The sequence below is a fragment of the Dysidea avara genome, chromosome 11, assembly GCF_963678975.1.
Source record: "Dysidea avara chromosome 11, odDysAvar1.4, whole genome shotgun sequence".
Classification (NCBI taxonomy): domain Eukaryota; kingdom Metazoa; phylum Porifera; class Demospongiae; order Dictyoceratida; family Dysideidae; genus Dysidea; species Dysidea avara.
Genome location: NC_089282.1, coordinates 274,097 through 506,663, shown reverse-complemented (window position 1 = coordinate 506,663; position 232,567 = coordinate 274,097). Strand labels below are relative to the sequence as shown.

General features: G+C 39.0%; 19 protein-coding genes, 1 long non-coding RNA gene and 1 pseudogene across 29 annotated transcripts; 8 read left to right on the top strand and 13 right to left on the bottom strand.

The window, feature by feature from the left end:
* Positions 1 to 200: 200 nt before the first annotated feature.
* LOC136238208 (uncharacterized) lies at positions 201 to 35,626 on the bottom strand. Of its 2 annotated transcripts, none has more exons than XM_066028558.1 (16): positions 34,676 to 35,626; positions 32,816 to 34,613; positions 32,386 to 32,768; positions 32,030 to 32,338; positions 31,907 to 31,981; positions 31,641 to 31,722; positions 31,532 to 31,575; positions 31,424 to 31,480; positions 3,296 to 3,502; positions 2,272 to 2,368; positions 1,810 to 1,869; positions 1,608 to 1,714; positions 1,512 to 1,541; positions 1,326 to 1,454; positions 439 to 543; positions 201 to 384 (listed from the first exon to the last, which is right to left on the bottom strand). In XM_066028558.1, the coding sequence occupies exons 1-16, from the start codon at positions 35,553 to 35,555 to the stop codon at positions 269 to 271; spliced, it is 4,479 nt and encodes a 1,492-aa protein (XP_065884630.1). In that variant the 5' UTR covers positions 35,556 to 35,626; the 3' UTR covers positions 201 to 268. The 2 variants fall into 2 exon arrangements, with proteins under 2 accessions (XP_065884630.1, XP_065884631.1); XM_066028559.1 differs by having other exon boundaries at positions 34,707 to 34,805.
* Positions 35,627 to 38,267: 2,641 nt separating this feature from the next.
* Positions 38,268 to 40,037, top strand: LOC136239217 (uncharacterized). The gene is made up of 6 exons (XM_066029946.1): positions 38,268 to 38,274; positions 38,787 to 39,146; positions 39,396 to 39,682; positions 39,753 to 39,764; positions 39,815 to 39,905; positions 39,961 to 40,037. Exons 1-6 carry the CDS (start codon positions 38,268 to 38,270, stop codon positions 40,035 to 40,037), a joined length of 834 nt encoding a protein of 277 aa, XP_065886018.1.
* Positions 40,038 to 43,149: 3,112 nt separating this feature from the next.
* On the top strand, positions 43,150 to 48,879 carry LOC136238236 (uncharacterized). Its single transcript, XR_010692857.1, has 6 exons — positions 43,150 to 44,949; positions 44,998 to 45,050; positions 45,213 to 46,840; positions 48,289 to 48,455; positions 48,516 to 48,615; positions 48,669 to 48,879. It is a non-coding gene; the product is annotated as an uncharacterized lncRNA (long non-coding RNA).
* A 15,953-nt stretch (positions 48,880 to 64,832) lies between these two features.
* LOC136238235 (uncharacterized) lies at positions 64,833 to 66,224 on the bottom strand. 2 transcript variants are annotated; one of them, XM_066028595.1, is made up of 3 exons: positions 65,526 to 66,224; positions 65,166 to 65,478; positions 64,833 to 65,089 (listed from the first exon to the last, which is right to left on the bottom strand). In XM_066028595.1, the coding sequence occupies exons 1-2, from the start codon at positions 65,710 to 65,712 to the stop codon at positions 65,213 to 65,215; spliced, it is 453 nt and encodes a 150-aa protein (XP_065884667.1). In that variant the 5' UTR covers positions 65,713 to 66,224; the 3' UTR covers positions 64,833 to 65,089; positions 65,166 to 65,212. The 2 variants fall into 2 exon arrangements, with proteins under 2 accessions (XP_065884667.1, XP_065884666.1); XM_066028594.1 differs by having other exon boundaries at positions 64,833 to 65,478.
* A 139-nt stretch (positions 66,225 to 66,363) lies between these two features.
* Positions 66,364 to 68,563, bottom strand: LOC136238218 (uncharacterized). 3 transcript variants are annotated; one of them, XM_066028573.1, is made up of 3 exons: positions 68,496 to 68,563; positions 67,658 to 68,449; positions 66,364 to 67,595 (listed from the first exon to the last, which is right to left on the bottom strand). In XM_066028573.1, the coding sequence occupies exons 2-3, from the start codon at positions 68,379 to 68,381 to the stop codon at positions 66,532 to 66,534; spliced, it is 1,788 nt and encodes a 595-aa protein (XP_065884645.1). In that variant the 5' UTR covers positions 68,382 to 68,449; positions 68,496 to 68,563; the 3' UTR covers positions 66,364 to 66,531. The 3 variants fall into 3 exon arrangements, with proteins under 3 accessions (XP_065884645.1, XP_065884644.1, XP_065884646.1); XM_066028572.1 differs by having other exon boundaries at positions 66,364 to 66,480; positions 66,536 to 67,595; positions 67,658 to 68,562; XM_066028574.1 differs by having other exon boundaries at positions 67,658 to 68,446; positions 68,496 to 68,559.
* On the top strand, positions 68,547 to 81,852 carry LOC136238214 (uncharacterized). 3 transcript variants are annotated; one of them, XM_066028567.1, is made up of 12 exons: positions 68,547 to 68,696; positions 68,743 to 68,788; positions 72,201 to 72,325; positions 73,173 to 73,216; positions 73,270 to 73,354; positions 75,349 to 75,408; positions 75,456 to 75,499; positions 75,550 to 75,629; positions 77,086 to 77,266; positions 79,577 to 79,639; positions 79,684 to 79,902; positions 80,516 to 81,852. In XM_066028567.1, exons 1-12 carry the CDS (start codon positions 68,598 to 68,600, stop codon positions 81,795 to 81,797), a joined length of 2,328 nt encoding a protein of 775 aa, XP_065884639.1. In that variant the 5' UTR covers positions 68,547 to 68,597; the 3' UTR covers positions 81,798 to 81,852. The 3 variants fall into 3 exon arrangements, with proteins under 3 accessions (XP_065884639.1, XP_065884640.1, XP_065884641.1); XM_066028568.1 differs by having other exon boundaries at positions 68,571 to 68,696; positions 68,752 to 68,788; XM_066028569.1 differs by lacking the exon at positions 72,201 to 72,325 and having other exon boundaries at positions 68,681 to 68,696.
* A 2,826-nt stretch (positions 81,853 to 84,678) lies between these two features.
* LOC136238231 (tubulin polyglutamylase complex subunit 2-like) lies at positions 84,679 to 91,215 on the bottom strand. The gene is made up of 7 exons (XM_066028591.1): positions 91,077 to 91,215; positions 90,946 to 91,025; positions 90,525 to 90,612; positions 90,271 to 90,480; positions 87,396 to 87,562; positions 84,976 to 85,127; positions 84,679 to 84,925 (listed from the first exon to the last, which is right to left on the bottom strand). The coding sequence occupies exons 1-7, from the start codon at positions 91,138 to 91,140 to the stop codon at positions 84,868 to 84,870; spliced, it is 819 nt and encodes a 272-aa protein (XP_065884663.1). The 5' UTR covers positions 91,141 to 91,215; the 3' UTR covers positions 84,679 to 84,867.
* Positions 91,164 to 102,674, top strand: LOC136238225 (centrosomal protein POC5-like). The gene is made up of 7 exons (XM_066028581.1): positions 91,164 to 91,486; positions 92,656 to 92,777; positions 93,210 to 93,280; positions 100,528 to 100,726; positions 101,279 to 101,398; positions 101,451 to 101,510; positions 102,190 to 102,674. Exons 1-7 carry the CDS (start codon positions 91,222 to 91,224, stop codon positions 102,535 to 102,537), a joined length of 1,185 nt encoding a protein of 394 aa, XP_065884653.1. The 5' UTR covers positions 91,164 to 91,221; the 3' UTR covers positions 102,538 to 102,674.
* Positions 102,675 to 103,833: 1,159 nt separating this feature from the next.
* LOC136238229 (superkiller complex protein 8-like) lies at positions 103,834 to 109,461 on the bottom strand. Its single transcript, XM_066028589.1, has 10 exons — positions 109,218 to 109,461; positions 108,419 to 108,552; positions 106,815 to 106,906; positions 106,683 to 106,769; positions 106,236 to 106,384; positions 105,137 to 105,230; positions 104,998 to 105,091; positions 104,160 to 104,252; positions 104,025 to 104,103; positions 103,834 to 103,956 (listed from the first exon to the last, which is right to left on the bottom strand). Exons 1-10 carry the CDS (start codon positions 109,218 to 109,220, stop codon positions 103,867 to 103,869), a joined length of 915 nt encoding a protein of 304 aa, XP_065884661.1. The 5' UTR covers positions 109,221 to 109,461; the 3' UTR covers positions 103,834 to 103,866.
* On the top strand, positions 109,262 to 139,775 carry LOC136238212 (mannosyl-oligosaccharide glucosidase-like). Of its 2 annotated transcripts, XM_066028565.1 has the most exons (24): positions 109,262 to 109,333; positions 109,381 to 109,646; positions 109,693 to 109,731; positions 109,784 to 109,932; positions 117,969 to 118,081; positions 118,133 to 118,216; positions 118,270 to 118,317; positions 118,660 to 118,812; positions 118,863 to 118,934; positions 118,981 to 119,063; positions 119,111 to 119,227; positions 119,283 to 119,313; positions 119,571 to 119,693; positions 120,262 to 120,357; positions 120,404 to 120,640; positions 120,688 to 120,817; positions 120,868 to 120,953; positions 133,561 to 133,636; positions 133,689 to 133,728; positions 133,780 to 133,888; positions 133,934 to 133,993; positions 134,040 to 134,182; positions 139,508 to 139,595; positions 139,645 to 139,775. In XM_066028565.1, the coding sequence occupies exons 1-24, from the start codon at positions 109,325 to 109,327 to the stop codon at positions 139,705 to 139,707; spliced, it is 2,415 nt and encodes an 804-aa protein (XP_065884637.1). In that variant the 5' UTR covers positions 109,262 to 109,324; the 3' UTR covers positions 139,708 to 139,775. The 2 variants fall into 2 exon arrangements, with proteins under 2 accessions (XP_065884637.1, XP_065884638.1); XM_066028566.1 differs by lacking the exons at positions 133,934 to 133,993; positions 134,040 to 134,182; positions 139,508 to 139,595; positions 139,645 to 139,775 and having other exon boundaries at positions 133,776 to 133,829.
* Positions 139,776 to 143,364: 3,589 nt separating this feature from the next.
* On the bottom strand, positions 143,365 to 146,327 carry LOC136238220 (ankyrin repeat domain-containing protein 6-like). The gene is made up of 7 exons (XM_066028575.1): positions 145,699 to 146,327; positions 145,475 to 145,576; positions 145,317 to 145,418; positions 145,166 to 145,264; positions 145,016 to 145,114; positions 144,498 to 144,770; positions 143,365 to 143,900 (listed from the first exon to the last, which is right to left on the bottom strand). Exons 1-7 carry the CDS (start codon positions 146,104 to 146,106, stop codon positions 143,517 to 143,519), a joined length of 1,467 nt encoding a protein of 488 aa, XP_065884647.1. The 5' UTR covers positions 146,107 to 146,327; the 3' UTR covers positions 143,365 to 143,516.
* Positions 146,328 to 146,475: 148 nt separating this feature from the next.
* On the bottom strand, positions 146,476 to 159,817 carry LOC136238215 (dymeclin-like; annotated as a pseudogene).
* Positions 159,799 to 166,996, bottom strand: LOC136238222 (26S proteasome regulatory subunit 4). The gene is made up of 12 exons (XM_066028578.1): positions 166,917 to 166,996; positions 166,817 to 166,864; positions 166,666 to 166,759; positions 166,493 to 166,617; positions 166,263 to 166,448; positions 161,194 to 161,322; positions 160,857 to 160,953; positions 160,722 to 160,810; positions 160,577 to 160,677; positions 160,374 to 160,525; positions 160,174 to 160,328; positions 159,799 to 159,974 (listed from the first exon to the last, which is right to left on the bottom strand). The coding sequence occupies exons 1-12, from the start codon at positions 166,917 to 166,919 to the stop codon at positions 159,840 to 159,842; spliced, it is 1,314 nt and encodes a 437-aa protein (XP_065884650.1). The 5' UTR covers positions 166,920 to 166,996; the 3' UTR covers positions 159,799 to 159,839.
* Positions 166,997 to 167,127: 131 nt separating this feature from the next.
* Positions 167,128 to 170,001, bottom strand: LOC136238217 (diacylglycerol lipase-beta-like). Its single transcript, XM_066028571.1, has 2 exons — positions 169,903 to 170,001; positions 167,128 to 169,169 (listed from the first exon to the last, which is right to left on the bottom strand). The coding sequence occupies exon 2, from the start codon at positions 169,165 to 169,167 to the stop codon at positions 167,197 to 167,199; it is 1,971 nt and encodes a 656-aa protein (XP_065884643.1). The 5' UTR covers positions 169,168 to 169,169; positions 169,903 to 170,001; the 3' UTR covers positions 167,128 to 167,196.
* On the bottom strand, positions 169,973 to 179,029 carry LOC136238230 (pre-mRNA-splicing factor ISY1 homolog). Its single transcript, XM_066028590.1, has 3 exons — positions 178,482 to 179,029; positions 170,183 to 170,360; positions 169,973 to 170,135 (listed from the first exon to the last, which is right to left on the bottom strand). Exons 1-3 carry the CDS (start codon positions 179,010 to 179,012, stop codon positions 170,011 to 170,013), a joined length of 834 nt encoding a protein of 277 aa, XP_065884662.1. The 5' UTR covers positions 179,013 to 179,029; the 3' UTR covers positions 169,973 to 170,010.
* A 146-nt stretch (positions 179,030 to 179,175) lies between these two features.
* On the bottom strand, positions 179,176 to 188,142 carry LOC136238223 (histone acetyltransferase KAT7-like). Its single transcript, XM_066028579.1, has 12 exons — positions 187,837 to 188,142; positions 183,514 to 183,560; positions 183,295 to 183,468; positions 183,064 to 183,129; positions 182,841 to 183,017; positions 182,547 to 182,696; positions 182,409 to 182,498; positions 180,272 to 180,412; positions 180,126 to 180,219; positions 179,556 to 179,705; positions 179,398 to 179,504; positions 179,176 to 179,350 (listed from the first exon to the last, which is right to left on the bottom strand). Coding segments are annotated over exons 1-12 (1,275 nt in total). The 5' UTR covers positions 187,838 to 188,142; the 3' UTR covers positions 179,176 to 179,272.
* Positions 188,143 to 188,156: 14 nt separating this feature from the next.
* On the top strand, positions 188,157 to 200,783 carry LOC136238210 (uncharacterized). 2 transcript variants are annotated; one of them, XM_066028563.1, is made up of 13 exons: positions 188,157 to 188,310; positions 189,627 to 189,944; positions 190,057 to 190,371; positions 193,156 to 193,312; positions 193,530 to 193,681; positions 193,731 to 193,798; positions 198,057 to 198,300; positions 198,351 to 198,626; positions 198,674 to 198,988; positions 199,597 to 199,947; positions 199,995 to 200,136; positions 200,196 to 200,236; positions 200,284 to 200,783. In XM_066028563.1, exons 1-13 carry the CDS (start codon positions 188,244 to 188,246, stop codon positions 200,694 to 200,696), a joined length of 2,859 nt encoding a protein of 952 aa, XP_065884635.1. In that variant the 5' UTR covers positions 188,157 to 188,243; the 3' UTR covers positions 200,697 to 200,783. The 2 variants fall into 2 exon arrangements, with proteins under 2 accessions (XP_065884635.1, XP_065884634.1); XM_066028562.1 differs by having other exon boundaries at positions 188,158 to 188,310; positions 200,187 to 200,236.
* Positions 200,635 to 204,274, bottom strand: LOC136238227 (interleukin enhancer-binding factor 2-like). The gene is made up of 11 exons (XM_066028585.1): positions 204,116 to 204,274; positions 204,022 to 204,069; positions 203,898 to 203,975; positions 203,750 to 203,852; positions 203,586 to 203,699; positions 203,328 to 203,417; positions 203,200 to 203,278; positions 203,063 to 203,150; positions 202,309 to 202,440; positions 202,108 to 202,246; positions 200,635 to 200,808 (listed from the first exon to the last, which is right to left on the bottom strand). The coding sequence occupies exons 1-11, from the start codon at positions 204,209 to 204,211 to the stop codon at positions 200,735 to 200,737; spliced, it is 1,041 nt and encodes a 346-aa protein (XP_065884657.1). The 5' UTR covers positions 204,212 to 204,274; the 3' UTR covers positions 200,635 to 200,734.
* LOC136238209 (filamin-C-like) lies at positions 204,275 to 207,631 on the bottom strand. The gene is made up of 5 exons (XM_066028561.1): positions 207,292 to 207,631; positions 206,827 to 207,238; positions 206,148 to 206,781; positions 204,664 to 206,097; positions 204,275 to 204,609 (listed from the first exon to the last, which is right to left on the bottom strand). Exons 1-5 carry the CDS (start codon positions 207,581 to 207,583, stop codon positions 204,373 to 204,375), a joined length of 3,009 nt encoding a protein of 1,002 aa, XP_065884633.1. The 5' UTR covers positions 207,584 to 207,631; the 3' UTR covers positions 204,275 to 204,372.
* On the top strand, positions 204,278 to 211,552 carry LOC136238224 (armadillo-like helical domain containing protein 1). The gene is made up of 11 exons (XM_066028580.1): positions 204,278 to 207,744; positions 207,798 to 207,937; positions 207,984 to 208,052; positions 208,095 to 208,176; positions 209,084 to 209,168; positions 210,240 to 210,328; positions 210,377 to 210,569; positions 210,621 to 210,743; positions 210,789 to 210,886; positions 210,932 to 211,015; positions 211,277 to 211,552. The coding sequence occupies exons 1-11, from the start codon at positions 207,694 to 207,696 to the stop codon at positions 211,448 to 211,450; spliced, it is 1,188 nt and encodes a 395-aa protein (XP_065884652.1). The 5' UTR covers positions 204,278 to 207,693; the 3' UTR covers positions 211,451 to 211,552.
* Positions 211,553 to 211,609: 57 nt separating this feature from the next.
* LOC136238204 (TBC1 domain family member 15-like) lies at positions 211,610 to 225,761 on the top strand. Of its 2 annotated transcripts, XM_066028554.1 has the most exons (10): positions 211,610 to 211,782; positions 212,979 to 213,054; positions 213,103 to 213,322; positions 213,571 to 213,674; positions 213,734 to 213,795; positions 216,840 to 216,986; positions 217,046 to 217,136; positions 217,843 to 217,991; positions 225,038 to 225,179; positions 225,474 to 225,761. In XM_066028554.1, the coding sequence occupies exons 1-10, from the start codon at positions 211,656 to 211,658 to the stop codon at positions 225,628 to 225,630; spliced, it is 1,275 nt and encodes a 424-aa protein (XP_065884626.1). In that variant the 5' UTR covers positions 211,610 to 211,655; the 3' UTR covers positions 225,631 to 225,761. The 2 variants fall into 2 exon arrangements, with proteins under 2 accessions (XP_065884626.1, XP_065884627.1); XM_066028555.1 differs by lacking the exons at positions 225,038 to 225,179; positions 225,474 to 225,761 and adding an exon at positions 218,041 to 218,195.
* Positions 225,762 to 232,567: the final 6,806 nt, after the last annotated feature.

Below are 232,567 nucleotides of genomic sequence, written 5' to 3'. Positions count from 1 at the left end.
TCTGCATAATTGCTAAGTGAAAAACCATAATGACTATGTTAAAGAAGCCTTAATTATTATTATTAAATGAATCATTAAAATATATTTTGAAGCGCGTCCAATCTCCTCTGAAACTTCTGTGAAGTCTTTACCATAACCATTTTCTACTCTACCAGCCTATTATTATCAGCCTTATTTAGTCGTGGTAACTGTGCTATTAATAGGTTAGTACTAATAAATATTGTCACAACAAAATTTACACACACAGTTTACTGAGTAGTTAAATATATTAACTTTTACAACAGCACCATCCCTCTTTTTTCTTACTACTTTCTTGAGAAGTAATGTCAGTTTGTGTGGGACCTAATCTAATGTTTGGAAGTTCTGTAGGTTGTGAGTGCTGATCTGTTGGGTTAGACATGTAATGTTGTAGATCATGTTGTGGCCTCAATGATCTACCTTTGGAGAACTGGGAGGTTGAGAGAGAGTTGATGCTAGAGTGGTCCTCGTCTTGATGTAGACCGACAACTTTCATTGCTGTGTTCGTGAACATCTTCTTAATACCTGCAGGAGATAACATGGTGATGTGATCTATCATCTGGTTAAAAAATGTGAAAATTGTTGTATAGGAAAAAAAAACAGACCTTCAGCACTTGTGTTGTTAATGTGCTGTAAAGCCTCAATAAATAAAATGTCCATTTGGTTCCACATGGGGTACTTTGAGATAATAGTCACTCTCTAGAGTTCCTATGGATATATACTTGAAATTGACAAGGAGAAAACATCCTGACCACCTGGCAGACTCCTGTAAGCGTCCGAGCGGCTGCAGGTCCGAGGCTGCCCAGATTCAGTCATGGATTTTTTCTCCTTTCTCCACCTTTTCAAAGATACTTTAGGTAACAACTTCAAACAGGCTGTAAGACCAGGTGTCCTACAGACCTTCAGCACTTGTGCTGTAAAGCCTTAAAAAATAGGATGGGTTTAAGCCTGCTGTTCTAATGGACTAAATTTTAAAACGATGGAATTATAATACAGTATAGACAAGAGTTCACACTACAAACTCTTGGTAAAATCTAAGTTAGTCTGGTACACGGTCAAATCATCAAATTTGTAGAAAGAGGTACCCTTCATAGTATTCACATGAACAGTTTGAGTGCGTGTGTGATGAGCAGGAGCACGCACGTGTGTGCGTGTGTGTGTGCGTGTGTGTGTGTGTGTGTGTGTGTGTGTGTGTGTGTGTGTGTGTGTGTGTGTGTGTGTGTGTGTGTGTGTGTGTGTGTGTGTGTGTGTGTGTGTGTGTGTGTGTGTGTGTGTGTGTGTGTGTGTGTGTGTGTAATTCCCCATACCAACATCACAAGCAGCTGATGTTTCTGCAAACAACGCTCCAAGTGAATTAGCATATTTTCTTCCCTTCTCAGTAGAAACCTTCCTCATGTCTTCTGGTAAGTCAATCTTGTTGCCAACAATGCATAACGCTGTGATCAAGAAAACAATAACCAACACAATACCAAAATTGATTGCAGTTAACATACCTAGATTAGTTCCAATATTTTTGTGTATTTCTAAAGTTACAAGAAAGAGAAACAGACATGAAGATACATAACAAATCAGTATAAGTCCTCTCTTACCATCCACCCAATCTTTAGCTTGTTCGAAAGATTTTGAGCTTGTAATGTCATAAACGATAATGGCTGCATTAGCCTTACGGTAATACATGGGAGCCATGGACCGGAATCTGAAGGAAAAAAAAACAGTTGCGTGCGTAAATTGATATAAATAAGAATGTTTCAGAAAAAAGAATTCAACACCAAACAAAACAGGTAACAATACCTTTCTTGACCGGCTGTATCCCATAATTGAATTTTGACTTTAGTACTACTGTCCACATCCCTACAAATAAATTGCTATGGTAACACATTTCAACTACATACGTAAATATACATCATAGCTTTGCTACAACAAGGGTTAAACAAAACACGATTAAGAGTATAGGGTTCAGCAATAAAAAGATATAGTGAGACAAGATACATGAATGATAGTAGCTATTACAACATGGCTATGTGGGAAAATCCCTACTCTGGCATTGAACGTGCAACGTGCGCGCGCACACATTGTGCGTGCGTGTGTGTATCTGACGTATGTACGCACGTAACAGCATGTGTTGATCAATACAGATACTAGCACAACTGCGTGTTCAGATATAATACAATTATGCTCTCCAAATAGGGAATCTAATCTATACAATTATGCAACAGCCATAATATACACAAGTGTATTGTAACAACATCTTACATTATGAATGTAAAGAAGGATGCACCAATTGTCGAATTCACCTGATTTGAGAATGAATTTCCAACATGTCGCAACATGATGGAAGTCTTTCCAACTCCTGCACACACAAACAACAAAAGTATGATTAACAATTTGTTACAGTGCCTTCTTTGGATCAAAAATTTCTGAACAATACTGAGTAAGCAGGTCACTTAGCGCACTAATGACACATTTGGGAATTATTACTATGGACAAATGACCTTACTACACAGTGACCTGATTAGACAGGTTTCATTTACATCACCATCACAGGACATATCACTCATGGTTACCAAGATTTTGCCACCTTACTCATAACTTTTTAACACTATTGTAGTTGATAGCTTAAACTGAAACTTAGTAAAACAGACATCTCATTTAGTTGCTTAGTTGTAGTCAAGCATTTTATGCTATTGTTGTGGATACAGCAACACATGCCGAACAAAACACTACTACTCATTGTTCTTCTACAGAGAAGAGGCAATATACTGGCTGCAACATAACTCTATGGCATGCAATTATACACCCAAGTAAGATACTATGTAGTAAGGTTTGTTTCTTAGCTAGGAAAGCAATATGCTGTGCTGAGAAGGTAGCAATATGCACGTACAGTATTTTATTGTGATCACAAGATGAATGACACGTGATTGACCTCCTCAACTAGACAACAATTCAGAGGGACTTGTAAGTGCCAGGAAAATAAGTTTCACAAAATTTGTTTTATTGTTTTCACCCAGAAACCCAAGTGCTCTTACAAAATAAAATACACTGCCTTGCATTGAAGCCCCAATGAATATTTTTCAGTTTTGTGTTGCAACTATTGTGGGTCACATGAAATAAAATATTTAGGTGGTGCTTAGAGCACATCCAACCTCCTCTGACAAAAGCTTCATTTTTGTTGTGGTTTACTTTACCACAAACTCTGCTACCCAAAACTTCTTTCTTGAACAACGTAAACACACTCACATTTATACAAGCAATAGGTAACACACACAATTCTACTTACCCTGAGCACCAAGGATGACGACTTTTGCTTCGATTGTGTTTAGTCCTGCCATGTCTCTAGATCTCCTCTGGAGTGTTATTTTAACTAAACCACCAGTTTTATTTGATGACAATGAATGACTTGTTAAAGGAACCACACTGTGTAATCTTTTAACTAAACCACGGGTTTTATATGGTGACAATGAATGACTTGTTAAAGAAACCACACCTGTACCATAAATAAATATAAGCAATACGTAATCTCTTAGTGAAGTTAATTTACACTGTATGATTATTTTGACTGTTCTATTAGAGTATATCAATATGTTTTATGAGCCCCCTGGCTTTTTTCCCTTCTTAATTTTCTCCAAATTTTCATTAAGACCTTATACATAGCATGACCTCTTTTAAAGCTGAAAGTGCACAAATTTTCAATTTTTGTAGATTAGTTATTTGACTGTCCATGAAATTTCTCAAACTAAACGATTGTCAAGTTTGGCTCTTTGCTATGTAACCTGAGTGTGATCCTTGAAAATAGAACTGCAAGAATCCTAAAATTTGTTAATCTGTGAAAATCATGTATCTTGAAAATTTGGTATATGTTATATTGATAGTGGATGTCTTAATGTTCATGTTTGATCCCCAAATGTAAGCAGTATAGTGAAGAGTGATATTCTGTTGACAGTGTTGGGGGTAACGCGTTACATAAGTAACGCATTACATAATTATTACTTTTGTGGTTACGAAGTAATATAACGAAATATGCTGTAAAAACAGGTAATATAACTCAAGTTATTTACTTGCAAATGTAACGTGTTACCTAAGTAATGAAATTACTGTAACGATTCTAATATTAGGTAATAATTACTTTAAGTAACAAAGTTACTAATCTCGTTAGTAATCTACTGAGAAACGCCTAGCCACTACGAAGTAACGAAGCCTACCGAATGAAGCTTATTCACCAGCTTCTTGCTTATAACCAAGATTTGCACATTGTCCAACAACACAATCATGTCACGTGATAGAGTGGTAGGTTCACATGTGACAGCTTAAGGCTGTGGACACAAAGTAATATAATAATTATTATAGTTACTTTATTATATGGGTAATATTTAACTGTAACTAAATAGTTCATTTGTTAATAATATGTAATATATAATGAGTTACATTTAAAAGGTAACTGTTCCAACACTGTCTGTCGATGCACTCGTTCACAGGGAATGGTTATGTGACTTGATATTAATTTGTAGTATAGCAGTTGACAACTGCATATATATACACTGGCATAGTCTGGCAGTGCCCACCCCTTCTTCTCCATGCGAAGGGGCAGACGCTGCCAGACTAGCACAAATAATGGTGAGACACATAATTTTGGTATTGAGTCCAGAATCTCTAGTCCAGGTTTTACACTTGTAGTGTGTCTCTTCTTGATCTCTGGTACCTCACCATTGCACCAAACAATCTGGATATTAAAAACAAAATTGAGGGTGGTGCAGCCTCAAATGTTGTCACAGTATAGCCTATTATCAAGAGGTAGTGGAGACAGCTGGATATGTTGGCATAGTCTGGCAGTGCTTCTCCACTATTATTTACTCTTGCTGTTATGTTTCAAAATATTAGTAAATAGAATTAAACATTTAAAATCTTAAATAATGTCAAATGTGTTTATCAACTGCTGGATTTGTATATACAAAGGTAAAGTGGAGGGATAAGTTTTCATTAGTACCACAACCAATATGCACAACCCTGTAGCTACCCTGGAATGAATAATAAAAATAAAAAAACAAAACAAAAAAAAACCAGAAAAAAACACCAGCTCATTCCAGTAGTCCAGTCCTTCCATACCTATACAGTATACAGTGGAACCTGTCTATAACGGTCACCTTCAAGCCAGAAATATTTGGCCTTTATAGAGAGGTGGCTGCCTAACTCAATATCCTCCATAAAGCAGCCATAGACAACAAACCAAGGTTTGGCCTTTATACAAAAGTTCCAAGGACATGTATATGCTCAGGTTTAGTTACACATGCATGCACCACTTATGTAACTGACAGACTAAAAGTAGAAAAGAGCCTGCCGAAGCTAGGCAGCTGTGCCAGTAGGTGGAGACGGAGCATTATCAGCTGATGGAGCTGACTAGACTTCCTCGGGGTGAAGGGAAAGCAGTGGCTTATACTATAGAACTTCAGCCTTTTAGATCGTAAAGATGGTGAACTAATGACTACACAATTGGAAATCCAGGAATCAAGATCATGAGGTGAGTTTTAATTAGAATCACTGGAAGAATGGAGTGGCCATGAGCTTATTTATACTGTAAGTATATATCTTACAGAAGCAAGTACAGAAGTATGGAGTAGTGCAGCTGCACCATAATGGCTGTAGGCTGTAGCTGTGTGGCCACTTTGTGTGACGTCTTTTGTATAATAAAGTGCTGTTGGGACCACTAAATTAAAGCTGGCTGTTATATGTGTTATAGAGGTAACCACTTAATGAAAACTATTTCTGTACAAACTGATTGAGAATTGATCAGGACCGTAGTCATGTGGCCATTAGGCTGAGATAACCGCCCAACTCAGGTGACCGTTAAGGGAGGTTCCACTGTACTGCAATTTGGAGACATTTCCACATAAAATTCATATTTCTGCCTGTAGATATTTTATATGCTGCCTTTAGATTATAGGTATGGCTCTCTGCAGCATTTGCTAACGGAAAGGTTTGGGTAGGTACAGAAAACCAAGCACATGATGCATCCTCTCACAATTACACAACTGTAGGTGCATGTTAGAATAATAGTGTTGAAAGTGGAAAATTTTGAAAATTTGAATGATACGAAATTGAATCTGAGAGCATTTTCAATGGAAATTGTGTACCCGAATTAAGTATACCAGTACCAGTAATAACTACACAAGTAGATGAATCAAACCTTTTAAACAGACCAATGAACTTCATTGTATGTATAGACGAAGTCAGATTTGGAAAAATCCCATAACAGAACCAATTTTTATGCTTCCAGTGAATGTTCTATTAGAGTAGTTAGCTGACTGCTCTATTAGAGTATCTCGATCTTGACACCTCCAATGCTGATCCGGGTCCTTGTTGCATAACTTTTAGCATAACTCCAGTGATAATACCTTGGAAAGATGTTTATTAGATGGGTTTATGAGTATTTGTATTATTAGTGATCGTATAATTATGCTAAGACAAATATACTATAATAAGGATTACATTTCGGAAGGCTCCGTTTCCATATCAATATGTAATGAGCATAATTACACACTATTACAGCAATTCGAAGTGTTCACGTGACAAAATAATCAAAATTAAGTCATTTCCGGAATCCGGAGTATATAAACTGCCACGTGTTCGTCCAGACCGGCTTTTTATATTGCTGCGACAGCACTTCGACTTTCATCTCCGCGCTCAACTAGTCAAGCCATGACTGATCCTGGCGAGAAAACGCAAGAAACGCTCCTGAAGGAACTGTTAACCGCTGTTTCGACGCTTCAACAGGAGGTCGCCGACCTGAAGGCCAGCAATGGAGAACGCCAACCCCGCAAAAGGCCTCGCGATCGCGATGGCGCCGATGATCAGCCAATCGCTCGCATCGAGCAGGACAATGGTGGTTCAGAGGGCAGCGATAGCGACCCCGAACCGGACCTTGAACTTCCCGATAGGAAAGCGAGGTTTGCACTCTCTGAAGAGGGCGAAGCCTTCTTCGAGGCCACCTTCAAGTCTAAGATGGAGTACGCGACCCGGAAGGCAAAGGCGGCCAAATACGGCCAGCCTGATTCAAGATGGACCAGGTGTCCAATGCTGGGCCCGGTGGTGGAGGGTACGCTCTCCTCAGAGGCCCTCAAACAAGATAAGGTGGCCTATAGGTCACAGGAAATGTGGCTGGAGGCAGTTGGACCCCTAGCAGCCATCCTGGAAAGAGCTGGCGAGGATAACCTGACACTCTCCGAGGTAATCCCAATGGTCCAAGCCTCACTGATGTTAATGGGGGATGCCTCACATCATCAGTCCTCCCAACGAAGACAACACCTGCTGCAACATTTCAATCCCCAGCTGAAGAAGCTGATGAACGACCAGGACTTTGAGGATGCTGCACCCTACCTATTTGGAGAGGACTTTGCTCAGAAGGCCAAGAGCAAGCTGGAGTCAGCAGCGGCCCTGCGAAAGGCTGTGTACCAACCAACCTCCAGGGGGAAGACGGGTTTTCACGGAGGCTACTCCCGCAAACAACACCAGGGCTACGGGGGCAGCCGACAGAACAACTTCGGCCCTGGAAAATACAAGAAGAGACCAAACAGTTCGGCGCCAGCAGAGGCAAAGAAATGACTAACAACTATAAGCAGTACGTCGTCAACACCTTTAACAACAACTTTAATAAATATTGTCAACCCTACCCTCACGTTAACACCACAGGGTTCACAGGCACATCACATAAATGTGTTGATAGGCCAGATGGACTTGCAAATAAGCAGTCCCAGTCTGGCAGGGAGACTCGCTCACTATGTTCCCAATTGGGAACAGATAACACAAGACCGATGGGTCTTAAATGCGATAGCAGGGTACAAACTAGAGCTTTCCCAGCCTCCATACCAGGGGCGGCCCAGCCAGGAGACCCATTGCTCCCAAGAGGAGCGGGAGAAGATATCCCAGGAGGTCAAGGAACTTCGGGCCAAAGGTGCCATAATAGAAGTCCAGCCCTTCCAGCTCGGCTTTGTATCCCAAATCTTCTTGGTGGAGAAGAAAGGGGGGGGACAGAGGCCAGTGATAAACCTCAAGGGCCTCAACAACTTTGTGAAGACAGAGCACTTCAAGATGGAGGGCCTCCGCATTCTCCCAGACCTAATCCAGCCGATGGACTGGATGGTGAAACTGGACCTGAAGGATGCATACCTTCAGGTCCATACCTTCAGGTCCCAATTCACAAGGAGCACCAAGGCCTCCTTCAATTCCGATAGGAACACAAGTTGTACCAATTTGTGTGTCTCCCATTCGGGCTGACATCAGCTCCCCGGGTATTCACAAAAATAATGAAACCAGTGGTGGGGATGCTACGGCAGTTGGGAATTCGTCTGATTATATGTCTAGACGATATCTTAATTATGCACCAATCCAGGGAACAACTCATATTGCTCATTCCCTCTGTGTGCCAAATCTTCCAGGCCCTGGGCCTGATGGTCAACAGGGAGAAATCTCAGCTCACTCCCCAACAGGAGATAGAGTTCCTGGGATTCCTAGTGAACTCGGCTTCCTTACACTTAGCCTTCCCTCCCGAAAAGATGAGGAAGATACAGCAGGATGCTCGAACCCTCATCAACCGGCAGGTAGTCTCAATAAGAGACCTGGCCAGATTCGTCGGGAAGGCCTCAGCCTCAGCAAGAGCCATCTGGCAAGCACCCCTGCACTACAGGGCCCTACAGAATATGATACATTCTGTGACTGGGGAGGATCAATCCCTAGTGAACAGGATGTCCAGGTTCAACGTCAAACTCCAGCTCACCCTGGAAGCCGAGAGGGACCTACAGTGGTGGATATCACTAGACAGGAGTTCCCTGATGGTATCACCCCTACGACCTCGCAGGCCATCCATGACCATCGAGTCCGATGCCTCCAACATGGGTTGGGGAGCACGCCAAGGGGAAACCCGGACAGGGGGACAGTGGTCAAAGGCAGAGTCCCTGAACCACATCAATTACCTGGAGCTCCTTGCAGCATTCCTAGCAATCCAGTGCTTTACGAAGGAGAAGTCCGGCATAACTATACAACTGAAGTTGGACAACATAACTGCGGTGTCCTACATAAACAGGATGGGCGGGACTCACTCCCAACCACTCTGCAATCTAGCAGTGACCATATGGGAATGAACTCTGCAACGGAATTTATACCTAGCGGCAGAACATCTCCCAGGGGTACAAAATACAGCAGCAGATCAGGAGTCCAGAACTGTGAGGGACAGGTGCGACTGGATGCTGAACCCCAATATATTCAGCAGAATCCAGTCCCAGATGGGGCCTTGCGGGATAGACCTATTCGCTTCCCGCCTCACAAGACAGTTACCGAGGTATTTCAGCTGGAGACCAGACCCAGAGGCAGAGGGGACAGATGCCTTCAGCCAGGTTTGGTCAATGACGCAGGGATATGCCAACCCCCCATGGTGTCTGATACCTCGATGCCTGTCACAGGTGAATCATCAGAAGGTCAGATTGATCATGATCACCCCCCTTTGGAGTACTCAACCATGGTTCCCAACCATCCTGGGACTCCTGGAGGATTACCCGCGGCTACTACCCTCAGTAGAGGATCTGGTTATGCTCCCATCAGACCAGGAATTCATAATGAGTCAGGGAGTTCCAGACTTAGTTGCATGGCCCATCTCAGGGAATCCTTTGAATCACGGGGAATTTCTTCACAAGCTTCAGACCTCCTCTTGTCCTCCTGGAGGTCAAAAACGCAATCCAACTACAATTCATTGTTTACCAAATGGACAGATTGGTGTCATCAATGGGATAGGAATCCCCTTGTTGGACCTGTAGAGGATGTTGCCAATTTTTTAGCCAACTTGTATGAGAAGGGATACCAATACCGTTCCCTCAATGCCTACCGTTCAGCAATTTCATCTGTCCATGCCGAGGTGGATGGCCAACCGGTGGGGCAGCACCCCCTGATCACCAGGTTACTCAAGGGAGTATTCAATGAGAGACCCCCCAGCCAAGATATTCTACTTTCTGGGATATTGGACAATGGAGTGGTATTAAGGTACCTGAAACAATTGGGTACTAATGAGGCACTTACGCTTCGCTCACTTACTCTAAAAACAACAATGCTCCTGGCATTGACTAGGCCTTCAAGGTCAGTGGATTTGAGTAAGTTAGACATCAGAAGCCGGTCCTTCACTGCTGAGGGCGTAGTCTTTAAACCCCAACACTTGTCAAAACAAAGCAGACCATCAAAACCCCTAGCGGATTTCTTTTATCCCAGATTTCCAGACGAACCACTCATCTGCCCAGTTGTCACGATTCAGGCATACGAGAAGAGAACTCAAGAGTTCCGTGCCCCTATCTCAGGCAAGGACAGTGGGAAAACCACTCTATTTCTTTCCTGGATTGGAAAGCATGACCCAGTCTCCAGCAGTACGATTGCTAGATGGCTGAAGAATTGCTTACAAGAAGCGGGTATAGATACGGGCATATTCAAGGCCCATTCGGTGAGAGGAGCAGCAGCTTCAAAAGCAGCTTGCTCTGGTGTTACCATCTCTGACATCCTACAGGCAGCAGATTGGTCATCTGAGAGTACCTTTCGGAAGTTCTACCACAGACTACCAGCTGGTGACAAGAGCCAGTCCACATACGGACGAGCTATCCTGTCATCAGAGGGGACTTCAAACTTACATATTGATATGGAAACGGAGCCTTCCGAAATGTAATTTCCGAATGGCTCAGGGCATGTAATGCCTGCATGCTATTAGGAATTACATGAGGAAGGTGAAGTTGAAATATCAATATGTCCCCCCCTATGTACCCTCCACAAATGTATCTATGCATAGCTTCATTATATTGTTAATTCTTTTCCAGCACATATGCACAACCTTTAGGGCACCCATGCCAAGAGTGTGGATCAGTCATGTTCAAGCTGATAACTACAAAGAGCTGGTCTGGACGAACACGTGGCAGTTTATATACTCCAGATTCCGGAAATGACTTAATTTTGATTATTTTGTCACGTGAACACTTCGAATTGCTGTAATAGTGTGTAATTATGCTCCTTACATATTGATATTTCAACTTCACCTTCCTCATGTAATTCCTAATAGCATGCAGGCATTACATGCCCTGAGCCATTCGGAAAGTACTTTGTATACTATAATAAGGATTACTTTGTATACTATAATAAGGATTACTTTAAAAAAATAATGAGCACAAACATAGATCAAGATACTCTAATAGAGTAGTCATAACACAGCAGTCAGGAAATACTGTTATACTCTAATAAAACACTCAGCTCTCAAGCACTTAATCCTCAATGGGCTTGATCTTAAAAGCACATGCAATAAGCTATTATAAAAGCATATTATTGGCTCTAGCTTATTACCATGCCAATTACTGCCTGCCATATCTCATTAGTCTTTACATTACTTTGAGATAATAAGTCACTCTCTAGAGTTCCTATGGATATATACTTGAAATTGACAAGGAGAAAACATTCTGACCACCTGGCAGACTCCTGTAAGCGTTTGAGCGTTAATCGGATGGCTGCAGGTTTGAGGCCTCCCAGGTCCAGTCATGGATTTTTTCTCCTTTCTCCACCTTTTCAAACACACTTTCTATAATAACTTTAAACAGGCTGTAGGACCAGGTGTCCTACAGACCTTCAGCACTTGTGTTGTAAAGCCGTAAAAACAAGTTGATGTTGTGCTACTTCTAAAAACCAGGTGCCATGCAGCTAGCTAACTCATCTGGAATTAACAAACTATGTATTACTATTTTTATTATGTTGTGCAATAATCCATAATTTATTGTAATTCTCAGATTTCGTAATTCTTGAAATTTTCATAAATCTTCAATTACGTTGCTATGCACTGCTAAGGAAGTGCTTGTTAAACAAACCACTTTTAACAACATATTACGCACAGAAGTATCTTCTAAACTGTTTTATAGTTTGAACAAGAGTTAATAATAGAGGGATCTCATCTCAACTATACAGTATGGATCACCCCAAATGACACACACTGTCAAGAAAACCATTTTTAAAAATCATCCTATAGACATCTTGCACGAAGAAAATCACCTTTGCGGAACAACATCAGTCAAAATAATTGTTATATATAATTAACATGCCAATGTAGAGATTTTCTCACCGAACTATATATACATGCCATTATTTATCGCTTGTTCTATATCAAGACACACGATAGTGTCGTGCGGCTCAAGAAGCCGGCGCGCCACACCGTGGGTATATTGACAGGAAGAAAGAAAGTATCATTTTCACACCTTTGTATCTCGGGTATCCCTTATCCGATTGGAACCAAATTTGCTACAGAGTTGCCCGCCAGCTAGGGGAGTCTACATTCCAAATTTGAAGGAAATCGCTCCTGCCATTTCCGAGATATGAGCTGCAAAAATTTCTTCATTTTTTTTTTCTTCGTCTTTTTGCACACTTGCAAAAATTGCTATAAAACGCAAACGTGTACTCTGATCGCCTTGAAATTTGGCACACAGAAAGCTTAGGGAGTCCAAAGGCAAATCATAGTATCACATTTGGTGCAAATTCGATGAATGGTTCAGGAGTTATGACCGATTATTCGCGTAAAACAAGATCGATTTGTTGTCATGCCTACAGGGTAAACCGCTTCATGGAATGAGTTGAAAATTGCCATGTAGATGGAGTAACCATCATAGGAGTGTCCTTAGGTGGTTTGAAAGGAATCGAGATAAAGACCATGGAGATATGACACAAAACCCAACCTGTGTCGCAATTACGCAATCGATTTTTATAAAAAAAGTATTAGTTTTTACGCCTACTAGGCAAGCCGCTTAGAGCAATGAGCTGAAAATCGGCGTATAGCTGGAATAATCTTCATAGAAAGTCCTTGCAGTAGTACAGAAGAATCAGATTACAAACCACTGAGTTATGATTCGAAAGCCAACTCCATGTAGCTAATGCGAGATCGAGATACTCTAATAGAACAGTCACCCTAATAGAGCATTCAGCTAATTTATTTACTCCATTATAGAATTCTACTACATTGCAAATTATTCTGTAGAGAGTTCAGCTACAAAAAAAATCACCCTGTAGAGAGATCAGCTAGAAACAAATCACTGTTAGGGTCCCCAATGAAAAAATCGACTTTCAATAACCCAATTTCTTTACTACTGCAGGATACTTAGCTTGTTGTACTGATATTTGAACCAGTACAAATCAGAAGCCGCGAGTCTTTTAGATTGAGAAATTGGCACATCGTATTTTCGCGGATTTTGTGATTTGCAGTAAAAACATGGAATTGTAAGTGCAGCTTCTTGCAAAGGACTGAGTCGAACTTTCTTATTAGCTGTATGTTATCTTAAGTTGTTGTGCAGTGCAAACACGCATAGTAATGGATAAACATCTAGCTGGGTGGCTTACAATATGGCTCGTTTTTGTGTCTGCAAAATCACAAAAAATGTGTTTGAGTTGCTCTGGCTCCTACCACGAGAGAAGCGAGATCTTTCTCACAGCATGTTCATGCAACTGGATGTTCCCTCAGTCTATAATGCAAGTTTAAAAAGAATTCTAAACTGTATGCTATCTGGCTGGTGACGATGAAATATTACGGTGATTTTACTAAAAATAATGCAACCCACTGCTTGTGTAATTGAAACTACTTTACTAATTATGGGTTAATTGCAACACTAACCACTTACACTTTAAATATATCAAACCGGATGGCATGAAGCTGCAGCTGCTTTGGTGGCAGAGATCGCCGACGTCCCAAATTGGCGATAAAATATTTCAACATCACCAGCCAGATAGCATACATCCTTTGATTCTTTCCATCTTTGCAGTATAGACTAAGTAAGCATCCAACCGTGTCACCATGTGGTGAGAAAGATCTGGCTTCTCTCGTCGGAGATGGTAGTGCGTTCAAAACAATTTTTTAACGATGCTGTTTTGAAGAAAGCAACCTTGTGCAAGCAATACAGCTAGACATTTGTTAATAACTATGCACGTTTGGAGAGCATAGCAAGCCTAGATAACACCTAGCAAATAAAAAAGCTCAAATCATTTCTTTGACAGTAGCTAGAAACTGGGTCTAGAAACGCTGGCCATAGGCTGGCTTTAGGGTATACAAATACAAAGAGAAGTGAAATCTAATCCAAAACAGCCAAGCTGTAAAAAAAAGAGTGCGGCCTTCAAAAAGGCTATGGTGAAAAAAGATGTGAAATCCAAGGTGGCGGCCAACAATTGGCTGTGATGGTAGGCTAATGGTAAAAATTTTAATAACGACAATTCAGGTGAATTTTGTGCCAAGACCAAGCGGCACCCCAAAATTTACCTGAATTGTTGTTATTAAAATTTTTACCATTAACCTACCATCACAGCTAATTCTTGGCCGCCACCTTGGATTTCACAGCTTTTTTCACCATAGCCTTTTTGAGGGCCACACTCTTTTTTACAGCTTGGCTGTTTTGGATTAGATACTTGTTTTAATCAAAAAAATTAACAATTTTTAAAGTGAAAAAAAATAGCGCAAGTTGTTTTGCTATCTGTGGATTCAGTCAACTGCCTATACAAGTGCATGTCTTGAGTATGAATATGTGACATCTTTAAACAGGTGACTGTCAGCACTTATGCTGTAAAACCAATAACTGAAAATGTATTAGGGACTGCCTGCTATAATTATAAACTTATATATGGACAAGTATTTTGCATATTTCATGCAAAATCTTTTAATATGATAAACAATTTAGTCCAAGGATGCACAAATTTCTTACAATTTTGCATACCCCTATACAAATGTTCTCCTATTTATATAGGAACAGTTTTGTGTACCCCATGCAAAATTTCTTCTATATATAAGAACAAATATAAGAACAATTTTGCATACCCCAACCCAGACATGGGGCCAAGTACATGAGTACTTATACTTAAGTACACTTAAGTACAGATTAGAAAGTACTTGTACTTTACTTAAATACTTTCTTAATTTTCCCAATGTACTTGTACTTATACTCAAGTACTTCACTAAGTACTTGTATGTACTTGAGTACTTAAAGTACTTGTAAGTACTGCAAACATTGTACATAGTTTGTACACAGTGGGTGTACAATGAGAATAACAAAATTGTATGAAGGTGCAGTTTACAACTTCTTGCGATTTTTCTACTGCCTTCCCCAACCTTAGTATGTATCATGTTACCATGTTTAATGATGTCATAGCATTCTGGCAAACAAAAACAATGCTGCTGTTCAAGTCAGTGCATTCTAAGAGTTTAAGAGAGAGAATGGTTGACAAAAACCTGAAAGTATCAACCCCACTTGGCACACTTACATACTACAATACACTGAATACAGCGTATATTTTACTACAGCAAAATGTACTTGTACTTTACTTAAGTACTTCCAACATGTACTTGTACTTTACTTAAGTACTCTCTTGATTGCTGCAGGAGTACTTGTACTTGTACTTGGAAAATTCAAAAGTACTTGTACTTTACTTAAGTACTTTTAAATGTACTTGGCCCCATGTCTGCCCCAACCCATATATATAGGACTATCATTGTACGTAGGGGTATGCTATTTTACAGTGCTTCTGCCTATATATATAGGAGTAGCACTCCAATTAGTGTATAACTGTATATTACCCCAATATGAGGCTAACTACTGAATTTATAAATTCGACTGCATTGTAACTGCCTTGTTGGCATGAATGCCTGGGAAAGTCCCCTGACCAATGTAACATGTGTTTCACAGCTGATGCTCTAGAGTGGTAAGATTTACTGTAGAGTGGTTGTCTTGTGCTATTCAAAGGTGGATGGGGTTTGTATTACTAAAAATATGCTGAAACACTTGTAAAGAAGCTATTACACTTAACCGGATGCATAAGATATATAGCAAGGATAATAACAAACTGCTTTTCATGGCAAATCATAGCTGTTTGTGTGATCATTAATAATAGGCTGTGCCTAGAGTCACAGCAATCACGTGAATAAAAAAAAACTTAGACAGAAAACCTAAAAAAACGAAGAAAAAAAAATTGGTTAAAGCGAGGATCGAATCCAGGACATCCCATACTCTATCTAGCCCAGCACCCTACCACTATATCACTGCGGTCCCAGCTACCCTGCTCCCTTAGTTTGTACCTTAAATATGTCATTCACGAAGAAGCCTATATAAATAACACCAGTAAAGAAGAAACTAAACCTGAACCCTTACCCGAACCCTTACCCTAACCCTAACTCTAAAGTACAAGGTGCATCCCCTAAAGTCGAATGCTCGGGGCATACTACTAGGCGCGTCCCCTAAAGTTGAATGCTCGGGGCATACTACTAGGCGTGTGCCCTAAAGTCGAATACTCGGGGAATAAGAGACTCCTGCCAACCCTAGCTCGCCTCAAACTCAACAAAAACTTACCTTCAGTGTGAATTCTGGGTGACTGCACCGTAACTTTAGCAGCAAAATGTCCAGTCACGGTGCCGTGACTCTAGGCACAGCATTAATAATATTAATTCTCATATTCAAATTTGGCTTAACTGAATGAAACCTACAGTTATAGTCTGGCAGTGCATGCCCATAGAGTAAGGACCTGTTGACTGTAATATACGGTACTTGTGCAAATGGAATGTAAAATTGTGTAAGTGATTTTGATCAGATTGTTGTAACCTGATGAAGAAAGCACGAAGCTTCATGTTTCTCAACATAAGTCGGAGAAGGGTGGCAGGTGTACCTCAGATTAGGTAGTTCCCAACCATTCCTATTTGGTTTCCATGGTTATTCTGTTATTCATGGTGCAAACTACATGATTTATGTCATATAAACTGGATACTGTAATTTGATTGGCTACTGTACACTGCAATTTTATTAACTCTACCACTATAGTGGTAGTCACATAAGTACCATATACTACGGTCACCAGACCCTTCTCCTTTCTAACTCTGTGTGTGTGTATGCACATAATGTACATGGACTAAATTTTAGTACCTTCTTTGTAGGAATACATTTGCTGAGCTTTACTGTTACTGCAAATTTGATATTAGGGGAGAGGTAAGTATGTCTCCTGACCTCATGTGGTCCCAGTTTATAGTGAGTGTACTGTTACTTGCATTGCAATTAAATTCTTAAAATACAGGTGTCATTGAGTTTCCTAGGGTCTTTCTAACATTTTTCCTGGTTTGTGCACCGTCGGTAGTCCCCAATACATAGCATATACACTAGGTTACATCACCTACTGTTAATGTATTTGTGTTTATTACCTTCGAAAGGTTTGTACTCCTTCTCTTTGCTATACAAAATACACAAAACTTTTTTTCTTACACAAAACTTGATGTTGTTTCAAAGTCATGCTGCACTTTACAACCGCAGCTGAGTAATAATATAATCACTACATGACATGATGTGCATTCCCAGCTTGTTCCATCTCACGATGTCTTTCTCATTTCTAGGAACGTGAAGAATGATTTCTGAGTACGCATGAGTCAGTGAATTTTATGACATTGATGTTTTTGAAGACCGTGATGACAGTTACGAGAATATCCCTTGCCACACTCTGGACTTTTGACTGCAATAAATATTGTTTTGGTATTGCACAGCACCTATCGATGTCATGCCCCACCCCCGGGTAGAGTGGGGCAACTGACAAAGTCTAGTATCAAGTACTGGCGCTCCACTATGTTCCCACCTTGAAAGAGGAGTTTCTATAAGGGATTTGATTTACCTATAAAAATAATTTTGGTTCAGTAAACTGCCACTGTCAACAGCCCCACGGGTGGGGCAAGATGTAGATGTCAAATCCCGAATAGATGTATGGGGCCCCTGGAGGTGGGGCTTGACATTGATAGGTGCATATTAATTTTCTTGATTTATTTGCTTTATTAGTAGCTAAATTATTCACTTGTTTAATGTGCTCATATATAGAAGGTACTAGAGCAAGAAAGGTGTAGTGGTATATACTGTAGCTATATAGCTCACTTCTGAAGTAGAGAAGCTTCTGAATGGATCATTCTTTGTCTTTCAGGGTGGAGCCAATGATTGCTTTTATCAGTGATTATTGTCTTCAGTTGGTAAAATATCAGCAATATATCAAAGTAATCATAAGTCGTACGTAGTAGTTGTAACATGGACACGAGTGATTTGCATGAAATATATGCACAAGCATGAGCGCGCATCCCGAGTGCAAGTGTGTATATTTCAGGCAAATCACAAGTGCCCATGTTACAACTGATAGAGTAAGCCATCAATAACCGGACGATCCTTTTCCCGGACACCTGTAGTTGAGGGCCACTGATTGTTTTGTCCAGTTATTGGTTGTTTTTCTATACATGTGTGCTTCATTTTCCCAGCTAGCTGCTTCAAATGTGTTCTGGCTGATATTCTACATTCAAAGTACTTTAGCCAAGACCTTGTACGGTCCAAATGACTAGACATTGGGTGACCTGCAGTTCAAATCCTGGGGTTGGAGGGATTTTTTTTCCTTACTTTGGCCCCTTTTCTGTTACACCTTTTCAGCTATAAGTCACTAAGTCTAAGTCCTTGCAATTAGGTTAGGTAATCCTAAGGCTGCAGCACATGTTGCTGTCAGACCTTCAGTGCTGGTGTTAATAACAATAACAAATACCAGACTGATTGGTTCAGCCATACAACAGCTATATACAGGTGTCCTGAGAAAGATTGCATAGTTATTGATGTATCACTGTATAGAGGTTGAGCACTTTGACTATAATGCCTTAAATGGTGGGATAAACTAGCTAGCACCCCTGCTAATTGAAGAAAGTTTTTTCATATTGTACCCTTTACATCATTTAACTATAAAAACACGTCTCAAAATCATCATACATGCAGAGATTAGGGCTGCATGGGCATGTTAATGCACTGTATACTAGACCCATCTGCTCGAAAACATTAGTTAATGGCATGTAAGGAGTTGCTGCGGACAAAACGGACTATACCTGGATCAAACAGCAGTAGCACAATGTTCACAGCAACTGTTTCCATAATTTAAGTGGCTGTGGAGATCTTGTAAATGCGTTGGCTTCCCAAAAACCAAAGAATAGCGGTGTCCGGAAATGGTAGTCCACGAAACACGCTGACTTCAACGAGCCGTATCTTCCATACCAAATATAGCTGAGACTCCAAATTTTTATCAACACAAGACCATAGTCTGATGTTACATGCCCTAGAGTTTGGCGGAAATCGGAGCTGTAGTTACTGAGTTCAGGGCCACTGTCCGGATTATTGATCACTTTGTCCGGTTATTGATTGCATTTCCAGACAGACATATTGGCTTCGTATTCCTAGCTGCTTCAAGTGTTCGGGCTGAAATTTTATATTCGAAGTACTTTAGCCTAGACCTTTATACGCTCCAAATTTTAGACTGATCAGTTTATTCGTTTGGGAAGTCTGTAACAAAAACTCTGATTTTCCTGAAACCCTAGGGCATGTAACATCAGTGTATGGTCGTATGTTGATGAAAGTCTGGAGTCTCAACTATGAGAATGAGATACAGCACGCTAAAATTAACTTGTTTCATATACTATTTCCGGACACTGCTATTCTTTGGAATGATGCATTTTCATGATCTCCATAGCCACCTAATCGATGTATGAACATCACAATGTCACTGAAATGCTGCATGGGATGTACTAACACCCCGGCCTGCTTATTATTGAAGAAAATTCAAATCTGTATAGTGCACTTGTCTTTCAAACAGATTGTCCTATAGTGCATTAACTTGTGTGTTTATTAAATTTCTGCACAGTGTGTTGCCTTATTGTTTAATGCATCTTGTTTCTGCCTAATATAAGACTACAGAGCAAATGTACATGTATTTTATCCACAGCAAACAACCAATTACTTGAACCAATTACCAATAGCAGCTCTAAAATCCTTAATGAAGTGGACTAATCAAAGTCTACTGACTTATAACTACAGTCTGCACGTAAACGAAAGGCTCTATAGTCTCAGATGGCAGATGTACACCTACTGCTATTCAGGAAATCATATTTTCAGTTTGACACAATTACAGGATCTTACAGCAACTTGTAGTTGATGCAAATACTTAGCATGTGCAGCACTATTACATTTTGATTATCTTTGCACCAACTGCTTATCTGCCTTTTAAGTGTGCACTAAATTGGATATTTACTTTTAAGCAGTACTTCAAATCATTCCTAATAAAGATGCCACTAAACTCTCCAACAAAATATTTAAATTAAAAAGCTTGTCTATAATTTACTTACTACCTGATATGAAGTTCTTACCTCACTTTATGAGAAAATCATCACACATGAAATAATTTAGTGCAGGGTCCAGTTTTAAAAATATTTAAATTGTAATTCAAGGAATTGAGAATTAATGTCAATAACAAGTGGATTGTATGAAGAAGCTTATTATTTAATCATTGAATATTTTGTGTGTCAAATGCACCCTTATAGGTGATTTTCTAAAATTCAGTGACAAACTTCTTTGTTAAGTTATAGTGAGTATAGCACTGTCACTTAGCCACTGTTTTGTAAGATAGGAAAAGACAGCTACTTACAAGAACAGGTACATACCGTGGTGGATATCCTAAGTTGATGTGTATACATGCCATTATAACCAAAGAAGTATACATGCTATGAAGATGATCTTGATAAAGATGATAAAGATGATCTTAATTTAGCTCTCATAATTTTATTTCGGTGCGTAGACATCTGTACAGCTGAACCCTGTTTTAGTGATAGACCGATGAAGTCGGAACTTCTATAGTACCTAAACCGCTCCCTCGATTATTCAATTCTCTATTATCCGAACACTTGGATATCCGAACAGTAGAAAAGATTACTCTATTAAAGTATTTTGTCCAATATGGATGTTCTATTAGAGTATTTGGACTGTATATAAATGAATGGGCTTTGACTATCCGAACTTTTTGATTATCTGAACATGTCTTGATACTGATGAGGTTGAATATCGAGGGAGCACTGTAGTTGCTCAGAATAAGGAAAAACTATGGCTGGCCACTACAGGTAGTTAGTTTACAATGACATTAATAAATAAAAGCAGATAGTATATGATTTGACTACAAACTATGACACCATCATTTACACAATATGCTTTGAAGGGAAGAGATGCAATTAAGCCAGAGTCAAATATCCAGAAACATTTTAATCAGTGAAATGGTCTATTAGGGCATTCAAGGGTGTATAGAGGGGGGTTTCTGGGGTTTCAGGAAACCCCCTTTGACAGCAAAAAACTCATAAAATATTAAACTTGCCTCAGTAAGAGTGCAGTTATTAATACTACCTAATTAGAGAGTACAAATACCTTTATAAATCAGTCTTTCACTGTGAGTCTCACTATCACTCACAGCAGTAATACAAGCTAAATGCACTTTATTTAGAGTATTGTTATAATCGATTGTGGGATTTTAATTTTACCATGGAAACATCTAACAAGTGATGGATGGCTTTTTCAAACAAAGAGGCATATGTTATAGTACTGTACTATTTGTCTTATTGATTATTGCTGAGTACTGAGTTTAGTTTATTATTACACAAGCTGTATAGCTGTCCACATTTTTACTGATGGACAGGGCCTCCCTGAGAAATTAAGGGGCCCAGGGCAAAGATTTAAAGTGGGGCCCCAGGGGCAAGGAGGTTTCCACCCTGAATCACAACTTCACCCAAGCTGCAAGTCAAAGACCAAAAAAAAAAAAAAGTCATTACATGCTAACAATAGCTACCCCTCACCAACAATATCTCCTTATTTATAAGCTTGCTACACTGCTCCTCTGAAGAATACTGTGACTGCTCTATTAGAGTATCTAGATATGACTGCTCTATTAGAGTATACCGATCTTTTAAACAGGTATTCAAGGGGCCCTTGATGGGGCCTCCTGGGGCCCCTTTCAGGCTGGGGCCCAGGGCAAATGCCCCAGTCTCCCTGTGGGCGGCCCTGCTGATGGAAACCCCATTATAAAAATCCTAGATATGCCCCTGGCATTTAACTCCAAAGGGACTGTTCTAGAGTGTAGCATTTTCCACTGATCGCTCTATTAGAGAGTATTTCAAGGTGTTAATATCTTGAAATATCCACATAATACATTAGCATATTTATTATGCTGGCATATTTGCTGCAGACTGAGTGAGACACAATACCTAAAATGAGATTTTTTAGAGATGCCAACTTCATATTTGAAGTATATACTTTGACCATAATATTTAATGGTTGATTGATTATATACCTGATTGTGATCTAGTGTGATTTTGGCTCTCCACAGGTTCCTTCCAAATGACTTTGGTTGCAAAATTATGCACAATAATTTGGAATGTTAAAGTACTTCAGATAAGACCTTAAACGTCCCAAATACCAGACTGATCGGTTCAGCCATTCGACAACTACAGGTGTCCAAAAAAAAGATTGTCCAGTTATTGATGTATCACTGTATAAAGGTTGAGCACTTTGACTATAATGCCTTAAATGGTGGGATAAACTAGCTAGCACCCTTGATAATTGAAGAAAGTTTTTTCATATTGTACCCTTTACATCATTTAACTATAAAAACACGTCTCAAAATCATCATACATGCAGAGATTAGGGCTGCATGGGCATGTTAATGCACTGTATACTAGACCCATCTGTTCGAAAACATTAGTTAATGGCATGTAAGGAGTTGCTGCAGACAAAACGGACTACACCTGGATCAAACAGCAGTAGCACAATGTTCACAGCAACTGTTTCCATAATTTAAGTGGCTGTGGAGATCTTGTAAATACGTTGGCTTCCCAAAAACCAAAAAATAGCGGTGTCCGGAAATGGTAGTCCACGAAACACGCTGACTTCAACGAGCTGTATCTTCCAAACCAAGCATAGCTGAGACTCCAAATTTTTATCAACACAAGACCATAGTCTGATGTTACATGCCCTAGAGTTTGGCGGAAATCGGAGCTGTAGTTACTGAGTTCAGGGCCACTGTCCGGATTATTGATCACTTTGTCCGGTTATTGATTGCTTTTCTGGACAGATATATTGGCTTCGTATTCCTAGCTGCTTCAAGCTGAAATTTTACTTTCAAAGTACTTTAGCCTAGACCTTTACACGCTCCAAATTTTAAACTGATTGGTTTATCCATTTGGCAACTACAGGTGTCCGGGAAAAGGATCATCCAGTTATTGATGACTTACTCTATATTCCACTTGGGTGACTCACCTGCAAGTGTGCATGGAAACTGCGGGAATGCTTTGCGATTGTATTTATATGGGACCATGTGAATTTCGATTGTGGATAACGTCGTAAGAGCAATGACAAGGCGCTGCTGAGAGGCCAAACGTACACGTCCATGCAGATCGCTTCGATTGTGGGTACACAATTAAACACAGGAAGCTCAAATACGAGCTGAACAGCTCATAATGAAGCTTAAGGGCACTATAAAGTAGTATTCTCTTTGTCTAAAGCTAGTATTAGAGGACTTTTGAATGAGATGGCCAGAGCCTCAATATCTGCTTCTCAGCAGATATTCTTTGGTCGAAGTTCTAAGGAATGAACTGTCAACCCAGACTGCTTTTAAATTTACTAAATCTGTTTTGTAATTAATGTTTGTGTGTAATTAATTTTTCTGTATGTGTGTGTGTAAATAGTCTTTCTTTTCCTTGCCATGCCCGCGTGCTGACCCAATTACCAGTCAGTTGTGTGGTCGCATGTTGTCCGAGGATCCACTTGCTTTTATTTTGTATACACCTTGTTCATCATAATTTGATTGTTAATAAAAAAAAACTTACTATACTAGCCATGAATAAATTAAAGCAGTGAATATGTTTACAGCGTTATAGGCCTAGCCAATTAAGCGCCACGCCCAGTCACTACGTGTGTGTGACATCGCGCCAGGTGTCAAAACAGCAATATAAAGACGATTCAAGTGCACTAAAGTACTTACTTTTACTACCCATGAATAAACTAAAGTAGTGAATACTATTAACACTAATGGCCAATTCAATTAAGCGCTATACCCAGTGTCTGGACATCGCCAAGTGACTATTGAATGCAACATGATCAATATAAACTAACCTGTGACCTTCTTCATTCAGTAAAACAATGAACTATCTTCTTCCCCAAGTCCATGATCTATGCTTTAGCTCACTTTACAAAACTAAAACCCACTACTGATCCTGTGAAGTGTCGCTATATTAAAGCAGAGGAGGTCACACGGTTTCATCAAAGAAATCGAATGATTTCTGAGAATGCTTGGAATGCATTAATGAGAACAGGAGGTAGTATATACAAGTTATATCACTACTAGGAGGGATATAACTTGTATATGCTACCTCCATTTCTCGTTAATGCATTCCTGAGCACTGATAGCAGTGCTATTATACCACTTATACACCTTCTCTTCCCTTTGAAGTGAGACGTGAAAGTAGTATATAGATGCATTAACTTCTCGCAGGTAAGTTAGTTGAGATCACATTATCATTGCTAAGCAACGGTTTTCAGGTATATAATGAAACTCTTTAAAATTTTCTGTAAACCAGGCGTGTGCCCACAGCCGACCTTTTGGCTGGCTGTGGGCGCACGCCTGGATTAACAATGGTGGAGCCAGGTCTATTGCAAAGTATTTAAAGTTCTTTTTAGTGTTGTTATAGTAATCTAATCAAAAACAGCCAAGCTGTAAAAAAGGTGCGGCCCCCAAAAAGGCCATGGTGAAAAAAGATGTGAAATCCAAAGTGGCGGCCAAGAAATGGCTGTGATGGTAGGTTAATGGAAAAATTTTAATAACAACAATTCAGGTGAATTTGGTGCCACTTTTTGATAAGATATCACTTCTTTTTGTATTTGCATACTGCAAAGCCGGTCTGTGGCTGGCTTTGGGGCTTTTTAACCCATCTGTTTTTTTCTTTACCACAGGAAGAAAAGAACTTAAAGAAGATTTTTAATACATTAGATTTTATTAGTAATTATACAAATTATATACATATATTTATTACATGTCAATTATTCTCCACAGAATGGCTCTTTTGTAGCTGATCTCTCTACAAGGTGACTTTTTCTAGATCTCTCTGCAGGGTGACTTGTATCTAGCCGAACACTCTACAGGGTGATTTGTTTGTAGCTGATCTCTCTACAGGCAGTGTTGGGCGTAACGCATTACATAATATTATTACTTAATGCAGTAACGAAGTAATATAACGCGCTACATTTCCAACGCTGGTAATATCTAACGGATTGTCACTTCACATAAGTAATGCGTTATTAAATAGCGCTAAACTACTTGTTACTGTAATATTATTACTTAACGAAGTACTAACGCGTTACTGTAATATTACCGAACGAAGTATAATGCGTTACTTAACTAGTGTGTTACTGTAACATTATTACCTAACAAAGTACTAACGCATTACTTAACTAGCGCGCTACTGTAATATTATTACCTAACAAAGTATCTTTATACATTGTGTAATATGTAATATAACATATTACTAGTTACTTTTAAATTGAAGTAATCATACACAATCATACACTACGATAGTAGTGTATAGTAGGGACCACAAAGGAGTAGGCGTGGCCCACAAAATAATATCACCCAAAAACCAACCTCAATTTTCCCTGAAGACGATGAGGCAGTATTGGCTAGGTAAAACTAAGCCCAAACAAGCTTTCAGATCGACCCGAAACGCTATCAATAAGTTGCTATGGAATTTTAAAAATAATTTATTTAACGGAATTTTCTACTGACTGACTGACTGATGCCTTCAGACAAGCGTAACTCAATAACAGCTAAGGCTACGGGCTTGATTTTTTCACTGTTCGATATTGCTTCGGCCCGACAGGTGCCTTTTGGCATACCGCAGTATGTGCAATGCCTTCTTCATGGACTTACCAGTGTCCTCCTTTGTGTCCCATTCATCTTTGCTGACAGTGAAAAGTGTTGATTTGGCGGTAGCCCGTAATGGCTTCCCTTCGTAGCGGAAGTCGTCCGTATTTGTCATAGTGGCTATTTTGATAGCAGAGGTGCTTTTCAAACAGTTCTTGATTCGTACTGCTGTGTAACAGGTTGAACATAGCCGACAACGAAGCGTAATGGATACTTCACTTTTCAGACGATAATTATTGATATAACCCGGGGCGCACGGCACCATTTCTTTCGATATGCGTGGATTACAGAGGTGCTTTTCTAACAGTTCTTGATTCGAAACACTGCGTAACGGGTTGAAGATAGCTGACAACGAAGCATAATGGATACTTCACTTTTCAGACAATAATTGGGATGAGTGGCGTCATTTCAGATGCGGTATGCGTGGGTTCACCAGTCATAATAATTATTTACAAAAAAAAGTTAACAAACAAGTACACGGAAAAATTTGGAATTTTCAACTAGAGTAGGGACCATAGCACACTGATAAAAAGTACTGAAACAAGCTGGAGTAGTGCACGATATTAAATCGCAATAAAACAATGAAAAGTGTTATATCCCTACTGTGCTCAAGATACCATAACGGATTTGCACAGTAGGGATATAACACTTCTTATTGTTTTACTGTGATTTAAAATCGTGCACTACTCCAGCTTGTTTCAGTACTTTTTATCAATGTGCTATGGTTCCTACTCTAGTTGAAAATTCCAAACTTTTATGTGTACTTGTATATAACTGTAACGTATTTCATCGCAGTGGCAGTAACGAGTAATATGTAATATATTACTTTGTAAAAGTAGCAGCGCAACACTGTCTATAGGGTAACTTGAACTCTCTACAGGGTGAATTGCTTGTACGTAGCTGAACTCCCTACATTGTGTATAATTTCAAGCTGATCTCTCTACAGTGTGATTTGTTTGCAGCTGACTCTCTGCAGGGTGATTTTTAAATAAATGAACTCTCTACAGGATGATCTGTTTGCAACTGAACTCTCTACAAGGTGACTTCTTCTAGCTGATCTCTCTACAGAGTGACTTGTTTCAAACTGATATCTCTACAGAGTAAATTGTTTGTGGCTAAAATCTCTACAGGGTATATTTTGTAGCTGAACTCTGTACAAAGTGACTTTTTCTAGCTGATCTCTCAACAGCATGATTTGTTTCTACTTGAATTGAACTGTACATGGTGATCTGTTCGTAGCTGAACTCTCTACAGGGTGATCTGTTCGTAGCTGAACTCTCTACAGGGTGATCTGTTCGTAGCTAAACTCTCTACAGGGTGATCTTTTCGTAGCTAAACTCTCTACATGATGATCTGTTCATAGCTGAACTCCCTACAGGGTGATTTTTTGTAAATGAGCTCTCTACAGGATGATTTGTTTGTAGCTGAACTCTCTACAAGGTGACTTCTTCTGGCTGATCTCTCTACAGGGTTACTTGTTTCTAGCTGATCTCTCTACCGGGCGACTTGTTTCAAGCTAAACTCTTTCTAGGGTGATCTTTTCATAGCTGAACTCTCTACAGGGTGATCTTTTTGTAGCTGAACTCTATCTATTTGGAGCTGAGCTCTCTACAGGGTGACTTGTTTCTAGCTGATCCCTCTATAGGGTGACTTGTTTCTAGCTGAACTCTCTACAGGGTGATCTGTTCGTAGCTAAACTCTCTACATGATGATCTGTTCATAGCTGCTGAACTCCCTACAGGGTGATTTTTTTTTTTGTAAATGAGCTCTCTACAGGATGATTTGTTTGTAGCTGAACTCTCTACAAGGTGACTTCTTCTGGCTGATCTCTCTACAGGGTTACTTGTTCTAGCTGATCTCTCTACAGGGTGATTTGGTTGTAGCTGAACTCTCTACAGGGTGACTTTTTGGAGCTGAATTCTCTACAGGGTGATTTGGTTGTAGCTGAACTGATTTGTTTGTAGCTGAACCCTCTGCAGGGCATGATTTGTTAGTAACTGAACTCTTTACAGGGTAGTTTGTTTGTGTCTGAACTCTCTACAAGGTGACTTCTTCTAGCTGATCTCTCTACAGAGACACTTGTTTGTAGCTTGTTTCCCCTCCAGGGTGATCTGTTCATAGCTAAACTCTCCACAGGGTAGTTTTTTTGTAGCTGAACTCTTTACAAAGTGACTTCTTCTAGCTGATCTCTCAACAGCATGACTTGTTTCTACTTGAACTCTCTACATGGTGGTCTGTTTGTAACTGAGCTCTCTACAGGGTGACTTGTTTCTAGCTGATCTCTCTATAGGGTGACTTGTTTCTAGCTGAACTCTGTACAGGATGGTTTCATTGTAGCCGAACTCTCTACAGGGTGACTTATTATTTGTAGCTGAACTCTCTACAAGGTGACTTCTGTTAGCTGATCTCTGTAACTTGTTTCTCTCTACAGGGTGATTTGGTTGTAGCTGAAATCTCTACAGGGTGATTTGATTGTAGCTGAACTCTCTACTAAGTGATTTGGTTGTAGTCGAAATCTCTACACGGTGATTTGTTTGCAGCTGAACTCTCTACAGGGTAGTTTCTTGTATAGCTGAACTCCCTACAAGGTAACTTCTTCTAGCTGATCTCTCTACAGGGTGATTTGTTTGTAGCTGAACTCTCTACAAGGTGACGTCTTCTAGTTGTGAACTCTCTCTTGTTTCTAGCTGATCTCTCTATAGAGTAACTTGTCTGTATAGCTGAATTCTTTACAGGGTGGTTTTTGGTTGCTGAATTCCCTACACGATGACTTGTTTGTAGCTGAATTCTGTAGAGAGTGACCCGTTTGTAGCTGAACTCTCTACAGGGTGCATGACTTGTTTATAGCTGAACTCTCTTCAGTGTGACTTGTGATGTCCTGAATCTCTACAGCAATATATTTATAGTTGAGCTCTTTACAGGGTGACTTGGCTTGTAGTTGAACTGTGTATAAAATTAACTGTTTGCAGCTGAATTCCCTATAGAATAACTTGCAATGTAATAGAAAATTCTATAATGGAGTGAGTAATAAATGTAACTGAGTGCTCTATTAGGGTGACCGTTCTATTAGAGTATCTCAATCTCGCATTTGCTACACATAGTTGGCTTTCGAATCATAACTCAATGGTTTGTACTCCGATTCTTCTGTACTACTACAAGGATTTTCTACGATTATTATTCCAGCCACATACCAATTTTCAGCTCATTGCTCTAAGCGGTTTGCCTGGTAGGTGTAAAAATTGTTGGTAATTTTATTCACGAATTTTGATCGCGCAATTGTTACACACCTTAGGTTTCGTGTCATATCTCCATGATCTTAATTTCGATTGTTTTCAAACCACCAAAAGGCACTCCTACAATGGTTGATCTATCCACAAACCGATTTTCAACTCATTCCATGAAGTGGTTTACCCTGTAGGTGTGACAACAAATCGATCTTGTTTACGCGAATAATCGGTCATAACTCCTGAACTATTCATCAAATTTGCACCAAATTTGATTCTAGAATTCGCCTTTGGACTGCCTTCATGTGTGCCAAATTTCAAGGTGATCTGATTATGCGTTTGTGTTTTATAGCAATTTTTCACAGAGTGCGAAAAGACAAAGAATAAGAAGAAAAAGACAACAAAAAAACCAAGAAATAAAAACGAAATTTTAGCCACTCATATCTCAGAAATGGCTAAGGTGATTTTCTTCAAATCTGGTATGTGGGGTGGCTTACCTGGCGGGCACCGCTGCAGTGAAACTGGTTCCAATCGGATGAAGGATCATGGAGCTACAAAGGTGTGAAAATCACATTTTCTTTCTTCTTGTCAATATACTCACGGTGTGGTGCGCCGGCTTCTTGGGCCACACGACACACTACGGTGTGTCTTGATTGCACTCATAATATCCTGTACCAGGAGCTTATTGACTAGTCTGAAGCAGAGAGCTCATCCTCTGAACTTGATTATAACATAGATTATAGACACACACACACACATGGGATTGGAAACTCGCGGCTAATCTTCACCTATCAGCCAGGTGTTAAAGCTGTTGTAACCGAGGTTGTAACTCTCCAACAGATGGTATAAGAGAAATAATTCTTCGACTTGGGTGAATGGTGGATCATAACGACTGTATTACATGAATTACAGCCTTGCAGTAGTCTCCGTTGCTGAGTAATCGGTACCACAAATCCTTTGATGTTCGACACTGGATGCTACCTTAATAGGTCATAGCTCATAGCCCACTACACAAAGAAGCATTTTGCATTGATTTGGATACGTAATATATGTCTAACAACTTATAAATCCACAGGGTTTGTTCATTTTTGCTAGGCACTACGAGTAAACAGTACCACAAATGTGTAGGTTAGGATCATCCGTGAGCCTAAAATTCCGCTTTGAAGAAAATTCTTTCAAAAGTCAACAGAATTGCTTGATAAGGCGCTTGTATTACCTGACAGGCTTATTTAATACAATAATAGAACTTTTCTGCAACAAAACTTACTTTGAGGATGAACTTAACATGACTTTTGTGATATCACGTGACATGTTTCAAATCCTGTGTGTGTGTCTATAATCTATGATTATAAGCTCCTGATATTATACTTATGCATGCCTGCCATAAAAATTGAGTTATTAAAATAATAAATCCTACCAATCAATGTCATTTTGTTTTCTGTTTCACAGCAACTATAATCTTCATTACATGGTCACACTCTCAACCAATGAAGTGCAATGAAGGTTGATACAAATTATTTGTTTGCACAACTGCAATTTGTTCCTAGCACATCATAGCACATCGTGTTTGCAATGAGTATTTATTTGACTGATAAACTGATATTAGTGTACTGAATTAGAGAAAAACTTGCATCATGTAATATTAAGGCTCTTCCAAAAAGGAAACCCATTTCTGGATCCACCCCTGATTAATAGCAGGAATAGAAAATCTCAACAGGGGCATATCCAGGATTATAAGGGGGTTTCTAATAGGACTGATCATGAAGTTGCCTGCAGAAGGGGTCTGGGGTCAAAAACTTAACAGATTGTTCACGGATGAATAACCCAAGACACAGCTGTGGGCCTACACATACAGACATTGATCCACATGATTGCAAACAACCAAAGCATTAGTTTGATTTCTAACTACAATAACACATATTGGGGATATGTCTTGTACACTCAAGTGCATGGCATAAATACAGGAAGTCTATGCATGGCTAAAAATCTGCAGTATAAGCTCATACTCATTTTTGTATCACCCACATTCACAGGCGATTCTAAGGGGGGCATGGCCCCCCTGCTGAAAAATAACTTTTTAAAAATCTTGGGGAAATGTTGCAGTATAGATTGGCATTGTTATTATTAGCATTTTTCATGTTTTTAGCATAAATTTTAGGCTGTTTTCAAGCCTTTAAATTGCAAGAATCCTGCAGCTTCGGGGATTGCACCCCCAGACCCCCTGAAATTCTACTTTACCAAACAACAATAGTTATGCTGTTCCTTTCTTGTCCCCCCAGGTATAGAATTGCCCACATTTACATTAATGGTACATTATGGCTAAATTGACAAATATTTTCATATGCTCTTAAGCTTAGCTCAACACATACTATACAAGTCACCTTTGTGTGTGTCCTGATCATCATTCTGATCAGGTGTGTCTCCCACAGCTAGATCACCTAATAAAGGAACATATCACAACTACACACAATATAGTTCAGCTACATTACCAGTTGGTGGTTGTGTTCTTCCAACATGTGATGACTGTACCTCTCTAGTGATCATTTTATTAGCACCATTAATAATAATATTTCATCAACAACATTAATATATTATTACCTGTTGCCTTTATCATGACTGGTTGATGGTCTTGTTGTCTCCCCATCATGTGATGTGTCCCCATCATGTGATGAATGTGTAGCTAATACAGTAATTAACAGTATACAAATAATGAGACTATGGTGTAAACAAATACGTGTTGTCCTACAGTTAAATTTATAAGGACTCCTTTTAAAATAATGAGCACAAATGTCTCATTGTACATATAATACAAAAACTACTGACAGATCATATAGCCAACTAGTACTGGTACACAAGATGGTTACTTTTGTCTTCATCATATCTCATTGTTACAGTAGACATTTTAGATGTGTCTTGTGTAGCTGATGGTTGATGGTCACCTAATGGAACACATCACAACTATTACACTATACAGTTTGTTACTATACCAGTTGTGGTTTGTGCTAGTTCTTCTCTTATTTGATTGGCTAGTTCATCACAAGACACACCTCCATGTTCCTCCATGGTCAATAATAACATGTCAAAACTTTTGGTCTGATCAGCTTTGAGGGAGCTAGCTATCTTCCTAAGAACCAGAGAAGATCCTTCTGATGATCTAGTCATTTGTTGGATAACCTCCTCATCTTCAAAACTTATCACTCCTACACTGATCAAATGACTGGTGATGTTCTTGATGGGTAGGACACTAGTTAAACTAGCATAATATTTAGTGAACACTTCCAACTTCCTGTCAGCTCCTATAAACACTTACACTATACAATCAGTAATGAGATTATTACCTCACCTGGTAGAGTATTAGGATCATGTGATCTATGAGGTAACAGGTCACCATAGTAACCAGGTGGAAGATCAACATCACCATCTTTATTAGAGCAGAAGATAATCTTACCACTACACACCTCATCAAGAGTGATATGGAGGGTAGGACAGTTTGGACAGGGAACCAATAAGACTGGCCTCTTCTTCACTGCTGGCATGAACACCTTCATGATGTCATCCAGTAATCTAGTGATGTCATCAATCAGTTCCCTCCTCTCTTCACCACTCTTCACATCATCTCTCACTGACATAGTGATCATCAACTGGATACTCTTCTTCTCCTCACATCGGCTGATGTAGTATTTCTGATCTGCTCCCAATTGTAGCCCCACCTTGCCATGTCTCATCCTACAATCCACCACTCAATACACCACACTCATTAACACTACACTCACCACAACAGTCGACTATTCCTCTCCACATTACGACATATACAATCAGCTATCAACTGGTTGAGGAGACTGGTTGGGATAAAGCCACTGACAAACTTGAAGTAGATGATCCTCTCCTGTTTGGTGTTAGGAGGATTCCTCCCATCATCACGAGGAACAAGAGAAGGAACGATGAAGGTGTCACCACTATCTGGTAGTGATGGATAACCCTCTTCACTGAACCAAGCTTCTCTAGTGATGCGAGCTACCAGGTGGAAACACAGCAGAATATCCACCACTTGTTCCTTGCTAACCTTTACTACACTGGGGTAGTCTGAGTGGAACTTGTCCAACATATGCTGGAGAAGACTCTCATGGAGAATACCATATTTGGTAAGCCGTTTCCAACCTTCATCAAATCCTTTACCTCTTTTGTAAGAATGAGCAGTGATGATGTAGCTGAAGAGCCTAGCTAACCATCGTGGGGACAAGATCACCAGATCCTTCAAAGACTCAATCTGGCTGAAGTACAAGATGACACGTTTGTCATGAAAGTACCTTAGTACACCTTCAAACTCTGAGCTGTTTTCAGCTATTGGAAATGTGCTTTCTGTAACCACCTCAACCATTGTGGATTTTGATATTACCTGCTCTTTGTGCTGCAAAAGTGCTCGCTCAATTTTAAGAAAATAGATTGGCTGTTTTTTCCTAAGTGAAGTAGCAGCTTTAATGGCAGTATTTTTCAGACGTTCTATCTCTTCATCCCTACACTTGTTACTGACAAAGAAACAGAATTGCTCTAGAGCAGCCTCAATGCCTTCACCCATACCAACCAAGTGTTGAGCATAACGCTTGTCAGATAGTTCCTCTTTAAGTTGAGGTAATATCATTTTCTTCACTATCTTCCGAGCAACCTTGATGTCAGGATCAAGCAAGTCAATGTGAGTACCTGCTAGTATTACAGCTGGTTGTAATGGAGACAGGTCTCCCTCCCTTCCCTCTACTGAGCACATTGAATCAACTACCTGTAGCCAGTAGTGGATACTGGAGATGATGGTAGCACACTCTGGAGGTGTAGGGGAACCTTCACGAGGAACAACCTCACCTGTCAACTTCATGGAGGCGTTAAACGTGATTGTCACTACTCCACTAGCTGAAATGTAAACAGAGTTAGTGTTATGGAAGATCACCTGACCCGGAAAATCCCACAGAGCAAGATTCAGGCTACCAGGATCATATTGGGAAGTGTTGAAAACTTCCTGCAGGTCTTGTGGGTGTGGCTCAGGAAGATGCTTACTAGAAACATCAGTACTAGTGGGAGGGGCAGTTAAAGTGGACCCAGACTTCACTACAGGTCTACTGGAGGGTTCTACATTATTGGTAGTTTTAAGAGGCGTCATTCCTTTTACAATCCTCCCTTTGAGCTTTTCAAACATTTTATCTTGATGGGGTACATCTAGGTTTTTGACACTTGGCTTAGTGGATGTACTGAGCAATGCAACAACTTCCATTCTGGTGTCCATCATATCCAAAGCCTTCTCTTTTAGCTGGTCAACAAACTGATGATGGAGGAGGTCAGTCTTGTCAGAGTCACTGATTCTGGTCCAGTCTTTGCAGTAAATTTTACACACATCAACTTCAACTGCTTCGGTGGCTGCTTGTCCCTCAACAAACTGCTCACCAAGAAAAGATGAGATGAGACAAGTCTTTCCGGTGTTCTCTGCTCCAACTAGTAGCACCTGTAGGTCCCTGGACTCAGCTACTCCTTGTTTCATAGCCAGTGAGTAGGCCATCTTGATAGTGTCATCATTAGAATAGTGACCTATAGTAGTAAGGTTGACACATTACACTACACACTAATACAATACAAAGATGTCAGCTCACCTGTTATTATACTGGTAATCCTCCCACACACCTGTGATATTGGAGGACGTCTTTCTGGATCATCATCCAAACATGATATCACCAGTTGTTTAAGTGACCCATCACCGATCTCATTGATGAAGCAACGACGCCTCTGAACTTCCGATGTCTTATATATTTGTGATAATTCACAATATACTTGTGGTGATATATGTTTTAGTGGTAAACGAACAAAGTTGAGTGGCTTGGGGATGAACTCTTCACCTCTACGAATTGGCCATTGTTGGCTGATCACATGACAGACCACACAACCAAATGAGAACACATCTAATGGTAATGCATTCTGAGCATGTTGGGGCATAAAAAAAGAACTGCTTCCTATTATTTCTTTTGATGAGTCTGATGACATCACACAGGCTTCTTCAAAACTACCAATTTTTGCTACCAAGTTGTTATTCAAGAGGATATTGTTGGAGCTGAGATCACGATGTATCACAGGAGGGTTTAGAGTGTGGAGGTAATGGACTCCTCTACTGACATCTTGTAATATTGACAACTTCACATACATGGGGATATCCTGGGACTTGTCCAGTAATCTAGTGAGGTTGTACTCCATCAGTTCCATCACTAGAACTGGTAGAACATCTCCTTCACTAAGATAATACACTCCTAACATCTTCACTATGTTTGAATGATCAAGTTTACTGTGTAACAGACACTCGTGGAGGAAGAGTTGTTTGAAATGTTCAGACTCCAGAATTGAGTGTAGCTGTTTAGCAAAGCACGTGGTCCCATTATAATCCACTTCAAACACTCTCCCATACGCTCCCCTGCCTACTTCACGATTACTAATTTTCACTCCAGTAAGGATCAAATGCTTCACGCCGTCATTACTTGCCATCTCGTCTGTTGTGTACGGGAGTTTGTAAAAGGCGGAACTAAGGAATAGCGGAATAACTCGAGTCACAACGAATGGGCGTTTTATATCAATACGGCTTCTTATGCAATGTTAGGGTGATTGTACTGTTACAGCTGTGAACTCAGATATCCTTGCAATGTTAGGGCGATTGCGTGTGCTGTTGCAGTTGTGAACTACACTGCTTCGTCGCTCATAGCCGTCCTAGCGAAGTGATTACTATACGCTCTTACTACTACTGTATGTAGCTAAGTATTATGTTGTGTACAGTCTATGTCCGGCAAAATTGTTATTAACAGGAACGCAGCATAAGGAATGCAGCCTTATAGGAATGCAGCTTTGCCAACTACGGCTTCCTAACCTCAAATTGGATTATACTGACTATGAATTTTGCTCCTTGAGCAGGTCTATAACAAAACAGTCAGTGTTGCATCTGGTGAACAGAAGTTAAATAGCAAGTTAACAGAAACGTTGAGTGTTGGCATGTTTATGGGTATACTCTGACCAAGAGTACATAATAATAAAAATAAGAGAGAGTGTCCTATTGGAATATATAGACTCCCAAAGGCACTGAGTCAAGTGATGATGGAACAAGCTGTATTCACCCAACGTGCTAAATGCTTTGATCTACAACATGTCAACAACTCAAGAGATAATTCAGCAGAAGTCAATGATGTGCAGTCCCATTGATCAACAAGCCTTTCACTTGACTGCAAAGTGTTAAAATAAAACAAGAATATCTCGATATAATTTAAAGTTTACTGATAACTTGACTCAGTGCATTTGTAAGTAGCTACCTCATAGAGAGTTGGACACTCTCTTATTTTTATGTACTCTTGCTCTGACTCCTGGAGGCTCTGACAGAGTAGCTATTTTCAACCCAAGAATAATCATTTTAATGAATCATTTTTATGTTAGGTAGCTATGCAGTAAAAGAGAAAATAATTAGCTAATTATAGTACTGTTTTAAATTGTAGGCGGAGAAAGCTGGATCTCAGTAGTGAGCTAGCAGAGGCACTAGCAGATTTGGAGCAGTGTGACATCTATATTCAACTCATGATTCTGTGAGTTACATTCACATGTTGCAATTTAATACCTAAGTGCTAAACACATTTGCAGTAGCTATGTTATGATGTTTCAAATAATTTAAAAAAAAAACATGCATGCAGTTTGCGTTATACATATTAAGTTTTAAGGCCATGCATGCTTCACACAGTGACCTCTCATGTTAGCTACTTATGGACCTGTGTATGCTGTGAAAACATAGCTATATCCATGCCCTTAATGATGACTTGGACAACCACTAATAACAATGTGAACATTTATACAAAGACAATAAGCAGCTGTTGTTACCTATATGAAAGGGTATGTGCAATCAATAGTCTATTGTCACTATCCATTAGGATGTTGCAGCAAGGCTTCATCATGATCTCTCACTGAGGTCACCTGCTTGGTATAAAAGCAATTTACAGTTGTTTGCTACAGTTTCATACCTGTTTACAGCTAGTTTACAGTTGCTTGTTTCTACAATGAATAAGTCTGTTGATCGTATCGGATTGTTTGGATTACCTAATCTTGGTAACACTTGCTTCTGCAATGCAACTTTACAGTCTATGTGGCACATCAAAGCATTGCACATGCAAGAGTTTATTGGAGCACTGTGATGGTCAAAAGTGTAAAATAGGTAAGGAGTTCAGGGGCGGATCCAGGGGGGGGCTTTGGGCACGGATCAGCATTGGAGGTGTACAAGATCGAGATATTCTAATAGAGCAGTCAGCTAACTACTCTAATAGAACATTCACTGGAAACATGTAACTGGTTCTGTTATAAAACTTTTCCAAATCTGCCTGCACCTATACATACAATGAGGTGAATTGGTCTGTTTAAAGGGCTTCATTCATCTACTTGTGTAGTTAATATGTATGGTAATACTTAATTCAGGTACACAATTTCCATTGAAAATGCTCTCAGATTCAATCTTGTACTGTTCAAATTTCAAAATTTTCCACTTTCAACATTATTATTCTAACATGCACCTATTCAGTGTTGTGCAATTGTGTGAGGGGTGCATCATGTACTTGGTTGTCTATACCTACCCAAACTTTTTCATTAGCAAAATGCTTCAGAGAGCTATACCTATAATCTAAAGGCAGTATATAAAATATCTACAGGCCTATGAATTTTATGTGGAAATGTCTCCAAATTGCAGTATTTTAGTATCTATTTTTCAAAAATTTTCTGGGGGGGGGCATGCCCCCAGACCCCCTAGTTCCAGCATGCTTCGCACACCTCTATACCCAAGAGATTAGTACCTTGAGTTAGCCCCCCCCCCCCCCCCCTTTTATAAATCCTAGATCCGCCCCTGGAGTTATAGATATCAAATAAAATCCATGAATGCATAATATTATGTCTTTAACAGAAAACTGTATTCTTTGTTGCACTAAACAAGTGATGCTACAAAATACAGGAAGTTATGATGCATTGTGTGATTTGAAGCATAGATTGAAAGGTAACTATGCAGTACACATACTTTGTTAACCAACAAAGTTCACTTTAATATAATCAAAGTAGCTATACCATATTGGAACTGAACACTGTCATTACAATTGCATAAATATCTATGCAATTAAGTAGCTAGATAATTGTATCTACAGCAAAACAATACAAGTCCGGAAAGAGGAGTATTAGTGTATCACTATGTCTTGTGAGCCTAACAAGAAACTTATCAACAGAAATTTATCATAAGCTAGGCCACACATATTGTCAACCTCTTCATCTATGTTTATGTACAGTATTCTGTGAAAAGGGGTCTTATAGCCTTTCCAATTGCAAGTGCAGCCTAGAAATCCATAACTTGACTTGTGAGTATGGTACCAGCCTGAAGTTTGGTCACTTCACACTCCTAACATGCACATGTAGCACTATTCCTGAATGTACTTTTAAAACAATAGGTTAAACACATGATGAGTTATGACTCGTCATGATCGGAAACTTGAAAAGGCTATAAGACCCCTTTTCGCAGATCCGATAACAGTTATACATTTCTTATGGGAGTTGAATATATTTTTCTGTTTTCAAATCCCGACTTCCATTCCTAAAAATAATAAACCTACTCTTGGTGGTCCAAAAACCTCTCTAAAGCCATTAAAGCTAAGCAACTTTCCTTTACCAAATATAAACATTCCAAATCAAGATCTGATTATGCCACCTATGCAGCAAAACACAATGATGTCAAATGTAAGATACGATCTGCTAGAAATTCTTATGAACGGTCCCTGTTAGACAAGCTTCGTTCTAATCCAAAAGCACTGTACAGTTACATTAAGTCTAAACAGAAGATTAGACCTAGTATTGGCCCATTGATAAAGAGTGATGGTTCTCTCACTGCTGATGACCAGGAGGTGACTGAAACCCTAAACCAATTCTTTGAGTCAACATTTACCAAAGAAAATTTATCTAGTATGCCTGTTCCCTCCTTTGTGTCTGAAGATAGTATTTGTGATATTGACATAACAGAGTCAACAGTTCTTCAGAAGCTACTTGAGCTCAAGGTTAACAAAGCTCCTGGCCCAGATGGTATACATTCTTACGTCTTAAAAGCTTGTGCTAACACACTTTATGTACCTTTAACCATTCTGTAATCTCAATCCTTATCTAGTGGTGTCCTCCCTGATGAGTGGAAACAGGCACACGTTGTTCCTGTTTTTAAAAAGGGTCAAAGAAACCAAGCTTCCAACTACAGGCCAATTAGTTTGACATCTTTAGTTGTTAAGATCCTGGAATCTATTATACATTCTGAATTGGTAACCTTTCTTGATGGGCAAGGCATACTTAATGGAGAGCAACACGGTTTTGTTAACAGGAAGTCCTGTTTTACTAACTTGTTATCAACTTTTGAAGAGTGGACTTCTGCTTTGGATCAAGGATTTGGCATTGATGTCATATTTCTAGACTACAGTAAGGCATTTGATTCTGTACCTCATCATAGATTGATCTCCAAGTTGGAAGCATTTGGTGTTCGTGGTAATTTGTCTTTGTGGCTATCAAACTTTCTTTCCAACCGCTTCCAGAGAGTTGTGTTGAATGGTCACTTGTCGTCTTGGGCTCAGGTGGTGAGTGGAGTCCCCCAGGGGTCTGTTTTAGGGCCCTTGTTGTTTATATTATATGTTAATGACATCCCAGACCTTATTGAAAGTAATGTAAGAATGTTTGCTGATGATACAAAAATTTATTCTGTTATTCAGAGCTTTGACGATCACCTTAGGCTGCAAAGTGATGTTGACCGATTGTTGCAGTGGTCTCACACATGGTTGCTTCGGTTCAATATAGCTAAATGTAAGCTGATGCGGATTAGTAACTCTGCTCCGTTCACCTACTCTATGCTGGGCAGTTCCACCAACTTACCCTTTGAAATCACAGAAGTGCAAGAAGAAAAAGATCTTGGTATTTGGTGCACTGAAGACTTGAAACCATCTCTACAGTGTCGTAAGGCTGCAGCAAAAGCTATGCAAGTTCTTGGTTTGCTAAGAAGGTCCTTCAAACTTTTTTCTGTTGACTTGTTGACTTTTTTGTACAAAATGTATGTCAGACCTCACTTGGAGTATTGCATCCAGGTCTGGAGCCCTTACTTGGCGAAAGATATTGATCTCTTAGAGAAAGTACAGAGACGTGCCACCAAGTTATTACCTAGTTTATTTGATTTACCATACGAAACTCATCTAGAGAGACTTGGTTTATATTCACTGTTTTGTAGACGTCAAAGGGGAGATCTAATTGAGACCTACAAGATATTGAATGGTTACTATGACATCAACCCTACCTCATTTTTCACTTTGAGTAATACGGATACCACCAGAGGTCACCACCGTAAACTCTTTAAATTTCGATCTCGGCTGCTAGTAAGGCATAATTTTTTCACCAACAGAGTAGTTAATTTGTGGAATTCTCTTCCAGCAGATGTTATTTCTGCACCAATCGTGGCATTGTTTAAGAAGAATCTTGATGATTTATGGAGAACAACAAGATATGGGCACTCTCAAAGGCCTGCGGCCTAGCTTGACAGTCTTGTACTGCCAAGCAATTTTTGTCCATTAATAATAATAATAAAAATAATAAATGTGACAAGATTTTACAAAACTGATCCAAATCACACATCAGACAAAGTCAATCTAACAATAGCTATGCAGCAAAATCAATACTGAAAATGAATTCTGTCACTTCAGGTCACCTTTTGACCAAAATTTACTGAACTTAGTAAGGAGCTCGAGGTGGTTACATTTAACAGATCATTTGGTACACAAGTGAGGCAGACATACATTAGTCTTTTATTTATTTATTTATTATTACTTTATGGCAAGTATGCCAAGGGTCTGCAAGCAACTGGTGCTTGCAGCCTAAAAACACAAGTTATACATACATTATAATTATTTTAACTAATTATAACTTAGCCATAGTGTTTGAAAGTTTGATGGTGGCGAGAGATCATGACATTTGCTGCACGGACATAGATAATGGTAGGTACAGTGATTGTCATCGTCAAAATGAGTTACAAAATGATTCCACATAAATTTCTTTAGTTTAGCCTTGATGGTTGCAATTGATAAATTGGTATTGATTACAGGAAGAGCATTCCACAAACGAGGAAGACGATGGAAATAAGAGTTTCTATTTAAGTTAGTAATATGGAGACGATGTTTGAGTTTATTATGTGTAGAGGATCTGGTGTGACCCTGAGTAAATGTAATGTACCTATTAATGTGACCCTGTAGTGTACCTATTAATGTGACCCTGTAATGTACCTATTAATGTGACCCTGTAATGTACCTATTAATGTGACCCTGTAATGTACCTATTAATGTGACCCTGTAATGTACCTATTAATGTGACCCTGTAATGTACCTATTAATGTGACCCTGTAGTGTACCTATTAATGTGACCCTGTAATGTACCTATTAATGTGACCCTGTAATGTACCTATTAATGTGACCCTGTAGTGTACCTATTAATGTGACCCTGTAGTGTACCTATTAATGTGACCCTGTAATGTACCTATTAATGTGACCCTGTAATGTACCTATTAATGTGACCCTGTAGTGTACCTATTAATGTGACCCTGTAATGTACCTATTAATGTGACCCTGTAATGTACCTATTAATGTGACCCTGTAGTGTACCTATTAATGTGACCCTGTAATGTACCTATTAATGTGACCCTGTAGTGTACCTATTAATGTGACCCTGTAATGTACCTATTAATGTGACCCTGTAATGTACCTATTAATGTGACCCTGTAGTGTACCTATTAATGTGACCCTGTAATGTACCTATTAATGTGACCCTGTAATGTACCTATTAATGTGACCCTGTAGTGTACCTATTAATGTGACCCTGTAATGTACCTATTAATGTGACCCTGTAATGTACCTATTAATGTGACCCTGTAGTGTACCTATTAATGTGACCCTGTAATGTACCTATTAATGTGACCCTGTAGTGTACCTATTAATGTGACCCTGTAATGTACCTATTAATGTGACCCTGTAGTGTACCTATTAATGTGACCCTGTAGTGTACCTATTAATGTGACCCTGTAGTGTACCTATTAATGTGACCCTGTAGTGTACCTATTAATGTGACCCTGTAGTGTACCTATTAATGTGACCCTGTAGTGTACCTATTAATGTGACCCTGTAATGTACCTATTAATGTGACCCTGTAATGTACCTATTAATGTGACCCTGTAATGTACCTATTAATGTGACCCTGTAATGTACCTATTAATGTGACCCTGTAATGTACCTATTAATGTGACCCTGTAATGTACCTATTAATGTGACCCTGTAATGTACCTATTAATGTGACCCTGTAGTGTACCTATTAATGTGACCCTGTAATGTACCTATTAATGTGACCCTGTAATGTACCTATTAATGTGACCCTGTAATGTACCTATTAATGTGACCCTGTAATGTACCTATTAATGTGACCCTGTAGTGTACCTATTAATGTGACCCTGTAATGTACCTATTAATGTGACCCTGTAATGTACCTATTAATGTGACCCTGTAGTGTACCTATTAATGTGACCCTGTAATGTACCTATTAATGTGACCCTGTAATGTACCTATTAATGTGACCCTGTAGTGTACCTATTAATGTGACCCTGTAGTGTACCTATTAATGTGACCCTGTAGTGTACCTATTAATGTGACCCTGTAGTGTACCTATTAATGTGACCCTGTAATGTACCTATTAATGTGACCCTGTAATGTACCTATTAATGTGACCCTGTAATGTACCTATTAATGTGACCCTGTAATGTACCTATTAATGTGACCCTGTAGTGTACCTATTAATGTGACCCTGTAGTGTACCTATTAATGTGACCCTGTAATGTACCTATTAATGTGACCCTGTAATGTACCTATTAATGTGACCCTGTAGTGTACCTATTAATGTGACCCTGTAGTGTACCTATTAATGTGACCCTGTAATGTACCTATTAATGTGACCCTGTAATGTACCTATTAATGTGACCCTGTAATGTACCTATTAATGTGACCCTGTAGTGTACCTATTAATGTCAAAGTTTCTTGTGGGTGACTTAAGTGACTTGATCGCAAACAAAACATCCTGAATCTCGAGGATATACATGAATGGTAGAAGATGGAGTTCTAATAACCTGGATTTGTAGCTGATATTATAATTATTCAAGATGTGTTTGGTTGCTCGACGTTGAATACGCTCAAAACATAATATGTCCTTGATTAGGTACGGTCGCCATAACTGAGAGCAATAGGTAAGATGAGGACGAACTAAAGTAATATACAGATGTAGCTTGACTGATGGGTAGTGATTGGAACAAAAAGTACGTCGTATCAGAGCCAACAATTTATATGCTTTAGATATTATAGAATTGTAGTGATTTGACCACTTCAGGTCACTGGAGACAATCACTCCCAGGTCTTTTTGAGTCTCCTGAAAAAAAAAAAATAAAATATATATATATATATACAGTGATCTAATAAGACTTGTTTCACTATATAGTTGAATAGTAAAAGTATTGTGCAATCATACAGTAAAACACCTACAGTCGCTACATTAACATTATTGTTATTATTATTTAGAAGGCCTGTACACCAGCTCATTATACAAAATAATTATACTGTCTGTCCAATGTGTATCCAGCAGTTTGAGGCAAGGCCTTAAAGTTGTAATGGAAGGAATCAAATGAAAGTTGGTGTATGACTTTATCTTGTGATGCAGTCATACAGTGTCAATTTGTGTCATGTTGGAAGAAATTTTAAAAGAGTGGGTTAAATTTTGATTTCTCTGATAATTCAACATGAACTTGTCAAGTTAATATCCCAATATATCCAGAAGTTCAGCAGGTGATTTTGAGCAGTTCATTATAATTCCATGTACTGTTATGTCAAATGTAGTGTACCGCATTGAAAAGTTGCAAAAATAGCCTGGTCACCTGGTCAATTTTGTAGGACCAGCAACATATAGTTAGTTTTGCACTGCCTAAGGTTTAGCTAAAAGAGTCTTATTCTGCTGGGCTAACAATTATTTGAAGCATTTATCTGTGCAGCACTAAATAAAATACAGTACCAATCATCCTAGTAACTTATCTGTAGTGTTAATGTTAGTACAACATCTTATCTTACACCTGGAAGCAGAGTGCATAATAATTATACTCTTACTGGAAGCCATTGTGGAATTTCTAAGTATTTGTGCAATTACACCAATATAGTCTTGCACTTAGAATGTTATAAGGAGGTTAAGTTCTGCAATGTTCTTGAAGACAAACAATAGCAATTGTTGCTATGTAAAAAAATTGAAATAAAGCTATTGAAAAGCTTTATAATATTTCACACCTAGTAACAGTTGCTTAGCAATGGTTACCAGGTAAAGATTATGTTACTAAGTAACATTGATCTGTTACTGTGATAACACTAGTTGACAAGATGGACATGCAAAACCAAAAATAAATTAGCCAATCAATGTTTATGACAAGACAAATAGGATTCTGTTGGCTAGTTTGCTGGAGTGTATCAAAAACATCATGGAGCTACTACATGAGAATTTGTACAGGAAATTATGACACTGTTGCTTTACTATAAATTATACCAGGCATTTAAATAACTCCAGCATAATCTGCACCTCCAAAATAGCCATGGAATCAGGTAATATGATTATGTATGTATTTCACTACTACACCAGTCTATGATGAATTTACTGCTGATTCAAGAGATATAGTGTGCTAGTATTATGTACTTGTAGTGACTGATCTCATGAGCATTGCTTGCATGATATTATCTGTTAAGGTGTCATTATGAACAGAGTAGACGGAATGCAGATCATCACAATCCTCAAGGTACTGCACCTTCAAACGTAGTATCTTATGCATTATTTTACTTTATAGGCAGCAGAAGAAGTTTATTGCAGAGACCTTGCATGTCACTACAGCAAAAACAGGTATACTAGCTGTATATAAGCTGAATGTATGGAGCACATGACTGACTGTATGCATGTACTGTATAGAATTTGGTATACATATTTTATAGTTACTTATTGGTCAACTATATACGTACTGATCCATAGCCTTTTACTAAAATGTTGCATATATGGTGTACATAGCTTCAACTTATGTAATTATGAGCTATATGCATCGATCAACTGTGATTCCAAATTTCCAACATATGGTATTGTTTTGATGCCTGATATATGTACTACACAAATTAATTCAACTGGCAGTAAAATCAACTGGCAGTAAAGTGATAAACAATGAAAGTGTTGAGTACTATTATTGTAACAGAACTGGATTCTTTAATACAGTTAGTAGTGGAAAGAGGTCATTAAAATCTCAAGGCTCTTGTAAACTGAATGCCCACTGCACAGCTAGCTTAACTGTGAGGAAAACAGTTGAAGGACCGTTGAGGTGGAAATCTGTAGTACACACTATAGGCACACAGTATCCCTCGGACATCTACGTATTCCTAAATCAAAACACATTGAGATAGCTAAAAAACTATCAGACTGGGTTACGATTGATCGAATATTGGATGATGTGAGAGACAATGTTTGTGTTGATGAAAAACGGTCCCACATCATGACAAAAAGGGATATCCTCAATATTGAAAGGGCTTTTTCTTTAAGATCTGTTGAAAGACATTCAGATGGTGCTACAAGTGTAGCAATGCTGGTGGAAGAAATAAAACAGAGTGACAAGGAGTCTCCTGTGTTGTTTTACAAGCAACAGGGAGTAGTTCTAACAGCTTATAATTATCTAAACAAAAACGACTTTGTGATGGTATTACAAACACCATACCAAGCACACATAATGAAGGAGTTTGGCAATAACATAGTGTGCATTGATTCCACCTTCAAAACAACAGGATATGATTTTACATTAATCGTTGTCATGGTAATTGATGAATTTAGTGAAGGCTATCCAACTGGATGGTAGGGAAGATCACCACGTGGTACATTTATTCTTTGAAACTCTCAAACAGAGGGTTGGAATGATTAATACACGTTGGATAATGACAGATGACGCAGACCAGTTCTATAATGCATGGAAATATGCATTTTCAGATAGTCCACACAAGTTACTGTGTACTTGGCATGTAGACAGAGCATGGAGGGGGGCTATTGCTAGCAAAATTGCTAATGCAGAGCTACAATGTCAGGTATATCATTCACTGCACATATTAGCACAGGAAACAGACATAAACACATTCAACACAATGTTATTAAACTTTGAACAGCAACTACAAGAGCATCCAGACACAGGTATATTTGCGGAATACTTTATAACCTATTACAGTGCAAAGAAGGAGCAGTGGGCCTTGTGCTATAGAAGAAAAGCAGGCATAAATACAAACATGCATGTTGAAAGTTTTCATCGATTGCTCAAGTATGTATATATGAAGGGAAGAATTAACAAAAGAGTGGACAAATGCATCCGTTTGTTACTTAAGATAGCTAGGGATAAAGGATTTGAACGCCTGTTCAAGCTAGAAAAGGGAAAAGTATCTCATAGGATCAGTTGCATTAACCAGAGACATAAATCCAGTGTGGAATTATCAACAGATTTAATACAGGACAATGGATTTGATTTGTGGAGAGTTGTCTCATCCAAAAACCCATTACTGTACTATGATGTTCATAAGGAAGACGTAAGATGCTCACCAAATTGCCCTTTACGGCGTACTGAATGTGATATATGTATCCACCAATTTAGCTGTACATGTCCTAATTCATTGGTACGTTTAACAATATGCAAGCACATTCACTTGCTAATAAGAAAACTTTATCAGAATAATATGTATCGTATAATGTACACAATACCTCTCATACTATCACAAGTGATGTATATGTATAATATATATAATGTACACAATACCTCTCATACTATCACAAGTGATGTATATGTATAATATGTATAATGTACACAATACCTCTCATACTATCACAAGTGATGTATATGTATAATATGTATAATGTACACAATACCTCTCATACTATCACAAGTGATGTATATGTATAATATATATAATGTACACAATACCTCTCATACTATCACAAGTGATGTATATGTATAATATGTATAATGTACACAATACCTCTCATACTATCACAAGTGATGTATATGTATAATATGTATAATGTACACAATACCTCTCATACTATCACAAGTGATGTATATGTATAATATGTATAATGTACACAATACCTCTCATACTATCACAAGTGATGTATATGTATAATATGTATAATGTACACAATACCTCTCATACTATCACAAGTGATGCACAACTATAGCAGAATGAGACCACAAAAATATTACAAGAAATGACTTCTCTGTCACATCAGACTTCATCATTAGCATCACATGTTCATAAGAATATTGCCACTTTACAGTCAATTGCATCACATTGCAATGATACTAACATATTGAAGACCGTTAATAACTTTGTTTGCAGAGCTACTAATATTATTCATATGAAATCTCCAACTACTATGCACTACATCAATAATACTCCAGTAACAACAAAAATTATCCCACAAAATCCATTTCATTCACAACGCAAACATCCCAAGAAGTCTACTGTTAAACTAGCTAAACCCAGTTCAATTAAGAAAATGTTAATACAACAGTCTTTATTTGTCAACAGTGAGATGACATCAGAAGAAAAATGCAAGCAGGATGAGAATGTAATATAATTTTCTTGCAAATAGCATTATTTATATTTCAGAAGGGGTCAGTATCACATATTAATGACGTTATTGATATCAATGATAATAATTATTGTGACATGCGATTATACAAATGATATCTATGATCAACGAAGCCTGTTAATTCCTTCTAAACCATGCAATATTATAGTATATGCATGGATGCAATCAGTACTGACAACTCAGTGAACTCACTGTTGTATACATATGCAACCATGCATATGATTATTTGATACTTTGCCTCCTATATTATATAGTTAGCCCACTTATGAACTGTTACTTGTACTCTTCAGTAAAGACAAACTACTGTAGATGCATGTATGTACATAACAAAGCCCATGTGTGTATACATAGTGTTCAATAATATGCATACAATAATGGTGGTTGTATAGCTTTGTGGATTTGTATACACATAAATGTAAGGGTGGGTATAATATGCATACAACACAAATAGTCAACCGTGTGTGTCTTGCAGATGTCCTAGAGTTGATCTTAAATAAAAGCCAACTAAAGATATCAATGAAATTTAGCTGCAAGATCTGAAGACTGATATACCAGACTATATCATTGACCATTGTGCTGGATTAGTATTGTTGAAACCTTTGTGTTCAGTCGAAGCTTGGCAGCATCTCAAAATGATAGGTAACTATATATCAGCCTGCCTATCACTTCTTGTGTTGACTGTTATATGCACTCATGTAGTTCATAGGAAAAGGATAGAGTGGTTTTGTAATGCTTGCACTTTTGTCTGTGCAAATGTTGACATGATTTGCTGTGAAAAATGTAATCTGTGGTATCACTGGTAAGGATAATAAGAATTTATTTGAAATATCATATACATTCAAATTACATTAGGAATTGTGTTGGGATTACCACTGCACCTGATGATGAATGGTACTGCAGTACCACTCAAATGACAGTACAATATAGAGTCACTAACTGTGTACTAAAATTGTACATTATACTTTGTATAATTATTCCCTTTCAATTAGCTGATCGCACCCAATATCAGATGTGTACATACAGTGGCTGTTGTGCGTAATTTTGTAAAAAAAACACAATTTAATACCAGTTCCCCTGTTAAACAAATGAATGTTATAATGTTCATTGTATCACTCTAGCTGTACACTGAAAATAATCCAAGGTTTTATAATCGAGACTAGTTAATTTCGCTAATTTAGTGTGCAAACCAAAGACTCCTATGTACCGTCATATTGCTTTGTATGTGTAAAAGCCAAGGCAATCAATGACCTGAAATATGCACTACAATTATGATTCAGTGAAGGGAATGATTAAAGGGATTTCAGGGGAGTGTGGAAGCATATTTACCTAGTTGAAACATAATTGTGGCAAGATCAAATCTGGAAGCAATTTGAGATAAGTGACTGAGACCTGAAACTAGGAAATAGCAAACAAATTTACAGTGACGTATACAAGCCAATTATTTAGGTCAAACTACTGTTTTATAAGATTTTAAGGCTATGATTTTATATCAGTAGTGGACTGGGAAAATTAATGACCATAACTATAAGTTGCAATTTATTGGACCACAAGTGGAAAGTTTTGAAAATGGCAATCTCAAGACTGGATCTTGAGGTACTTTTAGTCAAATCCCTGTAGCTAAAAATACACAGCACATGTATGTAATTTTTGACTTTAACACAGCTTGCTATTTTAGTCTGACTTTTACAACTAGCCAAATCACTATTTACAACTAGCCAAAAGTCATTTACAACTAGCTTTTTAGCCACAACTAGCCTCTTTTTTAGCCCCTGAAATAGCTTGAATAGTGCCATGCTTTCTCAGTAACAATTTCTTTAGCAATAGTCTTTCAGCATTTTACAATTTTCTCCCCACAAGCTATGAGTCCATGATTGACTGACCATGCACTGTTATGAAATAATTTAACTTTTAAAAACTGCCGAATGTATACCATAATTATGACAGTTCTTGCATTTAGAATGAACTGTGTACGTGTCTACTACTACAATGCCTTAAAGCATGGCACAGCTTAGTAAGCATTTATGAGCTCATTTCAGTGAGTAACCTGCAAGTGAACCTGTCAATTAAATATCTCAATATATCAATATGTTCATGCTCCACCATATTTAGCGAGTCCCCAGCAACCAGCTTATATATGACTACCTTTAGGGCTATACGCTTAGCTTGCTTCTTCTTTGTGAGGTTGATCACAAGTTAACATACATAAGGGAAATTTTCAATTATCATACTTGATTGCTTTATCAGATTTAGAGAAAAATAATTTAAAATATTGAGTAGACTTATTAGGCCATTATTAATTTTTGTGATATTCTGTTTTTTTTTTCATCAGAAAATCGGCATGCGGGTCAATATGGCTATATATAGCTATAGGCTTATTTTCATATCTCAACTTTCTGTATCACTAGTAGTTAGCTATTTAGATACAGAACTGATCTATATCACTGGTAGTTATCTGTTTAGATACATACAGAATTGATCTTATAGCAGCCTATACGTATAGCTACATCTGAAGTAGATCATTAGAGGTAGCTACATTATATAGTTGTCCTTTGTGATTGCAGAATTTTACTAACATATAAATATTAGAAGGTTCAATGCACAATCTTTAAGGAGTTTGTGACTACAGTGAACAAGGTAGCTGGTATATAAGGGCAGTAATCTTAAGAACTGAACTGCACATGCTCGATCTTTTTGATATCACTGGTTAGCTACATCTTTAATAATGGGATATATGTGGCAAAGAAAACACAAGTGGATGCTGATGAGAACAGAAAATCACTAAGGCCTTACAAAATAGTTTGAGTATTTGAATGCAAAATATCCACTACAGTAAATTAGAGTACAGCTCTATAGTGACAAAGGATGTGGAAATTACAGATATTTAAGTGAAGCTAGACCTGACCTTTATACCTGGTAGATTTATAAATCCTACTCTTTATTCACACCAGGTATTGCTATTGAATAGTCTTGATCATCTAAGAGAGAATCATTCCTTGTCCATTATACCTTATACCTTAATGGCAAAACATTTGTCTCTGTACCCGCACATTTTATTTTATAATATAATTATATGCATGTCACTACTTTGTTCATTGTGCCTTAATGTGGTGCACTGTAGTGTTGTTCCAGTTCTCAGTACTGGAACTAAAAGTAATTCCAGTACCAGCAATTTAATTTAGTTCCAGTTCTAGAACTAGAATTGGAACTGGAACAATAATTTTACTTTCCTCAATACTGGGACTGGAACAATAATTAATTTTCCTAAATATTGGAACTAGAACTGGAACTAAAATGAAAATTTATCAAGTACTGGAGCTAATACTTGAACTGAAATTGGTCATAATCATTTAGTTGTTATCAATAAAAATAGCAAACACAATGCTCATTACACGACTACAGTTAGTGTGCTAGCTGATAAAAGCAAGAACTGATAAGTATTCAATAGAATGATGCAAAAGGTTATATAGCTTACACTGGGCTGAACTGGAGGACTGAACAACTGGACTCATGCCTTACATATAGTGTTGTAATTGTTAACAATAACAATATCAAAAACCAGTTTTTGTAAGGGATAAAATTTATTGTTAACAATAACAAAACTATAACTAAAAGATTTTTTATAGACAGCGACAATTAATAACAATAAAAATAATGGTCACAGAGTTTTTGTAACATTAAGGATTTGCTTTGACAATTAGCTGGTTAAAGTCACTTCCCCTGGTAGTATTTATGATTAAAGCAAAACAAAGAGAAAGAAAATGAAAAGAAGTCATGTACTAGAGCTAATGCTGCCTGTAATTTTCAATGGAAAGTAATCAACCAAAAATCACTACTTTTCTTAAGAGGCCCAAGCTGTATAATAATGAAGATCCTAAATGCAAGGCTATCACAAAAAAGTTATCTATATTTTAAGCAGCATCTAGTGCCCCTTTTAGCTTGGTTGAGGATCCAACTTTCTCTTCACTAATCACAGAATTAGACAGTAAGTACTCTATTCCATCTAGGTATATGATGTCAAAGAAGATAAACGAAGTGCTTATAGATTTAAAAGGCAATATTTTGTCCCACATGTTGCAAGCTAGAAAAGTAAATTTTTGTACTGACATATGGAGCAAGAAGGGAATGACTGCTTCTTTTTATTGGTGTCACTGCTCATTTCTTTGCCAGTCACAAGCGTCACAATGTCACTTTTAGCAGTGAAACACATGCCAAGCCCTCATACAGGAGAGGAAGTATTAAAGATTGTTTTGCAAATCTTCAAAGATTGGAACATTCCTGATCACAAGATTGGAAGCATAATAACTGATAATGGGAGCAACATGGTGAAGGCTTTCAAAATTCTACAGCTACAACAAAAAGAAAATATGCAAAATGAAGGTGATGATGAGGAAGATTTTGAATTGTGTGATACAGATAACGTAGATGTATTGGACACTGGCAGCTTAGATGATTCTTTACCTGATCAGGAAAAAACCATCGAAGAATCACATCAACAAGACATGTATGAACAAGAAAGAGAGTTCGATGAAAATGAATTTGAACATGAATTAGCATTTGTTGGATATATAGGAGGCTTAGTTGCTTTGCCCATTCATTACAACTGGTTGTCAGTAAATTTGATGAGTGTAGTGTATTTAGACACACCATTAAAAAAGCCAAGAATATAGTAAGCAAATTTAACAAATCATTAAAAGCAACTGAAAAACTGATTGAAAATGCTGGCTTAAAACTACTAGGAGATTGCCCAACTAGGTGGAGCTCTACATATCTACTGATTAATCGATTTTTAATAGTCAAGGCTTCTGTTATACAAGTTCTGGATGAGCACAGCTGGGATGGTTTGCAGAACAGCGAATGGAGAGTTCTAGAAAATATTCAAGAATTGCTGCAACCCTTTGCAGAATACACAACTCTGTGTAGTGGGGAAGAATATACCACTATATCATCAGTTGTACCTATATTGTAGTAGAATTACAGTATCACTTGGAAGAGATGTCTACAAAGCCTGGAATGGCTACCATATCAAAAAGGTTGAACAATGAGCTGAAAAGCCGTTTTGATAAATATGTGAATCCCTCTGCAGCTGGATTTGATGTGTATTACTTAGTTGCAACATTTCTGGATCCAAAATACACACTAATTTTGAATGATCAACAGACCACAGTGGTAAAGGCACATCTTATAGTTGCATTGAAAACTGAAATATCAGAATTTACTGACACCACCCTTGAGTCAGGAAGCACAGAAACTGTGTCTGTGGTAGCAAACAGTGATGAACAACCTCCTCTAAAGAAATTTCGTCACTTATCCAGTATCATAAGCCAAAGATTACTAGAAGCACACCAGGTTGACAAAGGTATAGCTGCAACTACTGCTGAAAGTGAAATTGAGAGATTTTATGAATTGCGGTTCAACATACCAACGCCCAGTAAAAAAGATGCTCTTACATTTTGGTTAGAGTTGGAAACTACATTACCAAATCTTTTTCGCTTAGCAGTAGACTTAATGGTAGTACCTGCATCTAGTGCTCCAATAGAACGCACCTTTTCTTTAGCAGGGTACTGCTGTATTGGTAGACGCAATCGTTTAACCAACACTAATTTAGAGAGAGAAGTCCTGATTAAGGCTAATGATCAGTACATTTAATACATGTATACGTATAGAATATGTAATTTACCTTTGAATGTAACAATAACAATAATAAATATTAAAAATAACAAATATTAACAATAACTAAATTGTACCTGCTGGCTTCACTGTTAACAATTAATAACTAAAACTAAAAGTATTTTGTGAAGCTCTACAATAACAACAACAATAACAAAATTTAGAACACATTACTATATATTACAACACTACTTATATAGTATTCAGGCTTGGAGAAACCATTGCATTGTTAGAGTTACTTGTTTCTGAGGACAATTTTGGCTTTAAACTTTCATGCTTTTGAGATATTGAACTTAGTTATAGTGCTATAAAAGAGCTACACGTGTAGAATATGCAAATAAACCTATCAACTTTGCCCACCTGCATTGTTTGTTCATTTTTCTAGGGTTGTTTATAAATAACAACTTGTGTTAATGTTTTTAGCAGGGATTGTTTGGTAGTCAATCTTGAAACACATGCAAAATAGCTGTTAAAAATTGAAGTATTAAATAGCTACTCCATTTACAGTTAAACTCTTAGTTCTGTGTGTGTGTGTGCATCCACCATCCTTCTTGTTCTTAACATTTAATATTGTAGTGGTGACATGCATCCTCTAACACAAACTATGGGCATTTGAGTAAGCAAAATTAAGTAGCTGTAGTTTATCTGTTGATCTTGCTTTTCCATATACAAGCTGTAAGTTGACAGGTCCACTTACATGTATAGCCTAAATTTAGTGTTGCTGTGGAAAAATACTGTAGTTATATACAACCAGTTTCCTAAATAGCTACTTGCAATAAAAAGAAAGAAACTTGTCCAGTCCATGGTCTATTCATTAGTCCAGTCCATTGCTTGTCCACTGGTCCAGTCCACGATCCAGTCCAGTGATTGTATACACCCAATGCAACACTGAAGTGAAACTGATAATTCTCACTACCTAGGTGTTTCTGCCATTCCGAAATGTGTTTATATCTAGTTTAATGTTTGATAATTAACTTCAAATCACCCTATAATCAAAGCCTTGGAGCATCAATGCCTTGCATGTATAGTTAGTTTTGTAGTAGTTGTTCTGCCTAGATACATAACACATAGTTTAGCGCACACTGTGCATTGTTTTAGAAATGGAGCACTAAACTAATTATGCAGAACTAAAAACAGAACTGTAATCTTAAAGGTTGTAGTTCTAGAACTAGTACTATAATTCTAAAGGCTATGGTTCCACAACTGGAACTCAGTGTAATTCTAACAGTTATAGTTTTAGACTGGAACTGTAATTCCAAAGGTTTATGATTCTAGAACTGGAACTGGAACTGAAATAACAAGCTGGTACTGAAACAACACTAGTGCACTGACAGTATTGCATCATTTGCAGCTTTTCTGTGTATATACATTTGCAGTGTTAAGTGTAATTTGCTGTTTAAAGTGTATAGTTACGCTCCATTAGCAGCACATGGCAACGTAATTACAGAATTACAAAATAATCCATGAATTATTAAATTACAGTGTTTACTAATCCAATTATCTAGCTGAATTAATATTAATAATAGCAATAGCGTGGATAAAATATACATGGTTGATTAATTGCCTATTTAGTTAGAATGGGAAAGTATTAACTGCACAGTTGCCTGGTTTTAAGAAGTAGCATAACATCAACTTGTTTGTGTTGCTTCAGTCCAACGGGTTACTTTTGGCATACTGTAGTACACACAATGTACGCATCGTGAACTTGCCTTTCTCCTCCTTTGTGTCCCATTTCTTTTTACTTACAGTTGAAGATGTTAATTCGTGGTAAGGCATGATTGCTTCCTGTGCCTGACTAACTATGTTAGTAAATCGATAACAGTTCTAAGCGGGCACTCCACGTATCAATACTTCTGGCAGTGCTCTGGTCTCACAAGACTCATGGACTTAAGCAACGTGGATACTGCTGCCGTGGCGAATATTGTCAGCAGATGTTAGTAAATCGATAACAGTTCTAAGTGGGCACTCCACGTATCAATACTTCTGGCAGTGCTCTGGTCTCACAAGACTCATGGACTTAAGCAACGTGGATACTGCTGCCGTGGCGAATATTGTCAGCAGATGTTAGTAAATCGATAACAGTTCTAAGCAGGCACTCCACGTATCAATACTTCTGGCAGTGCTCTGGTCTCACAAGACTCATGGACTTAAGCAACGTGGATACTGCTGCCATGGCGAATATTGTCAGCAGTGTGATAAATGCCGTCCTTGGATTACAGAATAGTAGTAGTGATGGAAGCGGAGTTCATGTAAGAGATGATGGTAGCACATGCGGTCAATCCAACACTGGCAACAGTACAAATGGAGTGATAGGGAACTGTGATTCAAGTGAATTTTGAGTGATTCACATACCTCAAAAATTGAGTATTGTGTGCCAGTGTATGTGCTAAATCAAAAACTACAATTATTGTTATCTAATGTGATGAAGTGCATTACAAAAACTGTTAATGTAAAAGTCACTGAGGTGCATTTACTAAGTTATCAGCCAAACTTTGAGCTTTTCATGATGAATGGTCTCGGAGCTATTGCGTTAACAGTAATGGACTCAATTGTTACATGTACAGATGCTTAATTTATTGACCATAACTCGTGACTGAAACAAACTACAAAGATGGGACTCAGCTCAATCTGTTCACCATGAACAGGCAAATCCATTGTGTAGTACTTTCCTGTACTGTTCATGTTGATGAAGATGAAGGCCATTCCAACAAATAAATGATGATGATAAACTATTTCTAATGTAGGATAATTAATTGCCCATAACTCACGTAACTTTGTTGTATAACATGAAACAAAATTTCTTATTCTCCATGAACAGGCAAATCCTGTTTTACTAATTTGAGCTTAATTTCAGTTCGTACCAGAGAGATCAAAGAATGCATACAGTATTTTTACTCTTAACATGTTATTAAAGCAAGTGGAAATGGCTGCGTGGTTTTCGCTCAGGTGGTCACATATGGCATACAGAAATTTGTGTACCAAGTCTCAAACTATAAACTGCATTGTTCTTTTTCATAGGGTGTACTGGACCAGCATATTATTTTGGTTTTACACATTCTAAGATTAGTTTTATTGAGTCTTGCTAGCTAAGGACCTTTAGCAATCTTGCAGCCTCCTAGCTGCTACTAAAATGATGAATGTAAGGAAAAGTCAAAGTAAGCAAATGCTGACTTCTACAGTGATCTTACTATGCTCTACAGTAAATATACTCCTTATCAATTAATCAATATGCTGCAGGGAATGTACTAGCGAAAGTTAACCAATGATAAAGTGTTTGAGATAGTGGCAAGCTTGTACAACACTAATAAATTAATAATTATTTTTGGTCACATAGTATTTATAGGCAAGCTAGCAGTGCACTTGTAAGAACTACCATGATAGCAGTCATCGTGATATTTGATTATAGCTACAATAGATTAATAATAGCTTAGCTACATGTGTCTCAAATGGTTTGCCATCACTTTGTTTCATTCAAGGATATCATGGTAGGTTAATTTTTGGATAATTATCACTATCACATTCCCTGCAGCACAGCAGTAAAATACACAGTGAACAGTGGAGTTATTTACTCTACCTGGTACTGTAGCGGACAAAGCAACTCATGTAGAAGCTTGTAACAAACTTTGCAATGTGTTTGATAGTCTTAAGTTTAAACCCAAAGAAGTCTGAACATACTACATGTAGATGGTATCAGAACAGATGTGAACACAGATATTCCACCATTTTGGCAGGAGTGTCTTACCTGTAAGAGGGCAATAGTAGAAACAATTGGGCTTTAATTTTTACAGACAACTTTCTGCAAGTCCAACAACACCTCATCATAGCTGACTGTTTTGACAGTAGTTGTGCATGGTGAATAAGAGCTGCAACAATACATGCCAAACAATAGCAAGGAATACATTATCCAATTTAGCACTAGAGAAGAAATACCTAATTCTTAACAACTATAAGATGGCACTTCACAGAGATCCAGACCTTCACTACTTGCCCAGGGAACAGATTATGCAGTCATTATATATCAGTACTGGTGTGACTACATTTCTTACTTCAGATCATTTGGTAAGGCCACCATCACTAACGTGTTTATGCAGTTTTATCACTGGAATGAGCAACCAATGCAATTTGCATGAAACAGACTTCTTCTAAACAGAGAAACAGGTTTCCGAGCAAAGTGTATAAGTGCTGTAAAACATGATCAGAAGTAGTGAAATCATTAGAACACAAAGTTTTTGCTAGTGTCACTGCTCTATATTAGTAGGCTGCAGGTTCCTTATCCCTGTGCTAGCCCAATTCAATAAAACCAACCTTACCATGCAAACTAAAAATATGTTAGTCCAGTCCACTAGTAGTCTAAGTCTAGTCCAGTGATTAGTTGTACCCATTTTCATATGAGTGTAACAATCAGCTAACACATAGCTTTCTTGTCATACCTACCAGGCAAACCGCTTAAGGGAATGAAATGGGAATGAATAAGCTAAAAATTAGTATAGCTATAACATTAATCATCATAGAAAGATCTTTCATTAGAATAATCAGATGTTATACTGCTGGGTTATAACACGAAACACTTAAAAGTTTAAAATTGTTTTATTTGCTACTGGTGTACGATTTTTAAAAATCCAGGAACACATGTTTGACACGTATTCATACATGTAATTATTTTGCTGTTGTTAATAGAGTAATTATGCATATACAACTTCCATCTTGGGAAAGTGTAGAAGGAGAGAAGTAACAAAGCCCACAAAGATAACTACTTGGGACAGGGAGATTATATGCCTTCCTAGTTGTTACAAGAAGTTGTCAGTTAATGGAATTATGCCTATACCAAGAAACAAGAAAGATATTTTGGGCTTGTTGGAGTTGTAGTCCGATTGTACAGAGGATAAGGTGAAATTAAGTCAACTTTCCATGATGCCACCATTGAAGACACTCCGTTTACTTTCAAGTTTTTGCAGTTAACAGGTGCAGGAAAAAATCCCTCGTGATATCAGTGGTGTCAAAGTCTTACAAGTAGACAACCAAGGAGGTGGCAGGGTGTGCAGATAAACTGTTTACATACTTTTAGAGGAGTTCAGAGATGAGGTTAGTGTGCATGATTTAGAAGTAGTTGACATACATAAGAATGTTACCACACACCTGTAAATCAATGAAAAGTATAGGTTGTCTGCTGTCATTGTATGGTTACTCATTTTCTCAAAATGACAAATCCTAAGGAAAAACCCATGTTGTGGCTTATCATTTACTTGTTAACGGCTTGCCAGAAATGGACATAGTCTGTGCTACCGTAGAGTCTGGTCTCCATTACCAAGTGAAATCCTTCATGATGAATATCACATTCCAGTATATTTGCTGTATACATGGTGAAGGGAGACCTCAAGGGGGCGTAAGTGCTTGAGGAAACATTAATTTTCCAGTACTTCCAGTATTTTTCCTGTGTATAGCATTGTGGTGTGTAAGCCATGCATTGGGCCATGTGACGTATGAATAAACCATTCATCAGGTAAATATACTTCAACTATTCACAGTTTGTGCTGATCTGACACATGTATAACACGACCACTCAAGTTTGTCGCAGCTGCTGCCTTGTAATATGTCTCAACCAACCAACAGTCCCTTGCCATTTCACCATGCATCACGTGCACAACTGATCATGTGATGCAACAGATATTGATGATGTCATTATTGTAATGCATTGAACAAACGTGTCATCTTAGCACTATTGCAATGTGACCCTCAAAAGTTGTACAGAGGAGTGCCAATGTGCAAATAGCTACCGGAGAGCTCCAGGGCTGTAAGATTGATGTGTTTTTTAATTATTTAAAATTATGCCTCTGAAATGGGGTTCGTCAAAACCATCCGAACCCCCCCTGCCTATGCCCTTGCTTGCTTCTAACAGAGCAGTCAGTGGAAACTACTCTCTAATAGAACAGTTACTTGGTAGTGAAATACTCTAATAGAATATTCACTGGTTAAAATGTTCCAAGATAATTGTAAGAAATATTGCTAGCCTAGGAACATAATACAAGCATAATGGGAGCACTGAAGAGCATGGTAGGTTAAAATTTAAAGCAAAACTTGAGCATATTAATTTTAACTCAGGCCTATATTCATCTTAGTACCTTTTTCACAATCATGGATTGTAGTGATCTATGATAGTATGATTATGCAGTTGTTTGAGACTTTCTTAAAATTTTGTCTAAAATTTAAGGGAGAGGAATGAGAGACATCAAGGGAAAGAGAAGGGATGAGAAAGCAATGTTCTTCATTTCACAGTATTCCTACTTGTGTGTATGGGGTTAAAGCTATACCTTGCAGCCAATTCAAGGCAAACAGTTTGAGCCACCTCCATAGAACAATGTATAGTATGACCTTTATTATCCTAACACCTGTGTGCCTGTTCAGATAACTGAATTTGTTTGGATAAACGAAGCCCATTCATTTATATACAGAGCAGTGTTCAACTACTCTAATAGAACATACACCACTCTAATAAAAAACCATAGATAATGTTCCCATTCCTAATGGATTAAAAACGCCTGTATTATTTACAAATAGTGACACCATGGGCCATCCTTCTTTGTAACTCACAAATTGGTGTTTCTTGTTAACAGCTGGGTTAGTTACCACTGGGGCCTACACTTATTGAAAGTTGGGCAACAGTGTAATAAGGTGCAATGGTGAAATGTGGTGTTTCAAAGCAAATATCCTGCAGTATTGTTTCTTTGCTATTCTTGTAGCAGGTAGAGAGTAAATAGCTCCACTGTTCACTGTGTATTTCAACTATTTCAACAAAAATCACTCACTACTTTGTGCAGTTGTTATTACACTGTATCAAACAGGTTGTGTAATAAAGATGATGAGAAGTTGCTGAAAGATTTGCTGGTTTGTACTTGTCAGTATCCACCTGTCGTGAACGACATTCCTTCCAATCTCCACAAACATGTACAGACTGTGTTCTTGTACATTTGACCACACAGTGAACAATGTAAAAGAGATGTCTACGAGGTAGAGTAAACTTTAAAACAAGAGAGAGAAACATCACACAGCCTCGTAACAAATTTAATGTACTGTAACTATAGGATAAGCATTTCTGTAAATAATTTAGCAATCCATTAGGAACACATATTATTATCTACTGTTGACAAAATACCCTAATAGAACAGTCACCACTACTGTTCGGATAATCAAGGTCAGTGTGCATGCAAGCTATGATATACCTGTAGATCATTTCTTAGTGTATCCACCGTCTAACTGTAAATTCCAAACTGCCATAGTAGGTAGAACTGTTGTAGTTTAGGCTTACCATACAAATACAAATAAAACTTCTTCTCAATGTATCTGTACAGTACACATACAAGTGTACACACATACTCATATGTATAGTCAGTCAACTAATATTTATATTACATGTAAGTCCGAATATACAATTTTAGATGTTAGGTGACTGACTATACAATAGTAACTATCAATTGTTACAAGTACAAAAATTTAGAATTTTATACTAGAGTAGGAACCATACATAGCACATTGATGAAAAGTACTGGAGTAGTCCATGATATTAAATCACAGTATTATGATTGGTGAACCCATGCATAACGCATCTGAAATGGCGCCATGCACCAAATCGACACTTTTCGCTGTCTGAAAAAATAAATGGGACACTGGTAAGTCCATGAAGAATGCATTGTACATACTGTGGTATGCCAAAAGGCACCTCTCAGGCCGAAGCACGTTGAACAGTGAAAAAATCAAGCCTGTAGCCTTAGCTGTTATCAAGTTATGCTTGTCTGAAGGCATCAGTCAGTCAGTCAATAGAAAATTCCATTAAATAAATAATTCTTAAAATTCCGTAGCAACTTGTTGAAAGTGTTTCAGGTGGATCTGAAAGCTTTTTTGGGCTTAGTTTTACCTCACCAATACTGCCTCATTGTTGTCAGGGAAATTTGAGGCTGGGTTTTGGGTGATGTTATTTTGTGGGCCACACCTACTCATTTGTGGTCCCTACTATAGTACTGTATGATTATTTACTAACAAGAATTACATGTTTATATAGGAGTATAAAATATTGGGAAGCAGTGTAGAAGTTAGTGAGGATAAGGTACCTCCACTGTCTCCATGTATACTACAGTATGAGTCATCAAATACTGCAACTTGTACCAATTCAATTTCACAAAATCTGAATTCAAACTCATAACCTGAGTTGTCTACAGAATGAAACAATGTTCAGATTGAAATAGATCCATACAAGTTAACATAAATCATACACTATGATAGTAGTGTATAGTAGGGACCACAAAGGAGTAGGCGTGGCCCACAAAATAATATCACCCAAAAAACAGCCTCAATTTCCCCTAACAACAATCAGGCAGTATTGGTTAGGTGAAACTAAGCCCAAACAAGCTTTCAGATCGACCCGAAACGCTTACAACAAGTTGCTACAGAATTTTAAAAATAATGGAATTTTCTACTGAGTAAGTAAGTAACTGACTGATGCCTTCAGACAAGCGTAACTCGATAACAGCTAAGGCTACAGGCTTGATTTTTTGCTGTTCAACGTCGCTTCGTCTCGACAGGTGCCTTTTGGCATACTGCAGTACATACAATGCATTCTTCATGGACTTACCAGTATCTTCCTTTGTGTCCCATTCATCTATGCTGACAGCGAAAAGTGTCAATTTGGCAATAGCACGTGGTGGCTTCCTTTCACATAACGGAAATCATCCTTATTTTTCATAGTGGCTATTTTAATAGCAGAGGTGCTTGTCAAACAGTTCTTGATTCGTACTGTTGTATAATGGGTTGAACACAGCCAACAACGAAGCGTAATGGATACTTCACTTTTCATACGATAATTGATATAACTGGGGCGTGTGGCATCATTTCTTTCGGAATGCGTCTCGGTGTGCAGAGGTGCTTTTCAAACAGTTCTTGGTTTGAAAATACTGTGTAACAGGTTGAATACAGCTGACAACGAAGCGTAATGGATACTTCACTTTTCAGACGATAATTGGGGTGCATGGCGCCATTTCAGATGCGGTATGTGTGGGTTCACCGGTCATAATAATTATTTACAGTTAACAAACAGGTACAAAGAAAAATTTGGAATTTTCAACTAGAGTAGGGACCACAGCACATCGATAAAAAGTACCAAAACAAGTTGGAGTAGTGCACGATTTTAAATCACAGTAAAACAATAAGAAGTGTTATATCCCTACTGTGCTTTTAATATCGTGCACTACTCCAGCTTGTTTCAGATCGATGTGTTATGGTCCCTACTCTAGTTGAAAATTCCAAATTTTTCTTTGTACCTGTTATGTTATGGCTAATGGGGTAGAGATATTAAGTGAAATGATAAAACTGTTGTACATTACAATGAACCACATGTGCTAATCAGTATAATATTGTGATCACAATGGGTAATCACCTTGTAGTTGTTATTGCTTCTTTTTTTTGCAAAAATCCAACTTGAGGGCATATCCCCAGATGCCACTACTAGTTGTATCAACCAGTTGCCACATCTTTTAGTGCCCACTATATAGATGTCCCTAGCAGTGGTGGATCCAGAATTTGGTAAGGAGGGGGTGCACCAGTGTGGTAGGTGTATGAACTGGGGGGAGGGGGGAGGGGTGGGTGCAGTCTCCAGAATCTAAAGCTATTTCAAATGTTTCAGACTGAAAAGTTTGATGTAGAGTGGTTTAATCCACAAATTATATCTGCTTTCTAAGTGACTACATAGATCAAGAGTTGTATAGGGATAAGTGACAGTCATGAGTAGTTCAGTTAGCTATACGTAGCTCTAAACAATGTCACACACAAGACCACATGCAGCATAATTATTTCATCCTTAGCAAGCTAACATGGGATAGTGCACCTACTGCCACTTTTTTCGTATTTATATGCAAATATGTACTAGGATTATCAATAGTATTGTATGTGGTGACTTATTTCACTGACTGCTCTATTAGAGTATCTCGATCTTGTATAATGTTTTATTTATTTTGTCCCCCTCCCCTTGAATCTGCCACTGCCTAACTAGCTTAGTACCCCCTTTGAAAAATCCCAGATCTACCCCTCAGTAGTCTTCATTCTTTTACTCCCAGCAGCTTCAGTCATTTCAAGTTGACCTCAGTAATCCCATGCAGAGTGTTACGAGAAGATGTGCCTTGTCAAGGAAGCACCTTGGTAGACAGCATCACTTAAGGAGACAAGGAACACACTAGTTTTGTTTTGCTATTCAACCTGTAGCTTTCCGTAAAACAAGCAAAAATTAATGGCTAGTTGTCTTATATTTAATGTCAGTATGGCCTATCTATATGGCACACTGTGTCTTACATTTAGAATCAGATTACATCCTATCCCTGGACTTGCCATACGTGGAGCTTAGAGTGGAAGAGTTCTTTGCTGAACATAATGAGAAGGAATAGCAGGTTGCCTTGGTGAGGGAGAAAGGAACAACAACGTAAAGGCAGCCATCACTGATGCCATCAAAAGTATGGTGAGTGTGACGCTGTGTTTAGCTGGTGGTGTGTGGTGGTTTTGACTTTGTTATTATTGTCATAATTTCCTTTTAGTAATCCCTTTGTACTCAATAACACATATTTGATATACATCACACACCACTTCATGTTTGCAACATTGTCAGTATATCACAAACTTAGTCACATGAGCACAATGTTTATTAGACAATATTGACCTGTTGTTGTGTTAGTCCCTACTGTAGTGACCTTTACTACCAGAGGGGATCATGTTTTAAGAAGTCAAAGGAGAGATCATGTGATCACAATTACATCACACCCCCTACAGGTTAATGGTTATTGATAGCTACAGGGCGATAGTAACTGACCCAACAAACCCCCGGGTGTACCTGCTTCATGCTGATTCCTGGCTGGAGATGGGTAAGGAGTATGGGTATGCTAAGGAGGCCATAGCTACTGGCCAGAGGATGTGTAAGGAAGGAAGAGAGGAACTGGCCAAACGTTATGAACAGATTGAGGAGTTACAGAAAGAACATGAGGAAGAGAAGTAAGTGTGGTGGTACCCAGAGGACTTCAAGTAGTACATGGATTGTGTGGAGAAGGATCATTATCATAAACTTGTCATGTCTTACTAGCTTCACCCAATAATTTCATCTAATTAACACATGACTTACAACCACTGTAGGACAGGAGATTTTTGTGGAATAAAAGTTGTCGATTTCGCAGGCATCTTATCTACGAAAATTAAATATTTTGTAGTTCCTGTACAAGTTGTATGAAGGTTGGTGTCTAAATCATGAAAATTTATTCCACGAATATGACTGATTTCACCGCATTTTAGCAATCCACGAAAATTTCGTGCCCTATTGGTAGCTTCACCCAGTAGTTCCATCTTACATAACAACATAATACAAACACTACATTGAAAAGTGTTGTTGTTCACACCTTCATTTATATTGTCAGCTTTTGAATAATAAAAACAATTCCAGTGTGTGCATGTGTAGAGTTTATAGTTACATAAGAGTTATGTTGCATGATAACCAATAAAACACAATTTGACTGTATACTTGTATTAAATTTCACCAGTTAGTTTATAGAATATTACATCTTCTTTGTTGTTGTTGTAATATTCTTCGTCGTTGTTGAGTACGTAGTGGAATAGAAGGATATATCATTTTATGTATCACATATCATGTGTTAATCATACCAGTTGTGGTTATTGTTAGTTCTCCTCTCATCTGATTGGCTAGTTCATCACATGACACACCTCCATGCATGTTTCTCCATGATCAATAATAACATGTCAAAACTTTTGGTCTGACCAGCTTTGAGGGAGCTAGCTATCTTCCTAAGAACCAGAGAAGATCCTTCTGATGATCTAGTCATTTGTTGGATAACCTCCTCATCTTCAACACTTATCACTCCTACACTGATCAAATGACTGGTGATGTTCTTGATGGGTAGGACACTAGTTAAACTAGCATAATATTTAGTGAACACTTCCAACTTCCTGTCAGCTCCTATAAACACTTACACTATACAATCAGTAATGAGATTATTATCTCACCTGGTAGAGTAGTAAGATCATGTGATTCATGAGGTAACAGGTCACCATAGTAACGACAAAGCGGTGCAGTACAGAAAATGGTGTTACCACTACACACCTCATCAAGAGTGATATGGAGGGTAGGACAGTTTGGACAGGGAACCAATAAGACTGGCCTCTTCTTCACTGTTGGCATGAACACCTTCATGATGTCATCCAGTCATCTAGTGATGTCATCAATCAGCACCCTCCTCTCTTCACATCATCTCTCACTGGCATAGTGATCGTCAACTGGATACTCTTCTTCTCACACCGGCTGATGTAGTATTTCTGATCTGCTCCCAATTGTAGTCCCACCTTGCCATGTCTCATACTACAATACACCACACTCACTAACACTACACTCACCACAACAGTCGAGTATTCCTCTCCACATTACGACAGATACAATCAGCTATCAACTGGTTGAGGAGACTGGTTGGGATAAAGCCACTGACAAACTTGAAGTAGATGATCCTCTCCTGTTTGGTGTTAGGAGGATTCCTCCCTTCATTACGGGGAACAAGAGAAGGAACGATGAAGGTGTTACCACTATCTGGTAGTGATGGATAACCCTCTTCACTGAACCAAGCTTCTCTAGTGATGTGAGCTACCAGGTGGAAACACAGCAGAATATCCACCACTTGTTCCTTGCTAACCTTTACTACACTGGGGTAGTCTGAGTGGAACTTGTCCAACATGTGCTGGAGAAGACTCTCATGAAGAATACCACATTTGGTAAGTCGTTTCCAAGCTTCATCAAATCCTTTACCTCTCTTGTAAGAATGAGCAGTGATGATGTAGCTGAAGAGCCTAGCTAACCATCGTGGGGACAAGATCACCAGATCCTTCAAAGACTCAATCTGGCTGAAGTACAAGATGACACGTTTGTCATGGAAGTACCTTAGTACACCTTCAAACTCTGAGCTGTTTTCAGCTATTGGAAATGTGCTTTCTGTAACCACCTCAACCATTGTGGATTTTGACATTACCTGCTCTTTGTGCTGTAAAAGTGCTCGCTCAATTTTAAGGAAATAAATAGGCTGTTTTTCCTAAGTGAAGTGGCAGCTTCAATGGCAGTATTTTTCAGACGTTCTATCTCTTCATCCCTACACTTGTTACTGACAAAGAAACAGAATTGCTCTAGAGCAGCCTCAATACCTTCACCCATACCAACCAAGTGTTGAGCATAATGCTTGTCAGATAGTTCCTCTTTAAGTTGAGGTAAGATCATTTCCTTGGCGATCTTCTGAGCAACCTTGATGTTAAGATGAAGCAAGTCAATGTGAGTACCTGCTAGTATTACAGCTGGTTGTAATGGAGACAGGTCTCCCTCCCTTCCCTCTACTGAGCACATTGAATGAACTACCTGTAGCCAGTAGTGGATACTGGAGATGATGATAGCACATTCTGGAGGTGTAGGGGAACCTTCACGAGGAACAACCACACCTGTCAACTTCATGGAGGCATTAAATGTGATTGTCACTACTCCACTAGCTGAAATGAAAACAGAGTGAGTGTTATGGAAGATCACCTGACCTGGAAAATCCCACAGAGCAAGATTCAGACTATCAGGATCATATTGGGAAGTGTTGGAAGAAACTTCCTGCAGGTCTTGTGGGTGTGGCTCAAGAAGATGATCACTAGTACTAGTGGGAGGGGTAGTCACAGATGAAGTAGACACAACACCACCAGACTTCACTACAGGTCTACTGGAAGTTGTTACCTTATTAGGAGCTTTGAGTGGCATCATATCCTTCACAACATTCCCCCTGAGCTGGTCAACAAACTGATGATGGAGGAGGTCAGTCTTGTCAGAGTCACTGATTCTGGTCCAGTCTTTGCAGTAAATTTTACACACATCAACTTCAACTGCTTCAGTAGCTGCTTGTCCCTCAACAAACTGCTCACCAAGAAAAGATGAGATGAGACAAGTCTTTCCGGTGTTCTCTGCTCCAACCAGTAACACCTGTAGGTCCCTGGACTCAGCTACTCCTTGTTTCATAGCCAGTGAGTAGGCCATCTTGATAGTGTCATCATTAGAATAGTGACCTATAGTAGTAAGGTTGACACATTACACTACACACTAATACAATACAAACATGTCAGCTCACCTGTTATTATACTGGTAATCCTCCCACACACCTGTGATATTGGAGGACGTCTTTCTGGATCATCATCCAAACATGATATCACCAGTTGTTTAAGTGACTCATCACTGATCTGATCAATGAAATGTTGACGTCTCTCAACTTCTGATAATGGTTTACCCTGTTTAGTGGGATCAGAAGGTATTGGCCATTGTTGGCTGATCACATGACAGACCACACAACCAAATGAGAACACATCTAATGGTAACCCATAGTGAAGATCATCTGCAGATGCCTCGGGGGGCATAAAACTAATACCTCCTGGAGCTTGTGTCATCTCCTCTGATGAATATGGTGACCCAGGCATCTTCTTTGCTAATCCAAAGTCACAAAGTTTCCCTACCAAGTTGTTATTCAAGAGGATATCGTTGGGGCTGAGATCACGATGTATCACAGGACGGTTTAGAGTGTGGAGGTAATGGACTCCTCTACTGACATCTTGTAATATTGACAACTTCACATACACGGGAATATCCTGGGACTTGTCCAGTAATGTAGTGAGCTTGTACTCCATCAGTTCCATCACTAGAACTGGTAGAACATCTCCTTCACTAGGATAATACACTCCTAACATCTTCACTATGTTTGGATGATCAAATTTACTGTGTAACAGACACTCGTGGAGGAAGAATTGTTTGAATTGTTCACGTTGATCTGGTGATACACCCTCTAGTAATATCCAGTGCATTTGTTTAGCAGCGCACGTGGTCCCATTATAATCCGCTTCAAACACTCTTCCAAACGCTCCTGTACCTACTTCACAATCACTAATTTTCACTCCAGTAAGGATCAAATGATTCACCTCGTTATTACTTGTCATCTCCTCTGTTGTGTACAGACTAGATATGGGTGGGGCTTAGTTCACGTGAGTTTTAGTTATTGCACCAATGTATTAGAGAGTAAGATGGACAGTAAAAAGAAAGGCAAGAAAAAGAAGAAGGTGGGGAAGCCATCACAATCGTCTACCACTTCAACTGCTGTCAAGTCGATTACTCCTACCGCGGTACGATGTATTGTCACGTGATACAGTAACATTTCATTTCATACAGGCAGTAAAGGACTCGTTTGATCCGTCCAAATTTATTTCTGACAAATGTGAGTAATATGATATACACCACACCAGTATTGTTGTGTTAGTTTGACACAAAGTAGTTGATGAAGTCGTTTCATAACAAGGGTTAGTCACTACATATTAGATGATGTGAAACGTTTCTGCTATCTGGTCATTATGCAGTGGTGGATCTAGAAATCGTTCATGATGGTTTTTCTCTGGGTAGTCATTACATAGATAGAGAATGTGAAGTGGATGGGTTAGGGTTAGGATAACCCTAAGATAATATCGGATGGCTGCAGGTTTGAGGCTGTGCATACCCAGGTCCAGTCATGGATTTTTTCTCCTTTCTAAACACACTTTATGTAACAACTTTAAACAGGCTGTAGGACCAGGTGTCCTACAGACCTTCAGCACTTGTGCTGTAAAGCATTAATAAATAAAAAGTGTTTCTACTATCTATGGTCACTTACAACATTACCAATAGAGGATATGTGTTAAATTTACCCAAAAACATTCTAAGAAAAATGTGATGTTTACATCACAATGGTAAAGGAATGTGTTGTTGGTATGCTAGTGCAAATCACAAATTAGACCAGCTACAACAGTTTCTCCAGAGAGATAGATATTCCTTTACGTGTACAACATAACAGAGGAAATCTATAGTTCATGTGGCGAGTTATGGTCTGAGCTATATTTGCTACCCATACTTTTGTATGGGATTGACAATAGTTTTTCACCGTCAAAATTCTTGGGCACGCCGTTAATCATATCCTCTATAGTCTTGTACAACCATCTGTGGCCAGGATCAAACTCAAATCAAGTGATCAAAAGGTTAGTTTGTACTGGGTTAAGAAGTCCTCAAAAGAGGTGATCAAATGCATAAAACTCCCTTGAAGGTAAACAAGAACTTTAACACTGTTGATCAAGGTCCCAATCATGTGAAATCAAGCAATCAAGCTATTGTTGAGCAAAACTACTGATCCTGATAACAGATTGTTCTCTACAAAGGAGTAGGCGTGGCCCACGAAATATCACCCAAAAGCCAATCTCAATTTTCCCAGATGACGATGAGGCAGTATTGGTTAGGTGAAACTAAGCCCAAACAAGCTTTCAGATCGACCCGAAATGCTTGCAACAAGTTGCTATGGAATTTAAAAAATAAATTATTCAACAGAATTTTCTACTGACTAAGTAACTGACTGATGCCTTCAGACAAGTGTAACTCGATAACAGATAAGGCTACAGGCTTGATTTTTTCACTGTTCGACGTTGCTTTGGCCCGACAGGTGCCTTTTGGCATACCGCAGTACGTACAATGCATTCTTCATGGACTTACCAGTGTCCTCCTTGGTGTCCCATTCATCTTTGCTGACAGCGAAAAGTGTTGATTTGGCGATAGTACGTGATGGCTTCCCTTCGTAATGGAAATCGTCTGTATTTTCTGTAGTGGCTGTTTTGAAAGTAGAGGTGCTTTTCAAACAGTTCTTGATCCGTACTGCTGTGTAACGGGTTGAACACAGCCAACAGCAAAGCGTAATAGATACTTCACTTTTCAAACGATAATTAATATAATTGGGGCATGCGGCATGATTTCTTTCTATTGGTATGCGTGGATTGCAGAGGTGCTTTACGAACAGTTCTTGATTCGAAATGCTGTGCAATGGATCAGGGCCAGAGCCCACAGTCCAGCCAATCACTTTTCAGCTACTCAATTTTAGTGAAAAGATTGAGATACTCTAATAGAACAGTCACCGTGATACTCCATTCAGTACTTATAGTCTAAGCAATGATACCTGTGTTAACTGTCTTAAAATACCCAGTGAGTCATCTGCTTGGCACACTGCATTGATCATGCATGTCATGCAGTTACAATCTAAAACTAAACTTTCACGTTGAGAAATTTTGTATACATCATGAAAATAAAATTAGCTACTAGCTATAATGGTCAGATATGAATCTCAATTAATTGGTAATATAGCACAAATTACCATTGAGGTTAGCAAAAAGAAGAGACTTTGCATAGCCTCCAGATGCCGTTTAAGAGTATCTATTTTCAAAAAGTTTCTCTGGGGGAGCATGCCCCCTGACCCCTCTAGCTTAGCATGCTGTGTGTACTTATAGCACATGCAGTTAAGTAACACACCAAAGCAGATAATCTCTGATTTACAGATCATATTAGATCAATAAAAACTGAGTAATGTGCATAACTATGACCTTCATTGCAGTCCATGGATGGCGAGACCACTCAAAATCTCTGGGCTCCAGCCCTGCAATGGGTTGAACATAGCTGGCAATGAAGCATAACAGATAGTTCACTTTTCAGACAGCAAGGGGCTGGGAATTTTGGATGCGGTATGCATGGGTTTACCAGTCATAATAAAACTATTTACAAAAAAAGTTAACAAACAAGTACACGAAAAAATTTGGAATTTTCAACTAGAGTAGGGACCATAGCACATCGATAAAAAGTACTGAAACAAGCTGGAGTAGTCCATGATATTAAATCACAGTAAAACAATAAGAAGTGTTATATCCCTACTGTGCTCAAGATACCATAATGGAAATGCACAGTAGGGATATAACACTTCTTATTGTTTTACTGTGATTTAATATCATGCACTACTCCAGCTTGTTTCAGTACTTTTTATCGATGTGCTATGGTCCCTACTCTAGTTGAAAATTCCAAATTTTTTCGTATACTTGTAGTATTAGGAGTGACTATTCCTTATTTGGAATGGATACGATCAGATCATAGATGGTAAACAGAAGAAGTACAGCACCGCTATCAAAAAGAATTCATGTTATTGCATATTTTGGCTTCTAAACGGATGCTTAATGTGGCTTTACAGGATTATGGAGACCTTGAATACAATTTCCAGTGCTATTCTCTTCCATTGTTGGTATTTACCCTCCATTTTGTGTGGAAAACTTTTTTTGTTTTTTGACATCTCCATTCACCATGTATATTAATATCAAACCACTGGGGTTCAGTGGGGTTCACTGCACCATTAAATTACGCATAATAAAGGCTTTTGATCAGCTCCTATTTTTCAATGCTCTCCCAAAGTTGGTTGTTAATTGCTCTGTACAAGCTCACATGAGTGTGTCATACACCTCCTGTGGATAGTAAACATTGTAAGTGTACCATAAAGTTTGTGATCACTTCAGTTTGGTCAATCTCATTGTTGTTGTAAAACATGTTGGTGACAAGGTTACCATGGAGCCAATATTGAACAGTAACTAATTTGCTAATAGTTTGGCAATTTCCTCAATTCTTAAATTTTAGTTACACCAAACTTTTGTCATTTACAGTGATATAAGGTGATAGTGTTGTGTGTGAGTGTTCCAGTTTACCTTATCCCTGATATTTAAATGGCTTCACATCACTACTAAACAGCTGGCCCATATCAGTTATACAAGAGGACTGTTGAATACACTGATCTTACTATACAGCTAAGACATATGGAGAGATGTGGTCAATAGTGTCTAGTGATGATCGAACTAAACACATGTTTGTGGTGAAGATGTTGTTTTGTGGTCCATTCCTGTTCAACCAGTCAAACAGCCTCTCTGATCAGGTGATCTACCCATACATCCACGCACTTGATCACATGATGCTTGTCTGGTGACATCAACTCCTCAACCTCAATAAAACACCCTCAGGGGTTGATATATGACAAGATGTAGTCATAACTGAGTAGTGTACAAAACATCGTACCATTGGGTAGCTTCTCTATCACTCTACTGATCCTCAAACTTGGTGATGATAACTGTGTTTGTTCTACAAGCTGGAATGGCTTAATGTAGCAACTGTGTAGCAAGCTTACAACATTATAGTGTTAATTAAGCCAATAGTACAGTTTGACAATCAATAAAAAGAAAAGTAAAAAATTCAATTCTTTATTCCATGGAAACTAAATTACAAGTGCTAATGAAAGTAATCAGCTTACTATGTCAACAAGAGTAAAAGTGTCATTTTTTAATCATATAATCAATTATGTGTTATCCTTGAAGAGTTTGGCTGTTGTTCTATCATTCTGTAATTACGTTACAGGTTTTTGCAGGTAGGTGAAAAACCCCAGCTATTAGCAATAATAATGTAGTTTTTATGGTATTTGTGATTAATTCTTCTATCACTTACCAACACCACCTAATATTGATGTTGGTGTTTACAGTACTCCTGTTTCAGTATTGTTGATAATAGATGTAGATCAATAATTGGTCACTTGACACTAGAAAGATAAATAAGTACAAAGAGAAGTTTGAACAACAGCTACTCATATTTTATTAATGTACACATGTGGGCCCTAGAAATTCCCTAATGTCACCAGACAAGCTCACATGATCTACACATGATGGATAAGGATGACACTAATCTATGTTACCTTGCTCTCTGTGACATTTATAATTAATTTTCCCCCACAGGCAAAACAGAAAGCTGTTGCTATGGAATTACTGCCAGCTGAAGGGTATGTGTTGATGTGTGTTGTGTTACTATGACAACACCACACCCCACACATAGAGTATGGTCAATGTTATTGGAACGTCCAAAATTCACTACAATAAAGAACATTATGATATTATTGGATAGAATGTTGGTTGCTATGGTGAGTGGCTAGTTTATAAAACTTATGATAGTACTATTATAGTAGTAGGGTCTCCCCTTAAACTAAATGATACCTGCCATTACAACACATCATAGAAATATCATACACAACAAACATCACCTTGTGGTATAGTCTCGGTATATCTAATGTCAAATTAAGTGTTAATAGCAAGAAAACACAGAAGGCTGGATATTGAATTTGAAGAAAAAAAATTACTACAACCCGACATTTGGTTCAGTCACAGGCAGTATCACATGATTCTCCATGCAGGGAAATCCTACAAGAGTGTGAATTTTCTGTATCAACACTTTCCATAATATACTAGCATTTTTAAAAAATGTTAATTTAAAAGTGAAGTAGGGATGAATGATGGCATTACAGCATAGCTCAGTGGGAAGTCTGTACTTTGGCGTTGAACAAAATTGTAGCTAATGTGCCAAAGTAGGGACTTCCCACTGAGCTATGCTGTAATACCATCATTCATCTCCTGTTTCACTACTTTTTGTTGCATAAATCCCTACTTCATTTTAAAATTAACATTTAAAAAAATACTAGTTTGTTTAGTTTTTTGTTGTAGCACAGCTAGCTACAGTGTAACTTGTGACTGTTGTATTAGAGTATCTCGAGTCAGCCAAGAGGTGTGCAGCTAGCTAGACCAATAAGGGGTGAGGTCAGCTAGATTGTTTAAGAGGTATGGTCTCCGTACTCTGTTGCTATTACATCTTTAATTGATGGGCGTGGTCACAAATCTATCGCGAACAGTTTCCCAATCGAGAACTTGCAGATATTTAGCTAGTATATCTCTTATAGTAGTGCTGGGACTGAAGCACTTCTGAAATTCAGCTCTGAAATAATTCTGTAGCATCTATATTATGTAGCTGAAAGAAAGTGTTGATACAGAAAATTAACACCTTGATATGGTTTCGTTGGATGAAGAAGACAAGTAGCTTGATTGAAGATAAAAGAAAAGACAAAGCACAGAGGGCCTACACTCGTTGACAGAACCCCGAAAGGCATATCCCACTGTGAGTTTGTTATTGTGGTGTAAAATGGTGTCCGTGCGTTTGGCCTCGAGCCTTGCAACTGTGGTCAGTGAGGCAGTGAGACTAAAATTTGAGTTTTGGTGATTTTTAAAAATTTTACATCGGCCACCTGTAAGTATTTAATGCTATTATATGGACTAGTATTATTCCGTAAAGGTGATTTTCATCACGTAAGATGTCTCTAGGATGATTTTTATAGATGGATTTTTGGGTGGCGCACAAAATTTTCACCACGGTCCCTACTTAAACAGTACTACTGTACTGTTTAATAGATGTCATGAAACATTTAAGACAGAGTAGATACCAGTACCTGCTGTTTTGCCAGGATAAAGTGTAGCATTAATGTGACCACACCCTTAAACAATCAGAACATGGTGACCACACCCCTTAATGATCTAACTGCAGTTTTGTTGTAGAGAACAGCACATGACAGCCACACCCCTTAATGTATTGTGTAGCTCACTTGAGATAAGCAGGGAGATCGAGATACTCTAATAAAGCAGTCACAGCCACATGTGTTATGCTATAACAATAATAAGAGTGTAGCTATACAGTGTAAAGCTATCATCATTTATCTCTTGTTTCGCTACGTCTTATCACTGGAGCCCTTCTTCATTTTACATTGTACTAATTAGTTAATGATATTATACGACAGATAAACCACAATTAGACCCTTAATGATTATATTATAATGTCTGGTTGATTTCTTTAGAGTATTTCAGAAGGGGTAGGACACACATACACTAACTCATTAGTGTGTGCTATCAATTTGAGGTCAGTTAGGAGAGATCAAATATTAAAGTGTTGTCAGGAGGGGCCACCTACCATGTCAAATTTGAACCCTGATCCTGGCTATAGACCTGGTTGGGGTTTAACATTTCTCACAAAGCATGTTTTGCTGTGGAGTGGTATAGAGTGTTATTGTTACTAACATGTTATTCCTACCCTTAGGGTGAGGAGGTTGGGTTCTTTCAGTTTCTGGTGGACCCTGAACCTTATGGACTAACTGAGGTAATGAATCATGTGATCTCATGTGACCTCATGTGATGCACTCACAGGACCAAACTAACAGTGGACTATTGCAGTACCTGAAGAACAGAGAGTGGGTGTGGTCATGTGTATCATGTGATGTTAGTGATGACATCATTACAGATCATCACCTGATGTCATACAATTACTGGATAAAGAGGACACTTCACTACAGGCTCACATGACCATCATTAAACTACAGAGTAAGTGATGTATACAGGTTATAACATGTCTAATATTGAAAATGGAAGTTACCTCCATGAGATATTTGAATCTCTGAATTTTAACTCACTAGACCATTTTATTGTACTACAACCTCTGTACACATGTAATACCTGACTAACACTTTAGTAGTGTCTTAAAATTTGGAACAGAGAGAGGGTATAAAGAGTTTATCATACAATACAGCAGTACTGTATGTTAGAGATCATGGAGCCTCTCAATACATTTGTGGCACCTTAGCAGTATTGGTTAGGTGTAACTACGATACCACTCAAATGCAATGTCGTCTCGCAAGATTGAAAGCAATTGAAAAACACTGATTAAAGGCATGGCACCTGTTTCGCTTGTGAGTATTCATCCTGTTTCGTTTGGGATGAATACTCACGAGCAAAACTAATTAGCAAGTTTTTACACTTTCATGAGACGACATTTCATTTGAGTGGTACCATAACTTCAAAAGTACCTTCAGGACGACCCAAGTGCTTCCAACAAGTTGCTGCAATTTTTTGTTCAGTGGGTTTATCAGCTGGCTGGCCTGGTGACTGACTGCTGACTGACTGACTGACTGACTGACTGACTGACTGACTGACTGACTGACTGACTGACTGACTGACTGACTGACTGACTGACTGACTGACTGACTGACTGACTGACTGACTGACTGACTGACTGACTGACTGACTGACTGACTGACTGACTGACTGACTGACTGACTGACTGACTGACTGACTGACTGACTGACTGACTGACTGACTGACTGACTGATGCCTTCAGACTGATTTGATTTCATGTTTGATTAAACCTTCTAGATCAGGTTGGCGAAAAGAACAGACAACCACATACAACTAGAAAACTAGTTCAAAACATCCGCAAAAATACACACAAAACACAACATTAGTATTAGACAAACATAACTCGACAACAACTTAGGTGATTTTTCACTGTTAAACGTTCTAACAGGTGACTTTTAGCATACCATAGTACACACAATGCGGCACACATCATGGAATTGCCTTTGTCCTCCTTTGTGTCCCATTTCTTTTTGCTGGATGTTGATTTGTGGTAGGGTGTGATTGCTTCTCTGTGCCTGACAAATTATCACCTTTATAATGATATTGTGTGTAGTGTCCATAGTAACTGGATTGATTGTAGAGAAGCTCATCTTTGTTACCACTGTGTAACAGGCTGAACATTGCTGAAAATTAATGGCCACTTCAATTGATAGTTGAAGTGTGTATTGAGTTGTAAAATTAATTTTATGGTATTCTGGTGTGCCATTCTTTCTTTTGTTGTGGTATGTACAGATTCACCAGTTATTGTAAGTGTTTTAAAAATGTCACTGCAAGTATAGCTTTGTATATAGTGCCTTGTTATGACTAGTCTTATATTTAGTGTCAGTATGGTCTATATATATGGCACACTGTGTCTTACATTTAGTATCAGATTACATCCTATCCCTGGACTTGTTACACCCAGAGCTTAGAGTAGAAGAGTTCTTTGCTGAACGTAATGAGAAGGAACAGCAGGTTGCCATGGTGAGGGAGAGAGGTAACAACAACATGAAGGCAGACAAAGTGAAGGCAGCCATCGCTGACTATACTAGAGCCATCAGAGTGTGGTGAGTTGTCTTCAGTTCTCCACAGAGGGGTAGATGTGATTTATAATATAATCTAATTGCCACATGTTTTGCAAAAATCCTAAACCATCTTTCTTCAACCTGTGGTGGCTCTCTTAGAAACTGTCTAGTGAATAGTATGTAATTTTGATGAAGCTAAATATTTGTTTATCTTCTAAGACATGCTAGCGATGCCTGCCTCTCACAATGAAAGAGCCAAGACATTTACACATAACACGCTTGACATGTTTAATATCACCGAAAGGTTGTCAATAAACTAAACTCAGTGGCTTACATGAAACTCAACATATTCAGTAAACTTGTACTCCTCTGAACACTCTACTACTAGTTGTCATGGTGATATGGTGATGATTTCAATGTCACAAAGTTGTGTCCTACTATTAACTCTTAACCATATCATTCAGTATCATTGTTGTGTACCAGTTGTGTAGGCTACTACTTTAACACTATACTACAACACATTTTGTACACATTGGCAGACTTCCAACACAGGGGTGGATCCAGACTTATGGAAAGGGGGTCAAAATGAAGTCTGGACACTACATTGTCTAGTTTGGTAAGGTGAGACCAAACAAACAAACAGAAAAGGTCACAGCCAGCTGAAAATAGCTGCCCACCTTACCAACTACACATTTATTGCTGATAAAGTACATAAAAATCCTTACATAGCTCACTACACACTGTTCTAATACTGTGACTGCTTTATTAGAGTGACTGCTCTATTAGAGTATCTCGATCTTGGTATACTAAAAAATTTTGGAGGGGGGTCAAGAGCCCCCTTTGACCCCCCCCTGTATCCGCCCCTGTTCCAACATGGCTGCTATGTTGAGCTTGAATTCCAACATGGTAGTGTATAATATTTCATTGATAAATATCATTTTATTTACTATTAAATTTGAAGTATTATCGTGATATTGACAATGTTTTGATATACTGCCCTCTAGGCCAATGACCTGCATAGTTTGCTCAAGTACTGTTTTTAATAAGTGAATTTTAAAACTCTGGGTGAAATTTAGTCTGGCGTAGCCGACCCACACGCGTAACGCGAGGGTCTGGTGACAGCCGCATTCAGTACCTGTGCCAGCCTTACGGAAAACTGGTGCGTCCAATCAGATCGCTTAGTGACCAATTAACAACATTCTATGACGTTATTCCGATTTGGCCACTGATTATGGTGAGCTTCTTATGTCTTTTCTACAACCAGCACAAATGTAAGGGTTTGTAGAGGAAATAGACGTCATTCAAGTACAAGTACAGTAGCTGTCGCGCTCTGTTACCGGAAATTGTCCAAGTGTTTCGCGCGTATTTTCAAATTTAATTGCATTCCATCTGCACAGGTACTGAATGCGGCTGTCACCAGACCCTCGCACTACGCGCGCGGGTCGGCTACACCAGACTAGGTGAAATTATGAATATACATGCTATTAAGATAAATAATCAAGTCAGTATTAAACCCATTCACTACTGCTCATGGAGAATTCTAATACTCCTGTTGTGTCAAGAGTACATATATGTATGTATGTTGTGAGTATTTGTTTACAGTGTGATTAACCAAAAAGATCATTTGAAAACACTTCACATGTACAAATGAATAGAGGACTAAACTATACCTTTGGTGGATTTGTCAATTCATTGTAAACCAAATTCCAAATTCCAACTTAGTAGACCAATGCAAGCAAAAGTTATGAGAGCATACTGTGTTTGACCGGTTAATAGCTGCCGTGGCTACTATAACTTTCAGCGAGCAAAACCCTGCGGCTACTATGGGCTTGTGTGGCAGCAGCCTGCGGCATTTATACGGATTCACAAGTGACTGACCTTGTTTAATCATCTGTCAATACTGTCATTCATTCTCTCAAAAATGCTATTTCCTGACTTAAAACAACTCCTTTGCCTGGTTGCTGCTTCAAATGTGTCTAGTAAACACTTGCAACAGTATGTTCAGATATAAGCCACGGTTCTTATGACAATAATTCTAGGCTGTGGAGCAGCTACTATCCGGGGGTGGCTATTATACAAACCACAGTTATTAACTGGTAAAATATGGTATCTAAACACCTGTGGTTTATTTTCAGTACAGTTGCTGTATGGACCAATTTCTCTAGCACTATAATTCCACCAGAACAGGCTGAAACTTTGCTACCCATTCCTTGGGGGCTGTTAAATATTGAGAAAACAAAATAAAATCATGTAAACTATGTGGATATTGCTGAGACAATCACAATTGTTACAGCAATCATTTTGTGCTGTAGTGACCTTTTAATATTGTATATTGACCTGTTGTTGTGTTAGTCCCTACTGTAGTGACCTTTACTACCAGAGGGCATCATGTTTTAAGAAGTCAAAGGAGAGATGGTAAGGGAAATCATGTGATCACTATGACATCACACCCCCTACAGGTTGATGGTTATTGAAAGCTACAGGGCGATAGTAACTGATCCAACAAACCCCCGGGTGTACCTACTTCATGCTGATGCCTGGCTGGAGATGGGTAAGGAGTATCGGTATGCTAAGGAGGCCTTAGCCACTGGCCAGAGGATGTGTAAGGAAGGAAGAGAGGAACTAGCCAAACGTTATGAACAGATTGAGAAGTTACAGAAAGAACACGAGGAAGAGAAGTAAGCGTGATGGTACCCAGAGGACTTTAAGTAGTACATAGATTGTGTGGAGAAGGTCATTATCGTAAACTTGTCATGTCTTATATACTAGCTTCACCCAATAATTCCATCTGACATATCACCCCACCCCTGTGGTGTGGTGTGGGATACAGCATGCCAGGGGTGAAGAACAGTACTCCAAAGGGGGAGGGGGGGGGGGGGGGCAAGTTATGTGAAGTGGCTGTCAGTTACAAGGTGTTTTAAAATCATTAATTCTACCTTGGTGTACAAAGCACACTAGTATGCAGGCAGTTGCCCCTCATTTCTCTGCTCCTGCAGCATGCTACAACTACAGTAGAGTCATACCCTAGATACTAGAACATTACAATGCAATACCATTAAAGCCCATTGCTGAGTTCTGTCACTTCCACATTGGAGGAGTAGTAATGAAGGTTGCTTTCATGTGCTCCCCCAGTGTATGATAATCATTTTAGTTGTGGTGTTCAGAGAGTGACATGTTAATGGGTCACCCAAACACATTTAGAGCTCTTGTGGAGTGCTAGTTTTGTGTAACAGTATGTGTTGTTTATTTTGCTTGAAATGATTTAATTACAATTACCATATTTCTTATTAGTGAGCGTAACTGGAATGAGATGAAAGCTCGTAAGGGATTGGAAGAAGACAAACTAGTAATGGAAGATCCTTACAAGAGGAAGGAGGCCTTACTACAAGAGGAGTTGAGGATGTACTCCAAGAAGAGACCATCAATGATGGAAGAGAAAATGGCTGCCTCTGACAAAAACAAAGGCTCCATCCCTTATCGGTCTCACAAGATCACACTACCTGATCTCGGACCAATAGAATTTGAGCAGCTGGACCTTCCCCAGTTGCCGTCCAACGTGACATTGGAGAAGCTGCTTGAACTAGCCAATCAGACGGAGTGTCACTACCTTGATGTCAACCAATACCTCGTGTACCCATCCGATGAAGACAGTGACGACAGTATTGTCAGTTGGGGGAGTGGTGAGGACTTGCCTCATTATCGACAAGCTGCAGCATCAGGGGATGGGGCTGCAACCAGTGAGGGATCAGACTTTGAAGAGCTGTCTTGTCCCAGTTTAGTGTCTGACTATGAGGATGAGGATATCACTGAGAATGGTGTCACTGACAAGCCTGCCAATGAGGTAGCATCACACGATCAAGATGTACCTCCTGAGGATGATACAACGTCACTAGATGATGTCATCAACAATGGTGTCACTAAACCTGATGATGTTACTAGTGACAATCATGGTGAGGCCAGTAAAAATGATGATGATGTCACTAAAGATGTAGCCACTACCAGCGATGAGGTCACTACCACAAATGATGATAATGTCACTACTACAAATGATGATGTCACTACTAAAAGTAACAATGTCCCTAGTGTTGACATCGCACTTGATAGTGAAGCATCACATGAGCTACTGACTGCATCAAGTGAAGCCATAGATAAAGCTGGATCACATGATGGTACTACACCATTAGATGACCTCATCAACACCCCAGAGTCACCTGATATGATGACATCATTACTGGAATCAGTTGATCCAGAGGCCACACCCCCAGATTCACCAGATTCAGATGATACATCACTTGACCTTATCAAATTAGTTGAACCTGACCCCGCCTCTTTGTTGCCAGTGATACCACCACCTGTATCACATGACCAGGTGACCACACCTTTACATGACCAAGTGACCGCACCTTCACTTGATGCAGTGACCACGCTTACAGAATCACATGATGCAGTAACCTCACCCATTACATTACATGATACACCTAGTGATGATTTAGACAAGATGTCATCATCTCATAGCGGTGATGGTAGTAGTGTTGCTAGCGGCGATGAGGTTGCTGATCTAGACCTTGACTAGTCAATAATTTAAATATTTTAATGTTTTAATTTAGTGAAGTCACTTAATCTGTGTACCAATTGTTAGGGTGGGGTTGGAAGGGATGAGGCAGCAAAGAAAACCTTGCTTGTTTCTTGTGTCAGTTAAGAGCAAATTTTGATAGTGCATTCAATTAACATGGAATGTGAAAGTTGCAGCACAGGGACTTTGAACATATAAGTTGATATTTTGGGGAAATACTTATCTGCATTAGTAAAAAAAAAAAGTTTAAAGGTTCTTGCTGGTCGTGTAATAAGCAAGCATGTTGTGGGTAGTGGATACACTTGGAGGAGTACTTGGCAGGGTAAATAACTTGAGAGAGATAGGCATCAGCCTATCATGTTTTTAATTAAAGCCATGCTGCAGTGCTCAAAAGTTTGGCTTATTCTCAAAATGCCCCAAGTTTTGCTATGAATTTGTACTTTAACCAGATGATGGCAATGATAAAATTAATATAATACTTCACTCTATTGTGTATATACTCTGACAAAAGCTATAGGTCATGTCAAATGCTATATAGAGACTATTATACTACAGCAGACCTCTTAAGTTTATTGTAATACACCTATCAAAGATGGGATTTGACTCGAACTATAATTCCCCTATGGTGAATTTGTAGGTCTAATCCCTTCCTTTCTCCATTTTAATATCTTCATTATCCTGGTCCTTTGTTATGAACATTGCCTCTACACCTGGGTCGACATAATCTTGTTATGCTCCCACATGGGAGGTAGGTAGGCAAAACTTTAATGGCGTACTGCAAAACATTCAAGTTTTGACAGTAGCTATAGTAAAATGTTCTGCCAGGTATATAGTATAAGACTATAGTTACTATAAATCCTTATGCTTAATGTCCTATATATTATGCTCAAAATAATTAGTGCCTAGCTAGTGAAAGGGACATGTTAGTCTTGTTTGTAATAATTAATTTATATCCTCATCATTTGAACCAATCAGTTAGCTGCTGTCCAGAACCACTTCCTACCAGACACACCATCGTGGCCATATTCATTCCAATCCCCATAACCAACTATATAGGTATATCAATCAGTAGCTAAATTTCAGTACTATATTCAATTAAGTACGTGTTGTGTGCTGGTACCAATGTGAAATTGATTATTATGCACATGAGTGTGGCATTTCCTATGATGTTCCAGTCCCCTTGCCTGGTGATGTTCCCAGTATGCAGTCCTTCTGGTGTACTGGGGATGCCCTAATGGTGTACTGGTGATGTTCCAGTCCTTCTCGTGTACTGGGGACACCTAATGGTGTACTGGTGATGTTCCAGTCCTTATGTACCAGTCAGACAGTCCTGCCCTACTGGCATAATATCTAGAGGTGAGACTCATGTTCATCATAATACTAGTAACACTTCAGTCCTCAAATAAAGCATGTTCAATAATATAAACATCACAAGCAGCCCAAACTGTTTTCAAATTGATTATTCTATATATAGTGAAACCTTCTCAACACTGCACAATCTGACAATGTGTTTGACCAATAAGACATATTCTATGCAACACCATCTACAACAATATCCAGACACCTTCACTAGTTTGTGGCACCAATGAGTGATACCAGTTTTTTAGTCAAGTCAGAATAGTCTCCAGTGTAATAGTTTAGCATATACTGAGTATTTAAAATTTTAATCAAAAATGTACAGTGTGTGCCAAACAGACAACATATTGGGTAATGCATTTCATGTCAATTTAAACATGTAACATAATTCTTGGGCTATACTATTACTTTAGCTACGATGAAGATGCTGATAGAACAATCTCTTACTAACAGCCAGAACACACTTGTTAATATATTGGGCCACTTATGAGACCTTTAATTAAAGTGTTCCCATTAATGAGGTGGCTCTATTATAAACCCTCTGGCTATTGGAGTGAGTACATGATAACATATTATGAGTTAATAGCCCCTAGCACTACATGTCAATAAGTTAACTGAAGAAAATAGATCATGAGATATGGTAATTTAAATTTATGGTTTCCCATACACTGTGACTGCCCAGGAGGGACAAGCGTTGTCTCCTCTGGACAATCACAGTACATGTGTGGGAAAACCACCAAGTTATCTCATGTCCCATACATGCTGTTTTTATGAGACTTTAGTAAAAATGTGTGAAGCTGTGAAATGGGGCCAGAATCTGTCATTATAATTATAGCTATGGAGGTTTTCTCTATTGCACCCTTATTGGAAAGTTTCACTAATATCATAATATCAGTTTTAGATATCTCTTGGTTCCATATAGCTATATCTTGAAAAAATAGTCTTTAATGCTAGACAGTTTTTCCTTCAAAAGTTGTAACAAAGAGTTAATAACAATTAACTCTTTGTTACAAGTTACCATGTATCTGATAGTGTATTTGATAACTGAACAACCACTTCAGCTGTTATAATACCAAATTGACTATTATAATCACCCAGCAGTTACTATACGCTATAGCTCAGGCTCCAGAATTCTGCCCAGCATATACACGAGTGATGATTTAAAACCAATTATTTATTTAGGCTTTAACTGGAGGTCTGTACCTGGTCCTACAGTCTGTATACTAGGCCATACCTATCTGAAAAGTTGTTGCTTGGAGTGATCAAAATTTACCCGCTGACTGCTCTATTAGAGTATCTAGTATCTCAATCGTCTTGCAATTATTAGTTGTCAAGTGATCTTTGTTATGTACAAAATTGGGTTGGTCAGGTCCAAGCAACTTTTTGCAATATAGGTATGGCCTTAAGTGTGTTTGAAAAGTTGCAGAAAGGAGAAAAAATCCATGACTGGATCTAGGAAGCCTCAATTCTACACCAAATGAACAGAAAACATCTTAGTCAGGCTGACTGTAATGACCGAAAGAGATTTTCAAGCTACAGCAACTGACAAATACATCAGTAAGAACACCTCATGTAGCCAGAATGTTACATTTTGACATGTCTGTTATCATGCCAGATGATGTGACTACAGATACCATACAAACAGCTTAACTAAAGTACAATATCTATCACTGATAAATCATGTATTAGGGTGAGTGTGCATCGATTAGAGCCATCAGTGTCTGCTGGAGTAAGACATAGTTCCCTTCTGACTACTACTCTTCTTCTTGTCACTATAACAACCAATGATGTCAGAGTGAATCAAGATATTTGTGGTGCTCACCGTGACAATCGAGGATCATGTGACCTCCTAAATACCCTGCCAACATCTAACACATTAATGCTGGGTTGGTCAGGTGATCCAGCTACACCATCCACTTCTGCATCCAGCAAGTCCATCTTGTGCCGATTTGGAATGAACATGTGGTACCAAGCCTGTAACACCGTACTTCATAACAGACACTATTACTATAAATCACTCTATTTCCAGTGTTTGCATTAAAGGTCCACTGAAATGAAAAATTCACTTGCCATTTTATTGAATAAATAAGTTGCTTGTATCACATTTTTTTTAACAATTCAATAATGTTGTTATACTGAGATATTAAGCCACAAAGTGTAGTTACGTCGCACTGTGACGTAAGACAAAGAACTGGCAGTACTGTTATTACATATTTTAAAGGTAGTGAAGGTCTAATGTGCAGGTGGCAATACGCTTCATTCTATCAAAGCTCAAGCTTTATTATGCTTCTCTGAACAATGGTATCACTATTACACTTTCCTGAGTTGCTTCTCTGCCTGGTAGGGATAATATCTCGTGCATATCTTGCCAGTGGCACCATCGCAATTGCTTTTCCTAATGTTTTGCTACTTCCATCCGCTGTATTGGACCCTTAAATGTATTCAAAAACATCCAAGAAATAAACTTAGACTTGTACTGTTTTGATTTACAGTCCCTGACAGGCATTCTCAACCGTTCTTCACTACAAGACCAGCGAAAATTTACTATCTCCCGTAGGCTTGTAACTGGCTGCAGTACAAGTTCTCACCATATTTCAGGTAGATATGATGTGAAACTAAATCAAATCTAGCTGTACATGGACACTTCTGTTGCTTTACGGCATCTCACACGTACTAAAGTTTCTTTGTCTGATGTGTTATGATGTAATATAATTGACAAACCACAATACACTAAACTGTGTTATATCTACTAAACAAAACAAAATCTGACTAAATCACATGCACCAACCTATCCCACTAGTAGCAAGGATTGATAATAGCCAAAGTGTATTTTACCATTTCAGTGGACCTTTAAAACATATCTTTTCATAACTGAAATTTCAAGGAAGCCATTATGTGACTGAGTGTAGGAAAACCAGTCATATCATCTATTAAAGAGTATCGAGAATGCCGATTTAAGTGAATGCTGTAATGGTTGAAGCCACACGTACAAAAATTTCCATCATTTTACACCAATTCCTTACCTTCCAGAGAATCCACCGTACAAGTAGCCAACAGCTAACTAAGCTTCTCGCCATTTTAGATAGTTTTTAAACTGGAGTTGACTGTATTAGGCAAACTCTAATAGGGGTGGCGGACAGGGGGTAGCGAGAGGCAAGAGGTTGTTTACAAAGTGAAAGAGAAACATGTAGGGATGAATTTGACCAAAGTATGGGCCATTCAGGCAGAACTACAAGTACATGTACAGCAAAGGTCTTCATTCAACAACACAGAGCTAAACAGCCATCCCCAGGTTGGCCAAAACCCGTTTGTAAGGCTAACTCAGTGGCGGATCTAGGAATTTATAAAGGGGGTCTCCAGTTTAGAAGGTGGACATATCCACTGCATAGGAAATGGAAGGATGCTACAGTTGGGGGTGCCCAAAATTTATGGTGGTAGTAGGTGTGCGAAGCATGCTAATTCTAGGGGGGTCTGGGGGCCACCAGGAAAACTTTGAAAATTAGGTATTAGGAGATTGAATTTGGAGGAATTTTTGGTGGTTTTAGCTGTTAATCAAATACTAGTACTATTAATAATGTTATTCCAATACATGCTTGACTGTTGTATTAGGACGACTGCTCTATTGGGGTGACTGCTCTATTAGAGTATTTCGATCATGATTGACAAGTTTCTGGAAGTTCACGTGACAATTATTGTGCAATACAGCTTCGAGTTGGGAGTGCTCAGCACCAATAGTTGAGGATGCTGGACAGCACCCCCTCTTCCGCCGCCTATACACTGGGTGTGTGAAGAAACACACTTACCATGTGCATGTGCTGGAGGTTTTGAAATTTAGATGCTCTTGAGACTTCATTTGGCAACAATTTTAGTGTGAAAAATAAATTGTTGAGCACGCACATCGCTTATTATAGGGATCCCCTTATTATAGGCGCACTCCGCAATAATTAATAAAACTACTCTACTGTTGTGTAATCATTTTTCAAAGGGGTTTCCGTGGAAACCTTGAAACCCCCCTAAATCTGCCACTGTAACCACTGGGCTGGGAAAAGCAGCCAGCAAAAGTCAACAACTAGTGATTTTGACATTGAAATTCGATAGTGTATTCATGTAGCTTTGTGTTTGTGGTGAAAAATCAAACCTGCTGTCATAGAGTTTTGCCAGACCCAGTCGCATATTGCAAAAGTCATGAAACTTACTATACAGTTGTAAGGTCATTCAAGAAGTTTAAGACATAACAGTTACCTGGTACTGTGGGCTGATGGTGGCATATTTGGTTAGCAGTAGTGGCCACTCGGGGAGGCCAAGGTGACAGATAGCTAGTCTGAAGAAGTGTGTGAACGAGTCGGTCATGTGATGCCACGTCCATGAGTTGTCCAGTAGCCAGATAGCAGTACAAGAACTGGCATATTCTAAAGCATTGGAATATATACATGGTAAGTACACTTATTTGAGCTTGCTACAGAGATTTTGTATCATGAAATGAGCTGAAATCATTACCTGATACAATAATTCTGCTAGGGATTATAATTAATAGTGAGTTGAGTGAGGATCTCCATTGTACTAGGGGGGCAAAAAATTGTAAATCTAAACAAGTAGAATAGGAATCGAGGTTGTGATTCTGAAAAAAAACAAAAACTGTGTAAACAAGAAGTAATAGGGATGGTGATTCACAATACATCAATACAAGCCAAGCAGCTTGATTTGTGTACATTGAATTTAAGATTCCTAATTCAACTGTTCAATAAAAAGTTGAAATAGGAATCTTAAATTCAATGTACACAAATCAAGCTGCTTGTATTGATGTATTAAGCAGTATTGTGAATCACCATTCCTATTACGTCTTGTTTATGCAGTTTTTTTTTCAGAATCACAACTTCGATCCCTATTCTATTTGTTTAAATTTACAATTTTTGCCTCCCTAGTTTATGAAATTTTTTCATGTCCATGCACATGGACAACACTATTTTATGGCTGGTGTGCACTACATGCTGTAATATAGTACTGCAGTATGGATTTCATGATGTAACTTGTACATACACACACTGAAAACAGCAAATCAAATTTACCATACACCAGGTGTAAATAAAATTTGACAAATTCACACCCACCAGTCTCAACAAATTAAATGTTAAAAAGCAAGCAATTGCCTAAACTCCACATCACTGGTGTTTGAGGTGCTTATTGACATTGACAGAAAACACAGTACAAATTTTTAAAATTAGAATAGCACATGCACTATAATTTCACAGAAATAAGTACTAAGTTCATTAAATAGATTTATATAATCATTTACATATACTGGAAGGCTATACTATTTTCTTACGCAAATTCTTTCCCCCAAAGCCTCGGAGCTACCCTTAATTTTCGATCGCTTACAAAGGGAACACACACCCTTTTCGATTCGAAGGATTACGCTATTTCTGATAGCTTACGAGGCTTGTTACATCACATTGATTCTTGACTGATAAACGGCTGTAGCAGCACTTAGGAAAGTGCCCAGAATGCAGTTTCAGTGACGGGCTATGGGCCACACACCCTTCACTGACATGAGTTGAAGAACTCTAAAACGTTCAGAAACAAATTTCAGTGAGTAGCATTTATGTCTAATGTTTAGTTTAATACATCTTGATGAGTTTTAGTCCCGTGTGATGCTTCAAATGGCATTTTTTAAACTGCTATACTTTTGTTTTTATGGCTTCGCAAGTGAATGGCATCTCAAAGCCATGACTCTTGCTCTATATCTCGCAATCGCCTTAGAAAGCAAAATGCCACACAGACCAGGGAAGGAATGATTGTAAAATACACCATACGTTTTAAGTGCTGATATCTACTTCCTGTGGGCTGTAGACGTGCTAAACATGAAGAAGATGGAGATTTGGGACAATTTTGGAAATTTCTATAACTCCCAAAACCACTCCCCTTGTGTTTTATACTTCCAGGTCAGTCTTTACAACACCAGAGGAAGGTCTGGAAGGTTTATGAAACACATCCAAAACCTGGAAGGCTGCTTTTGGTGTACGTTCTATTAGAAAGTTTTGAAAATTTTTGCCCCGATCCCTACATATCACTGATATACACACAAGAGTAGCTAAAGTTGGTGATACAGACTAAGACAAGTACAACAGTGTTTCTTGTATCAACAACCAATGTCAAGTGAGACACGTTGAAGCTTCACTTTCAACTCTTAAGATGGAAGTCAAGCGGCTATCAGTGGTTGTAATAAACTTTTTCTGAAACGCCGTATATGTTTCTCTCTACACAGGAGTTCAGAGGAATTCTACCGGAACTAACAACAAGGATACATGGAGCTATGTACCTCCTGTGTAAGGAAGACCATTTCATTTGGGCACTATATTATAAGAGTGTTTCAGACATTACTATAAGCAAGTTTATAAACAAGCACGAAGCAATAATCATCTCCCCTTTTGGCAGTCAGTGATCCTTAACACTGTTCATGTTGCTAAGTATTATCACAGAACACACAAAACTCACACTAAACTCCGAAAAGCAGCTCTACTGCTAAAACACCTAACCGCAGTGTGCTTGTTATACAGGGGTTTAACCTGCCCACAAACTAGCATTCAAAATTTGGTAAGCCATTGTGGAACAAAACCATCTTAGCAAGTGTAGTGGTATTGATTATGTGACTCCCATCTCATTACATAGACAATGTGGATTTCACAGTGGCGAGTTCAACACAGCATTCTGTGAAGATTCTATTCTACAAGAGCTTGAGGATTTGGTGCTATTATAGAAAAAGGATGGAACAGAGATCCAGTACACACTACCCGAACCATTAAATTTAGTCCCTTAGTAATTTCTAGCCAGTAAACTACAGTACATACACACATACCATGGTCACACCTACCCAGTAAAACACTGGGTAACTTGTACACTACTCAATTGTATCTCCTGATACCCCAGAGGAAGTTGTACCCATGTCTCACAGGTAAAGTCCATTATGTGAGACATGAACAATTGGTAGCTACTTCTCTTAATTCTACACTACATCCAGCTGGGTAGCCTATGGAGCAGTACACACACACACACACACACACACACACACACACACACACACACACACACACACACACACACACACACTACACACACTTACTATCATCATCTTTCACAGGCTCATAGCACAGACATACTCTACCACAGTCAACTTCTGATAGTATAAACATGTGATGTGTAGTGAACGATGGGCCATCACCATGGCTACTGATGATATCCATTTCAGCCAATGGCAAGTCTTTCGGAGGAACCAATTGATACACCTCCTGGACACTATTAATATGAATGTGCCCGATGTTGACAAGATCACCTGATACAAATACTAATTATAGCACAAATATAAAGATGTCTTACCATTTATGGTAACATGCCACTTCAGAGTGAAGCCATTAGTAGTCAGGTAGAACTGTTGCAGATCACTCGGTAGACTATGGCCATGTTTCTATAAGATATACTATGTAAGAACTGTCACTAAAGGTAAAAGTCTAACTTTACATGTTTCAACGGGTAGGTAACGACCTGACATTTTGTAGATCACCTCTGAAATTATTTAAAGATGAAATATATTTCCTACATTTGAAAGTTGACAGATGTAACGAGAGTTTACAGAAGTCTAAAGCTACGGATTTTGAATTACTGACTTGAAATGATGAATATGGGCACTCATATTTTAATTTTTGAAATTTCAGACAATTTCTCGTTACCAACCCCTCAACACGTTTTATGTCTTGAAACAAAAAGAATGACAAATTGGTCTCAAAAACACAGTACCTACCACTTCCCAACTTGTTAGTAGCTGGAGGTTTGCCGGCTTCCTTTCTTGTAACTTCACATCGCTCACGTGAGGGTTGTTGCCTAGTAACAACACAAATCACTGATACAGACTAATGAAGACCATAAACACACCTAAATACTCCACAAGCCCGACCAGTAAAGGAGTAACGACCTTATCTGACACTCGATCTGACATTTAAACACTACAGTGAACACGCGCAATGGGATCACGCGAGCTCTAAATTTGAATTCAAAACGCACACGAGCGAAAAGTGACATGAGTTCAGATAGTGAAGTAACCAGTTCACCAGAGGAAGGAAGTTACAGCCGCGGAAGCTCCGTATCTACTGGACTGCGAGAGGAATATGAAGAATTGTTACAATATGCGGTGGTGACACCCAAATTTGATGGGAAGATAGTCAGTAATAATGATACGGTCACTAGGACCACCCACTTGTCCCAGACTATCCCTCATGAGGTGACAAACACAGCAGGTCATGTTACTATGAAGGAGTCCACCCCTGATGATCAGCCCACTACAGGTATTTTGCACACTAGCAGCCATATGCTATATACTTGACCATATAAAGTGTGCTGATAGATCAGAAACCACATCCATACACCTATCAATGTATTCTCACCCCCTGGGGGCAATACTGGGATTTGCAAGTCACGGTTTTACCTCAGTACCAGGGCTAATAATTAAGAAGTTTTGGAAATCCCCCCACTAAGGATTTGATTGGCCTATCTATATATAAGAAAAAAAATTATTTTGTCTTACCAACTTCCATTGTCAAAAGCCAGGATAAGACATGTCAAATCCCCAGTTGATGTAGTCTTGCATAGCCAGACCCTTTTGTGTGGGGGTGGGGAAAGAAGGTGAACATAGTATAGCATTGTCGTTTGCCTATACCGAGATTGTGGGGATTCTACTGTACAGCTTCCGGATTGTTTGTGGATGCGAATGACGTGTTTTACTGATCGCTGCGTTGTTTGCATTCTGTTACCATAGATATAACGTGTGATCTGCTGATCTTTGCATCATTTACGTTCTATTACCATAGATAGCTACTGCTATTAAACAGAATGCAAACAACGTAGCGATCAGCAAAACACGTCATACGCACCCACAAACAATCCGGAAACTGTGCAGTGGAATCCTCACAATCTTGGGATAGGCCAACGGCGATGCTATGCTATGTTCACCAGACCCTTTTCTTTCCCTGCCCCCACACAAAAGAAAGAAAGGGGTCTGGCTACATGAGACTACAGTTGATGTGTGGGGACCCTTGGGGTGTGGCTTTAGGTTCATAAGTGAGACATGTAGCCTTTTAGAAAAGTATTTTGCTTTGCTGTTCATTTCTAGCTATTAGCTGCTATATCCTTATCAATGTCACACCCTACCAGCCCAAGTTGAGAGGATTAATAGGGTGTTTCACTTGAACTAGTCCCTAGGGTAACAGCATTTGCATATTATTAGTACCTCCAGGGTAAAGGATTTGTAACACCAAATTATCCTTAAGGATTGAGAATTTGATTGCAAGTCCTATCTCTGCCCGACCTGAACTGGGGTAAGTGCACCAGGATTTTATCATTAGCATTTCAGCTTAACCATGTGGGAAACCATTTTTACATGCCTGAGCAGGCAACCACACGATGCATAACAGTTAAGGTGTGTTGCAGTAGTGACGTTGATGTGCGTGTTGTATAGAGCAGTCCAGCAGTGTGGTCAGCTCACATGATCTAGAAGGGGACGAGGGAGATGATGAGGAAACAGTAAGGCTGAGCAGACAACTTGATGGATGGTACAGAGAACTGAAGAGTAATGTATTGGTGAGTAGTACAAAGATTAAATGTCTCCTCCTTGTCAAGGAGTTTACTGGAAAATCCCTTGACAATACTCTAAATTAGGGGTTCTATTTATAATAAGTAGAGCTTTTCCCCATCAAATAAAAGAGAATGGTAAAGTAATTCCTACATCAAAGCAATTGTATTACTTTTTTAATCAAACCGAATAGAACAGCGCTGTACCACCACTCTACTGCTCTTTAGGGAAGACCCTAGAACCTAACAGGTCTGAAGAAGACAGCAAAATGTACCATATAATCAGACACACGATATAATTTGACCAATCACATCACACAATCAATGTGAGGGACAGCTGCTAGGTTAACAGTGACATACTAGTTACTATGGTTATGGGCTATTGTGATCACTTGGTTATGGGCTATTGTGATCACTTTTTGCTGTTTTGTTTTGCTACAGGCAGAGTTTGGACTGGCCAGAGCTCGTATCAGTGAACAGTACAACAAGAAGCTGGAGGAACAGACTATAAGGTGGGTGTGGCTGGAGTGTACACCATAAGTGGCTGGAATGTATGATGTGTTGAAAACACCATACTGTAAACCCAATGCATGTTCACACAAGCAGACTTTCTAATTAAAATTCTGCAGAAAAAACTTTTTAAAAAAAGAGCATTTTGACTGCTCTATTAGAGTATTTCATTACCACTACTATAAACATTGTATTGTCCTATTACACAAGTACACAGAAAAATTTGACAAGAGTAGGGACCATAGCACATCGATAAAAAGTACTGAAACAAGCTGGAGTAGTGCACGATATTAAATCGCAGTAAAACAATGAAAAGTGTTATATCCCTACTGTGCTCAAGATACCCTAACGGATTTGCACAGTAGGGATATAACACTTCTTATTGTTTTACTGTGATTTAAAATCGTGCACTACTCCAGCTTGTTTCAGTACTTTTTATTGATGTGCTATGGTCTCTACTCTAGTTGAAAATTCCAAATTTTTCTGTGTACTTGCTTGTTAACTTTTTGTAAATACTGTAATAATTATTGTGACTGGTGAACCCACGCATGCTGCATTTGAAATGGCAGCGCACGCCACAGCTATATCAATTATCGTCTGAAATGTGAAGTATCTATTACACTTCGTTGTCAGCTATGTTCAACCTGTTACACAGCATCTCGTATCTAGAACTGTTTGAAAAATACCTCTGCAATCCATGCATACCGAAAGACAGAACGAAATGGTGCCACGCGCCCCAGTTATGTCAATTATCGTCTGAAAAGTGAAGTATCCATTACGCTTCATTGTCGGCTATGTTCAACCCGTTACACAGCAATACGAATCGAGAACTGTTCGATAAGCACCTCTGCAATCAAAATAGCCACTATGAAAAATACAGACGATTTCCGTTATGAAGGGAAGCCATCACGTGCTACCGCCAAATTGACACTTTGCTGTTAGCAAAGATGAATGGGACACTGGTAAGTCCATGAAAAATGCATTGTACGTACTGCGGTATGCCTAAAGGCAGGCCAAAGCGACGTCGAACAGTGAAAAATCAAGCCTGTAGTCTTAGCTGTTATCAAGTTACATTTGTCTGAAGGCATCAGTCAGTTACTCAGCAGTCAGTAGAAAATTCTGTTAAATAATTATTTTTATAAAATCCTTAGCAACTTGTTGAAAGCGTTTCGGGTCAATCGGCTTGTTTGGGCTTAGTTTTACCAAGAGTACATAATAACAAGAGTAAATAATAAAAAAGAAAGAGTGTCAAACTTTAGATACACGCACGAAACACACTGTGTAAAGTGATGATGCAATCATCATTAACTGGAACGCCTCTTGTAATAAATTTTATCGTTGTCAAGAAGTTGATGAATGTTTCGACTCAACGAAATAAATTTGTTTAAAGTTGAAGGTGAAAGAGGTAACTCACAGTCAAAGGAGACCGACATAGAGACTATAGCCTCTGAAGAACTGGTGCCCGTCTTCGTTGCAACCACCGCAAGTGAGAAAGCAAATAGCCACCAAAAATCTAGCAAAAGATCACTAAAAAAGATGTCGGGAAGGTAAGTTGAATGACGGACAACCAAAAGCGAAAAGAAGGAAGAGCCAACAAAACAAAGAGAACGGGCAAGTCCGAGGGAAAGTCAAAGAAAAGCCAAGACAGCGGAGAGCACTTAACAAGAATGAAAAGTAACGTGTCACTGATGCTGTAGAGAATATGAATTTGATGTCTACAGCAATAATTGTGTGTGCTGCTGTTAAACAGGAAGTGCCAGCACACGACGACGCTTTGAAGAAGCTTACCAGTTCTCTTATTCCCAGTGAGACTGTATTTCTTATTGAACATCTACAAAAGATGTTTGTATATAGAAGTCTATCAGAGCTGCTCAACAACCAATGTGGTATGCTATTGGTAGATACAAATGCACAGCTGACACATCTGTCATTGCACCCATCTGATCCACTGCCGTGGAAATCATCACCGTGAGATCCAAGTGGAGGAAAGTTTGCAGTTCACATTTGGAAGTAAAGAAGCATTCAAGAATTACCTGCTTCTGTTTTGCTCTTCTGTTTATGATGCATCTCTTCAGGAATGCCATTCAGTGTTACATGCAGGTGATAATCCTTCACTGAGTGTGGTTCCCGAAAAGGATAGTGACGATGTATACCCTCGTTTTGGAGGTGCAGCATTAGCAGCCATGCTTCATTCAAGATATGACAAGGGTAGGAAGCAAAAGAATGAATGAGGATATTTCACAGCAAATCACCACACTAAATTCATACACCAAAGAACACATTCCAGAATATTTGAGGTATAGAGACAATGGATATATGTACTTTCCATGTAAAGAAATGTTACCATTTTTAATTTCAGTGGATCTGAAAAAACAAATGAGGAGAGTTTCAAGCAACATGGATTGAACATTCTACAAGTAGTGAGTGATAACATTGAAAAAGACAGGTCACTGTTGTCAGACTTTATTGAGTTGCTGGTGGTTAAGGTCTCTGAAACCTGTTACATGTCTATTGATGTAATTGAGGGTGTTTACAAAGAGCTGGTTCGCAAACTCTGTCATACTTGAATTCAAGAATTTTTGGATTCATTCAACTTATTCAAGCAAAAAGCTGTAGTAAATAAAGGAAGTGCCACCCTGTCTGGAATAAACTTGAGAGACTCGTTACTAGGTCAACATGTTAATCTTAAAAGCAAATGTTAAAATTATTAATAAAGTTAGCATAGTACATCTAACATAATTATTGCATTGTGTACTTCATCATACACTATGTCCTATTGTATTTCTTGTTCTCCAGTGTACCCTGTGGTATAGAAAGTGATGTGTCCCTGTAGTCCAATCCACTGTGGTGAGAGACAACAGTGTGCTTGACTAAATGTGCTGCCCTGGCAGTTACGTAGTTCGCAGAGCTGAGCTTTCCCCCTGCTACGTGTTTAAATTGACTTAAAAGGGTTTCTATAGCACTCCCAGACAGTCTCAGTGGGCTGATGAAATTTTCTGGGTATTTGTGGAAAAATTCTTCAACAAATCCGTTAAAGCCATATAAGCAAATTCTCAACAGGTCCCAAGCTGAAATAGAAAAGTAACATTAACAGTGCAAAATTAAGGTTTGTGACCACAGTCAACTAGTCAAGTCTTCCACATACATCAGGGGCGCATATGTATTAAGGGGTTTTCATGGGGTGTTCCAGAAACCCCCTCAGACATTTTAACACTTGCAGCAGGAACACCAGACTATATATCTTAGTTTAGCAGCACAAATATACCAAATAAATGCATGGAGCAGTATAGCTAATAGGAACTTACATTGATTCCTCAAAGTGTAAAACGTATTGATAAAACTTTTGTAAAACTGAGATACTCTAATAGAGCAGTCAGATGTAACTAATAGAGCTGTCAAAACTACTTTAACAGAGTAGTCAAAATTATATACCCCAATAGAACATTCATAACAGAATATGACTTTTTAAAATTAATGGATAATATAAATGTAAGACTATCATAAAATGAATGTATAGGTGTAAGGGCTGTGCCCCAGATCCCTATTACCTATAGCTCACTATCAAATCTGGAAACCTCCTTGAAAAAATCCCGGGTATGCCCTGCACATCCAATATACCAACAATGTGGATGATAATCTTTTGTTGAAGCAAAGGTAAGGTGTTTTGAAGTTCACAGAATTGAATGTGTGTGGAAGACCCTTTTTGCAAACATTATTTGCAGTCACATAAGTACATCGTTCAAAATTCTATGCAAGTAACTTACTTTGCCAACTAATAAATCTTGAGTCTTGCACATCAAGTGCATGTACACCTATATAGGAAAAATAAAAACAGATCCTCTGCATTCTGCTGGATGTGCTAACCTTTATCTGTGAGCTCATCATACCATTCACTAAAGAACAGATATCCATCTTGAATACTCTTTAGTACAGGCGTACTGAGATCAAAAATTCTTTGGTAACATAAAAAACTCATTCTCAAAGAGTTTGCGGCATGCTTCCAGGTACTGCATGCATTAACGTACACTCTCCACATCATCTGGTTTGGGGTCCTGTGAAATATAATGGCACAGCTCTGACAAGACCTTCTCCTGCTATAAAAGTACAACCACATAAACAAAAATTATGTCTGTTGAAATGATAACAACCTGCATAATTTTGGCCTTGTATCACATTCAGTTTCGTTCATGAATCTCTCAACACATAAACCTCCCTTAACTTCGGTACCATCCGTGCATGTCCACTGTCTCTCCTTACACACTCTCTTTTATACAGATCTATGATTGCCTGCCAGCCAAACTCCTGTCCTGTACGTAACAACATTCTCGTACCTCCAGACTGAGAAGCAAACAATGCATTAATCATATTCTTGAGCTAGGAAATTAAACTTATTTAGTAGTGTGAAGACAATACTGTGTTTTACCTGGTGACTGAGACATATTAACCAAAATATGTGATGAAGTGAGTCGTAAGGATTCACAAACCATGGCTTGACTTTATAGGGGTCTTTACCAGGGTTGACTCCATACATGCCATGGTAGCCATGACTAGCTTTGATCATACTTAAGTTAGAAGATGCATCATCACAAACTATAATACTGGTCTTGAATCCATTGACCTGCAAAGAAAAATGTTATGAATTTAACTGAACAATGAAGTATTACTCTTGATGCTTCATAGAAGTTTATTCCTTCCAGCAACATTAGAAAGTAATGTAATTATAGAAACCGCAAAATGCACCATGCACTCCTAAATTTGTAATTCTCTACTAACTTAACCTTGTGTGGTAAGCATATTGCAAATTTTTGTTTGCTTTCTTATGTTGCAAGAACAAGTCTTCTGTACCTGAAACAGCTTAATAGTTTCCATGACACAGGTACAAACAAACTTTCTCTTGATAGTACCATGCTGGTACAGAATGGGCCAACAATATCAAACAATGATGTCAAATCTCTCCACAAAAAATTGTAGGATATAGTTGGTTTGTCTGGTTCGGTGATCGTTATCAAATAATTGAAACACATCGTGCAATGAAGACTGGTCGTCAGAAGACATAGCCAGTCCTATGATACGGTGATTCCATGAATTCCACATGAGGAAGGAAATAACTTTAACTTCATCAAATATTAGAGCACCATCGGACCTTGGTACTTCTTTATTTTCTATCCTACATAATTCTTGGAATGAACGGCAGTTACTGACTTGACTTGCAATAGATTCAGAGCAGGCACCAGCTTCATCCCTGTATATGTCTGTAGGGTTGCACGGGAAGGAAGCTGCATGACATTAAAATCTTTCAATGCTTCATATGCAGCAGGGCTTCTTACAAACACAAGCTATATTTATACATGATAAAATGAATCATATAAATACTGTATGTATCTTATGGTGATCAGACTCCATCTATTTCCACGGTGGCCATTGCCTAATTAATGTTATGGGTACATAAATTTCACAAAAAAATTATTTCTGACTATTCCTTTGTTGATCTTTGAAAAACTCCAGCTTTGATTTCCTTAAATCACACTCCCATGTATTTCTGACAGAATATCCCACATGGTTGCTGTCAGCTTCTGCAAAAATCTTCTCTAGATCTGGCTTTGCTATCTCCTCCAACTTTGTAACAATGTCCCTTAGCTCATCACTTTGATCATCATGATATCTAAATCATCATGTTTCTGCAGCTTTGCCTTGTCGTAAGATCGTTCTTGTTGTGTAGCTCTTTTTCTCTTAGCAACACTTGCTGGTGAAAGATATTTAAGTTTAAAACTGGATGAAGGCTGCAGTCTTTTGATTCATTTAGATGGATTAACATCATAAGACCTCCTACGCTGGTAATCAAGGTCACACACAAGATGCTTACAAGCCTTGCACAGTACATCATTTACTAGTTTCTCTTCACTCTTTGCATTGTGAGCTAGTTGATGCCAGAGGAGGCAGTTCCTTGAGTCGATGCGTCTAAATGGTTTCTCCCAAATCTGTAAGGTTTCGATGTGGTAACGTATTACCGAATGGTATTCATCATAATACTTATTTTCCAGAAATTCCAGGACAAAATTTGAAAGCACCTCTGTCTGATACAATATTACAGATATCTGTAAATTCACTTAAATTGGTTGCAACTCCTGATTCAATAGTTGTGTATAATGATTGCACAACGTAATCCACACAGCCATCACCATTTTGGCTAGATAAAACTGGTAACTGACATATAGCCTGCATCTGGAATTAAACAAACATTTCGATTTTGAACTTCAAATAAAATCGCTCCAGCCTCACTCTTCTTTTCTAAATAGTTTAAATCAGTAAATGTCTTCTTGCTATAGCCTATATTCCACCGCTGATAGCAAATCCAGTTCACAATGCTCGGTCACCGGGGTCTGAGCATGGCAGTATAAGGGTCTATTATCTATGGTCTGCGTTAGCTGAACTTGATGACTCACTGTTTCATCCGATAGCTGACTGGGAAGGGTTGCTGCTTCATTGCATTCAGTCCTCGTTTCGGTCGGGTCACCGGCATGTCTTACCAATTGCGAATTTGTCACACAAGCTCTCTCCCAGTTGAGCCCCTCTCAAGTGGGAGGGGTATCCACCATCTCTGTATAATGTTGCTTGAATACTTCTGTAATGCCAGCTGCCTAGCTACGGGTTTCAGCTGAACTACAAAGTAAATCGTGTCTAGTTACAGGAGCTGCCTTGGACTGAGTACGAAAAATTATGTAATAAGTTTACACAGTGCATTTCTATGGGGATATTTGAAGTTCGACACTCTCGTTATTATGTACTCTTGGTTTTACCTAACCAATACTGCCTCATTGTCGTCAGGGAAGGTTAAGGCTGGTTTTTGGGTGATGTTATTTCATGGGCCACGCCTACTCCTTTGTGGTCCCTACTATACAGTAGTATCGTATTGTATGATGAATAGGATTCATTCCAAACTAATTGTTTATAGACATTAGGTGACCTTCATGAAATGGCTAAACTACCCACGACATGATCATGTATTATTATACAGTATCTATTGCAGGCAATTTAATTATTGGTCTGTTTAAATTTTGCTGTAATGTAGCGTTTTTGAGTGAGGTAAACTGCAGACTTGTTGGGACCAACGTCTTTGTCCTTATATGGAGGTGTTAAGAGAGATCTCTACCATAAATACCTTGCCATGTTAGCTGTGCTAGTATGTAGCATGTTTGACATCATCACTACACACTATTATGAGGGTAATCATGCCAACATGATGCTGCAGGTATCAGAGTCGTATACAACAGCTGGAGGATGAGCTGGGCAGGACAAGAGAACTACTATTGACCTACGAGCAGTCAGTGAACCGTAAGGATCACATCATCGCTAATCTGACCCGAGCCCTTCAGGGGCAGAAAAACAAGTGTGCACTACAACAATCCTTTGGAGTGTGGAAACTGAAAATGTGTGATGAGAGAAGAGAGGTAACTAAGCAACTGCATGTCAGTGATGTCATTACATGTTCAGTGTGGAGAAATTATGTCCTTAGTTTCCTATCTTGTTACTAAGTGAGGATATTCTGACAATGCAAGTACTCACAAACACCAACAACCTGTGACCAACCATTTGCCTTCTGTGGATATGAATGTAGAAGTCACTACTAATATTCTTGTAGAGCCATGATCAAGATTTTTGATAGACATTTGATCACTTGGTTTCACCTTTGATCCATGGTTCTACAGGACTATCAACAATGATCGGCCTCTTGAGCAAGTTTTAGGTCATTGTACTAAATTGAGATAATTTTTAGCTTTTTGCATGACCAGTTAATGTATAATGTATTTACTCACTAAAAGTTTATCTGTTGATCCTACTGTGATGTCACACTTGTACTAGTCTCACATAACCAGAATGCCCCACATACAAAACAAAGTAATGGTCTGACTATGTGAAACTAAGCTTCACTTTGTTCAAACTATGCTACAAATTTTGAACATATTTTAACACGTATTCACTGACGCACGTGCACCCTCTAGGTGTTTACAAGCATGCTAGCCTGTCAGATGAGGCGGCGGCAACTGATGCGCCACACGTGGGCAGCTTGGAGAAGTGTTATTGAGAACAAGTGGAAGGAGAGAATTGAGAAGGCGTGTCAGGTGAGGCCTTATTTCATCATATGGCATCATCATTTTGGGGAACCCCCTGCAGGCCAGAGCACAAGAGGTGTGTGTCAAATTAACCAATGATTATGAAGAACGATTGGAGAAGGTGAGTGAGCCCCACCCCCAAAACAATGGTGCACATTAATACAAGTTACCGTAGAGTCTGTTTATTAGGCACATCAGCTTATATTAAAACTTCATAACAAATATAATTGACATGTACACGCCTAGTAGAACCTTGGGTTCAGTTTGAGGTGGTGTGATTTACAGTGGTAATATTTGGTTCAGTTTCTTTTCATGTGGAGCACTATAGAAGACCATTTTGCTTAGTGAGTATATTGAAAGGTACATTATTATTATTGGCCATGTGCCATGTGAAATTTTGTGCTTGACAAACCTCTAGCATTTCTTCTGTATAGCATGTTGGAGCTTCTCATGTGCTTGTCAACTATTATTAAGTACAAGAAACAGGTGTGCACTTATAATACATACTAAATATAATGTACATGTGCTTAACAACCAGACTGTACCATATTAAGAGATGACAAGGGCCAAGTGAACAAGTGTTAAGTATGTTGTATTAGAAGTATTATGACAAAGCTAGTTAAATGACAAGTGGACCCAAACCATTCACTTGATTTATCATTGCCTGATGCCATCGGGGTACAGAGGGATTAGTGTATAGTTAAAACAATGAATACCTTTAAACTATACCACAAGTTCCATCTTTTTATAAGGGAACTAATAGTGTGATGTATGGGACTTACAGCTGATCTCTTTACTAGTTACAACAATCCCTTGACAACTCCCAGCAGCAAGTGAAGCAACTACAAGTTGAGAGAGTGTCATTTGAGGAAGGAATGAAGAAGGCGTTTATGAGAGGAGTATGTGCCCTTAATATGGAGGCCATGAACATGTTCCATCCTGCAATGGAGCCTAGCCCCACCCCTCCTGAATCACATGAACCACAGCAACAGCAGAGTGATACGTCCACACCAGTGGATAATGTGCCGCCACCAGATAGGGGGCGTGTCAGCAATAATACCATGACAACAACTTGTCGTATGAACTCTAACAGATTACACAAAAACCGTCCATCTGTGATGGTGGAACGACACACAACTCTGGACTAGCTCTGTGTGTTCTAATTGTTTAGTGCAGCAGTGTTCTAATTGATTAGTGCACTGTACAAATCTATTCACTTAATTTCTTCACAAACAGTTCATACAATATTATTGTTTTACAACTCCAAGTGACACACTGTTGAGTAGTTAATGATATGGTGGGACATTATGTTTATGGGCATACACAAATTTTAAGAGTAGAATAATTGTGGATTTGTAAAAACAAGTTACACACTCATCAGGGTTGTACATGACTTATAAAGTGATTAAGAATTGGCCACACAAACCAGGGAGGGTCATTCTGGTTGTACAACATTATAATATGATCCAACATAGCATGCCTCAGTAACTGGCCTGGATAAAACACAGTACAGTGGTTTGCAACAAACTGTAAAGCACCAACCAGACATGATCCATCAACTTTGAAATATGTCCAAATTACATCACCACAGCTTTGGTAGGTCTTGTTTACTGTACTGCAAAGATTCTACAATTCTCTAATGTGTCTAATCACTGACTACTGATGATCATTGTGTTTCGTATGACACAGTTAATGGTTTGTGTAATGTTCATACCTGACTAATCTGACACAAGTTGTATACAACCCTAACAAACATGATGGCTGTTTAGTGTGTGCGTGTGTGTGACCTTGAGGTCTTCTGCAGATCAAAGCTTATGACATTATAACAGTCTACTATCAAGAGTACATCTTCATAGGATTTGATGTGTTCCTGCTGGTACACTTCAGTGATGGAAGTGGCTTACAGGGTAGATGACAGTTATCTCATTGGCTCGTTATTGTACACAACACTGTTGTCTAGGTGACTGGATAAGTAATAGACTACAAGCCATGGTGATTGTATAATTGAATATGGCTAGGTGAAAGGTTAGAGGTTGATCACAACTCTGATGTGTGATTACACTACCAAATATGGCACCAGGTGTTAAGGGTTGTTTACTAGCTAGGAAAATAATGTGTTGTGTTGAGAAGGTTTGCATGTGGGGGACATGTCTTTATTTGGTGGTAATCTGAGTGTTACTTTCAGAGATCACAAAATGACGAAGTGACAACAATGAATTACAGTAGATTACAAGACAGTTGTCAGTTACAATTCCTTTCACTGATGATGTCACGTGAAAAAAATATTAAATATTTTTGTAAGAATTTTACAAAGTCTGGCCGTCAATCAATTGGTTGGTTTTCACACGAGTCTCATTCAGAATGTGACTGACAACCGACATGCAAATCACTGTATCCTATTGGCTATTATCACTAACATGACAACCATCTTGCAGTACCCAAGCTCATGTGATGCAAATAGTGATCATGTGATAACATCATGTAGGACAGTTATATATGATAAGTGAGTTATCATCTGATACTGACGCCATCTTGGAGTTGTCCATGTTAACTGCCACACCCCACACCTGTCAGAGATGATCATATCAGTTCAATACAAGTCACCTATCCACCTAAAATTTACACAATTGTTCACCTGGTCAGAATGATCCTTAAATGTGTGTACACACTGTCTGGTACTGGTGTCCCATACTCTTACCGTCTTGTCACTGGAACTATGTTAACAGGTATGTAACCACCACTGGAGGGAGGGTAGTGGTGACACACTCACCTTGTTACAAACCGTTGGTTGTCTGAGAAGAACTTAACACTCAACACCCACGAACTGTGTCCGGCCAGGGATCCAGCAAGATTGGCATGTTGTCTATAGGGGAGTAGAGATGATGATGTAACTAGTTATGTAACATACGGGGGGGAGGTAGTGTAAGTGAGGAAGAGTATTTAAATCAGCAAACACTCAAGTTGTCTTTTATGGTTACCTTAGTAACCTTATCACAACAGGTTGACTGGGTAAGCCAGGCAAATTAGTAGGGTGAAATATTAAGAGGATAAGAAACAGTGGTAACTGTACAGGGTATCAGATTGGGGAAGGTGAAAATCTTATAACCCCCCAGCTCATAGTCACCGCCCATAAATAGACCATAACTTCAAGGATCGTAAGCGAATCATGTCTGGCTGTGTTATTAGAGTACCGCACAAGTGGTGGAGCTAAGCCTCCTTTGAAATGAAGTTCTCCATTTCCCCATAGAACCTTTAAGCAGTGTCAACAGTAAATTGGCAAAGGAATCATTTATGGTCGTGTCCACACAGCAAACAACAACTGAGCGTGGAACTAGTTTTATGTTGCTGGGTTGCTTTCCCTATCATTAGTCTGTTTTATTCCTAGTAGCCGTAATATTATCCAAAAGTCTAGAGATGATGATTAGTATTGAAGCCATTCTGAGCTGTCCTGAACCCAAGACTGTTTGTAAAAGTTAACACCACTAATTATAATCTCAAGAATGACCTATGGCTATATATCAGTGACAGAGATTAGTGGTGTGGTCAAGAGACGTTATGAAGGTTGTCTTACACATCAGTGACAGAGAGACGTTATGAAGGGTTCTTACACATCATAGATCTTAATGTGTTTATCATCTGATGCTGTCACTAATAACATGGAGTCTGGAGAAAAGGTCAGTGACCTTATTGGCATAGCATGACCTGTGTGATCATACGATGGTCATGTGATCCACAAGCCCCACCCACCTTCCAGTGTGTGCAACAGCTTGCCAGTCTCAAGGTCAAACAAGTTAATGATACCATCAATAGCTCCTGAGGCTACTAGCTTACCATCTGGACTCTACAGGGAGAGAATAGGACATGTGATATACATGTGTAGGATAGGTTCCAAAAATCAAGGATAAAATTTCACTAGTTTAACACTTTATGTATGCCCCTATGGTAGGGCCTTTTGATTGTCCATATCTTTGTGGCTGTACTATTAGAGTATTTGTGTACTATTAGAGTAATACAACAAGTAAAACTAGTCTTATCGCCCATGACAACAGGGTTGATTGTCACCACAGACATAAAGCTACAAGAATACGCCATCTAATTTTATCATCAAGTGGTCTGCTTTTTGTAGGACCTGTGACAAGCTGTGTGAAGCCTTGATGGAGTTTTGGCTTATCAGGAAATGACTGTACAGCAAACACCAACATTGAAAACTATTCTTGTTTTGAAGCTATTGTTTACATACATCCTCAATAATTTTGTAAACAACCCTTTGTCCTCCATGCCACCACCCTGATTAAAGCTCACTTGACAAGCTAAAATGGTACTTGGTTGTTGGGAAATTGTACAGTACATGTTATGGCAGGTAAACAAATACAAAACGTGTCAAATTTTGGTATGACTTAGCTTCAACCATTGGTCTTTGGAATGATTAAACATTTCTTGTTTCTTGATACTTAGGAATAGTTGACAGAACCTGGTCATAGCTACAGACAACATATTCACTAATACATAACAAGTTACAATTCACATACAAGATTGTAGTTGTTGACCGTTACACTATAACACTGACAGGATCAATGAAGAACTAATAATTATGGCCAGTCAATTTTCCACCCTTGCACTGTGAAGCCTGCACGAGTTGTTGCATTATAAACTGTGCTGTTATCAGTTGCCGTTAACTGTGCTGTTATCAGTTGCCGTTAACTGTGCTGTTATCAGTTACTGTTAACAATGTCATACTAAAACTTCAGAAGCCTCATATATTCTGGACCATACATGTAATGTCCTTGTTGGTTACCATTAAAGTGATTGGTCAGAATATAACCAATCATTGCACACCTTCACTCACATAAGCAATGCTCATAGTGAATTTCCCTCTTGTATCCAATGACGACTGTTTCTCCCCAGTATCAACATTGAACAAGTTAATGAGGCCATTATGACTACCTGTAGCAATCATCTTGCCATTAGGGGAGAAGCTTAACGTCCATACATCCACTAGATCACATGATCACAGTGATTACATCATCATGGGGATCAATAGGGATGCCACAAGATAGATATCAGTTATTTTCAAGAGTGTAATTTTTGTGGAATTACTACCTTTGAGATATTTTGTGCATTTATATAAAGTGCCGCTGTAAATTTTGAGGGGAAAAATCAAATAGTAACTAATCCATGTACTACAATAGAGCTACATGTCCCAACATTAACTGGACTATGACATATCATACTATGGAATTGTATATTATATCATCAACTATTGTGGCATCACTATGAGATTATGTGACCTCACCTGGTCCTCCATCAATGCTACGGATTTGTTTACCACTCTCAAGATCCCACAAGTGAATGTATCCGTCTAATCCACTGCTTGCTGCAACTAGAGGATCTGGTGATCCACCTTGTTGTGGTCAGGTGATCTTACCTGTTCCAGCTGGGTTGATATCTACTGATACCACTCCTAATTGATGCCCATCAAATGTCCACTTGTGTTCTAACTGAGATACCTGGTCCCTCCTGTTGTCAACGACAATAGCAGTATGCAATTTTACTGATGGTAATTGGAATTACCCATAGGAATTGCAATAATTACATTGGCATATCACACACCACCAACATTACTAGACTAATGTATGATTGACACATGATAGAGATAGTTGTTGATTCCAGTAAACATGTCATGCCCAATGTTAGGTACATGCCACTCAAGCATCAACTTAAGGACTACTTGATAATTTGTAAACACGATATAAAGTTGATTTCCAAATGAAACTTGTTCAGAATTTGTTAGATCACACTCAAACCTATGTATGTGACCAGCTGAGCAAGAACCGGCCATTTTTGCACATTCCTCAAATTCCATTTTATTGCATCTCTGTAATCTATAGTAACAAGAGAGTGGACAGCCAAAGTTTCAGCCTTTTGTGATGAATAGTCTTGGAGTTATAGCGCTAGACAGTTGGAACAGTGATAAACTCGATTTGTACAGCAACAATATGGGAAATAAATTACAGGTGCTTATCAGATTATCAATCATAACTCACAATTGAAACACGAGACTTGGCTCACTCACCATGAACTGGCAAATCAATCAAGGTATAGTGCTTTCCCTGTACTCCTCCGTGTTAACAAAGAAGAAGGCCATTTCAACTAAGAAATGACGATAGTGAACGTTTTTACTGCATCATAAATATATGCCCATAACTCACGTATCCTTTGCTGTGCAAACATGAAACAAAGATTTTCTTACTCTCCATAAACAGGAAAATCCAGCAGTGTATAGGTTTTATTGATTTGAGCTCAATTTCAGTGTGTGCAAACACAATTAAAGCATGAATAAATTTTCATGTAGCATGCGTATTTTTACCCAGTGTAATCCAATACAGTTTTATGGCAAAATGAAATTTTGTGAAAACGGCCGGTTTTCGCTCAGCTGGTCACATATGGTAATGTTTCATGGTACCAACTATTGTTGTTGTGCTGGTAATGGTGTGTGTGTGTGTTGCTGCTGAACAGTCAGTGATAAGTCAATTCCCTGACTGAACTCCGTTGCTTCAGTAAGTGACATTCTCAGACATGCTCTACTGACTGGAGAGGTCACAAGGAAGACATCACAGAATAGTCTGACATAAAGAAGGATGGTTCTGACCAATGACTTAGCCACAGGTGTAATAGCAAGTTAGCGTATAAGGGGACAAGTTGATAGCATTACACCATCATGAAGTGATTCTCGATGGGAATAGAACAATCTATTGTTATCAGACCAGAACTGAAGATCTGACAGCAGCTAGAGCTGCACCTAATAAAGATGAATTGACTTGTTCCTTCATTCTTCATCCACCAAGAATACTTCATTGATGGCCAATCCCGATGATGATGGATTAATACCTCAACAACATTAAGGTAAGTTACTGGACCCAGTAGAATTGCTAACTATGCAGAACACACTAAATGATTTGAATGAGCTTCATTACATCTTAATCTTATGCACTACAATAAACAAGTTATCTACACATCACAAGATCTCACCATGTCCACGCCTTCACCATATTATCCGCAGCTCCTGTTACAAGGTAATCTGTATCACGTGATACATTCTTCACCCATGACACACACCATATCCCTTCCTCGTGAGCATGTTCTTGACGATAAGTTACTCCATACTAGAGCAAAGTGTAGACACTGAACATTGTAGTATTGTTAGGTTGAGCTGATAGGCTAACATAATGAGTTGTGGTACTAATTGACCCACTAAAAATTCTCCTAACATTTTAAGATCAAAATTTCAGCATTTCCAATGGAACTAGTGAGGACTCCTGTATGTCATCTTGTATTAGAGCTACTGCTCATTCAATCAATGAATCAATCATCATTAACAAGATAAAATTACACTTGCTTTAGGCCACTCAAAATAAATTCTCTGTTTCTCATCCACCGCCCGCATCTGGTTACTGTCAGCTCTAAACATTCCATTATTTTCCGGTTATTCTTGCATTCTGCACAAAGCCATCTTGTAACAGTGTCAGCAGTATTATCAAGTCAGCACAAATTCACATTTATGATATTTGTTGCAACTTAAAAGGGACGGTACAAGCTTAAGCATGCTTTTATGCAGCTTTTTATGGTTGTGTCAGGCAAATAGGCCAATCTTATAATGGAAATGGTCCACCCGCCAGGATGTAAATGTGCCTGAGTCCAGGACGGGAAACAGAGAATTTATTTGGAGTGGCCTTAGTTACAGCTCAACATGTTTGTCGTCTTCGAACTGTTTTCTTAGCTATCAGCTCAATATGCACACTACACTAGCTTTTAATAATCACTCCCTCACCATTATTGTTTGTTTCCTCGCTTTGCTTACTTCTCTATATAACGCGCATCACCTTAATTTTGATTACTGTGCCACAATAATCAGCTGTATCGCTCCTGTAGTTTGCGATGGGGAGGGTGAGATGGTCACGTGTAGTAACGCATAACCCCATATAACTCCACAGGGTAACCCTGCGCGGCAGAGAAAGCGAACTACTGGGGGAAATAAGGTATCCTCTAGTTTATCACGTGCGTCATCGTCATCAAGGGCTGGATCACGTGGATGGATACTAGCATTTGGTGCACTGGTTGGCATAGTAGCAGTCGTCCTGGGAGTGTTTGTGATTATGACCAGGCGTCATGTTGCCACACCCCTGGGGGTTCCCCCAGTAATTTCTCCTAATATGGTAAACACCACAGAGTATCAGATGAGACTATGGGGTACTTATAGGTGAGCTATTGGATCATGTGATCTTACAATGATGTAATGACTACAGGTCTAATCTATATTTTGGGATACGTCCCCGCCTCCCCCAGTATGTCACATCATGTGTTCTTGTTAGGGTATTAGTGTGTCATGGTTACTAGATCGGTGGTTGCCGGACTGATGTGGTTCTCATATGGCCAGAAGGAGCTTGCCCTGAGGCACTCATGTGAGCATGATGACCGGTTACCACGTTATGGATGGTTACATCATGATGGAGTGATGTATGGTGAACAAGAAATTGTTGATCATGGTGAGTATGTACTACATTGTACAGTCTAGTGTGTAGGTGTGGTCCAGCCAGTGGTATGAAGTATGGTAGTGTAGTAGTTGAGTGTGTAGTAGTGTATGTAGTAACCATGGTGACCATTGTGTATGTACCGTAGCCAGTGTTGGGGAGTAACGTGTTACTTATGTAATGCATTATGTAATATTATTACTTTTGTGGTAACTAAATAATATAACGAAATACGCTATAAAAACAGGTAATATAACTCAAGTTACTTTACTTACAGATGTAACTCGTTACCTAAGTAATATAGTTACTGTAACGAATCTAATATTATGTAATATTATTACTACAAGTAACGAAGTTACTAATCTCGTTAGTAATCCACTGAGTAACGCCTAGCCACAACGAAGTAATGAAGCCTACTGAATGAAGCTTGTTCACTAGCTTGTTACTTATAACCAAGATTTGCACATTGTCCAACAACGCAATCATGTCACGTGATAAGGTGGTAGTTTCACACGTGACAGCTTAAGACTGTGGACACAAAGTAATATAATATGTAATATTATTATAGTTACTTTATTTTATGGGTAATATGTAACTGTAACTAAATAGTTCAGTTGCAAGTAATATGTAATATGTAACTAGTTAATTTTAAAAAGTAACTTGCCCAACACTGACCGTAGCTATTCTGCCATTTTTAGTGTGTTTGTTGATTTTCATCTTTATTAGATGTGTAGCATAGCATAACATATTAATTATTAATTTAAAAATGAAGTAGGGATACAAGCATTGAAATTAGAGATATGAGTGATTGTATATTACAGACTCTTTCCAACTCCGTGCAATTTTCCAAAGCAAAAAGCATGTTCATGGGACCATTAAATAATTGTTAGCTTGGTGTGCACTGACATGGATTTTTAAAAAAAGTTTATGTAGTTATTGTCATGATGCAATCTCTAGCTATGAACCAAAAAAAAAAGAACCAGTGCTTACTCTAAGGATTTATGATGGCATATGGTTTATCAATAGTTGAGGTTTAGTTTAAAACCATTGCAAGCTGTTGATCCTTCCACGGTTCATCAAACAACTTCTTATGCACTGGTGAAGAAATATGATGCTAGCAAGTAAACTTACGGATGAAATGAAGTTTTTATGACATACTAGATGATGCTTCATGAAGTCATACTAGATGATGCTTCATGAAGTCATACTAGATGATACTTCATGAGGTACAAAAGGAGGTCATTTACACAGAAATGTCAGAAGGAACTATTTTGCAAGGCTTTACACCAGCTAAATTTTGTAGAAGGAAAATGCGTATTGCTGCCAGACAACAAGATAGCCTGCTACACACTCCATGCATCACACCACAAAAAAACGGTGCCTTTTGCACAGATATATTAGAAGGCACTATTTGCAAGGCCAGCTATTTTTTGTAGAAGGAAAATACATGTTGCTGCCAGACAACAAGATGATCTGCTACGGTTCAGCTGTTAATAGTGAAGTAGCTTTCTGTATCACACTCTGTGCATCACACCACAGAAAATTGGTTTTAGATTGAGAAATGCTTAGTCTTATGATCTTTGACCAATGGCCGGTCATTTTGACAGATCATTGAGTACTGCATGGATATTGTACTAGGACGAGTGCGTATGTTTTCATGTCAATGTAATATCTCATGTTTCAGCTACAATGACGTTTTTAATTAACAGTTTAAAGTACTTCACAGTAGTTATTATTAGTCATAACAATTGCGAGGTGATTACAAAGTGGGCTAGACTTATAGAAGTTACAGAACACAATACAAACAACAGATATTACGTACACGAAAACAAATAAACAAAGCAACTGGCTGTGTTACAAGATTTGTTGTGGCTGTACATAGCTAAATACACTTTGTGGCCTAACCATCCACTTTTATAATTGCTCGCAAGCCAGTACTATGAAACTCACATAGACATCTTCAACCGTCTGATCTCAGTGTATAAAGGTGAAGGATAATAATTGTAGGCATTGGTCAGGTCCTGGGAATAAGTATCCGCCATTTTTATACCTGGTCTGTGCCAAATGGTCATGTAATGCAGAAATATTTGATTGTGGGTTTGACTTATGTAGACCAGAGCCAGCTGAGCTCCAAGACTCTTCCCTTCTTGTAGCACTATTGCTGTTATCAGGAGTGTACAAATAAGAAGGGAGTGACTTAATCTCAGCAAACTCCAATTTTATAGACTAATGTCCTGCATCTACTGCTTTTCTTGTTATCAACGGGGCTAACAGAACAGCGTTCCAATTAAATGTTACATAAGAGACAGCTCAGGCTGGCCCCTAGTAGCATACAGCTATGAGTAGTGTATAGTAGTGTATAGTAGTGTGTATAGTAGTGTATAGTAGTGTATAGTAGTGTATAGTAGTGTATGGTAGTGTATAGTGGTGTATAGTAGTGTATGGTAGTGTATAGTAGTGTATAGTAGTGTATAGTAGTGTATAGTAGTGTATGGTAGTGTATAGTGGTGTATAGTAGTGTATGGTAGTGTATAGTAGTGTATAGTGGTGTATAGTAGTGTATAGTAGTGTATAGTAGTGTATAGTAGTGTATAGTAGTGTATAGTAGTGTATGGTAGTGTATAGTAGTGTATAGTAGTGTATGGTAGTGTATAGTAGTGTATAGTAGTGTATAGTAGTGTATAGTAGTGTATAGTAGTGTATAGTGGTGTATAGTAGTGTATAGTAGTGTATAGTAGTGTATAGTAGTGTATAGTAGTGTATGGTAGTGTATAGTAGTGTATGGTAGTGTATAGTAGTGTATGGTAGTGTATAGTAGTGTATGGTAGTGTATAGTAGTGTATAGTAGTGTATAGTAGTGTATAGTAGTGTATAGTAGTGTATGGTAGTGTATAGTAGTGTATGGTAGTGTATAGTAGTGTATAGTAGTGTATAGTAGTGTATGGTAGTGTATAGTAGTGTATAGTAGTGTATAGTAGTGTATGGTAGTGTATAGTAGTGTATAGTAGTGTATAGTAGTGTATAGTGGTGTATAGTAGTGTATGGTAGTGTATAGTAGTGTATGGTAGTGTATAGTAGTGTATAGTGGTGTATAGTAGTGTATAGTGGTGTATAGTAGTGTATGGTAGTGTATAGTAGTGTATAGTAGTGTATGGTAGTGTATAGTAGTGTATAGTAGTGTATAGTAGTGTATAGTAGTGTATGGTAGTGTATAGTGGTGTATAGTAGTGTATGGTAGTGTATAGTGGTGTATAGTAGTGTATAGTAGTGTATAGTAGTGTATAGTAGTGTATAGTAGTGTATAGTAGTGTATGGTAGTGTATAGTAGTGTATAGTAGTGTATAGTAGTGTATAGTGGTGTATAGTGGTGTATAGTAGTGTATGGTAGTGTATAGTAGTGTATAGTAGTGTATAGTAGTGTATAGTAGTGTATAGTGGTGTATAGTAGTGTATAGTGGTGTATAGTAGTGTATGGTAGTGTATAGTAGTGTATAGTAGTGTATAGTAGTGTATAGTAGTGTATAGTAGTGTATAGTAGTGTATAGTGGTGTATAGTAGTGTATGGTAGTGTATAGTGGTGTATAGTAGTGTATAGTAGTGTATAGTAGTGTATAGTAGTGTATAGTAGTGTATAGTAGTGTATAGTAGTGTATAGTAGTGTATAGTAGTGTATGGTAGTGTATAGTAGTGTATAGTGGTGTATAGTAGTGTATAGTAGTGTATAGTAGTGTATAGTAGTGTATAGTAGTGTATAGTGGTGTTGTTCTAGTTAACTAAAACTAAAAGTACTTTTAGTAAGGCTAATATGTAATTAGTTAATTAAAACTATAAAAGCAAATCCGTATTATAACTAGTGTTGTTTTAGTATTTAGAAATGTTACTAAAACTATAACTAAAATATTTTTACATTTTAAACTAAAACTATAACTAAGACTAAAATAACACAGGAAATATAACCATAACTAAATCAATAACTAAAAGGAATTAAGAAAAATTACTAAAACTAAAATTATTGACGAAACTGACTATGACTATAACTAAAGGTCATTACACTACTGTATAGTGAGGATGGCGAAGGTGTGGGCGTGGCCTGTGGTATAATATAACCTAAAAACCTGCCTCGATTTTTCCTCACAACATGACAGTATTGGTTGGGTAAAATTAAGCCTAAAAGTGTCTTCAGATCGACCTGAAACGTTTCTGTCAAGTTGCTACAGAATTTAATATAATTATATATATATATATTCAACAGAATTTTCTACTGCCTGCCTGCCTGCCTGCCTGCCTGCCTGCCTGCCTGACGCCTTCAGTCAAGCATAGTGGAAACTGGCTACAGTTACAGCCCTAATTCTTTCACAGAAACATTTCTAGTTCGCTTAAGAAAAAACCTTTGGTATATTGATAAACATACAATGAGTGCACTATTGTGTTACCTTTATCCTTCTTTACCATGGCCATCAGTCAAGGTTCTCAGCTGATAGTGTTAATTGGCTACAGTAGGGCTTCCATCTACGGGTGTACATTGCATCAAACTATTTGAATACAAGTGGCATTGCACCAAACTATTTGAACACACGTGGCTCAGTGGTTTTCAAAGGTGGCAGTTGATACTGTGTAGTAAAAAAGTTTTGCGATATAATAGTTTAGTGAAAACCCACTATTGCAAATTGGCAAAAAAAACTTTTGTGAATGGCACACTTCACCTTTTTTATATATATATATATATCTATGATAGAACGTAGCTACCACGTACTGTATATACACAAGTGCAACTGATTAAACAACTTGCCAATGAAGGGGTGTGGCAGCCATTTTGATTGCGAGTCTTTATCCCTCACAGTAAGGGATGACAACTTGCAATGGAAACAGCTGCCACACCACTTAATTGGCAAGTCTTAATCGCTTGCATGTATTCAAGTGGTAGCTATCGTACAACTGGCAAGTTGCTTGTGTTTCTAAACACCGAGCTAAACGAATTTCTTTGCTGTGACCAACACTATATGCGTAGTTACGTAAGAGTATCTCAAGTGTGCCTTAGACTAGCCTACACAATATTTTCAGGGGACAATGCCTCCTTTTCACCATTCCATAGACCTGTACACTATTATCTATGACCATGCTACCAGTAAGAGGGGCGTGGTCAATATGATTGATTGCAGTAAGTCAGCTAAATCATTTAGGGGCGTGTCATGGTGCTGATCATTACTGGTGCTGCTAGATCACAGTAGTCAATCTTAGTGTTACAAGTACCATATATGGTAGAGATATATTATACAGGTCACGTAGTCAATGTGAGAACAACTTGTGTCTATACAGCAATCTGGGTGTGTTTTTTTGTGACATATATTATACAGAAAGTGTCAATATAGAAAATTAGTGCCTCAATATGATTTTGTTAAGAACAGCTGATAGTAAACAAAAGGAAAGACAAGGCACAGAGGGATAGACACTCGTCGGAACCCCTAAATGCACATGCCACACTGGTGAGTGTGTAATATGGTGATCATATGATAGTGCCATGAAATCTTATCAGGTAAACCAATTAACCAGCAGTTATTTTTTTTGCATAACCAAATAATTGATCTCTAAAATATTTGCTCACGTTTTGGGTACTTTTCTTGTAGTAAGATTAGTATAATCACTTAGTGACTATTACTGTGGTCATATAAGGATAATCTGACAAACTGTACTACAACAGATTATAAGGATATGTAGCTTACACTTAGGTGCAACAGGAAATTACCCTACTAGAAATATGGCACATGTACCATGTCATGTTAATATGGTACATGTACCATGTCATGTTAATATGGTACATGTGCCATGTCATGTTAATATGGTACATGTATCATGTCATGTTAATATGGTACATGTACCATGTCATGTTAATATGGCACATGTACCATGTCATGTTAATATGGTACATGTACCATGTCATGTTAATATGGTACATGTTACATGTCATGTTAATATGGTACATGTATCATGTCATGTTAATATGGTACATGTACCATGTCATGTTAATATGGTACATGTATCATGTCATGTTAATATGGTACATGTATCATGTCATGTTAATATAGTACATGTTACATGTCATATAGTACATGTACATGTTACATGTATCATGTCATGTTAATATGGTACATGTATCATGTCATGTTAATATAGTACATGTTACATGTCATGTTACATGCAATTTACAATGACTTGCATGACCTCCTAAACATTCATGTTGTCAGTTTATTGTACTGGTCATGTTTCATGTAACATACAGGGGAATTGGGACACTGTTCCAGCATGCTACATGTATGTGTCCTGTAACATCAGTGTCAACATGCAGGCAATGGTCAAAAGCTGACATTCATGTTACATGAGCATGTTGGGCAGTTACACACACACACACACTACCATTGACTCACCAAGTAATCTTACTCGTTATATAAAGTTGCAATTTGTATTTATAATCTAACGAACAACTGTCAGTTTTCATTGTGGGATTCTACATGTAACATACATATTCCCTGCAACATGACTGTACCATACATGTCATGTGCATGTCACCCTCACTATAACATGCATGTCACTGGATCATGTAGATCACATGCACCTCACATGCATGTGACACTCATGTACTGCTAAACATTCATGTAGGTGCCTGTTACATGTTACATTGGAGCAGGGTGACTGTTCTATTAGAATATCGAACATGGCTGTTATATTAGGGTGACTGCTTTATTAATGTAGGCCTCAGCCAACTGGTAAAGGTACCTTGTTTTTCTCTGTGCTACCAATAAGAGGCTTCCATTTTATGATCAATCACTATAAGTACAGCTAGATTATTAAGAGGCGTGTCACTCAATTATTGTTGGTCCAGGTCAGGATCGTAACTTGAAGGTGTGTTACAGTGTCCACCAACTGTCTGCCAGTACAGTAGGACCTCGATTATCCGAATATTATAAGCGACTGAAATATAGTACTGGGTGATACACTTGTACATAACAGTCACGAATTAGGTAGTCCCATCTGTTAACACTTGTTATGAAGGAGCAGGTATCCCCCAGGTACTGCTACCAGCTTTACAATCTAATGATGACATCACTACCTCTTGAATACTAGTAGCCTGTTACCAGTTTAATGTGTCTTTGTATCATACAGTATAATAGTACTGTATAGTAGGGATCATGGTGTGTTCTTGCCCTTCAATACCACCAAAAAACATCCTCACTTTTCCTATACAACAGCTTGGTGGTGTTAGTTAAGGACAACCAAGCTCAAAAATGTCTTCAGAGCAACCCCAAACCCTTCCAACAAGTTTCTATTAATTTATTTAACAATTTATACGAACTGACTAACTGATAGCCCACCATAACTCAACTTGTTACTTGATTTCTTCACTGTTTGATGTCGCTTCAGCCTGAAATGTACCTTTTTAGTAGCTACAGTACACGCGTCATTAACTTAGCTTTGTCCTCCTTTGTGTCCCATTTCTTTCTCCACTGCCTCAAAGGTGTTAATTTGTACTAGCTTGGTGTGTGGTGGCTTCTGTTTAAGAATCGTCCAAAATTTCTGTGGTATCTGGATGATTTATTGTAGATGCACATCGTGCACTGTTCTGTGTTTGTAATACTGTGTACTGGGTGTAACAAAAGAAGCAAATGGCAACAACGCTTTCCAGTAAATGATAGTCAGGGCATGTGTTATATCTGACCAGTACCATTCTGTGATATGTGTAATCCGCCTGTGATTGTTACAAAAAAGGTAAACAAACAAGTATAAGGAGAATTTGAGTATCATAAAAAGCAATGAAACAAACAAGGGAGGTCGCCTAGACACCTGCAGATATACTAGTGAACATTTAATCCCTAATTCAGTCTTGTATGTGTAGACTGAATTAGGGATTAAATATCCACTAGTATATCTGTAGGTGTAGACCCTTGTTTCATTTCTATGATTCCTACTCAAATATAAATTTTCTAAATTTTCCTACACTTGTGCAGTTTCAGGTAATGGTGTTACAATACGGATGATCGCATGTTATATCCCATCAGGGTTCTCCTTGACAACACAATTTGTGAAGGGATCACATGACTCATGGACAGCTAGGATATCCGGCCAGTCAAATATCAAACATCAACAACTTGTCTCCGTGATATTATACCTAGTATGGCTTCAGTAAGTGGGTGTGTTTATATCTATATAATGCACACTGCAGTACAATGAAGCTAAGGGCAGCAGTATCCAGGCAACCACCAATAGCAAGGGAGCTGTAACTGAAATTAATGGAGAAACCATACAAGTTAGTGGTGTGCTGTATTACAGACACTTCCTGACTTTGTGACACACCCACAGATTGGCCGTTACAAAGTGACACTTAGTGAAACGGCTCCACAACAATCAGTAAGTGATCATGTGAGATCTGGTCACCTTTAAGAGGAGGAAACCTTAAATATTGCATAGTGGTAGGTGGTAACTCACACCACTGTTACTATGACAACAAGACTACAATGTTTATCTAGAGAAATGGGCACACTGGTAAATGCCAATGCAGAGTATTAACGCTTCCTGAAATGTGAACTTGAGCCTTATATACCCCAGAAATTGTACAGTAATATCATAACCATAATTTATGTAGATATACTAACCCAGTGCCTGGAGTTAGTATGTATGTCCTAACGCTGCAATGTTATAAAATTATCGTCTAAATGTTGCAGTGTGTACACTTGTCATACCACACTACAGGTGTTCAACCATCTTGTCACAGAGGCTGGTGGCATCAGCCAATTGACTACAACAATCAGACAAGTAATGAGACAAGCACCTCCTCCATATGAGAAGTGGCCAGGACTGGCCGTGTTGCCAGGCAATGTAGATTACTTTCCTAGTGGTGGAGATGTGGGTTTATTGTTGTGTTGCCATGGCTACTGTTACCATGGATACTACAGACAGTACCCAATTTGGTTGCCTACCAACTGACTACGCTACTCCCCTTCACTGTGGAGATGACATTCCAGAGTGTGAGGGGCTATTGGTGTTGCCATGGTGATAATGTCGTGTTACTAGGGTGACCATGGGTCACAGCAGCCACCAATGGAGAACCACCTAACTCAATTATTGGATGAACACCGCAAGCAATTTGATGATCGGTAACTATGGTTACCTTTGATGTGTAGTGTGCATGGTACACCTGCAGGTTTGAGAAGACATTTCATTTGTATTCTAATAATTTCACTAAAGAACAAGTGACATTTGCCAAGGCAGCATTCAGCAATTTGATTGGTGGAATATCTTATTTCTACGGCTCATCAATGTATGTACTTATTTAATTTGTGTATCATAAAATTTCTTTTGGTCCCACATCAAAGGGTTCAGTCACTTGATCGCAGACAACCTACAGTAAGTGTTGTCATATGATATAATGTGGCCATTGTCTCATATGCATGAGCCAGCCGGCTTTGTGTGTGTGTGTGCTAGTAAAAGTCATCTGACATCCTGTATTAGTATTCTGTTGACATTCTGGAGAGCCTATTGAAACATTAATTACTCAATACCACTGGAGTAGAATGGAAACTGCTGGGAGAATGTTTCCACTCCTATACACAGAGAGACAGACTGACTCATAAGGTTAACAATGTAACCACACTTCCTTACAGGAATACTGGCCTACACCACTCTACACTGGGGTTCCTTCAAGATCATTTTTCCCAAGGGGATTTCTCTGGGATGAGGGATTTCACCAAATACTGGTTGCTCAGTGGAACCTCGACATCACCAAGGTGACATGTCCAATAAGAACATGTTACATCATTGTAAAGCAATACAATAATGTGGATGCTTTATTTAATTGGTTTTGGTATCACATGAGCTTTGTTCTATATTAACACAACGTACAGTGTTCATATGATTATCATAAATAGAGACAAATATGTCCATCTCTTCAGTAGAGAATTGTTTATAGTGGACAGTGTCCCAGCAGTATTGTAATCAGCTTCTATCCCGTAAAATCATTGACTACTTTCTGAGCAAGTCATTTGGTATTTACTGTAAAGCAGACCCTCAGTTTTCCGAATACCAAGGCAATAGTAAAGTGTTCAGATAAGTGAATTGTTTGGATAACTTGAAGCCCATACATTTATATACAGAGCTCTGTTGAAATACTCTAATAGAACATACACCTGTACTCAGCATACTCTAATAGAACAATCATTTTCAATTTGGATAAATGAGGGTCTACTGTGTTGTAGAAGCCTGTGAAAATACCATTTTTCACTAGTGACCAAATTTGGTCAACTTTCTGTAATTGACTACTTGTAATGAATATTCATTAAGAAGTTACCATATTAGGATGTGATAGGACATTGGATGGACACGGTTAACTGGGAGGGGTGGTTACCACGGGAACAGATCCTTGGTGAAGAGGCAGCTAGTAAAGTCCCCAAGGTGATGTCACATGTGATCCACCAATGTGCTCATGTGATCCCATTAGGAATTTGTCATCCAACATTCGACCAATGGGAATCCTCCAACCTTTTTCCTGACATTGAATCATGTGATCCGCTTGATGAAGGAACAAGACCAGCTGGATGTTCCATATCTAAAGAGACTGTTTCCACGGATACAGGCCTGGTATAATTGGTTTAACAGGACACAGGAGGGGCCACGCCCCCTCACCTATCGCTGGAAGGGACGGAATGAGACTACTGATAGAGAACTGAACCCTAAGGTGATTGGCTGGATTGGACCAATCAGATTGTTACATATTGTGCTAAGACATTAACCTCAGGATTGGATGATTACCCTAGAGCCAGTCACCCTAGCAACCAAGAGTATCACATTGATCTGAGGTGTTGGATGACTATGGCTTCAGCCACCATGGCAACCATTGCTGAGATTGTTGGAGGTGTGTCAGTGGTGTGTGTGTCACATTGATCACATGATCCATTGTTACAGCTGACCCAAAACCATACAAGTCATATCACAAAATGTTATCAGATAATGAGCAATTGAACAGGCTACACTGGGACGAGGAGAATGAGGTGTGTGCATCATGTGATCCCTTGGTGTGTATCATGTGATCATTTAGTGTGCACTGGATGTGCATTATGTGATATGAGCCTTATCCGAAATTACGCCACAAACATAAAATGGCCGCTGTAGTGTGGGGACGTTCGTAAAATTTGTATGGGCGACTATGGGAAGAAAATTTTTGAATGGAAATATCTCAGCTAAGACGGAAGATATCGAGTTCTAACCAGCAGATATGGTTATAAATTATCTGAAAGAATAGGAATCTAGCGTTGTTTTGAAAATCAACCGAAAATCACTTTTACACACTTATTGTAATGTCTTATAGCCATACTGCTAGTTAGAGTTCGATATCTTCCTTCTTGGCTGAGATATTGCCCTTTCAAATCCCATAGTCGCCCATACAAATTTTACAAATGTCCCCACACTACAGCAGCCATTTTTATGTCTGTGACGTAATTTCGGATAAAGCTCATTGTAATCCATTGGTGTGGTCATGTGATCCGTTGGTGTGGTCATGCGATCCCTTGGTGTGGTCATGCGATCCCTTGGTGTGGTCATGTGATCCAAATACCACTAGTGTACCAACTACTAAAGTATTCAAATCAACCAACTTTTTAGTGTATGTTGCACATGGATTGGAAACGACTCTGTAAATTACACAAACAGTGAAACATTACAAACATTACTTGTAGTAAAGTTTTTCATGGTGAAACCAGCAATTTACACTGAAGAATACGAGCTTTTATATGAAACTGATTCTAGTACTTATTCTTCTAGTGAATAGTGATGGAATGAAGAGAGTTTTTGTGAGTGCAAATTGGTAGTTTCTGTTGCCAGGCGCATGGTTGTCTGAACGTTTCACTGTGGTGTAGCTTCACATGATACCAACTCACTACATTGTGTTAAAAAATCGTAATATGAATACAGCCACTAGTGATGTTAGTCAGTTACCTACAGACATATGTATCAATATGTCCTATCTGTCATTAATGCTCGACAGAACATTGCCACATGACAAGGACGATACTTTCGCCAGCCCTGGAGGATGTCGACTTGGTATCATATTTAGTAGAATTAGTAATTGGTAATTACGATGTTAAGTACTGGCTGAATGCAGAGAAGATCCTGGATCCCAGGCTGTGTGGCTCCTCAGCCACTTGCCTAGACTGCAAGCTGTCTGGATCAAGTCACCACCTGCAGCTGGTCTGGGATTTTTTCTGCGTTCAGCATAGTTTTCAGGTTTCTAACTCTCTGTGTGACTCCCTGTGTGACTCCCTGTGTGACTCCCTGTGTGACTCCCTGTGTGACTCCCTGTGCTTGTTGCCTCCCTTTAGGTCCCTAGAGAAATAGTTGAACAATAATAATAAAAAAATAATAATTAGGATGTGCTGTAATTAGAGTTGTGTATTGTGATTCAATTAGTGTAAACACATGTTAGTCGAGTCTGCCCATCCAGTTCCCTGCCATCACAAGCCAAGACAAGAGGGTAAACAGTCCATCAAACATGTGATTAATTTAACACTGATCATATATTGTGTTGTTCATATATATGGCACGATAATCAGTGACACTCTATTATGAAGTTCAGTATTTATTAAAGTACTCGCCATGAGTGTGTATGGAAACTACAGTACAAAGGTGTGTGACTTCGCCAAATGCATACACAATGTTTTAAGTACTACCAGAACCACTTCAAATTTCAGTGATCAGACCATGCACTTATAATATATATGTTGCACATGGATTGGAAATGCACATATAAAATGTATTACGAATAGTATGCAATCCTTGTAATACCATGTTATGATGTTATGATGTTTTACGGAATCTCTGACTAAGGTTATGGCAAAGGAAAGGATAGCCGCTCAGTGTATAGTGTATTTTATTCTGTAGCTATTAAAACCTGGTGTAGGATAAGTCAATACTGAATTATCAAGTTTATGAGGCACGAATGTAACGAAATATTTGTGTAGACAAATCATAGCAGTGAGAGCGTGTGCTTACACATGCTTGACACATGACGGGGCAGTGATCCCATAGATCATCATTGTTGGTTGAGGACACTTCCAAAGGATAAAGTTTTGCAATTGATCTGTTAGTCCTTTCTCCATGCACAGTACCTGATCTTTGTTGCTCTAATATAGCCATCTTTACCCTGTACCAGTTGCTTCACTACTGCCATCTTACACTCGGCTCTCGGGATGTCATCATGTATAAGGACAATGCTTAATGGACTGTTCATTGTGTCCAGTTGTCTTATGGAGTTCTCGAAGGGATATCAGGTATTCAGTTGTCTTATGGGAGTTCTTGAAGGGATGTCAGGTATTCAGTTGTCTTATGGAGTTCTCGAAGGGATGTCAGGTATTCAGTTGTCTTATGGAGTTCTCGAAGGGATATCAGGTATTCAGTTGTCTTATGGAGTTCTCGAAGGGATGTCAGGTATTCAGTAACTGGCCTGCTCCAGTAGTTTCACATTGGGGTCATCAATTTCACTGTCATCTGTTTCCAAGAGAACAATTCGACATCCATACAGGAGATGTGAAGGAGTGAGTGGCTCTGGGTTGCTGACATCTGAGGAATTTAAGTTATAGGACGGTCATTATGTACAGCCTCGATTTCAGTGACTATGATTTGCAGGGAAGTAAGTGAGATGAATCGAATGTCCTCCCAAGCACCTTCTTCAAAGTCATCTTGGTAAGGCCGATGAGGCACTCCCAGAACCCCCTTACCAGGGGCTCTCTGGTATAAACTTCCAGGCTGTACCTCTATTCTTCAGTGGCTGTACCTCTATTCTTCAGTGTCTGTACCTCTATTCTTCAGTGGCTGTACCTCTATTCTTCAGTGTCTGTACCTCTATTCTTCAGTGTCTGTACCTCTATTCTTCAGTGTCTGTACCTCTATTCTTCAGTGTCTGTACCTCTATTCTTCAGTGGCTGTACCTCTATTCTTCAGTGTCTGTACCTCTATTCTTCAGTGTCTGTACCTCTATTCTTCAGTGTCTGTACCTCTATTCTTCAGTGTCTGTACCTCTATTCTTCAGTGGCTGTACCTCTATTCTTCAGTGGCTGTACCTCTATTCTTCAGTGGCTGTACCTCTATTCTTCAGTGGCTGTACCTCTATTCTTCAGTGTCTGTACCTCTATTCTTCAGTGTCTGTACCTCTATTCTTCAGTGTCTGTACCTCTATTCTTCAGTGTCTGTACCTCTATTCTTCAGTGGCTGTACCTCTATTCTTCAGTGTCTGTACCTCTATTCTTCAGTGTCTGTACCTCTATTCTTCAGTGTCTGTACCTCTATTCTTCAGTGTCTGTACCTCTATTCTTCAGTGGCTGTACCTCTATTCTTCAGTGGCTGTACCTCTATTCTTCAGTGGCTGTACCTCTATTCTTCAGTGGCTGTACCTCTATTCTTCAGTGGCTGTACCTCTATTCTTCAGTGTCTGTACCTCTATTCTTCAGTGGCTGTACCTCTATTCTTCAGTGGCTGTACCTCTATTCTTCAGTGGCTGTACCTCTATTCTTCAGTGGCTGTACCTCTATTCTTCAGTGGCTGTACCTCTATTCTTCAGTGGCTGTACCTCTATTCTTCAGTGGCTGTACCTCTATTCTTCAGTGGCTGTACCTCTATTCTTCAGTGTCTGTACCTCTATTCTTCAGTGGCTGTACCTCTATTCTTCAGTGGCTGTACCTCTATTCTTCAGTGGCTGTACCTCTATTCTTCAGTGTCTGTACCTCTATTCTTCAGTGGCTGTACCTCTATTCTTCAGTGGCTGTACCTCTATTCTTCAGTGTCTGTACCTCTATTCTTCAGTGGCTGTACCTCTATTCTTCAGTGTCTGTACCTCTATTCTTCAGTGGCTGTACCTCTATTCTTCAGTGTCTGTACCTCTATTCTTCAGTGTCTGTACCTCTATTCTTCAGTGTCTGTACCTCTATTCTTCAGTGTCTGTACCTCTATTCTTCAGTGGCTGTACCTCTATTCTTCAGTGTCTGTACCTCTATTCTTCAGTGGCTGTACCTCTATTCTTCAGTGTCTGTACCTCTATTCTTCAGTGTCTGTACCTCTATTCTTCAGTGTCTGTACCTCTATTCTTCAGTGGCTGTACCTCTATTCTTCAGTGGCTGTACCTCTATTCTTCAGTGGCTGTACCTCTATTCTTCAGTGGCTGTACCTCTATTCTTCAGTGGCTGTACCTCTATTCTTCAGTGTCTGTACCTCTATTCTTCAGTGGCTGTACCTCTATTCTTCAGTGGCTGTACCTCTATTCTTCAGTGGCTGTACCTCTATTCTTCAGTGGCTGTACCTCTATTCTTCAGTGGCTGTACCTCTATTCTTCAGTGGCTGTACCTCTATTCTTCAGTGGCTGTACCTCTATTCTTCAGTGGCTGTACCTCTATTCTTCAGTGGCTGTACCTCTATTCTTCAGTGTCTGTACCTCTATTCTTCAGTGGCTGTACCTCTATTCTTCAGTGGCTGTACCTCTATTCTTCAGTGGCTGTACCTCTATTCTTCAGTGTCTGTACCTCTATTCTTCAGTGGCTGTACCTCTATTCTTCAGTGGCTGTACCTCTATTCTTCAGTGTCTGTACCTCTATTCTTCAGTGGCTGTACCTCTATTCTTCAGTGGCTGTACCTCTATTCTTCAGTGGCTGTACCTCTATTCTTCAGTGTCTGTACCTCTATTCTTCAGTGTCTGTACCTCTATTCTTCAGTGGCTGTACCTCTATTCTTCAGTGGCTGTACCTCTATTCTTCAGTGGCTGTACCTCTATTCTTCAGTGGCTGTACCTCTATTCTTCAGTGGCTGTACCTCTATTCTTCAGTGGCTGTACCTCTATTCTTCAGTGGCTGTACCTCTATTCTTCAGTGGCTGTACCTCTATTCTTCAGTGGCTGTACCTCTATTCTTCAGTGGCTGTACCTCTATTCTTCAGTGGCTGTACCTCTATTCTTCAGTGGCTGTACCTCTATTCTTCAGTGTCTGTACCTCTATTCTTCAGTGGCTGTACCTCTATTCTTCAGTGGCTGTACCTCTATTCTTCAGTGGCTGTACCTCTATTCTTCAGTGTCTGTACCTCTATTCTTCAGTGGCTGTACCTCTATTCTTCAGTGGCTGTACCTCTATTCTTCAGTGTCTGTACCTCTATTCTTCAGTGGCTGTACCTCTATTCTTCAGTGGCTGTACCTCTATTCTTCAGTGGCTGTACCTCTATTCTTCAGTGGCTGTACCTCTATTCTTCAGTGGCTGTACCTCTATTCTTCAGTGGCTGTACCTCTATTCTTCAGTGGCTGTACCTCTATTCTTCAGTGGCTGTACCTCTATTCTTCAGTGTCTGTACCTCTATTCTTCAGTGGCTGTACCTCTATTCTTCAGTGGCTGTACCTCTATTCTTCAGTGTCTGTACCTCTATTCTTCAGTGGCTGTACCTCTATTCTTCAGTGGCTGTACCTCTATTCTTCAGTGGCTGTACCTCTATTCTTCAGTGGCTGTACCTCTATTCTTCAGTGTCTGTACCTCTATTCTTCAGTGTCTGTACCTCTATTCTTCAGTGGCTGTACCTCTATTCTTCAGTGGCTGTACCTCTATTCTTCAGTGGCTGTACCTCTATTCTTCAGTGGCTGTACCTCTATTCTTCAGTGGCTGTACCTCTATTCTTCAGTGGCTGTACCTCTATTCTTCAGTGGCTGTACCTCTATTCTTCAGTGGCTGTACCTCTATTCTTCAGTGTCTGTACCTCTATTCTTCAGTGTCTGTACCTCTATTCTTCAGTGTCTGTACCTCTATTCTTCAGTGGCTGTACCTCTATTCTTCAGTGGCTGTACCTCTATTCTTCAGTGGCTGTACCTCTATTCTTCAGTGGCTGTACCTCTATTCTTCAGTGTCTGTACCTCTATTCTTCAGTGGCTGTACCTCTATTCTTCAGTGGCTGTACCTCTATTCTTCAGTGGCTGTACCTCTATTCTTCAGTGTCTGTACCTCTATTCTTCAGTGGCTGTACCTCTATTCTTCAGTGTCTGTACCTCTATTCTTCAGTGGCTGTACCTCTATTCTTCAGTGGCTGTACCTCTATTCTTCAGTGGCTGTACCTCTATTCTTCAGTGGCTGTACCTCTATTCTTCAGTGTCTGTACCTCTATTCTTCAGTGGCTGTACCTCTATTCTTCAGTGGCTGTACCTCTATTCTTCAGTGGCTGTACCTCTATTCTTCAGTGGCTGTACCTCTATTCTTCAGTGTCTGTACCTCTATTCTTCAGTGGCTGTACCTCTATTCTTCAGTGGCTGTACCTCTATTCTTCAGTGTCTGTACCTCTATTCTTCAGTGGCTGTACCTCTATTCTTCAGTGGCTGTACCTCTATTCTTCAGTGTCTGTACCTCTATTCTTCAGTGGCTGTACCTCTATTCTTCAGTGGCTGTACCTCTATTCTTCAGTGTCTTGAACTTTTGTAGAATTGATCAATTGTTCTATCTCACTTGCAGCTGATGGACTGGTAGAGACGTTATCAGAAATCATTGCTTTTAGGAGGGTCCTGTGACTGACGAATCTGTGGAGGGTCTGGAGAAAGCTGTCGGTCACTAACTACTTCTAGATGTATTGCTCTGGTGTTAGCACAAGTCAACAGGTAGGGATATAAGCCTTTTCTTCTTCACTTCCGTTTTTTACATAAAGGGCTCCAGTGAAGTCCACCCCAGTGACAGTAAAGTGTGTAGCAAGCTGTGTCCATGTCTTAGGTAGTGGTGGAGAGTCTGTTATTGAGTAGCGCTTCCCACGTGCCTTCTTGCAGGTTACAGGTTCTAAGGACACTCCTATTCTCCTAATACATCTCCGTGCTGATGTAGTCCAGAATGTCTGCCTCAGTTACAGTACAGTTTACTCCACCATGTGTGGCATGGGCTGCTAATATAATTAAGGTTGTCAGTGTACGTTGTGATGGCAACAAGTATGGGGACTTGGTGGTATTACTGACAGGTGTGTTGTGTGAATATTCTTTCACCACTGCAAGTTGACAGTTAAATATCCACTTGATTTTGACTGTACTCAATTTTTTCACAGTTAGTGGTCCTGTTTGCTTAGCTGTGGGGTGTATAATATTAGTAACAAATCTTAAAACATAACCATAGTAACATGTAACAGTTTAGACAGTGTATTGTACTTGAAAAGATCAATTATCTTGTCAATGCTAGTGAACGGTTCTGTAGGATCTGTTTGTATAAGTTGATCGGTTTCCATGCTGTCAGTTTGTAGATGTAATGCCAAAGCTGATGGATTCCAGTATGGCCTCTTAGACTCATCTGTTAGCCAAGATGGACCATTGGTCCAAAGTGAAGTAGACAATGCTGCATTGGTTGTTCCTCTGGTTACAAGATCAGCCGGGTTGTCTCCCATAGGACAATAATTCCACAGTGTAACTGGAAAAGTTTGACTGACCTCTTGTATTCTATGTGTGACATCCCAGTCAACAAATTGCTGCCATATTTCCCTGTATGAGCAATTTGGCACGGATGGTTATGGGGAGAGAGATGGATCACACAGAATCTTGTAAAATGCTTCACTTAGTGACAACAGAATTGTCAGTTGAGTCCAGGGACTTTGGAATGAAACATAAGTGATATTCTAATGTAATCCAAGTACATTCACTACTTGGTTCTCTTGGTTGCTCCATGTGATGGCCTGTAGCTGTTGGCAGTTGGATGCCCAGCTCCTGAGGTTAAAGTTGGCTTCAGAATTGATTTTCTTTACTTCATTGAAATAATGGATGGCAGATTATTCAGAACGGCTTCCTGATATCACATTGTCAACATACAAGTTTTGCTGCATGTCATGAGCAATCTGTGAAATGTATTTGCTGAGGTGAAGACGTAACATTGCGCCAAGCATAAAGGGAGAACTAGCTGCTCTGAATAGCACCACCTTAAAACGATAAGTGTCAAGGTCATCTTCTGGATTTGAAAAACATGTGAAGTATTGATCGTTGGCATCAAGCTCGACGTGCAAGAAAGCCTTCTCAATGTCACTTGACAATGCGAACTTGTGAATACAAAATCGTAGTAGTATGAACATAAGTCATTAACTAAGGGTGGCCCAATCTCAAACAATCATTGATACTTGGATGGTTGTGAGATAATCGACAGCTACAGTCATAGACTATTCTTATGGGTGTAGTCTTACTCACTTGATGATGAGAGATGTAGTGCACTGGACCTGAAGGAATCAATCTTCTCAATAAATCTTCTACTCTATTGTTCTTTAATAATGTGATTGTACGTTCATGAAAGATCAGGTGTGTTGATGAGATGATGTGCCAGTGATCTGGTTCTCCATTCACATACCTTAAAGATAGTTGGTAAGGGGGCATGGTCATTCTTTCCATGGGAATTTGACAACATAAGAGCCATTGTCTTTTTGAGCAATTGATTTGAGGTAATCATCTGTAAACTGATTCTGCGCCTGTGATGAAGATGGAAGTGTTCCGGTAGACTCATTATTCTGCTCTACATCAGGAGGACTGATACTTACATGGAAAGTGCTACTAATTTTATGTTCACAGTTTGAAATGTGTAATGGACTGGACAAAAGATACACTAGCATTGAGTGTACAGTGGTAGGACCATCTCCTCTTATAATGTGATCACCAACAAATTTCCAATAATGGTCTACACTGGAAGATTTCAAATGGTTTGCCTTCTGTTATGGGGTGTGTGCTAAGGTCATGCCGTGTAAATAGGGTGGCTTGTACAGTTTGACATGTGAGTTGGTGTGGAGTGGTGTAGCAATTTTTGGCGCTATTAAAACTCACAAAGGTATCAGTTCTCCTGACTTTGCTACTACCTGATTGTAGTAGATTAAAGTCACCAGATTTTGCCTAAATGAGTTTTCAAGTCACTCTAGTGTTACTAGCATGCTAAGCACACTCAACTTACCTCCTTTACCACAAAGAAGAGAGAGCTAAACTTATAATGATGTATAAAATTATTAATGATCTTGTTGATATCCTCAAAGATTACTTTACCCCTAATGATTCACGATTAAGAAAAGGATACTACAGGCAACTGATGACAAACATTGACTCATATAAATTTTCCTTTTCCTTAAACTTTGGAACCCCCTTCCCCCCTATATAGTTAACTCCCCTTCCCTGGATAATTTTTGTAACAACTTTAGTAATTATATCTGTGCATTATAATCATTTGTGATTTCTGCACAGTAATTATACAACCAAGTACTAAGAATAATACAAAATGCAGTTAAAATTATGTCATTAATAACGAATGAATAAATAATAAATAATGAGAAAAATATGAGGTCTAGAGACATGAACTAAGCCCGGATAGATTCGCCTGTGAATGAAGACACAACCATATAATAAGTACACCTGTTCGTGCTGATGACTTTACCGTACGTGTAATTCTATATAACGCCCAGCACCACACCCTTGTTTAATTACAGATTGCGCAAAGGAGAAGATTGGTAAACATCGTGGAGTAGAGCCAGAGGCCACCTTACACGTAAACAACAACATTACAAGTCTGTTTAAATATTTGTAACTGTATTTTGTATGCAGGATATGCGCTCCAGGCGTCATGCAGTGAACAACCAGCTGGGATACCAGCTGATGCGCTCATAAACAACCAGCTGGAACAACAAGGTAATGAGTAATGGAGTAATGTAATACTCGTACTGATAGTTGTATTATACATCTTCATCCTTCATCTGGCTTGCTAGCGGCTGGAATTATTTTCCACTCGGCTTAACTACTACTCTACTGTGAGTCTGTAATAGCTAAACAAGAAGCCGATGCAGTGCTGCATATACAACAATGTGTAACTATCTCCTGTATGTTGTGCATGGCTGTATGCATAATATTATAGACTGTGATCACTGTGCCAATGCCACACCGCTGATATACTGGCACATCACCAGTGGCCTCTAGTTACAACAGAGTCTGTTGTGCCATATTGGCTTGATTGGGATCAATTGCTAATTGTGCCTTCACCATATCCCTTATTCTGCATAGCCTCACTTCACTGCTGAGTCATCTTCAGAGACACGTCACACCTACAATATATAGTTACTTTCAATATAGCTAACTTAACTTGGTTTTTGTGTAGGTTGTGTTTTAGTATTGTGGTTTTCTGATGACAGTTAAACTCCCTTGCCTGTGTACGTATGCATATGTATCATTTCCACCGGTACACACACACTGCTCTGAGTGCTGCCTATGGCACTGTTTATACTTGCCCAATGGGTAGGTTGCAACGTTGGTGTATGTACTTGGTTGTATGTGACGCAGTCCTAGAAACAAATAATAATAAAGTCACACTTAAATTTTGAGAGGTCATAGTATCAGCACCGAATGGTGCCACAGCAATGTTCTCTTGTCATGATGGTGTTAACTGCAGTACATCAGCAAGCTGTTGCAAAATAAAAGAATGCTGAGCTCCCTCGTCAAACAATACATTAGCAATAGCTTTACTCTTGTCAGACACAACTTCTGTCACAGCCATTTTAACAGGCAAACAGAGTCCATGTTACTAATGATTGTGGGTTGAATTGAATATTGTAGTGACTGGTGTGGGTGTGTTGGTATCTGGTAAAGTTGTGTTAACTGGAGGAGTGGTCTGGTTGGCTTCTGCTTCATTAGTTCTGGTGGGTTGTTTGGTGAATTGGCTGCTCATCAATGGTGGTCTATTGGTGTATGCCTTACAGACACTTTGTGTTGTGTTTATGAGTGCACTGCTAACAACGATTGTGTGATGTGCACTGTGCCACCTTGTGCTTTGCCAGACAGTTGAGCCGGATCCTTTCCTTCTTAGTATACTCTAAACATTTGTGGTGGTCAACAATCATATTACAGTTGGTGGTAGAGTGAACACCCTTACAATAGACATATACACGTTCCTTACCTCCCATGGTGTTCTTGGAGTTGAGTACCAGCATGGGTGAAGGAAACTGTCACTTATGGTGAATCAGTCAGTGATTGAGTAACACCTGCTTCTAATTGTCTTCAGTATGGCTTCTCTTAGTTCATCTTGAGTCCATTCAAATGATGGGTGATCCCTGGCCAGATCACACCTTGTTCCAAATGATAATCATTATTGCGACAAGTAAAGCACCGTAAGATTATCTTGGCTATCTGAGGGCTGAGAGGCTTCGAATGTGGTTCTCCATGGAATCACGTAATGAGCGGAGGCTCACCATGTTATTGGTAGGGTAAGGCTAACAAGGCTTGCATGTGAGTATTAACTATCTTTGATGTCTGCCCAAATCTCTCCTTCAGTATGGCAATTCCATCAGTGGAAATCCAGCAATACTCTTAGATGCTTACTCTGCTCTAAATTTCTGAACTCCACTAAAGGTCTGCCATGTTAGTGGATTTAGGGTAGTGTGAGTTAGGGAAGATGAGTCATAAACTGAGGAATAATATTCACAGATGCAGGTGGTGGCACTACTAAAGTTTCTTGTAGAGTGTTGTCATCTTCTTGGGTTGTGTGATCAATATAGAAGACTGTAGCAGTAGCTGTTGTGTGATCAACACTGGTTATAGGTGAAGTTGGATTGATCTGTGGATGAGGAGCATTGACATTTAGTGGCTGCGTAGTGGTGTGGTTGTACAGAACGTTCTACTATTCTCTTGGCTAGGCAAATTATATAAGAAACTGTGTCCTGCATCTCCACCGCTTTGAATACTTCAAACTCTAACTCATCATGATCAATGATGAGTTCCACTATCTTCGTGTCCAACTCCATCAAAGCAGTACATTTACTCTCAAACTGTTTGATTAATGTCACTAGCTTAGTAAGTTGTGGCTCTTCTATTGTCACAACTGTTCCACTTTTGTTGGTGATTTCATTGATCTTGTTCAGAAAACGTGTCACAGCAAGGTGTAAGTGGTCCATCTTTACTGTAAAAGCAGACAACAACAAAGGCTCTCTTAGAATGATTACTTGTCTTGTGAGGTACCGTTTTCGAGAGAATTGCCATGGTACCACGACGTTGGGTTACAATAATGTCAGTAGACTCAGCAAGGCAAAGCAATCCTGGTCACAGCACCAATGTCTCGGCTTGTGATAGCAGGGAAGCGGATAGGTGGACTCGACAAACACGTGCTCACACTAATTGAACCACACTATAATTTAAAAACACCAGTATTAGACTAATTACAACACACCAGTATTAGACTAATTACAACACACCAGTATTAGACTAATTACAACACACCAGTATTAGACTAATTACAATATACTAATTCTAATTACAGTTAGATACTAGTCTGACACTCCTTGACACCTCTAGTATTGACTCAGCAGGCTGAACAATAATGACTGTTTCTATTAGAGTATCTCAATCTTTACAGGTGCTAAAGTCCTTCCAGAATAAAGTGATGGAGCTCCATTTCCCTCCACACCTGTTACTGCTTGTACAATATTAAATAGTCCACAGCCATAATAGCACCCTTTTTAATAGATCATGTGATTTACATTATTTATCCAAACACAGATCCGCCATATCCATATTAATTTGTCATGACACAATAGTAATAATTAACTAATTCAATCACATTCCTCGTCAACACATTAATTGTTATGATGTTGCTATTGGTTACTACCCCACACTAGCAATACTCTGATTACGGATTACACTCCAGTTCAGTTAAGATGGTTAGGGTGAAGAGTGAAAAGCCTGGAGGACCAGGTAGGTGTGTTTCGTCTATCATTTGATTGGTTAGTTGTTGTCATGACAACAGAGTACAAGATTAGAAGAGTGGTAAAGCAGCCAACTGAGAGGTGTGTCATGAAATTACATGATGTCACATGATCTGCTCTTTGTCCAGACAGATTTGTTGGTAGTCATGGTTATGTCAGTTTGTTCCCTTTGATGTTAAAAATCATTGACCCATCATCAAAGAAACTAGGAGTGATATTGTCCAAGTTACGAGATCCTCAGGTAGCTATAGCAACATGACTGTGGTGTGGTTACTATCATCAACAGTTGCTGTGGACACCATATGGGCTAAGATCATTGGCTAAAACTGATCCACTGTATCGTAAGGTTTGTTACTATGGTAACAGCAGTGACATCATCACCATGGTTACAGCACAATACTCAACATGATCCACCATATTGGAGGGCAGCTATATGGATCAATATGAATTACCTTGTATTGGGAGCACTACATCATTATAGCACAGTGGATGGTGTTCATCAGCAACTTGCTGCAGATGTGTACCAGGAGTTGAGGTGGGTGTGGCTGGGGATGGTGTGTAATTATGGTGGTTAATTGACTATTGGAAGTTTTTCATTATGGTGATGGTCTTTAATATTAACATGATAATTTAGAATACTTAGTAAGCAAATGGAGATACTCTAATAAAGCAGTCAGGTCTAATTCATCTGCTATCCTTCTGTAGGTTTACAATTACTATAAACTGATTAGCAACACAATAGATGTTTTGTACAAACTGTGATATTTGTGATTATAATATGGTACTGCTCAACTGCAATGTTGTCTCGTGAGAGTACGAGTGATTTAAAACTTGCTAATTGAAGGGTGTGGCATCTGTTTTGCTCACAAATATTCATCTCAAACAAAACAGGATGAATACACATGGGTGACATTCCCTTTAATTAGCAAGTTTTTTTTAATTGCTCACACTCTTGCAAGATGGTGTGTTTTAGTAGTATTACCTCAAGTATAGTGTGTTCATGTTGAACTGGATCCTCAAAAACATTTAATAACTCATGGATGATGCAACTACACACGATCTTGAAATTTGGCTCATTTGTAGTGCTGCTTGACCCGCTAAAAATGTTTCAAAATCTTGTTCAAATGTTTGACATCAAGACACACAGTAGTGTGTTGTGCGGCCCAAGAAGCTGGCGCACAACACCTGTGAGTATATTGACAGGAAGAAAGAAAACACAATTTTCGCACCTCCGTAGCTCTGTGCTGCCTTGATGAAATTTTCGCACCTCCGTAGCTCTGTGCTGCCTTGATGAAACAAGATGATTTTTGCTGTGGACACTCCCTCCAACTTCAGTACTCCACATTCCAAATTTGAGTGAAATCGGTTCAAGCGTTCCCGAGATATACGACTTCAAAAATTGGCTTAGTTTCTTGTTGTTTTTTTCTTATTTTTCTTCCTCTTTTCGCACACTTACAAAAACCGCTATAAAATGCGAACGCAATATCCGATTGCCATGAAATTTGGCACACAGAAGGGGGGTATAAAGGCGCATCTCTGTACTAACTTTGGTTGGAATACGATAAACAGGCAAAAAGTTATTAGTGATTATCCACGAAAAATAACACCAATATGTTGTCACGCCTACAGGGTAAACCGCTGACGGGAAGAAGCTGAAAATCGGTGGGTGAATAGGTTAACTATTGAACCTAAAACCTTTTGTGGTTTGAAAGAAATCGAGCTACAAACCAGGAAGATACAACGAAAAAACCAACAGTGTGTAACAATTATGCAATCGAATTAAAAAAACTACTACTTTCCACGCCCACCAGAAAAACCGCTTGGGGTAATGCTTTGAAATTTGCTGCACAGATGGAGTAATCATCTTAGAAAGGCTCTTCAGTGATGTAGAAGAATCAGACTTAAAGCCACAGAGTTATAACACGAAATCAAACTTGGTGTAGCAAGTGCGAGATCGAGATACCCTAATAGAGCAGTCACCCGAAAAGAATTCAAAAGATCAGCTAGAAACTAGTAACCTGTATAGAGATAAGCTACAAACAATTCACCCTGTAGAGATATCAGCTAGAAGAAGTTACCTCGTAGGGAGTTCAACTATGTAGTTCAGCTAGAAGAAATCATCTTGTAGAGAGTTCAGCTACAAAGAAACCACCATGTAGAGAGTTCAGCTACAAACAAATCACCTGTAGAGAGTTCAGCTACAAACAAATCATCCTGTAGAGGGATCAGCTAGAAGAAATTACCCTGTACAGAGTTCAGCTACAAAGAAATCACCTGTAGATAGTTCAGCTACAAACAAATTACCCTGTAGAAAGATCAGCTAGAAGAAGTTTCCTTGTAGAGAGTTCAGCTACAAACAAATCATCCTGTAGAGAGATCAGCTAGAAGAAGTTACCTTGTAGATAGTTCAGTTACAAACAGTTCACCCTGTAGAGAGATCAGCTAGAAGGACTCACCTTGTAGAATGTTCAGTTACACAGAAACCACCATGTAGAGTTCTGTAATAAACATATGTATTATATATATATATATATATATATATATATATATATATATATATATGTATATAATTTGTACATTTATTGATAAAATCAGAAGTATTTAAAGTATTCATCTGCTTCATCTTTTCTTCTTTCCTGTGGAAAAGAAAAAAAAGATAGGTTTAAAAAGCCCCAAAGCCGGCTATAGGTTAGCTTTGGGGTATACAAATACAAAAAGAAGTGAAATATAATCCAAAACAGCCAAGCTGTCAAAAAAAGTGCGGCCCTCAGACAGGCTATGGTGAAAAAAGATGTGAAATCCAAGGTGGCGGCTAAGAAATGGCTGTGATGGTAGGTTAATGGTAAAAATTTTAATAACGACAATTCGGGTGAATTTTGTGCCTTTTGAAGGCCGCACTCTTTTTTTACAGCTTGGCTGTTTTGGATTAGATTTAAACTTACAATGAAGAGTATGTATATGTTTGTCTTGTAAATGTTACAGTTAGTTCTATATTGTGATACATGTTCATATCGTGACACAAACCTTGGTGATATATGATATAGAGTTTTTCTATATTGTGGCAGCACTAAACTGTCATTGCTGCTCAAGGAAAGTGTTGATAGGGAAGATTAACACCTCAATATGGTTTCAGTGCCATGAAGAAGGACAAAGACAACCTGATATAGAGTAAGGAGTACGGGCCTTACGATATTTGGCGGTATTTTCGAACGCCATGTATTTTTATTTAGCCATGCCCACCAGTAGATTTTATGCGAATTAAAACCTTGGTGAATTAAAATTTACCAAATTCATTTTTCGGTATTAAAATTTTAATAACAACAATTCAGGTGAATTTTGGTGCCGCTTGGTCTTGGCACAAAATTCACCTGAATTGTCGTTATTAAAATTTTTACCATTAACCTACCATCACAGCCATTTCTTGGCCGCCACCTTGGATTTCACATCTTTTTTCGCCATAGCCTTTTTGAGGGCCGCACTCTTTTTTTTATAGTTTGGCTGTTTTGGATTAGATAATATTTACAGCCAATCAAAATTTTCACAATACATTTCCAATGGGAAAGCCATATAAGTACAGTGTCTATTACAACCCTTTCCCAAACTTGTAATGGAGCCAAACCATATGTGTTTGTTGTTGACACCTTTGCTGTTACCAATAATCATCTGGTTAGCTGAAATGTTAACTCTGTTGAGAAAAAATCCACTTTCAATTTTTAGCTGTTTTTCAGGATTCAGCTCAACGTGAACATATTATAGTCCTGGGCAATACTGAAAATAATGCTATTCGATATATTGACAAGTATGATTAAATATTGAGTATAATTAGATTTGTCAAGCAGTGAGACTAGTAACATTACATAACACATTATTGCATCATATTATATCATAGAATGTGAAATGGTGCCAGACAACAGCTGGAATTTGCCCATAATGAATTTCCTTTTCTTGTAGGTATATAGCAAGTGCAAGGAACACAACCACTAGCCATTTAATTAGGCGATATTGGCAATTATATAGTCTAGACGATATTATTGTGGCTCTATGATTTACCTCGATACGATATTTTGTTCACCAATATATTGAAATATTGCCCAGCTCTAACCTCAAGTTACACTTCTACTAATGAGTTGTTTCAGTGTGTAAAGAAAAACGTTAACAAGATCATATAACAAAAAGGCATAGGAAAAGTAAGCTATAACAAGCACACAAAATTTCAACTAGAGTAGGGACCATAGCACATCAATCAAAGTACTGAAACAAGTTGGAGTAGTGCACAATATTAAATCACAGTAAAACAATAAGAAGTGTTATATCCCTACTGTGCATTTTCTTGAGCACAGTAGGGATATAACACTTCTTATTGTTTTACTGTGATTTAATATCATGGACTACTCCAACCTGTTTCCGTACTTTTTATCGATGTGCTATGGTTCCTACTCTAGTTGAAATTTTGTTTGTGTACTTGTTTGTTAACTTTTTTTGTTGGACCCGTTACACAGCATTACGAATCAAGAACTGTTCGAAAAGTATCCCTGCAATCCACGTATACCGCATCAAAAGAAATGGGTGCGCCCCAGTTATATCAATTATCATCTTAAAAATGAAGTATCCATTACACTTTGTTGTCAGCTATGTTCAACCCGTTACACAGCTGTATGAATCAAGAACTATTCAAAAAGCACCTCTGCAATCAAAGTAGCCACTATGAAACATATGGACAGTTTCTGTTACAAAGGGAAGCCATCACATGCTACCGCCAAATCGACTGTCAGCAAAGATGAATGGGACACAAAGGAAGACACTGGTAAGTCCATGAAGAATGCATTGTATGTACTGCGGTATGCCAAAGGCACCTCTCGGGTTGGAGCAATATCAAACAGTGAAAAAATCAAACCCGTAGCCTTAACTGTTATCGAGTTACGCTTGTCTGAAGGTATCAGTCAGTTACTAAGTCAGTAGAAAATTTCATTTAATAAATTTTAAAAATTCCGTAGCAACTTGATGGAAGCATTTCGAGTTGATCTGAAGGCTTGTTTGGGCTTAGTTTTACCTAACCAATACTGTTGTCAGGGAAAAGTGAGGCTAGCTTTTTGGTATTTTTTCATGGGCCACACCCACTCCTTTGTGGTTCGTACTGTATGATGTTCAAGCTAATACTTGGATAATACTCATTTAGTATGTCATGTTCATGTGATGTATTTGATGTCATCAAGTAGTGACATCATGAAGGATGTAGAGTTTGATCAGCTGGGTAAACAAGTAGGACATTGTTTGAGACTAAATGGTGCTAGTTGATGTGTCATTAGTGATTGATTTGAGTTGCGGTATTATTGTAATGGTAACCATAGAGACCAGAAGGTCTACAACAATTGGCTAACTGTTGTATGATCAACCTGAACAGTCACATGATTGCTTGTAGCACTCAGATGGTTATAGTGTTTGACGAAACAGCAAAAAATTAAAGCCACTAACTCCATTAATAGTCCAGGCTTATACCAGACATTTACTTTCCAAATGTGTTGGTGGAAACCTCCCGACTTATAACTAAGACCTTTCTTGCAAGGAAATTTAATGTGGTACATGGTTACCATATATGGTACATGGTTACCACAGTGCAATGTATCGTTACTGTTAGTTGCTAAGGTTGTACACTGTTTATGGTCTACTATAAAATTTGTCACATGATATGACTACAAGTAGCTGGTATTACTGAGTGCTTCACTGTTAACTCTAGAGAGTGCTCGAATACTACAATTCCATCATCCCACAATTTTAATGCTATGAAAACAATTAAAGTTGTTGTGATACCATGCAGCTGTAGTGACTGTAATCACATGATCATATGACATCATCAATACAGGTCAAACCTGATTGAGAACCTGTTATGGCAGTACAAACAAACCGGTTACATATGGGAACAATATGACGATTCTTATGGAGGAGGAAAGGTGAGTACCACACCCACCATGTGTCTCACATGATCACACCTACCCGTAGGGGACACACCCCTTCACTGGATGGTCATCACTGATTGTATTGATTATGGCTGAAGTGTACTAAACTGTTAGAATACATTTTATATTTGTCATAAAAGTGGTCACAGAATGAATAACTTGTGATTTGTCAAACTAGTAGTTATTGTTGAGTGTAGAAGAAGTTCTGGATCCTCTACCTGTTATGGCTCCAATGCAGGCACCAGTTGATCAGTTCTGTCTTCACAGCCTTTATCCTAGTTAGTTAGCAAGTGTTATCTAACTAGGATAAAGGCTGTGAAGACAGAACTGATCAACTGGTGCCTGCATTGGAGCCAGTTGCTCTAAGTGACTGTTTTATTAGAGTGTGCTCTGTTAGAGTATTTCAATCTAGTCAAAGAGTTAAAGCTCTCTCTCTTGACACTTGAGTTTGTCTTCAGCCCACCTAGCCTGTCTTCTCTATGCCTAGTGATGTAAGTTATTTATCACTCCCATACTATCTATATACATTGAGATGGTGAGGTGTAAACTTGATATAATGACCAAATTTAGGCATGAGGGCATAGCAGGGAATTCGAAACATGAAGTTAACATTACTGAACATCATCAAAGGGTAGAATTTTGTGGTTGTCTACAATCACCGAACTGGACTACTGCACTTTAGGCACACATTTGGGCAATTGGTTGTAGTTATTGTTACATGGTAGATCCATCTACTTTACACTACCCGTGTATTTTAGAACAATTAATACAATGAGCAGGTATCATTTGCCAATCAATCTTGAAAGAGACAGTTGTTAACCACATCAATGTGTTTAATGAAAGTATACACTCGTCTGTTTTACAGTCAAACATTTCTTTCATGGCATGATCTCCAGAGAGTCATACATGACTACCATTGTTCTTATCATGGAGCATAAATCATATAGAACATGTTTAGCTGCATAATAACTAATACAAGTAATGGTCTTCCAAATCAGCAGAATTAAGTGACTCTTGTTATTCCATCCATTGGTAGGTGGACCTAACTGCGTAAGATTAGCATATTCTATACAGCAAACAATGGCCAGTTGACCAATATTGGTGAAGAGGAAAAAAACTGAGTCCAGTAATCCAATAATTGTATACAATTGATTTTTTAAAGTTAGCTTTGAAGAGATATATAAAAGGATTTGTCTATTGATATTGAAGGTAGAGATTATCATAGTAAAAAAATTGGAATTAATTAAACCATGTCAGTGTGGTAGAACACTTTCTCATTCACGAGAATACTATTGTTGAGAGGTGACATGGTTTGTGTGGTGACATGTTTAATTGCAAATAATTGATGCAGTAACTACATGTCCAATCACAAGATTCATAACTCTTGTGTGATTTTCCCAGGTCAGCATGGACCGTACGTGAGAGTAGATTTCAATCGTTAGTACAATATTAAATTTTGTGACAGTGATAACAGACTAACAGTAGGAGTTGGACTTTTGATAACAGCAATAATCTATGAATTAATTATAATTTTTGTAGCTAGGATAATAAATTTTGGAATGTAAAGTTATCATTAATTTTGTTCATGCTGGCTTAGTTGGAGGATCAAATTAATTACCACCTGGACATAAGGTATTCTTATTTAGTAGTGACATAATAATTACTTGATGATGATATCATCATGACATGTGACAGGTTTATAGTTTACAGTTCAACACTTAATGTCCTCTTAGAAGAAGATCAATTGTGTAAACTGAACGGTAATGGAGCCTGTTATCTTGTGTGGTGTAGTGGATGGTTAAATTGTTGACATGTTCGTAATGATTGGTGATAACAATAATGATGTCATCGTAATGAGGTGGTACATTTCACACTATTAAGAACTATGTGGACCAAATTTGGTGTGAACAGGAAGAAATATCAGCAAAACATTTCCTGTTTTATGGTTATGTGCTATCAGTGTTACCAAAATATGGACCTAACGATCTAAAGTGTCCATTAATGGAGAAATGTTGTACATCCAGTTTAATAAAATTAATGCTATACAATATTTTAGTGAATAGTCACATGATCTTGATATAATAGTCACATGATCTCGATATTCAACTATTTAAGGATATATCCATTCACTGGACTGGACTGCTGGACTTGTTTTCTTACGTTTTATTGCTAAACCTAACTAAAAAGTTTTTTTCAGAAACTATAACACCATTCACTACAAGACTTAGTGAAGTTTGTTATCAAAATAATTTGCCTACTGCTAGCAATGTTTCAAGCACTGTGCACTGTTAATGCATGTCCGTCTTCTCTGGCCTTCTTGTGTAAAATAGCACACCATGTTTACACCATGTGATTACATTGTGTAACATAGAAATCATCTATAGCCTGTGGCTGTGCATTTGTTCTAGTTTTGCCAGTTTTTTGGTTTATAATGTTTGTAAATAGTAACGAGTGTGCAGTGTTACATTTACAGAAAGAATTACTTCAAATTATATCATTAGGTCACTACAATGAGATAACTTGTTTCTCATGAACTTCTCATAGAATCACACATGCGGGCAGGAGGGTTACCTCATTATTTTTTAAGTCATATAAATTGCAGAAGTTTAATATGTAGCTACTAGCTATAGCTACACTAGAGAATCTATGACAAAATCAATAATAATGATCTACCTTTTTATTTTAGAATTTTAGGTGTTTGGCATGCAGTTCAGAATTCAAATAAACTTCAGCTTCTTCAGCACAGCAATAACGAGGCTTTCTAATTCAGAGAATCCTTTAAGAGAACTCCACAGTAGTTCACCATGCAGTCTTGGGGTCATATACCACATCCTTCACAGAATGGCACATCTTCAGCAGCAGCTGCCGATGCCGTGTTAGCTAGCACCTGCAGGCTGATCCGTCTATTAGGGGAGGGGCTGCTGCAGGCTTGTGACAAAAGCAACACTAGAGCTACTATGACTCTTAGAGATGATAAGCCACTTGTAGGGCAGGTCACGGTACTAATGCTAATATTCTCATTTAGCATTCACTGATGGTGCCTCAGTGGTTGTTGATGCTCTAGAAAGTGTTGGAACAACACAGAAGTGAAAAACTCACGAGTAGTGTCTGCAATAATGAGTGCACATGTGCACAAGAAAATTTTAATGTGGGAGGTTGATGAGAAATAAGTTATCTCATTGTAGTGTCCTTAAATAGACCACCGCACTTTTTCAAACATATCATCTTTAAACATATATCTTACAGACCTTCAGCACTTCTAATAATAGACTATAGTTAGCTGTATGTGCCTCTTTGTTTTTTCCCCCTTTAATATGAAAAGACATGGACCCAGCTCCATGTGTGGTACACTACTCTGTGTAATCACTTTTAGTGGCTGATAAAGGTGTTTGTGGTTGGAAAAATGTGTTTGAGCAAATTTTATGTGAGTCCAGTCCAGTGAATGGATACACCCACTAATTGTATGTGCTAGAAGATGTGCTGGGTCTTGCATAGCCTAGCAACTAGTAAAAATGTGTCTAATTTGTATAGCCTGTTCAATTGCAAATTCATAGGTAACCCATAACTAAGTACCAGCTGGTCATGTTATAATCACTATCATTCATTGATAAGGTAAAATCATGCATATCAGAGTAGTCAGTTGCAAGTGGCTACATTAGATAGACCACAAAATGAGACATTTGGAGATTATGAAATTGATCATCCGATTCATCCTTGTTACTAAATTTCTACACACTATCGTATACATGAAACCATACAAGTATTTCCACTCCATAATAATCTATTACTGATAACATACAATTACAACAAATACAACAGATGAGTGATACATACTGAATTGGTAATTACAATAATTAATGATGAGATTGGTATAATTACAAGTGATATGAAATAATTGATGATACTGGTGGGTGGTCATGATAATGCATTGTAGTAATTGTGTTCTCTTTTATCTAAAATGTTCTTCAATCTTTGTTGATAACGTTGCTCAATGGCCGCCACCTTTGCTCTACATTGTCTCTCAACTTCAGCTATTCTTGCTTCACAATGAGCTAGTGCTTCTGATCTGGCCATTGCTACTTTGTCAGTCCATTCTCTCTCCATTTGTAGTAATCTTGTCTCACTTGTACGACGTATCTTCTCTTCAATGTGATTAGCTATCTTTTCTCCATCCTTGCCTGTCCATTTCAACTTCTTTAGATCATCAGCTTTTAGTGATAAATCGTTCTCGTGACTTTGGAATAAGATTCTCCGTAGCTCAGCACAGTTACATTTCCCCCCAGGCTGTAAGTTACATTCCTATAACAAGACATGATAACACGGCACACTGTACAATATGGAGCACCGCCCAGCCATTGTAAGGAAGGATGTAATTCTAACACAACATGTATATCAGAGATATATCTCATAATTCCACTATGACAGTGATCACACAACCAAATAACGGTCTCAGGTGAAATGGTGTGACTCCTAGCTAAGCAAGCCATTGACTGTATTGTAGGACACAAATGGATCTACCAATTTACATATTAAAAACTTATACATGACAACGTGTAACCAGCCTCCTCTGCACATACACCTACGGCTACACCACTAGCACAGTGTGTTGTAGCTTATGCAGTAGTAGATGTGGTAATCATATACTTACATTTAAAAGATGATCAATCACACAAAAATGCTACTACACTATATTGACATAACGGTAGCTTATATCACAACTTTACGACCATCAACTAAACAGCTGCTCTTACTATCATGGCAGGGGATCTACTTGTCACCAAGGTGATAAAATGTAATAGTAATATTAGCTTGTTGTTAAGCATGGTTAACCCTCAGGTTATAAATGATTGTACCATAATTGATTAGTTAATTAGCATAGCAGGCCACCAAACTGACCTCTAGTCCAGTCAACAGAGCGACTATCTCACTAAAACCTGCTTTACGAGCCATGTCCATCGGTGTTTGACTTTGCTCATTACGAATATTTATTCTACAATCAGAACTCATCAAGACTTTAACGACTTTCCCATGTCTCCACCGCACAGCCTCATGTAAAGCAGTGTTCCCCTGTCTGTCCTGAATATCAGGGGCAGCTCCGGCATCGAGCAATTCTTGTACTATCTCATCATGACCCATGATAGCAGCCACGTGAAGGGAGCTAGCTCCAACCTACACAACAATAACACAAAGTGTGTGATAGTGGTTGATATTGGAATGTAGACATGTGATGTAATTGCCCTTATATGGAATGGATTAATTTGCACTCTCATCAATTTGTTTATCAACTAATTGATCACTTAAAAGATTGTTGTCCTCTTAAATTATAGTAAACAACAGTGAAGCCATACAACATCACTAGACTATATGGCTTCAGCTTAAGTGATTCCCATCACAACTGGATCACATGATCTCACCTCGTTCTTTGTGTTCACTTGACAGTTAGCAGTAATTAGTTCCCTGACAACATCATGGTGACCATTCCATGAGGATAAGTGTAGGGGAGACCAGCCGTCCTGAAGGAGTGTGTCACTGTGATCACATGATCAATGACATGACAGACTCACCTTCCTCTGAAGGTCCACATCACATTTCACTGGACCGAGTACCCTAACCACTCCAGCATGACCGTTAATGGCAGCTCCATGGAGGGGATTAGACCCGGTCTATTAGGCCGGAAGGATTGGGGTAGTTACCAGTCATGGTTAACTAGCTCACCTTATCTAACAAGTTAACTTGACACATATCAGTATTGAGGAGGGCTAGTATGGCTGATATGTGTCCATTCCATGTAGCCCAGTGCAGTGCTGACCAGCCATACTGTATACAACAAGGAGTAATGATCAGTTAGCGGGTAGTAGTGGCATATTGCTAACCTTATCTTGCGAGTTGATCTTACAATGTCCTGATTGTAACAGAAATTTGAGCACATTTGTGTGACCCCATTTAGCAGCATGATGCAGGGCGGTCATTCCATTCTGGAGGAGACAATACAGGTCACTGTAGGTAATAGACAGCAGGTTCGCGAGCTTCTACATACCCCCTGGAAGCTGGCTAGCTCGCGGGTAAAGCTGGGTCACTTGCAATCGTATACACTCACCTGATCTTTAGTGACTCGTGTTCCATTAGCCAGCAGCGTCCTGACTTCATGAAGCTTGCCCCGACTAGCTGCTATACGTAAGTGTACGGAGTGGTCTAGGCTAGATGAAGAGCTGCCGATTAGTGGTAACCTCTGTCTTGATGGCTGACGGACTATCTCCAGCGACAATTCGTCTGCTTCCATCATAGCTCGCCTGTTGAGTGATGCCGGCCACTCTACCAGTTCCAGTAATACAATAACGTTTGGAATGTAGCAAATTAGTACCCCCTTAATCGTGCGTGTACTCGCGGAATAAACAAATGGGTGTGGCTGGTATTGCAAGTATGCGACCCATGCATACCGCACGTGACCACATGGGAGCACAAATGCGGGTAATACACTAGTGCGAAACCCAAAGTGAAACCACATCAGTGCATCCCAACTAGATCACATCATGATCGTATTGGAGGGACTGGACGGTTGATAACAAGTCATGTGATATTTACTTCAACAGTGAAATGTAGCACTGCACAATGGCTAAGGGGTGTGGCTGCTTTACACAGACTTTAGGGTGTACACAATAGTGAAGGGGGTGTAGCTAGCCTGCAACACTTGTAATAACCTGCCACAATATTCACTACATAGTTCACACACATTAACACACTCCTCTAATATCAATGTCTCTTGTACTATCAATTCCCACACTTGTTACCATAACTACTGGTTAATTACCACGGTAACAGTTTAAACAGGTTGTGTTGTGGTCACCATAATAACCACAACACTGGCTGGACGTGGTTAACTACAGACACTTTATCAAATTAATATTAACATGATTCCCACGAATTAGTGTAATGATGACGAGTCTGTTCGTGTATGTGTAGTGTCCACCAGTGTCACTGCTGTGGTTCCTATAACAACACAATATGTCATATAAAAACATTATGTTATGTAACAACATCTCTCTACACTTGGAACCATAATTAATAAGACCCAAAGTATCCCTTAGTACATAAACTGACCTGGAAAATCAGGACACCTTGATGATCAGGACACCTTGATGATCAGGACATTATTGGCTGGTCCCGAGATTACCCCGAGGTGTCCACATTACACTGGTCCCCAGGTGTTCATATTACACTGGTCCCAAGGTGTCCATATTACACTGGTCCCAAGGTGTCCATATTACACTGGTCCCAAGGTGTTCATATTACACTGGTCCCCAGGTGTCCATATTACACTGGTCCCCAGGTGTTCATATTACACTGGTCCCCAGGTGTTCATATTACACTGGTCCCAAGGTGTCCATATTACACTGGTCCCCAGGTGTCCATATTACACTGGTCCCCAGGTGTCCATATTACACTGGTCCCAAGGTGTTCATATTACACTGGTCCCCAGGTGTCTATATTACACTGGTCCTGGTTCCAGTACATGTTATGCTCTTAATGTCACCATGAAACAAACCAGTTTAACAGGTAAGACTAGTATGTAATGGCTCGATGTGAAACTCATTGGGCTGTTTTGAAAATAAAATCAACCAATAAGAATTGCTTGACGATCGTGTTTGTTTAACACCTAATAAGAGTTGGTTGAACCACACACATTTATCCATTGAGTTAGTCATTTGGTTGTGTGTGGTAAGTGAATTGTAATAGGTTGCTTGTCTGTGAGTATGGAGGACCCCAGTAACAGACATTTTAACATATACAACAAGATCTGTTGTGTATGTGTAGTGTGTGTGTAGTGTTTGTGTGTGCGTGCGTGCGTGCGTGTGTAGTGTTTGTGTGTGCGTGCGTGCGTGTGTGTGTAGTGTGCAGTGTGTGTGTGTGTGCGTGTGTGTGTGTGTGTGTGTGCAGTGTGTGTGTGTGTGTGTGTGCAGTGTGTGTGTGTGTGTGCAGTGTGTAGTGTGTGTGTGTGTGTGTGTGTGTGTGTGTGTGTGTGTGTGTGTGTGTGTGTGTGTGCAGTGTGTGTGTGTGTGTGTGCAGTGTGTGTGTGTGTGTGCAGTGTGTGTGTGTGTGTGTGTGTGTGTGTGTGTGTGTGTGTGTGTGTGTGTGTGTGTGTGTGTGTGTGTGTGTGTGTGTGTGTGTGTGTGTGCAGTGTGTGTGTGTGTGTGTGTGTGTGTGAAGTGTGTGTGTGTGTGTGTGTGTGTGTGTGTGTGTGTGTGTGTGTGTGAAGTGTGTGTGTGTGAAGTGTGTGTGTGTGTGTGCAGTGTGTGTGTGTGTGTGTGTGTGGTGTGTGTGGTGTATGTGTGTGTTGTGTATGTAGTGTGTGAGTGTGCGAGTAGCGTGTACATGTGTGGTGTGGGTGTGTGTATGTGCACATGTGTAGTGCAGTGTATGATTTAGATGTTACAACTCGGCAAAGCTCTACTTGACATAAGTGTCTATAACTCCTGTATCACTCAAACCTAAAGTTAACCATATGTGATCCAATGTGAAGCTGTGACAATAATCACCATATCCCATAAGACTAAATGGGTAATTGTTACTTAACAAATCAGCTACAGAGTAAACTTTACTATAACAAAACATTTGATTTCTCCCGTAAGAATGTTCAATGATTGTGTGTTATAACGTTCACAATTTCACTAAGATATCCTGTAAGATATCCTATAAGATATCTAGAATATCCAATAGTAAATTGATATCTTATAACAATCAAACAGGCCTACTGGTGTAGTATCCATTAGTGATAATGGCCATCTGCAGATTACTGCACTAGCTTAGCACAACAAAGTGATCACCTGACCCACACTATAACCCAACAAGTTTCACATCAGACCATACTACAAGCCACTCCTTCACTTACTGGAGTAGTAGTATGATCAGAATCACTGCTGTTATGACGTAATCTAATATTCCTTGATGGCCAGTAGAGGCTGGATCGAGTATGGATCAACATCCACACATAAGGGATGAAGAACTCCTCAGGGTGGTCCTCTTCAACATACTTGAACTTGAGCTCTGGAAATTGCTGCAGAGGATAACAGATGGGTGGGGCTGATATCACATGCACAATATCATGTTTACTCAAGCCCTTGTTATCCCAGTAGCAGTGTGAAGCCTTTCAATGACAGAATGTTTATCAAAAAGACACTTTGATAAGAGTAACAAGTGAGTTAAGAGGCTTGAAATATTACCTATAGGCTAAAATGTCTTTAGCAAATATGGGCTTGTTCAAATACAAAACCATTGGGCAGGCCGTAGAGATAATTCCATATTTCAGGCTGTGGTGGTTAACACTATCCCTATACTACAAGTTATCTGGTGATCAAGTCACTATCTGGTTTGGTCTACATTAAACAGGTAACAATACTTTCAGATAACAATGAGTATATAATGAGGCTCCTCATTAGATACTCTTTGTAGCAGTAGAGAGAAAATGATTTTGAAATTTAAAACAGGCAATACAACTATCAATGAGGCAGGCAAAGTGGTTATCTCACATACCCGTAGTCGATCACGAGGCCATGTCTTGGATGCTTGTACAATGAGGTCTAGTACTCCAGCTGATGAGATCACATGACCTTGTCCCTCCTTCTCCAACTTGGAGGCAAAGAATGATATCACCTGTAAGATAGCATGAGCAAAACATAGCCACACCCACTAGTACTGGAAATAATAGTTGGCCATTTCCAATTAGTTAAAACATTTGGCAAATTACCTGGCAAATTTAATGGCTTTAAATACTTTAGACTAAACAGTTGGTAAATGCTTCAAATTGTACCTCAGCATTTACTATATGCCAGCAAACACTTGGTACAGTGGTAAGATACCAACTGGTACGATTCCTGTGGTAGGCAATATATATATACATATTTTTCATTTTAGACTACTTTTAGAAATACGTTTAACAAGGCACTTGACTGCTGTATTAGAGCATTTGAGTGTTCCATTAGATAATTTTGGTGAGATATCATTCTGAGGAGGGAGCCCTCATGCTCAACATTATCATAAACACATTAAGACATTAACTGAATATTGCTGATTCAACATTGAATATGGACAGTAACTATATTGTTTGTACATTGTCCATTAATACTAATACTACTCCCTTAGTGGTATCATACTAACATTACATACTGGTGATGGACTTACAGTATCAATGTTATGTAGGATGTCAACTAGGGAAGGATGTGATCTGAATGGCTCAAATAATTCTCTCTGGTAGAGCAATGAGTAAACAAGGTGAGGGTTGTTATGGAGATTGTGAGTTAGACAACAATTAACAACTTCTAGTACCATCCTCAACACCTCCTCGACGATCAACAAGTCTGTAGCCTGAGGGGATGGGTAAGAAGGAGGTGTGGTTAGGGTGTGGTAGTTCTTACACAGTCCTGGTTCTCAGCTGGAGCACTCGGCAACTCCTTCAACTTCACCGTGATCTTGTTATGCTTCTTGGCTAGTATCTTGAACAGGCTGGGGGATACACAGGGGGTAATGGCGACACCACAAGTTACACACGAGTGTGGGGGAGTGTGGGGGGGTAATAGTAACACACACAAGGGGTAATGGTGACATACCTCATGATCTTCTGTGCAGCATGAAGGTGTAAGGAATGAAATCTTGATGACATGTTAGCTAGAGCTGCTAGACAGTTAGTGTGTAAGTATTTGTCCTGTAAAATGATGATGTCATATGATATCATATTAGAGCACACTTCTATACAATGCTCACCCTCATTTGAGTTATATTAATCTGCATTGTATTAATCACAACCATCACCATTAAACTACCCAATGAAATTTGACTAAGTGACGTCCTTGAGTCATACCATGCCACCTTGGATAACATCTGTAGAGAGGATGGAACAGTACAATCTGTTGAACTGAATAATAACAGAAACCACAGTTAAAAAGAAGTGAAGTGGTATGGCTGAGTACAATCTGAAATAGATTTATCATGCACGCACGCACGCACGCACGCACGCACGCACGCACGCACGCACGCACGCACGCACGCACGCACGCTGATAATATTGCAGTGGTCCAAACACATTGTGGTAAAGGGTTCTTCAAACTTTACACCAAGGAACGGCATACAAGAAGTTTTGCAATTCTGAGTTAGTGTAAATACTTAACATGTGAAGAAAGTTGAGCACAAGGTGTGTGGTATTGCTAACTCAGTGGGTGGCTAAAGAGTGGAGGGGCAGTTGGGGTTGGCTATGAAAGTTACACAATGGAATTTGAAGTATACAACATTACATTATCATTTGTCAGAATGAGATAAACAGCATTATAAATGTGACTGCTCTGTTAGAATAATTGACCGTTCCATTAGACTATCTCATCTCTTCTTACAAGTATTGACTAAACCCCCCCATTGTGTGACATACACTAGGTATGAGTTAAAACTCAAAAGATACCTGACACTTTTAGCTAACAAATGTTTGAACCCACGTTCATTTGGGCCCTACCCCAAGCTACACTATTACCAGGAACGCATCAATTCCTATGGACAGACAAGGAAACTCCATACACTACTAACATTACAGGCTGAAGTTCAAACATGGTGTCGGTGATGAATATCATTTGATACATCATTCTTACACACAACAGGGACACACTGAGTGGGTCACTACTCCATCCTTTTGTGTGAAGCCAGTGAAGCAGCTTCGATAGAGAGGCCATCAAGTTGAAGAACAGTTTGGTATAGTCCACAGGAGTACTTTCATATCAATAGCAAATGCAGAAAGGATATCCTGCCATGACTGTGCTACCATTTCTACTTTATTTCCATAGCTTCACTTCATCATGCTGGTAACACGACATTCTCAAGTATGTACCACTGTATAATGTCTTGATAAAGGAATGCTTTTATAATACATGGCAACCATGTTGAATTTTGCTGTTCACCAAGTTACATGCTCCCTTGCTAGGATTGGATGTGTTCCTGATATCTGGTCACACTACCAAATATGGTCTGACTAAAGCAGTAACACAACACACACACAACACAGCATGCAATACACATCATACTATTATTGGCAAATGTGTGTGTGTGCGTGGGGGGGGGTGGGGGGGGGGGGGGGGGGACACACTGCATTTTTTTCGTTTGCCTCCTCCACTCCCTCCCTTTAGTATCAGGCTGTCATCCTCCACTAGCACAGGTAACCAAATGGTAGATATACTTTACATGTAATAAAAACTGTACACTATGAAGCAATTGGGCCACATTTTACTCTAATAGAGCAGTCACTACTCTGATGATATGCACACCATTTCATGGATGGTTTTGTTGAACACAACACAACACACATGCACACACACACACACACACACACACACACACACACACACACACACACACTACACACAGCCTTTATACAGTAATGGTGACACACCCATACTCACCACTTCATGGATGGTCTTATTGAAGCAGTCATCCTGGCTTAGTATTAGTAGTATAATCAACATCATGTAAATATAGTGAGAATTGAGACCATCACATGTGTAAAGGTTACGTAATAGGGGAAGTACCTGATAATAAGGTCACTATATAGAGGTTACTAATATAAAGGTCACTTACTAAGAGATCAATATCTGAACGTGATAATATAAACGTCGCCATGTTGTTGTTGCCATGGAGAAGTAGGTATAGCAACAGTGTAGTCTCCTCGTTGTCAAGGTGTCTATATATGGAATATGTTATCACTAGGGTGTTTGACTCAAGTACAATAAGTACTTAGTAGAGGTTAATCACCCATCACAACCCTTTGATGTGTGATTACACTACCAAATATGGCACCAGGTGTTAAGGGTTGTTTACTAGCTAGGAAAGTAATGTGTTGTGCTAAGAAGGTTTGTAAGGGATCTGGTGACACATATGACATGATCAGCCACCACCTGGTAGGTAGCTACACTTCAGTACCACTGGTCCCTTAGGACCTAGTACCAGTAGTAATATTATAATACAATTTTGAGTATTACAGATCATAACCCCAATGGTGTCAGGCCATCTTACACCTGTAGATAAGTGAATTGTTACAAACCATCAATTTGTGTTTATCATACACAACTTTGTTGTAAGTTCTCTAATTGAACAGGTCATTTAATCTGATGGTCTACCATAATTGGCTTTATTTTCGTGCAAAAAAATATATTTTTGTATGATTTACATGAATGACTGCTCTATTAGAATATCTCAATCTTTTGCAAATATTTTCATATAAGAAATTTTTGCATGACTTTTAAACAACAAAAAAGCAGATTATGATATTATGCTAAAATAGCAGCCCATACCCACACAGCTCATGTGATACACTTACTGACACATGGCTCATGTGATACACTTACTGACACACAGCATGGTACAACTGTTCCAGGCTAACTCCAAATGCTCTTCCTGACATTATAACTTTGTTATCTGTAAGATACTAGTTAAAAGTCACAGTGGCTACTAATTAGGTGTTATTACCTCTTTTGTCAGTGAAGCCAAACAATGCCTTCCGATATGGGTTAAAGACGTGGCTGCTCTGAGTGCAGTGATTGGTTAAAACTAATAGCAACAGCAAGGCCTTTTCAGCCAATGGGGAGACTTCACTGTCGCTGGTGCTGCTGTTTCTGATTGGTAGAACCAGTGACAACAGGCCGGCTGGATGAAGTAATATGACATCACACATCACCATGGTAACACACAATAAACTTACATGTAAGAGATGATATGAAACCCTTGGAGTGTGTCCTGAAGTTGTCGGGTGGTGCGAGTGGCCTTAACATGAAGTGGTTGAGTAGTGTGTGTATCAGTAGGCTAGCTCTGTCGCTGTGAGAGGGAAGGGGTGGGGAAGATGTGTCACCTATACTTCATTCACATTCACACAAGCCCTAGTGTTTCCATAACACTTTAAATCACATTGATAACCACATGATTCTTCAGATCACAATGTTTCATGTGAGTAAAACTCCAAGTGTTTTGTAAATAAAAAGCAACAACAAGTGAGTTATTAACACTTGACCAATTGGAGAAAACGCATTTTTCATTTCAATGAGGTTTACAAGTACTCAGGTCAACACACATACTACAATATAGTGGATTATATACAAGGTCCAAATTTGTGAGAAATATTATATAGAAATATTTTCAATTGATACAAAATTTTTGAAACACTAAGCTACCTAAAAAATACGATAATTTCCTGAGAATATCCCTCTTGTCCCACAACCAGGAGACACAATATTAGTTGCTTGGACCTCACATATTAAACCCAACAATATTGATCAGCTTACGCATGTGTTGCCATCACATGTTGCAGGAAGGGGGAGGGGCTGGAAGGTGCAGTAGCAAACATCTGACCAGACAGCAACACTAGGAGGGTGTGGCTAGCCTCCACATGAATATCATAGGTGAATGGACTAGAAACAGTACACCATGATGTTGTCATGTGACATCACTATTAACAAACCCTTCAAATAAGGACACAATACACCACAATAACAAAGCTGTTGGTCCATATGGCTACAAATATTTTTACCTCTGAAAGAGGACAACCTTTTTATTGCACTCTAAAAGGCCCTAATTGTACAAAATGTCCACTACAGAGGTGTCTATTGTACAATCAACCAATCACAATACAGTAACTCACATCAAAGGAACTTCACTTAATATTAAGATCAATGAGTCAACTAGCTCTTCTGTGATTGGCTGGTCTGCAGGGAGGCATGGCTTGTTAATACAATAACATGACCAAACCCACTTTTAGTATCATGTGATGGTGATGTGGGTGTGTCCCTTGGTGTACCTCTCACAGGGGTTGTCTCCTTGACAACCACTGGACTAGCCTCAGTCTCTTGTTGCCCTGGTAATGATGAGGCATCGGTTGACAGAGGACATGCCTCCAATAGCTGGATCACATGATGTTCTGGCAGGGACTGGATAAGATGCTTCAATAATGATCTCAATACAAATAGACAATTGTGAGTGTGCCATGTGAACAGGTTGCTATGGTGAGCATTATGTCATCTAATGTAATCACCAGGGGAATACCCACTTTTCACATTTAGTCTCATCTGTCAATAGCCTAACCCTTTCTACAAATTTCTTCACCAGGTTGCCAAGGTTACCAGATGAAGAAGCGTGATCCTCTGGTGAACATGTCATATGTTACACATTACATCTCCATGACAACAACTAACCTAGTTGTTTACAAAGTGGCAGTGTTGCTTCTTCTAATAAACGAGCATCAGCACTATATGACAACAACCATATAAGGTATAGTGATCCTGTTACTATAGTTACCTGCTGGTGGGTGGGCTAAATGAGAATTGTAGTAACTCCTCCCAGAAGTTGTCATCGGGGGCAACAGGTGTTGGACCAACCAGTTGGCATAGCAATGCATTATCCTTCAAGTCAGCTAAGCTGTGGCTGGATGACACACCCATCCTGTGGATCACATGATCAGTCACATGATGTCACACAATCACAATACAATATGGTAGTACTGTATAGTACAGATCCCCACCCCCCACCCACAATTAAAGGCACTCGCCAAAACACTGCCACAAAAGAACACCATAGGAACATTTTCTGCAATGAAAAGTATCGTATCTAACATAAAAGTGTTAAAATGCCAAAACACAATTTTGATTGTACCTGCCTACCTGAACTAAAGTCAAGGCTGGAGATGATTACCATCGTATGTCTGAACTAACTTATAGCCTGAGGTGTAGCAATAAAATCTAAAATGAGGGGGCTAGGCAGGGGGTAGATACAATTTGTATAATATGTAAGGCTCAGTATGTGGAACATGTGCCTTCTAGGGGATCTGGGCCCCACAGGAATATTTAGCCTTTTGAGATGTATATTGCACGTTACTGTTAAGCTATAACTTTTATCAAGAACACTACCTGCAAATTGTCACCCACAAAATGTCACAAGAATCACATAACTGTTATCGTGTAGATTGGGGTCTTGTAGAGTATGCAGAAATTTACTATTATGATAATGAAACTACCACGATAACGATAAATGCATTGATACTTATCAATAATCTTATTATCTTAATTATTGTACTCTGAGAGTGTTAATAGTTCAACATTTCTTAGAGATCACACAAATAAGAAGTACAATCACCCTCCTCAGCAGTTAAGGTTACCTTATAAACACCTTCTCAACACAACACATTACTTTCCTAACTAATAAATACACCTTAACACCTGGTGCCATATTTGGTAGTGTAATCACACATCAAAGGGTTGTTAATGATATCCAAACGATAAAAAGTAATTAAAGAAATAAGATTATTACATGGTACTCTAATATACCTATATTTAGTCATACTGAGGTATTAACAATACTCTATATACCGCTCAATACTGAACTGTTGATACCAAATATATTGTAGTGGTTAATAGTAAATTAGATGTTGTCATCAAATAAACTATTTATGGTAATTGAGTGCTAATGTTTCCTGTCTTGTCACTTACTAAATCCCAGGGGTGGTGGAGCAGGCCAAAGAGTGAGGGGGCCAGGCCAGTTGTAAGTTGAAGACCAAAAAAAAAAAAAAAAAAAAGAAAGGTCACAGCCTGCTCTCCACCAATTATATCTCCTTATTTATAACTACACATACGTAGCTAAGTAACTTACTACACTGCTTCTCTGAATACTGTGACTGCTCTATTAGGGTATCCAGATCCTGACTGTTCTATTAGAGTATCTCAATCTTTTCTTGCAAACAGTGCCCCATAAAAGTGGATGGGGGGGGGGGGGCCCATGGCCCCCCGTCTCCACCGCCTATACTAAATCCCATTCCTATCGTTTGTTGTACAGTATCAACAAGAGTACATAATAATAGTCTTCTATTATTCTCTAATATCTCTATTATATTATTATGCACACTTGATATTGATAAAATCCCTACATTGACATGTCATTATAATTTTTCAGTGCAAAAGTAGAAAGTTCATACATAGCTTTTTTTCTTGTTTCAGTACTTTTTATTGCTGGATGCCTGCTTCATTGATTATACCAGTTTGTTTACTGCTATAGTATACAGACTTCTATTGAATATGGTATTAGGGTGACTGCTTTATTAGAGTGTATTGATCTCCATGATAGGCATGGTCACCATACTCTGTTATCTGTACTGATTGTAGCTATTTTTACAGCACAAAAGTTTAACAGGGAATATTTTGATGATTTGTATTGCAACTCATTCCCTCTCATTTAGTATATTCTGTTTTACCAATTCATCAAAAATATTTGCAGTATACAGTACTCTGAAAAATTTCAAACATTTTTTGGGGCATCTAAATACCATCTAAATACCATCTAAATACTATCTAAATACCATCCTCTTGTAGATACAGAAAATGAGGACCACTTGAAGTGGAGACAAAAGGCAAACACAAGGCACAGACCATGACAGATGTCAGACACACTATAAACATAGGCATAGCAACAGGGGGGCTACAGCCCATAGGCATAGCAACAGGGGGGCTACAGCCCATAGGCATAGCAACAGGGGGGCTACAGCCCCCCACTCTTATTTTATCCCTTGTACTTGTAAAAATTGATATATTCTAATAGAGCAGTCAGTAGAGATCAATACTACATATTCTAAAGGACAAACCATATATCATGTCATACGAGTCCCACGGTGGGGCTGCTAGTAATATTTTGTATAAAACAGTTTTACAGACACACAAAGCATAGCCCTGTTGATGATAAACATTTCCAAGGAGCTTATTACACAGTAGTAAAAAAAAAACACAAAAATAGAAATTTCTGCCCTTTACATACCACATGTTGCACTAATAATTATTTAACAATTCAACTACCAACATGACATGTTGTTGCTATGGATACTGTTATTATTATTACAGACATGTGGCAGTTTTCATACACTACACCTACACAGATCAGTGTGAACAAACTTTGTTACTGGACCCTTCCAAGTGGGACCCTGTATGTAGAAAATGTCTCCTAAGAAGGGAAAGTAGTGATGGTAAGAGTGATGTGAAGAAAAGTGATCGCTAAGACTGCCAGAAAAGGCGGGGATGCCTTGAAGAAGAAAGGAGTGAATTAAAAGCTACCAGTGGTCAAGCTGTTGAAAGTGACACTACTGCAACACTGTTAGTTATATCGTATACTGCTTCAAATACTGAAACAATGAACTGTTAGACTGTACAATTTTTGTGTATCAACAATGAGTATATATAAATTAACATAGCTGACATGTACAGGCTTATAGTAGCATTTATCAAATTGTGATAGAGTAACAGTGAGCAATGTGGTATGCTAATAAGAACATTACTGTAATTTGCATTTTCTTTCATTGTAAAATACATGCAAAACTTGTACAAAAATTTCTTACACAAAACTTTTACATAAGATCAAACTACTCTAATAGAGCAGTCATTCACGTAAATTATACGAAAACATTTTTGCATGAAAATAAAGCAAATTATGGTATGCACTTTCAGGTATTCACCTCCCCTTCAATCATGTGATAATCACATGTCCTATAATCCACACATTTTATCCTGACACTTCAGCTGTCAACACTATGACCAGCCTTTTCAGAAGTTATATCTCAACATTAAAGATTGTTAAGCCTGAAGATTTCATATTATCAGATTGGTAAACAAGCAGCCGATATGTTAGAATTATATTGATGTTCAATTGGTGAGCATTTGATTTGGCAGATTGGTAATATCCACATGGAAATACTTTTACCCTTGGCCACCTGAACACTAATAAAACAATGCCGATATCTTGTACTGTACTTAACAGACGAACCATTGTGGTACAACAATAATGCATTCATTAGTTTATTTTTTGAACCCGGGCTGCATATAAATCACACGAGATCTCATGCCAGGCCAAGGATGCAGTAAATTTGTTGACAAGCTAGGAAGATAGAGGGAGGAGTCTCACTTGAGAAAACAGAATGAATAAACACCCAAGAAGTCATCGTATGCAGTGTACTTCACTAAGACTGTAGTGGCATGTGCCCTAGTTGGGATCACATGAGACTAGAAAGATTAAGAAAACTTCCATATGAATAATAGCAACACCACAGGTTAAAAATGAGTATCACAACCACCAATCAACCCACCTTACAATCTAGTAACATAAAAAAATTTTATTAGCTTCCAACCTCCTCTGACACACCATATTCCACAACACAAGGTGACATATTTGGACATGGGATGATAACATGTGTAACTCCACTGAGTTGAAGGATGAAAAGGGGTCAACTCACTGAACTGATATTCACAGGGTGATATAGCAAGCACACAATTTTACTACTTTAAGTACAAAATTAAACAATGGGATGAGACACTTGAATTTAAAGTATTGACATTTTGTGGAATTCATAGGAAACACGTTTTGCTAGTTTGTAAAAAGACATGGCATGTCGCGATGTAACATAAAAATTTCTGTGTTGTGACATCCCTAAAATACAGTAGGTACAATTGTATGAGAGAAGACTAACACTATCACTCAATGGAGTTGTCATATAGATGGTGTTTGTATGCTCCAGTTACTCCATCAGTGGTAACAAGGGAACATCAGAGAGTGGTAAGGAAATACATTTACAAGTAATGACACAAAAGCAAGGGGCTGTCACCTAGATACATGCTGTAGGTAGCTGTGAAAAATACAATGAAATGTCTGATAGAACTTTGTAACAACTTGATGGAGATTCTTATGTCTTGTGAGTTAAATAAATCTGGTTTTAAATACATATGGTTTTCAATTCAGAGTTTTGATCTGTTAGTCTCGTGTTGACCCTTGACCCACTGTAGAGCAATTTTGTGGTCCTTTACTGTTGACCGTGTTCACAACAAGAGCCTGTGTGAAACCTTAAAAAGAGGAGACCCTACCACAACGAAGCATTTACAGGGGATACCCCCCTCATTAATGGTAACTGTACTATTCTTCAGAGAACACACCATTTGTTCTTATACTGTAAAATACACCTCATAATACGGGCCATTACCTCTCACAAGAGGTCAAATTCCGTAGCGAAGACAGCCAAATACTCCACAACACTACGAAATATCATACCTTAGTTACTCCCCACTGTAATGCTACTACAGCAATTTGTTCACTCGCTACTCCCTCAGCAATAACCCCTGAACTTGCAGTAACTGCTAACGCGCCACGTATGAATACGTTCGTTAAGATCGATTATGGGTTTTAGTAATAAATTCGTTCCTATAAATAGAGACCCTCTGGGGCGTCTTTGGTTTTTCTATACAGTACATTTTCTTTAGCCTTCTTGAAGTCTTCATTGTTCACCTTCATTCTGCGATCCCTCAGAGCTAGTAGCCCCGCCTCCGTGCAGATAGCCTGGGGGATAAGGGGATCACATGACATCATGTGACAATGCTAGAAATAGTCAAAAACTGGCTAGCCTTTTTGGAAGATTAAGGACTTTGTCCAACTAAAAATGGATCTTGCAAGGACCAAGGTTCCCTGCTATACAGGCTTTTGTGGGTCAGTTGGTTAGCCAATACTAATATTTCTAGCACTCAATGGATACACACACCTTAACATCAGCCCCTGATAAATCATCCTTAGCCATGATGTATTCTTCTAGGTCAACGTCGTTAGCTAGAGTCATTTTAGCTGTATGAATTTGGAATATTCTCCGTCGTGTCTTCTCATCTGGTAGAGGGAACTCTATCTTACGATCAATACGACCTGTAATAACTCTTAATAATGACCACTATCACCGTGGTAACTGACCTGGTCTGATTAAAGCAGGATCTAGGGTCTCTATTCTGTTTGTTGCCATAACAACCTTTACGTCACCACGGGAATCAAACCCGTCTAACTGGTTCAACAACTCTAGAAGTGTTCGCTGTATTTCTCTTTCCCCACCAGAATGACTGTCATACCTGTATGTGCTCTTTAATAAGGACCATTTGTAACTCTAATGTAAGTCACACCTTTTTGTTCCAATAGCATCAATTTCATCAATGAACACAATGGAGGGGGCGTGATCCTCGGCAACACGGAATAGCTCTCTGACAAGTTTAGGTCCCTCTCCCTAATATAGCCAATGAAATGACAGCACACATCATTGTGGCTTACAAGATATTTCTGGATCAATTCTGATCCACAGACACGTAGAAATGTTGCTGATGTCTGATTGGCTACAGCTTTAGCCAGTAGCGTCTTGCCTGTAACAGGAAATGTCACACCCACCCAGATCACATGATCACTCACCAGTTCCAGGTGCTCCATACAAGATAACACCCTTAGGGGGTTTAATACCCATCTCCTCATAATATTCCGGGTGGGTTAATGGTAGCTCTACACTTTCCTAATATAAGATACACATTCATTAATGAAATAACATAAGGGATTAAAATCCAGCTACTTGTAGTAGTACCCTCCCCATTATATACTCTTTGGATCCAACTTAATTAATTTCAAGTAATAACATTACAGCCCTTAAAACATTTGATGAAGTTGTGCAATACATTTAATCTGTCTTCTCAGGTATCAACATGAAAATGCAATAGTACCAGTCACATGATCCAGGGAGCCCCACCCACCACACCTTAATCTCCTGTATTTGACTGTCCAGTCCTCCAATATCAGCGTAAGTCTCTTGTGGAGCCTTCTCTAACTTCATCACTGACACCATTGGATCTGTATCATCAGTCAATACTCCAATAACTGCATGAACCTGTGGAATAATGTATGATAGCTTGCACACACTCAACTAAAAATTACGTTGGCTCAAAGATATCCTATAAATTTACCTTTAAAAAGGACAACTTCTTTATAAAGAGAAGTGTCCAGTAGTCAAGTACTGTATAGCCTAAATATTTTGAGGAGCAAATTTTTCAAGCTTGAGCAAATGTTGCTAAATATAAAATTTTCGCAGATTTACAAACACTCCCAAAATGTAATAGAGGTCTAAATATTTCCAACACCAGCCAACACAAGTGATAATAACAGACATAATACATTTGTTGAACTGTCCATGGAGATACAGACTCTACATACAACCAAGAGTTCACTTGATACAACTAAGTGTAGTGGGGATGTGTTTTGTACACTTTCCTATATACAAACAAGTACACAGAAAAATTTGGAATTTTCAACTAGAGTAGGGACCATAGCACATCGATAAAAAGTACTGAAACAAGCTGGAGTAGTGTACAATGTGTTCTGTGTACTTGTTTGTTAACTTTTTCGTAAACAATTATTATGACTGGTGAACCCATGCATACCGTATCTGAATGGCGCTGCGCGCCCCAGCTATGTTAATTATTGTCTGAAAAGTGAAGTATCCATTACGCTTCATTGTCAGCTATGTTCAACCCATTACACAGCAGTACGAATCAAGAACTGTTCAAAAAGCACCTCTACAATCAAAATAACTACTACGAAAAATACGGACGGTTTCCATTACAAAGGGAAGCCATCACGTGCTACCACCAAATCGATACTTTTTGCTGTCAGCAAAACTGAATGGGACACAAAGGAGGACACTGGTAAGTCCATGAAGAATGAATTGTACACACTGCGGTATGCCAAAAGGCACCTGTCGGGCCGAAGCGACACCGAACAGTGAAAAAATCAATCCCATAGCATTAGCCGTTATCGAGTTACGCTTGTCTGAAGGCATCAGGCAGTCACTCAGTCAGTCAGTAGAAAATTCTGTTACATAAATAATTTTTAAAATTCCGTAACAACTTGTTGAAAGCGTTTCAGGTCGACCTGAAAACCTTTTTGGGCTTGGTTTTACCTAACTAATACTGCCTCATCGTCGTCAGGGAAAATTGGTTGTTTTTGGGTGATATTATTTTGTGGGCCACGCCTACTCCTTTGTGGTCCCTACTATACAGTTACTATCGTACTGTATGATTCCCATGCATAGCTAAAATGCCAGCAATAGAAGCTCAGCGTCACTCACACATAATGCTACAATGCCTGCTGTAGAAATATTCCTTCCTTGGTAACATTTTAGATCATATCCTCTAAGTTCCTTATTATATTGACAAATCTGTTTAAAATAGTTTCATATTTGCATGAGTGTTCTATTAGAGTATATTTGACTGCTCTATTAGAGTATCTCGATCAATTTTCAAGAGGATTAAATACCCTGTGTAGACCTTTCTCTGGATCTACAATCAGATCTCCCCTGGATATGGATCCTTCCCTTTCCTAGAGTTACAATGGCAGCTGTGTGATGTCCTCCCATGTTTACAGTAGGTTCAGACTAGTACTGAAACGAATAGCAATTTTTACTATTTGAATAGCAGTGAACAAACGACCGAATTTTGATTATTCTTTAAGCATGAACAAGTACTGATATCTTGTTGAGTAGTAAGCCTGAGAGCTATTTCTATCTCTAGAATTTTTCAGTTTAATTATGCCACTTTGTTCACAATCTCAAGCTTCTAGGTTGGCTTTATTCATCTGATCACAGCCTACTACAGAGGATCACAGCCTACTACAGAGGATCACAGCCTACTACAGAGGATCACAGCCTACTACAGAGGATCACAGCCTACTACAGAGGATCACAGCATACTACAGAGGATCACAGCCTACTACAGAGGATCACAGCCTACTACAGAGGATCACAGCCTACTACAGAGGATCACAGCCTACTACAGAGGATCACAGCCTACTACAGAGGATCACAGCCTACTACAGAGGATCACAGCCTACTACAGAGGATCACAGCCTACTACAGAGGATCACAGCCTACTACAGAGGATCACAGCCTACTACAGAGGATCACAGCCTACTACAGAGGATCACAGCCTACTACAGAGGATCACAGCCTACTACAGAGGATCACAGCCTACTACAGAGGATCACAGCCTACTACAGAGGATCACAGCCTACTACAGAGGATCACAGCCTACTACAGAGGATCACAGCCTACTACAGAGGATCACAGCCTACTACAGAGGATCACAGCCTACTACAGAGGATCACAGCCTACTACAGAGGATCACAGCATACTACAGAGGATCACAGCCTACTACAGAGGATCACAGCCTACTACAGAGGATCACAGCCTACTACAGAGGATCACAGCTTACTACAGAGGATCACAGCCTACTACAGAGGATCACAGCCTACTACAGAGGATCACAGCCTACTACAGAGGATCACAGCCTACTACAGAGGATCACAGCCTACTACAGAGGATCACAGCCTACTACAGAGGATCACAGCCTACTACAGAGGATCACAGCCTACTACAGAGGATCACAGCCTACTACAGAGGATCACAGCCTACTACAGAGGATCACAGCCTACTACAGAGGATCACAGCCTACTACAGAGGATCACAGCCTACTACAGAGGATCACAGCCTACTACAGAGGATCACAGCCTACTACAGAGGATCACAGCCTACTACAGAGGATCACAGCCTACTACAGAGGATCACAGCCTACTACAGAGGATCACAGCCTACTACAGAGGATCACAGCCTACTACAGAGGATCACAGCCTACTACAGAGGATCACAGCCTACTACAGAGGATCACAGCATACTACAGAGGATCACAGCCTACTACAGAGGATCACAGCCTACTACAGAGGATCACAGCCTACTACAGAGGATCACAGCCTACTACAGAGGATCACAGCATACTACAGAGGATCACAGCCTACTACAGAGGATCACAGCCTACTACAGAGGATCACAGCCTACTACAGAGGATCACAGCCTACTACAGAGGATCACAGCCTACTACAGAGGATTACAGCCTACTACAGAGCTACACAGTATTTACCATGTTAACAAGTCAAATAATGTCATGATGACCAAATAGTCAAATATCTGTTGTTCAGCACTGTTCAGACTACGAGTGTAATGGATACTAACAAACAAAAACTTCCTCTACTTAGTTGGTTTGACCACCGAGTGTGACGGTTGGCTGGTACTGCGGATCAAAATCAGGCTAGAGTTTGATTTTTTTCAAACACCTTCTAGGTAATTGTCCTGTTTCACTTTAGATAAAGACTTTCACTCAAGTTCCTTGGCTCGTGGTGAGTACCTCGTACAGGATTTGTCTCCATTGTCAGTGCCAGCTGGTAAAGCAGATAAAAATAACACCTGTATTTATGGAGAACACCACAGTAAGTGTTGAGAAACTGTGAAAGACCAGTTCAGCGTGGACAACAAATGTAATACAGAGATAATACAATAACAGTTTTCACCAATAAAGTGATAGGATATGTGGTCTCCATGTTTCTGACCATCCTCACTGCCACAATAATCAGTTAATCATACAGTGTGAAGAGTCCAGTAGTACTGTATAGCCTGTTTCGAGGGAGAAATTTTTGCTGATTTTGCAGTTTTGGGGGTTATCAGTGTAAATTTTATCATAGTTTGATGGTAGAGCACTTGTCAAAATATGAAAAGAATATTGTGATAATTAATAATATCATGATATTTTTACCATGATATATTGTGATAGCAATACTGCCCAGCCCTACCCACCAGCAGTAATCCACTGGATCAATCACTTCAAGTTTGAAGTGTAGTAGACTTGTGATCAGGGTGATCAGGTGCTCAAATTAGACCAATAAAACACCATACGGCTAGGGATGGGATAACTTAGTAACTGAACATTTTGACTGTAAACAAACAAAGCTTCAAACATTCATTGTCATTACAATTATGGCTAAAAGAGAGAGAGAAAAAAACACGATAACTGAAAAATTGTCTCGGTTGATAATATGGAATTTCTGGTCACAGAAAACTAGTTAAACAGTAGTAATTATAAAGTAATTCTAAAAATAATTTTTGCTGCACAGAACAGGCTGCACGGATAATTTCAATGTCAGAAAGCTACTACCTGGTGGAATTCAAATGAACTGTTTGCAAATTCATCCTCTTTCCATAAAATCACTTATTGTGTACAGTGGGACTTTTTCAAGAACCATCCAAAATTTTGAGGGGCAAAAATTTTCGCTTTTTCAGAATCTTTAATGTATTACAATACTATTTTGACTGAGCTGCAAATTTCAAGGGGTATAGTATATTATTACCCAGAAAAAAAATTTACCCCTCAAAAACAAAACTGTCATACATACATAATGATGTCATTATGTTGTGCTTTGTGTTGTTGTATTTGTTATACTGGTACATGTGTCTCATAATTGTATGTTCTGGGATGGAAGAACATCCTTCACTGAAGTTAACCACATAATCAAATCATCATAAAATGTTAGTTAAAGAATAACCAATTTAGCAAATGCAAGCAAGGTGCCTATTCGAATATGGGGAAGCACGAGAGGGATATTGGACATGTGACAAGTTTATGGTGCAAATGAAAAAAAGCTATCAAAATGGCAGAGTTCAAGTACCCAAAATATGATGGCTGGAAGCACGTATGGATATTTGACCAGAGTAGTTGCCATTGGCTTGATCATGTGTTTGTACAGAAACCAAACGGGCTGAATTTAGGATTGTATTTCTTGGTAAATTATCAGCTGCGCACAACAAGAGCTAACAACATGACAAGAAACTATGATGAAATGAAGTTGACAGATTGGCATAACGTCAGAGCATGGTATGAGTGACATGATACATCATAGCATAAACACAAATTAGACAGAATATCAGTACAGACATACAGATGGACACACCTTATGATTCAGTAACACAGTACACCCAGGCTCCAACAAATCCTTATCCACAAAGGACATGATCACAACATAATACTCGGATCCAACTGAGGTGGAGACTATGGCGTGATTCTCATCAATGATCTCTTCAAGAGTACCAACTGCCATGGGACTTCCCCTCAAGTCATCTACCTTTGATCTCTCCTCCTGTTAGACACTGTTACCATAGTGATGGTGACACAACAATATACCTCATTCTTCTCCTCGCTGGGTTTCAACCTCTCCTGGTTCAGTATAAACTCTTCTTCCATTAGTAAGAAATCTTTAATACGTTCCATCTTTAGTAACCGTAGCCTGCACCTGCTGTGTGGTGTAACTAGGGGGGTAGTGTGTTATCATTACCCCTATAGTGACAGTGACATACCTTGTGGTAGCTTATTAGCCGCATCAGGGCCGCGTATTCGCTTCTTCTTCCCAATGTGAGTAGGCAATGGCTTCTCGAATTTTCGTTTCTTCTCCTACCACAAATATTAACAGTTATCAACTACCACTATACCGTATTCGTGACCACTAACATCTTTTTTATCTTTCTTCTGCCCAGTTCCCCCTGCTTGTTGCTGACCCTACAACATAAAGGTTATCGCTTGTCTATAGCTATACTACACGTTCACTTACCATGATATTATGCAGTGAGCACTATATAGAATTGCTGAATTATGCTCACGTGATTGCCGGAGAAATAAATTAAATCTATATACGAGCTTAATTTTTTTTTTTTTTTGGGAAACTGCACGATTTCCTAGAGTGTAGAACTATATTATTTAATTATAGAAAGTTGCTTGCACATATAATAGTACCCAGTGCCCCACCCATGCAATGTACAGAATTATTGTTCAGCAATTGAAAATAATGAGAAATGAAATTGCAAAATACTAAAACTAACACAGTAGTAGTATCACGTGTTCTCACTCCACAGAGTCTTCATGGCATTGTACAGTACATTAGGAAAATGGTCCCTTACCATTTCTGGTGATATTTGAATGTTTAGGAAACTGTCAGTGTTAACCCAATAACCTTGTTTGTGATGTTGACTACACATACAAGCTTTAGTCCTGCCAGTGTTTCTGATATGGATGATCCTTCCTGGTAGGAATAATGGCCTTATTGTGACATGATCTTGTTCTTCTAGTAATGGAGCTTCTTCCTCACTAGCTGATGATACTCCAGTAGTAAACACTTTAGTCCTTCCAACACATTTAGTGAGGGTCTCCACGGCACCTTCTAATAATATACGATATTTAGGCTTGGTGCAACATTGTAGCAATGAGACAATATCATGTTTTAGAGTGTGGGAAGTTCCCACGCAGAACCGAGCTATCAGGTCCTTCCCAAGTGTTACTGTAGTAATAAATTGTTTGGAGTAATGAGCAGCTGCTTCGTTGAGACAGCAAGGTGGAGAGTAGCTGTAACAATGGAGATCAGGATAATCCTCTCTTAACAACATCGATAATAAACTAGCACAGCCTGCTCCAAGTGAGTGTCCTACTATTATTAACTTGTAGTTAGGTCCTCGACTGAATGCTTTATCTAATACTCCCTTATCCTTGAGTACCCCTTGTACCCAGTGAGCTGTATGTAAAATACCTTTGTGTGCTCTCATGTCACCATCACTATTAGCAGTCACGTCAATATCTTCTTCAACAGCAATCATGTCTGTAATAACATCATGTAATGACAGAGTTCCCCTCAGGGCTATTACTATGGCTTCGTTGTCATAATCCATAGCAACATAGAAGGGTATACAGTAGAGATCATTACGGAATGAACAATATATGATCTGGTCTTCATCAATACCAGCCATCTCTAATAGTCCACCAAGGTTACAGAAACAAGAGTTGTCATGGAGAACATGTTGTTGCCGACGATGATGTAGGGTCCCCATCTGGTCGGAGGGGTAGACATGTTGTCCTAGTTGACACAGTGCAGTACTGGGTTTGACATAGAACAGTAACGGCCATGTGTAACAACCAAGAGCATAACTACAATAGTGCAGTGACATTTTATATTCTTCCTTGTCTGTGGGATCAGAGAAGTCAAGTGGACGCTCTACTCCAAACAAATCTTCCTCTGATAAAGCCATCCTTTGTTTCTCCTCAGCAAATTGTTGTCGCTGTAGTAACACAAATCCTGCAGCAATGTCTGAAGGGATCAAATTGACATCAACAAAGAACAGACTAAATAGTGTAGACAGTTCCCTATAAGCATTACGATGAGCTTGATCACGACCAGCAAGGCAACAAAGTAGCTTACAACGCTTCTCCCATAATGACTGGTAACGATTAGTAGTAATATCACCATCTGATTGGTCATCGCTTAGCAACAATAGCTGATCCGACTGTTGTTTAGTTATTTGTCCGAGTCTACCCCGGTAGCAGTGACAAGGATCAATATACATCATGACAATGGCCACAAACACAAATAGGAACAGCAGACCACTAACCATGATCACTCGTAACAACAGGACACTCTTGTCATAGTTGACACACGATGACACAGCAGGGTCAACAAACGCAAACACAGTCCCAGTGACCAGTAGTCCAACCTCACACACAAATATGAACACTCTAACATATAACAAATAAGGTATGATCCAACGTGGTCCAGGATTAGCTATCGTACCTCTAGCACTAGTAAAGGATATAGTTAATGCTAATATGATTACTAGTAGGAACACAGCTACTGTAGTATAAGATAAGATGACCAGGTTGTGAACATCACTACAGGTAAGGTCATTATGAAATATTATTAACAATGTGATCACTGATAGCAGCCATACACCATGGATTGTACCAGTAGTTAGGAATGGGAACACAAGGTCATCACTACCAAACTCCCAGCTACGTCCAAACACCACAAGAGGAGGCATACCTGCAACAATAACAATTATGACACTATCCCAAAAGGAATATCATGTAGGCACAAACAAACAAGCGAACACACATACACATGTAGGGTCAAAATTGACATGTGATATTAGACTGTACAATGGTACTACTACTTATTCTCTATTTCCTTGACAACTGACTTGGCATGACTAGCTATAAACAGTTGATTTGACCAAGTATGCAGTTCAACCTAGACATAGACTATACCACATTACTCCATATTGTATAAACACTACTGAACATTGTGGGGTATTGATGAGGCCAACCACTCTTACAGGTTACGCATGGTGAAGACATGCTTCAATACTACGTTCCACCACTAATACATGACTACTTATCATTTGTAACCTCCAGTATGGGCTAACTAGGGGTACAACATCCCAGGGCATTTGCAAATGTGCTGCAATAATTTTCTTCCCAATGGGGATGTCAGTTGCAGTCCACCAGGGAGGGCATTCGCTTCGTGGATTTGTAAATCCCCGGAATATAATAGGATCTCGCCCTCATCACCCAGTTTGGACTAATAAATAACGCCGTACATGTTTATTACCAAGCTTGATTGAAACATAGATAATATATACCTCCGGAGGTATATATTATCTATGATTGAAACAGATCGTATATACGATCTATGATTAAAAGTAGCGCATCTGAATCTGTAATTAATGATAGGTAGCGCGTCAGTCACTCACACAGGTTTACATGTTACAACTTACTTTAGCGTTTTCAAACACTCATCGTATCTCCTATCTTACAACATTATTCCATATAACGCACATCATGACGTTCGAGTTTATGAAATTATTAATGTGATCACGTGACGATTACAATCCTAATAATGTTCTAGCCTCAACCTCTTGCTGCACTAAAGTGTCACTGGCATATTGGTTGAGTAGTTCTTGTTTCTTCTTGGCTATTATCATCTGTTCTATGTCATCCTGACTGGGTACTATGGTAACCAATATAATATCAGTTACCATGGTTACTGCGACATACCTGATATGTGGGCCATAAGTGACTTTTGTTGATCATCTCCAGTTACCATAGCAACATCTTCAGTGTCACTATCGTCATCATGTACTGCATAAATGTCCTCCTCATCTGCCATACCTCCATCCTCCATCTTGTCACTTTCCTGCCACATCTTCACTGCTAGTGATACAGCCTTCCTTTCCTGTAATGAACCATCACTAATAGTACCATCACTGATTGTATCATCACTGAATGTTATATCACAATTACGACAATAACTACACACACACATACCCACAAAAAATTGATGACTGTGCTCTTTTCTTAATGTACAACAATTTGTGATCAGAAATTGGTTGAACTACTTCAACACTGACACCTACCGGTGTGTCACCAAATCCCTTACAAACCTTCTCAACACAACACATTACTTTCCTAGCTAGTAAACAACCCTTAACACCTGGTGCCATATTTGGTAGTGTAATCACACATCAAAGGGTTGTGACGTGTGCCCATTTATCTATTATTCACACTGTGTCATTTTGTAATGTACCTCCAGTGTATCAGATATGTTGAGAGAAAAAATGTGCATATATTCTGTTGATAGGATCTAGCATAAACACCATTGGTGATCATGTGAGTCATCTCTGGTGTGATAGGGGAACCAGTTGATTTATCAAGATGACTAATGGGTCTGATGGGGAGCAATTAAACTGGTTATTAAGACAATTATTTTTTACACCAAGGAGCTTGCACACAATAATCACAAGATAGTTATAACCAGGCAAGGTTGGGCAATGTCATCTTTACACTATGATGGTAGTATGACATGCAGTCTGTCACAAAATTATTAGTTTTTCCATTGCCTATTGTACAAGTTTCCATCGACAATCAAGATGCTCAATCGTCTGTGGATTAACTTTATTGTAGGCGGTATATAATTAACGATGGATATTGATCAATGGTGCACTTTGGCTACTACTGATACGTTTTAGTACTGTAGATAGTTAGTTTAGCTAGCTAGCTAAATGGTGGAAATTTGGGGGTGGAGACCAGTTAGCTGTGGTTTTGCAAGAACGACAGGATGGACATGCTAATCACCAGTATGCCGAGTTTGTCATTGATAAAAAAAATTAAAATAAATTCCAAAAAAAAACTTCAGTTGTGGGACTGGTTGTTTCAATTTCTCTACTCCTCCTACTTCTCATTGAAGATGTCAACTTCGGTTATTCACTCTTGTTTGTTGAAGAGAATCGTTACTGTGAACGTCCCCTTCAGGATGGAACCACAGTTGCTAATGCTGTTGTACCGTGGCACCCCCTGAGATAATGGTACCTGTTACGGCGAAAAATTCCCCATTGTGTAAACAGTTTTTTGTGTTCTGTTCCTTATAGGCCCAAATGGAGAGCGAAACTACCCTTAAACAGCAAGCTCTCCTGCCAACTAGGAAGACAAAAAGTCAAAACGAAACTCCATGTCTAGTTTTTTCCAAGGAAGCTACCAGTGATGTCTTCAAATGCTCATGGTACAAAGGAGTACAGCACACGACGGTTCTAGAAAATTTGATCAATGCAAAGGCCAATATAAACAGTGCTAATATTCCATTCTTCTGCACCTTGTGTATACAAACCTTACCCATCCCATTAAAACAATAAGTTACACATTGTAAATAACACTGAATCTCAATTTAAGGACCACCAAAAGACCACATCATCAGCTATCAGTAGAGTTCATGAGGAAACCAAGAAGGCAAAAAGTACATGATACAAAGTGCAGAGAAGTACCCGCTAACTCCCTCCAACTACACTGATAATTACATCCCTACAAGCAATTATAATAATCAAGCACCTCACAAATCATTTAAATTACTATCAACGAATTTTATTATTATGTCCAAGGCTGAATCATTTGTGAATCTTATCAGGGAAGAAGCCCCCCATTTTATCGCTGGAACAGAATCCTGGCTAAACCTTCTAATGAAATATTTCCCAGTAACTTCAAGTATTTTGTAATGACAGAGCTGGTAGGTATGGAGTATTTTTGCCTGCCTAACAGGTTTGGTTGTAGATGTTTCCACGCCATGTGAAGCAATTGCTTGTAAAATTTACTTCTATAGTTATCCAAAGAGAATGCCAAAAGGCACAATGATACGTATGTTTCTAATCTCATCAAATCAGATGATGGTGGTAGTAACAACAAAATACTCTGGAGGAGTGACATAACATCAAAAAGGAAAGATCAGTGTAGTGGGGTAGCTACCATTGTTAGAGAAGGACAATCAAACTAGTGTTCATAAGCTACTACTTTGAATGATCAGTTTCAGTCAGTTTCAGTCAGGTTCAGTCAGTTTCAGTCAGATTCTCAGTCCATACCAACCGGCACACTCAAGGGTCCTCAATCAATATAACAACCGAAGGTGTACTTCAACTCTTACAAGACTTTAGATCCACACAAAGCATCTGGTCCAGATGACATACCACATATCATCTCCTCAGCTTTATCTTCTCATGTAATGACTACAATATTATGTGCATGGGTTTAGTGTTGTGAGACACAACTGTTGGAAACTATTGATGACTTGGCTAAGGGTTTAGATGCAGGTTATAAGATACATAATTAGGTTAAGAATTTTAAACTAATAGATGGCAACAAGGACAACTGTCACAGTGACCATGTAGAGTGTCATCAGGTGTCCAACAGGGCTCAAGTTTTGGGACCTTTACTTTTTCTGTTGTATATTAATGACCTGCCAAACAATATTCCATTTGCCATAAGATTATATGCAGATGATGTTGATAATTATCCATTCAAATGATGACAATGATAAGATACAAGGGATTATTCCACTGGTCAATAGACTGGTTTATGCTTTTTAATATATCCAAATGCAAACACCTTAAGCAAGCGTGCACCATTGAACTCCACTTATAAGATTGACAACTGTATTATCGATACAGTTAGTCAGTTACATTAGGAATCACTATATATTACTCACAATCTTTCATGGAAAGAGTACATTACAGTAAAGCCAACTCAACACATGGTTTTTTACAACATAACTTATGACAGTGTTCTACCAATGTTAAGTCTCTAGCTTATATTACATATGTGAGGCCAATACTAGAGTATGCCTCAGTTGTCTGGTCTCCGCACATTCAATCACAAACTAGAAATAGTCCCAGCTCATTTCATCTTTAACTCTTTACCAGAAGTACTAGTGATACAAGCTTACTTGAGGCATTAGACTAGCAAGAAGTACGTAAGGAGAATTAATGCTAAAGCTATCGTGTTTTTCAAAATCCTTTACAACATACAGTAGTTTCAATACAGATTCTTAACCCATCATCCTCCATTATATGCGGTCATCAACAAAGGTTCATCCCCATCTCTACCTTCTACCATCATTTATTCTTGCCATCAGAATCTGGAACTCTCTCCCTGCTGAAGTTGTAAATGATTTTCAAGCTAAACTATAGATGCACACACTTATAACTGCATTAAAACAAACAAATAAACAAAACTTATCTCCCATCCAAACTTAACTAGAATTCATCAGCATTTGAATTCATCAGTGTCTGCTGCAACGCGGTCACACGGCAATGATCTTCTCTTGTACATTTCACAGATTACAGAGTTATTTGAACACTATATAAGAGGAATTGCTGGTAGTGCTATATTGATGAGCTACAAACCAGACCAGAAGTTACATATCACTTACAAGTAGAAAGATCATCATCCCAGGATGTCCAAAGTTTCAAATAACTCAAAACCAATTGACGTCCCTTTCATTCAACTGGTCTGAATGCTTGCAGTTTCAGGGATGACAATATATCGTAGACGTAGAGTTTGGAATGATAGATAATGAAATAGGAAGGTCACTCAGTGATCAAAAGTTGAGAAGTTACATTTATAGTTCTATGAAGAGAGTTACCACAGGTAGGAGAAAGTATGGTGTTTGGTAGAATCAAATCTGAAGGATATACAATACCAAGATAACAGATACGACAAGGGATACATCTGAAGGATATACAATACCAAGATAACAGATACGACAAGGGATACATCTGAAGGATATACAATACCAAGATAACAGATAAGACAAGGGATACATCTGAAGGATATACAGTACCAAGACAACAGATAAGACAAGGGATACAGAGATCTACTGAGTACTGTTTTGTGCTGGAGGGGAGACAAAGCCCATATTTGGTATCAGGTCCTAATGCACTGTGGCACTTTGTTGCTCATTGTGGAATTGATGGCTACAGTAGCCTCATTGTGTTTCTTCAGTGTTCATGGCAACAGTGCTTAATTGCTGTACAACAGTATGGTTTGCCAAGCCAAGTTAGGACTGACCAATTATGCAAGGCCGTGAAAATATTCAAGTTTCCTAATATACATGTTAGAACACAGAGAGGTACAGATAGACAAAGTGTGTTGGTTGGTTTTTCTGTTCACAACCATCTGTGGATAATAGATGTGTGACTATACTATTTACAGAATGGTGGACTTTTGGATCCTTAAGTGATGATCACTTGTCTGCCCTACACTAAGTGTATCTAACAAATCGTTGCAAATCTTTAATGAGGGATGGAATCATTACAAAATACATAAGAAGGTTGCTCCCACATAAGCTTTTCGTCAGTGGTGTAATAACACAAGAAACCGGACATTAGACATTGTTGATGAGGACTATAGGTTTGGTAATGAAAGCCCAGTACCAGAAGAAGATAGAGAAATTGTCATACCTGAAACTAGTGTTGACCTTCCTTTTGATGGACAAGCAAGGCTACAGCTAATTGATCCACTCTACGAATCTAACAATTATGGGATTAATTTATACCAGGCAGCAGTTGAAATCATTTCTGAAGATTTACAAAGTCGTAGTTTAAACCAGTACAGTATCCTTAATACACTGTGTGTATATTCCTGCATTTCATAGCAACAATTTTTCATCAAACAGTTTCACAGAAATGTTGTTTTCAACTACTTTACAGCAAACCTATTATTAATATTTCAGATGTCTACAATAATTACAAAAATAATCATAATTGGTTAATTCCATATAGCCACACACGACATTACCATTAGCCTTAAACGGCTAGAATCATCCAGCTATATCAATCATTATATGAAAATCGCTGGCAAATTGTTATACGTTGTTGGAAGATAAAGTGTGGCTAGCGTGCATGCATATAGCTAATGGAACCATATAGCTAATAGTTAGCTATTCACTGAGCAATGTACGTATACACACCTAAAAGCAGAGTTGGAGGATGACCAATTGCAGCTGTTAACATATCTTCCAGTAATTTATCAGTAGTGCTCTGTATTTTAATTAGCAGGCTATCTCCAGAGCTTCTAGTAAAATTTCTAACAGCGATCACCCAAAGAACTACATGCGGCAACGAATTAAGCGATTCAAGCTTTTCAAATTGAAAACGAAACATGAGCATATTTATAGAACGTCTCCACAGATCAATGGAGCATCTCAATTGTTGACAAATCTCTCGATCGTTGATGGAAACTTCTACAATAGGTGATGGAAAAGCTAATAATTTTGTGATAGACAGCGTGTCATACGGTAGTGTGACCTGAAATTTCACAATACCAAATATTACCATGATATTAACATTTCCTTGAAGTTAAGCCCAAAAACCAAACCTTAAAATATGTAACCTACAAAAGGAAATTTTGACAGAAGGAAAATTTGACAAATCCACACTTGATCAGTATTGACAAATTGAATATTCATAAAAATCATTAATAGAAACTAAGGAATGAACGAATGTTAAATTTTAGCATTTGAACAACCTTTAATTTTTCTTTACAAACGTTCAAATGTTGTTACACTCACTCAGTTAGTCTTATCATTTACAATAATGATAACAAGTACACAAAATTTTTTGGAATTTTCAACTAGAGTAGGGACCATAGCACATTGATAAAAAGTACTGAAACAAGCTGGAGTAATGCACCATATTAAATCACAGTAAAACAATAAGAAGTGTTATATCCCTACTGTGCAAATCCATTATGGTATCTTGAGCACAGTAGGGACATAACACTTCTTATTGTTTTACTGTGATTTAATATCGTGCACTATTCCAGCTTGTTTCAGTACTTTTTATTGATGTGCTATGGTCCCTACTCCAGTTGAAAATTCCAATTTTTTTGTGTACTTGTTTGTTAACTTTTTTTTGTAAATTAAATTATTATGACTGGTGAACTCACGCATACCACATCAAAAGAAAGAAATGGCGCCACACACCCCAGCTACCAATGATTGTCTAAAAAGTGAAGTATCCTTTACGCTTCGTTGTCAGCTACTGTATGTTCAACCCATTACACAGCAGTATGAATCAAGAAGCACCTCTGCAATCAAAGTAGCCACTATGAAAATACAGACAATTTCCATTACGAAGGGAAGCCATCATGTGCTAATACCAAATCAACACTTTTAGCTGTAAGCCAAGATGAATGGGACACAAAAGAGGACACTGGTACATCCATGAAGAATGCATTGTACGTACTTCGGTATGCCAAAAGGCATGTGTCCAGCTGAAGCGATGCCAAACAGTGAAAACATCAAGCCCGTAGCCTTAGCCGTTATCGAGTTATGCTTGTCTGAAGGCATCAGTCAGTTAGTCAGTCACTAGAAAATTCTGTTTAATAATTTTATTTTTAAATTTCATAGCAACTTGTTGAAAACATTTCAGGTCGATCTGAAAGCTTCATTTTACCAAACCAATACTGCATCATTGTCGTCAGGGAAAAGTGAGGCTGGCTTTTGGGTGATGTTTTTTCATGGGCCACAGCCACACCCAAACCTTTATGGTCCCTACTATACAGTACTATCATACTGTATGATTGTGCATTATGAAACTGTACTATCCTACGAAAGATACATCTGTGACACTTTTTACTCAATCACAATTAAAGACAACCATTTAAAGCCATAATAATTGAGCATGGACAAGATAACAAATGTTCAAATGTTGAAATTTACATTCAAATGTTAAGTTTCTTACAAATGTTTGACATTTGTTCATGCCCTAATTGAAATGTGTACTTTTAGGAGTGTTTAAGAGCATCTGATGAATTAGAATTAGCTGATTTGTCAACTTTTTCATCAAAATTTCCTGTACTAACAGCAAACTACTTTCTTGGGAGAAATTGACCATCATTTCATCAAAGAATTATAAATAATCAAAAAGAAACTATTCATACAACAATATTGAGATACTGCCCATAAACTGAGTAAAGGAGATACTTGTAAGAAATTATAACATGACAATGTTCCCATGCACTACAAGCTCTGCATGAAAATTTTTTTGCAATAGTTCATTAAGAATTCTTACTGAATTTATCACACATAATAGTAGTAATGTTATTGACCACCTCAAGGAGGTCCAAATGTGTACAAGTGATCATTTGTGACCTAATTTTAGAAAACTGTTGATATACACATTTATCAAAATTCATTTTATTGGTTCTTTGTTGTCTACAGGGACAGAGGAATGGATTGGCTAAGTTTCAGCTTCATAAGATAAACTGTGTGGGAAATACAGCAGTAGACACCCGGACGAGCGAATAAATCAATACGTACAGAAGACATCGAGAAAATAATCTACAGGCACTTACATAAACCATCATAACTACGGCATACGGAGTTGAATCTTTGCTCATTGTAGATTTGCCATGAATTTGTGCATCCACCAAGGTATAGTTTTTGCTAAAGATATTCATCTGTGATCCGGAAGGAAGGCGAATTCATTAAAGAAAAATTGTCGTAAATTCTTTCATCACTGCAGCGTAAACAAACATCCGTAACTCAGAAACCCACCAGTGTATGAAGATGAAACAAGGATTTTTGAACTCCCTATGAATAGGGGAACATTATGATGCCCAGGATTTATCCACTGGAGTGTCAGTTCACCAACCAGCAAGGCTATAAAAGCTTGCGTAAAATTTTTTCTGAAGCTTGTGTTTTTTACCCATTGTTTTTGAATGTGTTTTATTACAAAAGTACTGTTGTGTGTATATCAATGGTTTTCTAAAATTAGGTCACATAATTATGTAGATCACAAAATAAACACAGCTACAGCAGTTGAGTGATTTTGTACTGTCTTGTTAGGATAGTGAAATTGGAATCTGAACAAGGGCAAAGGAAAAACAATTTAAAATCCACACTATAGCCACACCATGTTGCCTTAATGATTACATACATATTATTATAGAGACAACTATTAGCGTGTGTAACATTTTGTATTTGTAAATAAAGTCATGACCATGTTCTATTAGATCACATGATCTGACATACCTGTTCTTGTTCTAACGGAACCAATACACCATCATCATCGTCACGGTAACCATAATAATCAGCATCAACATTACGAGCAAGTTCCCCCCTCGTCTTTCTGCTAGCTTTGGTTGGCTCCTTTTCAAACAGCTCTCTTACCCCAGGGAGGTCTTTAGCTGCACCAAAATATTTGTATCCACGATTACCCGGTACCTCTTTGCCCTCGTGATCCAACATCTTGGGGCCAACCTTGTGATAATCCGGTCCACCAAGTTCCACAATCCGGTCCTGCCAGTGACCCTTCTCGCGCAACAACTTGTTAATCTCGTCATTCAAGTCTCGTATGCGATATTCTCCCAGGCCGGGGTTTTGTATTTGTGATACTTTCTTAGATATCTGTCTGATGACTTGTTGGCGCCATTTCTCTGCTTCTTTTAAATCATTACAGTCCGTAGCTAGGAAGGGTCTACGCTCCTTCACCTTGCCTTCGTCTTGTTTAGCTGACCATATTCTGTTGAGCAGTAATTGGCGTTTCTCTTGATTACGAGCCATTCCCACAATCGAATATATTAACACACAAAACACTCTAATAGAACATTCAGCAATGTTGAAAAAGTAAACAAAACGTTAATACCACCTAATAAAAGACTCAACATAACCGCCGATAGATAATGTACATATGCTCATAAATCCTAGCTGCTTTGGTTATCAAGAATTTGTCAATCAACATTTCTTTATTATAATCAAAGACAAAATCAATGATGGTTAAACATCAATCAAGACTCAACACAAAATAGTCTAACAGAAAACTGTCATCGTTTCAAACAAGAAGGGTTGATTGATCTAGACTTCAGTTTTTTACACCTCCCCACATAATCATCGAGCAGCTCCTATGCCACAATATAAGCCACATGCTACCACAATATAAGCCACATACCTTATCATGCAGTACAATATGTTGTCCTTTACAATATTTTATTATCCCCAGTCGCTGCATTGTACTGACCAGATCATCTGTGTTAACCCCTGACTGTTTGCTGAGCTCTGTAGAGATCATGTGACATCACATGATCAATGATGATGATGACATCACACCTTTAATAGACAAGCTGCTTCCCTCCTTTAGTTGGATCATGTGATCTAGTATAGCATCACGCCAGTAGCTACGATAGGACACCAACCCTAGGTCTGATAATGGTCTCTCTGGTGACCCTGTTGTGCCCTCCAGACGTGTTAACAAGTAACCTGTGACATCACAAGGGTGTGTGGCTACTATTATATAGTCTGTGTGTTCACCTGAACCTCTTGCTAACATCAAAGAGATAAACATGTGATCACTATACCAACCAATGGTTTACAAGAATACTTTTAACTGCTGAATGTCATACAAAATGTTAGTTCAGCATAACCGACCAAATAAAGGGGTTTGCATAGTCACAGTTACCTGCTGGCTAATGTGACAATTTCATTGGACACAAGTTATCAGTAACACCGACATTAGTGCTCAATGCTAGACAGATCAGACTAATTAGGGTGCTTATAAATGCCTAAATATGGTCAGCTGTGCTAGAGATATTTTGAGCTACTATAATGATGAATGTTTGGCCAGCTGGCTTATATAACAATGGTTACTAAGGGCTCTGGTGAACATGAACAGACACTTACTAAACTCAATCAACATCCTACCAAACCCATTCCTCATGTAACATGGTAGTACCAGTATACATGACAAGTTGTAATTGAGTGCTGAAGACTTCTCCTGTAGTACAGATCATGTGAGCTTAGCAATAATAATGGGTGGGGCTGGTCACCTTGGAAAAGTAGCCAACCAAATGGCAGCCTCCATCCCGATATTGTGTCATAACATAAAATATGAATGGCTGCACATCATAATAGACAGTCTTGTGATCCAGGAATAGTTTAGCCAGTAGGCAAAGATTCTGACAGTAAGACTAACACAAACACAGGTAATATCCTGGAGTATACTATAATATCCTAAAGTATACTATAATATTCTGGAGTATACTATAATCATACAGTACTGTATAGTAGGGACAAAAAAGGAGTAGGTGTGGTCCACGAAATAACATCACCCAAAAACCAGCCTCAATTTTTCCCGACGACTGTTAACCCATAGGTCCAGGATTTGATTCCAGTCCATCGACGATGAGGCAGTATTGGTTAGGTAAAACTAAGCACCCAAACTAGCTTTCAGATTGACCCAAAACGCTTCAACAAGTTGCTACGGAATTTTAAAATTAATTTATTTAACAGAATTTTCTACTGACTGATTGCCTGATGCCTTCAGACAAGCATAACTCGATAACGGCTAAGGCTACAGGCTTGATTTTTTCACTGTTCGACGTCGCTTCGGCCTGAGAGGTGCCTTTTGGCATACCGCAGTATGTACAATGCATTCTTCATGGACTTACCAGTGTTCTCCTTTGTGTCCCATTCATCTTTGCTGACAGTGAAAAGTGTCGAATTGGCGATAGCACATGATGGCTTCCCTTTGTAACGAATTTTTCATAGTGGCTATTCTGATTGCAGAGGTGCTTTTCGAACAGTTTATTTACTTTAAAAAAATTTATTTACTAATGCTTTACAGCACAAGTGCTGAAGGTCTGTAGGACACCTGGTCCTACAGCCTGCTCAAAGACTTCCAGCTACAGTTCTTGATTCGTACTGTTGTGTAACGGGTTGGACACAGCTGGCAACAAAGCATAATGGATGCTTCACCTTCAGACGATAATTGATATAACTGGGGCGAGTGGCACCATTTCTTTTGGTATGCATGGATTGCAGAGGTACTTTTTGAACAGATCTAGATCCGAAGTGCTGTGTAACGGGTTGAACAAAGCCGACAACAAAGCGCAATAGCTGGGGCACGCGGCAACGTATGCATGGGTTCACCAGTCATAATAATATTTACAAAAAAAAGTTAACAAACAAGTACACAGGGCCATAGCACATCGATAAAATGTACTGAAACAAGTTGGAGTAGTCCATGGTATTAAATCACAGTAAAACAATAAAAAGTGCTATAGCACAGTAGGGATATAACACTTATTGTTTTACTGTGATTTAATAACGTGCACTACTCCAACTTGTTTCAGCACTTTTTATCGATGTACTATGGTCCCCACTCTAGTTGAAAATTCAAATTTTTCTGTGTACTTGTCAAGAGTAAATAATGGAAGAGAGAGTATCCAACTGCCATATATTGCATCAAAAATGAGCACATGAAGTAGAGAAGCCAACCTGTAGTGCTGTCAAAGTATGTGTTGAATGAAGTAATAAACACCTGATGTTTCAAGTGCCCAGGCATGATTTAAAGTTACGGGTTGGCTTCTCTACTTGATGTGCTCATTTTTGAGTATATGGCAGTTGGATACTTTCTCTTCTCTTGCTATAATATCCTGGAGTATACTGTAATATCCTGGAGTATATACCATAATACACTCCTAGACTCCATTCTAAAATACTCTAATAGAACAGTCATATTGGATGTAGTGTTGGGCAGCATCGAAAACTTTCTCCAATTGTTTTTGTTAGGCTGTTCATCCCACAAGCCATAGAAGTGCTGGCATGTTGTACATACGTCATGCGTATTCTAATAAATTAGTTTAGTGTACTGTACTACAGGATAGGCCCAAATTTAAGTAGCTACAATAGCCTCTAGCACAAATTTCTGTGATTAATAAATGAATGATTTCTTCATAATTCTATATCATGGCAAGTTAACTAAAGAATACAGCAGGTTTTGGCAAAACTCTGCTCACTTGAAAATACAAGAATTTCAGTCTGACAGCATAAAATTCTTAAATCAGCAAATTTTACAAAATCTGTACCTTACAGATGTCACCAGCTGTACGATAGTGTAGTGTTACCATGACATCCACAAAATTTGGTGATCCACAAAAATTTAACATCACAAAATGTACTGACCTGATGTTGTCCACCATCTATTTCAAATATGGAGATCATGTGATCTCGATATATCTCCTTCCCTGGAGGGTGTCGCCATGGACACGATGCCTGATAAACAATGATATAATATGGTGATCAATAATTGAAGTGACTTACAGCATGTAACTTGATGGTTGCTAGGCTACAGAAATGCCTCAGGCAATACTTACAGAGGTGTAGTGTAGCAACTGACGGAAATTGTGACACAAACCACACCTCCATTTGATGTTCACCCAACACCACATGTTTCAACTTGCTCTCCTTATTCTAATAGATTGGTGCACATGTTATGTACATCATATAAAGACACAATTCTCCAAACTAGACATCTACTGTTATAAGCCACAAAAATGAACTACCACAGGACGTGTGTGTGGGCTGTGTTTACAATGGACTAATATTAATTAGCACCTTAGCCTTCCGTTGAGCTTCTTTAAACAATTGTATCTCAGTGGGTGTAGCCAGTCCTTTCAGTATGGGTTCTCGTTGATCACCATGGTTACCAAACGGAGGACTGATCAACTGCTGAATCAGGTCTAGCCTAGTTATATGAGGGGTTGATAGGGGGCGTGGCGTGGAGATATCATTCTGTAGGAGATCACATGACATCACATGATACCACAACTACACCCACATTATCACTGGTGACATCAATGGACAGTTTTGGAGGTAACACACGACCACTTCTATTACGTCTCTTCTGCAATCACATCCCATCATAACATGTATACTGTCACGAGGGGCTAACACCAATTGAAAATCACATTGAATAATACCAACAGTACTTCTAAGATTTCAGATTCATGTTGACATTTCAAATACAGAATTTCAGTTGGTATCAGGCCCCACAATTTGTTATCCTTACTCGATGATGTAATGGACACCCTGAGGCAGTGTAGTGGGTGTGGCACCTCTTAAAAATGTGACCACTTCCATCACAACCAGGGGTGGGGCACTTCTTGACGATGGTTGTCACCGGTCCTGATAGGCTGGCTAATCTCTTTGGTGTACCTCGTAGACGAGGGGGCGTGTCTGCCACCTGTAACAACCAGATCACATGATCTCATCAACAACATCTAAACACCTGTAAACTGCAACGGTCAGGCTTCTTTCTCCTCACCATAGCAACCACTGCTGTAGGATGACACAGTATAGTAACTAATGGCCAGTGTGTACCCAAATGGTGTGAGCAAGAGTTCATAATAATATTATATGTATGAACTCTTGGTGTCAGGCAATGATAAAAGTGTTCAGATCTGTAGTTGAAAATGTAGTGAATAAGATAATAGCACTAGTTCAACTGATAGGGTGACACATCCTTTCCATCTGATTACTGGAGGACACAAAATTGGACACATGGCTTTCATCACATGGGCAATACCAAATTCCACAATCAATTTCAGCTGCAATTATAAAAGCTATTGTTCCCACATGACGGTGTGCCATAGCCAACCATTAAACCATGGCCAACCATTAAACCATGGCCAGCCATTAAACCATGGCCAGCCATTAAACCATGGCCAGCCATTAAACCATGGCCAGCCATTAAACCATGGCCAGCCATTAAACCATGGCCAGCCATTAAACCATGGCCAGCCATTAAACCATGGCCAACCATTAAACCATGGCCAACCATTAAACCATGGCCAGCCATTAAACCATGGCCAACCATTAAACCATAGCCAACCATTAAACCATGGCCAGCCATTAAACCATAGCCAACCATTAAACCATGGCCAGCCATTAAACCATAGCCAACCATTAAACCATGGCCAGCCAGCGTTTAACTATCGTTTAACCGCAGGATTTAAAAGATATGTACCCTGAAATTTGCCTTTGAAGTTAGGTGGCTTCTTTGTATTGTCAATCCAAAATATCACTTGCTGAAAAGAATGAGTTGCTATAACTATACGTCTAGTGTGAGTGTTCTATTAGAATATCACTAGGGTGTGAGTTTATTAACATGAGAATTTCTCTGTTCTGAACATCATGAAAATATCTTGCCCTACTTCTGGCCCCCACCACCAATAGTTACTTCATGAAAGTAATATATTACATTGTGTCATAACCCTATGACGTACAGTTACACAATAAAACATGGTACCTAAAATTGGCACCGTTATTACAAGTCCTTTGTTGAGAAGTGTGCACAATGTAGCATTTATTTCTTGGGATATAAAAACTACATAAAATGTTGGGTAGCTGACTGGAAACCGTAATTTATTAATATCAATTTGCACATTACAATACTTTATATCAATACTGGAGGTGTTGGGGTTGAACATTTCATTGAGATCATGAGATGATGTGTGACTGTTGTTCAGTGGATGAAATAGAAGGTAATAAATAGTTGTAAAATGTGTGAAAATTTGGCATGCATAGCAACTAGGGTGGTAAGCTGAACACTTTAAACCGGCAATTCTTAATACATGTAAATGAGCCATCAGACTGATTTTCTCAGAGACAATGACATTTGACATTCCACCACAAAGAGGGTAAGGGTAACACTTTGAAAAGAAGTTTCAGAGGGTGCATTCATTCCAGCCATTTTAACAACTTCTCAATAACATTCAAGAACATAACAAAACTCAAACTGAAGTGATATACTTCAGAGGTTAACTATTGATACATTGTAGTCTATTGGACCACCACCACATATCATTGTGGGGAAGCCTTTGCAGTCATATCAGGTGTGCCTCAAGATTTCTAATTAGATTAATGATCATTCCCCTAATCTCTCATTTGCAGACAATGTAAAATGCTACCAACTTGTGTAACTTGATGACATAACACTTTGACAACCTCTGGATTAATTACTAAATGTGACTTTGTCGTAGATTATCCGTTCTTAGATATACAATGCAAAGCAAAGATGTGGGTCTACAATTTGTGTTGCTGTTTCTTATCCCCGCATTTAAAGATGGGAGTAATGTGGTATATTTGCCAATCAGAGGAACAGCAGTGGATATTATAGGTAATGTAGGGGCTTGGCTAGTGGTACAATAGATGGACCGTTGTCATTGATACCGGCTATCTTGTGAGGGTTCAGTGATGATAATTGTAACCTTGATCAGAGACACCAATTGAGACTAATTGAGTAAACGTTAAATAAATTAGTTTGTCGACATCTTGAGTAGCGGAAATATTGTCATAAAATACTTGTAAGGTACGGAAGTAGATTTTGTAAGATTTCTCATATACTGAATGGACAATATCCACAATAAAGTTTTCTGACGTCACAAAACAAAATGGCTGTGCTAATGTGGGGACTTTGTACAAGGAGGTAATAGGCAAGGTAGTGTTTCCCTATGATAACATTTTCGGTCTGCTTTCCTTGTTGGAGCACATTTTGCACTGTCACAGTACGTGTATTACTTCTTACCTTCATCATCTCGTGGTTCATCTGTAAAAAAACTAGACAACCTCCATTTTGAGTACTGTGTACTAACCCAAAGTCACTGAAGCCCCCACACTAACAACCATTTTGTCAATTATGACATCAAATTTCATCATTGCAGATATCGTCCATTATTTTACAGCCAGCTTTAGCCATAATTGTTTAAAGGTGAAAATGTATGGGAATCCTTTTTGTGTGTTCAACATGACAAACTAGTTAATTAGTACGATGTCACGTAACCACTTTTTGGATATTTGTGAGTGCTGTTAAACTTTGAGCTATGCTGAGATATCAATAGTTGCGAGGAGCTAGAAGGAAGGAGCGTTGACTGAACATACGTTAGTTCTTCAGTAAAGTCGTACTTTAAACCAGACTATACGAAAAAGAGGCACTAATTAGAATTGGTTAATGATGTCTGTCGATGCCACTAACAGAAAGCAACTGGAAGACAGCCCACTGGCTGCTCAACTTCGTGGAACCAAACGAAATTGTCCAAACGACTCCCCAGACTCAAAGGGTGTCTTGTTGAGTAAGAAAGTCGAGATATGCAAATATTGCAGCAATTACTTTTACATGTGACGAGTTACAGTGTGATTTGTGCGCATCATTAGTACATGCTGAATGTGAAGGAGTAGATAAGGAGCATTATCAGTTCCTCTCGCAAGTAACTAATAAAATTAGTAATGTCACGTATTACTGTCAACTGAACAATTGTGTGACATACTTGAAGCAATTAATATTTTGAAATATACAATTTACTCTATCACCGTCTGAAAACACAAATGGAGGCATTTTGCAACCACTAGCGGAAGAGCAAGATGTAATTAGAGATGTACTTTCTGAGCTTTCTTCTAAAGTCGATGAACTGTGTTCACTAAACCAGAACTTGGATAGTGAAATCAAAGCAACTGCAAATACTGTAATATCAAAACCTCCATCTGTCATTGACAGCTTGCTTTCTACTAGTCCAGTTGAAGTAGTTGATGAATATTTAGATAGAGAAAGAAGGAAATGTACCCTTGTTATATAGAGCCAAGTGCCTTAGCTACAAAAGATCAAATCCAGCAAGATAAGAATGCTTTTCCCAATTGGTTTCTTCTGACCTTAAGATTGATAATGTCAATTTGCTGAAATGTATCAGGTTGGGGAAAAAGCCTATTGATAGTAAGGCCAGACCTTTCAGTAGCCGAAGCTTCTACCAAATATAACATCTTGAAGAGAGCCAGCAAGCTGAGACACAGTTCCTCCTATAACAAAGTATATATATCACCAGATAAGACTCTAAAGGAAAGGGAGGCAGCCAAGGAACTACGTGTTGAACTAAAAAGACGTTTGTCAGCAGGAGAAAAACATTTGACCATTCGTAGAGGAAAGATTGTTACAGTAGTGCCTCAAGTAGCTCAAACTAGATCTGATACAGCAGCAGATTCTATTAATAATAAGGATGACAAGAATTCACTCCCCTCTAATCTATTTGGAGCTACTGTATACTAGTAACTAACAAATATCACTGTTGATGTATGTGTTATGATTGTTTTTTTGTTGTTGGGGGGGGGCTAGCCCCTGGACGTATCAGCCCATGACATTATTTTTTTTTATTAAAGCAGTTATAGTAGTATAAACAGCTAGGAAGAGAGAAAGTGATGTGATTAAGCAGCCATACTGTTTGTAGACTGTTTTCAGGTAATGAATATAACGTTTTGTGCTTCTATTGCCAATGCATTGTTTTCATAGTGTGACGTTAAGGAGTGGGGGAGGGGGGGTCTGAAGTTAGCATCATTATGACGTTAAGCGTACCAAAATCAATTTGGAGATGCCCCCTAACACAAATAAATAAATAATTCCACTACATACTACTGATTCTTTTGAGCACGTAAAAACTTCATTCTTTCTAAATTCTAAAATTTCTAAAAGTTGGACTACGTGGGGGGCAAATTAATATGTTCCTTCAAGGTCATATATTGCACGAAAACATTAGACTTCACCAACACCACACCTCACATAGCTTACTACACACAATAGCGACTCTTCTTCTGGTCCGGTATACTTCACTCTGCAGACCTGTCCTTAGTAGCAACTGGGTAAACAATGCTCCATGTGTTGTGCGCGCACGTGATCACAAAAAAGTTGGCGCAAGTCACTGCAAGTACTCACGCACAAGTGATCTGTCCACTGAAAATTCTGTACTGGTAGGTACAATTCTGTAAATTCTGTAGACTATTAATAGATAATGTTATACAGCTATGTTAGTATGTCTAATGTGTACAACTAGTAGAGTACAGACTAATTGGCTAGTGATAACGCGCGGCCGGCTCAGATTTTAAAAGGCGTTTCCCGCCACGTTTGTCCCACGAACTAATCGTTTATAATAATTCAACCAAACGATTATGATGTCAGAATATTAGTAATCATTCGAGATGAGTTTGTTGGTGGTCGCTTCTTTGTTATTCTTCCTTCAACAGCAACCTGCGACTCGTGGACAGGGTAAGTCAGAAGCTAGATAGCCGGCTTGAAGTTGCACTCGCGTGATAACAGTATTCAATGGATGGTGCGCTACGCGCCATGCAGTTTGTACTAGTACACGTTGCTAAGCTGCGTGCTGAGCTGCCTACAAATGTAACACGATACCTGCATACTAGCTATAGCTATATGGAGTGTTCCCGCCAATATCATATAGCTACTTGTAGTTTACTACAGTTAAGTATCATATCTACCTGCACAATGCTAGCTATCATGTAGTATTAGCTGTACTATGTGAGTTAGGTATAATGTGCTTGCAGAACCACATTGCATGAAGTAGTGTAGCTATTGTAAGGAACACTGACTGCTTGTTGGGCTGATGTGTACATGTCATGTGGTGAAATTATCACATTTGCGACATTGTTGTCATCCAACCCTGTTAATAGATGATCACTTTATAGGTTTGGCACCAACACACCAGTACACACTGTATGGCCTGACATGGTGACAGCTTCTTGTTTGCAATGGTAGCTATATTAACATTAAATGCACCATTAAACTGTTCTGGTGATGTGTGTATTAAAATATTGTCAGTTATGTGGCTGCATGTGTATATACTGTGAGAGCTGTGGTAGTCAACTGGCCTGGTAGCTAAACAAATGTTCCCAGCTCAACTTTACTGAATAAACTCCACATGTATTAATGTCAGTTGATGGGGAAGGAAGTGCTAATTGCCAGTCCAAGAAAGACCCTTGGTGTCCACAATCCACATTAGCTTCATTTTTAAGGTGCAGCTATAGCCCTCTTGTGAGGTAGCTACTGGTTCTGGGACATGCAAGTGTACCTGTGCAGCTCACACCTACCTAGTACATGCAGTGCTACACAATCAGTACTGTGCACAATAGCTGTTTTGTGTGTGTTGTGTAGTGTGTGTGTGTTGTGTAGTGTGTGTGTTGTGTAGTGTGTGTGTGTTGTGTAGTGTGTGTGTTGTGTAGTGTGTGTGTGTTGTGTAGTGTGTGTGTTGTGTAGTGTGTGTGTGTGTGTGTGTGTGTGTGTGTGTGTGTGTGTGTGTGTGTGTGTGTGTGTGTGTGTGTGTGTGTGTGTGTGTGTAGTATATGTGTGTTGCATGCACGCATGTTTAGCTGCTGTAGTAGTTACATATTCATAAACTGTACAGTTATGGTGTGCAGTTGTGTATTTGTGACTGGGTGTGTTTATCAAGGCTAGTGAACATGTCAAATATATTATTAGTACATATAAGTACAGGGTGTTGTACTGGGCTGCACACTGATATAATTACATAGCTACTCTTCCAGATGATTTGTCTATTGTCTCTGTAGCATCTGGCAACTTACGGTTGCGAGGTGGTAACCATGTTAATGAGGGTCGACTGGAGATCTTCCTCATGGGAGAGTGGGGTACTATCTGTGATGATGGATGGTCTATGCAAGATGCTAAAGTAGCTTGTAGGCAACTTGGCTTCCCCGGAGCACTAATTGAAAGGAAAGGAGCTTATTATGGAGTGGGAGATGGAGAAATTTGGTTGGATGAAGTCGGATGCAGAGGAGACGAGTTATCCTTGTTAGCTTGCAATCGTCGAAGAGATATTGGAGACCATGACTGTTCCCATGAACATGACGCTGGAGTGGTGTGCATTAGTAAGTGGTACACTACAGGAACACAACGTCCCATAAGCATCAACAAGATGCCTAGTGGGCCTAATGTGGCCCTGGTACACATGACCTGATATGACTTGTAATGTATTTATAGTGGATGATATGATTCAGTTAGTTGGTGGAGCTGCTGCTAATGAAGGAAGAGTGGAGATCTATCATGACAGAGAATGGGGTACTGTGTGTGATGATGAGTTTGGACCTGTTGATGGTAATCTGGTGTGTCAACAACTGGGCTACACCCAGCTACAACAATACTCTGAGGGTAGCATGTCCACTATGGGTACTGGTACTATCTGGCTGGATAATGTTAATTGTAGTACATCACATGTCCGACTGAGTGATTGTGCATCTCGAGGATGGGGTGTCACTGATTGTATTCATAGTAATGATGTTACCGTGATATGTGAAGGTATATATGTAACACACACATAACCTTTCTTTACTGCCTGTCCAACAGTCCCCCCAGCTTCCAAGGGGACATTGAGTAACCAACACGTACTCACGCACATACACTCACAACACAAGAACACAGTGGGATCTAGAGGGGTTCCAAGGTCCCATGGAACCTTCTCTAAATATATCACCATTAAAGTTAGTGTCGATTTAGCTATCACTAACTTGAAAGAGAGTGTTAGGAGGTGTTTAAAACAATACTACTACGAACTGCTCTATCCCTTACATGTTATGCGAGTACTTCTAAAATAATTATAGTAGCGCATTATGTGTAGCTGTGATTTAAAACTCTAATCCTTTGACTAAGGTCCAATGGTTAGTTAAGAATCAGCATTAATTTTAGAAGTTCTATTACATAGAAATACTGTCTATAGCTAGGTATTTCAATTTGATTTTCATGTTATTTCGTGACCCTATTTTATTGTGCAGTATTAGGAGGTTAACCATGTCTCAGAATAGTACATTCCTTTTGAAAGGGTGGATCCTCCACTGCAGAACACACACTACACATGCACGCACGCATGCACACACACTATACTACACACACACTACACCACACACACACTACACTATACTACACACACACTACACCACACACACACTACACTATACTACACACTACACTACACCACACACACACTACACTATACTACACTACACCACACACACACTACACTATACTACACTACACCACACACACACTACACCACACACACACTACACTATACACACTACACTACACCACACACACACTACACCACACACACACTACACCACACACACACACACACACACACACACACACACACACACACACACTATACTACACACACACTACACCACACACACACACACACACACACACTATACTACACACACACTACACCACACACACACTACACTATACTACACACACACTACACCACACACACACTACACTATACTACACACTACACTACACCACACACACACACTACACCACACACACACTACACCACACACACACTACAACACACACACACTACACCACACACACACACTATACCACACACACACTACACCACACACACACTACACCACACACACACACACACACACACACACTATACTACACACACACTACACTACACTACACACACACACTATACTACACACACACTACACCACACACACACACACACACACACACACACACACACACTATACTACACACACACTACACCACACACACACTACACTATACTACACACACACTACACCACACACACACTACACTATACTACACACTACACTACACTACACTACACCACACACACACTACACTATACTACACTACACCACACACACACTACACCACACACACACTACACCACACACACACACACACACACACACACTATACTACACACACTATACTATACACACACTACACTACACACACACACACACACACACTATACTACACACACACTACACCACACACACACACACACACACACACACACTATACTACACACACACTACACCACACACACACTACACTATACTACACACACACTACACCACACACACACTACACTATACTACACACTACACTACACCACACACACACTACACTATACTACACTACACCACACACACACTACACCACACACACACTACACCACACACACACTACACCACACACACACTACACCACACACACACTACACCACACACACACACACACACACTATACTACACACACACTACACTACACACACACACACACACACACACACTATACTATACACACACTACACCACACACACACTACACTACACACACACTACACCACACACACACTACACTATACACACACTACACTATACACACACTACACTACACACACACTACACTATACACACACTACACCACACACACACTACACCACACACACACTACACTATACACACACTACACCACACACACACTACACTATACACACACTACACCACACACACACTACACCACACACACACTACACTATACACACACTACACTACACACACACTACACTACACACACACTACACCACACACACACTACACTATACACACACTACACCACACACACACTACACCACACACACACTACACTATACACACACTACACTACACACACACTACACTACACACACACTACACTACACACACACTACACTATACACACACTACACTATACACACACTACACTACACACACACTACACTACACACACACTATACTACACACACACTACACTACACACACAAGTGTGCACATACTGGCATGAACACTTCACACACATTTGTTATATAATATAACTTGTTTTGAAGTAGTTGTTACAACATAATAATAATACAAGTACTTGAGAATCATCTTCATATTATTATGCTATAACTTTCTGTTACCATGACCCAGTGTAGGCTATATCATTTCAACTGATTGTGAGAGTAAGTGTGGCCTGCACCACCAGCCATTTGTCCTACTTGTCACATACATGGTACCCACTACCACAGACCAGTCAAACAAGTACCACAAACCAGTTATACAGGTTGTGCTGCACACCTGATATATAGCTAAATGTAGTCACCTGGTGAGAAGCCATATTATCACATTACCATATTAGGTCACACAAGAGTTGTTATTCATAAGTGACTTCAAATAGTTAGCAGACCATTTGGCATGTCACATTCCTCAAGAATGTCTTGTTATTGTAGGTATTCCCAGTGAACCAAATAGACCATACACCACAGACACCACTTGTCTAACAGCAAGAGTTAGTTGGAGACCTCCAGTTAGTAATGGTGGACAAGATATAGAGGAGTACTGGGTTAGGTATAGACCAGTGGATGACACTCAGTGGAATTATATAATGTAAGGGAATATGTGACCGGCTGCCTGTAGGACGTGAGTACATTCCATCACATATCTAACAGAATATATCTGTGTCTGCAACTTCTACACCACTGCCCTTTTAGAAAGTTGATCCTGGTCAATAATGTACTCACACCTGGTATTGCACACTCAGTCACACATTAGTACTATATATATATACAGGTATACTATATATGTACATTATTCCCATATATAGGCATCGTCCTCCAATACCTGCTAATCAGCTAATATATGTGACTGTACGCAACCTCCTGCCAAGTACAACCTATTTGGTTGCTGTAGCAGCAAGCAACAGGATTGGTAACAGTAGCTTCTCTCAGCCAGTAACCATGGTTACCAAGCCAATAAGTAAGATATATCAATACCTTATATGGCAGTAATTATTATGGTGACACAGGCTTTGATCCACCAACAATAGTGGGCGTAGCTAATGGTGATAGTGGTTCACTAAATGTCCAATGGGAGGTAAGAACGTGTGTTATGTTTGATAGCCCAGCTAAGTGTCTTGTAAGAAAGATAATCCTTGTCTTCTTGATAAATAAATTAATGTACATCGATTGTATTCACTTAACATCATTTTGCTTTAAAAATGATTACTATTTTACTCTATGGGTTTTTATTACCAAGTAGATTATAATTATAACTCTAAACTCTGAGCTATGGTACCTCCTGTTTATCACCAATATATACATTGGCTCATTCCCAAATAAAGTGGATTACTCGGTGTGGGAAAATGTTGGTCATTAAGTGACTGGTTAGCTCATAGTTAAAGTTATTCATAGAACACTTTAACAGATGTGTAAACCAAGTAGATATGATTGGCAGTAGGAAATGGGTGGTAAATGAGCTGTGTCAGCAATATTCAACTAGCTGATGGTTTCCCTATCATATTAGTATATTCTAACAGACTCAGTCATTATCAATTCATTGAATGACAAACTGTCTATAGCTAGGTACGGTACCGCTAAGGGGATAACACTCACAAGTGAAATGGGTATGGCGCCCTATAAGTAGTGAGTATCTTAATCACTCACTTGTGCGAGACGATGTTACATCTGAGCAGTACGCACCATACCTCATAATGATCTGCCATAACCCAGCTACATGTACTCTAAGGTGACACCACAACTTAATTGCTGCTTTTATACACTTCCATCACTCCACACTAACTGGTCTACTTCCCAGGGGAGGCTTTGTGTGAGGCTGTCAAACATGTGAATAATACTAAAGTACTCATATGGCTTGGGCTTGTATAGTGGTGGATAAGTAGTTTACTAGTTTGTGAAGTGTTTTCAACCATCAGTGGCTCCAGTGAGGCCTTGTGCTTCTAATGAATGCGATTGGTCTCCTGCTCTCCAACACTATAAGGGTGATTGAATCTATAGGCAACAGCTTGTTGCACTCTGGGCGATTTGAAGTAGTTTGTCATATTGTAGATTACTTCAATAACACACAATTGTTGCAGGTTCAGACTAGCCATCGATCCTGTCCATTTTTTCTTTTGTTGGGAAAACTTAAATGTCCTTTACCTGACAAAATACCAAAATAAAAAATACAGGTTGGGTGGCGAGTTTAGTTTCATAATACAATTGTCACACCATCGAGGCCTTGTATACTCTTGTGTACAAAGACTGCAGGAGACCCATAATTACCTTTTGCTGCAATATTATTCCATTTTGTGAGGTACATATACCTCAGCTCAGGCCTTGGGACCACAGTGTGTTTGTGGTGGTTTTCCTTTAATTGAGAGTTTGGTAAACTGGTTAACCAAAAGAGAAAATGATACTTTTGATTGTTAACTGAACTGTAAGCAAGTAGCCATATTAATTTGGTAGTTGAAAGTTTGATAAACTCACTATTATGTGACAAATTGGCTCTCAATGGCAGCTGCCATTAAGCTACTCCCTTAGCAGTGTTGGGTTACTTTTGTGGTAACAAAGTAATATAACGAAATACGCTATGAAAACAGGTAATATATAACGCAAGATACTTTACTTATAAAATACCTAAGTAATATAATTACTGTAACGAGTCTAATATGATGTAATATTATTATTAAAACTAACAAAGTTACTAATCTCATTAGTTATCCTCTGAGTAACGTCTAACCACAACGAAGTAATGAGGCCTACTGAATGAAGCTTATTCATTAGCTTCTTACTTATAACCAAGATTTGCACATTGTCTAACAACGCAATCATGTCACGTGATAAGGTGGTAGTTTCACACGTGACAGCTTAAGGCTGTGGACACAAAGTAATATAATATGTAATATTATTAGTTACTTTATTTTATGGGTAATATGTAACTGTAACTAAATAGTTCAGTTGCAAGTAATATGTAACTAATTACTTTTGCAAAGTAACTTGCCCAACACTGTCCCTTAATGTGTACATACAAGAAATAAGAATACTGTTTATACCATGAACACTACATTAGTTATTTCACCTTTTTATGTATCAAGAATCTACTAAAATCTAACACTAGAAATGAGATTTGCTGGAATAATAGAACTAGTGGACAAAGTTGAGCAAACCCCATTAATGGTACTTGAATGCAAATGTGACATCAACACATCAAATGATGGAGCTTAGACTGACATGCATAATTCCATCCCTCGATCCTTAAGAACTTTGCGATAGGACCATCACAACAGATCTAATAGGACCATCACAACAGATCTACTCGATTGCTGGAAGAAAAAAATAGGAGGAAGAAAATTACTTTCATCTCTAATGCTGATGCTTTTTGAATTTATAAACCATGTCATGTCATCGGTGGATAAACCACTTCAGAGTTTCAAGTGGACTAATTGATAAAGTAATAGTGACAATATTCTAATAGAGCAGTCAGTATTCTAATCTAAATCTTTGGGAAGATTTCGTTCTTAGCACAGCAAAATCATTCTTAATATAAGAGATGGTTACACACTAGCCATATTGGAATACACTAATCTGCATGACAGTAGCTGCTATAGTAATATTCAAAAAAAAAAATTTAAATTCTCTAAAAACTGAAATCTAAAAGCTACTTGTAGGAGATGCTATCAACTGGGTGTTGTGAGCCTGCCTACTTTAATACACTCCTTCACTGAATATGCAGTTATTGGTGATGTTGTGTGGTATAATATTTCAGAGCTTCTATTTCCTTCAGTCTTCCCGCATGTCCAGGGAATCTTTTTGATATGAACCTGATCAGCACCAAATTGTAAAACTATGTTCAATGTGCCAAAGTAACCACATAGATCATTCTTTTATTGCTGGAACCCTACTTCATTTTAAAATTAGCTTTTTGTTGTAGCATGTTATGCACTATACAAGTGTGACTGCTTTATTAGAGTATCTCAATCTCGTTGCTGAACTAAGCAATAGATTAAGGGGTACTTACTTACTACCGAAGGTCATTATGGGTCATTGAGGGTCATTATGGGTCATTGAGGGTCATTATGGGTCATTGAGGGTGGTGGTTACTCAGGGCATGACAGCATGTTCTCGTTGTTGAAGGGTGTGGTCCTCTGTGATTGCTTTATAGCACAGGTACATGTATCATGGTGTCTAACTGAGCTCCTGAAAGTGTCGTATGGAATATTAATGCCTTGGTATATTTTCCTTGTAACGACCAAGTAATTGAAAATAAAAGGAATAGCAAAGCAAAAAAGGTAGACACTCATCAGAATCAGAAAAGGCATTGTGAATTTGTTACTGTGGCATGAAATGGTGGCTGTACACTGCTTTGTTTGGCCTCTAGCCTTGTGACTGTGGGTAGTGAGGCAGACCAAAATTGATTTTGGCCACTTTTTAGCTGTAAGTGTTTTGTTGCTGTAATTGATGAACTACAACTATTCTGTAAAGGTGATGTACATCGCAAATGATATGATTAAATTGACATTTGGGCAGTGCCTGTAATTTTTAGGGGGAACCCGACTAAACAATACTAAACAATACTGCCATACTGTTTGATATGTGAGCAAATATGTGACTGGAAAAACCATCCAAATCGCACATTAGAAGTTTCGAGATAAACGGTTTTAAAGAATTCAAGCCAGCATAACTCTCCAGGGATAGCAAGCACGCATATGAAATTTACACAAAAGATACATCAATCTGTTACCTTTCAGACCACTTCCAGTACTTGTAGCTGCTCGTAGTGTTTCCCACCAAATAAGGTAGAAAAATCTGAGCTGTTGGATGAGCAAAGTAGTATCATGAGTGCTCACAAAGGATTGGAGGGTGGGGAGTGGTGGGGTGGGGAGTGGCAGGGTGGTCAAGGGTTAGACCTCACAATGGAGGAAGACCACGATTGGAGCCCAGAGATGAAATTACAGGGCTGTGCTGGCTCCTTAGAGGCTGATGTGTAGCAAAATCCACAGAAAAATGTATGGCCAAGGCTGTCCACCAGTAAACCACTGGTTCTTGCCAAGCCAGGTCCTTCACAAGGCCTGAAACCGCCATTTGAGCTCTACACCCCCTCCCCCCCAGAAAAGATGTCTGTTGAAACCAGCCTTGAGTAGTTTGAGTGGTACCGAGTGTCAAAACTAGTAGTACGATAGTGTAGCTATCCACTGGAGGTGTTAGTTTGATTTTGCCTGATGTGCGATTTGGTCACATGTATATAGTTAAAGTGTCAGTTTTCATACGAAATTCCCACCTACTCTCATGCTTTTTTGAAAAAACCAGTTACATAATGTCACGTATACTAGTCATTTGGTGTTCTCCCTCTCTAGTACTCACCAAGACTACAGTGTGGTCTACCAGCTAGTCACCATCTTATCAACTATACTAATGATGATAATAGTCAATATCAACTGATCCACATCACTCCTTCATCACCACTAAACTATACCCTAACTGATGTTGTTGTTGGTAACCAATATAATATATCACTACAAGTTGGTATAATGACAAGAGATGGATATGTGTTTAGTGTACCCTCTGATGTCACATCTGCTGTCTCCATGCCAACTGACAGTAAGTGTGCCATATTCTGTTACATATAGTTAATTGCTATTACATCACAGTCCCACTAACCTCCCCTGGGGAACTGTTTGTATGGAGCATTAATGCATCTACAATATTGTTGTCATGGCAATGTACTGATGATGTCATCAATGGTCATGTGATCCAATGTCAACAGAGTGATGGTGTAACATGGACACGTTATGTTGCAATAACCCCCTGTACCTACCTGGAACGTGTGTTGTCCAACATGAGCTACACTTGTATGGTTGCCTCATACAATGAAGTAGGAACTGGTATATTTTCTAACTCAGTCACCATGGCAACTCCACCAGCTGGTAAACTAATTTAGTGATACACACTCATTACACTGCACAATTCACAGATCCTATTCCACTGATGTCCACTCCTGTTCCACCGGTCACCACAGTAATGATGGTGATGTCAGATTCCATCACAGTGGGCATGGTGGAGGGATCACATGACACACCTCTAGGATATGTTGCTCCAGAGACTGTTGGTTACATGGTCACATGTCATGCAGAGTCAACAACTACAAGTGTCCTAGGGTGGGGGAGTAGTGTGAACATGACAGTGGACGGACTAACACCATACAATGAGTACAGGTGTGACATAGTTGGTATCAACACATATGGAGTTGGTGATGCTACTACTATAACAGTGACCACATTGTCATCAGGTTAGTGAACACTACACATGGGCCACTGACAGAATTAAGGAGGCCCAGGGCAAATCAAGAATGCATAACTGATATAGCTATAGTATGCCAACCTAGGGCATGTCCTCCCTCCCCCCAGGAAATTTTTGAAAATTAGACCCTCTGAGATTGATACATTATATTATCAGTGCTGTTCTGTTAGGGTATCTCAAGCTACCAAAATAATAGAAAAATTATAAAACCTGTATATAATTAAATGTGAAACAGCTTGTATTAGGGTGACTGTTCTATTAGAGTATCTCGATCCTAATATTGATGCACAGCCCCTGGAAATTTCCCCCGTTGGCGGCCCTGACCACCCACAGGGAGTAGTTACTAACATTATACCTGCAGACACAGCCTGTGGTATTGAAACACTTGCAACCGGATACTACTCCAATATAGGATCGAGCAATCAAGGTTTTTTTTTTTTTTTTTGAAGTGAATCAGGTATTCAAGGATCAAACTCCACCAAAAAAATACCTTGACAAGGTTCGTTTGTGGGTAAAAAGAATTTAAACAATCTGATATCGTTAATGCCTGTTGCAAGTGTTCAACTATTGATCATTTCTTGATCTTACCCCATACAGTACCAAATGGACCACCACAACAATTATATGTGAATAGTGAAGGAGGTTATAATAATCTTCATTGGTCACCACCGGTAACAAGTCAACAAAATGGCATCATACTGGACTACATTATATCATGTGTGATAGTGAAGGATGGGGAAAACCCTTTTGATGCCGGTCTCCATGACAACAGTGATAACTGGAGTGTGATGCTATCAGAATCAGCGGATTACCATGGCAACAATGATCCACTACAAGTTACCATGCCAACATATCCTCCACATCAATTGGTTAACTGTCGTGTGGCTGGCATTAATATGGATGGGCGTGGTCCTTATGAGTATCATGTGACTAGAGTTCCTCCTGCAGGTAGTAGTTACCATGGCTACCATTACTATAATACATTACCATATTAGGTAGTGCAGTGACAGCAGATGAATGGTATTGTAAGGATCCCGTGGCATATGTGCTGCTGGCTGTGATTGGTGTTGCCATGGTGATCATCCTTGTACTAGTAGTATGCTTGTGTTTTCAGTCTCGTTACCATGGCAAACAAATGTAAGTATCATAGCAACCACACCTGTCCGATAATATCATTATATATATAGTGTAAACAGGGTTAGTGTTCAGAATGAAGCAACCAGCACAGCTCCAAAGAGTAAGGGAATTATTGTATTTGATGTATGGTAATCTTCGTCATCTTAGAGAACACATACACTCATTATGAATCACTGGACAATTTGTATGATGATAAGTCTACTACTCAGAAATCAGCCACTCCTAGTTACAAGCCGCATGCTGGTCCTAGTGACAAGCCACATGCACACAATAAACTGGTTGATGATGACACAGAGGAGGAATACATGAAGATGGCTCCCAGTCGGTCCTGTAGTCATGCCACTATCAAGTCTGATACACTCCGATCATCTGATAGCATTAGAATGAGCACACTTGGTCACCATGACAACGCTTCACATTACAACACCCTCTCTAGTAACTACAGTCATTATGATGTCCCCCCTAGCAACCATTTCAATCAACCACCTGATAACAGTCTCCATAGCAACAATAATCACTATGACATTCCACCAAATAATAAGTTAGCTAGCACCAATTAATTAGAATACTACTATAAAATGCTGTGTGTTTGTGTGAGTCAGTTACTATCAATACTAACAATGACTGGAGGTTGAACCTTCACTGAACCAACCAATTGGGCTGTCCTGAAATCTATAGCATCACCGATATATTAGAATACAATGGCATATAAGTACAATACAATGGGTGGTGTGGGGAGGTCCAAATTTAGAAAAAATTTGTGAATTGAAGCTTGGGCCATTTGAAAAGTAGTTGATCGGATTTATTTTAATGGGTTAGTCAGTAGGAAAAAGACAACATCTTTATGATTTCTGAGGTAGATCAGTAAGTCAGATAACACAAACACATAACTACTGTACTGTCTGGAGACAGTCACTAGTTAGCTATTGTAAGGGAAATAAGTTTGATATACCTCAACAAGTAATGGACGGCACTGATGTATTATGTATATAGTTAAGAAGTGGAGTACACAGGTTTTGAACTACATCTAAAGGTAACGTTACCTTTTGAGATCAAAATTTTACACACTGGCTGTTCTATTAGTCATTTTGCACTCAAATTCTGTCACGTGATCTTACCTTTTTCTTTCTTAAATAAAATCTGAAAAATTGGGTCGGTTGGTCCGAGCAACAACTTCTCAAGTAGGTATGGACTTAACTCTCAAACTTTTTCTTATAATTATTTAATTTTTCTAGTCTCATTCCCAGATGTCACCCACTGTGTTAGGATGCCTAGTTCACTGGTGGGGTATGGACACAAGACCAATGTGAACAGAGCTTTGTCTTCTTCATAACTTTACCATAATACCATGTAGAATTACGGATAAATCATTCATATCTCATATATTTAAAAAATTACGCTGGATGTTAAGCTTCACAAAACCTTGGACCTCACAACAATAACCCACTGTATTGTAGTAGTGTATAGCACACAATTTGACTAGGATATCAAATTTTAGCAGTAATAATACTAAATAATATCAAGAGTTCATAATATAAAAAGAGAGGAGAGTGTCCTACTACAATATAGCCTGTATAAAAGCGTATCTCAAAGTTATGATGCAATACCTATAGTCACTTTCAATGTGCTAGTTGGTCAGGCATGCACTCAGCATTAAGTTTCAATAACTGTTGTAGTTATGGCTTCAATAAACAGTCTACTGATGGCATTGTAATAGGACACTTTCCTCTCTTTTTATATTATGAACTCTTGCTAATATTACTAAAGACACCAATCCATTGGTTGTTTTCATTGGTTGGTGGCTACGAAAATGTTCACAAGATAATTATCCACAAACACTGAAATTTTAAACTTTTTTTTGTTTTTTTGAATAAACAATTAAGCCCCTATAGCAATTGCTTTCTTGAAAATAGTGAGTGTACAAAAACATTTGACTGCTAAAATTTTGTACTATATAGTATAGCCAATCACCTGCAGGCATAGCTCCACCCTCAGCTAGCAATTCTCGGAATGCACCATGGTGTAACATACGCAAGATCATGCCAGCAACACCAGCAAGTTGATCCTGTTCTGAAGATGTTAACATAATGTGAATACCATCATCCTCCTCCTATTGATTAGATATTTTGCACATATATAGCCCCACCCACATTACCAGCCACACCCACCTACCTCACAGGGGTCAGGAATACCAATGGAACCTGGTAGAAATAATCCAGCTGACAATAATTGGAATACTCTCCTGTAAGCTTGTGGCACTGTGAGCAGCTCTCCACCATGTAGAGGCACCGTAGAGCAGTGACACTAGGGGGTAATGATGACACACTTCACTACATATCAGAGGGGTAGTGGTGACACACTTCATTACATATCAGGAACACTCTATAAAGCAAGCAATTAAAGTTTGGTGGAGATGTAATCTGGAGGGGGGTGGATAATGTAGTACTTTTTTCATATTGTGTTGGAGTGGCTGAAAGGTTTGTGAGGGTTCTGGGACACACTACCAATTCACACATTAGAATACTTAGTATTGATAATGAGCTGATCATGTGATGTTTGATGATGTAGCTTTGAATACTGTATAGTATGTTATAAGTGTGAGACCAAATTTTGCAAAACTATCAAAATAGCCTCCAAAATTATTTCTATAATAGTTAAATAAATCTGTGACACCCTCCCAATCAGTCTGCACAACACAGAATGTTTTGTGAAACCCTGTTCATAACAATCTCAGTCTGCTGGCAAATTTTTTTAGCAAGTTAATTCACAAAATATATTGTATGGTACGATGAATGGTGAAATCATGATCAACCCTCTCTGACACTAATTGTGATCAACCCTCTCTGACACTAATAACACAAAATATATTGTATGGTAGGATGAATGGTGAACCCTCTCTGACACTAATAACACAAAAACTACATACCAGTAATTCCAAGTACCATGGATTAAGACATTGAAAGGTTTCTTCCCTACATCTCAAATCCTTTAGTAGTCTGATCAATTGTCTAATGCTAATAAATGTCCACCACAATATAATATACATGACAACACAACAAATACCTTGGGTGACGCACGTTCTCTTCAAACCATCGTACATGCCTCACCATCCTTAATGCAGCCATACACACCAGTGCATCCTCTATTTAACGCACATCATTATCACCATGACCAGAACGCAAGACACTCACCACTGTCGCTTGGTAGCTTGGCTATGAGAGGTGCAGTCGTAGTAGCATACACTCGGACAGTAACACCATCGGTGCTCTCTAATTGGAATGCTATAACAAAAACAAGACACTTCAATGGATTCTCCACTTTCGGTCAGAAGAGCACAGTCAGCAATAACAAAGTGTTATACTAGTATGTCACAACTGTATAACACCAGTAGCATTAACACTACACCACATAGGGTAAGCTAGCATAAACCTGCGCCAATGTTCACTCACTTAGTCTATCAATTGGTCGATGTGCTACAGACTGATTACCCCCAGTTCCAATGTTGGCTTCAGGGGAGTTTAAAATATCTGCCACACGAACCCCCAAATTGGTTACCATGACATCTAGACACAGCACATGTACACTTCATGGCCAGTTACCATGGAAACCTCACCAGTGGGTGGTTTCTTAAATATAATCACAGCGTCAGCAATCTTGCAGCCTGTTAGAGCCACACCCTTCTTTTGTGACCCTACTGGCAGTACTTCATCTAGCATCTAAGGGTAAGGTCACACGTGATCAACTCAACCACACCCACTTACCAGCTCCTCCCCTTCTCCTGCAACAATCAGATTATCAATCACAGTGATCACTTTAGTTAGGAACGCTTGTATTAGCGCCTGCAGCACAACAATTATAGTAACATTTTGGGTGAGGGGTGTCTACCTGCTCAGCAGCTGACGGTGTAATCTCATCTAGCCGCCTGTTGATGACCTGCGAACACGTGGTATTGTTTATAGTTGCACACCAGGTCACCTACCTGAGCTAATAGCGTCTCTTGTTCATTCTTACTGACCGGAGGGAAGTATTCGCTCACGTCAGTCCAGTCGAATATTGGCCTTACCGCTTCTTCCATTCCTCACAACTCAGTTACTATAACAAGTAATTGCCGCATGCGCCTTATGGCGGGAGTAAAAAATTGAAAGTTCGTGCGCGTTATATAGATGATAAATACAACAGTCAACAAAAACGCTACAGTTCAAAGGTAAGATATTGGACTACCTAATAGTTTTATTGTTAGTATTTAGACGATTTCTTTGTGACCTTTTCTTCCTTAAAGCTGACTTTCGTGTTCTTCATGGTCTGACTTTCCGGAGTGGATTGGCTCATAGGGTTTTCAGCTCCAAAGTTGGTCAGTGTAGGGTTATCCATCAAGTGCATATTATACTGTGGGGACTGGGGTGGGTACATGTAGCCACCTGGCATTGTGGCACTCTTTTTCTCTGTGTGAGTCTCACTGCTGTACTTTGCTTTCTGTATGTAGAAACATACATGTTAACACAATGAGATTATCTACCAATAATTTACCAATTCTTTCTGCTTTTCTCTTTTTTCCCGTCGTTCCTCGCGTTCTGGGTCAATAACGCATACCCTGAAGGGACTCCCAGGTACCTCTACTCCAGACCAGTGAACTGTTACACGATAATCTCCAGCTTCGGTCGGGTTGTAGTGAGCTGTCAGTGTACGAGTGTCATCTTGTGATATTGGCTTAGCCTCAACATCAAAGGCATTCTTGATACCGTGTACCCTGATCAACAATGTTCCTACTCCAGCATTCTCTGTCTCTATTTTAAACCGAGCTGGCTGGCCTACTTCGACTTCTTTGCCTACTCCCGGCCCAGACACTTTCACTTTGCTAGCATCAGGACCATCAAAGATACGCAACTGAAATGGACTTTTTGGAATGTGGATTCCATACCACCACACATGGATGTAGTACTTGCCACTTGAGGAAGGAGTGAACTTTACCGAGTATGTTCCACTGCCATCATCAGACATGTAGACTTTGGGGGTAACGCCTCCCTTTCCTTTGGACACAACAGCTAATTCTCCAGTGCCAGCTTTAGTGGTGTCAACAAACAGCTCAACAGTGGAGCCTGCTAGTAGTATAGCATTGGGGTGTAGACACTGGCCATAGGCTCGGCATTTGGAGGCATCGGGTGCAGGTAGGCATTGAACTTGGAATGGACTTCCTGGAATGTTCTTTTCTTTGAAACGTATCTCAATCTTGTACATGCCCTCAACTGTGCACACATAGATGACTTGGTACTTGCCATTCCCTTGGCCCTTGATTTCAACATCACCATTGCATTCTGACCCTATGACCTTCACAGAAAGTGAGTTGGTCTCCAGGCAGTCATCTTCAGGGGCTGTGAGAACAAACTCGCATGGTATTTTGGCGATGCATTTATCCAAACCAACACCACTAGCTGTACAGCCTGAAGCATCTAAGGCAGCTGCCACTTCAAGTGTAATGGGACTGTTGGATATATCACAACCTCCCCATAGAATGGTAATCTTGTGAGAACCAACCTCCCATGGAGTGAACGCCATATCCCATCGACTATTAGCTCTCTCCTTTACACTGCAGCGACACTGTGAGGTTGGACCACTGACCGTCACCTTTGGTAAGCACAGGCCAGCACCGTGAGCTAGGATGTAGAATTGTACTAGCTCTCCAACTTTGCCTTCTGATGGCATCCCGGATGCTCGTACTTTACTGCAATCAAAAATGGCTACATCACAGGGTGTTTTGGGGAGATCTTCTCCACTCCAGGTGACATGTAAGGTTCCTTCTCCAATATGCACAGGATCCAATGTGAGACTCCAATTGCCACCTCCCATGTCACTGATCTGCGTTCTGACTAGATTACCGTCATCCTCTTCAGTCTCCACATGTGCCTCTAATACTCCACATCCGGCATCTTCAGCTTCTATGGCCAACTCCACTGTCACTCCAACCTGCACGTGAGAGGTGATATTTAACAGATACCAAATACATTAATTCTCACCTGTAGCTGTTCTGGGATATCTCCAACAATACGACACTTGGTTGGATCTATAACTGGGACAGTAAATGGGCTACCAGTGACTGGCTCTCCTTGGAAGAGAGTGCTAACTTCAAATTCACCCGGTTCAGTAGGAACAAAGCTTACATCATAGTCGCCATAATTAGCTGGAGTTATTGTACCTGCTACTTCTGTGGTTGGGCCTTTAGCTGTGACCTCAAACGATAAATCTGGTGGGGGTTTCCCTTTTGTGTCTATGCTAAACTTGACTGGAATATGTACTTTAGCAACCCCAGATGGCAACTGAGGAGGGAACACGGAGAAACCTTCTGGAGATAATTTCAGTTGAGCATTACGAAATTGTGACAGGTAAGTGGCCACTAATATTTCATCAACCTTAGGATCAGCCATCTGCTCTGGCTTCATTGGTGATACTATTTCTAACTTGCTCTCTACTTTAGCCATCAAGGATCGAAGGTTCTCTACCGCTTGTTCAGGTACCATGGTGACCCATTCAGGGCAGGTATCAGGGAAGCAGGCATCCATGAGTGCACCAAGATTAGAACCATCATTCCAGTCTGTGCTCAGGTTTTGGATGTCACGATGAGGGATCTTGCTCCGTATCCACTCCAGTAACCTAGTGTCCTCAATAATAGACAATGACAACAGCATACTAGCTCACCTGTTATTACCCGGTTCACAGAAGTAAGACAAGTATGTCATCACGCTCAGCTCATCCACATCAGGGTTGTTAAGGTCCTCAGCAGACAACACCATTGAAATACCAAAGGCATCATAAGCTATCTGGAGACCGAGCTCACAATTGGCTAATCCACAGGATCTGTCCAAGGTCCAATGTCCTGGGCACAATCCTGCCTTGATGCTGTTGGAGAGGGCACATAATGCTCGTCCATCATTCCAGTCAACAGTGAAGTTCTTGATCTTGTACTCAGAGATTTGCTGGTTGATCCACAACAACATAGCCTGTTTGGTTGATAATCCTTTACCACTACTCTTGATCTGGTAGTGCCTGATCAAGGTCCAGATCAAGCCCAGGATCAACTTGAGGTTTCCATCATGGATATCCTCTGCGCCTGTGGGCAACATATTGTTAGCGGGGATGGGTGGAGCAGTAAGAGGCTCTTACCAATATTAACGAGTTTTATGCCTTCTTTTTCAATGAAACTCAGCGCGGAGTTGAGGTTCTCCATGCAGTGCACCTTATTCTTTGGGTTCTTGCTGTAGCGCGAGATCTTCCTCGGCCTGGCAAGTATATTCAGTAGCTCTATCAGCAAAATGCCATCCTGCAAGTCAGTCTGTACATCATCCGCCTGCCTCTTCGCGACCTTGAGATTACCTCTCAGACGATCATTAAACCAGTTTGTAAAGGTCCTTTGTTGGATTTGCTTCCAATCTCCCTTCCCTTTTGCTTTACTCATATCTCTTACGACGACACACCCAAGTGATAGGTGTGGCTGCTTAAGATCACGTGCTCAATATGCGGGAAGCGCGAGGGTAGCGCGCTATTTGCTATGGCAACGTAAACAAAATGTGCTCGAATCAGGAAGAGTTGAAACAGCTGCTACAGCGATGGGACAAGGTTGGTTAGCTAGCGAACGTGTAGCAAGTTGTATATGGAGTGATGTGTTGTAGGGCTCGAAGACTGTTAGGGCTGAAATCCTAACACAATTCATATCACAATGTATCAATATGACCTCCTCCGAGTTGGAGAGACACTTCGCAGACTGTGCTAGTTTGTTCCTAGCGCGTATAACTACCTGGATTAGGATCACGTGAGTATGCTATATTATATAAGAACTACATCAGCCATCACCATAGTTACATGATGGGTACCTGTCTAAATCTGCAGTTGAGGGCGATATCAGTATTCATCTCCTCAGCTAGTGGGTGAGTTAGTGTCTCCATGATTTTACAATGTTGTGCTCGTAGTCATCGCTTCCTCACAGAATTCTTGGAGGTGGGAGGGATACTAACATTACTGGAGATTGTCGGCTTGATCCAAACTGCTGAGGTCAGCATCTTATTGCTGTAGTTTTTGATGGGAAGAAACAGAGTAACGTATCTGATAAATCTATAAAGCCATAACTTACATGTAATGTTTTCGTGTAGACCTTCCGTACTTCTCAGCTGTTTGTTTGCTGAAATATTTTTTGCAATAAGGCCATCAATATTTTATTCCTTGTTTTCCATCACCACCCTCATCTTTTTTAGGAAGTTGCACCAAATTTTAATTATTTGATTATATATAGACAGAGTTGGGGGTAACTAGTTACTTTACAGGTAACTAGTAACTTGTAACTAGTTACAACTGCCCAAAAAGTAACTGAGTTACAATAGTAACTAGTTACAATAGTTACATTGTAACTATAGGTAATTATGCTTTAAAAGCAAGAGCACTTCAATTTTTGTACTAGTCACATTAAGTAGACACTTTCTGTGTACTGAGCAACAGATGGAACAGTTGAAACTGAGCTGAAATGGCTACAGAATCATTATTTTCAGAAAGTGTACATATAGTTCTCTTCTTCCCTTGCTCTGGGCAAAATAATCATGTTACTAAAGTTAACAAACTAGCATAACTTGTTTATGAAAGTAACTAGTAACTAGATAATTAGTTACCTTTTAAAAAGTAACTGTAACTCAGTTACATGGGATAAAAGTAACTAGTATCTAGTTACTGTTCTAAAGTAGCTACCCCAACTCTGAGCTGTCATAACTCAGAGTCAACTGTGTATTCAGTAATCACTTCCTGCCTGCATCTGTTTTTTGCTCCACTAAAGACAGGAAACATATTGGTGGCATAATAGTCGCTGCAAATTCCATACTTACCTTATGAAATTAGAACCAACGGGCCTAACACAATTATGTATACAGCTACCATGACTACTCTATGGCGTGTATCATGTGTAGTATTGTAGGAAGATAAAATGGCTGCTTTGGAGTTGCTGTCTCAGATCACAGTGGCTGGCAGGCGTTATAAAGAGTTACTATGTGAGAGCTATGGTAAGTGTTAATAGAGGAAGTTGATCACTAAACATCTCTTTGATGTCAACAATCTGATATACAACCTACTGGATAATAGCTCATCACCTCTTAGTATCAATATTAATTGGAGTATACTAGGGCTTGAATACAAAAAAAGTGTTACTCAAATCAGAGAATTTGGTATCTCAAACCTCCAATTATGCAAATACTCTAATAAGGCAATCATGCAGTTTTACTCTAATAAACATTCACTCAATTGCTGTATGTTATAGGAAGCCTTTTGAGGTGTTGTACCTTTGTTGATCAATACCATGTGTACCTCACAAGCCTTTCAGCCACCCCAACACAATATATGACTTTCCTAGCTAAGAAGCAAGTACAGTGAAACCTTGTTTATAGGGCCACCTATGGGACCCATGATAAGTGGCCCTATTACTGAGGTGGCCCTATTACCGAAAACCTTATTAATGCAGCCATAAACAAAATGGCCTTATTATTGAGGGTTTCAACAAACCAGCAACTGTAACATCAGTATACAATTGATCTAACTAAACACACTATGTAGAGTTTATCACAGAGAAAGGTAGGAGCATACGATGTACCAATTATTCCAGCAATACTTGAGACATAATGGCTGGAAAAGCATGAAGTATACTGCCGGAATAATGGGTACCGCTTTTGGTAGTTAAAATGTGCACTTAAGAGCAGCAACTTTTGCAGTGATACCTTGACTGCCTGCTCAGCTGGCCTCTTTACTGAGGTAACATTGTATTAGTTTTACCAGTTTGGTCCAGTGGTATGTGGCCACTGGCCTTTATAATGAGGTGGCCCTATTAATGAAAATTAAATAAATGTAACATAATGGAAAATACGTTTGGACTTGCTGGACCTGGCCACTATAATGAGGTGGCCTCATTACTGAGGTGGCCACTAAGTGAGGTTTCACTGTACTACATTATCCATACTTGTTGTTAATGGGATAAAAAGTGTTTACAACATTACCACCATGTTGACACGCATTACAACATGTGATCAACATCCTCTGGCCTCTTATAAGTCATTCATTATTATATATATGTGCCATGCTAGCTGTGAAAGTGGTCGCTGAGTGTTTAGGAAGATCTCAATCTATTGCTACTCAAGATGTTGCTAGGCAACTACTGCATCAACTAGCAGTGGTGTGTGGGTGTGGCTGTTTACACAATCTACATAATTATATCCCCTAGGGTAATCCCCGCTACCAGAGTCAGGTATACAAGGCCCTAGTAGCATTGTTACCTTGTAGTTCAGAGGAGGCACAAAGAATGGCTGCACACACATTACGAGAGGTACAGCCAATAATTGGAGTGGCTAGTGCTACTGCAGTAGAACCATCATTACAACTGCTACGTAGTCTGCATGTTGATGTGCAGCAAGAAGGTGAGTAGAGCTTGGTTACTAGGGGGTGGGGCTAGTCATTGTATCTTACAGCATGTCAGTTACTGAAGGATCTTGTGATGCATGAAGAGGTCCGACACCCACTGCTAATTGGACTTGTTGGGCTTCTTAAGCCTTCAGTTGATGACAGTACTGTACAGGCTGGGAACAGGTCAAGTGAGTTGTAACACTGGGTAAACTGGTCTTGAGCTGTCTCCATAGCAACATTACCAGTGCATGTGCAACAAGCTGGAGCTGCCCATGTGATCCAACAATTAGTTGTCATGGGAACCAATGAGATCACTGACATGCTAATAGAGGTAAATACAAGGTAATGTGACATCATAATATTACCATGGCAACAGATGTCAGTGGTACCACACTTGTTATATGCCATGGGGAACACAGCTCATTCTAACAGTCAACGACAAGCATCCCTAGCTCTTAAGGTATTGTATAGCATAGGTGATAGCTCTTAATGTATAGCATGTTGAGCTGATAAGATTGATTCAAAATTTTCGTATTTCAATAAAAACCTTTGTAGTGGTGTAGCTATAAATGAGGTGATCTAATAATGTACTAGAGCAGTCAAGGGCCAGCTACTAGCCTAGCTACACCCTTAATGTCTTTTTGAGTTGTTTTCTCAGGTTATCAGCTCAACATGAACACTATAGTGTTTCACCATGTACCCCCCATTGTCACAATGACAGACCCTACTAGAGACGGACACAGCAGACAACAGCAAAGTGAGGTCACAAGTGGAGGCCATTGTTGGAGATGAGATGTGTGAGATGATATTAACTGATGTTGATAAAGTGTGTGATCACATCACCATGGCTCAGCTGGACATGTTGACTTCTTGCCTTAGTTCTGAGTCTAGCTAGCATGTCATGAATTAATTATTTAATATGTTCATATTCGTACAGTCCAAAATTACTGCAAAAAAAATAAAATTTTCATAAGATTGCAGAGAAATCATTTGTAAACACCTGCCGTTTTTTGATTCGCAAAATTTGAACTTCGCGTAATTAGCGAGTGATGAATTGAAAATAATAGAATACCTTTATAGTTCTAACTAAGGCACACCAGATGGCTACAGCTGGGTCAGCAGTAACTCAGCGAGCTGGCTCGTTGTCTCGTGATCAATGGAAGGGCTTCTTTGACTCAGATGGTAGACTAGTGAATGAGATCAATATGCGTAAAGCTGTTTTTGAAGGTACAATATCGCATGCAGGGTATGCACCTAGCTCGGTACACACGCTATTAGTTCAGGAACTATTGTAGGCGTTATAAGGTGTTTGCAAATGTTTCTCCCATTACCTGTGAAGTGTACATCTCAGGATTAGGCCATGGATCTTATTATCTATGACAGGCTATAAACCAGTTTACTATTTATGGGATCACATCACTACCTCCTAGAAACATAATGTGTCCTTGATTCAACCTTCAGTGTACTTTATCAGTAAATTGTGGGCTACCTGTCATGTGTATTGATACCCTCTTCAATTTCAGATACCATTCCAAATCATTTAATATAGAGAGAGGTGTCAGGGGTCTAATTGTGTGTACACTAATACAAATGGGACCATGGACAAGTGTCCTGGATATCAAGGTGTCCTTATTAGTAAGGTGTCCTGATTTCAGGGGTCTAAATGTGTGTACACTAATACAAATGGGACCATGGACAAGTGTCCTGATTATCAAGGTGTCCTTATTAGTGAGGTGTCCTGATTTCAGGGGTCTAAATGTGTGTGCACTAATACAAATGGGACCATGGACAAGTGTCCTGATTATCAAGGTGTCCTTATTAGTGAGGTGTCCTGATTTCAGGGGTCTAAATGTGTGTACACTAATACAAATGGGACCATGGACAAGTGTCCTGATTATCAAGGTGTCCTTATTAGTGAGGTGTCCTGATTTCAGTGGTCTAAATGTGTGTACACTAATATAAATGGAGGTGTCCACATTTTATTCATGATCACATGGTCTTCCCCACAGATGTTCATGCTACATGTGACAGTCACATGTTATATATATATATACAAGCTGCTAATCATAGCTGATGAGTATACCCATAATATTATTATGTAGCAGTTGTAGTACTGGCTCTAATACAACTGTAAATATACCAAAATTTGTCAATGATAGTTGCATGCTTCCAGGAAGCACATGGTTTTTTGACTGATTAGATATGCCAGTAACCATGGTTATGAAGCTTTGGAGGGTTACAACTACCTTCGAAGGTTCCGAAGCTTTGTTCCGGCCCTAATGTGTGTTCACAGACATACACACATACAGAAAGGCATATTTACTTACTATACAAGTTGTTACAGTAGATGATAATGTTATGAAGTCTGGTGGCCATGCTACAGGACATATACACAGATACACTCACTAATATTATTTCACTAGGTGGAGTAGGTTATGACATACGTCCTGAAGTATGGAAGTTCCTCTACAAGCTCTATCCCTTCCACTCTACTGTACTGTAAGTGATTACATCATAATGATATCATTGTTGGTGACATCATCACAGGGAACAGAAGACAATGGATCTTGAGAGGTTGTCTCGTTACCGAGCCCTCAAGGCCCGTTGGAAGGTGCTAGACCAGACGATGGTTGTCTCAGGTGATCCGTTCCTTGGGAGAGTGCCGGAGTACATGTCAGCTGCAGAGGATGAGGAAGCTCCTGCCTCATTGTCTAATTTAGATGATGATGACTCAGCTTTGCTGACCATCCTTGACTTCCCTGCTAAGGTAGGAGGTCATTGTAATGGCTTCCCCTGTCATATCCTTGTAATTATGCCAATTACATGTTGATATGAAACTGAGCCTTCTGATGTGTAATTGCTTCCCTGCTAAGATACACTGATTTCTGTGATCCCAAATTCAAACATTGACTTCTTTGTTGTGTATGTGACAGTATAGGCTGTGCCTTTATTATGGGAGTGTGTCTCTTATTATGGGAGTGTGTCTCTTATTATGGGGTGTGGCTACTATTACAGGTATACGCCCAACATCAAGATGTCAACTTAGAACACTACCTTCATGTGAAGAGAGTGATCTTGAAGGATGTGTTGAGGACTGACCGTTTCCTTGACTACTTCAAGTGAGCTGCTCTGATTGGCTATAATAAGCTAACAAGCCCCACCTCCTTGTTTCTTGCAGAGATGATCGTAACTTACGTAAGGTCCACGTGATACTAATGATATATGCAATGTTCCATCCTGGTGAGTTGTGTGATGTGTTGATTGTGACTTGATAGTGATATATTGATTGTGACTTGATGGTGATGTATTGATTATGGCTTGATAGTGTTGATTGTGACTTGATAGTGATGTGTTGATTGTCAAGGAGTACATTTAGTGAATCATACAGTACGATAGCACTGTATAGTAGGGACATCGAAGGTGTAGGGGTGATCCGTGATATAATATAACCTATAAACCTGCTGCGATTTTTCCTCACAACGACATGACAGTATTGGTTGGGTAAAACCAAGCCCAAAAGTGTCTTCAGATCAACCCGAAACGTTTCCGTCAAGTTGCTACAGAAATTTTTTTTTTTTTAATTATTCAATGGAATTTTTTACTGCCTGCCTGCCTGCCTGCCTGCCTGCCTGCCTGCCTGCCTGCCTGCCTGCCTGCCTGCCTGCCTGCCTGCCTGCCTGCCTGCCTGCCTGCCTGCCTGCCTGCCTGCCTGCCTGCCTGCCTGCCTGCCTGCCTGCCTGCCTGCCTGCCTGCCTGCCTGCCTGCCTGCCTGCCGCCTGACGCCTTCAGTCAAGCGTAGCGGAAAACTGGTTACAGCTACAGCCCTAATTCTTTCTCAGAAACGTTTCTAGTTCGCTTAAAAAACCTTTAATATATTGATAAACATACAATGCTTGCGCTATTGTCTTACCTTTTATCCTTCTTTACCATGGCCAATAGTCAAGGTTCTACCATGTTAAACCAAGTTGGGTCATCCAGGTCCCGCTTTACAGATTATTTGGGTCTGACCCCATGTGCTAAATTAAATGTGGACATGTTACTACACGTCATAGCGTAGCCTTGCTTCTCTCGTGAGCTATGCCCACTGACGTAAATTACTGTCTGTAGACATATGGTAGCCACGCTTCATCAGTCCATAGGTATGCACGAATACATGTCCATTTTTTGTCTGCAGGGCCACGCCCACTGATCAGTTGTTATTGTATGAGTCATAAACTAGTATAATAGTGCTATGATTAACTCTTTTAAAATATTGTGACAGGCTATTTAGTGGTCATGAGCTTGCAAAAAAAATTTACAAACAAGTATAAGAAAAAATTTGGAATTAGCACAGTAGGGATATTCACTTCTTATTGTTTTACAGTATTTGGACATTACATACTACTCCGATCCAGCTTGTTTCAGTACTTTTTATTGTAGCACTATCCACTGTCCCTAATCTAATTTAAAATTCCTAATTTTTTCTTATACTTGTTATTTATAGTATTTTAAAATTAGCCATTTTAAGTTTTGTCAATGCAGCCAATGACTATTTGATAGCTGTAGCCAGTACCCACTCCCATCCCCTTGTAACTATGGCCACCTGGCAAAACACTTAGTAGTGTTTGATATGGGAGACAATTTTGGTGATTTAAGAATTTTGGCGGACAATATTTTGGTGGTTACTTGTGTCATATAGAACTGAAAAGAATTTTTTGGCAAATTCAAATTATTTACACAAAATTTTCTGCCACTAAATCCTTTGTATCACTATGGTAACTGCTGGAACTGTTATTGAAAAGTGATCTTGATTCCAGCAAGAACAAGTCTGTTACCATACATTTATTATGGAGAGGTACGAACTTGTCACATTTCAGCACTTTGATTGGGTGATCCTGAGTACTAGCGAGTGTGTAATGCTTACCAGTAGCTCTGTCTCTAAACATCACTCCATCCCCACTGACACCAACTAAGCTATAAGGATGTATCATTTGAATTGCAATTGATCCTCTTACGATAACTAAAAATTAACATTTATAACTCAATACTCTTCTATGTATCATTGTCAGGGATTGATAATTAGGGATTGGTAAGAAATAATATGGCTTCGTAATTTTTTATTTCTTAAATTTTTTTTTTGCACTTTAAAAAAACAGCCTTGCAATAAAATTTTACCTGAAAAAACCACCTGGGATACATTAGTACTGCTGTACCTTGATTAAACAAAGTGAAAAGTCGAATGTTTCAATGTACAGTGAGTTTTAAGATTTTCAAAATTCACCTGGATTTCGTCTGCCTGCTGTAATACCTGGTTGCACTAGGTGTACGGCTCCAGAATTTTCAGACAGTCAAGGTAATGATGGCGGATTCATGAATCTGTTGTTCCAATTACGTTCTGTCCACTGCACCATGCTGTTTGCTTTCATCATTCATTCACTTCTTTGTTCTTCTTGAAAGATAATTAATAGTTGTGGCGTGCGCCACAACCCAAACATGTGATTTTAACAAAGTGTGAGTACGTGTGTGTAAGATGAGGGTGAATGGGTGTAGTACCCAAGGAGTTGTCTCTAGCATTTATTAACGCTAGCTAGTCGACCAGTTTAGCTTTTTTAGTCGACCAATTTTAATGTCATTAATTTACAATGCTAGTACACTTTTATCAAACAAATTTTATCTCAGAGGATAGGCTAACAAATTTTTATATACTTTGCAAAGCATTACATTTTGTTAGCTGAATGCTATCAAAATGCTCCCAAATTCAAACCCAGGTGGTGTAATTTTCTCAGAAGATATCCAACTAGAGTCTTAGAAAGTGTGTGTCCTTCATTCATCACCAAACAAAGTTATGCGAATGATATAATCTTGTGTACTAGAGTTCCATTCTTCTCCTGTTAGTGTAATAAACACTGTTTTATCCTATAACTTCTTGTCCCCCCTTAGCCCCCCTAACAGTGTCTCCTAGATCTGCCCATGCTCAGGCTCATCCCTATTTTTGTGGAGGCATAGGTGAACGGGAAACAACTACAGTAAAATATTGAAGAATAATTGTGTGGTGTAGAACTATTGCACAGAGTAATGTGTGGGAAACAATTACATTAGCTTTTTTACTGCACAGAACTGAAGTCAACATTATTGCTATACAACTGTGTGTTGATAGCAAGTGACTATATTGAAACTCAGTATATAAAAGTAGCTCAATATGACAATACAAGTAGCTCAATATGACAATACAAAAGTTTTACAATGTTTTTTATATTATATGCTAATCTGACTATTGATGACATCATAACCACACCCCTTAAAAGGACTATCATACTCTCAAGGCATGAATGACATACTAGCGAGGTTCCTATTAGTATTTCATAATGAAGTAGACAGCTACTGGGCCTTTACTGAATACATGGAATGGAAGAAACAGGACTTTGCTGAGGATGTGATGATTAAGAAAGTTGGTGGGTGTGGTCATTACATCATGTGACATCACCCACATGATCACATGATCCTCATATAGGTATAGTACGGCAGCTGGTACAAGAGATGGACCCTGAACTGTATGAGTTCTTTGAGGACACAGAATGTAAAGATTATCTCTTTTGTCACAGGTCAGTATGGTGTGCATTAAATAATAGTTTTTGGAATTTATAAACCTGAGGACTTGAGGTAGGATCTAGTGTGTGATATCAGGATTTTACAATATCAATTGATAATTAGTAATTATCGTGATTTCATTAATAATTGAGTGGGTGTGTGATTAATTATGTGGGTGGTCGATAGTTATAAATATGCTTTAAATACAGTAGATTCACTACAGCCATTACTAACAAGGAAACTGGTAGATAAGCTTTTAAAATGACTAAATTGCACAGAACTGACCTTCATTTCTAGTGCGACTGCATAATTACTGACCAAAATACTACAACTTTATAAAAAATATTTTTATATATCAAAATCAACGTCAGCATGCAATACTGAAATTCGTTATGATAATGATATCATAAAATTGTCACAAACTATAGTACTAATGACTAAATTTTGTAGACTCTACAGGTTGTGTGTATGTAAACTAGTTCTTTGAAAGCTTCCATTGCAGCAGCAGCAGCAGCACATTGTCACTGCTTATGTACATTCAAATACCATCTAATGAGGTTGTACCACTAACCTGTAGAGCATTAGTTGACAGGATTAGTACATTGTCATCAACTGACTAGTTTGGTCCTCACTATAAAAATACTCCACCCAATCATGTACGTAACAGGGTTACCCCTTAACAGTTTCTAATATAGTTTACTACAGTCACTATGGTAACAGGTGGTTACTACTATCCTTTAAGAGAGAGTTTGGTCTAGAGGATAGCCTGAGGGTATTTGAAGTGATCAGTAGCAGCTACTTGGAGTTATCCACTGACCAGGCCATGAAGGAGAGCGCCAAGGAAGCTGCCAAATTATTCCAAGAGGAAGGTGGGTGTGGCTGTGGATCACATGTAGTGATGTGCAATAATATCGATAGTGTGATAATCGTATCGCAGTGGTTCATTATCGTGATATGATAATAGCTTGTGATTATCGTGAGCACCAATATTATACATTCTTACCTCGCCAGAATTACTCAAACAATTAAAGCATTCATTTGTTTATTCAATTATTGTTCTAATTGTTTTCTGAGATTGAACTTTGCTGTATTTTGGCATGACATATATACATTCAGGTATACAGGATATGCCTTTACCCGTATTCATAGAAAATAAGTAAAATTAGTGCTACATTATGCATCTTATCATTTGGATTTACTATCGTGATAACTATTGTACCATGATGCAATTATCGTAACTTATTATCACACATCACTAATCACATGGTGCTCTTGTCTCCACTGTTAATCACATGATGGTTGCTTAGGAACCCAGAATTGTACAAGTAACCAAGAAACTAGTTTAGTATGTCAGTGTCACTGCTGCACAAAACAATAGTTCCCTAGGAATTCATGGTAAGAAAGTATTTATGAGGTTTTCATGAGAATTTCAAACAACATGGCAATGTCTTGTCCAGAATTATGACAATCTTGTGGCTAAGGAAAACTCATTCCTTTGTGCAGTAAACCAGACATGGGGTTAAGTACATTTAAAAGTACTTAAGTAAAGTACAAGTACTTTTGAATTTTCCAAGTACAAGTACAAGTACTCCTGCAGCAATCAAGATAGTACTTAAGTAAAGTACAAGTACTTTTGAATTTTCCAAGTACAAGTACAAGTACTCCTGCAGCAATCAAGATAGTACTTAAGTAAAGTACAAGTACATTTTGCTGTAGTAAAATATATGCTGTATTCAGTGTATTGTAGTATGTAAGTGTGCCTAGAGGGGTTGATACTTTCAGGTTTTTGTCAACCATTCTCTCTCTTAAACTCTTAAAATGCACTGCCTTAAACAGCAACATTGTTTTTGTTTGCTAGAAAGTTATGACATCATTAATCATGGCAACATGATACATAGTATGGTTGGGGAAGGCAGTAGAAAAATTGCAAGTAGTTGTAAATTGCACCATCATACAATTTTGTTATTCTCATTGTACACCCACTGTGTACAAACTACGTATAATGTTTGCAGTACTTACAAGTACTTAAAAGTACTTTAAGTACTCAAGTACATACAAGTACTTAGTGAAGTACTTGAGTATAAGTACAAGTACATTGGGGAAATTAAGAAAGTATTTAAGTGAAGTACAAGTACTTTCAAGTTTGTACTTAAGTGTACTTAAGTATAAGTACTCATGTACTTGGCCCCATGTCTGCAGTAAACACTTCATAGTTGACACACGTTTTTAGACAGGCTTAGAACTGTAGCCTTAATACTTCTCACTGACCACACATCTTTCAAGCATTGATCCTTCAAATTCCTGAAAAGACTTTATGTGTTAAAACAGAATTAATTTTGTGTACAATGATGCGTAGTATAAGCTGAGTGCTACTGTTCTGCTGTTCTACAACTTATTGTACATGAAATGAGCTTGTGTAATGCACTAAAATAGTATGTAAAAGTTTTACTGAGTAATTGTATATGAGGTGATGAACTGCGGACATCTTCTTCACCAAACTTCGGAGCCATTTTTGGTTTTGCACTCCATTGTCATGTGATCATGTGATGTCATGGGCTCAGCAACACATGAAGGTCAAAATGATTTTATTTTAACATCATAGCAGCATCAAGGATGAAGGTACGAGACAGAATCTAAAATAATGTAAAATGATAACAGGAAATTTTGATAATTACAGATTCCCCGAGGATTGAAAATCCGACATGGGGAGGATGAATTGTATGAGGAGGTGAAGGATACATGGAAACAACAGTCAGCTTACTGCATGGTATTTTGCCATTTTTGTCCAAACATTAGCGCAGTGTTAAAAAGCAATATAAATATATATGTCTCACATGACCCGCCTTTTTTGGGATGCGAAGAAAAAGTACATGTTACTAATCTACAACGATTGCAATCACATCATTATAGCAGTAAAATACATCATCACACATAGGATATAATATATTGTAGGGCCACTGATACAAGTAAATTATATAGCTAGTTATATAACAGTGTACACAACAAATCATTGTCAGTTTAGTTAACTCATCAAATAATGTTATAAATATAAGGTGATGGGTTGCAGGGTGGAACTGACTATGTTGTTTCCATGTATCCTTCGCCTCCTCATACAATTCATCCTCCCCATGTCGGATTTTCAATCCTTGGGGAATCTGTAATTGTATTTTGGAGGCTCCGGATACATTTCAGCAGCCTAGTCAGCTTACTGCATGGTACTGTTCAAAACTCACCAGTATTTGACTGTCTGCTCCTTAGAACAGTTTGTCCAAACAGTCCACTGTTGACAGAACGGTTGTAAAATCGGCAGAAGGTGGAGGATGATGACCAATTAGCTGCCTTCATAATCTCTGAGATGGGAACTCCAGCTGAGTTAGCCTTAGAGGTGGCAGCACCTCTTGTTGAGTGTGCTGTGAAGACAGGTATCAATGCTTGCCAGGCATAGTTTAGTGTCATCTGAGAAGTTCGGCTAGAAGGCCTGCAATGGGGGACCACTTTTTCCAGATTTAGTTAAACCAGGGATGGTGAATACTATTCTCTCCCCTCTGTGATCTGAAGTTCAGGTCTAGTGCAGCCAGACCTGAACACCTATCTGCGTGATAGTCATCAACATAACTGCTTTATGTGTGAGCATCTGAAAAGAGAGATTTTCATTGTCGAGGAGGCTTGACGAATATGATAGGAGTCTACATCCCAAGTAGTGGAGTATCTGGGAGCTGGTGGTCGGGTGTTATAAACTCCTTTGAGAAACCTGGAGACAAGGGGATGTTGACCTACTCTTACACCATCTACATCATTATGTGTTATTTAAATTGTCGATCTTAGAGAGTTAATTAATAGTGCGATATTTCTTTCCCGCATCAAAGCGTTCGCACAGGAACTCCAGAACATCACTTACAGGAGCTGAAAATGGATCGGCATTCCTTTCAAGACACCAGCTATCCCATTGTTGTCATGCATTGGAGTAAGATGCTTCTGTTGAGGACCTCCAGGACTGTCTAATGATTTGTGATTCCAATGAGGAGTGACTCCCCTCATTCTGTTTACAAATGTTATTGCTGTGATGTTGTTATCTAGACGCAAGGGCACTGTGATTGAGTTTCTGTTGGGAGCAAAAGGACTGCAAGGCTAGAAAGGCAGCTTTCAATTCTAAGTAGTTGATATCATATGTCTTTTCTGTAGACAGCCAAGACCCCCCTGTGTTCTCACCCTGCTAGCTCCCCACCCAAACATAGTAAATTGACAAGGAGAAAACATTCTGACCACCTGGCAGACTCCTGTAAGCGTTCGAGCATTAATCGGATGGCTGCAGGTTCGAGGCTGCCCAGGTCCAGTCATGGATTGTTTCTCCTTTCTCCACCTTTTCAAACACACTTCTGTAACAACTTTGAACAGGCTGTAGGACCAGGTGTCCTACAGACCTTCAGCACTTGTGCTGTAAAGCCTTAATAAATTTTAAAAATATGTATAGACGCATCCGATTCTATTGTTACATCCCAATGGAGACCTGCCATTGTACAAATGAGCCTGTGTTACCCACCATGACAAGTCCTCTTTGATAGCCTGACTGGTTGGTAGTCTGTGGTCAAATGGATACCCCTGTCTCAGGTATGATAACTTGACTCTTCCTAGTTGTCTGTAGTGCAGGGGGGCTTTGAGAATGGCTGGGTGTGCAGCCACCATTGTCCCTAGTATCTGAGACAATTTTCTCACTGTGACCTCTTTGAGGGCCATCATGTGCTTTGAAGAATTTAAAGATGTCAGCTTCTGTGTTGGTAAAGATAACAACATTGAACATGAGTTTATGTTGAAGCCCAAGCTTTCTATCTGTTGTGTTGGAGATGCTACACTTTTTTCGATATTGACGATGAACCCCAGAGACTTCAGCAATTGTACTGCTGTTTGAAAATGTTCAGTGGCAAGATTGGCCATTAGAAGCATGTTGTCTAAGTACAGGATGATCCTGATGCCCAACTTCTACTACTGGTTTCAGTAGCTTTGTAAAAGTGTAAGTAAGATGCGCTGTTCAATCCAAAGGGAGCACTCTGAATTACCATTGCTGACCTTGCCACTGGAACTTTAAATACGTCTGAAAAGTTGGATGGACAGGAACAGTGAGATATGCGTCTTTTAAGTCAAGCTGGTCAACCACTCTCCTTCTTGGATTACACCCTTCACTGATTTGATTGTTTCCATCTTGGAAGTGAGGGGTGCTAATATAGCAATTCAATTCCCTCAGGTTTATGATATGGTGCCATGCTCCAACTAGTTTGGACACTACCAAGAAGGGGCTGTCTTCACATCTGACATAGCAGGACGTTTGCTTCTTTCTCTGACAGTCTCTCCACCTCTAATATCAAAGCCTAAGACTTCTCTGTGTCTAACAGTGTTTGGTATATTTGTGTAGTGGATGGCTGGCTGGTGAACTCTAGCATGAGACCCTGGATGGTCTGGAGGATCCAGGGGTTTCCCCAATTGTGCCTGAAGTATGCTAAACGTGGGCATGATGTGTGAAAACCTATTAAGTGTGTGTCTAACTTTAGGTGTTGTGTAGTGCATGACTGTACAAAAGTGGATTTACTGCCGCTTGAATTGCTGCTGCTGCTGCTGCTGCTGCTGCTGCTGCTGCTGCTGCTGCTGCTGCTGCTGCTGCTGCTGCTGCTGCTGCTGCTGCTGCTGCTGCTGCTGCTGCTGCTGCTGCTGCTGCTGCTGCTGCTGCTGCTGCTGCTGCTGCTGCTGCTGCTGCTGCTGCTGCTGCTGCTGCTGCTGCTGCTGCTGCTGCTGCTGCTGCTGCTGCTGCTGCTGCTGCTGCTGCTGCTGCTGCTGCTGCTGCTGCTGCTGCTGCTGCTGCTGCTGCTGCTGCTGCTGCTGCTGCTGCTGCTGCTGCTGCTGCTGCTGCTGCTGCTGCTGCTGCTGCTGCTGCTGCTGCTGCTGCTGCTGCTGCTGCTGCTGCTGCTCCTCGAAATAACAACTTCCGGTCATGGGTGTCCTTCCTGTAATAGTTACCAGAGGATCCCTTGCCCTTGATGTCAACCTTGCTGTGCTTAGTGATGGCAATTTCCTTAGCAAGCAATGATTCTCTTTCAACACGACTAACCAGGAAGGTGTAAAAATCGTCACCAAACAGGGCACCATCGGTATTACGGAACTCGCCTTCTCAGTATTTGGCCCATGAGGAGTTACACAACTCCAAGATCTTGGAGTGTCGTACTTGTGAGATTATTTCGGATGCATTTCCCACTAGGCAGATGGTATGTTGGATTAATATTAGCACCTGGGATACTGGTACTACTAGGTCCAAACCATCTGCCTCTTCGCTGTCTGTCAGGAGATTAACAGACTTGAGGACAGCTGCCTGGATTCTAGCAAGCTCTGCGTCCACAGCATTTGGGAAAAGTACCCCCAAGAAATCTTTGATATATTTATCTACAACAGGGACCTTGCGGATGCTCCTTTTTGAGAGTTTTGCCATCATCCTTGTCTAGATATTTCTTCATGCGTTTGTCTAGGTACTTAACTACCACGGGATGGGCAAAGAATGTGCCTTCCTTTGCCGTAATGAGGGCAGAAGGATCGAATACCGTGTCAGGAGAGTCAGCGGTTATTTTCTGCCGTTTATTTATTGGCTCATGTGTTTCATAATCGTCTTCTATTTCATCCTCATTGCCATTTGTGGTGTCTTCCTCGTGAGTAGCTGCTGGTTCCACAGAGCCATTTGATTCAGATCCATTTGATGAAACTGGTAATCCTGTTCCGCCTTGTGAGGCTGAAAGTTTTGTGTTAGGGCAGCCTAATGAGGCTTGTTGCCCATCACAGTTGACGTGAGACCCATTAAGGTTGGCAGACAGTCCCAACCGTAGAGAATTTCTTGGGTTAGACCCATCGAAGGAGTCTTCAGGTTTGTGATCTTCATGATTTCTCTCTTCTCTTAGGGTGTCCCTTGCTAGGGTTAATGCCCATTCTACAACTCCTCTTCTATCTTCATCAGTGCCACTGAGCACTTACCGTAATAACTGACTCATTCTTTCCACGGATAACTAAAGCACACTGCAACCTTTTTAAATGTAGACAAAAAAAGGCGGGTTTATCATGTGAGACATATATTTTATTCTGCTTTTTAATACTATGCTGACGTTTGGACAAAAAGGGCAATACCATGCAGTAAGCTGACTATGTGTATCTGGAGCCTCCGAAATACAATCTACGTGTTTCTATGGAGGTGATAACTTGATTGAGTGTTTTGTGGTGAAGCAACGGTAGTTAAGTCCTTATAGCTCATATGATAGTAGAGTTATTATAAGTTATAGAGAAGTGTGCTCAAAAGCCTAATTAGACTCTATTTAGGCTGTTTGGGTGGGTAATAAATCTCATATACTCCACCTTGTTTTCTAATATACTCCACGCCTTCAGGCACAATATAACATATGCTCAAAATCTAGGTTTATCCAATCGCTATGCATTGTTCACGTGCTGGCAGTGATTTAATGAGCGCTATTATTTTGTCACGTGAGGACGCATAGTTGCCATGGCGCTAGTATTATCGCAAGAAAACCAGCCGCTCTTGCCGAGCCTACAGCAGAAACAGCCGTGGATGAGGTGAGTGTAATGTGAAATAGAGTCTAAAGCAGTTATACGGGCACAATGTGGAGTCTATGAAATTTATAAACCCGAAGGCCCTTAGTAGCACCCTCGCTTTGCTCGTGCACTACAGCCCGGGCCTTCGGGTTTATAAATTTCATAGACTCCACATTGTGCCCGTATAACTATTATATATTGGATTTTGGTAGATAATAATGTTCATATTTTTGTAATTTGGACTTCGAAGGGTTAATTAAATGTTATTGTACTTGTTCATTGGTCACCAGACAACCTTCATTGTACAATACTTGACTTTGTTCTGATTGGCTGTTGCTAGGTGGCAGTGTACGTGCTGATCAGAAGTCATACAACATGGACTACACATTTGAAGTGTTTGTGTGTGTAGCCATCTTGTTGCTACACAAAGAAGAGTTTATGAAATCCCCTGAGGCTGGGGACCTTTATACTTGTGTGAACAGGTGGGCAGGGCTTGTTTGTGGAGTGTAGTTACTTGTTCTCCAAAACCATGGCCAAAGCTTTGAGCACTTGTTGTTTAGTACTCTTGTGTCACCTCCTTGTTGTTTAGTACTCTTGTGTCACCTCCTTGTTGTTTAGTACTCTTGTGTCACCTCCTTGTTGTTTAGTACTCTTGTGTAACCTCCTTGTTGTTTAGTACTCTTGTGTAACCTCCTTGTTGTTTAGTACTCTTGTGTCACCTCCTTGTTGTTTAGTACTCTTGTGTTACCTCCTTGTTGTTTCTTGTTGTTGTGCAGTTTGGCAATGAAGATGGATCTGGATAAGATCCTACAAGATGCTGAACAGTTATTTTACAATTATGTCCGCAAGAAGGTCATTAGTCCTCCAAATGATTATGTTATGCTTAGTGAACTGAATGAGGATGACAGTAGAACTACAAGTAGTGATCATTAATTAGAATAATATTGTAAATTAGTAAAATTACCATACACACACACACACACACACACACCCTACAATACATTTCACTCAATGTGTACTTTTGTACAGTGTAAGGTCATTTGGTTATTCGGTAATTGATTTGAGCTTGGTTCATGCCTTTATTCTCTTGCTTACCTTAAGCCGACATATTTTAGCAATTCACTAAATTTAGTGGTGATGTCATGTATTGATGAAATCAGCACATAAATTTAGCAATTTTAGTAATTCATGAATTGATGAATCAATCAACTGTACATTTTGCAGTTTTAGTATATTTTAAATTTAACAAGAAAATTATAAAAGCTAAGAGAATGGTAACTTTATAATCTGATAGATGAAACTTGTAACCTGGAAAAAATGGTATAAAAGAAAGTTTGGTATCATTTTAAAGCTCTTTTCTCATAGAACAACATAAATTATCCAAAGTCCCAAAAAATCCCCCTAGGGGGATTTGTTTTATATCAGTTTAAAATTTCCGTGTGTTTTCAATCAGCATGTGCAAAGAGCAAGCAGCTGCAAATAATTGTGACCGAATCTGCTGTGGCATGAACCCTACAAGTTAGTACTACTACATATTTTTGAATTTACATTCTTTAGAAAGCCAAAGGAATGGTAAGCTGATATTTCAGCTCTAGAAGCCAAGCACTTTTGAAGTTACAGCCCTACAAAGCAGTAACAACAGAACTGAAATCAATGTGTACAGAGACAATACGGAGTATAATACAGGCGTTTAATTAAATGGTCGTAACTTACTATTGCAGTCCTCTACCAAGGTGCAACTTGCGTCATCAGATTCCATGAACAGGCATATTCATTGTTGGGTAAGTTTAGTCTGCCAGACCCTTCCTACGTCCATGGCCAGGTGAAGGCGAAACGTGAGATTGAAACTATAGTGAACCACTTGTCCAATGCAAGGCAGACTAATGCCTTCCATCTCCTTGGGGGTACAGAGACGAAACAAAATTTACGAACTACTCTTGCTTTGTGGATCACAATGCTATCAAGATTTTTGCCATTAGCAACTTCTTTCATCGTCAAACAAACACTCAAAAAAATTACAAAATAGCTACTTTCACTCATTTATAAAAAGGGGAAACCATGACTATTTTACATGATGGAACTACAAATGGAGTAGTCTATCACTATATAACTAGCATTGGTACCTGCCCTACATGCAGGACCATCTCCACATTTTATTTGCAATAATTTAATTATAATCTAATGTAATGGTAAGCATCTATGACGCATCAGCACCATTCATGTATGCAGCATGTACGTTGATGTCACAATCAAGGAACATGAGTGTTATGTCATTCTGCTAGTAGAGTGTGCATACACGCAAGTTAAACTGCTGAACTAAGCAAAGCCGGGCAATAATATTGATAATGTGCTTAACACTACACACACACACACACACGCACACGTAGCCGTGCTAAGTAGCTATACTTGTCCTACCAATGATAAAATCACTATGCATTAAACTTTGGAATGGGATGTAGCTATATATGGTAATAACATTTATTCAAAATGACTGTGGGTACACTACTGGTACAATAGATTATTCTACCTTAAAAAATTTCTAAATTTAGCGATTTTGTTTTTTCCCTAAATTTAGTACATGCTAAACCTGCAAGATTTAATTACATCAATTCACAAATTCAGAAAATTGCTAAATTTTATATGTGCTAATTTCACCCATACAGAAAATCCTTAAATTTAGTGTATTGCTAAATTTAGTCACCTTAAGGAACATCACTGTACTGCTCTATACCCTGTTTATCTTGCCTATTAACATCAACAGCTAATACTCAATGAATAACACAGGAGATATTTCATATCACATGGCTGTCCTCAATGTCTCTGGCCACAGTACTACTCTACCTGCTCGTATATATCTCTTCCTCTGGCCTTCCTGTGCTGGGGTGGCTGCTGCTGCAGGTGGATAGGTGGCTAAGAACGCTACTGAAACATCTGGCTGCTGTGGAAGAGCAGCTACTGACCTTTTAACTAGAAAACTGATGTGGACATGGTGTGGCTGGCTATTAGTTTGCTCAGCAGGACGTCACGCTCTGCTGCTGGGAATTACACCAGATATAAGTATAGTTACAAACTTCTTGCACCTTTTCATTAGCCATTTTAGCCTTCACAACATCAGAATTGGTTACCTTAAGTACTTAATTTGTTCTTAGTGGTACACTAATAGTCCGGTAGTCAAATACAAAAAAAATTATGTACCCGAGAATAAGTTATGTACCCAGGAAATAAGAGAAGTTTTGGTATCATTATTTAATGGAGAATAACATGCCAAAATCCCAAAAACTCCATCTTAGAGAAATTTTTTACTGTTGTTTGAATGTTTGCATGTAATTTCTGTAACAAATGGTTAGCAGCTGGTGTCTAATAGAATAGCAATCCGGGTTGCCAGCTACAGCTTATCTGTTGAGTTTACATTTGAGTAAAATGTATCACAAGTACAGTACTATACCTTGAGACATCCAGTGTAGCAGAGGTATTCACACTGTTGTTGACAAACTTTGTACCAGCCATTTTTGCATTAAAATCATGTAATCTACCATGTACAGCTATCAAAATATGAATATTTTAATATGAGTGTATATTGATATATCAAGCACATTCCTACTGGACAACTGAACAAAGGACCATCAAAGAAAACACCCAAATGTTACTAAGACAAGGAACTTTGCTCTCACTAAATCCATTAATGGTGGATCCCTAGTGTAGACACCAATGGAAGAACATGCCCCACAATCAAATTAAGATTTCGTGTAAACAAACAATTATTACTGAAATAACTGTGTTACTTTACACAATCATTAATCACAGGCTAATACACCATTCGACACTCTTGATCTCTATACAGTAGATAGTTGATCAAAGCAATGAAAAGCCCAGACAACAACGAGGCCAACCTAAAATCACTGAAGACTCATCCCTCACTTAGTGGACAAAAGAAAAGCCAAAAGATAGCAGCTTCATGATCTAATGATGGGTGTAAAAGTATGCTCAATCTCACAAATGTACTGACCATACACATGACGTGCCATGTTTCTTAAAGACAGAAGATAGGTGGAGTGTTGGAGGGAGCAAGAGGATTAAAATTTTACTGCTGTTCCCTTTTAGAGATAAAATTGTATTGGTAGAGGTCCACAGGAACCTCAGGAACTGTCCTTTACATATAAGGAAGTTACGTAGAGTGTACTTTATATGGAGAGTCCTTTAGGAGAATTCTACTGTACTAACTTATTTTCACCAGCTATTTTAGACTTGCCAATTACAAACTATACCTGTCCATGCAGCTAAGTACATGTTGTTACTGTAAATGTGTGATCATGTGATCATACAGCTTATATACACACTAAACGTGTGTTCTAACTTACTTATACTTGTAATCCAATTTTATGAAATAAACACGTCATCTATCTGACACAATCATATATCATAATTATTGTGATATCTTTAGGGACCCGCCGATTATGCTGGCATAATTTTGAGCATAATAGGTACCTAAAAGCATTGAGCATAATGCCAGCATAATAGGTTAAATATTTGTACGATAGTGTAAATTCTTGCTGGATAAATGACAATTGCAAAATAAGATCGATATACTCTAATAGAGCAGTCAGTAACTCTAATAGAACAATCATCAAACTGACTGTTCTATTAGAGTATATCGATCTTTTCTCTTACATGCAGGCATGCAGCAAGAATTTATTATTTGTGTTCCAGCTACTCATTTTTTTCTTTCTATACGGTGTTAAACTAGTAGCAAAGGATATGAACTAAGGCATGAACATTGAGCATAATCGAGCATAATAGGTAAATATTGAGTATTAATTTAAGCATAATAGGTGAATTTTTGAGCAGTGCAGCATAGCATAATAGGTAAAATTATGAGCATAATCGGCGGGTCCCTAGATATCTTTTAAAAGTGATAACTGATAGTTGGTTTGCTAATTAAGTTATATAGTCATTTCCTAAATCAGTTGGTCCATTATAGAGGGATATTTGTATTAATGTGCATCTATCAGTAATCAGAATATTAGCTAATCCCCACTTCCCAGAAACCATAAAAGGAATTTACAAACCCAAATGGCTTGTCATCACATCACTTATGTAGTTGGGGCTAAGGTAGAACAGAGTGCATTGAGCTAGGTTCCTACAACAATAGCTTCTTATCATCGAATGTGAGGTGAAGGCATAAACTGTGTAACTTACGTGCTAACATGTTAGCTTGCAGGATTACATGATCTATGTAATGTGTATATAATTTATAGCATTTCTTTTGTTACTGGTATAGTGAAGGAGAACTGTACACGTAGCCAGAATTGACTATAATTTTGAAAAACAGGTCATTATACTAAGAACACTTAGCTAACACTTTTCTTGTAACTTCACAGAATTAAATCAACCAAACAGCCATGATTACAATATGTCATTCATTTAGCATCTTATAGACAGGCACCAGACCATGCAGTTGTTTTCCAGCAGGACTGCACGCCACACCCCTACAGAACTGCACGCCATACCCCTACAGGACTGCATGCCATACCCCTACAGGACTCAGGGGCGGATCTAGGATTTATAAAAGGGGGGGGGGGGGGGGGGGCTAATTCAAGGTACTAATCTCTTGGGTAGAGACTGGAACTAGGGGGGTCTGGGGGCATGCCCCCTCCAGGAAAATTTTGAAAAATAGATGCTAAAATACTGCAATTTGGAGACATTTCCACATAAAATTCATAATATTTTCTGCCTGTAGATATTTTATATACTGCCTTTAGATTATAGGTATGGCTCTCTGACTCTGAAGTATTTTGCTGCTAATGGAAAAGTTTTGGTAGGTACAGGCAACCAAGTACATGATGCACCCCTCTCACAATTGCACAACACTGAATAGGTGCATGTTAGAATAATAATATGTTGAAAGTGGAAAATTTTGAAATTTGAGCAATACAAGATTGAATCTGAGAACATTTTCAATGAAAATTGTGTACCTGAATTAAGTATTGTCATACATATTAACTACGTACACAAGTAGATGAATGAAGCCCTTTAAACAGACCAATGCACTTCATTGTATGTATAGGTGCAGGCAGATTTGGAAAAATTCCATAACATAACCAACTACATGTTTCCAGTGAATGTTCTATTAGAGTAGTTAGCTGACTGCTCTATTAGAGTATCTCGATCTTGTACACCTCCAATGCTGATCCGGGTCCTTGTTGCATAAACTTTAGCATAAATCCACTGATAATACCTTGGAAAGATGTTTATAAGGTGGTTTTATGAGTATTTGTATTATTAGTGATCATATAATCATGCTAAGACAAAATTTCATTATAATACTCAGCATATTGATCAAGTAAAGCCTAAATATGAAGGGGGGGGGGGGGGGGGGGGGGGCTTCAGCCCCCAAAGCCCCCCCCCCTCCCCCCCTCGATCCGCCCCTGGGACTGCATGCTATACCCCTACAGGACTGCATACCATACCCTACTTATACTCGCTCCCCTTCACATCAACTACTTCCTCACTCACCAACACAATTTCTCATTATTACAAAATTCCTCTAAAGTATACCTATACAAATATTATGAACTCTTGGTATAAAGTTAGACCAAAATTTCTCATTAGTGAATATATGAGGGGATAACCCTCCTCTGATGAACATTATATAAATTACAAATCTACTAGGATATGACATATTGCAGGCAATTTAATGGCACGGTATCAGAGGAAGGTTATAGAGTTAAAGTTTAGTGGCTTGATTCCCACTGTAGGCAATTTGTTTTTAAATTGCTTTTAGGAACACATCGTTACGAAATGCCTTTGACTGCTCTATTAGGGTATGTTTCTCTCAATCTTTTCAGAAGAATACTTTCAGCAAGATATTCTGAGGGGGGCTTCACCCTCCACCACCTATGGTGAGCCACCCACACCATTTCAAATGCAACAACACAGGCAGAGGAAAAAAAGGGGTGTATAACAGAATTAAGAACAAGCATCTAGTTTGTAGCTAAAACTGAAATACCCAGTATGTGTTCAGCTAACTGTTTAGAGAAGCAATTGGTGTTTAGCACAATGGTAATTTTGTCCCGATCTATTGTATTCCAGTGAAGCAGTGGCGGAGGAAGTAGTTGATATGAGGGGGGGCTCTGTTGAGCTGACCCAGACTTATTTCTATAGTTTGGTAAGGTGAGACCAAAAAAAAAAAAAAAAAAAAAAAAAAAAAGTCACAACCAACTCACAAGAGCTTTGCACCTCACCAGCTACCATTTCTAGCTGATAAACTACATAAAAATCCTTACATAGCTCGCTACACACTGACTACTTTATTAGAGTGACTGCTCTATTAGAGTATCTCGATCTTTATCACGGTTTTCAGCCCCACTCCAAGAAAGATAATTTCGGTGTGATATCATTCTGAGGGGGGGGCTTTAGCCCCCTAGCCCCCCCCTTTCCGCCGCCTATGCAGTGAAGCCATACTTCAAAGAATTTGTTATTGCTACAAAAGTTGTTTACTGCAAACAGTAATACAAGATACTCTAACAGAACAGCAAGTCATTTAGGGAATTTCGAATACATTTCATTTATACAATTGCAAGTACTGAAGGTCCTACAATCTGATTAATGATGTTATAAGAATATTTGAAAAGTAGCAGATGATCGAGTCAAATATGCTCAAAATTTTTTTTTGTTATGCTCTTCAGTGTTCCCGTTATGCTCTTAGGTTAGATTCCTTACAATTATCTTGGAACATTTTAATCAGTGAATGTTCTATTAGACTACAAAGTGACCGTTCTATTGATCAATCATGCTATGTACAATGTTCTATTGCAGTTCCACTGACTGCTCTATTAGGGAGTATCAATCTATAATCACTTAATATGCTAGC

Coding starts and splice junctions, on each gene's coding strand:
- LOC136238208 (XM_066028558.1), bottom strand. CDS start 35,555: ATGGCAAGTAATGACGGCGTGAAGCATTTGATCCTTACTGGAGTGAAA. Junction 31,481..31,531: donor AAGAACACAACCACCAACTG/GTAATGTAGCTG, acceptor TTCCTTTATTAG/GTGATCTAGCTGTGGGAGAC. Junction 1,870..2,271: donor TCCTTCTTTACATTCATAAT/GTAAGATGTTGT, acceptor ATTTATTTGTAG/GGATGTGGACAGTAGTACTA.
- LOC136239217 (XM_066029946.1), top strand. Junction 39,147..39,395: donor CAAAGCTCCTGGCCCAGATG/GTATACATTCTT, acceptor TTGATGGGCAAG/GCATACTTAATGGAGAGCAA. Junction 39,906..39,960: donor TCGGTTCAATATAGCTAAAT/GTAAGCTGATGC, acceptor TATGCTGGGCAG/TTCCACCAACTTACCCTTTG.
- LOC136238235 (XM_066028594.1), bottom strand. CDS start 65,712: ATGAAGGTGTTCATGCCAACAGTGAAGAAGAGGCCAGTCTTATTGGTT. Junction 65,479..65,525: donor TGATCTTACTACTCTACCAG/GTGAGATAATAA, acceptor AAGTGTTTATAG/GAGCTGACAGGAAGTTGGAA.
- LOC136238218 (XM_066028572.1), bottom strand. CDS start 68,513: ATGACAAGTAATAACGAGGTGAATCATTTGATCCTTACTGGAGTGAAA. Junction 67,596..67,657: donor GATTACCAGTATAATAACAG/GTGAGCTGACAT, acceptor TTACTACTATAG/GTCACTATTCTAATGATGAC.
- LOC136238214 (XM_066028567.1), top strand. CDS start 68,598: ATGGACAGTAAAAAGAAAGGCAAGAAAAAGAAGAAGGTGGGGAAGCCA. Junction 75,409..75,455: donor AACCTTATGGACTAACTGAG/GTAATGAATCAT, acceptor ATGCACTCACAG/GACCAAACTAACAGTGGACT. Junction 79,640..79,683: donor AAGAAGTCAAAGGAGAGATG/GTAAGGGAAATC, acceptor CACCCCCTACAG/GTTGATGGTTATTGAAAGCT.
- LOC136238231 (XM_066028591.1), bottom strand. CDS start 91,140: ATGTCAGATCGAGTGTCAGATAAGGTCGTTACTCCTTTACTGGTCGGG. Junction 90,481..90,524: donor GTGGCATGTTACCATAAATG/GTAAGACATCTT, acceptor TATTTGTATCAG/GTGATCTTGTCAACATCGGG. Junction 87,563..90,270: donor GCCTGTGAAAGATGATGATA/GTAAGTGTGTGT, acceptor CCAATGCTTTAG/AATATGCCAGTTCTTGTACT.
- LOC136238225 (XM_066028581.1), top strand. CDS start 91,222: ATGAGTTCAGATAGTGAAGTAACCAGTTCACCAGAGGAAGGAAGTTAC. Junction 91,487..92,655: donor TGATGATCAGCCCACTACAG/GTATTTTGCACA, acceptor CGTGTTGTATAG/AGCAGTCCAGCAGTGTGGTC. Junction 101,511..102,189: donor ATGAAGAACGATTGGAGAAG/GTGAGTGAGCCC, acceptor TCTCTTTACTAG/TTACAACAATCCCTTGACAA.
- LOC136238229 (XM_066028589.1), bottom strand. Junction 106,385..106,682: donor TAGCATTGATGGAGGACCAG/GTGAGGTCACAT, acceptor CATGTGATCTAG/TGGATGTATGGACGTTAAGC. Junction 105,092..105,136: donor GCTGTTGCACACACTGGAAG/GTGGGTGGGGCT, acceptor ATGATCACACAG/GTCATGCTATGCCAATAAGG.
- LOC136238212 (XM_066028565.1), top strand. Junction 109,732..109,783: donor ATACGTCCCCGCCTCCCCCA/GTATGTCACATC, acceptor CATGGTTACTAG/ATCGGTGGTTGCCGGACTGA. Junction 118,217..118,269: donor TTAATGGAGAAACCATACAA/GTTAGTGGTGTG, acceptor ACACACCCACAG/ATTGGCCGTTACAAAGTGAC.
- LOC136238220 (XM_066028575.1), bottom strand. CDS start 146,106: ATGTGGTTTCACTTTGGGTTTCGCACTAGTGTATTACCCGCATTTGTG. Junction 145,265..145,316: donor AAGTTAACTTGTTAGATAAG/GTGAGCTAGTTA, acceptor CCGGCCTAATAG/ACCGGGTCTAATCCCCTCCA. Junction 144,771..145,015: donor AAGTGAACACAAAGAACGAG/GTGAGATCATGT, acceptor ATTGTTGTGTAG/GTTGGAGCTAGCTCCCTTCA.
- LOC136238222 (XM_066028578.1), bottom strand. Junction 166,618..166,665: donor GGCTAATAAGCTACCACAAG/GTATGTCACTGT, acceptor CTACCCCCCTAG/TTACACCACACAGCAGGTGC. Junction 161,323..166,262: donor CTGTGTTACTGAATCATAAG/GTGTGTCCATCT, acceptor ATTATTCCACAG/GTTCATGCAGTTATTGGAGT.
- LOC136238217 (XM_066028571.1), bottom strand. CDS start 169,167: ATGCCTCCTCTTGTGGTGTTTGGACGTAGCTGGGAGTTTGGTAGTGAT.
- LOC136238230 (XM_066028590.1), bottom strand. CDS start 179,012: ATGGCTCGTAATCAAGAGAAACGCCAATTACTGCTCAACAGAATATGG. Junction 170,361..178,481: donor TTCCGTTAGAACAAGAACAG/GTATGTCAGATC, acceptor GGTTCATTACAG/GAAAGGAAGGCTGTATCACT. Junction 170,136..170,182: donor ACTTATGGCCCACATATCAG/GTATGTCGCAGT, acceptor TGGTTACCATAG/TACCCAGTCAGGATGACATA.
- LOC136238223 (XM_066028579.1), bottom strand. Junction 182,697..182,840: donor AAGCTCAACGGAAGGCTAAG/GTGCTAATTAAT, acceptor CCAATCTATTAG/AATAAGGAGAGCAAGTTGAA. Junction 179,351..179,397: donor ATATTGTACTGCATGATAAG/GTATGTGGCTTA, acceptor ATTGTGGCATAG/GAGCTGCTCGATGATTATGT.
- LOC136238210 (XM_066028562.1), top strand. CDS start 188,244: ATGAGTTTGTTGGTGGTCGCTTCTTTGTTATTCTTCCTTCAACAGCAA. Junction 193,682..193,730: donor CATGGTTACCAAGCCAATAA/GTAAGATATATC, acceptor ATGGTGACACAG/GCTTTGATCCACCAACAATA. Junction 198,627..198,673: donor CATGGCAACTCCACCAGCTG/GTAAACTAATTT, acceptor CACAATTCACAG/ATCCTATTCCACTGATGTCC.
- LOC136238227 (XM_066028585.1), bottom strand. CDS start 204,211: ATGGAAGAAGCGGTAAGGCCAATATTCGACTGGACTGACGTGAGCGAA. Junction 204,070..204,115: donor AAGAGACGCTATTAGCTCAG/GTAGGTGACCTG, acceptor ACGTGTTCGCAG/GTCATCAACAGGCGGCTAGA. Junction 203,976..204,021: donor CACCGTCAGCTGCTGAGCAG/GTAGACACCCCT, acceptor GTTGTGCTGCAG/GCGCTAATACAAGCGTTCCT.
- LOC136238209 (XM_066028561.1), bottom strand. CDS start 207,583: ATGAGTAAAGCAAAAGGGAAGGGAGATTGGAAGCAAATCCAACAAAGG. Junction 206,782..206,826: donor TGTGAACCGGGTAATAACAG/GTGAGCTAGTAT, acceptor TGAGGACACTAG/GTTACTGGAGTGGATACGGA. Junction 204,610..204,663: donor GAGAAAAGCAGAAAGAATTG/GTAAATTATTGG, acceptor TTCTACATACAG/AAAGCAAAGTACAGCAGTGA.
- LOC136238224 (XM_066028580.1), top strand. CDS start 207,694: ATGTGCTCGAATCAGGAAGAGTTGAAACAGCTGCTACAGCGATGGGAC. Junction 210,570..210,620: donor TGTTGATGTGCAGCAAGAAG/GTGAGTAGAGCT, acceptor TGTATCTTACAG/CATGTCAGTTACTGAAGGAT. Junction 210,744..210,788: donor ACAGGCTGGGAACAGGTCAA/GTGAGTTGTAAC, acceptor CTGTCTCCATAG/CAACATTACCAGTGCATGTG.
- LOC136238204 (XM_066028554.1), top strand. CDS start 211,656: ATGGCTACAGCTGGGTCAGCAGTAACTCAGCGAGCTGGCTCGTTGTCT. Junction 213,323..213,570: donor TCCTTGACTTCCCTGCTAAG/GTAGGAGGTCAT, acceptor CTACTATTACAG/GTATACGCCCAACATCAAGA. Junction 216,987..217,045: donor TGTGATGATTAAGAAAGTTG/GTGGGTGTGGTC, acceptor ATCCTCATATAG/GTATAGTACGGCAGCTGGTA.